The 257,105-nt window shown below is 45.8% G+C and overlaps 2 protein-coding genes across 8 annotated transcripts; both read left to right on the top strand.

Annotated features, from left to right (window-relative positions):
- Window positions 1–23,185: 23,185 nt before the first annotated feature.
- Window positions 23,186–181,154, top strand: LOC132865861 (zinc finger protein 850-like). Of its 6 annotated transcripts, XM_060898352.1 has the most exons (7): window positions 23,187–23,275; window positions 52,793–52,930; window positions 114,631–114,802; window positions 120,243–120,514; window positions 163,076–163,143; window positions 163,310–163,485; window positions 177,329–181,154. In XM_060898352.1, the coding sequence occupies exons 2-7, from the start codon at window positions 52,826–52,828 to the stop codon at window positions 179,335–179,337; spliced, it is 2,802 nt and encodes a 933-aa protein (XP_060754335.1). In that variant the 5' UTR covers window positions 23,187–23,275; window positions 52,793–52,825; the 3' UTR covers window positions 179,338–181,154. The 6 variants fall into 6 exon arrangements, with proteins under 6 accessions (XP_060754336.1, XP_060754335.1, XP_060754337.1 ...); XM_060898353.1 differs by lacking the exon at window positions 52,793–52,930 and having other exon boundaries at window positions 23,186–23,275; XM_060898355.1 differs by lacking the exons at window positions 23,187–23,275; window positions 52,793–52,930; window positions 114,631–114,802; window positions 120,243–120,514 and adding exons at window positions 150,867–150,941; window positions 153,603–153,663.
- On the top strand, window positions 125,124–131,028 carry LOC132865877 (zinc finger BED domain-containing protein 4-like). Of its 2 annotated transcripts, XM_060898391.1 has the most exons (3): window positions 125,124–126,825; window positions 126,968–127,876; window positions 128,243–131,028. In XM_060898391.1, exons 2-3 carry the CDS (start codon window positions 127,836–127,838, stop codon window positions 129,345–129,347), a joined length of 1,146 nt encoding a protein of 381 aa, XP_060754374.1. In that variant the 5' UTR covers window positions 125,124–126,825; window positions 126,968–127,835; the 3' UTR covers window positions 129,348–131,028. The 2 variants fall into 2 exon arrangements, with proteins under 2 accessions (XP_060754374.1, XP_060754373.1); XM_060898390.1 differs by having other exon boundaries at window positions 125,124–127,876.
- Window positions 181,155–257,105: the final 75,951 nt, after the last annotated feature.

The raw sequence follows: 257,105 nt of genomic DNA, 5'->3' as shown, positions 1-257,105 counted from the left end.
AATTAGTGCAACAAAATTTCTCTCAAAATAGCCGCAAATGCATCGCTGGTGTCGCAAAGCTATCATGAACCCTTCTCAAGTCAGTTTCCGTGAGACAGGAAGTGCGAGTTCTTCAGCCAGTATCTCACTGGGCTGCGACAGCCTGCGGCTAGTTGGAGACACAACAATTGCGATAAAATATGTGAATATCAATTCAATGTGATTCCAAGTGAAAATTGTCATTAATTCATATATTTTATCACAATTGTTGTGTCTCCAACTAGTCGCAGGCTGTCGCAGCCCAGTGAGATACTGGCTTAACCCTCACACACTTCTCATCTCATCTCATTATCTCTAGCTGCTTTATCCTGTTCTACAGGGTCGCAGGCAAGCTGGAGCCTATCCCAGCTGCAGGCCCAGCACCAGGAACAGTTTACTAAGGGGGCAATTAGAAATCGCAAGGGGGCAAATATTTTTTCATATAGTGTGTAGTAGTGATGGTGGTCTGACAACGTGTTTCAAACAATTAACTGCGCCAACCACAAAACCACGGCCCCGAAGGTTGCTTTAGTCCGGGAAAATCATGTGGCATATTACCAGGGCAGTTGCGCTTTATCAACACCCATGCCCACCTGTTAACCCTCCCCTCCAATTTTCTCACAGACATGCGTTACAACCGGAAAGATGCCAAACATAAAACAACACACACAAACCTACAGGCAAGTCCTTTACATTTAAAATACATACAAATAGCTCCGCGGCATGAAAACAAAACATCAATGCAAGTCTAAGGTACTTGGCTCGGCGGCCAAAATCATAATTTAAAAAAATCAACAGACCCCGCGGCTGCACCAGTAATAGCCTTCCTGACTCGCACCGAGTCAATGCTAACCACTTAATCTGCGATCCCAGTTTAGGCGTGTAGGGGACAAAACACTCTGAAGTGATGAATTTTCACCCCGCTGCATGGGGAGGTGACGTCAACGACACATATTGGCTATTTGCGCACAAAGCGGACCATATATGAACACATGCACCAACATAAATGGAGATAAACTTAGCCTACAAAGAAAGAAAATGGATTCACAATATTGTGATTGAATTCGTTTAATTCGGTGGGGGAAAGACTACTCCCGTAAACTGACTGCATATTGCAGAGACAGTGCACTTGTAAGTGTGCATGTAAAACCCCCACCCGCATGACCCTTGTCCTTATCACAGGTCTGTGTGTGCGCGGCTGTGTCAGCATTTCACACATACACCCACAATAGCTAGTAGTCCCCAGTAGTTAGGATTGATACATATGTCTAAAACAGGGTTAATATTAAATTCAGGCTTTTTGAAATAATCCTACCTTAATACAGTTGAATTCTATGATTGCAACATAAGAATCATAACAACCAATCAGATTTGTTCTACCGTGCCAGTTTTAGTAGTGATTTATGTGAAATGTATTTTTGTGCAATGCGCAACCACTTAATATTTCGTATTTGATAATGCAAATTATTAATACGTCTATAATACATTATATTTTCATAAGAAAACAATTAAGTGATCTGAGTCTCCGTTGAGGGGGCGGGGCTGTAGCCACGAGGGGGCGACGCCCCCTTTCGCCCCCCCATGGCGCCGGGCCTGCCCAGCTGACTACGGGCGAAAGGCGGGGTACACCCTGGACAAGTCGCCAGGTCATCACAGGGCTGACACATAGACACAGACAACCATTCACACTCACATTCACACCTACGGTCAATTTAGAGTCACCAGTTAACCTAACCTGCATGTCTTTGGACTGTGGGGGAAACCGGAGCACCTGGAGGAAACCCACGCGGACACGGGGAGAACATGCAAACTCCGCACAGAAAGGCCCTCGCCGGCCACGGGGCTCGAACCTGGACCTTCTTGCTGTGAGGCGACAGCGCTAGCCACTACACCACCATGCCGCCCCTCACACACTTCTACTAATAACAATTATAATGTAATTTTAAAAAGTGTAATGTTGCATGCCTGGACCCATTTGGTTGTTCTGAACATGTCCGAATTGGGTTTTTTGTTTGTTTGTTTATTTGTTTCTTTGTTTTCTGCCAGAAGTTAAAATTCTCTGGGGCTGGAATAATAAAGACTCCTCTGAGGCACATAAAGCCAGCATCTATTTGAACTGCTGCTCATACAGCATCACACACCTGCTATCTACCCATTTCTATATGTAGGAACTCCTAGACATTTGGCTAGTGTTACTTGCAGTTGACACCTCTCCCTTCCTGACTTGTGACAACATCAGGATTTGGACTCACAATCTCTAGATGATAGCGTGAATGCTTCTCTGTTGCACCAATGCCCAAGAAGCTCCATCCATCCATCATCTGTTGCTGCTTATCCTGTCCTACAGGGTCGCAGGCAAGCTGGAGCCTATCCCAGCTGACTATAGGCGAGAGGCAGGGTACACCCTGGACAAGTTGCCAGGTCATTGCAGGGCCGACACATAGACACAAACAACCGTTCACACTCACATTTAGAGCCACCAATTAGCCTAACCTGCATGCCTTTGGGGGAAACTGGAGCACCCAGAGGAAACCCATGCAGACACAGGAAGAACATGCAAACTTCACACAGAAAGGCCCCCATCAGCTGCTGGGCTTGAACCCAGGACCTTCTTGCTGTGAGGCAACAGTGCTAACCACTACACCACGAGGCCACCCCCTGCCCAAGAAGCTTTCTGTCAAAATCTTGTTGATGTCTACAAAAAGTGTCCGTCCAAAGGGATATTCAGTGTTGGGCAGTAGTGTCACTACAAGTAGCATCATTAGTAACTTAACTAAATTTCTCAGTAACATCACTATTTACGTTGGTGGCACAGTGGTGTAGTGGTTAGCGCTGTCGCCTCACAGCAAGAAGGTCCGGTTTCGAGCCCCGTGGCCAGCGAGGGCCTTTCTGTGCAGAGTTTGCATGTTCTCCCCGTGTCCGCGTGGGTTTCCTCCGGGTGCTCTGGTTTCCCCCACAGTCCAAAGACATGCAGGTTAGGTTAACTGGTGACTCTAAATTGACCGTAGGTGTGAATGTGAGTGTGAATGGTTGTCTGTGTCTATGTGTCAGCCTTGTGATGACCTGGCGACTTGTCCAGGGTGTACCCCGCCTTTCACCCGTAGTCAGCTAGGATAGGCTCCAGCTTGCCTGTGACCCTGTAGGACAGGATAAAGCGGCTAGAGATAATGAGATCACTATTTACTGAATCAAATAGCTTTTCAGTAGCTTAACTCTTTTATTGATCAAGTAGCATGGCAATGGCCAAACAAGCTACTTTTTTATTGGGTATTTCTGTGATAAACACAGTGGAGCAGCTGCCTGCAGTCTAAAATTATCTAAAATAACAGCAGGAACTTATGTATAACAAATACTTATTTCCCAAACAAGGAAAAGCACAAAGTCTCCTGGATGCAACCCAGATCACATCAATGGCACCAGCTTGACCTCGTCATTACCAGAAGGAAAACCCTCCAAACGGTGCACAGCACACAGAGCTATTACAGCGCTGACTGTGACTCCGATCATTCCCTTGTTATCAGCAAAATGGAGGTACAAGGAAGAAAACTGCTGCACCATGCGAGGCCTAGGAGTCTCCCAAGGATAAACACTGCCCGTACTAAAGACATTTACAGCAAAAACAAATTCCATTCCCTTATCAATGGCCTTAGACTGGCCAGGGATGTTGTGTCAGCAGAAACATGTTGGCAGCACCTCAGCGCTGCTATATAAAAGTCTGCTATTGCCGCATTTGGGAGGAAGGAAAAGAGAAATGTTGAGTGGTACGAAGCCAACCTTATGGTTATGGAGCCAGCAACCTGGGCCAAAAAAGAAGCATTAGTTAAATGGAAGAGGGACCCCACTTTGCAGAACTTACTCTTGCTAAAGAACGCTAAGGCTAGTAGTCAAAAACTAGCAAGGAAATGCGCAAATGACTATTGGCTACAGCTTTGCTCCTTCATAGAACATGCATCCTTGACTGGCAATGTTAGGGCGATGTACGAAGGCATTAAGCAGGCCACTGGTCCGACCATAAAGAAAACAGCCCCCTTAAAAGCAAAAACTGGTGACACCATCACTGACCGACAGGGACAGATGGATCGGTGGGTTGAACATTACTCGGAGCTGTACTCCACAAAGAACACAGTATCCGAGGAGGCCATAAACAGCATTCCATCAATGACAGTCCTCGAAGAACTAGATACAGAGGCTACTATGGCAGAGTTAGAGAAGGCAATTGATGCCCTCTCTAGTGGAAAAGCACCAGGGAACGATGCAATCCCACCAGAGGTAGTTAAGGAAGGAAAACCAGCGCTTCTCCCACACCTTTATGAACTTCTTTGCTTATGCTGGAACTAAGGTGAGGTGCCACAGAGCATGCGGGATGCCAATATTGTGACTTTGTATAAAAACAAAGGGGATAGAACCAATTGCAACAACTATCGTGGGATTTCGCTTCTCAACATAGTTGGGAAGGTCTTCGCTTGTGTGGTTCTTGTCAGACTACAGGTACTAGCCGACCGTGTGTACCCAGAGGCACAGTGTGGGTTCAGAGTGGGGCGCTCCACTATCGACATGGTATTCTCAGTGAGACAGTTACAGGAAAAGTGTCGGGAGCAGCGGAAACCCCTCTACCTTGCTTTTGTCGACCTCACAAAGGCTTTCGATCTCGTAAGCCGTAGCGGACGGTTCAGGCTACTTGAGAAGATAGGTTGCCCACCAAAGCTGCTCAGCATAATCAAGTCCTTCCACAGCAACATGAAAAGCACTGCCAGCTTTGAGGGTAGTACCTCCAAGCCTTTCCCGATTCTCAGTGGAGTTAAACAGGGCTGTGTACTTGCCCCAATGCTGTTAGGGATCTTTTTCTCACTGCTCTTGATGTATGCCTTCCAGTCCTCCAACGATGGGGTCAACATCCACACCCGCCATGATGGCAAACTTTACAACCTGGCCCGCTTACACGCCAAAACAAAGGTAACACGCGTGCTCCTTCGGGAGCTACTATTTGCCGATGACGCAGCCCTTGCGAGTCATACACCTGATGGACTCCAACGCCTGATGGACAGGTTCTCAAATGCCTGTAAAGACTTTGCTTTAACAATCAGCATAAAGAAGACTGAGGTGATGGCCCAAGATACTCCAAGCCCTCTGGTAATATTGATCAATGGCTCTTTGCTTGCTGTGACTGATCGATTCACATACCTGGGATCCACTGTCACAAACAAATTGTCTCAGGATGCTGAAATAAACACAAGAATTGGCAAAGCAGCCTCCATTATGAGCAAACTCAACAAAAGAGTTTGGGGAAACAAAAACCTGACAATAAACAGCAAGCTAAAGGTGTACCAGGCCTGTGTGCTAAGTACTCTCCTCTATGGCAGTGAAACATGGATGACATATGCCAAACAAGAGGCAAAGCTCAGTGCCTTTCACATGTGGTGTCTTTTCAGGATCCTAGGAATTAAATGGAAGGACAAGGTAACAAAAACTGATGTTCTCAAGAGGTCCAGTTCCAGGACCTTATTTGCAACGATCAGTGAACGCCACCTGAGATGGCTTGGACATGTTCGCCGTATGGGGAAAGGACGTATTCTGAAAGATCTCCTATATGGCCAGCTTGAATGCGGTTCACGTCCAACTGGTCGCCCACACCTGAGGTACAGAGATGTGTGCAAGAGAGATCTTAAGTCGGCTAACATCGACGTAAACTCATGGGAGGAAACAGCGATTGACCATTCAGCATGGAGACAAATTGTCAAAGCAGGGGTGAAGGAAGCTGAAGCTACCAGATCCCAACTCGGAGACCAGCGGCGACAGAAGGCACCTTCTGCCAACACCACCACATTCAGTTGTGCAGGATGTGGCAGAGACTACCACTCTAGAATTGGCTTGTTCAGCCACCAAAGAAGATGCCGACCATGACCGAAACCCATCGTCTCTTTAAGACGGACGGAGGCCAATGATTTCAAGCTATGTTAGTTCAGAGTGCCACAGGGTCATTTTCTCCCACACCAATCTGCATATTCCTAAAGGAACATACTGTCTTGTACAGTGCCTTGCAAAAGTATTCATACCCCTTGAACTTTTTCACATTTTTCCACCTTACAACCACGAACTTAAAAGTTTTTTATTGAGATTTTATGTGAGAGACCAACACAGAGTAGCACATAATTGTGAAGTGAAACAAAAATGATAAATGGTCTTCAAAATTTTAAACAAATAAAAATCTGAAAAATGTGGTGTGCGGGCAGCACGGTGGTGTAGTGGTTAGCGCTGTCGCCTCACAGCAAGAAGGTCCTGGGTTCGAGCCCCCTGGCCGGCGAGGGCCTTTCTGTGTGGAGTTTGCATGTTCTCCCCGTGTCCATGTGGGTTTGCTCCGGTTTCCCCCACAGTCCAAAGACATGCAGGTTAGGTTAACTGGTGACTTCAAATTGACCGTAGGTGTGAATGTGAGTGTGAATGGTTGTCTGTGTCTATGTGTCAGCCCTGTGATGACCTGGCGACTTGTCCAGGGTGTACCCTGACTTTCGCCCGTAGTCAGCTGGGATAGGCTCCAGCTTGCCTGCGACCCTGTAGAACAGGATAAAGTGGCTAGAGATAATGAGATGTAAATGTGATGTGCATTAGTATTCAGCCTCCCTGCGTCAATACTTTGTAGAGCCACCTTTTGCTGCAATTACAGCTGCAAGTCTTTTGTGGTATGTCTCTACCAGCTTTGCACATCTAGACACTGAAATTTTTGCCCATTCTTCTTTGCAAAATAGCTCAAGCTCAGCCAGATTGGATGGAGAGCGTCTGTGAACAGCAATTTTCAAGTCTTGCCACAGATGCTCAATGGGATTTAGGTCTGGACTTTGACTGGGCCATTCGAACACATGAATATTCTTGGATCTAAACCATTCCATTGTAGCTCTGGCTGTATGTTTAGGGTCATTGTCTTGCATGAAGGTGAATCTCCTTCCCAATCTCAAGTCTTTTGCAGCCTCCAACAGGTTTTCTTCCAGGATTGTCCTGTATTTAGCTCCATCCATCTTCCCATCAACTCTGACCAGCTTCCCTGTCCCTGCAGAAGAAAAGCAGCCCCATAGCATGATGCTGCCACCACCATATTTCACAGTGGGGACGGTGGGTGCAGGGTGATGAGCAGTGTTAGTTTTCCACCACACACAGCGCTTTGCATTTAGGCCAAAAAGTTCAACTTTGGTCTCATCTGACCAAAGCACCTTCTTCCACATGTTTGCTGTCCCCCCTACATGGCTTCTTATGCCTGTCTTTCAACAATGGCTTTCTTCTTAACAGTCTTCCAAAAAGACCAGATTTGTGGAGTGTATGACTGTAGCAGTTCTGTATGAGAGGGTGGAGCACAGAGGACGGCAGGACAGAGATCAGGTTTGTAATAGGGCTTTATTGCCACACTTTTCAGCGAACAATATCTTAATCAAACAGACACCTGTTAGGACTGGGACTGTTTTGGGCTCTAGAGGCCACTGTTATTTCCTTTTCTGGTCATGTTTGTTTTGGGCCTTGAGAGATCACCACTGTGTTCTGTGTTTTGTTTTTGTCTTATTGCCTGTTTCCTACCCCGCCCTGTCCTTAATTAGTTTGTGTATAAATATCCCTCTGTTTGTTCCCTTGTCACGGAGTCTTTTTCCTATGTTATGCTGTTAGTGCTAGTTCCCTCTGTCCTATGTACCTTGCCTGTGTCTTTGTATTCTTGGTTTTTGCTTCTTTCTTTTGGACTTTGTGGATTTTGTTTTTGACCTTTTTGATCTTCTGAGCGTTTTAATTTTTGCCTTTTTTCTTATTTGGATTTTGGACTTTGTACCTTTTGGATATTTTTATTTTTGGTTTATCTTCTGAGCTTTGGATTATTCTTTTTGTTTTATCCCTTAGATTGTACATAGTGTAAATAAACTGTTTTTGATACCTTTCTACTTCCGCCTCACACCTCTGCACTTGAGTCATTCCCCTGGTGGCCTGTTGGGGGTTTGCTGGATTATCACACCAGCGAACCATGTTCGAATCCCAGCAAAACCCTAACAGAAAGACTCTGTCATGACCGACGCAGCAGAGGCTTCTTCATCTGTTTACCTGGCCAACCTTCAGGGAATGATGGCTGCGTTAACACGCCTCAGATTCAGTGGCAAGGACCCTTTGAGGTCACACGGCGAGTCGGGGATGTCGACTACGAGGTGAGGCGAACCGACAGGGGTGGGGCGCTACAGATTTACCACCACAATCTGCTTAAACTCTGGAATCAGGAGGTCCCCGTGGAGTTGGTGTCGGTGGTTCCGGAGAAGGCGGAGCTGGGGCCGGAGGTTCAAAAAGGGGCATTGGCATCATGTACCTCTCCGGTCCCCTGTGGAGACCACCTCTCCCCGACCCAACTCACGGAAGTCGCCCAGTTGCAGACCGAGTTTTCGGACGTGTTCTCGCCCCTGCCCGGTCGCACCGACCTCATAGAGCACCACATCGAGACGCCCCCAGGGGTGGTAGTGCGTAGCCGCCCTTACAGGCTACCCGAACACAAAAAAAAAGTGGTTCAGGAAGAACTCAAGGCCATGCTCGAAATGGGCATCGTCGAGGAGTCCCACAGTGACTGGAGCAGCCCGGTGGTCTTGGTACCCAAGGCTGACGGGTCAGTCCGGTTCTGTGTGGACTATAGGAAAGTCAACGCGGTGTCTACAGTAAATTCGACGCGTACCCAATGCCTCGTATTAATGAGTTGCTCGATCAACTTGGCCGTCATACCTCTGTGGTGCAGGAAGGCTGGGTTCGCGAGGTGAAGAAGGCAGCATGGCAGGAGGCACTGGAGCAGGAGCGGATGGTGGAGCAGGAGCAGAATCAGGCGGAGGAGACAAGTAACCATATCATCGTCCAATGTTATTTTCATAATTTTGTTTGCAGAGACAGACTTCCTAAGCTGATGACTTAATAGCTTGCCTGCCCTTTCCCCATATTCATAATGCTCACTGCGGGACCGCATGTCCTGCATTTGACTAGTTGACATAATATCATACTCTGTTTGTAACAGGAGCCTCTCCTTGTAAAACTCAGGGGAGGGTGTAGAGGCATGCTGTTGATCAATTTCCTTTATCTTGTCCTGCAATTCTTTCTGGCATGCAGATAATCTCTTATTCTCATGTGCTGTATATGAAATAATTAAACCTCTGATGTACGCTTTCATAGCATACATCTGCTCACTTCTGAGGAATTGTTAGTCTGTAGAAAAAAATCTATTTGATCAGACAGATATCTAACAAAATGATTATTTGAAAGCAATCGTGGGTTTAAGTGCCAGACACGCTGAGGTGACACCTGCCCTGGGAAGCTAAGTATCATATTCACTGAACCATGATCAGAAATAACAACAGCTTCACAGGCCTAGACATTAAGCATTTACCACTGGTGGCCCACTGGGCCAGTGGAATTGAAAAGTTACTGGCCCAAATGGAAAATGTGGTGGCCCGAATGCACGCAGTACCTGAACCACAGCTGCCACAGGCAGCCGCTGCAAGCACCGCAGGTGCTTACACAAAGAGGGGGGTCCGGGGGCCTTCCCCCGGAAAATTTTGATTTTTCAATTTATATTCGTGCATTCTGGTGCATTTTAAGGTGAAATTAATGAAAATAAGATTATTCATATTTTGCTAACATTATTATATCTTTATTGTTTGTTCACATTGATATTTTATTGTTTGCATTTCTTGTTCTATCAATTTCTTAGTTACATTTAAAAATGTCCTTTGTTCTTATCTATTCATTTAACACATGCTGTTGATTACTGTTTTACATTAATTGTTTGTATACAGTAAGTTTTAGAATAAGCTAAGTTTTGCCTCACCATGCAACTAACTTGTTTATAGAATAAGCTTTGCCTGTAACCCACCCTGTGTGATGTAGACATATTTTCCTTTTTTGTCATGGTTTCCACTTTGGCTCATATATTCTCAGCATTGTAGATATTGAATTCTCACCACTGTAGATATTCTTATAGAAATAGAAGTACAATGAACTTTTTAAATACACCTTTATATAATAGCCACAAGACACACACAGGCCAGTCCCAAGTCTGGATGAAAGGTGAGGGTGGCATACTAACCCTTATCATGCTGGATTTAAATGGGCATTTTTATTGTCCATGAAGAAGTTTTATTTCTTAATTAATAAAATATCATGAGAATCATTGACAAACCATACATTTCCTGAAAGGATGGATTTTGGGGAATAATCTAGTAATTAGATTATTAATCTAATTATTAATTATTAATTAATATAATTATTAATTAATTTATTAACAGGTATACTTAGGTGAAGCAAAAAGGGGTGAAATAATGTATTTTTTTTTAATAAGACAAGATATAAACAAATTTTCAGGATATGTCCTTGGGGGAACTAGTAGTACATTTTTGCAAATTCAGCTCATTTGCATAAACCGTTGCCATGGCAACAGCAGATACCCTAGCAACTGGGGGTATACTGGGTTTAGTATGGTTTGGTTGTACCAGAGAGGGTCAGAATAGTTATTTTTGTTGTAATGAACTAATGTAGATCTAGTTTGGCTATTTTGATAGATTTCATCATCTTTGGATATTTGAATAATATAATATATGGGATCAGATCTAATTTACTACATTATTTTATCTGTTCTTCTATTTCAGTCATAGCAACCAACATTTATACTTCATTCTTTAATCACTAAAAGTTGATACACTTGTAGCCATATTTCTTGGCAGTGTATCCTGAAATTTTGATATTAATATACAAAGTATGAACGATTTTACACCATCTGAAGCTAAAACGCGTGTGTTGAAATGCTGTTTTACGATTTGGCGAGTTGTAAACCGAGCGTGATGTCTCACGTTCTGATTGGCTGCCGAGTTCAAAATGAAGCCGTTCGTTAACACCCGATAGTTAATTTATGCACAATCGTATTTAAACTGTTTACCTGGCCTTTGGCCAGGTTAGGGAGCGTGGAGTTTGAACATATTTCTATTTGAATTTCACCATTCTGATGGTCTCCTTGCCGCAACCGTCTTCGTCTACAAGATGCTATTTTCCTGCCAAAATGATGCTTCCAAACAGCGCCGAACATCTCCGAAGATGCACGGAAATGACACACACTCCTGCCATGGAGCAGAGCGGAGCGGACAGACCTTGTATCGAAAAGGTGCATTTTACGAACAATTTCTTCACAATTCTGGGTAAAATATGAGTAATAAAATTTGTTAATTTGTATCGAAAACGTACTGGCCCACCCGGGCCACTGTTTGGCCAAATTTAGTAGCCCGAACTGGCCCAAAAGACATAAAAAACACCACCGGGCCATCGGGCAAGTGCTAATGTCAAGCCCTGCTTCATAACTGATTGATCTAAACAGAGGCAGTAATGAATCATCTATAAGAAAGTTATCTATCCTGGAATATGATTAATGTACAGGAGGAAAAAAGGAAAATGCTTTCGAATGTGGGTTTTGGTGTCTCCATGGGTCAATAACTCCATATGCTTGCATGAAAGAATTTATTGCCTGGGCCACCTTGCTAATAGTTTTGCTGGTGGGATTAGAGCGGTCTAAATTTGGACACAAAACACAATTGAGATCGCCCCCAGTATCAATTTGTGCATGTCTAAAGCTGGAAGGTGTGAAAAAAACTGTTGAAAAAAACCTGCATTATCCCAGTTAGGTGTGTAGACATTAGCTAACACCATTGGTATGCCAAATAACTTCCCTTTAATTATTACAAACCTACCATTTTTATCTGAGATAACTTCACTCTCTGAGAATTGAACTCCAGCATGGATTAAAATGGCAACACCTCGGGATTTGCAATTAAACTTAGAATGGTACATGCATGAAAAACCTTTCTTATGCAGTCTGCCATGATCTTTAAGGTGTAAATGGGTCTCTTGCAAATAAACTATGTCTACAGACATTTTCCTTAAGTGTGCAAATACTTTGCTACATTTAACTGGGTGGTTAAGACCACGAACATTCCAGGTGACCATCCTTGTTCTTGGTTCAGTTATATTAGGACCAACTGATGCCATAAAGTAGGTTTATAAATTCAGTGCATATCATTAACATATCCACAAATGCAAGTCATCTGATATAAGGATCCACTGCAAAAAAATAATAATAATTTCTGGTAAGATGATCAAAGAAACAAAAAAGAACAAAAAGTAATAAAAAAAACCAGTATAGAGAGAAACAGAATGGTTTCTCTGTAAGGGTTGCTCTACATGGGGCTTTAGTCCAAATCACACCAACAAAAAACATGCAAAAAAAGGTAAAAAGCTTACCATGTCTCTCGCTAGAACTCATCTCATCTCCTCTAGTCACTTTATCCTTCTACAGGGTCGCAGGCAAGCTGGAGCCTATCCCAGCTGACTACGGGCGAAAGGTGGGGTACACCCTGGACAAGTCGCCAGGTCATCACAGGGCTGATACATAGACACAGACAACCATTCACACCTACGGTCAATTTAGAGTCACCAGTTAACCTAACCTGCATGTCTTTGGACTGTGGGGGAAACCGGAGCACCCGGAGGAAACCCACGCGGACACGGGGAGAACATGCAAACTCCACACAGAAAGGCCCTCGCCGGCCCCGGGGCTCAAACCCAGGACCTTCTTGCTGTGAGGCGACAGCACTAACCACTACACCACCGTGCCGCCCTCTCGCTAGAACTGACACACTTCAAATAAGAAAGTCCACAATGTCATTTGTCATTTCACACAACTTGTGCTGTTTAGTAACCTCGCAGCGACTCCATTAATAGGCTACCTTGAATCAATAACCTATTGCTATCACAATGACAGGGCTACATTCTCCATTTAGTCTGACATAAGGACACCTAGTCTACTCAGTTGGCTTGTTAATTATTTTCTCAGTAACATAGTCCTTTGCCTTACTTGGGTCTTTGAATTTTTCTACTGTACCATCTGGAAGTGTTCAATTAGTAACTCATGCTGGATATGCCACTCATTGCATTCAAACTGGACCAATGTGCTGCTGGACAATGAGATGGCTGGAGAGCTCAACAAGAACAGAACCAAGTGCTGGGTGGGTGAGAGTATGCAATTAGTCCTCTTCATAGGACAACTATTTCACAATACAGATACGTCTGGGGTATACATCAAGCCACAGAAAGCCTAATCTCTAACTGTTCTAGACCCCCCTGAACCACTGCAGCACATAGTTTCATATCTAGTTCCATGGGCACAAGGAGACACGTGTATGTTCTGATGGCTCAACACCTCTTGGTATGTCTGAATGTAAAGCATATATGCAATACTCCCAGAATGAAACAAGGTGCCGCATCAGTTCTGCTAATTCCAGCATCAGTATAAACAAGGCAAAGCTGAGCATGGTTTCCTATTCACTGATCATGTGGATTTGCGGTTTGCATGTATACTCAATAATTCAAACAGATTGGAACTGGAATAGGTGTTGTTACCTGTCCATGGTGTTCCCTGGCCTAATGATTGCTCAAGATAATCCATTTCAGAAGAAAGCTCACCACATCATGAGATGATCAACACCCACTAGATATAATGGGTATGTCCTCGCTGATCCCTGGACATCACCTGGAGCAAATGTGGGGTGGTCGCTGTTCCTGGGTGGAGGAACAATAGCAGCATTAAACAAGATCAATGGGCTGGCATGGCAGTTGCTAAGGTTCATGAGGTACAGAGTCAGCCCTCGCCCTCATGAATAATGAATTGGATGCCCCCAGGAATGTGGTGATTCAGAACAGACTTGCACTTGATACGTTATTGGCAGAGAAAGGTGGAGTAAACACCTCCTGTTGTTTCTATATACCAGACAACTATCAGAACAGCTCCTCCAATCATTGCTCATATGCAAGAGGCAGTGACGGCCCCAGTGCCCGCCAAAGATTCCTGGTACTCCTGTTTTCTCCAATGGGGTAACGGATGGGAACATTGGTTATTGACCATACTCATGCCGGTAATGTGTGTATTATTCCTGATATGTCTGGTTGTACCATGCATTCTATGATGCTTGAGAGATATGATGATGATGATGATGATGATGATGATGATGATGATGATGATGGTGCATGCTGTCATGGGAAGTTACCAGATGGTGAAGATGGATCTAGAGGACTGGCCTCCAAGGCTGTATGAGTATTATAAACCCCTTTCTCAAATGTGGATGATTATGAACTGGAGATAAATTTTTTGCTATATATAGAACTATAGATTTTTTGCTTATGCTTATTGCTGGCTGAAGAAATATCTTGATAGTTATGTTTGATTTCGATGATGTGAATGTAAATATTTTCCTATCTGTTCATTTTCCATTTGGGTAGAGATGCCTATGTCTCACAAAAACAGCAGTTTGATCATTTCCAGATCCCTTTTAATGAAGTGCCTGTTGAAAACCTGTATAGAAGGGACAGGAAACCGAAAATATGTATTAGGGAAAGTCTTTTGCTTTATGATAGTTATCAAATAATTTATAAAAGGGGGAGAGGAAACTATAATTTTTAGAGAATTTACGACTTCAAGTGATCTTTAGAAAAGTAAGCACTGAGACATTGTGTCATTGTGTCTCATGATGAAGAATGTTGTTTTTGTGTCACACTGTTCTATTTGAGGTTATCAAAAATAATGTGTACAGGTGAAGATGGTAAAGATAGTGAAGTATGTGTTCTTGTCTGTGAAAGGGGAACATCTGATATGTCCATCATGCTAAGCTGTATAAAACAGAGTGTATTAACAGAAGGTGCTTCTTTGGGTGAAATGCTTTGTGATTTTCATTGCATTGAAGCCCTCTTGCAGTAGTATAATAAACTCATATTTCTGTCTTTTTTTCCTAACAGTCTCAGGGTGTTGAATTATTATGCTTTTTCCACTGCAAGGAAAACATTTAAATGTCTTGGAATGGCCTAATCAAAGTTCAGACCTTAATCCAGTTGAGACTCTGTGGCATAACTTGAAGATTGCTGTACACCAATACAACCCATCTAACTAGAAAGAGTTGGAGCAGTTTTACCTTGAGGAATGGGCAAAAATCCCAGTAGCTAGATGTACTAAGTTAGTTGAGACATACCCCAAGAGACTTGCAACTGTAATTGCAGCAAAAGATGGTTCTACAAAGTATTGACCTTTTTTTTTGGGGGGGGGGGGATACCTATGCACACTCCAGATTTCTTTTTTTTATCTTAATTATTATTTGTGTCACAATGAAACAACAATTTGCACTTTTAAAGTGGTAGGGATGTTGTGTAAATCAAATGGTACTAATCCCCCAAAAATCCATTTTAGTTCCATCTTGTAATGTGACAAAACAGGACACACACCAAGGGAGATGAATACTTTTGCAAGACACTGTATGCAGTCTACAGTACATAAATTATCTTTTTTTTAATTTTTATCATGCTTGGGATGTCTGGAAAGGAGGATGCCAGAATTCTTTCCCCTGTCTCCATGTGTTGATTGCCCTGTCATTCATTGTTTTCCAGAATAAATGCTAACAGATCAACTCTTCACTTCCTCTGCATCATCTATTAGCCACACATAGACTTTTAGTTATTATTAGAGTAACTGACTGGTTATAGTCAGTTACACACACTTGCCTCAGTATTTTTTCACTCAGACTTAAGTATTTATTTCCCTATGTAATTTACTTAATTACTTTTGAAATCAACAATGGACACACAACGGAGCTATTTGGCACACTGCCATTAATTCCTTGCAAAATCCTTTGCCCTGTTGCTTTTTTGGTGTGTCTGGCTATGTTTTGGCTGAGATGAAGTCCCAGTCATGTTTCACCACTGGTTAAATGTGATATTGCAACATTTTGAATCATACCAGAGTATGTTGTTTTTCACTTTTAAATGCCCATTATTGAAGTATCTGTTTTTGTTATCCTTTCACCGTCTAAGGAGCATTATTATGATGGTGAGAGTGGCACTGGATATCTGGCCTGAAGGATCAAAACTATTCATAGACTGCATGCTGAACCTGAAAATTATGCTTTTTGTGACCACTGTTTGGCAACTACAACATTTTTTCATAGACTGTATAAAAGTATATTTTGATGATAATGTGAAACTCATCAATTGTGAAATTTGCACATATAATAGAAAAATGGGAAAAAAGTGGATGAATTTTTTTTGTGAGAAATATTGTCCAATCAAAACCCGCATCTTATCACAATTCTCTGCTGCTTTCTACAACCAATCACGTGTCTTCTTCTTTCTGCACCCCTCCCAGCACAGCACAACAATGTCATCTGTGTCATCAGAAACAGATGACTCTGAAGGAATATTTTCTGCATTTTATTACATACACACAATGAATTCACATGGTAAAGTTCTTTCTTTTAGTGAAAAGAGTTTCAAAAAGTTCAAAGAGTGCACTGCATTGTGGAAAGAGTTTGAAGAAAAACCAGAATCTAAGATCACAACACAAGCAGACTTTCTTGATTTTGACAGGAGTGGAGCATGTATAAGATGAGATGCAGAAGCTGGGGAAGGCATTGATTGCAGAAATTTAGCTTTGGCAGAATATGATACAGCTATCTTTGGAGAAGAGTCGGATATTGAAGATGAAATTTAGGTCTTTAAGAATCCACTGATGTTCACAGAAGAGATGTAAACTAAACAGCTTTTAGTATAGCACATTCTAACATGGGTCTTGTTTGAATAACCTCATGTTTTCTCATTTTGTTTTGAAGAAGAGGGCATATTATACCATGACATGAAAAATTATAGATATCATTCAAATTCTAAGTCAATGCAAAATTGACTCCAAGTCAAAACCTCTTTAAAAAAAAGGACATATAATTGAAATGAAAGGTTGGTGTAACTGCAACTGAGACCATTTTTAACAGAACTAATGTGCTGAATTTACTAAAAATATTTTAACTGAATTTAATTCATACTGGATTATCAATTATCAAAATAAATGATACATATGTTTAATTTAACTGTATTTACCTGTAAACATAAACCAATTAAACACTAACATTTGAATTAAACATTTATTCCATCATTATACAAGTAAAACACAAGATATTCAGTCAGTCTGGTTTCCTTTGCAAATGACAATGTCCATGCTATAAAAACATTGAGCCAAAATGAATTCTGCATATTAGTATGCAATCTTTAAAACATTGGTGAAATGCATCAAGAACATTAGCAATAGCAATAAATGCCCGTAAACAGGGGCTGTTTGACATTAAAAATTGTAACCTCAACTTGGATTATATAATATTAAAATTATTAGGTATGTTTAAGTATACAGTATAACAACCAGTTTTATTATTGCCAATGAACATGTCAAAATGTCCATGCTATGAGAGCAACAAGCCTGCATCAAGAACAGTGTTCAACACATTCAATAAAGTTACACAACAAACAATAAGAGTCCAAAAAGTACTTTTGTTATCAATGTAAATCTCAGCTTGCATTAAGACTATACAGGAGCTAAACTTTCAGGCAACCTTGCCAATGAAAAGTTCACACGGTATGAGAGCATCTTGCTGATCAGTAGTTAGGGACTACATAAGCAGGTAATTTTTCAGTCTCTGAACCTTGGTTGAAAGGTTTCCAGAATGCAGCTCCAACATTACTTTTTGGAATATCTCAAAACTATATTTGAAATTCTTGGGGTATCTCAGATCCAAGGCATAGGTTAGTCCCAACCAGTGCTTAATTTGTAAAGTGGGAGGTCCCGGAGCGCAGACAATGAGTGGCTCCGGTGCGAAAAAAAAAGAAGCAGGGGGGGCGCTTCTGGGCATGTATTGTAATAACACTAGTCACACCAAATCCGGACAGAGTACAAATTCCTATGTTTAATGCTGTATTTAGTCAACAAAGCAAGACAATATAATTAAAGCCAGTGAAGGACTGGGATGTACCCGGATAAAATAGGAAACGCAAACATACACCAAGTCCTTGAAAAATAGATATCTCCGCGGCATGAAAACAAACATTCAAAGACTTGCACACTGCAAACATGACTTGGCCACATTAAATTTAACAACGAAAACACCAAGGCTCAGCAAAATATTGATATTAACCAGCACAGCAGAGAATAATAAAGTTCATCTTACTTACACATATCTCAGTTGTTCAAAACAGCCCATACAGCATCCATAGACCCAGTGGCCTCTCTTTCCCTGCATCTCTCTCTACTCCTCTGGTCCCGTGCAGTTCTGTGTCCTTGGATAATCCATGACTTCACATACGGAATGGGATTGAAGCAGGCAGATTTTTTTCTTAAGGCTCTTTGTTGTTTTACAATGTCAGGCGCAGATGATCTAACTGTGCCCGAAACCCATTCTTTGGCAAGCCGCATACCAGCAGTTTTATCCGGACCCAGCGATCCCACTTTTTTGCAAGTAGCACACCCCAGTCCCATTTTGCTTATAGTCAGCCATGGATACATTTTTTGTTTTTCTTTAAACTGTTCTTTGGTCCAGATTTCCCCACTTGCTGCTTCACCGCCATCAGTAACGAGACCTTCCCGCTCCTCATTCCCTCTGACTGGTGCACTAGCAGGTGCACTAGCTTCACTGTCATCCTTAGCTGTCTCACCATGATCTCCCTAATCCTCGACATTCCTGATGACTGAGCTGCTACCTTCTCTATGGCCACCACCGTCCACCGCAAGCTTAGCTCGTTTGGGATCCAGCTGTCCGGATGGTTTGAAAAACATCAGCAAACTTTCTTGCTTTTTTTTGCATTTTCCCCCTGTGCTAGCGAAAAACATAGATGTAGGCTACGCACACTACACAGTTAAATGCCCTCTAGAACAGAAGTGTGCACCCTCCTTTTCCGTAATATACAAACAGATATTTTGTGGATGTCGTTTCATGAGAGAAATCACCAACAAGACAGATATCAAAATCAGACATTAACACTAAATAAACTTGCATTTATTTAATTATTTGTTTTTTTTTAATTTTGTTACATAGTCAAGAGAGGTGGCGGATCACCGGATCCAGTGTAAATAGCTGCCAGAGCCAACGTCCGAGGTTCCGGAGCGCGCTCCGGCTTGCTCCCCCTCAAATTAAGCCCTGGTCCCAACAGATAGCAGCAGGCTCTACTAAGATCCCCAAGACTGCTGAGGACAGTGATACCCTCCGTCACAATCCCTACATCAGTAGGTTCACTGACTGAGCCATCTTGGTTCCGCCACAGGTAAATCTTCATCACCTTGTCTACCACGGCACAGGCGGCATGGTGGTGTAGTGGTTAGCACTGTTGCATCACAGCAAGAAGGTTCTGGGTTCGAGCCCAGTTGCTGGTGGGGGCCTTTCTGTGTGGAGTTTGCATGTTCTCCCTGTGTCTGCGTGGGTTTTCTCTGGGTGCTCTGGTTTCCCCCAAAGACATGCAGTTAGGTTAACATGGGGTGGCCTCGGGCTGAAGTGCCCTTGAGCAAGGTACCTAACCCCTGACTGCTCCCCAGGCACTGTAGTTTGGCTGCCCACTGCTCTGGGTGTGTGTGCATGTGTTCACTGCTTCAGATGGGTTAAATGCAGACAATGAATTTCACTGTGCTTGAAGTGTGCATGTGACAAATAAAGGTTTCTTCTTCTTTGTACATTGTTAGGTGCATCAGCAGCATCCTGGAGACATTGCAAAGATAACTCATTGGCGCTCATTCTCAGCTTGCACATGTGGCACAATAAATCATGTGTATGTAATAATTTCTGGGATGTAAGGTTAAGTTCAAGTAGTTTTTTTATGTTTGCTATGTGTTATATGCATTTATGGGGAGAAAATGTTGGTCGTTAGAATTCAGGGTATAATGTACTCATAACCAGTGTTATTAGACAGTAGCATCTACATAAGCAGTGTATAGTGGATATAAAAAGTGTACACACCCTGTTAAAATGATAGGTTTTTCTGATGTAAAAAAAATGAGACCATGATAAATAATTTCAAAACTTTTCCCACCACCAGATATCCTCAAATGTGCCAAAGGTCCTTTCATCCATGAACTGCATGAGCTTTTCTGTCAGTACTGGTGGGAAGGAGCAGTCCCACAGGATGTGAGATGCCAATATCGTCACCCTTTACAAAAACAAAGGCGTGACTGCAATAACTACTGTGGCATCTCACTGCTCAGCATTGTTGGGAAGCTGTTTGCATGTGTCATCCTAAAGAGACTTCAGGTCGTTGCTGACAGAGTCGACCCAAAGTCCCAGTGTGGCTTTCCTGCTGAGACTGAAGCTTTCGTGCTGAGACTGACATGATCTTTTCTGTCAGGCAACTGCAAGAGAAATGCAGAGAGCAGGGGAAACCATTATACATTGCCTTCATTGGCCTTACCAAGGCATTCGACCTTGTGAGCAGAAGAGGACTCTTTGAAATCCTGAGAAAGATTAGATGTCCTGCAACATTGCTCACCATCATCAAATCATTTCATGATGATATGAAAGGAGCCGTTGTGTATGATGGCTCCATCTCTGAATCCTTCAACATATTCAGTGGAGTGAAGCAGGGATGCGTTCTAGCTCCCATGCTGTTTGGAATCTTCTTTGCAGTCATGCTGTAATACACCTTCAGAACAGTGACAGAAGGGATCTATTTGTGGAGAAGATCAGACAGGAACCTTTTCAGACTGTCTAGACTGAGAGCAAAGACAAAGGTGCAGTAGAAATGCATCAGAGACTTTCTCTTTGCTGATGATGCAGCAGTTGCAACCCACTCACAAGAGAAGCTCCAGTCTGCCATGTCGTCCTATGCTGTTGCCTGCAATGAATTTGGCCTCACCATTAACTTAAAGAAGACTCAAGTGATGGGACAAGGTGTTGATCAGCTTCCCTCCATCACAATTGCTGACCAGGAGCTGGAAACAGTCAATGAGTTTGTTTATCTGGGCTCTTTAATCTCTAACAATCTGTCCTTGGACAGCCAGATCAACAGACGCATTGGCAAGGCTGCACCAACCTTTGCCAGACTGTCCAAGAGAGTCTGGACCAACAACAAGCTCATGGAGCACATCAAGATCCAAGTGTACAGGGCCTGTGTACTGAACATACTGCTCTATGGCAGCAAATCTTGGACCCTGAAACCAAGGCAGGAGCAAAGACTCAATTTGTTCCACATGCACTACCTGAGGCATATCCTGGGAATCACTTGGAGAGACAAGGTCCCCAACAACATAATGCTCCAGAGGGCCAACATCACCTCCATGTTTGCCTTGCTGAAGCAGAGACACATGTGCTGGCTAGGACACATCTCCAGCATGCCAGATGGACGTATCCCTAAGGACCTCCTCTACAGAGAGCTGGCATCTGGTCACAGACCAGTCAGCTGTCCTCAGCTTTGCCACAAGGACACTTGAAAACATGACCTCAAAGCTCTCACCCTTGACATGAATTCCTGGCAGATGCTTGCAGCAGACAGGTGTGCCTGGAAACTGGCAATGACAAAAGGTCTGTCAGTTTTTGAGGAGAGTCTCATGCAGAGAGCTGATGAGAAAAGAGCTGCCCGCAAATCTTGTCCTACAGCTGTCAGTGCTGCTACACAGTTCTGCTGTGCAAAGTGTGGAAGAGACTGTCATTCCCGCACTGGACAACTGAAAGTGTTCCTAGGGCACACTCTCATGGTCATCTGGGATCGACGGCTGCCTACTACTACACTTATGCAACCAGCTTATTCTGTGTTTTTTATTTTTTATGCTTTTCTCAGTAACCGATTTGTTTGTTTTTCAATACAGGTTATACAGGTACAGGTTATAGGTCACATAGGTGAGGTTATAGGTGGGAAACATTTTGAAATTATTTATCATGGTTTCATTTTTTATTACATCAGAAAAACCTATCATTTAATGGGGTTTGTACACTTTTTATATCCACTGTATGAGTTTTATTTATATGTGTACACACACACACACACACACACACGAGGGTAAGTCAAAAAGTTCTAAGACAAATGAAAAAAATCTTTATTTATGAAAATAAAGCTATTTCTCTACATATCCTCCATTTAAGTCTTCTTCTGCAAGCGATGTTTCCATCGGAGAATTCCTTCTTTGTATTCCTTTTTTGAATTCTTTTGAAATTATAGCATCTGTCTTAGAACTTCTTCACTTGCCCTCATATATATAGTATATCAAGTTATATTAATTTTATTTTATGTTTCTTTATAGGGCACTCTTTAATTGGGGCCCAGGTCTGTTGTGTGACCCCCACCATAATTTTGTTTCTTATTTTACTTTTTGAAAGTTTAATAAAACAAAACAAACCATGAAGACCACTGATGCTTTGTTATTGTTCAAAGAAATAGGCCAAGACATTTTTCATAAAAGGAGAGATACAGTGGTACTTGAAAGTTTGTGAACCCTTTAGAATTTTCTCTATTTCTGCATAAATATGACCTAAAACAACATCAGGCTTGTACAGTTATACAGGGGCTAACACCATCTGGGCCTGCTGATTTTCCTGCATGGAGTCTCTTCAGCTGTCTTCTCACTTGCTCCTCACTGACGATTGGTGTGGAGGTGGGGGAGGGATGAAGATGTTTCTGGGGGCGGGGTACTCAGCCAGGGGTCTGTTGAGGAGGTGCGACCGAGATTCTGAAATGGAGATGAGGTTGGGCAAGAAGAGGTGGGGGAGGGGCGAGAATGTGAAGTGTGTGGTTGTAGCCATCCCGCAGAAGAGTGGTGGTGGTGGGTTGGGGTCACGCCATCAAATCTGTTGAAATAAAGATTCAGCTCATTTGCCGTTTCCACATTGCCATCCTCTCCTTCATTGCTGGTTGGCTTGTAACCAGCGATGGTCTTCATTCCACTCCACACCTCTCTACACCGGTGGGTAGACAGTAGATGTGTTATGCTGCATGAGCAGCAGTTCAAATAGTTGCAGTCTGCTGGCTTTATGTGCCTCAGAGGAGTCTTCTTTATTATTCCGCCCATGTTGTGCTATGCATCAGTTCCACTGGTAGCAAACAGCCCCAGAGAATTTTAGCTTCTAGCAGAAAAATAAAACCCAGCACAGACATGTTCAGAACAACCAAATGGGTCCAGGCATGAAATATTACACTTTTTAAAATGACATTATAATTGTTATTTGTAGAAATGTGTGAGGGTTTGGTTGGGAAAGGCGTCCGCCACCCTGAAACTCCAGTCCAGGTGGTGGCGCTAACGCGTCCAGTAGCTGCTTCTCCAACCGACAGAAAACACCGGAGAAGAAAAAGAAAAAAACCCGCTGCTTCCATGAACCGCATCAGCCCCTCGGTTTATAAAAATAAAAGCACGTTATTGTGTCTGGCTCTGAGGATTTAAAACCCTGAGGTAAGTTAAACTGAAGGTGTGTGGTCGAATCCCAAATACATCTCCACTTTACTGTTTTGGTGTGAACTCCGTTCAGTATGAAATAATGCCGTGTGCACTCTCGGTAGTGCACTACTTATCCACTCAGGAGAGAGTTGTAGTTTGGCTAACCTGTTTAGTTGTATGTTTAAAGTATTTAAATAATCTTCACTTAAAGCTATTTCCATCACGTTATTTTTTTTTTCTAAATTGCAACTTCCTCGCCATTCCAACTTTTATTTCTCGGAATTCCAACTTTTATTTCTCAAAATTCCGACTTGATTCCTCACAGGCTTTTTCCCCTCTTTTATTTTATTTTTAATATTTTAAAGCCAATCAGGCAGCCTCACCCCCTCTGCAGTGTATTAAGCAGAAAGCTTTACACATTGAAAATGAAGATGGATGAAATCATAGGGGACTGTTTTAGGCATGGTTTCCCCAACCGAGAAATCTTGTTACTGGAAGAATCGTATGGTGTTGAGCTCTAAGCCTCTGATCCCTGGAGAGAGAGAGAGAGAACTCTGTCTAACGATGAGCTCTGGCAGCAACGAAACTTCTTACTTTAACTCAAGGCTAAAGGCCCAACTCGCAAAGCTCTGTGTTCTGTTTCCGCGCTGGTTTTATTCTTAAAGTTAAAGTGCCCAGGAGTGATTTGTGTCTCCACTGCTCTGATGCTTCTTTCAGGAGGTTGGTCTGCTCGCTGCGATTCTTCATCCGCCATGCTGTCTTCTGTTCACAAAACCAAAAAAAAAAAAAAGTTGCATCTGTAAGAAGTGTAGATTGTTGGCTGAGGGTAATCCTAATCGCGTCATAACTGATCATGATTTAGCTGAGTTCATGTGGAGAGTTTGGCCAACATTATTACCTCTGCCGAGGAGGTTGTGCATTCAGTGCAGTTTATTGTCCAATACATTGACTATTTATTTATAAAATCCTTTTAACAATAGGCATTATCACAAACCAGCTTGACAGAAAAATACAGATTTTAAATATATGACTTAATTAGCACCCTGGTATAACGATGACACTCGCACTTTAAAACAGACCACTCGAAAACTGGAACGTAAATGGTGTCAAGCAAAATTGGTAGCCTTCAAATTAGTGTGGAAGGAGAGCTTCCTGAAGTATAGAAAAGCTCTGAGTGCTGCGAGGTCAACATATCTTCCCTCCCTAGAGGAAGATAACAGAAATAATCCTAGATTCCTGTTTAATACCAGGGTTTCCCATACATAGACCATTGTGTGGCGCAGCGCCACACAATGGATTCCTAGCGCCACACAGTCAGACTCGCGATTTTTGAAAAAAAAATCCGTTGCGTATCGTTCTGTTCATTCATAGCGCAGGGCTTTCCACTAAGGCTCATACTAGCCGGCCATGACAAATAAGTAGCCAGCCGAGGGGGGGAGTAAACACAAAACCAGAGCCGACAATTCCCCTGTGGGAAATGGTGAGAGTGATGCAGCGTGCGCAGGCTGTGAGGCTCTGAGCATGTGTGTGAGAGAGAGAGAGAGCAGCCCCGCCCCTCTCTGCTCCCTGAGTGCAGCCCCGCCCCTCTCTGCTCCCTGAGTGCAGCCCCGCCCCTCTCTGCTCCCTGAGTGCAGCCCCGCCCCTCTCTGCTCCCTGAGTGCAGCCCCGCCCCTCTCTGCTCCCTGAGTGCAGCCCCGCCCCTCTCTGCTCCCTGAGTGCAGCCCCGCCCCTCTCTGCTCCCTGAGTGCAGCTCGTCGCCTTGGTAACGGTGCTCAGGCGCAGGGAAGAGACACAATATGACAAGCAAAGAGCGCTTTTTCTCAGAGTTCCCTCTCCTCGAACAACGGGGATTTACACAGAAACGAAAGGAGCTATTCACAAAATTCTTTCACATTGGGCGCTACAAGACTCTCATGAACACACTGATGCAATTTTTTTGTCTCTAGTGTAAAAAATGTGGACAATAGAGCGAGTTGAAAAAGCGCTGTCAGGTTTATAATGGGAGTCTATGGGGCAGTGCGCCTGTCCTCTCCTTACTTTCAGGCTTCTCATTCAAAAACTGTAAATCCTATCGCTCAGGTAGACACATTGTGTGAATCAGGACAAGTGTGGCTACTACTTTTGAGAAAATTATGTCTGTAGAGTGAAATTTGTGGCTGAAAACACAGTTTAAATGAGAAAGTTTGAGCTACTTTTTCAAGCTGTCTACACTCTAACTTAACGAGCTCCACTGGTGTGTAACGCCATAGACACCCATTATAAAGCCGGAACTTCTCCAGATTTGATCGGGAGGAAACACAAAATAAACTCCTGTGCACGCAGTTCCCAGGGTTAAATGTATTTTCCACAGACCATTTATTTATTCACTTTACTCAAATACAAAGTAAAATGGCAGTAAATCATCTTTCTTTTCTTGGGTATTGCATCATGAGGCGTTCCTGGCTTGTAATTCTCTTATTTTCGGTGCATGACACATTCACGCAGCTGAGCATGCTATGAATTAACAACGACAACGGTCTGCAGTGGGGCTACACAATTAAACACTCAGCGAACATTTCTCCATTTGTGTATGAAAATACACTCCAACGACTCAGTTTGGGTTCATTTACAACCAACGGTGTCTTTTGGTGCCAGCACGTAATTGAACGAGAGAAGGCTGGTTTACTGGAAACAAAATAAGCGTCATCTTTGCTTCTGTTCCCTCCGACACACTACTGCCTCCGCCGAGTGCGCGCGCACACCGCATGTCGGGGCCGCGGATGAGTTACTCTCCCTTGATCAATGACGTCGGCGGGGAATTTGTGGTTATTATCGGTACAAACAGCGCTAATCAGTTTGACATTATTGTCAGTCCGTTAGATAAACATTTAATTTTATTAAAATTAAAAATTAATATTTAGAACCTGTGGGCTACAAAAATAAGTCATTAAAGTGGCCGGCTGGACTTAATTGTGTAGTCAGCTGTTTGGCTGGCAGCCGGTGCTTGTGGAAAGCCCTGTCATAGTGCTCTTTCTTGTTTGCGCGTGCGCGCACACACACACCCATACAGAAAGAGAGAGAGAGACGTGTACACAGGCCTGCCGTTGCGCATATACCCGGACTGCAAGTAGGCCTGTTAGGCTAATTAAAAATAACGCAGCCTTCCCGATTCGCCTTCCGACCCCTTATTTTAAAAGGTAGCCTACGTCGTGCTCGTGATGAGCTTTATCATAGCCTTCTTAGCTTACAGGAAACGGACATCCCTGAGTCAGGCTATAAACCAATTTTGATGCATACAGCAGCAGCTTGACGTGAGGAACCGGCCTTATTGCATTATCCCGTTTATCCCGCTTCAGCATTCATGCAAGTTATTAGTAATGGCTTGACATTCACAATAAATAAGGATTTCCCACTAGCCTAATTTTATTATTTTGTTGTTACATTATACTATTTATTTCATTTTAGTATTGGTTGAGGTAAGTGAGTTCAATATTTAAAATAAAAACCTCCAGCTTGTTTTTTGCAATTTATTCCTTGAATGTCAACTAAAGAATGATTGAAAGATTGCCACCAAAGGCAAAAAACTAAGGTAAAAACTAAACTTTAACTTCAATTTTGGTGAGTAATTTTCATAAATTTAAAAGACAGGTTTTCCACCAACATCAAACCCAGCAAACTAATGGCCTGCCCTGTAATGTAAAGTTGGGTCAAGGAATGAAACCAGGCAGGGTTCTGGTAAAAATTGTTTTAGCTGTCTTTTCTTAAAGAACTTAAAAGAATTTAGATTGAACTGAATAATCTCAAATGCTTCTTGTACCTTTAAAATAGTCCCAGCAGGTGACTCTGAAGAAAAATACTGTGTTTTTGAACACCGCCCGCTGTAAACACTTTGCATACACCCCATTGACCGACTCCACCGACCGCCACGACACCACCGCGCACGATTCCTTCATCGGCACAGTGGAGCACCACAAATTGCTACCTGGTCTGTGGGAAACACTGAATATTCTAGCAAAATTAACCAGGAAAAAGACCACTATAGACGCATGCACACCTGCAGTATGTAGTAGCAACGACTTCATGAATTTTTTCAACGACAAAATTGAAAATATCCGACAAAAAAAATTCTAACTACTAATTTAAGGTCAGGCAATTTAAGTAGCCCTGTAGTTAACAATATAACTATTATATCAGCAATTAGAATGTTTTACTCCCCTTATACAGGGCTCGACATTAACGGTTGTCCGCTTGTCCGGGACAAGTGATCCTTTATGTTGGACAAGTTCATCGTCTCAGTTACTTGTCTGATCGGACAAGTGCCAAAATACTCCGATATTCAGGTTACATATCAAATTTATCAGTTTATTCACACGATTTCCGAAGCATCTCACTCGACATATTGTTTTGATGAATCGCTGGATGTTTCTCTTCGGAAAGAGCGATGTGCGCATGCGCAATATTCCGCTTGCGAAACCGGCCAATACTGCTTCATGTATTTGAGCTGAAACGTAAACGGTCGTTTACCAGACCCTCCAGGATTTCGCGATGTTGCAATTTGCAACTTCAATGCAAATTCAACCAATCCCCGTGAATTCAGGGTGGTTTTGCAATTATATCCAATCACTGCAACTTTCCCGCAAATTTGACCAATCGTTGGCGTCGTCATGAGGTGACGTCGACAAACTACCTTCCGCCTTACTTCCGTGTTTCCTTTCAAGAGAAGCAGCATGTGCAAGTCATTGTTTATATACAGTCCCCTCCAAAAGTATTGGAATGGCAAGGTTAATTCCTTTTTTTTGTACACTGAAGACATTTGGGGTCATTCCATGTCAATTCACACAAATGCCCAAAACCTCCCCAGTGACACCTCTTCAATTTGCCTTATTTTTATTTTCTTAGTGCCTTATGATGTCAAATGAAAGAATCCAAAATTTTAGCTTCCTAGCTCGAACATTTTTTGAGTTATGGCCCTTCAAAGTTTGGGTGCCACGCCCACTTTTGGGGTCCGGGAATTGCACACTTAATTTGCAAGCATTTTTGGAGGCCCATATTTTTTGTTCTAAGGGGGATATAGACCTGTAAATTGCTATATCTATGTATTCTGGCCCTGTCTATCAGATTCTGCACCTAAAAATAGCATAGGTTTACTAACTTTATAGATATTAACCCCTTAAAAGTGGATTTTTTAATGACAATTTTATTTTTACATTTTGGGGGTCCATATCTTGGAAATGTTTTATGTTGATGGCGTTTCAACTGATTTATCATCATATTTGGGAACTCTACTGTGTACTTAGAGAGTTTCAGGGCACTCAGAGCTTTGGTGGGGGTACAGGAGGGCCCCAAATATGGCTTCGAGACAAAATTACCATTTGGTACGTCCTACTTCAGGCCATTAGTTGGCCATGTGGGCACATGATGACTGGAATGAGCCTTTAACCCTATCAACAGACACCTTTTATCAAACTTTTAAGCCAATAAAAACTTTGATTATCCAACTCTTTCCATATAAACTAAGCATTTGTATATGGTACTGTTTTTGCATATTTTCTGAATAATCCTAAGTTCGGAAAATAGGTCAACTATTGTTTTGACTGCCTATTCATGTTTAAGGTAGTAAAAGCACACCCATATAGTGATTTTAATCTATGGGAAGATTATTTATACCCAATACCCCATTAGTTATATTGACAGTTACAAGCGATAAACCCTTTCCCGGCTGTTTCACGATGCCGTTTTTTTTTTTTTACATTTGACACCTTTTCCTGTATCCAACCAAACTCTGACCACTATACACTTAATAGTTAAATGCATCTTTCAAACAGGAAAGGGAAAGATGCAAACAAGGGGATGATCCCAAGAAAAACATCCTAGTTGCTTTACTACATTTGTTCTGATATTCGATCTGGAAGTTAAACCTAGACTCATCAGGTTTTTTTTTTTTTTCAAGAAAAGGGGAAGGGGCCCCTCGCCACTCATGTGGGGAAAATTAGCATATCAATTAGTAAAAAGGGGAAATTATATAAATCTCCTTCTCACCCCCGGCGGGGGGGTAATCCATGCTTGGGTCCTCTACCAGAGGCCTGGGAGTTTGAGGGTTCTGCGCAGTATATTCGATGTTCCTAGGACTGCGCTCTTCTGGACTGAGGCTTCAGATGTTGTTCCTGGGATTTGCTGGAGCCACTCTCCCAGTTTGGGGATTACTGCCCCAAGTGCCCCCACTACCACGGGGACCACGCAACCCTTGACCTTCCACATCCGTTCCACATCCGTTCTCGCTCGTTCCTGGCATATATATAATATATATAATATATAATTTTATTATAATCATTATAAACATGAAGGGGGCATGGGTATTCATGAGGAACTCTATATATTTTTGATACATACCTTTCTTCTATACAATTGTTTTTAAAGTATTGATCATAAAGACATCTAAATGTTAACAGTTTTATGCTATGTGTTCATTACTTACAATTATTGGTTGTTTCAATATCAAAGTCTTGAGCATATGGCTCAAACCCACTGGTATTTTCATGAGTAGTTAACATTAAAAAAAATCAAAGAGATATCTGTAAACAAATGTTTCACTTTTGTAACAATTATTTTGTATACAAAGTAAAATTAATTTGTAACAAACTGTGACATCACACAAAGGCTCCCAAGCTGAGTATTTGCTTGCTTATAAATATCTAAACTGAATTCACAGAGAAAAGAGGATTGTTTCAATAAGGTCATTGTCGGGAGGGGAAGACACCAATATTCGGTGTCAGTTTGTTAACCAAAAAATCCCCTGCTCATGGAAGATGGAACAAAGTACTTGCAAGATTGGTTTGTCACTAAATGATGACTGCCATAAAGTTGTATATTCTAGGCTGGGTGCCATTTCAAGACGTTATATGTCGTGTAAATGCGCCAGAGATTCAAGGTCGTAGTGCTCGGCATTATAAACTTGTTGCGGTTGATGTAGAAAGAATTGAGATGCTTCTTCCAAAGTACATTCATGCTTAACTGTCAGTGTCAGTCAGCAAGCCTGGTTATGGTTTTATATTGAATTGAATCGTTTTGTATTGTGCCTACATGTATTTTACAGCAGTAAATGGCGTCCATGCCTCATTAAAATTGTCTGATCTGATCACATGACTAATTTATTCTTAAGTAAGTGTAGTTTAAGTTACGTGTGTGTGTACAGTGTGCAAAGGGTTAATAAATGTAAACTGTCAGTTTATATATTCAAATATATGTGTTCAGTGATATTATCCTTGTTTTAATCTTACTATTTTATAATTTGAATGTGTTTTAGTACCTTTTGATTTGAATTGGCAGTTAAAACAATAGCTGACCTGGTTAATAACCTGATATGGTTAAAAATCTTGGTGTTTTCATTGACAGCGAGCTAAACTTTGACAGTCACATGAAAGCAATCACTAAATCGTCATTTTATCACCTAAAAACATTTCCAAACTAAGAGGACTTGTGTCAAAAAAATTATCTGGAAAAACTTATACATGCCTTCATCTCTAGTAGGGTTGATTACTGCAATGGCCTTTTCACAGGCCTGCCAAAAAAGACCATCAAACGACTTCAGCTGGTTCAAAATGCAGCGGCGAGGGTTCTCACACGAACAAAAAGAACAGAGCACATTATTCCAATTCTAAGGTCCCTTCACTGGCTTCCAGTAAGCTACAGAATTGACTTTAAAGCATTGCTGCTGGTGTACAAATCTCTAAATGGTACAGGGCCCAATTACCTTTCTGATATGTTGCAGCGGCCTAACCCAATCAGATCTACCAGATCGCAGCAGAAAAATTAACTGGTAAAACCTGTTGTTAAAACAAAGTGTGGTGAAGCAGCTTTTAGCTACTATGCAGTACAGCTATGGAACCAACTCCCAGAGGACATCAAAAATGCTCCTGCTGTTGGCAGCTTCAAATCTAGACTAAAGACCAAGCTGTTCTCAGATGCTTTCTGCTAACTGATAAATATCATCATTTTTACATGTTTTAAACTTTACTTAACTTTTATTCCATTTTATTCTGCTGTTTTTACTGAACTTTCTCTCTTCTTCCCCCTTTATTTTATGTAATTTTATTTTCTATTGTTTACTGTTTTGCTTTTACTTCTGTAAAGCACATTGAACTGCCACTGTGTATGAAATGCGCTATATAAATAAACTTGCCTTGCCTTGACCTACTTTCCGGACTTTTCGGATTTTTCAGAAAATATGCAAAAACAGTACCATATACAAATGCTTAGTTTATATTGAAGGAGTTGGATAATCAAAGTTTTTATTGGCTTAAAAGTTTGATAAAAGGTGTCTGTTGATAGGGTTAAAGGCTCATTCCAGTCATCATGTGCCCACATGGCCAACTAATGGCCTGAAGTAGGACGTATCAAATGGTAATTTTGTCCCGAAGCCATATTTGGGGCCCTCCTGTACCCCCACCAAAGCTCTGAGTGCCTTGAAACTCTCTAAGTACACAGTAGAGTTCCCAAATATGATGATAAATCAGTTTAAACCCTATCAACACAAAAACTTTCCAAGATATGGACTCCTGAAATGTCAAAAAAAATTTGTCATTAAAAAAATCCACTTTTAAGGGGTTAATATCTCTAAAGTTAGTAAACCTGTGCTATTTTTAGATGCAGAATCTGATAGACAGGGCCAGAATACATAGATATAGCAATTTACAGGTCTATATCCCCCTTAGAACAAAATATATGGGCCTCCAAAAATGCTTGCAAATTAAGTGTACAATTCCCGGACCCCAAAAGTGGGCGTGGCACCCAAACTTTGAAGGGCCAAAATTCAAAAAACGTTCGAGCTAGGAAGCTAAAATTTTGGATTCTTTCTTTTGACATCACAAGGCACTAATAAAATAAATATCAGGCTAATTGAAGAGGTGTCACTGGGGAGGGTGTGTGAATTGACATGGAATGACCCTTTGGGTTTCAGATCAAAAGATGAATATGAGACAAAAGTTCAGCATTCCAGCTTTTATTTCATGGTATTTACATCTAGATGTGTTAAACAACTCAGGACAGAGCACCTTTTCTTTGAACCCACCCACTTTTCAAGTGAGCAAAAGTATTGGAACATGTGACTGATGGGTGTTTCTAGTTGCTCAGGTGTTGCCTTTTAGATTGATTGCTGAAACTTTAAATAGTTCTTGTTTTTGGCTTTGGGTTTCACCTGTGAAAACTGTATTTGCTGCTAAGCAAACATGAAGACCAAAGAGCTGTCAATGGGAGAAAAGCAAACCATTTTGAAGCTGAGAGAAGAGGGAAAATCGATCAGAGCTATTGCACAAACATTGGGCATAGCTAGTACAACAATTTGGAATGTACTGAAAAAGAAAGAAACTACTGGTGTACTGAGCAACAAACATCGAACAGGTCGGCCAAGGGTAACAACAGCAGTTGATGACAAACATTGTGAGAGTTGTGAAGAAACACCCAAAGACAGCAGTCAGTGACATCACTGCCAAACTCCACAGGGCAGGGGTGAAGGTATCACAATCCACTGTTCGAAGAAGACTTCGAGAGAAGAAATATAGAGGCCATACCACAAGATGCAAACCACTCATCAGCAAAAAGAATCAGAAGGCTAGATTGGATTTTGCAAAGAAGTAGAGAGATCAGCCACAAAAGTTTTGGGACAAAGTTTTATGGACTGATGAGACCAAGATTAATCTCTACCAAAGTGATGGAAAGGCCAAAGTATGGAGAAAGAAAGGATCTGCTTATGATCCAAAACATACAAGCTCATCTGTGAAGCATGGTGGAGGTGATGTCATGGCTTGGGCTTGCATGGCTGCTTCTGGAACGGGCTCACTAGTCTTTATTGATGATGTAACTCATGATGGTAGCAGCAGAATGAATTCTGAAGTCTACAAAACCATTTTGTCTGGCAATTTACAGAAAAATGCATCCAAACTAATTGGGAGAAGCTTCATCATGCAACAAGACAATGACCCAGAACACACTGCCAACACAACAAAAGACTTCATCAGGGGGAAAAAGTGGAAGGTCTTGGACTGGCCAAGTCAATCACCGGACCTTAACCCAATAGAGCATGCATTTTACCTCCTGAAGAGGAGACTGAAGGGAGAAACCCCCAGAAACAAACAAACAAACAACTGAAAGAGGCTGCAGTAAAGGCCTGGAACAGCATTTCAAATGAAGAATGCAACAGCCTGGTGAAGTCAATGGGTCGCAGGCTCAATGCAGTTATTGCAAGTAAGGCTTATGCCACCAAATATTAAATGTTATTCACTTTAAGTTAATTTAATCATGTCTGTTCCAATACTTTTGCTCACTTGAAAAGTGGGTGGGTTCAAAGAAAAGGTGCTCTGTCCTGAGTTGTTTAACACACCTAGATGTAAATACCATGAAATAAAAGCTGGAATTCTGAACTTTTGTCTCATATTCATCTTTTGATCTGAAACCCAAATGTCTTCAGTGTACAAAAAAAAAAAACCACAAAGGAATTGACCTTGCTGTTCCAATACTTTTGGAGGGGACTGTAGTAGGGCTGTGCGATATGGGGGGAAAAAATGAATATCCCGATACATTTTCTCCGTTTCACGATATACGATATATATCTCGATATATTTAAATCTCCTCTAAAGGACACCATGAAATCTAACTTTTACTCTTGACTGTTTTCACTACAATCCCTGCAGATTAAATAACATTCTTGGTTAACTTTACAGGTGGTTTTCAACAACACGTTTTAAATTTTCATTTTAGTGATTAATCACAATTGAATTGAAATAAGACTATTTTTATTCAACAAAGATGTGGCACAAACTGCAAAAACAATCTTGAAAATTGCAACAAAGGGGCAATACAATACAGAGCTGCCCAGAGCTCAAATCAATAAAGTGCAAGCTCAACACTGAGAAAGACATTTAGCCTAAATAAGAAAAGTGCTCATTCATTGAATTATTTAAAAAAATAGATCTCCAAGCTATTAACCTGACTACTGAGAACCACTGGAACATTCACAATAGAGAGAGAGATTGAGGGAGAGAAGAGAGAGATCTGCAAAACATCATTTTCCTCTTTGCACACTTTTGAACTGAATGTTTTCTGGCTCTGCCTCTCAGATGTGTATAATTCTGGTATTACCTTCTCTGTAAAATGTCTGCGACCAGGCAACTCATGTTTGGGATCGACTGTGTTTAGTAATTTTTGGAAGCCTGGTTTTTCCACTATACTAACTGGGATCATGTCTTCGGCAATGAAGTTAGTGATTGCATCCGTTATAGCTCTCCATCTCTGACTCGTTTTCTCATATGGGGGGGGGGGCTTTGGAGAACGAGGCCGCTATGGTCGTTTGTTTAGCTTGTGGGGTTTTAGCTTGTGGGCAAGTAGTTGGGAGTTTAAGAGACTTCATACGGTACCGGGTGAGTTTCAGGTGATGGAACATATTTGTAGTGCTGCTGCCTTTCGTGATGACAGGTTTTTTTTTTTTTTTGCACACTTTACAAACTGGCATTTGCTGTTCCACGTCCTCCTCACGATATCCAAAAAATGCCAGTTGACTGACCCCTTGCTAGTTCTTTTAGGAAGTAATTTGTCGCTGAAATTGCCAGAGCTTACACGGTAGCTTATGCAACACCAGTGATTGTACGAACTGAGTCAGCGCTGTAAACCGGAACTAGGAAATCTTCCCGCCGGCAGTGTTGCCAGATACTGCTAACATTTTCCAGCTCAAAATATGTTCAAAACCCGCCAAAATGCACTTAAAACCGCCCAATCTGGCAACACAACCGAAACTAGAAAATCTTCCCAGAAGTTCCTTTCAGATGTCGCCCGGGATTAGTTGGTGAGTGCGTGACATTATTGTTTTCTTTACCCTTAGGCAGCCTCTCACGTTACTGCCTGAGGGACAGGGAGAAAACCACCGGAAAAGGTTTTAAACAAACACGAAACAAACGCAAGTCGGAAGATGACCATAAAATACTCGATAGTTACGATATAATAATTTTATGTATCGCACACAGAATTTTCGCGATATATCAAGTATATTCAATATATCGCACAGCCCTAGACTGTAGGCTTAAATTCTGTTACTGAAAGTGTGTTATGTTTACAGTGAAGGACTGAGTGCACTTTATTTTTTTTTACTTAATACAAGAAATTAATGGATGCCAACATTTTTGCCAAAATGGTATTTTTATTTTCCATTGTTTAGGCAGCTTCAGCATCATACTGTGAGGTTCTGTTCAAATTGTTTTTTTTTCTTCTATGAAGCCTGAGCCATTTATTTTATTAGTTTATAATTATTGTTTAATTTAGTCTTCAGGAGAGACTGCCTGCACACAGTACTAGTGTTAATAGTTTTTTTTTCTTACATGAAAGCTGAGGCATTTGTATTATATTTTAAGGTAACTTCATGTTGTGCTGTGAGGTTCTCTGCACTTTAACTTTTGAACCAACAGGTGCATTTGGATAAGTAAAGCCTATTTTTCTGCATTTTTGTAGTCCTGGTAATCTTTTATATTGGTAAAGTTGTTTATAGGACCATTTCTCAGTGTCTGTCTGTTTTTTTTTTATCAATAGTTTTTCAGTAATAACTTAATATTTAACATATCACTCAATTTTAATCACAAAAAGAGAAAATCGCAACAATTTCTTGCAACTTTCACTTCCTCCCGCAATGTAATCGCAACAAAAACCTAAAAACCACCGCAACTTTCATCGCAACCATTAAATACCATACAGGAGCCACAATGAATAATTAGACAACAACAATTAATCAGTGGAGGATATATATTCAAAGTTAATAATTTAAAAATGAAAATGTACTGTATAATTTTAATTTTCTGGTTTTCAATTTCTCATTAATGATTGATGGAGTCCAATTTTTTTCTGCAGTGAATAGATTGTGTAAAAGTAATTCTGGTGAAGTTAGTTTATTACAAATAGTTTTTTTTTTTCTCAAATTTTTTTTCGGACAAGCCAACTTCACATTCGCACAAGTAAATTTCCTTTCAACTTGCCCGACAGGACAATTGGTTTCAAAAGTTAATGTAGAGCCCTGCCTTATACCCCTTTTCCACCAAATCAGTTCCAGGGCTGGTTCGGGGCTGGTGCTGGTTCACAACTCGTTCAACTTGTGAGCCAGCTGAGAACCAGTTTGCTTTTCCATAGCTCGGAGTGCTAAGGGGAGCCACGTCAGTTACTTCGCTGTATACGTCAGTTACGTTGCTGCATTTGCATAAGCCTTGGCACGAATATTGAAGCAACAACAACACGGAGAAGAAGAAGCGGCAACAACAATAATGGATGACTTCGTGTTTGTACAGCTGCTGCTTCTCGTTGCTTAAAAATGGCGACCTTTCGCGGTCTTGCTATTGTTGTTGGTCTTAACAACTCCGCTGACGTAAGCGGTTCTTTCCTCTGGCCCATCAAAGAGTTGGTGCTACCCTGGAACCGATTTTTCTGGCCCCAGAGCCAGTTCTTTGTTAGTGGAAACAGAAAACTTGGTTCCAAACTAAGCACTGGCCCCGAACCAGCCCTGGAACTGCTTTGGTGGAAAAGGGGCATTAGAGAAATTGAACTACTTTCGTTAATCTCCACATCAAAATCCTCAACTTGTATACTAGCTTCCTTACCTGCATGTCTGTTCAAACAGACAATACCTGAAGTCAAGTCAAGTTTATTTGTATAGCGCTTTTAACAATAAACATTGATGCAAAGCAGCTTTACAGAATTTGAACGACTTAAAACACGAGCTAATTTTATCCCTAATCTATCCCTAATCTATTTGGGAGGAGGGGGGAGAGAGAGAGAAAACACAGGTTGTTGGGTATGCCCAATAAATTATGATGATTATTATTATTATTAGTAGTAGTAGTAGGCCTATTATTATTATTATTATTATTATTATTGCTGCTTAGGCCTAAACTATTATTAAACAAGGGAAACTAACAGAAGTGCTTTGACTTTGAGATTATTGCCAAATTACAAATTATATGTAGGCCCAGTAATTTGACTATTATTATTAATAACCTGTTATTACCATTTGCGTAAGAACCATTAAACCAAGAATTTTTTTTTTTTACTTTTGTGTTTTAGATTTTTTTTTTTTAAACTACATCTTTGAACTTGAAGCACTGCCAAACAGTGCCTCAATAACATATACACACTTATAAAAAGGTCTGCCAGAAACATGGGACCTCAAACTGAGAAACCTAAAGACCCACTGTAGCCCTAATACTGACTGATTACACAGTCCCAGTATGAAGAAGGGTGAACTGAACGTAGGCTACGTGCTGACTTTTAACCTCAAATGACAGGCCCAGTCACCCACAGAGATTTGGTAAAAGAAAAGTCAGCATTCTAATGCGAAGGATGTGCCTGCTTTCTCGCCACTAACAGGTCGAAACGAGGAAGACAGAGTGACAAGGCCACTCGGAGCTTGTTTTCTGAGTTGAGCCTGTTTCGGTATTTTGTCTTTGTGGCTGTCAAATGTGAAAATGCGGTCTCGCAGAGGTATGTTGAACGGAAAGGCATCGGTATTTTCACTGCCATCTCACTCAGCTGGGGATATTCATCGCAGCATGACAGCCAGAATTCAAACAAAGTCGACCAAATCTCGACTGCAGACCAGCATCGCACGAAAGCTCCAGAAGTTTATCCCGCACCACAGGTGGCAAAGCTCTTGTTTCTGGGTTGGTGAACGAATCTCTTACCCATTGCTTTTCCGTGAGATGGGATTTTGAGGGGAAGTATGAATCAACATGATGCAGTAAGGTGTTGCGCAATCACTGCCGGCACCTGCCCCAACTCCACATCTTCATCAGCCAGAGACGACAGACAGCCGAATATGTCAAACACACCTCTGTTAACTTAATGGCAAGATTGGACCGTTTATTTGTCAAGAATGCCTCAATCTCATGCCTCAACTCGTACACTCTGTTCACCACTTTACCCCGTGACAGCCAACACACATCCGAGTGCAAGAGCAGATGAACATGATCTGCACCCATCTCATCACACAGAGCTGTAAATAGATGGGAATTTGTCGGATTGGCCTTAATGAAGTTCACTATTTTGACCACTTGATTTAAAACTTCATGAAGCTCTGTGGACAGGCGTTTAGAGGCAAGTACCTCTCGATGAATAACACAGTGCGTTGCCTGCACTGATGGTGAAATGGGTTTTACTCAAGCAACAACTCTGTTGTGCCTGCCGGTTATAGCCGCTGCCCCATCTGTGCAGACACCGACGCAACGCCCCCATATCAACCCATGCCCAGAGATGTACCCATCAAGCATACGGAATATTTCTTCAGTGGTTGTGGTCCCTGGAAGCACCTTACAAAACAAAAAATCCTCATGAAACCGGCCCTCATGAGCATATCTGATGTAGACCAGAAGCATAGACAAGTTCGAGAGATCTGTGGTCTCATCCAATTGAATGGCAAACCAGTCAGATGACTTCGCCCTTTCTAAAATTTGCCTTTCGATGTCTGCCACCATATCGTCAATTTGAGGACAGATTGTGTCATTTGAATAGAGGAATCTCTTTTACTCTGGCTGCAGCAGCCGGACCCAACACCTCACTACAAGCAGTAACAATTCATTTCTCTGTATGTCCTGCACATATGGCATTATTGATGATAAAGTTGACTTGAACTTAACAATCAAAGGCATAATTAGCTTCTCCTCAGTTGTGAAGGGTGCCTGACATTTGGAAATGTGGTGTGAAATCATGTATGATGCCTTTGTTAGCTTATCATTCTCGGTCAAATTACTTTTCAACACTTTAGTTTGGATGGCCAATTCATCACGTTTTCTTCTGAAAAAATCCTCTGATTTATCCTTGAGATGCGAATGTTTAGTTTCCAAATGCTGGTGTAATTTGGATGGCTTCATAGCATCGTTGCTGAGCATGGTTTGGCAGATAACACAGATTGGTTTCGGGGGACAACTATCACTTGAAATAAAGCCGAATTGTATGTATGAAGGGTCATTATTGCGAGTGAATGGGCGATATTTTTTGCCTCTGGCTCATGTTGTGTATCTGCACTGTCAGATGGACGCTTTCCAAAGAGAGTCAAGAGTAGTTTGCTTTGAACATGCCATGATATTGCTCTCATAAAGCGTGTGTGCGCGAATGACTGGACTTTGGGACAGAATGAATGAATAAGTGCAAATGTGCAACCTCGCGTGGGCGGGAACGCTTAACATTCTAGAATGGGGGGGCGGGACTTGCGCTACGTGGCACACGGTGACAAAAGCACTGAGAGCAGAGCCAGCCAATCGCTCTTCTGCATAATCTGATTGACAGTGACCAGTAGTTTGAAATTATAATACTGACTACTAGTGCAGAGGCAGGCTTGCGGACCAACGGTAATCTTCTCACGGACCGGTACCGGTCCACGGCCCATAGATTGAGAAACATCGTAGTAAGTGACCTACTGTTGGCGTCTGATCAGGACTGTGTCTCGCTGCTTGTGTTACTTGACTTTAGTGCAGCATTTGATACCATTGATCATTCCTTTCTTCTGGATAGACTAGCAAATGTTGTGGGAGTTAAGGGACCGGCCCTCTCCTGGCTCAGCTCTTATTTAACTGATCGCTGTCAGTGTGTTGATTGTAAATAGTGATTTTTCTAGACATACTGAGGTGTTTGGTGTTCCACAAGGTGCTGTCTTAAGGCCAATTTATGCTGACAACCCAGTCCTCGCAGATGGCGTCGCAGACAGCATCTGTGTAGCCCCCCCACCTTCGCAGACGAGGGCTCTGATTGGTCCACTCTACATCCGCTGTACACGCACTTCCGCTTCCCTACTTTCCCGGTTTGGTTTGTTTTAACGACCACCGTTTTTAAAAACGCGAGCGAAGATGGAGCAGCACGAGGAGCGGTTGATCGAGGAAGTGAGGAAGTACGTACATCTATACGACTCCAGTTCTAGTCATTATAAGTAACCGGAGGATAAACACTCCACTAACCACACCCACCAACTACTCCTAGCGATTTCACGACTTCGTGCCCCCTTGCGTTGTGGCAGTGAATAACATTGCGCATGCCTTTTACTCCCCACTCAACGATAAATTACAGCTGTCTGCGAAAAGCTATCTGCGAAAGCCTTGTCGCAAGAGCATGCAGAGGCCCTTAGGCCCACTGCTTTTTTCTTTATGCATGTTATTCCTGGGTAATATTATTCGTAACCATGGTATTAGTTTCCACTGTTATGCTGATGACACACAGTTGTATGTTTCTGCAAAACCAGATGAGACACCAGCTTAATAGAATTGAGGAATGTGTAAAGGACATTAGACACTGCATTGTTCTCCATGGGCGCTTTTAAAGTGGCGCACTGCCACGTTATAATTCTGGCCCGCCACCCTTCCTGTGGCCAAAAAAAAAAAAGAGTAACTTATCTAGATCTATCCTTGCGTTACACTACACCGCACAACATTACACTATACTGACACATAGTAACGTTGGAAGCTACAAGCTGCAGCTAGCCAGCAGCTAAATAACTTTGCTGGTGTACACGCAGGTTGTTTGTAGCGTTATCGTCTTTTCTGACCATACACAGTTACAGTAATCATATAACAGTGCACACACACACACTGGTTAAGTTCAGGTCTTTTATTTTATGTATCTGTGATTGTGTAGGCGAAAGCTGCATTTTCCCGCTGCATCACTGTGTTTGTTTACTGCAGGACTTCTGTGTTCCTGGGTCAAAGGACCCGAACTACGGAGGCCGGGGTGGCTTTGTAGTGCCAGTCTCGGGCACGCGTACCAGCTCTTGCATGGATTGTAGTAGTTCCACCCAATTAACATTTAATTATGTGTATTGTAAAAAATGTATGCATTTATTGTAATTGGGTGTTTTGTTTATGAATTATAGAGATTATTGGCTGCACTTAGACCTGAAATTGTTCTGTAAATGTATGGTTTATGCGATGTTGATAATATAAAGTAATTGATATCTTCCAGTGGGTGGGGACAGGCCACTATATCCAGCCCTCTGAAAGGAGGTGGACTAGTTGGGTCATGGCGCTGTCTGTTATGTAGTAGTCCTGTAATGTGCCTGTCATCAGGTGGTGCAAAGATGGTGCAATACAGTATTCTGTTTTGTAGACAAAGGTTTTTTTTTTAATAATTACTTGAACTTTTATTTTATTATAACTTATTTTGTGTTAAATTTCTGCTGCTACTGTGGGAACCCGGACCCAATAAAACATCTTGTATTAAAAGTTCTATCTTTGGCCGTTGTCCATCATTGTCACATTTAAGAACCTATGTGACACAGATATACGAGGGCATTCTACAGTTAAAACGATAGAAATTTTACAGGTGCATCAGTCTCAACTGAAATGTCACTGTAATGAGTCTCACATTGACAAAGATATGTACAGTAAGTGTGTTAATTTTTTGTTAAATGATTTTAATAATGATTTAGCATTTCCTATCCATTTATTGGCCAGTTTCACTGTCAAAAAGCCCAAAGTCCATCAGCTTCAGGGGGGCAAACCCCCGCCTCCACCTTTCATTTTTGAAAAGTGGAGAACCCTGCACTGGACGCTTATTAATTTCCTTCTGCTTAAAGGGGAACTGAAGGCAATTTTTTTTTAATTATCAAAATTCTATTTCTCATTTTATAAAATGTAGGAATGCATTTCTGACAGCTATTTTGTCACTGCTATAGCAAGTTATGAGTGTTTGAAATATGCCATGTAATATTAGTCCATATGTCAAAGCAACGGCTGTAAACGAGATTCACTGAGACCTGTGCGAAACTTTGTGGGATGGAAGTAAAACTTCCAGCGGAAATCAAAGTGACAAACATCTGCCATCAACATCTTGTCAAAAGACGTGCTCCCTCCTTCGAATGCTGACGTAATCAAGCCGGAAGTTTTCCCTGTGTCCGAAATCGCTCCCTACTCACTTTATAGGACACTATGTAGTGGGGACGCCATTTTGTAGTGCTGTCTGAAATCTTAGTGACGATTATGTGGGAAATGTGCTCGGTATAAAATGTATTTATCACAAAAAACATGCATGTATTTATTATTTTGAAAACCCACCAGCCACCTGATCTGGCACGTTTTAATTGTGCGACAGTAATGAGGTAAATACCAGTGCGACGGACTAGTCCTTATCCTGTTGTCTTTCCAACTCTTCGCAGTTGGTTCGAAGTCATATGGAATAATCTCTGTGTCACGTATGCGAGGGAGGCGGATGTATGTGCAGAAGTATACAGTTTAATAAAGTGCAGGAAAAAAAAACAATCCAAAATGACAGGCTAGATCAAAAACGAGAATACAGACAAAAAGGTCGGTTGAGGTGCAAATAGTACATCAAAGGCTAAGCGAGGACAAGAACGAGAAACTGGCACAAGGATCGTGAAACAGGAAATCAAGACAATAGGTAGAAAGGCTTGGTAATGCATATCATAATACTTTGCGATGCAAATGCATCAGTGCAGTCCTTAAATAGGCAAACACACAGTTCCTTAACTGAGCTCAGGTGCACCTTATTCTTGGCGTGCGTGCTGGAGTCCACTCGGTGCGCACAGCCTGAGGCATGCCTTCAGGTGCATGCGTCACAGCGCGCAGGACTGACACTCCATCACTGAAGCTGGCAAATCTCGAAATTAATCTAAATTGGAATATGGCGATCTGGCCACTGTGTAAACAGTTTTCAAAATGGCGGTGCTGACACTTCACGTTTGAAGTCTCGCACAAGTCTCGTGAGGATTGCGCAGATAGCGTAAGTGACGCCTGCCGTGGACCATACAAACTACATTCAACATGGCTAAGGCGGCACGGTGGTGTAGTGGTTAGCACGGTCGCCTCACAGCAAGAAGGTTCCGGGTTCGAACCCAGCGGCTGGCGAGGGCCTTTCTGTGCGGAGTTTGCATGTTCTCCCCGTGTTTGCGTGGGTTCCCTCCAGGTGCTCTGGTTTCCCCCACAGTCCAAAGGCATGCAGTTAGGTTGACGTGCGGCGGCCTTTGGCTGAGGTGCCCTTGAGCGAGGTACCGAATCCCTAACTGCTCCCTGGACGCTCTGGTGTGGCTGCCCACTGCTCTGAGTGTGTGTTCGCTGCTTCAGATGGGTTAAATGCAGAGGATGAATTTCACTGTGCTTGAAGTGTGCATGTGACGAATAAAGGTTTCTTCTTCTAAAAACCAAAAAGGCTGATAAGTGTAATATAATCCGCCAATACCAGTCACGATATAAGGTTAATAAAACCGAAAACGTAATTGAATAACATGTTAATTAAGAAATAAAGCAAGTTTAAAAATGACTTCAGTTCCCCTTTAACTCTGACAAGGTCCTAGTACTTGTACTCGGACCACATGCGGCTAGAATTAGGTTTTCTGATTACACAGTAACTCTGTATTGCCTTTTTGTTTCTTCATGTGCAGCAGTAAAAGACCTTGAGGTGATTATTGACCCCAGTCTTTAATTTGAAATTCATATTGATGATTACCTGAATAGCTTTCTTTCATCTCAGAAATATTGCTAAGATAAGAAATTTTAATGTCACTGCACGATGCAGAAAAACTAGTTCATGCTTTTGTTACCTCCAGGTTGAATTATTGTACTGCCTTACTGTCTGGATGTTCCAATAAGTGCATATAAAACCTCCAGTTAATTCAAAATGCAGCAGCAAGAGTCCCTAGAACTAGAAGATACGACCACATCACCCCTGTCTTATCCACACTGCATTGGCTCCCAATCAAATTTTGTGTTGATTATAAAATGCTACTATTGACCTTTAAAGCACTGAATAGTCTCGCACCACAGTACCTGAGCGAACTTCTGGTCCTTTATGACCCGCCATGCCTACTTGGATCAAAAGGTGCAGACTATCTGCTGGTACCTCATGATAGTGAACTTCACATTTCACACTTGGAAGGCTGTTCCATAACTGTGGGGCTTTGTAAGAAAAGGCTCTGCTACATCAGAGGGCAGCGCTACATCAGGGGGCAGAGCATTTTCTTACAAAGCCCCACAGTTATGGAACAGCCTTCCGAGTAGTGTTCGGGAATCAGACCCAGTCTCAGTGTTTAAGTCTCGGCTGAAAAAATATCTGTTTAGTCAAGCGTTTTGTTAATGGTGTTTGAGGTAAAGGAGTAGATCTGGAGGGTCTGCAGACATGGTGTTTTGGTAAACTGGGATGTTTGGATGCTGTCAGTACCCCACTCACTTGCTCACTTGAGTTTGTTGACGGTGTAGTGGCTGCTGCTTTATGTACCCAGGCACCCTCATGCCTGTGTTACCTTCTGGCTCTCCCCTTTTAGTTATGCTGTCATAGTTAGTTTTGCCAGAGTCCCTGCTTGCACTCAGCGCAAAATGTATACTGTTCCTACTCATCAGGTGACATTGGGCATACCCAACAACCTGTGTTTTCTTTCTCTTTTTCTCCCCCCCACTCTGTCTGTTCTTCTGAGTTACATGTCAATCCTGAGATTGAGATGCTGACCTCTTCTCTTCTGCCTCTTGGACCTACCTGATCCATCCTGATGCCCTATGTCTGGTTGGAGTCTCATCACATCGCTCCTGTAGAGGATGGCTCCATACAGACAGTTGAAAGTCACACTTGGAGGATGTTCTGGACACTTATAGTAATGCTTTTATGGCTGAGGACTACAGTTGACTTGCTAACTTTAGGACTGTAGTTGTCATGAACAGTTTTGCACTCCTATCAATGAAGAGTTTATAACATCAACGAAACAGACTTCATGTTAAAACTGTTATCACGTTGTCTGTTATCACCCAACTGAGGATGGTTTCCCTTTTGAGTCTGGTTCCTCTTGAGGTTTCTTCATGTCATCTGAGGGAGTTTTTCCTTGCCACTGTCGCAACAGGCTTGCTCATTAGGGATAAAATTGGCTCATGTTTAAAGTCATTAAAATTCTGTAAAGCTGCTTTGCAACAATGTCTCTTGTTAAAAGCACTATACAAATAAACTTGACTTAATAAATGTATCCCTAATGAGCTAACCTGGGGTAACGGTGGCAAGGAAAAACTCCGACATGACATGAGGAAGAAACGTCAAAAGGGAACAACTCCTTATTTGGGTGATGACAGATTGCATGATTATAAATAACTCGCTGCTAAAAGTGTGTCCTATATGGTCAAAAAATGCCATTGTATAACCAGGAAATTCATTTGACTTTTAACATGAAGTCTATTTTGTTGACGTTATCAACTGTTCATTGATGGACACTTGAGTGCAAAGCTGTTCATGACAACTACAGTCCTAAAGTGTATGTTTTGACTGTCCATATGGATCCATCCTCCATAGGAGAACAGTGATGAGAACCTCAGCTAGAAGTAGGTCATCAGGATGGCTCAGGGCCTGTACATATGGGGTCATCCTTGCAGATGTGAAGTGATGAGAACTCCAGCCAGAAGCAGGGCATCAGGATGGATCAGGCAGGTCCAAAGAGCAGGAGAGTTCAGCATCACTGGTATCTCAGGAGTGACATGTAACTCGACAGAGAGAGAATGAGAGAGGCAAATTGTTAGGTTTGCCCATTGTCACCTAATGGTTAAAGCATATACGCAGAGCCATGGCCTCATTTTTGTTTATAAATGCCTTGAGACCTCAAGAATGGCACAGGAATAGTTTTAAGCGTTAACAATAAATGTAATATAGTAATTTTTACAATTAAAGTGATTTTATATAGGTAGTGGTCTGAGTGAATGACCTTGACATCTGTAACGTCACAACAGGAAGCAGGGCTCTACATTAACTTTTGAAACCACTTGTCCTGTCGGGCAAGTTGAAAGGAAATGTACTTGTCCGAATGTGAAGTTGACTTGTCTGAAGAAAAAAAAAAACCACAAAAACTATTTGTAATAAACTAATTTCACCAGAATTACTTTAACACGATCTATTCACTGGAGAAAAAAATTGGACTCCATCAATCATTAATTTATTTATGAGAAATTAAAAACCAGAAAATTAAAATTATACAGTATATTTTTAAATTATTAACTTTGTGTATATATATCCTCCACTGATTAATTGTTGTCTAATTATTCATTGTGGCTCCTGTATGGTATTTAATGGTTGCGATGAAAGTTGCGGTGGTTTTTAGGTTTTTCTTGCAATTACATTGCGGGAGGAAGTGAAAGTTGCGAGAAATTGTTGCGATTTTCTCTTTTTGTGATTAAAATTGAGTGATATGTTAAATATTAAGTTATTACTGAAAAACTATTGATAAAAAAAACAAAAACACTGAGAAATGGTCCTATAAACAACTTTACCAATATAAAAGATTACCAGGACTACAAAAATGCAGAAAAATAGGCTTTACTTATCCAAATGCACCTGTTGGTTCAAAAGTTAAAGTGCAGAGAACCTCACAGCACAACATGAAGTTACCTTAAAATATAAATGCCTCAGCTTTCATGTAAGAAAAAAAACTATGAATACTACTACTGTGTGCAGGCAGTCTCTCCTGAAGACTAAATTAAGCAATAATTATAAACTAATAAAATAAATGGCTCAGGCTTCATAGAAGAAAAAAAAACAATTTGAACAGAATCTCACAGTATGATGCTGAAGCTGCCTAAACAATGGAAAATAAAATACCATTTTGGCAAAAATGTTGGCATCCATTAATTTCTTGTATTAAGTAAAAAAAAAAAAATAATGTAAAGTGCGCACAGTCCTTCACTGTAAACATAACACTTTCAGTAACAGAATTTAAGCCTATATAAACACTGACTCGCACATGCTGCTTCTCTTGAACGGAAACACGGAAGTAAGGCGGAAGGTAGTTTGTCGACATCACCTCAAGACGATGCCAACGATTGGTCAAATTTGCGGGAAAGTTGCGGTGATTGGATATAATTGCAACACCGCCCTGAATTCACGGGGATTGGTTAAATTTGCGTTGAAGTTGCAAATCGCGAAATCCTGGAGGGTCTGGTAAATGACCGTTTACTTTTCAGCTCAAATACACGAAGCGGTATTGGTCGGTTTTGCGAGCGGAATATTGCGCATGCGCCCATCGCTCTTTCTGAAGAGAAACATCCGGTGATTCATCAAAACAATATGTCGAGTGAGATGCTTCGGAAATCGTGTGAATAAACTGATAAATTTGATATGTAACCCGAATATCTGCGTATTTTGGCACTTGTCCAATTGGACAAGTAACTGAGACGATGAACTTGTCCGACATCAAGTATCACTTGTCCCAGACAAGCGGACAACCGTTAATGTCGAGCCCTGAGGAAGTCCATCGGTCTCGTCACCATTTCCGCTATACTAAAACACAGAGCTGACTGCAACTCTGATCCTCCATTTTGAGCTAATTTATTGCCATGCCACATAGATATGTTGCTGGCTGGTGCAGCAGTATGACAGAAGCTGGATTTACGTTACATTCATGGCCGAAGAATGTTCAAACTGCAAAGATTTGGAGGCGTTTTGTGAGAAGTTCATGGGCACATTGGGCGCCTACTCAGTGGTCTCTCCTCTGCTCTGCACATTTAAATGAAGACTCGTACGAAACCTCTGATCTGTTGAGGAGTGTTGGCTATAAGCCCGTATTGAAAGAGGGTGCAGTAGGGTTGAACGATCTATCATTTTCGACCGAAAATCGCGATCTCGGACAACACAATTTTGGGATTGTCAAAGCCGCGGTTTTTCTCAGTGCTCCTAAATTGACCCATGTTTTGTTTCGTCAATAATTTCACACATGTATACTCTTCGTGTTGCTCCAGCATGGTGTAAAAACACTCTGTCAGCTACCACTCTGTGTCACAGCCTCTCTGTGTCTCTGTGCTCAGCGCGCGGGTGGGGGGGGCTGCTCGCTCTCTCTCTCACACACACACACACACACACACACACACACACAGGAGGGAGGGGCTGCTCTCTCTCTCTCTCTCTCTCACACACACACACACACACACACACACACACACACACATACAGGAGGGAGGGGCTGCTCTCTCTCTCACACACACACAGGAGGGAGGGGCTGCTCGCTCACACACACACACAGGAGGGAGGGGCTGCTCTCTCTCTCTCTCTCTCTCTCACACACACACACACAGGAGGGAGGGTCTGCTCTCTCTCTCTCTCTCTCTCTCTCTCTCTCTCTCTCTCTCTCTCTCTCTCTCTCACACACACACACACACACACACACACACACACACACACACACACAGGAGGGAGGGGCTGCTCTCTCTCTCTCTCTCTCTCTCTCTCTCTCACACACACACACACACACACACACACACACACACACACACACACACACAGGAGGGAGGGGCTGCTCTCTCTCTCTCTCTCTCTCACACACACACACACACACACACACACACAGGAGGGAGGGGCTGCTCTCTCTCTCTCTCTCTCTCACACACACACACACACACACACACAGGAGGGAGGGGCTGCTCTCTCTCTCTCTCTCTCTCTCTCTCACACACACACACACACACACACACAGGAGGGAGGGGCTGCTCTCTCTCTCTCTCTCTCTCTCTCTCACACACACACACACACACACACACACACACACACACACACAGGAGGGAGGGGCTGCTCACTCTTTCTCTCTCTCTCACACACACACACACACACACACACACAGGAGGGAGGGGCTGCTCACTCTTTCTCACACACACACACACACACACACACAGGAGGGAGGGGCTGCTCGCTCTTTCTCACACACAGGAGGGAGGGGCTGCTCGCTCTTTCTCTCACACACACAGGAGGGAAGGGCTGCTTGCTGTCTCACACACACACAGGAGGGAGGGGCTGCTCGCTCTCTCTCACTCTCTCACACACACACAGGAGGGAGGGGCTGCTCGCTCTCTCATACACACACACAGGAGGGAGGGGTTGCTCGCTCTCTCTCACACAGGAGGGAGGGGTTGCTCGCTCTCTCTCACACAGGAGGGAGGGGTTGCTCGCTCTCTCTCACACAGGAGGGAGGGGCTGCTCGCTCTTTCTCACACACACAGGAGGGAGGGGCTGCTCGCTCTTTCTCTCTCACACACACACAGGAGGGAGGGGCTGCTCGATCTTTCTCACACACACACACACACACAGGAGGGAGGGACTGCTTGCTCTCTCACACACAGGAGGGAGGGGCTGCTTGCTCTCTCACACACAGGAGGGAGGGGCTGCTCGCTCTCTCTCTCTCACTCTCTCTCTCACACACACACACACACACACACACACACACACAGGAGGGAGGGGCTGCTCGCTCTCTCACACACACAGGAGGGAGGGGCTGCTCGCTCTTTCACTCTCTCACACACACACAGGAGGGAGGGGCTGCTCGCTCTTTCACACACACAGGAGGGAGGGGCTGCTCACTCTTTAGGCCCTTTTCCACTACCCTTTTTCAGCTCACTTCAGCCCGACACGGCTCGCGTTTCGACTACCAAAAACCAGCACGACTCAGCTTGCTTCAGCCCTGCTTAGCCCCTAAAACTCGCACCGTTTTGGAGTGGGGCTGAAGCGAGCCAAACCGAGCCGAGTGAGGCTGGGGGCGTGAGCAGACACTCCCCTGTGCACTGATTGGTGAGGAGGAGTGTCCTCACATGCCCACACACGCCCCGCGAGCACGCTGGGATCTGTAAACACTGCAAACCCGGAAGGAGAATAATTACGAATTACGAGAATTTCTGAAGCCTTATGCGCCTCGCCTCATCTATACGCTCTTGCCAGTATCTGTCCGCGTTGTCGGTGACAACAAGCCACAGCACCAAGACCAGCAACACTAACGACTCCATGTCCTCCATGTTTATTGTTTACTATTCGGGTCGTGAGACTACCGCTTAAAAGCTCACTGATGTCACTGTTTGCGCTGCTTAACGACATCACCTGACGTCCACCCACTTTCGCTAACTCCACCCAATGTGTCCACCCACTTCCAGCCAGCACGGTTCAGCGCGGTTGTAGTCGAAATGCAACTCCAACAGCCCCGCTCAGCCCGACTCAGCATGGCACGGCTCAGCCCAACTCAGCCGCGTTTGTAGTGGAAAAGCGGCATTTCTCTCACACACACACACACACACACACACACACACACACACACACACACACACACACACACAGGAGGGAGGGTCTGCTTGCTCTCTCTCTCTCTCACACACACACACACACACACACACACACACACACACACACAGACAGGAGGGAGGGGTTGCTCTCTCTCTCTCACACACACACGCGCGCACACACAGGAGGGAGGGGCTGCTCGCTCTCAGAGACTCAGGCTTGTAGCTTCATGGCAAGTCACACATTCACACAGTACAGCTCAGCTCCTGCAATAGCGACTGCTGCGCGCACTGCATCACTCTCTCAATTTCCCACAGGAGAATTGTCGTCTCTAGTTATAATTTATAATGCTTATGTACATTCTTTTACAAAAGTGCAATATTTTGATGCTGCTGAGCCATTGATCAACCTTTTTTTGTGTCTGATATGTTGTAGATGGGAAAAGTAAAAAGCAAAAGTTTACTTAAGAAAGATGGCTCTCTTTTTATTTTTATTTTTATTTTAAGTTCTTATAACTTGTTCCTCAGGCACTCAATGTTAATAAACAGGCCTACATTTGAAATCTGTTGACCTCAGTTTTCATTCTTGCATTAGCTTTATGGAATTCATTGTATTAATTAATTTGCACTGAAACTTGATTTAAAGAAAAATATCGTGGTTGAAATCAAAATCGCAATATCTGCCAGAAAAATCGCAATTCAATTTTTTCTTAAAATCGTTCAGCCCTACACAGGGGAGTTGTTAGCATCTGTCTCTGAAAGTGTAACATTTCCGTCATTAATTAGGATGACAGCAGCATTCTTTAAAAATAGGTCTTTCTCAGATTCTAAACAAAGCTGGCCGATCAGAAGATACTAAACCCATATCGGATTCTGTGCTGTTGTCAAATATTGAACCATTATCATGTTTTATTTTTTTCGCGGTGCGGTTTCCATCAAATCCTGCGTTCTGATTGGCTGGCGAGCGGGTCCGTATCCTACAGTATGGACCCCAGTTACAGACCCCGGTTATGGACCTCTGGCGACTCGCTCGTTCACAACAACAAACATGGTAGCATTTCATTTTTTTGTCAACATTTTATCTTTTTTTTTAAATAAGATTTATAAGATTATCAAAAGTCTTATAATTTTTTTCCAGCATTTCTCAGGAGAATAGCATTAATTTTACAGCATGGATAGCGATAACGACAGTGTTCACAGCGAAAGCGAGTTTTACTACCCTGAGGTAGAAGAAATAAAAAAACATTTCAGGAGAAAGCTAAAAACCTCTAACTTGCTAACGGCGAGCAAAAACATGGCTGAATCCTGAATGACTCAATTTTGTATAAATAGGGGACTACATAGGTGGCAAAATGTAGTTTTTTTTTTTTTTTTTTTTCCTGCCATGGAAGTGCACTTGTATACTGAGGAGGAGGCCATTCGCATTACAGCCGTGAATGAGGATTCAAAATGGCAGCTCAGCTCGGTTTTCCCTTTCGGGCGCTCTCGTTTTCTGTTAGAATTTGGTAAAGAAAAAAATAAATATATTATTTACCATCTTAAGGTTGGTCCGTATGGTGAAATACCGTGACCTCGGCCTTGAATACTGACCTCGGCCCAGAGGGCCTCGCTCAGTACTTTCAAGACCTCAGTCACAGTATTTCACCATACGGACCTCCCAGCTGGTAAATAACATATATATATATTGTGCGGACGCCTGAGTTTTATCCTCCTAAAACATGCACGATGCCATAAATCCTGTAAAATGGCCAAATAAACATGTCTTGCTTTAACGTACTGTATGTGCAACTGACTAAAGGAAAACATTTTACAGTATTAAAACTGTAAAATGCAACATGGCGCATTTGTGTATTTCTTAAACAGAAGTTTCGTATGCTTACTTGAATTAAAATTTTCATTTTAAGCTTATTTACGAGTATAATTCACATTATCAGTATAATGCCCTGCTACGGTTTACTAAACTGGCATCAGCTTTTTCGCGTGCCGTAATTGGGATTTTCTCTTTCCGATAATCTCCACTCAGTCCTTTGTGCTGATGTATGATTGAAGTCAGCGTTAAAAAGATGGCCACGATCTCTGTATTCTTTAAAGTTGCCGTTTCTTCGGGATTCAGGGTTCCTGTAGGACAGGGACGAGTTGGAACTTTACTCCAGTCACGTGCAGCTTTGGAAAATCTGTAAACCTGGAAAATCGTGAAAGTTTCCTTCATTTCTGCACTCACGCTGGAAGATTTCGGGAATATTCCGCATAATTATATGCATTATGAATTATGTCACTGTACAGTATGCATAACGACAGTTTTAAATGTACATAAGTATATAAATCACACAAAAAATAACTTTTTTTTAATTCACAGGGGATGTTATTCAGTTCATTTTAATAAAATACTACTTTCTTGTTATTAATTGGTTCCTGGGTTTTGTTATGCGTGTAAACCGTCTGGTTGTATAAATAATGACCCCTGATGATAACCCTCGCTGTCATGCGCACTGATTGATTGATTGATTGATTGATTGATTTGTAAATGATCTGTGTGCAGGTGGTGAAGAAAGCGGACATAGTGGATAAGAACATGAGCGATCAGATGCGGGCGGAGAGAGACGCTCTGGCCCCCAGTAAAAACCCCTTCATCAAGCGGCTCTATTACTCCCTGCAGACGGCCACCAAGGTTTATTTGGTACGGAAAAGCACAAGCTGGAGCAAAAGCGACTGACTGTTTAAACGATTCGGGGTTCACATTTCTGTTCTGTCCACCAGGAAGTGTAGAGCGCACTGAGTGACCCTTTAAACTCACTACATCAGGTGTTCACCATCACGCATCACATCACGTTCCAGTGTACAGCGTGGTTAATTACCGTACTTCCTGAAACAACGGGATCTCTTCCCCCATTTTCAGTTTGACGAGGCATGCGTCACATGACCATATACGAACGAATTACAACACCGATTAACCAAATAAGATAAATTTTATCTTTACGACAAGGATATAACTGTCTCATGCTTCCCAAGAATTAGAATTAGAATTCATTCAGCGATATAAGAACGGTCTTGCGCTTCTCAGGGTAGATCTCGAGAAGCCGTGGAAGCGAACAGTTTTTCTTATCTGACTCTCTGCATCTTAGAACCTTTGTAATTGTTAAACAGAGGATTAAAGTTCAACTTTCAAGACGTTTCAAGTGGATTTATTACCAGGCGCATGGACATTGAGAGTGGAAACAGTTACCTTGGGTCAGAGACTTCATCAGTGTAAGCTATAGCACTTTTCTCAAGGTCTCACTAAGAACAAGCCTCTACACCGTGAGTAGAGGGGAAAAAAATGGCGGCGCGTGTTGCTGAACCAACCGAGGACGAATTACAAACCACTTGAAAACAAAACACCAAAAAAAAGTGTAACATAATATAGAATAAAAGTATTTCATGGTCAGAACATATCTTTCGTTATTTTTCAAGATAAAGCATTTTTCGCAAATCGCTCCTGTCATTTCTCCGTTTTGTTTACATTCTAAGCGGAAATGATTTCGTCGGACGTTTTGTATGAAGTTTTTATTTATTGAATTTGCTAAAAAAAAAAACGCTCCGTTTCTCAAAATCCAGTGACTGTGGGTAGAATAAAAGTTATTCCACTCAGTCTGGTCGTACATGGATTATAGCCCACAAACCAGTCAACCGATCACAGCACACGTAGGGTAATAATTAGGGCCCGAGCCCTATGGGCGAAGGCCCTATTGTTCTTGTAAGAGTTCACTATTATTAGGGCCCGAGCCCTATAGGGCGAAGGCCCTATTGTTCTTGTAAGAGTTCACTATTATTATTCTTCTTCTTTATTTTTCTCCGCTGTTGGGCCATTTTCGGGGCGCTTGCCATGGGCGAAAACGCGCGAAATTTGGCGCCACTTCCGAGAATTGCCACCGCTACTCAGAACCAAAAGCCCACACTTGGCTGGGGCTCAGGGCCTCTATAGCGCCCCCTAAGTCGTTGTGATTTTGGCCTCCCGCATTAAGGTGCCTGGTTGCCATATAGTTTGTAGTAGTGGCATGCCATTTGGTATGCCTATGTATCTCACTAAGCCGGACAAAAATGTAATGCCAATGCATTAGCCACGCCCAACAGGAAGTGAGGTAATTTCACTTTTGTCTGAAATGCATGGCCACGAAGACGGCGCAACTCCTCCTAGACCGTTCATAGGAATGTCACCAAAATTGATACACATCATCTACAGACATGGCTGACAAAAGTTACTAAATACGTTTCACGTAGGATAAACCGTTCAGAAGTTATACGTCAATCAATTTTCACTTCAAAATTTTACATGCTAAAAAATTCATAACAAATCTTCTCATTGCTCAACACTGCTCATACTTCACACGCTAATCACTCATTGGGCTTCTGACATGTTACCCAATTTCTGTGATATTTCGCCACTGGGGGCGCTATTTTTGGGCAAAAAATCCAATCTTTCCTCAAATTTGGTCAAACTTCACGGCCACCCTCTTACTACCTCCCATGTCATGTATACCACATTTTGGGAATTTTCGTCCATGGGGGGCGCTGTTTTTGGCCGACGCAGTTTCTCCAAAACGGGTTTTTGGTAAATTATTCCATAATGCTTTTCCTTTACACCACTACCTTGTGATAGTGCGTTGCTGTTGTGGACACTTATTTTTCCATCTCATAATCACTCATGTACAGCATAGCGCCACCTACTGACATGGGAAAAACCAAAAAATTTATTCTTCAAAAATCTATATCTCATCTTCTGTTTACTCAATTGTCATCAAACTTCATACGCAAACTCTTCATAGCTCACCTGACATGTACGCCAAATTTTGTGCACTTTCGCCCCTGGGGGTGCGGGTTATGGCAGAAATGATATTGCAGCTTCTGATTTGTCAAAATTGGCAAGCAAACTCTTTACAAGACCCTTTTTGGGGCGCTTGCCATGGTCGACATCGCACGAAATTTGGCTCCTTTTTCTTAGACTCCCACCGCTACTGAGAACCAGAAGCCCAGATCCAGGCGGGCCTCAGGGCCTCTATAGCGCCCCCTAACTCATTGTGATTTTGGCCTCCCGCATTAAGGTGCCTGGTTGCCATGTAGTTTGTAGTAGTGGCATGCCATTTGGTACGCATATGTATCTCACTAAGCCGGACAAAAATGTAATGCCAATGCATTAGCCACGCCCAACAGGAAGTAAGGTAATTTCACTTTTGTGCGAAATGCATGGCCACGAAAACGGCGCAACTCCTCCTAGACCCTTCATAGGAATGTCAGCAAAATTGATACACATCATCTACAGACATGGCTGACAAAAGTTCCTAAATAAGTTTCACGTAGAATAAACCGTTCAGAAGTTATACGTCAATCAATTTTCAATGCAAAATTTTACATGCTTAAAAATTCATAACATATCTTCAAATTGCTCAAAACTGCTCATACTTCACAAGCAAATCACTCATTGGGCATCTGACATGTTACCCAATTTCTGTGATATTTCGCCACTGGGGGCGCTATTTTTGGGCAAAAAATCCAACCTTTCCTCAAATTTGGTCAAACTTCACGGCCACCCTCTTACTACCTCCCATGTCATGTATACCACATTTTGGGAATTTTCGTCCATGGGGGGCGCTGTTTTTGGCCAACGCAATTGCTCCAAAACAGGTTTTTGGTAAATAATTCCATAATGCTTCTCCTTCACACCACTACCTTGTGATAGTACGTTGCTGTTGTAGACACTTATTTTTCCAACTCATAATCGCTCATGTGCAGCATAGCGCCACCTACTGACATGGGAGAAACCAAAAAATTTATTCTTCAAAAATCAATATCTCATCTTCTATTTTCTCAATCTTGATCAAACTTGATACGCACACTCTTAACAGGTCACGTGACATATCTGCCAAATTTTGTGAACTTTTGCCACTGGGGGCGCTGTTTTCAGGCAACAATTTATATCTCGGCTTCTGATTGGTCAAACTTGATCAAACTTTACAAAACAACTCTTCATAGGTCCCTTGACATGTATACCAAATTTGGTGAACTTTCACCACTGGGGGCGCTCATTGCGCTGTAGCAGTTGCAGGAGAGGTGTTTACAATCATGAGGCACCAGGAGTATGTTGTTTTGGTTGCCTTAAACACACGTCTTGTGGACCACTGGGGGCGCTCATTGCACTGTAGCAGTTGCAGGAGAGGTGTTTACAATCATGAGGCACCAGGAGTATGTTGTTTTGGTTGCCTTAAACACACATGACTTGTGGGGAATGGGTAGGCAGTCGGGAGCAAGTGTTGTAGCATAGCACCACCTACTGACATGGGAGAAACCAAAAAATTTATTCTTCAAAAATCAATATCTCATCTTCTATTTTCTCAATCTTGATCAAACTTGATACGCACACTCTTAACAGGTCACCTGACATATGTGCCAAATTTTGTGAACTTTTGCCACTGGGGGCGCTGTTTTCAGGCAACAATTTATATCTCGGCTTCTGATTGGTCAAACTTGATCAACCTTTACAAAACAACTCTTCATAGGTCCCTTGACATGTATACCAAATTTGGTGAACTTTCACCACTGGGGGCGCTCATTGCGCTGTAGCAGTTGCAGGAGAGGTGTTTACAATCATGAGGCACCAGGAGTATGTTGTTTTGGTTGCCTTTAACACACATCACTTGTGGGGAATGGGTAGGCAGTCGGGAGCAAGTGTTGTAGCATAGCGCCACCTACTGACATGGGAGAAACCAAAAAATTTATTCTTCAAAAATCAATATCTCATCTTCTATTTTCTCAATCTTGATCAAACTTGATACGCACACTCTTTACAGGTCACCTGACATATGTGCCAAATTTTGTGAACTTTTGCCACTGGGGGCGCTGTTTTCAGGCAACAATTTATATCTCGGCTTCTGATTGGTCAAACTTGATCAACCTTTACAAAACAACTCTTCATAGGTCCCTTGACATGTATACCAAATTTGGTGAACTTTCACCACTGGGGGCGCTCATTGCGCTGTAGCAGTTGCAGGAGAGGTGTTTACAATCATGAGGCACCAGGAGTATGTTGTTTTGGTTGCCTTTAACACACATCACTTGTGGGGAATGGGTAGGCAGTCGGGAGCAAGTGTTGTAGCATAGCGCCACCTACTGACATGGGAGAAACCAAAAAATTTATTCTTCAAAAATCAATATCTCATCTTCTATTTTCTCAATCTTGATCAAACTTGATACGCACACTCTTTACAGGTCACCTGACATATGTGCCAAATTTTGTGAACTTTTGCCACTGGGGGCGCTGTTTTCAGGCAACAATTTATATCTCGGCTTCTGATTGGTCAAACTTGATCAAACTTTACGAAACAACTCTTCATAGGTCCCTTGACATGTATACCAAATTTGGTGAACTTTCACCACTGGGGGGCGCTCATTGCGCTGTAGCAGTTGCAGGAGAGGTGTTTACAATCATGAGGCACCAGGAGTATGTTGTTTTGGTTGCCTTAAACACACATGACTTGTGGACCACTGGGGGCGCTCATTGCACTGTAGCAGTTGCAGGAGAGGTGTTTACAATCATGAGGCACCAGGAGTATGTTGTTTTGGTTGCCTTAAACACACATGACTTGTGGGGAATGGGTAGGCAGTCGGGAGCAAGTGTTGTAGCATAGCGCCACCTACTGACATGGGAGAAACCAAAAAATTTATTCTTCAAAAATCAATATCTCATCTTCTATTTTCTCAATCTTGATCAAACTTGATACGCACACTCTTAACAGGTCACCTGACATATGTGCCAAATTTTGTGAACTTTTGCCACTGGGGGCGCTGTTTTCAGGCAACAATTTATATCTCGGCTTCTGATTGGTCAAACTTGATCAAACTTTACAAAACAACTCTTCATAGGTCCCTTGACATGTATACCAAATTTGGTGAACTTTCACCACTGGGGGCGCTCATTGCGCTGTAGCAGTTGCAGGAGAGGTGTTTACAATCATGAGGCACCAGGAGTATGTTGTTTTGGTTGCCTTAAACACACATGACTTGTGGACCACTGGGGGCGCTCATTGCACTGTAGCAGTTGCAGGAGAGGTGTTTACAATCATGAGGCACCAGGAGTATGTTGTTTTGGTTGCCTTAAACACACATGACTTGTGGGGAATGGGTAGGCAGTCGGGAGCAAGTGTTGTAGCGTTACATACAGACTAATAGATGTCTAACAGAAGACAATCCTATGTAGCTATAGCTTGGTGACTGATGAGGTAAATACATTAATTTGGTTGGGAAGCCATGGCATAAAATGTTCTGTCCATGACAACATCTCAGCGCACCGTGTACTCTGTGTCCAATTCTGTGCTTTGTCACCATTGTGGGAGTAATGTCTCTTGCCAAAGAAGCTGTGGAAGGTATGTCGCGGGGACGCATGCCCCTCGCCCCCCTTGGCCGCTGGCGCGAGGGCCCGTCGAGGCCGCTTGCGGCTTTAATTTATAATTTAATATTTTTTTTTCACGCAAATGAACATTTAAATATGATCATATGCGCGTAAAGGGTTATAATTGGTGAATTGGTTCATGATATGCATGGGTTTCCCCAAAGCGTTTTAGCGTGTCGGGCCCGATACACTCAGTCGCTTTAGTTAAAATCCGATACGCTTAGATTTATACCGGTGCGTTAAATTTCCTACCCACAAGTAACTAGATACATCGGAGAGTAAATAACAGATCCATTTACATACTGATTGATATTTGTGTTAAACAAGCGGTCTTTTTTTCCCAATGTCCGTGTTGATTCTGTCAAAGTAATATGTCCGCGTGGTATGATGTAAACAAACTAATCTGTTGGCTACGTCAAGATCACGTGTTCAAACCGTCCAATAAAAAATATTGAAAGAAAACGTCAGACATCCCGGAATTTTCCGATTTGTTATAAGCGATCTCGTTGGCTGTCGATGTCGTCCCTGACCAGACGGCCAAAGCCGACTGACTTTAGTAAGCGCGGAGAAGACTCGCTGGACAATTTTGCCGCTTTTCCACTACCAACGCGGCTGAGTTGGGCTGAGCCGTGCCGTGCTGAGTTGGGCTGAGTGGGGCTGTTGGAGTTGCATTTCGACTACAACCGCGCTGAACCGTGCTGGCTGGAAGTGGGTGGACACATTGGGTGGAGTTAGCGAAAGTGGGTGGACGTCACGTGATGTCGTTAGGCGGCGCAAACAGTGACATCAGTGATCTTTTAAGCGGTAGTCTCACGACCCGAATAGTAAACAATAAACATGGAGGACATGGAGTCGTTAGTGTTGCTGGTCTTGGTGCTGTGGCTTGTTGTCACCGACAACGCCAACGTTTTTTCTCACTGGCAAGAGCGTATAGATGAGGCGAGGTGCATAAGGCTTCAGAAATTCTCGTAATTCGTAATTCTTCTTCTTCCGGATTTACGGTGTTTACAGATCCCAGTGTGCTCGCGGGGCGTGTGTGGGCATGTGAGGACACTCCTCCTCACCAATCAGTGCACAGGGGAGTGTCTCCTCACGCCCCCAGCCCCACTCGACTCGGTTTGGCTCGCTTCAGCCCTACTCCAAAACCGTGCGAGTTTTGGGTGCTGAGCAGGGCTGAAGCGAGCTGAGTCGTGCTGTTCTGAGGTCGTCGAAACGTGAGCCGTGTCGGGCTGAAGTGAGCTGAAGCGAGCTGAAGTGAGCTGAAAAAGGGTAGTGGAAAAGGGCCATTTGATCCACATCAGCCAAGGAGAATTAATCTGCTTTAAAGGAGTAGAAAACTTAATTCATTAGTTTTGGTTTGCAGAAAGATTATGTACTTATAAACACATTCATGAAGAGAATTTAAGTGTCAAATGTAGCATAATTTCAAATAATAACGATAAGCGTATTTGGCAGTGTGATGTCACTGGGATCCATTTAACAAAAGGCGGCTCCGGATAATTCTTTTGTTAAAGGCTCACAGTAGGGCTGAACGATCAATCGTTTTCGACCGAAAATCGCGATCTCAGACAAGACAATTTTGGGATCGTCAAAGCCACGGTTTTTCTCAGTGCTCCTAAACTGACCCATGTTTTGTTTCGTCAATAATTTCTCACATGTATGCTATGCGTATTGCCCCAGCATGGTGTAAAAACACTCTGTGTGGGCTACCACTCTGTGGCACAGCCTCTCTGTGTCTCTGTGCTCAGCGTGCGGGTGGGGGAGGGGCTGCTCTCTCTCTCTCTCACACACACACACACACACACACACACACACACACACACAGGAGGGCGGGGCTGCTCGCTCTCACACACACACACACACACACACACACACACACACAGGAGGGCGGGGATGCTCGCCCTCTCTCACACACACAGGAGGGAGGGTATGCTCGCTCTCTCACGCGCACACACACAGGAGGGAGGGTATGCTCGCTCTCTCACGCGCGCACACACAGGAGGGAGGAGATGCTCGCTCGCACTCACACAGGAGGGAGGGGCTGCTCGCTCTCACACTCGTACAGGAGGGAGGGGCTGCTCGCTCTCACACTCACACAGGAGGGAGGGGCTGCTAGCTCTCACGCTCACACAGGAGAGAGGGGCTGCTCGCTCTCACACTCACACAGGAGGGCGGGTATGCTCGCACTCACACAGGAGGGAGGGTATGCTCGCTCTCACACTCACACAGGAGGGAGGGGCTGCTCGCTCTCTCACACACAGGAGGGAGGGGATGCTCGCTCTCACACAGGAGGGAGGGGATGCTCGCTCTCTCACACACTCACAGGAGGGAGGGGATGCTCGCTCTCGCACACTCACACAGGAGGGCGGGGCTGCTCACTCTCACACACGAGGGAGGGGCTGCTAGCTGTCTCACACTCACACAGGAGGGAGGGGCTGCTCGCTGTCTCACACTCACACAGGAGGGAGGGTATGCTCGCTCTCACACACAGGAGGGAGGGGATGCTCGCTCTCACACAGGAGGGAGGGGATGCTTGCTCTCTCACACACACACACACACACACACACACACACACACAGGAGGGAGGGGATGCTCGCTCTCACACACTCACACAGGAGGGAGGGGATGCTCGCTCTCTCTCTCACACACACAGGAGGGAGGGGATGCTCGCTCTCTCTCTCACACACACAGGAGGGAGGGGATGCTCGCTCTCTCTCTCACACACACACAGGAGGGAGGGGATGCTCGCTCTCACACACTCATTCAGGAGGGAGGGGATGCTCGCTCTCTCACACACACAGGAGGGATGGGCTACTTGCTGTCACACACACACACACACACACACAGGAGGGAGGGGCTGCTCGCTCTCTCTCTCTCTCTCACACACACACACACACACACACACACTCACAGGAGGGAGGGGCTGCTCGCTCTCTCACACACACAGGAGGGAGGGGATGCTTGCTCTCTCTCACACACACACAGGAGGGAGGGGATGCTCGCTCTCACACACTCATTCAGGAGGGAGGGGATGCTTGCTCTCTCACACAGGAGGGAGGGGCTGCTCGCTCTCTCACACACACAGGAGGGATGGGCTACTTGCTGTCACACACACACACACACTCACAGGAGGGAGGGGCTGCTCGCTCTCTCTCTCACACAGGAGGGAGGGGATGCTTGCTCTCACACTCACACAGGAGGGAGGGGATGCTTGCTCTCACACACACACAGGAGGGAGGGGATGCTCGCTCTCACACACACAGGAGGGAGGGGATGCTCGCTCTCACACATTCACACAGGAGGGAGGGGATGCTCGCTCTCACACACAGGAGGGATGGGCTACTTGCTGTCTCACACACACACACAGGAGGGAGGGGCTGCTCTCTCTCTCTCTCTCTCTCACACACACACACACACACACACAGGAGGGAGGGGCTGCTCGCTCTCTCTCACACACAGGAGGGAGGGGATGCTTGCTCTCTCACACACACAGGAGGGAGGGGCTGCTCGCTCTCTCTCTCACACAGGAGGGAGGGGCTACTTGCTGTCTCACACACACACACACACACACACAGGAGGGAGAGGATGCTCGCTCTCACACACAAAGGAGGGAGGGGATGCTCGCTCTCACACACTCACACAGGAGGGAGGGGATGCTTGCTCTCTCACACACACAGGAGGGAGGGGCTGCTCGCTCTCTCTCTCACACAGGAGGGAGGGGCTACTTGCTGTCTCACACACACACACACACACACACACACACAGGAGGGAGAGGATGCTCGCTCTCACACACAAAGGAGGGAGGGGATGCTCGCTCTCACACACAAAGGAGGGAGGGGATGCTCGCTCTCACACACTCACACAGGAGGGAGGGGATGCTCGCTCTCACACACTCACACAGGAGGGAGGGGATGCTCGCTCTCACACACACACAGGAGGGAGGGGATGCTCGCTCTCACACACACACACACAGGAGGGAGGGGATGCTCGCTCTCACACACACACACAGGAGGGAGGGGATGCTCGCTCTCACACTCGCACAGGAGGGAGGGGATGCTCGCTCTCACACTCGCACAGGAGGGAGGGGATGCTCGCTCTCACACTCGCACAGGAGGGAGGGGATGCTCGCTCTCACACTCGCACAGGAGGGAGGGGATGCTCGCTCTCACACACACACACAGGAGGGAGGGGATGCTCGCTCTCACACTCGCACAGGAGGGAGGGGATGCTCGCTCTCACACACACGCACAGGAGGGCGGGGATGCTCGCTCTCACACACACACACAGGAGGGAGGGGATGCTCGCTCTCACACACACAGGAGGGAGGGGATGCTCGCTCTCACACACACAGGAGGGAGGGGATGCTCGCTCTCACACACACACAGGAGGGAGGGGATGCTCGCTCTCACACACACACACAGGAGGGAGGGGATGCTCGCTCTCACACACTCGCACAGGAGGGCGGGGCTGCTCGCTCTCACACACACACACACAGGAGGGAGGGGATGCTCGCTCTCACACACTCGCACAGGAGGGCGGGGCTGCTCGCTCTCACAGACACACACAGGAGGGAGGGGATGCTCGCTCTCTCTCACACACACACACACAGGAGGGAGGGGATGCTCGCTCTCTCACACACACACAAGTGGGAGGGGATGCTCGCTCTCTCACACACACACAGGAGGGAGGGGATGCTCGCTCTCTCTCACACACACACACACAGGAGGGAGGGGATGCTCGCTCTCTCACACACACACAGGAGGGAGGGGATGCTCGCTCTCTCACACACACAGGAGGGAGGGGATGCTCGCTCTCTCACACACACACAGGAGGGAGGGGATGCTCGCTCTCTCACACACACACAGGAGGGAGGGGATGCTCGCTCTCTCACACACACACAGGAGGGAGGGGATGCTCGCTCTCTCACACACACACAGGAGGGAGGGGATGCTCGCTCTCTCACACACACACAGGAGGGAGGGGATGCTCGCTCTCTCACACACACACAGGAGGGAGGGGATGCTCGCTCTCTCACACACACACAGGAGGGAGGGGATGCTCGCTCTCTCACACACACACAGGAGGGAGGGGATGCTCGCTCTCTCACACACACACAGGAGGGAGGGGATGCTCGCTCTCTCACACACACACAGGAGGGAGGGGATGCTCGCTCTCTCACACACACACAGGAGGGAGGGGATGCTCGCTCTCTCACACACACACAGGAGGGAGGGGATGCTCGCTCTCTCACACGTACACACAGGAGGGAGGGGATGCTCGCTCTCTCACACGTACACACAGGAGGGAGGGGATGCTCGCTCTCTCACGCACACACAGGAGGGAGGGGATGCTCGCTCTCTCACGCACACACAGGAGGGAGGGGATGCTCGCTCTCTCACACACACACACACACAGGAGGGAGGGGCTGCTCGCTCACACACACAGGAGGGAGGGGATGCTCGCTCTCACACACACACACACAGGAGGGAGGGGATGCTCGCTCTCTCACACACACACAGGAGGGAGGGGCTGCTCGCTCTCTCTCACACACAGGAGGGAGGGGATGCTCGCTCTCTCTCACACACACAGGAGGGAGGGGATGCTCGCTCTCACACACACACACACAGGAGGGAGGGGATGCTCGCTCTCTCACACACACACAGGAGGGAGGGGATGCTCGCTCTCTCACACACACACAGGAGGGAGGGGATGCTCGCTCTCTCACACACACACAGGAGGGAGGGGATGCTCGCTCTCTCACACACACACAGGAGGGAGGGGATGCTCGCTCTCTCACGCACACACAGGAGGGAGGGGATGCTCGCTCTCTCACGCACACACAGGAGGGAGGGGATGCTCGCTCTCTCACGCACACACAGGAGGGAGGGGATGCTCGCTCTCTCACGCACACACAGGAGGGAGGGGATGCTCGCTCTCTCACACGCACACACAGGAGGGAGGGGATGCTCGCTCTCTCACGCACACACAGGAGGGAGGGGATGCTCGCTCTCTCACACACACACACACACAGGAGGGAGGGGCTGCTCGCTCACACACACAGGAGGGAGGGGATGCTCGCTCTCACACACACACACACAGGAGGGAGGGGATGCTCGCTCTCTCACACACACACAGGAGGGAGGGGCTGCTCGCTCTCTCTCACACACAGGAGGGAGGGGATGCTCGCTCTCTCTCACACACACAGGAGGGAGGGGATGCTCGCTCTCACACACACACACACAGGAGGGAGGGGATGCTCGCTCTCTCACACACACACAGGAGGGAGGGGATGCTCGCTCTCTCACACACACACAGGAGGGAGGGGATGCTCGCTCTCTCACACACACACAGGAGGGAGGGGATGCTCGCTCTCTCACACACACACAGGAGGGAGGGGATGCTCGCTCTCTCACACACACACAGGAGGGAGGGGATGCTCGCTCTCTCACACACACACAGGAGGGAGGGGATGCTCGCTCTCTCACGCACACACAGGAGGGAGGGGATGCTCGCTCTCTCACGCACACACAGGAGGGAGGGGATGCTCGCTCTCTCACACGCACACACAGGAGGGAGGGGATGCTCGCTCTCTCACACGCACACACAGGAGGGAGGGGATGCTCGCTCTCTCACGCACACACAGGAGGGAGGGGATGCTCGCTCTCTCACACACACACAGGAGGGAGGGGATGCTCGCTCTCTCACACACACACAGGAGGGAGGGGATGCTCGCTCTCTCACACACACACAGGAGGGAGGGGATGCTCGCTCTCTCACACACACACACAGGAGGGAGGGGATGCTCGCTCTCTCACACACACACACAGGAGGGAGGGGATGCTCGCTCTCTCACACACACACAGGAGGGAGGGGATGCTCGCTCTCTCACACACACACAGGAGGGAGGGGATGCTCGCTCTCTCACACACACACAGGAGGGAGGGGATGCTCGCTCTCTCACACACACACAGGAGGGAGGGGATGCTCGCTCTCTCACACACACACAGGAGGGAGGGGATGCTCGCTCTCTCACACACACACAGGAGGGAGGGGATGCTCGCTCTCTCACACACACACAGGAGGGAGGGGATGCTCGCTCTCTCACACACACACAGGAGGGAGGGGATGCTCGCTCTCTCACGCACACACAGGAGGGAGGGGATGCTCGCTCTCTCACACACACACACACACAGGAGGGAGGGGCTGCTCGCTCACACACACAGGAGGGAGGGGATGCTCGCTCTCACACACACACACACAGGAGGGAGGGGATGCTCGCTCTCTCACACACACACAGGAGGGAGGGGCTGCTCGCTCTCTCTCACACACAGGAGGGAGGGGATGCTCGCTCTCTCTCACACACACAGGAGGGAGGGGATGCTCGCTCTCACACACACACACACAGGAGGGAGGGGATGCTCGCTCTCTCACACACACACAGGAGGGAGGGGATGCTCGCTCTCTCACACACACACAGGAGGGAGGGGATGCTCGCTCTCTCACACACACACAGGAGGGAGGGGATGCTCGCTCTCTCACACACACACAGGAGGGAGGGGATGCTCGCTCTCTCACACACACACAGGAGGGAGGGGATGCTCGCTCTCTCACGCACACACAGGAGGGAGGGGATGCTCGCTCTCTCACGCACACACAGGAGGGAGGGGATGCTCGCTCTCTCACGCACACACAGGAGGGAGGGGATGCTCGCTCTCTCACGCACACACAGGAGGGAGGGGATGCTCGCTCTCTCACGCACACACAGGAGGGAGGGGATGCTCGCTCTCTCACGCACACACAGGAGGGAGGGGATGCTCGCTCTCTCACGCACACACAGGAGGGAGGGGATGCTCGCTCTCTCACACGCACACACAGGAGGGAGGGGATGCTCGCTCTCTCACGCACACACAGGAGGGAGGGGATGCTCGCTCTCTCACACACACACACAGGAGGGAGGGGATGCTCGCTCTCTCACACACACACAGGAGGGAGGGGATGCTCGCTCTCTCACACACACACACAGGAGGGAGGGGATGCTCGCTCTCTCACACACACACAGGAGGGAGGGGATGCTCGCTCTCTCACACACACACAGGAGGGAGGGGATGCTCGCTCTCTCACACACACACAGGAGGGAGGGGATGCTCGCTCTCTCACACACACACAGGAGGGAGGGGATGCTCGCTCTCTCACACACACACAGGAGGGAGGGGATGCTCGCTCTCTCACACACACACAGGAGGGAGGGGATGCTCGCTCTCTCACACACACACAGGAGGGAGGGGATGCTCGCTCTCTCACACACACACAGGAGGGAGGGGATGCTCGCTCTCTCACACGTACACACAGGAGGGAGGGGATGCTCGCTCTCTCACACGTACACACAGGAGGGAGGGGATGCTCGCTCTCTCACACGTACACACAGGAGGGAGGGGATGCTCGCTCTCTCACGCACACACAGGAGGGAGGGGATGCTCGCTCTCTCACGCACACACAGGAGGGAGGGGATGCTCGCTCTCTCACACACACACACACACAGGAGGGAGGGGCTGCTCGCTCACACACACAGGAGGGAGGGGATGCTCGCTCACACACACAGGAGGGAGGGGATGCTCGCTCTCTCACACGTACACACAGGAGGGAGGGGATGCTCGCTCTCTCACACGTACACACAGGAGGGAGGGGATGCTCGCTCTCTCACACGTACACACAGGAGGGAGGGGATGCTCGCTCTCTCACGCACACACAGGAGGGAGGGGATGCTCGCTCTCTCACGCACACACAGGAGGGAGGGGATGCTCGCTCTCTCACACGCACACACAGGAGGGAGGGGATGCTCGCTCTCTCACGCACACACAGGAGGGAGGGGATGCTCGCTCTCTCACACACACACACAGGAGGGAGGGGATGCTCGCTCTCTCACACACACACAGGAGGGAGGGGATGCTCGCTCTCTCACACACACACACAGGAGGGAGGGGATGCTCGCTCTCTCACACACACACAGGAGGGAGGGGATGCTCGCTCTCTCACACACACACAGGAGGGAGGGGATGCTCGCTCTCTCACACACACACAGGAGGGAGGGGATGCTCGCTCTCTCACACACACACAGGAGGGAGGGGATGCTCGCTCTCTCACACACACACAGGAGGGAGGGGATGCTCGCTCTCTCACACACACACAGGAGGGAGGGGATGCTCGCTCTCTCACACACACACAGGAGGGAGGGGATGCTCGCTCTCTCACACACACACAGGAGGGAGGGGATGCTCGCTCTCTCACACGTACACACAGGAGGGAGGGGATGCTCGCTCTCTCACACGTACACACAGGAGGGAGGGGATGCTCGCTCTCTCACACGTACACACAGGAGGGAGGGGATGCTCGCTCTCTCACGCACACACAGGAGGGAGGGGATGCTCGCTCTCTCACGCACACACAGGAGGGAGGGGATGCTCGCTCTCTCACACACACACACACACAGGAGGGAGGGGCTGCTCGCTCACACACACAGGAGGGAGGGGATGCTCGCTCTCTCACACACACACAGGAGGGAGGGGATGCTTGCTCTCTCACACACACAGGAGGGAGGGGATGCTTGCTGTCTCACACACACACACACACACAGGAGGGAGGGGCTGCTCGCTCTCTCTCACACACACACACAGGAGGGAGGGGCTGCTCGCTCTCTCACACACACAGGAGGGAGGGGCTACTTGCTGTCTCACACACACACACAGGAGGGAGGGGCTGCTCGTTCTCTCTCACACACAGGAGTGAGGGGATGCTTGCTCTCTCACACACACAGGAGGGAGGGGATGCTTGCTCTCTCACACACACAGGAGGGAGGGGCTACTTGCTGTCACACACACACACACACACAGGAGGGAGGGGCTGCTCGCTCTCTCTCACACACACACACAGGAGGGAGGGGCTGCTCGCTCTCTCACACACACAGGAGGGAGGGGCTACTTGCTGTCTCACACACACACACAGGAGGGAGGGGCTGCTCGTTCTCTCTCACACACAGGAGGGAGGGGATGCTTGCTCTCTCACACACACAGGAGGGAGGGGATGCTTGCTCTCTCACACACACAGGAGGGAGGGGCTACTTGCTGTCTCACACACACACACACACACAGGAGGGAGGGGCTGCTCGCTCTCTCTCACACACACACACAGGAGGGAGGGGCTGCTAGCTCTCTCACACACACAGGAGGGAGGGGCTACTTGCTGTCTCACACACACACACAGGAGGGAGGGGCTGCTCGTTCTCTCTCACACACAGGAGTGAGGGGATGCTTGCTCTCTCACACACACAGGAGGGAGGGGATGCTTGCTCTCTCACACACACAGGAGGGAGGGGCTACTTGCTGTCACACACACACACACACACAGGAGGGAGGGGCTGCTCGCTCTCTCTCACACACACACACAGGAGGGAGGGGCTGCTCGCTCTCTCACACACACAGGAGGGAGGGGCTACTTGCTGTCTCACACACACACACACACACAGGAGGGAGGGGCTGCTCGCTCTCTCTCACACACACACACAGGAGGGAGGGGCTGCTCTCTCTCTCTCTCTCACACACACACACACACACACACACACACACACACACACTCACAGGAGGGAGGGGCTGCTCGCTCTCTCACACACACAGGAGGGATGGGCTACTTGCTGTCTCACACACACACACACACACACAGGAGGGAGGGGCTGCTCGCTCTCTCTCACACACACACAGGAGGGAGGGGCTGCTCGCTCTCTCACACACACAGGAGGGATGGGCTACTTGCTGTCTCACACACACACACACACAGGAGGGAGGGGCTGCTCGCTCTCTCTCTCTCTCTCTCTCTCTCACACACACACACACACACACACAGGAGGGAGGGGCTGCTCGCTCTCTCTCACACACAGGAGGGAGGGGATGCTTGCTCTCACACACACACAGGAGGGAGGGGATGCTTGCTCTCTCACACACACAGGAGGGAGTGGATGCTCGCTCTCACACACACACAGGAAGGCGGTGATGCTCGCTCTCACACACTCACACAGGAGGGAGAGGATGCTCGCTCTCACACACAAAGGAGGGAGGGGATGCTCGCTCTCACACACTCACACAGGAGGGAGGGGATGCTCGCTCTCACACACTCACACAGGAGGGAGGGGATGCTCGCTCTCACACTCACACAGGAGGGAGGGGATGCTCGCTCTCACACTCACACAGGAGGGAGGGGATGCTCGCTCTCACACTCACACAGGAGGGAGGGGATGCTCGCTCTCACACACACACACAGGAGGGAGGGGATGCTCGCTCTCACACTCGCACAGGAGGGAGGGGATGCTCGCTCTCACACACACACACACAGGAGGGAGGGGATGCTCGCTCTCACACTCGCACAGGAGGGCGGGGCTGCTCGCTCTCACACACACACACAGGAGGGAGGGGATGCTCGCTCTCACACACACAGGAGGGAGGGGATGCTCGCTCTCTCACACACACACAGGAGGGAAGGGATGCTCGCTCTCACACACACACACAGGAGGGAGGGGATGCTCGCTCTCACACTCACACAGGAGGGAGGGGATGCTCGCTCTCACACTCACACAGGAGGGAGGGGATGCTCGCTCTCACACTCACACAGGAGGGAGGGGATGCTCGCTCTCACACACACACAGGAGGGAGGGGATGCTCGCTCTCACACACTCGCACAGGAGGGCGGGGATGCTCGCTCTCACACACTCGCACAGGAGGGCGGGGCTGCTCGCTCTCACACACACACACAGGAGGGAGGGGATGCTCGCTCTCACACACTCGCACAGGAGGGCGGGGCTGCTCGCTCTCACAGACACACACAGGAGGGAGGGGATGCTCGCTCTCTGACACACACACAAGAGGGAGGGGATGCTCGCTCTCTCACACACACACAGGAGGGAGGGGATGCTCGCTCTCTCTCACACACACACACAGGAGGGAGGGGATGCTCGCTCTCTCTCACACACACACACAGGAGGGAGGGGATGCTCGCTCTCTCTCACACACACACACAGGAGGGAGGGGATGCTCGCTCTCTCACACACACACACAGGAGGGAGGGGATGCTCGCTCTCTCACACACACACAGGAGGGAGGGGATGCTCGCTCTCTCACACACACACACAGGAGGGAGGGGATGCTCGCTCTCTCACACACACACAGGAGGGAGGGGATGCTCGCTCTCTCACACACACACAGGAGGGAGGGGCTGCTCGCTCTCTCACACACACACACAGGAGGGAGGGGATGCTCGCTCTCTCACACACACACAGGAGGGAGGGGATGCTCGCTCTCTCACACACACACAGGAGGGAGGGGATGCTCGCTCTCTCACACACACACAGGAGGGAGGGGATGCTCGCTCTCTCACACACACACAGGAGGGAGGGGATGCTCGCTCTCTCACACACACACAGGAGGGAGGGGATGCTCGCTCTCTCACACACACACAGGAGGGAGGGGATGCTCGCTCTCTCACACACACACAGGAGGGAGGGGATGCTCGCTCTCTCACACACACAGGAGGGAGGGGATGCTCGCTCTCTCACACACACACAGGAGGGAGGGGATGCTCGCTCTCTCACACACACAGGAGGGAGGGGATGCTCGCTCTCTCACACACACAGGAGGGAGGGGATGCTCGCTCTCTCACACACACAGGAGGGAGGGGATGCTCGCTCTCTCACACACACACACAGGAGGGAGGGGATGCTCGCTCTCTCACACGCACACACAGGAGGGAGGGGATGCTCGCTCTCTCACACGCACACACAGGAGGGAGGGGATGCTCGCTCTCTCACACGCACACACAGGAGGGAGGGGATGCTCGCTCTCTCACACGCACACACAGGAGGGAGGGGATGCTCGCTCTCTCACACGCACAGGAGGGAGGGGATGCTCGCTCTGTCACACACACACACAGGAGGGAGGGGATGCTCGCTCTCTCACACACACACACAGGAGGGAGGGGATGCTCGCTCTCTCACACACACACACACACAGGAGGGTGGGGATGCTCGCTCTCTCACACACACACACACACAGGAGGGAGGGAGGGGATGCTCGCTCTCACACACACACACACAGGAGGGAGGGGATGCTCGCTCTCTCTCACACACACACACACACACACACACAGGAGGGAGGGGATGCTCGCTCTCTCACACACACACACACACACACACACAGGAGGGAGGGGATGCTCGCTCTCACACACACACACAGGAGGGAGGGGATGCTCGCTCTCACACAGGAGGGAGGGGATGCTCGCTCTCTCACACACACACAGGAGGGAGGGGATGCTCGCTCTCACACAGGAGGGAGGGGATGCTCGCTCTCACACACAGGAGGGAGGGGATGCTCGCTCTCACACACTCGCACTGGAGGGCGGGGCTGCTCTCTCTCAGACACACACACAGGAGGGAGGGGATGCTTGCTCTCTCTCACACACACACACACACACACACAGGAGGGAGGGGATGCTCGCTCTCACACACACACAGGAGGAAGGGGATGCTCGCTCTCATACACTCACAGGAGGGAGGGGCTGCTCGCTCTCTCACAAACACAGGAGGGAGGGGCTACTTGCTGTCTCACACACACACACACACACACACAGGAGGGAGGGGCTGCTCGCTCTCTCTCTCTCTCACACATACACACACACACACACACTCACAGCAGGGAGGGGCTGCTCGCTCTCTCTCACACACAGGAGGGAGGGGATGCTTGCTCTCACACACACACAGGAGGGAGGGGATGCTTGCTCTCTCACACACACAGGAGGGAGGGGATGCTCGCTCTCACACACACACAGGAGGGAGGGGATGCTCGCTCTCACACAGGAGGGAGGGGATGCTCGCTCTCACACAGGAGGGAGGGGATGCTCGCTCTCACACAGGAGGGAGGGGATGCTCGCTCTCACAGGAGGGAGGGGATGCTCGCTCTCACACAGGAGGGAGGGGATGCTCGCTCTCACACAGGAGGGAGGGGATGCTCGCTCTCACACAGGAGGGAGGGGATGCTCGCTCTCACACAGGAGGGAGGGGATGCTCGCTCTCACACAGGAGGGAGGGGATGCTCGCTCTCACACAGGAGGGAGGGGATGCTCGCTCTCACACAGGAGGGAGGGGATGCTCGCTCTCTCACACAGGAGGGAGGGGATGCTCGCTCTCTCACACACACAGGAGGGAGGGGATGCTCGCTCTCACACACACACACACAGGAGGGAGGGGATGCTCGCTCTCTCACACACACACACAGGAGGGAGGGGATGCTCGCTCTCACACAGGAGGGAGGGGATGCTCGCTCTCACACACAGGAGGGAGGGGATGCTCGCTCTCACACACTCGCACTGGAGGGCGGGGCTGCTCTCTCTCAGACACACACACAGGAGGGAGGGGATGCTTGCTCTCTCTCTCACACACACACACACACACACACACACACAGGAGGGAGGGGATGCTCGCTCTCACACACACACAGGAGGAAGGGGATGCTCGCTCTCATACACTCACAGGAGGGAGGGGCTGCTCGCTCTCTCACAAACACAGGAGGGAGGGGCTACTTGCTGTCTCACACACACACACACACACACACAGGAGGGAGGGGCTGCTCGCTCTCTCTCTCTCTCTCTCTCACACATACACACACACACACACTCACAGCAGGGAGGGGCTGCTCGCTCTCTCTCACACACAGGAGGGAGGGGATGCTTGCTCTCACACACACACAGGAGGGAGGGGATGCTTGCTCTCTCACACACACAGGAGGGAGGGGATGCTCGCTCTCACACACACACAGGAGGGAGGGGATGCTCGCTCTCACACAGGAGGGAGGGGATGCTCGCTCTCACACAGGAGGGAGGGGATGCTCGCTCTCACACAGGAGGGAGGGGATGCTCGCTCTCACACAGGAGGGAGGGGATGCTCGCTCTCACACAGGAGGGAGGGGATGCTCGCTCTCACACAGGAGGGAGGGGATGCTCGCTCTCACACAGGAGGGAGGGGATGCTCGCTCTCACACAGGAGGGAGGGGATGCTCGCTCTCACACAGGAGGGAGGGGATGCTCGCTCTCACACAGGAGGGAGGGGATGCTCGCTCTCACACAGGAGGGAGGGGATGCTCGCTCTCTCACACACACACAGGAGGGAGGGGATGCTCGCTCTCTCACACACACACAGGAGGGAGGGGATGCTCGCTCTCTCACACACACAGGAGGGAGGGGATGCTCGCTCTCACACACACACACACAGGAGGGAGGGGATGCTCGCTCTCTCACACACACACACAGGAGGGAGGGGATGCTCGCTCTCTCACACACACACAGGAGGGAGGGGATGCTCGCTCTCTCACACACACACAGGAGGGAGGGGATGCTCGCTCTCTCACACACACACAGGAGGGAGGGGATGCTCGCTCTCTCACACACACACAGGAGGGAGGGGATGCTCGCTCTCTCACACTCACACAGGAGGGAGGGGATGCTCGCTCTCTCACACTCACACAGGAGGGAGGGGATGCTCGCTCTCACACACTCACACAGGAGGGAGGGGATGCTCGCTCTCACACACTCACACAGGAGGGAGGGGATGCTCGCTCTCACACACTCACACAGGAGGGAGGGGATGCTCGCTCTCACACACTCACACAGGAGGGAGGGGATGCTCGCTCTCACGCACACACACACAGGAGGGAGGGGATGCTCGCTCTCACGCACACACACACAGGAGGGAGGGGATGCTCGCTCTCACACACACACACACAGGAGGGAGGGGATGCTCGCTCTCACACACACACACACACAGGAGGGAGGGGATGCTCGCTCTCACACACACACACACAGGAGGGAGGGGATGCTCGCTCTGACACACACACACACAGGAGGGAGGGGATGCTCGCTCTCACACACACACACAGGAGGGAGGGGATGCTCGCTCTCACACACACACACACAGGAGGGAGGGGATGCTCGCTCTCACACACACACACAGGAGGGAGGGGATGCTCGCTCTCACACACACACACAGGAGGGAGGGGATGCTCGCTCTCACACACACACACAGGAGGGAGGGGATGCTCGCGCTCTCTCACACACACACAGGAGGGAGGGGATGCTCGCTCTCACACACTCACACAGGAGGGAGGGGATGCTCGCTCTCTCACACACACACACAGGAGGGAGGGGATGCTCGCTCTCTCACACACACACACACACACAGGAGGGAGGGGATGCTCGCTCTCTCACACACACACAGGAGGGAGGGGATGCTCGTTCTCTCTCACACACACAGGAGGGAGGGGATGCTCGCTCTCTCTCACACACACACACACACAGGAGGGAGGGGATGCTCGCTCTCTCTCACACACACACACACAGGAGGGAGGGGATGTTCGCTCTCTCACACACACACACACACACACACACAGGAGGGAGGGGATGCTCGCTCTCTCTCTCACACACACACACACACACAGGAGGGAGGGGATGCTCGCTCTCTCTCACACACACACACAGGAGGGAGGGGATGCTCGCTCTCTCTCTCACACGCGCACGCACACACACAGGAGGGAGGGGATGCTCTCTCTCTCTCTCACACGCGCACGCGCACACACAGGAGGGAGGGGATGCTCGCTCTCACACACTCACACAGGAGGGAGGGGATGCTCGCTCTCACACACACACACACAGGAGGGAGGGGATGCTCGCTCTCTCACACACACACACAGGAGGGAGGGGGTGCTCGCTCTCTCTCTCACACACACACACACACACACAGGAGGGAGGGGATGCTCGCTCTCTCTCACACACACACACAGGAGGGAGGGGATGCTCGCTCTCTCTCTCACACGCGCACGCACACACACAGGAGGGAGGGGATGCTCGCTCTCTCTCTCACACGCGCACGCGCACACACAGGAGGGAGGGGATGCTCGCTCTCACACACACACACAGGAGGGAGGGGATGCTCGCTCTCTCACACACACACACAGGAGGGAGGGGATGCTCGCTCTCTCACACACACACACAGGAGGGAGGGGATGCTCGCTCTCACACACTCACACAGGAGGGAGGGGATGCTCGCTCTCACACACTCGCACAGGAGGGAGGGGATGCTCGCTCTCACACACTCGCACAGGAGGGAGGGGATGCTCGCTCTCTCACACACACACAGGAGGGAGGGGATGCTCGCTCTCTCACACACACACAGGAGGGAGGGGATGCTCGCTCTCACACACACACACAGGAGGGAGGGGATGCTCGCTCTCTCACACACACACAGGAGGGAGGGGATGCTCGCTCTCTCACACACACACAGGAGGGAGGGGATGCTCGCTCTCTCACACACTCACAGGAGGGAGGGGATGCTCGCTCTCTCACACACACACACACAGGAGGGAGGGGATGCTCGCTCTCTCACACACACACACACACACACAGGAGGGAGGGGATGCTCGCTCTCTCTCACACACACACACACACAGGAGGGAGGGGATGCTCGCTTTCTCACACACACACACACACAGGAGGGAGGGGATGCTCGCTCTCTCTCTCACACGCGCACGCACACACACAGGAGGGAGGGGATGCTCGCTCTCTCTCTCACACGCGCACGCGCACACACAGGAGGGAGGGGATGCTCGCTCTCACACACACACACAGGAGGGAGGGGATGCTCGCTCTCTCACACACACACACAGGAGGGAGGGGATGCTCGCTCTCACACACTCACACAGGAGGGAGGGGATGCTCGCTCTCACACACTCACACAGGAGGGAGGGGATGCTCGCTCTCACACACTCGCACAGGAGGGAGGGGATGCTCGCTCTCACACACTCGCACAGGAGGGAGGGGATGCTCGCTGTCTCACACACACACAGGAGGGAGGGGATGCTCGCTCTCACACACACACACAGGAGGGAGGGGATGCTCGCTCTCTCACACACACACAGGAGGGAGGGGATGCTCGCTCTCTCACACACACACAGGAGGGAGGGGATGCTCGCTCTCTCACACACTCACAGGAGGGAGGGGATGCTCGCTCTCTCACACACACACACACAGGAGGGAGGGGATGCTCGCTCTCTCACACACACGCACACACACACAGGAGGGAGGGGATGCTCGCTCTCTCACACACACACACACACAGGAGGGAGGGGATGCTCGCTTTCTCACACACACACACACACAGGAGGGAGGGGATGCTCGCTCTCTCTCACACACACACACACAGGAGGGAGGGGATGCTCGCTCTCTCTCTCACACGCGCACGCACACACACAGGAGGGAGGGGATGCTCGCTCTCTCTCACACGCGCACGCGCACACACAGGAGGGAGGGGATGCTCGCTCTCTCACACACTCACACAGGAGGGAGGGGATGCTCGCTCTCACACACTCACACAGGAGGGAGGGGATGCTCGCTCTCACACACACACACACACAGGAGGGAGGGGATGCTCGCTCTCTCACACACACACACAGGAGGGAAGGGATGCTCGCTCTCTCACACACACACACAGGAGGGAGGGTATGCTCGCTCTCTCTCACACACACAGGAGGGAGGGGATGCTCGCTCTCTCTCACACACACACACAGGAGGGAGGGGATGCTCGCTCTCTCTCTCACACGCGCACGCACACACACAGGAGGGAGGGGATGCTCGCACTCTCTCTCACACGCGCACGCGCACACACAGGAGGGAGGGGATGCTCGCTCTCACACACACACACAGGAGGGAGGGGATGCTCGCTCTCTCACACACACACACAGGAGGGAGGGGATGCTCGCTCTCTCACACACACACACAGGAGGGAGGGGATGCTCGCTCTCACACACTGACACAGGAGGGAGGGGATGCTCGCTCTCACACACTCGCACAGGAGGGAGGGGATGCTCGCTCTCACACACTCGCACAGGAGGGAGGGGATGCTCGCTCTCACACACTCGCACAGGAGGGAGGGGATGCTCGCTCTCACACACACACACACAGGAGGGAGGGGATGTTCGCTCTCTCACACACAGGAGGGAGGGGATGCTCGCTCTCTCTCACACACACACACACAGGAGGGAGGGGATGCTCGCTCTCTCACACGCGCACACACACACACAGGAGGGAGGGGATGCTCGCTCTCTCTCTCGCATGCGCACGCGCACACACAGGAGGGAGGGGATGCTCGCTCTCACACACACACACAGGAGGGAGGGGATGCTCGCTCTCTCACACACACAGGAGGGAGGGGATGCTCGCTCTCACACACTCACACAGGAGGGAGGGGATGCTCGCTCTCACACACTCGCACAGGAGGGAGGGGATGCTCGCTCTCTCACACACACACAGGAGGGAGGGGATGCTCGCTCTCACACTCACACAGAAGGGAGGGGATGCTCGCTCTCACACACTCGCACAGGAGGGAGGGGATGCTCGCTCTCACACACTCGCACAGGAGGGAGGGGATGCTCGCTCTCACACACTCGCACAGGAGGGAGGGGATGCTCGCTCTCACACACTCGCACAGGAGGGAGGGGATGCTCGCTCTCACACACTCGCACAGGAGGGAGGGGATGCTCGCTCTCACACACTCGCACAGGAGGGAGGGGATGCTCGCTCTCACACACTCGCACAGGAGGGCGGGGATGCTCGCTCTCAGACACACACAGGAGGGAGGGGATGCTTGCTCTCTCTCACACACACACACACACACTCACAGGAGGGAGGGGCTGCTCTCCCTCTCTCTCACACACACACAGGAGGGATGGGCTGCTCGCTCTCTCACACACACAGGAGGGATGGGCTACTTGCTGTCTCTCACACACACACACACACACACACACACAGGAGGGAGGGGCTGCTCGCTCTCTCACACAGGAGGGATGGGCTACTTGCTGTCTCACACACACACACACAGGAGGGAGGGGCTGCTCGCTCTCTCTCTCTCTCTCTCTCTCACACACACACACACACTCACAGGAGGGAGGAGCTACTTGCTGTCTCACAGACACACACACACACACACACAGAGGAGGGAGGGGCTGCTCGCTCTCTCTCTCACACACACACACACACACACAGGAGGGAGGGGCTGCTCGCTCTCTCACACAGTAGGGATGGGCTACTTGCTGTCTCACACACACACTCACACAGGAGGGAGGGGATGCTCGCTCTCACATACACACACAGGAGGGATTGGATGCTCGCTCTCACACACACACAGGAGGGAGGGGATGCTCGCTCTCACACACACACACAGGAGGGAGGGGATGCTCGCTCTCTCACACACACACAGGAGGGAGGGGATGCTCGCTCTCACACACACACACAGGAGGGAGGGGATGCTCGCTCTCACACACACACACACAGGAGGGAGGGGATGCTCGCTCTCACACACACACACAGGAGGGAGGGGATGCTCGCTCTCACACACACACACACAGGAGGGAGGGGATGCTCGCTCTGTCACACACACAGGAGGGAGGGGATGCTCGCTCTCTCACACACACAGGAGGGAGGGGATGCTCGCTCTCTCACACACACAGGAGGGAGGGGATGCTCGCTCTCTCACACACACAGGAGGGAGGGGATGCTCGCTCTCTCACACACACAGGAGGGAGGGGATGCTCGCTCTCTCACACACAGGAGGGAGGGGATGCTCTCTCTCTCTCTCTCTCACACACACACACAGGAGGGAGGGGATGCTCGCTCTCTCACACACACACACAGGAGGGAGGGGATGCTCGCTCTCTCACACACACACACACAGGAGGGAGGGGATGCTCGCTCTCTCACACACACACACACAGGAATGCTCGCTCTCTCACACACACACACACAGGAGGGAGGGGATGCTCGCTCTCTCACACACACACACAGGAGGGAAGGAGGGGATGCTCGCTCTCTCACACACACACACAGGAGGGAGGGAGGGGATGCTCGCTCTCTCACACACACACACAGGAGGGAGGGGATGCTCGCTCTCACACACTCACACAGGAGGGAGAGGATGCTCGCTCTCACACACTCACACAGGAGGGAGGGGATGCTCGCTGTCACACACTCACACAGGAGGGAGGGGATGCTCGCTCTCACACACACAGGAGGGAGGGGATGCTCGCTCTCTCTCACACACACACACACACACACACACAGGAGGGAGGGGATGCTCGCTCTCACACACACACAGGAGGGAGGGGATGCTCGCTCTCATACACACAGGAGGGAGGGGATGCTCGCTCTCACACACACACACACAGGAGGGAGGGGCTGCTCGCTCTCTCTCTCACACACACACACACACACACACATATATATATATACACACACACTCACAGGAGGGAGGGGCTGCTCGCTCTCTCACACACACAGGAGGGAGGGGCTACTTGCTGTCTCACACACACACACACAGGAGGGAGGGGCTGCTCGCTCTCTCTCACACACAGGAGGGAGGGGATGCTTGCTCTCACACACACACAGGAGGGAGGGGATGCTTGCTCTCTCACACACACAGGAGGGAGGGGATGCTCGCTCTCACACACACACAGGAGGGAGGGGATGCTCGCTCTCACACAGGAGGGAGGGGATGCTCGCTCTCACACAGGAGGGAGGGGATGCTCGCACTCACACAGGAGGGAGAGGATGCTCGCTCTCACACACACAGGAGGGAGGGGATGCTTGCTCTCACACACTCACACAGGAGGGAGGGGATGCTCGCTCTCACACACTCACACAGGAGGGAGGGGATGCTCGGTCTCACACACTCACACAGGAGGGAAGGGATGCTCGCTCTCACACACACACACACAGGAGGGAGGGGATGCTCTCGCTCTCACACACACACACAGGAGGGAGGGGATGCTCTCGCTCTCACACACACAGGAGGGAGGGGATGCTCGCTCTCACACACACAGGAGGGAGGGGATGCTCGCTCTCTCACACACAGGAGGGAGGGGATGCTCGCTCTCTCACACACAGGAGGGAGGGGATGCTCGCTCTCTCACACACAGGAGGGAGGGGATGCTCGCTCTCTCACACACAGGAGGGAGGGGATGCTCGCTCTCTCACACACAGGAGGGAGGGGATGCTCGCTCTCTCACACACACACACAGGAGGGAGGGGATGCTCGCTCTCTCACACACACACACACACACACACACACACAGGAGGGAGGGGATGCTCGCTCTCTCTCACGCGCACACACAGGAGGGAGGGGATGCTCGCTCTCTCACACACACACACAGGAGGGAGGGGATGCTCGCTCTCAGTCACACAGGAGGGAGGGGATGCTCGCTCTCACACAGTCACACAGGAGGGAGGGGATGCTCGCTCTCTCTCACACACACACACAGGAGGGAGGGGATGCTCGCTCTCTCTCACACACACACACAGGAGGGAGGGGATGCTCGCTCTCTCACACACACACACAGGAGGGAGCGGATGCTCGCTCTCTCACACACACACACAGGAGGGAGGGGATGCTCGCTCTCTCACACTCACACAGGAGGGAGAGGATGCTCGCTCTCTCACACACAGGAGGGAGGGGATGCTCGCACTCGCACAGGAGGGCGGGGCTGCTCGCTCTCAGACACACACACAGGAGGGAGGGGATGCTCGCTCTCTCACACACACACACACACAGGAGGGAGGGGATTCTCGCTCACACACACACAGGAGGGAGGGGATGCTCGCTCTCACACACACACAGGAGGGAGGGGATGCTCGCTCTCACACACACACACAGGAGGGAGGGGCTGCTCGCTCTCTCTCTCACACACACATACACACACACACACATATATATACACACACACTCACAGGAGGGAGGGGCTGCTCGCTCTCACACACAGGAGGGAGGGGCTACTTGCTGTCTCTCACACACACACACACAGGAGGGAGGGGCTGCTCGCTCTCTCTCTCTCTCTTTCTCTCTCTCTCTCTCTCACACATACACACACACACACACTCACAGCAGGGAGGGGCTGCTCGCTCTCTCTCACACACAGGAGGGAGGGGATGCTTGCTCTCACACACACACAGGAGGGAGGGGATGCTTGCTCTCTCACACACACAGGAGGGAGGGGATGCTCGCTCTCGCTCTCACACAGGAGGGAGGGGATGCTCGCTCTCGCTCTCACACAGGAGGGAGGGGATGCTCGCACTCACACAGGAGGGAGAGGATGCTCGTTCTCACACACACAGGAGGGAGGGGATGCTTGCTCTCACACACTCACACAGGAGGGAGGGGATGCTCGCTCTCACACACTCACACAGGAGGGAGGGGATGCTCGCTCTCACACACACACACAGGAGGGAGGGGATGCTCGCTCTCACACACTCACACAGGAGGGAGGGGATGCTCGCTCTCACACACACACACACACACACAGGAGGGAGGGGATGCTCGCTCTCTCACACACACACAGGAGGGAGGGGATGCTCGCTCTCTCACACACACACACACAGGAGGGAGGGGATGCTCGCTCTCTCTCACACACACACACAGGAGGGAGGGGATGCTCGCTCTCTCTCACACACACACACAGGAGGGAGGGGATGCTCGCTCTCTCTCACACACACACACAGGAGGGAGGGGATGCTCGCTCTCTCACACACACACACAGGAGGGAGGGGATGCTCGCTCTCTCACACACAGGAGGGAGGGGATGCTCGCTCTCTCACACACAGGAGGGAGGGGATGCTCGCTCTCTCACACACAGGAGGGAGGGGATGCTCGCTCTCACACACACAGGAGGGAGGGGATGCTCGCTCTCACACACACAGGAGGGAGGGGATGCTCGCTCTCACACACACACAGGAGGGAGGGGATGCTCGCTCTCTCTCACACACAGGAGGGAGGGGATGCTCGCTCTCTCTCACGCGCACACACAGGAGGGAGGGGATGCTCGCTCTCTCACACACACACAGGAGGGAGGGGATGCTCGCTCTCACACACACACAGGAGGGAGGGGATGCTCGCTCTCACACACACACACAGGAGGGAGGGGATGCTCGCTCTCACACACTCACACAGGAGGGAGGGGATGCTCGCTCTCACACACTCGCACAGGAGGGAGGGGATGCTCGCTCTCACACACTCGCACAGGAGGGAGGGGATGCTCGCTCTCAGACACACACAGGAGGGAGGGGATGCTTGCTCTCTCACACACACACACACACACAGGAGAGAGGGGATGCTCGCTCTCTCTCTTTCTCACTCTCTCTCACACACACGCACACACACACACACACACACACAGGAGGGAGGGGATGCTCGCTCTCTCACACACACACAGGAGGGAGGGGATGCTCGCTCTCTCACACACACAGGAGGGAGGGGATGCTCGCTCTCTCACACACAGGAGGGAGGGGATGCTCGCTCTCTCACACACAGGAGGGAGGGGATGCTTGCTCTCTCTCACACAGGAGGGAGGGGATGCTCTGTCACACACACACAGGAGGGAGGGGATGCTCGCTCTCTCACACACAGGAAGGAGGGGATGCTTGCTCTCACTCACACAGGAGGGAGGGGATGCTCGCTCTCTCACACACAAAGGAGGGAGGGGATGCTCGCTCTCACTCACACAGGAGGGAGGGGATGCTCGCTCTCACTCACACAGGAGGGAGGGGATGTTCGTTCTCACACACACAGGAGGGAGGGGATGCTCGCTCACACACAGGAGGGAGGGGATGCTCGCTCTCACACACACAGGAGGGAGGGGATGCTAGCTCTCACACACAAAGGAGGGAGGGGATGCTCGCTCTCACTCACACAGGAGGGAGGGGATGCTCGCTCTCACACACACAGGAGGGAGGGGATGCTCGCTCTCACACACACACAGGAGGGAGGGGATGCTCGCTCTCACACACACACAGGAGGGAGGGGATGCTCGCTCTCACCCACACACAGGAGGGAGGGGATGCTCGCTCTCACACACACACAGGAGGGAGGGGATGCTCGCTCTCACACACACACAGGAGGGAGGGGATGCTCGCTCTCACACACACACAGGAGGGAGGGGATGCTCGCTCTCACACACACACAGGAGGGAGGGGATGCTCGCTCTCACACACACACAGGAGGGAGGGGATGCTCGCTCTCACACACACACACAGGAGGGAGGGGATGCTCGCTCTCACACACACACAGGAGGGAGGGGATGCTCGCTCTCACACACACACAGGAGGGAGGGGATGCTCGCTCTCACACACACACAGGAGGGAGGGGATGCTCGCTCTCACACACACACAGGAGGGAGGGGATGCTCGCTCTCACACACACACAGGAGGGAGGGGATGCTCGCTCTCACACACACACAGGAGGGAGGGGATGCTCGCTCTCACACACACACAGGAGGGAGGGGATGCTCGCTCTCACACACACACAGGAGGGAGGGGATGCTCGCTCTCACACACACACACAGGAGGGAGGGGATGCTGGCTCTCACACACACACAGGAGGGAGGGGATGCTCGCTCTCACACACACACAGGAGGGAGGGGATGCTCGCTCTCACACACACACAGGAGGGAGGGGATGCTCGCTCTCACACACAGGAGGGAGGGGATGCTCGCTCTCACACACAGGAGGGAGGGGATGCTCGCTCTCACACACAGGAGGGAGGGGATGCTCGCTCTCACACACAGGAGGGAGGGGATGCTCGCTCTCACACACAGGAGGGAGGGGATGCTCGCTCTCACACACACAGGATGGAGGGCTGCTCGCTCTCTCACTCACACACACACAGGAGGGAGGGGCTGTTAGCTCTCACACTCGTGCGCGCGCACACAGGAGGGAAGGGCTGCTCGCTCACACACAGGAGGGCGGGGCTGCTCGCTCTCACACTCTCACACACACAGGAGGGAGGGGCTGCTCGCTCTCACACAGGAGGGAGGGGATGCTCGCTCTCAGGAGGGAGGGGATGCTCGCTCTCACACCCACAGGAGGGAGGGGATGCTCGCTCTCACACACACGAGGGAGGGGATGCTCGCTCTCACACACACAGGAGGGAGGGGATGCTCGCTCTCACACACACAGGAGGGAGGGGCTGCTCGCTCTCACACAGGAGGAAGGGGGTGCTTGCTCTCACTCACACAGGAGGGAGGGGATGCTCTCTCTTCCACACACAGGAGGGAGGGGATGCTCGCATTCACACACACACAGGATGGAGGAGATTCTCGCTCTCACACACACACAGGAGGGAGGGGATGCTCGCTCTCACACACACAGGAGGGAGGGGATGCTCGCTCTCACACACACAGGAGGGAGGGGATGCTCGCTCTCACACACACAGGAGGGAGGGGATGCTCGCTCTCACACACACAGGAGGGAGGGGATGCTCGCTCTCACACACACAGGAGGGAGGGGATGCTCGCTCTCACACACACAGGAGGGAGGGGATGCTCGCTCTCACACAGGAGGGAGGGGATGCTCGCTCTCACTCACACAGGAGGGAGGGGATGCTCGCTCTTCCACACACAGGAGGGAGGGGATGCTCGCATTCACACACACACAGGAGGGAGGAGATGCTTGCTCTCACACACACACAGGAGGGAGGAGATGCTCGCTCTCACACACACACAGGATGGAGGAGATGCTCGCTCTCACACACACAGGAGGGAGGGGATGCTCGCTCTCTCACACACACAGGAGGGAGGGGATGCTCGCTCTCACACACACAGGAGGGAGGGGATGCTCGCTCTCACACACACAGGAGGGAGGGGATGCTCGCTCTCACACACACAGGAGGGAGGAGATGCTCGCTCTCACACACACAGGAGGGAGGGGATGCTCGCTCTCACACACAGAGGAGGGAGGGGATGCTCGCTCTCACACACACAGGAGGGAGGGGATGCTCGCTCTCACCCACACAGGAGGGAGGGGATGCTCGCTCTCTCACACACAGGAGGGAGGGGATGCTCGCTCTCTCACACACAGGAGGGAGGGGATGCTCGCTCTCTCACACACAGGAGGGAGGGGATGCTCGCTCTCTCACACACAGGAGGGAGGGGATGCTCGCTCTCTCACACACACAGGAGGGAGGGGATGCTCGCTCTCACACACACACAGGAGGGAGGGGATGCTCGCTCTCACACACACACAGGAGGGAGGGGATGCTCGCTCTCACACACGCACACAGGAGGGAGGGGATGCTCGCTCTCACACACGCACACAGGAGGGAGGGGATGCTCGCTCTCACACACGCACACAGGAGGGAGGGGATGCTCGCTCTCACACACGCACACAGGAAGGAGGGGATGCTCGCTCTCTCACACACAGGAGGGAGGGGATGCTCGCTCTCTCACACACACAGGAGGGAGGGGATGCTCGCTCTCACACACACACAGGAGGGAGGGGATGCTCGCTCTCACACACACACAGGAAGGAGGGGATGCTCGCTCTCACACACACACAGGAGGGAGGGGATGCTCGCTCTCACACACGCACACAGGAGGGAGGGGATGCTCGCTCTCACACACGCACACAGGAGGGAGGGGATGCTCGCTCTCACACACACAGGAGGGAGGGCATGCTCGCTTTCACACACGCACACAGGAGGGAGGGGATGCTCGCTCTCACACACACAGGAGGGAGGGCATGCTCGCTTTCACACACACACAGGAGGGAGGAGATGCTCGCTCTCACACACACAGGAGGGAGGAGATGCTCGCTCTCACACACACACAGGAGGGAGGGGATGCTCGCTCTCACACACACAGAGGAGGGAGGGGATGCTCGCTCTCACACACACACAGGAGGGAGGGGATGCTCGCTCTCACACACACACACAGGAGGGAGGGGATGCTCGCTCTCACACACACACAGGAGAGAGGGGATGCTCGCTCTCACACACACACAGGAGGGAGGGGATGCTGGTTCTCACACACACAGGAGGGAGGGGATGCTGGCTCTCACACACACACAGGAGGGAGGGGATGCTGGCTCTCACACACACACAGGAGGGAGGGGATGCTCGCTCTCACACACACACAGGAGGGAGGGGATGCTGGCTCTCACACACACAGGAGGGAGGGGATGCTCGCTCTCACACGCACACAGGAGGGAGGGGATGCTCGCTCTCACACACGCACACAGGAGGGAGGGGATGCTCGCTCTCACACACACAGGAGGGAGGGCATGCTCGCTTTCACACACACACAGGAGGGAGGAGATGCTCGCTCTCACACACACAGGAGGGAGGAGATGCTCGCTCTCACACACACACAGGAGGGAGGGGATGCTCGCTCTCACACACACACACAGGAGGGAGGGGATGCTCGCTCTCACACACACACAGGAGAGAGGGGATGCTCGCTCTCACACACACACAGGAGGGAGGGGATGCTGGTTCTCACACACACAGGAGGGAGGGGATGCTGGCTCTCACACACACACAGGAGGGAGGGGATGCTCGCTCTCACACACACACAGGAGGGAGGGGATGCTGGCTCTCACACACACACAGGAGGGAGGGGATGCTGGCTCTCACACACACAGGAGGGAGGGGATGCTGGCTCTCACACACACACAGGAGGGAGGAGATGCTCGCTCTCACACACACAGGAGGGAGGGGATGCTCGCTCTCTCACACACACAGGAGGGAGGGGATGCTCGCTCTCACACACACAGGAGGGAGGGGATGCTCGCTCTCACACACACAGGAGGGAGGAGATGCTCGCTCTCACACACACAGGAGGGAGGGGATGCTCGCTCTCACCCACACAGGAGGGAGGGGATGCTCGCTCTCACACACACAGGAGGGAGGGGATGCTCGCTCTCACCCACACAGGAGGGAGGGGATGCTCGCTCTCTCACACACAGGAGGGAGGGGATGCTCGCTCTCTCACACACAGGAGGGAGGGGATGCTCGCTCTCTCACACACAGGAGGGAGGGGATGCTCGCTCTCTCACACACACAGGAGGGAGGGGATGCTCGCTCTCACACACACACAGGAGGGAGGGGATGCTCGCTCTCACACACACACAGGAAGGAGGGGATGCTCGCTCTCACACACACACAGGAGGGAGGGGATGCTCGCTCTCACACACGCACACAGGAGGGAGGGGATGCTCGCTCTCACACACGCACACAGGAGGGAGGGGATGCTCGCTCTCACACACGCACACAGGAGGGAGGGGATGCTCGCTCTCTCACACACAGGAGGGAGGGGATGCTCGCTCTCTCACACACACAGGAGGGAGGGGATGCTCGCTCTCTCACACACACAGGAGGGAGGGGATGCTCGCTCTCACACACACACAGGAAGGAGGGGATGCTCGCTCTCATACACACACAGGAGGGAGGGGATGCTCGCTCTCACACACGCACACAGGAGGGAGGGGATGCTCGCTCTCACACACGCACACAGGAGGGAGGGCATGCTCGCTCTCACACGCACACAGGAGGGAGGGGATGCTCGCTCTCACACACGCACACAGGAGGGAGGGGATGCTCGCTCTCACACACACAGGAGGGAGGGCATGCTCGCTTTCACACACACACAGGAGGGAGGAGATGCTCGCTCTCACACACAGGAGGGAGGAGATGCTCGCTCTCACACACACACAGGAGGGAGGGGATGCTCGCTCTCACACACACAGAGGAGGGAGGGGATGCTCGCTCTCACACACACACAGGAGGGAGGGGATGCTCGCTCTCACACACACACACACAGGAGGGAGGGGATGCTCGCTCTCACACACACACAGGAGGGATGGGATGCTCGCTCTCACACACACACAGGAGGGAGGGGATGCTGGCTCTCACACACACAGGAGGGAGGGGATGCTGGCTCTCACACACACACAGGAGGGAGGGGATGCTGGCTCTCACACACACAGGAGGAAGGGGATGCTCGCTCTCACACACACACAGGAGGGAGGGGATGCTCGCTCTCACACACACACAGGAGGGAGGGGATGCTCGCTCTCACACACACACACAGGAGGGAGGGGATGCTCGCTCTGACACACACACACAGGAGGGAGGGGATGCTCGCTCTCACACACACACACAGGAGGGAGGGGATGCTCGCTCTCACACACACACACAGGAGGGAGGGGATGCTCGCTCTCACACACACACAGGAGGGAGGGGATGCTCGCTCTCACACACACAGGAGGGAGGGGATGCTCGCTCTCATACACACAGGAGGGAGGAGATGCTCGCTCTCACACACACAGGAGGGAGGGGATGCTCGCTCTCACACACACAGGAGGGAGGGGATGCTCGCTCTCACACACACAGGAGGGAGGGGATGCTCGCTCTCACACACACAGGAGGGAGGGGATGCTCGCTCTCACACACACAGGAGGGAGGGGATGCTCGCTCTCTCACACACAGGAGGGAGGGGATGCTCGCTCTCTCACACACAGGAGGGAGGGGATGCTCGCTCTCTCACACACAGGAGGGAGGGGATGCTCGCTCTCTCACACACACAGGAGGGAGGGGATGCTCGCTCTCACACACACACAGGAGGGAGGGGATGCTCGCTCTCACACACACACAGGAAGGAGGGGATGCTCGCTCTCACACGCACACAGGAGGGAGGGGATGCTCGCTCTCACACGCACACAGGAGGGAGGGGATGCTCGCTCTCACACACGCACACAGGAGGGAGGGGATGCTCGCTCTCACAAACGCACACAGGAGGGAGGGGATGCTCGCTCTCACACACGCACACAGGAGGGAGGGGATGCTCGCTCTCTCACACACAGGAGGGAGGGGATGCTCGCTCTCTCACACACACAGGAGGGAGGGGATGCTCGCTCTCTCACACACACAGGAGGGAGGGGATGCTCGCTCTCACACACACACAGGAAGGAGGGGATGCTCGCTCTCACACACACACAGGAGGGAGGGGATGCTCGCTCTCACACACGCACACAGGAGGGAGGGGATGCTCGCTCTCACACACGCACACAGGAGGGAGGGCATGCTCGCTCTCACACGCACACAGGAGGGAGGGGATGCTCGCTCTCACACACGCACACAGGAGGGAGGGGATGCTCGCTCTCACACACACAGGAGGGAGGGCATGCTCGCTTTCACACACAGGAGGGAGGAGATGCTCGCTCTCACACACACAGGAGGGAGGAGATGCTCGCTCTCACACACACACAGGAGGGAGGGGATGCTCGCTCTCACACACACACAGGAGGGAGGGGATGCTCGCTCTCACACACACACAGGAGGGAGGGGATGCTCGCTCTCACACACACACAGGAGGGAGGGGATGCTCGCTCTCACACACACACACAGGAGGGAGGGGATGCTCGCTCTCTCACACACACAGGAGGGAGGGGATGCTCGCTCTCACACACACACAGGAGGGAGGGGATGCTCGCTCTCACACACACACAGGAAGGAGGGGATGCTCGCTCTCACACGCACACAGGAGGGAGGGGATGCTCGCTCTCACACGCACACAGGAGGGAGGGGATGCTCGCTCTCACACACGCACACAGGAGGGAGGGGATGCTCGCTCTCACACACGCACACAGGAGGGAGGGGATGCTCGCTCTCACACACGCACACAGGAGGGAGGGGATGCTCGCTCTCACACACGCACACAGGAGGGAGGGGATGCTCGCTCTCTCACACACACAGGAGGGAGGGGATGCTCGCTCTCTCACACACACAGGAGGGAGGGGATGCTCGCTCTCACACACACACAGGAAGGAGGGGATGCTCGCTCTCACACACACACAGGAGGGAGGGGATGCTCGCTCTCACACACGCACACAGGAGGGAGGGGATGCTCGCTCTCACACACGCACACAGGAGGGAGGGCATGCTCGCTCTCACACGCACACAGGAGGGAGGGGATGCTCGCTCTCACACACGCACACAGGAGGGAGGGGATGCTCGCTCTCACACACACAGGAGGGAGGGCATGCTCGCTTTCACACACACACAGGAGGGAGGAGATGCTCGCTCTCACACACACAGGAGGGAGGAGATGCTCGCTCTCACACACACACAGGAGGGAGGGGATGCTCGCTCTCACACACACACAGGAGGGAGGGGATGCTCGCTCTCACACACACAGAGGAGGGAGGGGATGCTCGCTCTCACACACACACAGGAGGGAGGGGATGCTCGCTCTCACACACAGACACAGGAGGGAGGGGATGCTCGCTCTCACACACACACAGGAGGGAGGGGATGCTCGCTCTCACACACACACACAGGAGGGAGGGGATGCTGGCTCTCACACACACAGGAGGGAGGGGATGCTGGCTCTCACACACACACAGGAGGGAGGGGATGCTGGCTCTCACACACACAGGAGGAAGGGGATGCTCGCTCTCACACACACACAGGAGGGAGGGGATGCTCGCTCTCACACACACACAGGAGGGAGGGGATGCTCGCTCTCACACACACACAGGAGGGAGGGGATGCTCGCTCTGACACACACACACAGGAGGGAGGGGATGCTCGCTCTCACACACACACACAGGAGGGAGGGGATGCTCGCTCTCACACACACACACAGGAGGGAGGGGATGCTCGCTCTCACACACACAGGAGGGAGGGGATGCTCGCTCTCACACACACACAGGAGGGAGGGGATGCTCGCTCTCACACACACACAGGAGGGAGGGGATGCTCGCTCTCACACACACACAGGAGGGAGGGGATGCTCGCTCTCACGCACACACGGGGGAGGGGATGCTTGCTCTCTCATACACACAGGAGGGATGGGATGCTCGCGCTCTCACACAGGAGGGATGGGATGGGATGCTCGCGCTCTCACACACAGGAGGGAGGGTATGCTCGCGCTCTCACACACAGGAGGGAGGGTATGCTCGCTCTCTCACACACAGGAGGGAGGGGATGCTCGCTCTCTCACACACAGGAAGGAGGGGATGCTGTCTCACACACACACACAGGAGGGAGGTGATGCTCGCTCTCACACACTCACACAGGAGGGAGGAGCTGCTCGCTCTCTTTCAGTCATACAGGAGGGAGGGGCTGCTTGCTATCTCTGTCTCTCTCTCTCTCTCTCACATACATATACATACACACACACACACACACACACACAGGAGGGAGGGACTGCTTGCTCTCACACACACACGCGTGCACACACAGGAGGGAGGGGCTGCTCGCTCTCTCACACACACAGGAGGGAGGGGCTGCTCGCTCTCTCACACACACAGGAGGGAGGGGCCGCTCACTCTCTCACGCACAAAGGAGGGAGGGGTTGCTTACTCTCTCACAAACACAGGAGGGAGGGGCTGCTCGCTCTCTCACTCACACAGGAGGGAGGAGCTGCTCGCTCTCTCTCTCGCACAGGAGGGAGGGGCTGCTCGCTCTCTCTCTCACACAGGAGGGAAGGGCTGCTCGTTCTCACACACAGGAAGGAGGGGCTGCTCAATCTCTCACTTACACACACAGGAGGGAAGGAAGGGCTGCTTGCTGTCACACTCACAGACACAGGATTGAGGGGCTGCTCGCTCTCACATTCGCGCGTGCGCACATGAGGGAGGGGTTGTTTGCTCTCACATTCTCACACACACACAGGAGTGAGGGACTGCTCGCTCTTATGTGCACACACAGGAGGGAGGGGCTGCTCGCTCTTATGCACGCGCGCACACAGCAGGGAGGGGCTGCACGCTCTCTTGCACACAGACACACAGGAGCGAGGGGCTGCTCGCTCTCTTGCACACAGACTCACAGGAGAGAGGGGCTGCTCGCTCTCACGCGCACACAGGAGGGAGGGGCTGCTCGCTCTCTCACACACACACATGAGGGATGGGCTGCTCGCTCTCTCACATGCGCGCGCACAGGAGCGAGGGGCTGCTCACTCTGTCACACAAAGACACACACAGGAGGGAGGGGCTGCCTGCTCTCTCGCACACAGACACACAGGACGGAGGGGCTGCTCGCTCTCTCGCACGCAGACTCACAGGAGGGAGGGGCTGCTCGCTCTCATGCAAACACACACAGGAGTGAGGGGCTGCTCGCTCTGTCACACAAAGAGACACACACACAGTAGGGAGGGGCTGCCTGCTCTCTCGCACACAGCCACACAGGAGGGAGGGGCTGCTCGCTCTCACGCAGACACACAGGAGGGAGGGGCTGCTCGCTCTCACGCAGACACACAGGAGGGCGTGGCTGCTCGCTCTCATGCAAACACACATAGGAGTGAGGGGCTGCTCGCGCACACACAGGAGGAAGGGGCTGCTCGCTCTCTCGCACACAGACACACACACACAGGAGGGAGGACCTGCTTTCTCTCTCGCGCACGCACATACAGGTGGGAGGGGCTGCTCGCGCTCTCGCACACAGACACACAGGAGGGATGGGCTGCTCGCGCTCTCGCGCACAGACACACAGGAGGGAGGGGCTGCTCACTCTCACGCACACACACACAGGATGGAGGTTCTGCTCACTCTCACGTGCACACACAGGAGGGAGGGGCTGCTTGCTCTCATGTACACACACACAGGAGGGAGGGGCTGCTCGCTCTCACGCGCGCACACACACAGGAGGGAAGGGCTGCTCGCTCTCTCGCACACAGACACACAGGACAGGGGGCTGCTCGCTCTAAAGCGCACACACACACACACAGGATGGAGGGGCTGCTCGCTCTCACGTGCACACGCATTGGGTGGGAGGGGCTGCTCACTCTCACGTGCACACACATACACAGGAAGGAGGGGCTGCTCGCTCTCACGTGCACACACATACAGAAGAGGGTGGGGCTGCTCGCGCACACAGACACACAGGAGGGAGGGGCTGCTCACTCTCTCTCTCACACACACACACACACACACACACACACACACACAGGAGGGAGGGGCTGACATATAGGGAATCATGTTGCAACTGGATCACATACCCGTTATCAAGGTCAAATATTCCACATCACCTACCGCTTTTTTTCTTTACGTGCCAAAGCCTCGGATGAGTATCTAATACTTTTAATAATAATAATAGTAATATATTTAATAACGTGGTATTAAAATCCCCCCCGTGCCCACGATATGATCGTCCATCACGATGTTTGCACTGTAAACATCGTCAATGCCAATTAAAGGGACATCGCACAGCCCTACTACTAGTAGCTACGCCGGATCCAGCAGTCGCCTGGGACAAGGCAACTCCTCCAAAGACAGTCTAACTGTCAGAGCATGTGTTGAGAAATGACATAAGATAAAGGTACGTAGAGCTATAGAGTGCTCCGACATAATGCTAAAAATAGTAACCATGCGGTCTGCACGGCCATCTTGGAAGTGACTCGCTCCAGAGTGCTCATAGAGTACACATCATAGAGTACACATCATAGAGTACACATTCATGATAATCATAAATGTAATCATAAAGTCGGCGTGATATCAGTCATGTATTTGCTTGTGAAAGCTTGTTTCTCGAAGCAAACACTGAGGGAACGCTAACTTAGCCAGACAAGTAGGCTACAGTTGTCATTTGCTTAGGCTGATGTAGGTTATCAAATATTTTGCTTCATTCAAGGATAAAACTAAGAAGCCATAAACTAGAAGACGTGCCTGCCAATATTATCCTAAATATATCACAGATCAGGCATAGTCGTAAGCTTATGTTAGCCGTTTGCATGCTCCATTAGGAGCTATGTATTCAGTGTAGCATACGGCTTACATGATATAAGCAGTGTTTACACATGCAAGACAGCAATACACAATATTAAAATATTGATTCCGTAACATTTTGAACAAATACGGGTTGACCTACCAATCCTTGTTATCCAACCTTGTGGTGTTCAATGCTGGGCTGTCCGCTGTCCATCTCGGGGTCGGAGTCGCTCTCAGGTTGCACAGTAACAGGTTCAAACCTGTACGGTTGGATGCACCCGTGTTTGTCATCACTGGATTCTTCCGATCTATCCCACTCACAACACAATTCTAGACTCCCAGAAGAGGAAGAGCTAGAGAGTTCACCGGCGTTTTCATGTGCCATTTCCATTGAGTAGACAGCTAGTGAACCGCAGCATGTTCTTCCGCTGACGTCACAACATGGCCGCGAGCCACGGACCCAGTTTTCTTGCGCTGTGCAATTAAAAGTTGGATATTCGCGTAACAACAACTTCTTTTCACGTAATTATAACAGAAATCTAACATGTTTGCCGTGTTGTATAGTTTAAGAAATTGCATAGAGTCATGTTTGTGTCATCAGCCCTTTAAATACATCACATGACAATGTCAAATAAGATATTTACAAGACTAGACAAAAGTCAGTAGTGGTAACAACATGAATGCATCATGAAGTCTCCCTTGCTTTGGTCCAGATTTTAGAACAGTACAGATGCCACATTACGGTGCAGGGGTGGCCAAAAGAAATGCAGAATGTCGCCATGCACAGACTACATCAGGTATTTTCATGTTTTTTGCTAAGAACACAAACATTTCAACATTCTCACTTGAGAGACAAGCTCTCTGTGCAGTTACAATGTCCCCAGCTGTAGAGAACACTCTTTCACTGGCAACACTGGTTGCTGGTACACCTAAGGTTTTCTTTGCAAATTGCGAGAGGATTGGGTATTTCCCCTGCACAGACATAGCTCTCCACCAAGCAAGGGGGTCTGAATCTAATTTAAGAAGCTCGTCTCCTTTGTAATTCTGAATTTCAGATTCAACTTGGTCAAACAGGCTCTTAGCAGGTTCCACTTTTGTCACAAAAACATCACCAAATAAATCAAGAAGAGCACTGTTACTGTCTGTTTCTTTTTTAATCTTTGCAAGTGGTTCATCACTTTTCTCTTCAAGGGCTGGGGTAGCAGGTAGTGCAGCATGGTTGCTCTCCTCAGTAGAAGTTCCTGGTTCTTTCTTTACAGTTGCATTCTGAAATGTTCAGAAAATCCTTGGAAATTTTTTTTCAATGCTTCGGGACAGCACAGACTGAGGATAGTCAGTAAAATGATTTTAGTGGTAAATAATGCACATACCTTTTAGTTACATGGTCCACTGCTTCCATTGCAAGAGCATGGAAGCATCATGTCCGGCAGCATCATCCAGGTAGGGAAGGCTTTTAAAGTGAGGGTCAAGAACAGATACCTGAAGAAGGAACTTCAATACAGAGGTCCTGTGTACTTATCATAAAAACAGGACATTAATTAAACAGATTTCCCAGTCATAAAGATCACAAATGGAATTCTTTGTAATTTTTACAGTCTTACCATTATCATGTGACATTATTTGCTAATTAAAGACCAAGACTTCCCTTGGTCTTAGATCTGAACTTACAGTGGTGCTTGAAAGTTTGTGAACCCTTTAGAATTTTTTCTATTTCTGCATAAATATGACCTAAAACATCAGATTTTCACACAAGTCCTAAAAGTAGATAAAGAGAACCCAGTTAAACAAATGAGACAAAAATATTATACTTGGTCATTTATTTATTGAGGAAAATGATCCAATATTACATATCGGTGAGTGGCAAAAGTATGTGAATCTCTAGGATTAGCAGTTAATTTGAAGGTGAAATTAAAGTCAGGTGTTTTCAATCAATGGGATGACAATCAGGTGTGAGTGGGCACCCTGTTTTATTTAAAGAACAGGGATCTATCAAAGTCTGATCTTCACAACATGTTTGTGGAAGTGTATCATGACACGAACAAAGGAGATTTCTGAGGACCTCAGGAAAAGCGTTGTTTATCCTCATCAGGCTGGAAAAGGTTACAAAACCATCTCTAAAGAGTTTGGACTTTTCCAATCCACAGACAGATTGTGTACAAATTGAGGAAATTCAAGACCACTGTTACCCTCCCCAAGAGTGGTTGACCAACAAAGATTGCTCCAAGAGCAAGGCGTGTAATAGTCAGTGAGGTCACAAAGGACCCCAGGGTAACTTCTAAGCAACTGAAGGCCTCTCTCACATTGGCAAATGTTAATGTTCATTAATCCACCATCAGGAGAACATTGAACAACAATGGTATGCATGGCAGGGTTGCAAGGAGAAAGCCACTGCTCTCCAAAAAGAACATTTGCTGCTCATCTGCAGTTTGCTAAAGATCATGTGGACAAGCCAGAAGGCTATTGGAAAAAATGTTTTGTGGACAGATGAGACCAAAATAGAACTTTTTGGTTTAAATGAAAAGCATTATGTTTGGAGGAAAACACTGCATTCCAGCATAAGAACCTTATCCCATCTGTGAAACATGGTGGTGGTGGTGGTAGTAGTATCATGGTTTGGGCCTGTTTTGCCACATCTGGGCCAAGATGGCTTGCCATCATTGATGGAACAATGAATTCTGAATTATACCAGCGAATTCTAAAGGAAAATGTCAGGACATCTGTCCATGAACTGAATCTCAAGACGGTGGGTCATGCAGCAAGACAATGACCCTAAGCACACAAGTCGTTCTACCAAAGAATGGTTAAAGAAGATCAAAGTTCATGTTTTGGAATGGCCAAGTCAAAGTCCTGACCTCAACTCAACTTTATTGTCCCCAAGGGGGCGATTGAGTGTGCAGCAAGACAACATAAACACACATAGACAGCACATAACACAGGACAGACCATAAAGTGCAATTTGATTGATTGATTGATTGATTACTTTATTCTGAACAATAAAGAAGAAAGATATAAAAATAAAAATTTTAAATTAAAAAAAAAATACAATAATCAAAACATCATCATAAACAAACAGAATAGCGTAGCCACAAGGCAATAACATAATGTTCAGAAAGGATTAGGAAGAAGCAATAACTTATCCAATCCCAACCCTCTATACCACCGCTAATCAAATGTCACTTTCCACCATAATAAACTATATATACAAAAGAAAACAAAAGCAATAAACAAAAAAGAAAACATACCAACATATCAAAACATACCGACATGGTATAATATCGACCAAATCAAATCATATATACAGATACTTATGTTATGCATATAGACACACATACAATACATATATACAGTACATACATATACACAAACCTATAACTATACACTAAATACAAGAAGACCAGTCACAGACTTACTCTCAATTTCATCATCACCTATATAGTCTGCCTGTCCTCATTCTCATATATTTTTATTAACATGTTTTTATATAATTTTTTAAACAGTTTTATGTTGGTGCTATTTTTGAGTTCATTATCCAGACCATTCCACAATTTCACCCCACAGACTGTTATGCACATACTTTTCATAGTTGTTCTAACATTTACTCTCTTAAAATTCATTTCCCCTCTCAGGTTATACCCACCCTGCCTTTCCATAAACGTATTTTGTACCTCACCCGGAAGAAGGTTATGTCTTGCTTTATACATAATTTGTGCAGTCTTGTGTTTAACCAGATCAGTGAATTTCAGAGTGTGTGCTTTTACGAATAATGCGTTTGTATGCTCCAGATATCCCGTATTATTGACAATTCTTATTGCTCTTTTTTGTAATGTGCATAACGGCTGCAGGTTAGATTTGTAGGTATTACCCCATATCTCCACACAGTAGCTCAAATATGGAAGTATGAGTGCATTATACAGAGTATGTAGTGATTTATAGTCCAGAATGTGTCTTGATTTCCCCAAAATTGCAGTAATCTTTGCTATTTTTGCTTTAACATGATTAATATGCGGTTTCCAGCAGACTTTATGATCAACAATCACACCCAGAAATTTTATTTCATACACTCTTTCTATGGTTATGTTGTCAATTTTCAATTCAACTTGAGGGTTTGACCTATATTTTCCAAATAACATAATCTTTGTTTTACTCAAATTCAATGACAATTTGTTTACGTTAAACCACCTTTTTAATTTATTCATTTCGGTTGTGATTGTTTCCATAAGCTGCTGTGCATTGTCCCCGGCGCAAAAGATGTTTGTATCATCAGCAAATAATATGCATTTCATTATACTTGATACATTACATAAATCATTAATGTACAATATAAACAGTTTAGGACCTAAGACAGACCCTTGCGGTACTCCACATGTTATGGGCAAATACTCAGATGTGTGATCTCCAATTTTTACAAATTGTTGCCTGTTACTTAAGTAGCTCCTCACCCAGTCCAAACCCACCCCTCTGATACCATACCTCTCTAATTTTTTGAATAGAATGTCATGATTTATTGTATCAAATGCTTTCTTTAGATCTATGAAAATTCCCATAACATGTTTTTTATTGTCTATACCATTTGTGATTTTCTCGATAAGTTCCATTAATGCCAGGGTTGTTGATCTGTCTTTCCGGAATCCGTATTGACTGTCAGCTAAAAGTTTATATTTTTCAATGAAATTGTCTAGTTTTGCTGTGAACAGTTTTTCGAGGATCTTGGAGAACTGAGAGAGTAAAGAAACTGGCCTGTAATTTGTGTAATGGTGTCTATCTCCACATTTATATAAAGGTATAACTTTAGCTATTTTCATGTTGTTTGGAAATTTACCAGATTGAAAAGACATATTACATATGTGAGTAAATGGTTCTGCAATTTCTTCAATAACTTTTTTTATTAAACTCATATCAATATCATTCCAGTCAGTGGAGGTTTTACTTTCACTTCTCCTTACAATGTCTATGACCTCTTTTATGCCAACTGCACCAAGGAATATAGATTTAGGATTTCTCTCCCATCGAGCAGCCTCCGCCCCTCCAGGTGTGTCTGTATCTTGAATCTTTTCTGCCAAATCTGATCCCACATTTACAAAGAATCTATTAAAACCATTTACCACTTCCTCCATATTATTTATTGATCTGTCATTCTCAATATAATGATCAGGGTAGCTTGTGTTTTTGTTTTTAGCTCTATTCCTAATAATACTATTCAGTACATTCCATAGCCCCTTCATATTATTTTTATTACTATCTAATAATTTATTATAATATTCCTTCTTACATGTCCTCATAATGCTGGTTAATTTATTCTTGTATTTTTTATATTTAATTTCTGCCTCCAAAGTTCTTTTTTTTATGAATTGTCTATACAGCGTGTTCTTTTTTTTACAGGCATTTTTTAATCCTTTGGTGATCCATGGACCATTTGCTTGTTTTTGTCCATCATTGTATTTCCTTACAGGACAGGTTTTATCATATAGTGTTTTAAAGATATTTAGGAATCCACTGTATGCTTTGTCAATATCTTCTTCCTCATATACTACTCTCCAGTTCTGTTTAAGTAATTCACTCTTAAGTATCCTTATGTTTTCTTCGGTTCTTATCCGTTTGTATTTCAGCTGATTCATATACTTAGGTTTCCAGTAATTACAGTGATAGACAATAAATACAGGCAAATGGTCACTGATGTCGTTATATAAAAGCCCACTTTCTGTATTATTTTCCATACTGTTTGTAAATATATTATCTATTAATGTGACACAATGAGAAGTAATTCTACTAGGTTTGGTGATTTTGGGGTATAAACCCATACTGTACATTGTATTTATGAAATCTTCTGTCATTTTATGCTTTTTTGGATTTAACAGATCAATATTATAATCCCCACAGATAAACACAGTCTTCTGCACTGAGTTAGAAAACACGTTTTCCATCCAGTTTTCAAATATCTCGATACTTGATGCTGGAGTTCTGTACAAACAGCTCACAATTATATTTTTTACTTTTTCCATACAAATTTCCACTGTGATACATTCCACCAGATTATCAACAGCTGCTGTCATACTCTCCACCACCTTATACTTCAGTCCTTTGTCCACATATATTGCCACACCTCCTCCTCTCTTTTTCACTCTGCTTATATGATTTAGATCATAACCCTCCATCTCAAAGTCCACATCTCTGTCAGTGCTGATCCATGTCTCTGAAATTGCTATGATGTTGAATGGGTTCTTAAACTGTTTCAAATATTCTTTAATACTGTGGAAGTTGGCATATAGGCTTCTGCTATTGAAGTGGATGATTGATATGTTATGCTTTGATTGGAAAGTTGTGTTGTAGTGCTCATCTGTGTAATAACTGCAGCTGTTTTCTATATCATTGAGTAAATTGTTATCCGGATCAATATCATGTTCTATGTCCTGTATTTTATGTTCTGTATATACAAAGTTTTCTAGTCCTAATGTGTGTTTATTATCAGGAGTTGTCATGGCTGTAGTTTAAGGATACCTTGTTGTACGTTTCGTTAATATTTACTCAGCTCCTCCAGCTCCCTGATGACTAGTACTTTGGCTTGTTCTGGTGTTCCATTTAACTTGATGTATATTTTGCAGTTTGAAGTCCATGTTGATTGTATTTTCTTCTGTTTTCTGAGTAAACGGGCCATTCTGGCAATGTCCGCATTTTTCTTTGTCAGGTGCTCATTGATGTAAACGTCTGATCCCTTCAGCCGTCTTCCCTGTTTCAGCAGTTCGTTTTTGTGTTTTCTGTTTGCAAACCGAACTATTATTGCCGGTTTTGTCTTCTCGTTTCTCCTTGGGAGCGGGTGACAGGCCTCGATGTTCTCCCTGTCTAACTCAACTCCCTTTGAGCGGAGAAACGCCGCCACCTGTTGCTCCACCGATGCCGCGTCCTCCTCGCTCGGCTCCTCTCCGTTCCGCATCGCCACTGCCCGTGCATATGAACGAGGTTTCACTTCCAAGCCGGTGATTATGATGTCGTTCATTCTGGTATATTGCTCCAGATCGGCCACCCGGTTCTCCAGCAAGTTAATCCGCTGGTCCTTCTCGGTGATTTTTAGCCTCAAGGCTTTAACTTCCTCCACCAGAGTCATGATGGTTTTCTGCTGTTGTCTAACAGCACAAACCTCCTCCGTCAACATGTCGAGCGATCTTTTAATATCGTCGACCTCCTCAACCTGTGCTGTATTCTTTTTTGGTGGCATGTCGCGAAGCGCAGGAAGAACAAGCGGGGCGGCAGCAGCGCGACAGGAAAATCTGAGACTTCAGCCGCGGCCTGGGCCCGCTCTCAGCGTGTTCAATTGGTCATTAAAAAGTTAAAAGGTTAAAAAAAACATCATAAATAAAATCATCACACCATAAAATGCCATAAACAACACCAGAGATCAAGTCAAGTGATCAGTGAGGATCTGAGTTTAACAGGGAAATGGCACTGGGGACAAATGAAAATCTAAATCTGTTGGTTTTGACAGAGGGGAACCTAAAGCGTGAACCAGATGGAAGTAGCTGGAATTCAGAGTGGAGAGGGTGGGCAGTGACAGATAAAATAGACTCAGCCTTCCTCAAGGTGGCTTTCTTGTACAGGTCAGTGAGGCTGCTTTGCTGGGCACCTATGATTTTGCCACTGACCTTCACAATTTTGGCGAGGGAGTTTTTGGCTTTCACACTGAGGTTATTAAACCAACAAGATATAGAAAATGATAAAACTGATTCAATGTAGGATCTATAAAAAAAAAGTCATCATGGTTTTGTCAACATTGAATTTAGCTAGCTTACATAGACAAAAGAGACGTTGTTGGCTTTTTTACATATGTGTTCTATGTTAATATTAAAATTTAACTTATTGTCAATCCAACTACCCAAGTACTTATAAGAGTCTACTACGCCCACAGCCTGCCCCTTGATGATAGTGGTCAGAGCAGGGAGGGGGTTGCGCCTGAAGTCAATGACCATGTCCTTTGTTTTTGTGACATTCAGGTGAAGGTGAGAACTGTTGCACCAGGCAATAAAATCATCTAAAATGACACCATGATCTGTTTCATTTCCATGGAGAAGGCTAAGAATAATTGAATCATCTGCAAATTTCAGTATGTGTCGGTTTGCATACTGGTTACGGCAGTCATCAGTATACAGGATGTAGAGCAGAGGAGACAAAACGCATCCTTGAGGTGATCCTGTAGAGGATGTCATTTTTTCAGAAAGTACCCCATTTACCCTCACCTGCTGGGTTCTGTTAATTAAAAAGTCCAGAATCCATCCCACTAAGCCATGGTCCAACTTAAAATTGCTAATCAACCTATCAACTAAAATGTGTGGTAAAATAGTATTAAAAGCAGATGAAAAATCCACAAATAAAATCTTTGCATATGTGTTGCTGCCCTCAAGATGTTTAAATAACATGTGTAGTAGAGTGGCAGTGGCATCCTCTACCCCTCGTTTGGACCTGTAAGCAAACTGTAAAGGGTCCAGGAACCTCTCTGTGCCAAGTAAAATAAGCCTTTTCATAAGTCTTTCAAAACACTTCATAACCAAGGAGGTCAGGGCGACTGGCTTAAAATCATTCAGGACCCTGGGGTGGTTATGTTTAGCCACTGGGACAATGGTGGAGTGTTTCCAGATTTTGGGGACTCTCTGTTGACTGAGAGAGAGATTAAAAATATAATAAAATATTGGAGCAAGCTGCTCAGCACATGACATGAGTAATCTGCCCCCTATATTGTCTGACCCAAGACTCTTCTTAGGGTTAGTGTGTCTAGAAGCATTGGTCACAGCATGTACACTGAAAAGTGGGGGGACACTATCAGTAAGGTGATGTTTCAACTCCAAGATGGTGTTGTTAAATGTTGGTGAGTCAAACCTCAGGTAAAATGAATTCAGCTCCTGTGCAAGCTGTTTGTCACAATAAAAACCATCCAACACAATTTTAGAATCCCTTGTTTCTTTAGTTCCCGTTATAGTCTTCATACTATCCCATGCAGACCCTAAATTACTTTTCTCCAACTCCCCTTCAAGCTTATCTGTATAGTCACATTTTGCCCTCCATATTTTGGATTTCACCTCTTTATTCAGTCTTTTAAGTTCAACAATGTTTCCTTCTCTAAATGCACACCTTTTCCTATAAAGCAAAGTCTTCAGTGATGTTACCCAAGGTTTACTATTAGGGTACATCTTAATAGTCTTTTCCAGGATTACATTGTCCACACAGAAGGAAACATAGCAGCTGACAACATCTGTCAGGTTGTCTAGGTCAGAGCAGGTATCCTTAAACACCTGCCAATCCGTGCAGTCATAGCATCCTTGTAGGCTGAGTATAGAATCTTCAGTCCAGACTTTAACTTGTTTAATGAGGGATTTCTCCCTCTGCAAGGCAGTGCGATACTTCGGTATTCAATGAATACAGTTATGATCAGCCCCTCCTAATGGGGGAAGGGGGAGCGCTTTGTAAGCGCCTTTAATCGACCCATAACACAAGTCCAGTGTTTTGTTGAATCTAGTCGGGCATGTAACGTATTGGCCAAAGTTTCTTAAGTTAGTCTTAAGAGAGCAGTGATTAAAATCCCCAAGGATTAAAACAGGCGCTTCCGGAGATATGGCCTGCAGTCCTTGGAGTGTGTGTGTTATGGTGTCTGATGCGTTATCCGCGTTTGCGCTTGGATGAATGTAGACCACCATAACGAATATTTGAGGGAATTCGCGGGGCAAATAAGGGGGGTGCAGCGACACGGACAACAGTTCCACATCTTTTGTGCACAGTTTCTCCCTTACAAGAACATTTTTACAGGATCTTTGGTTCACATATAAGCAAACCTCACCCCCGCGTGACATGCCTGTCACCGCGGCATTCCGATCCAGCCGCACAGGTATGCCAAATCCATCTATGGCTAATTCAGTGTCCAAGTTTCTATCTTGCAACCCAAGTCCTGACCTTAATCCAATTGAATTGTTATGGAAGGATCTGAAGCGAGCAGTTCATGTGAGGAAACCCACCAGCATCCCAGAGTTGAAGCTGTTCTATATATGGAGGAATGGGCTAAAATTTCTCCAACCCGGTGTGCAGGACTGATCAACAGTTACTGGAAATGTTTAGTTGCAGTTATTGCTGCACAAGGGGGTCACACCAGATACTGAAAGCAAAGGTTCACATACTTTTGGCACTCACAGATATGTAATATTGGATCATTTTCCTCAATAAGTAAATGACCAAGTATAATTTTGTCTCATTTGTTTACCTGGGTTCTGTTTATCTACTTTTAGAACTTGTGTGAAAATCTGATGATGTTTTAGGTCATATTTATGCAGAAAATATAGAACATTCTAAAGGGTTTACAAACTTTCAATCACCACTGTATGGCTGTTTTGACTTCGTGACAGTAGTATGTTGTTAGTTGGTACAGTTTCAAGTTGCCTCAGGAGCATTTCCTTAAGGGGATGCATCTGACTACACATCATGTTGATGACTGTCTTGAGAGGTTTGAGAATTTTCAGAAGTTCTTCAATGTTTTGGAAATGCTCATCAAAGTTACCAAGTTTTTTACATTATTCTTAACCTCAATTAGGGCAGCAAACACAGCAGCCTGCTGTTCCAAATATCTCTCAAAAGTAGAGCTCCATCTAGTAGAGACATCAATAAGTAACTTGTGCTGAGGGAGGTCAAGCTTCTTTTGCATCAGTAAAAGACTGCTGGTAGCAGATGTACTCTTAAGAAAAAAAAATTAATCACGCATCAGACCCTGCCCAAAAGTCTGTCCACTTGTGGCACTTTTAATTCAGTTTTTTTTTTCAATTCAATGCCTTTGTCATTATACGTCAAGTACAACGAAATTATGCTGGTACTCAATACCATCAATAAATAGTAAAATAATAAAATAAATAAAACAATGAAAAACAACAACATCTATACAAAATGCAATCAAGAATAAAAAGTACAACGTGATGAGCCCATAAGTGAGAGGGTGGCTTAGGCAGTTGTCATTTCTGTTTGTTTAGGTATTTTATGGCATATGGGAAGAAACTGTTTATGAATCTAGTGGTTTCATCTGTCCAAAGAATGTTCTTCCAGAACTGTGCTGGCTTGTTTAGATGTTTTTTAGCAAAGTCCAATCTAGCCTTTTTATTCTTGAGGCTTATGAGTGGCTTGCACCGTACAGTGAACCCTCTGTATTTACTTTCATGCAGTCTTCTCTTTATGGTAGATTTGGATATTGATAGGCCTACCTTCTGGCGAGTGTTGTTCACTTGGTTGGCTGTTGTGAAGGGGTTTCTCTTCACCATGGAAATTATTCTGCGATCATCCACCACTGTTGACTTCTGTTGGTGTCCAGGTCTTTTTGCATTGATGAGTTCATCAGTGCTTTCTTTCTTTCTTTCTCAGGTTGTACCAAACTGTAAATTTTGCCACTCCTAATATTGTAGCAATTTCTCAGATGGGTTTTTTCTGTTTTCGCAGCTTAAGGATGGCTTGTTTGACCTGCATGGAGAGCTCTTTTGACCGCATATTTTCTTCACAGCAAACTCTTCCAAATGCAAGCACCACACCTCAAATCAACTCCAGGCCTTTTATCTGCTTAATTGAGAATGACGTAATGAAGGAATTGCCCACACCTGCCTATGAAATAGCCTTTGAGTCAATTGTCCGATTACTTTTGGTCCCTTTAAAAACAGGGTGGCACATGTTGAGGAGCTGAAACTCCTAAACCCTTCATCCAATTTTAATGTGGATACCCTCAAATGAAAGCTGAAAGTCAACTTGAATATATTTCAGTAAACAGGTAAAAAAAAAAAAATTTGTGTCCATGTCCAAATATATATGGACCTAACTGTATATTTATCTATGGGATAATTCACTGCAGAGGGTGTGGTTTACTAGTTGAGACACAAAAGCATGTCTTTCCATTCATTGAATGGACTTACCACTACCTTTTATTATTACAAGAATGATTATAGTTAGGGCGGCACAGTGGTGTAGTGGTTAGTGCTGTCGCCTCACAGCAAGAAGGTCCGGGTTCGAGCCCCGGGGCTGGCGAGGGCCTTTCTGTGTGGAGTTTGCATGTTCTCCCCGTGTCCGCGTGGGTTTCCTCCGGGTGCTCCGGTTTCCCCCACAGTCCAAAGACATGCAGGTTAGGTTAACTGGTGACTCTAAATTGACCGTAGGTGTGAATGTGAGTGTGAATGGTTGTCTGTGTCTATGTGTCAGCCCTGTGATGACCTGGCGACTTGCCCAGGGTGTACCCCACCTTTCGCCCGTAGTCAGCTGGGATAGGCTCCAGCTTGCCTGCGACCCTGTAGAAGGATAAAGCGGCTAGAGATAATGAGATGAGATGATTATAGTTACTATATGACTATAGCTACAGTGGTGCTTGAAAGTTTGTGAACCCTTTAGAATTTTCTATATTTCTGCATAAATATGACCTAAAACATCAGATTTTCACACAAGTCCTAAAAGTAGATAAAGAGAACCCAGTTAAACAAATGAGACAAAAATATTATATTTGGTCATTTATTTATTGAGGAAAATGATCCAATATTCAGGGCTCGAAATTCATATTTTTTTTTTCACCAGCCAGCCGGACTAGTTACCTTCCAAAATTTGTTCATGTATGAATTTTACTTCTGTCAAAAATAACACAAAAGAGAGTAGTTACCATTGTTCATGACTAATGTGCATTTATTTCAAGACCCGAGTATTTTGATACTGTTTGTTTTTGCACACTATAAAAACTGGCATTTGCTGTTCCACATCCTCTTACTAGTTCTTTTAGGGACCAATTCGTCCGCTTCCATTTTTAATTTGTTGCTGAAATTGACAGAGCTTACATGGTAGCCTATGCAACATTAGCGATTGCATGAACTGAGTCAGCGCTGTAAACCGAAACTAGAAAATCTTCCCACGAGTTCCTTTCAGCACCTAGATGTCGCCCGGGATTGGTTGGCGAGTGCGTGACGTTTTTTTTTTTTACCCTTAGGCAGCCTCTCACGTTACTGCCTGAGGGACAGGGAGAAAACCACTGGAAAAGGTTTTAAACAAACGCAACAAACACAAAACAAACGCAAGTCGGCAGATGACCATAAAATACTCGATAGTTACGATATAATAATTATATGCATCTAACACAGAATTTTCAGATATATATCACACAGCCCTAGTCTGAATCTTCGCTTCATATATATTTTTTGTTTTCAACTAGCCAGCCGGGCTGGCTAGTGACAGGAATTACCCACCAAATGACAAATTAAGTCGCCGAGGGTGACCGGACCACTGCAAATTTCCAGCCCTGAATATTACGCATCTGTGGGTGGCAAAAGTATGTGAACCTCTAGGATTAGCAGTTAATTTGAAGGTGAAACTAAAGTCAGGTGTTTTCAATCAGTGGGATGACAATCAGGTGTGAGTGGGCACCCTGTTTTATTTAAAGAACAGGGATCTATCAAAGTCTGATCTTCACAACACATGGTTGTGGAAGTGTATCATGGCACGAACAAAGGAGATTTCTGAGGACCTCAGAAAAAGCGTTGTTGATCCTCATCAGGCTGGAAAAGGTTACAAAACCATCTCTAAAGAGTTTGGACTCCACCAATCCACAGTCAGACAGATTGTGTACAAATGGAGGAAATTCAAGACCATTGTTACCCTCCTCAGGAGTGGTCGACCAACAAAGATCACTCCAAGAGCAAGGCATGTAATAGTCGATGAGGTCACAAAGGACTTCAGGGTCTAAGCAACTGAAGGCCTCTCTCACATTGGCTAATGTTCATGAGTCCACCATCAGGAGAACACTGAACAACAATGGTGTACATGGCAGGGTTGCAAGGAGAAAGCCAGTGCTCTCCAAAAAGAACATTGCTGCTCATCTGCAGTTTGCTAAAGATCACGTGGACAAGCCAGAAGGCTATTGGAAAACTGTTTTGTGGATGGATGAGACCAAAATATAACTAAAGGAAAATGTTAGGACATCTGTCCATGAACTGAATCTCAAGAGACGGTGGGTCATGCAGCAAGATGATTATCCTAAGCACACAAGTCGTTCTACCAAAGAATGGTTAAAGAAGAACAAAGTTCATGTTTTGGAATGGCCAAGTCAAAGTCCTGACCTTAATCCAATGGAAATGTTGTGGAAGGACCTGAAGCAAGCAGTTCATGTGAGGAAACCCACCAACATCCCAGAGTTGAAGCTGTTCTGTATGGAGGAATGGGCTAAAATTCCTCTAAGCCAGTGTGCAGGACTGATCAACAGTTACCGCAAACGTTTAGTTGCAGTTATTGCTGCACAAGGGGGTCACACCAGATACTGAAAGCAAAGGTTCACTTTTTTTTTTTTACCACTTAGATATGTAATATTGAATCATCTTCCTCAATAAATAAATGACGAAGTATTATTTTGTCTCATTTGTTTAACTGAGTTCTTTTTATCTATTTTTAGGACTTGTGTGAAAATCTGATGATGTTTTCGTTCATATTTATGCAGAAATAATTCTAAAGGGTTCACAAACTTTCAAGCACCACTGTACAACCTGAATGTGCTGATTCTGTAAGCGTTTGTAATTATTCTTCTATCCACTATTAGATAAAATTAAAATAAAATCTTACAATATTGTTGGAAGTCTAGAGCAAGATATTGTTATTTTACAAATAATACTTCAGACATTTTTCAACAATAACAAGCATCAGGGGCGTAGCTAGGGGCTCCTGGGGTGCCCGTGACACCCCCCCCCAAATATGTCGGACTGCACGTTTTTTTCAATAGCCACATAAGAATATTAGAAAAGTGCCCACTGTAATTTTCTAACTTTTTTTGACTAGATTGTCACCTCAGCCTCATCAGGGTTTCTATAACCTTGTATGGACTTCCTGTGGTTTGGGCGCGAAAACCCAGTTTGTCAGTGTGTGTGTGGAAGAGGCGGCTAGAAGTGCAGATATGTTAAATAATACACAGTGCGATATGAGTATAAAGTGCGTGAAATGCACGCAACAGGCAAACAGTCCGAAACAGCAGGCAAAGTCGTAATCGAAGAAACAGGCAGGAATGCGGACAAAATATCCGAGGCAAAACTACAAGATCAAGGGACAAGAAGCAGGAGTCGAAAAACCAGGAGGTCAACAAGGACAGGGACAGGAAATAAGGCTCTGTAAGGCACACTAGACGCGGCGTAATACTTCGCATCATCCTTGCATGGGTGCAGTCCTTAAATAGCCCAAACATAGTTCACTGATTTGATTAAAGACAGGTGTTCTTTAACGGCGCGCGTGCTGGACCTCGTTAGGTGCACCTTCAGGTGCACGAGCCAAGACGCGCAGGACTGACACCGTTCTGCGCAAGCGCAACACGATCACACTAGAAAGCATGGTCAAGCTGCCAGTGTAGCTGCAGTCTTTTTAGTTGCAAATTATGAGTATTTCTTCTTGTGTTAATAATTCGCCATGTCAAAACAAGCAAAACTTTCCTCCTTCTTTCGATGTGAAAAGAGGTAAGCAATTTATTATATTTTTTTTCCATCAAAGTTGCATTTTGTGGCTTCAAAGCTAAGTTTTAATGTGCCGTTTCTAGAACACATCAAGAAAACTTGGAAGAAACAGCAATAATGGAAGAGCTGGTTTCTGAGCTACCTAAAGCTAGTAATGTTAATTATTTTTTGTTACATGGGTCATTCCATGCTAAATCAACAAATATCTGACAAATTTATGCTCGACCATCTCAGATTTCAATGAAATTTGGAGGGCTCAGAGATACTATTAAAAGAAGTTAATCCCCAAAATTTGAGCTTCCTATCTCCAATGGTTTCAGAGCTACAGGCATTTGAATTTTTCGATTTTTTTGCATTTTGCTCAAAACATACATATTTCAAAGTGTAATATAATCTTTATTATGCAAGATAGAAACCTAAAATTTAGCACAGAGAGACTCAATGTCTTGTACGACAAGCTTCAACTTAGAATTTCAATGGTCATTGTATATTAGATGGTGATTTTAACAAGGAAATTAAAAAGACAAATTTGCATTTTTTGCATTTTTAATTCATTCTGGAAGCTTGCCTGTGGCAGTAATGCTTAAACTAAGAATGTTATTCAAATCTACACAGAAATATCTACCAATTTCAGTTTTACCAAGTCTCCACTATTCCTAGTTTGTCTGTAATAGGGTTTTGAAATTCGCCGATTTCTAAAACATGCCATTTTCAGTAGCAAGAAATCCAATGTGGAATAGCAGTTAGGAACTTGTAAATTTTTTCAGTAATCCCCAAGACCCATATTTTATATTTCCAAATTTTTGTTCTGTGTCTCTCAAGTATTTTTAAACTACAGGGGTTTAAAAAGTCAATTTTCACCAAATTCAAATTTTTGATATATTTTCATATAACTGATATTTGAGGGTTAATAAATGCTTCAATAAGGCTCAAGTAGGTTAGGAGACATGTTTCTTCCTCAATTTTAAATAAAATTTCAATTAATGCTCAGTATTAATTATTTGTAAATTGATTTTAATCTAAGACTGTGTAACATTAGCAATCAATGACCAGCTATTGTGTACCAGTCAACAGCCAGCCTTATCAATATCAACACAGCACAATAGGTGACCTTTGATACCAGAACAGGTGGCTCATATCTTATAGTTTTAAAGTCTGTAAACTGCATACTTGTTCAGATAACATTATATTGCTTGGATTATATTAAATACATTGTAATACAGAGCACTGAGAAAATTTACCAATGTTATTAACTGAATGTGTTTCTTTGCAAGGATTGGATATTTTGAATAGTTGACTAGGGAATTTAATTGTAGTTGCTTTCAATTTGAGATCAGTATAAATGAGTTTCTTCTTAGACATCTAGAAATGGCTGAACTTCCTCCCTGTTCTATAGGAATTGGACTAAAGAAAGATTCTGACTGCCATAAACTACAAAACCACTCTGCAGCCGATATGTACAATACAGAAAAGAGCAATAAGGACAATAAACAAAACAGGATACAGAGATCACACAAACTCACTATTCATAAAATCACACGTTGAAATTTATGGATCTGGTCAAATTCAGAACAGCACAAATAATGTACAAAGGGAGAAATAATATATTGCCAAAATATATACAAGGAATGTTTAGTGAGAGAGAGGGGGGATATAATCTAAGGGGAGACCTAAATTTTAAAAAACCAAAGGTTCGAGCAAATATGAAAAGCATGTGCGTATCGAGCTGTGGAGTGACTTTATGGAACAGACTAGAGACAGAAATAAAACAAAGTGCAAATATAAATCTGTTTAAAAAAAAAAGGTACAAAAATTTTTTTAAACAAGTATATGGAAGAGTATATGTTAACGGAGGATGATGAGGGATAAATCTATAAATAGAATAGGGTTGATTGTTATATTAGAACTAACTTAGTATATGGTATATATTTATTTATGGGGATAGTTTATATATTTATATTTACAGGGATAGGTATGTAGTATATATTTTTGTAATTATATATTTATATAGATGTTTATGTAGTGTATATATGGTATATACAACCCCGATTCCAAAAAAGTTGGGACAAAGTACAAATTGTAAATAAAAATGGAATGCAATGATGTGGAAGTTTCAAAATTCCATATTTTATTCAGAATAGAACATAGATGACATATCAAATGTTTAAACTGAGAAAATGTATCATTTAAAGAGAAAAATTAGGTGATTTTAAATTTCATGACAACACCACATCTCAAAAAAGTTGGGACAAGGCCATGTTTACCACTGTGAGACATCCCCTTTTCTCTTTACAACAGTCTGTAAACGTCTGGGGACTGAGGAGACAAGTTGCTCAAGTTTAGGGATAGGAATGTTAACCCATTCTTGTCTAATGTAGGATTCTAGCTGCTCAACTGTCTTAAGGTCTCTTTTGTCATATCTTCCGTTTTATGATGCGCCAGATGTTTTCTATGGGTGAAAGATCTGGACTGCAGGCTGGCCAGTTCAGTACCCGGACCCTTCTTCTACGCAGCCATGATGCTGTAATAGATGCAGTATGTGGTTTGGCATTGTCATGTTGGAAAATGCAAGGTCTTCCCTGAAAGAGACGTCGTCTAGATGGGAGCATATGTTGCTCTAGAACCTGGATATACCTTTCAGCATTGATGGTGTCTTTCCAGATGTGTAAGCTGCCCATGCCACATGCACTAATGCAAACCCATACCATCAGAGATGCAGGCTTCTGAACTGAGCGCTGATAACAACTTGGGTCGTCCTTCTCCTCTTTAGTCCGAATGACACGGCGTCCCTGATTTCCATAAAGAACTTCAAATTTTGATTCGTCTGACCACAGAACAGTTTTCCACTTTGCCACAGTCCATTTTAAATGAGCCTTGGCCCAGAGAAGACGTCTGCGCTTCTGGATCATGTTTAAGATACGGCTTCTTCTTTGAACTATAGAGTTTTAGCTGGCAACGGCGGATGGCACGGTGAATTGTGTTCACAGATAATGTTCTCTGAAAATATTCCTGAGCCCATTTTGTGATTTCCAATACAGAAGCATGCCTGTATGTGATGCAGTGCCGTCTAAGGGCCCGAAGATCACGGACACCCAGTATGGTTTTCCGGCCTTGACCCTTACGCACAGAGATTCTTCCAGATTCTCTGAATCTTTTGATGATATTATGCACTGTAGATGATGATATGTTCAAACTCTGCAATGTTACACTGTCGAACTCCTTTCTGATATTGCTCCACTATTTGTCGGCGCAGAATTAGGGGGATTGGTGATCCTCTTCCCATCTTTACTTCTGAGAGCCGCTGCCACTCCAAGATGCTCTTTTTATACCCAGTCATGTTAATGATCTATTGCCAATTGACCTAATGAGTTGCAATTTGGTCCTCCAGCTGTTCCTTTTTTGTACCTTTAACTTTTCCAGCCTCTTATTGCCCCTGTCCCAACTTTTCTGAGATATGTTGCTGTCATGAAATTTCAGATGAGCCAATATTTGGCATGAAATTTCAAAATGTCTCACTTTCGACATTTGATATGTTGTCTATGTTCTACTGTGAATACAATATCAGTTTTTGAGATTTGTAAATTATTGCATTCCGTTTTTATTTACAATTTGTTCTTTGTCCCAACTTTTTTGGAATCGGGGTTGTAATAACCTGCATGTCTTTGGACTGTGGGGGAAACCGGAGCACCCGGAGGAAACCCACGCGGACAACATGCAAACTCCGCACAGAAAGGCCGTCGCCGGCCACGGGGCTCGAACCCGGACCTTCTTGCTGTGAGGCAACAGCGCTAACCACACCACCACCGTGCCGCCCTATATTTAATATGACAACTTTAAATCATGCAGTCTCTCGGAGTTGGTGCAATTGTGGGTCTGAAATGTTACTGAATAAGTAAATGTCTGTCCACACTGTGAGCAGTGAATCGGCTTCTCTCCTGTGAGAATGTGCTGGTGTTTTTGGAGATTACTGTGAGAGGAACTCTGTCCACACTGTGGGTAGTGATGCGTGTTGGAGCCAGTATTAACCGTTTGTGTGTATGTGCACCCTCTACAGGCCTGGAGGGTATTGTGTTCAGGGGGATGATAAATACCTGGCCAGGAAAGGACCAGGTGTGGCTGATTGGAGGCAACAGTTCCTTATGTCTGTCTCCTGCTGTTTACCCTCTTGTAGGGGTGTAATGATGCATGTATTCGTACCGGCCTGTTTCGGTTCAGGACTTTCAGGATGGTGCAGATGTGTACCAAATGCAATCTTTAATGTAATTTAACTGTAATGCATAACATGAATTCAATAAGTTTGAAGTTCTTCATATTAATTGTCCAGGTTTTTGTGTTATGCCTAGATAATCATTATAAATAACGCTGCCGCCTCCTCTGCCAGTTAGGTGAGGCTGGTGTATATAACTGTTTCCAGGAGGACTAGTTTCCTTTAATGCTACAGACTCATTTGGTTTAATCCATGTTTCTGTTAAACACAGTACATTAAACTTCTGATCTGTAATAAGTTCATTAACAGTTAGTGCTTCAGACATGAGAGCTAATATTTAATAATTCTAATAGTTCTTTAGATCAAAGGTGCTGGCAGCGGCTGTACAGTCAGTATGATTTAATTTTATATTGATTAGATTACTAGAACAAACTCTGAGTATTTAAACTTTTTTGTATAGCTTGGGGAACAGATACAATCTTGAATGTAGTGGACCCTGAGTGACGACTCTGTGCAGGTAGCAGACAGTCGGTTTAGCCTGTTCGTCTGCTCCCTGGCCTTGGCTCTGGATTGTCACAGATTAACTAGGCCTTTCCTATGAGCGATGCTGCGAGAAATGAGAGCAGCACCTTCCCGAGTGGGATGGATACCGTCCCGCCCTAACAGATTTGTTGTTTGATCTTTAGCTGTGTGAGGACATGAAAACCAAGACATCCACGGCTGGAGGGACGTCAGAGGTCCGTGTGAAGAAAGAGGAGACACTGGAGCTGAAAATCTACAACCATAGAGATGACCTCGACAACCCACCTGAAGGTCTCTCTGTTAAAGTGGACGATCCTGACAGTAAAGACTACCTCTGTAAGACATCAGGCCACTCTGGTGCTCAGTAACACTCACTGTTTGTTTATTCTTTACCCTACATGCTATCTGGTGCACTAAAAGTGCAATACAGTACATTTGGGATGTAGCCTCAATTTCGGATTATTTAATCAACACATTGTGACAAATTGATATTTTTATTGATACACTATAAACAATTCACATTTTAATATGGTAGCAAGGATTTTATTTATTTACTTATTTAAAATACATTAGTCATTTACAAATTGATGTTAACTTGAATAAAAAAGTGTGGAGTAACACATGATGGGTCATGCTGTTAGATAAAAATCTATGCCAGGGGATATAGAAATGGGTTCCCTCCATCCAGTCACATTTTCGTTTCCAGGCTATATCTTTTAAAACTACTGAAAATCTTCATCAAACTTTGTATACATATCAAGCCACATGTGAGGTGGTCCCTTTTGCTATTTTGGATTTTTGAAAAAAAGTATTTTTCAGATTTTTACATAAAAAAAAATAGATTTTGACTTAGTTTCGAAGAGCAATGTTTGTTTCTGGAGCATGTATCCAAAACTATTCATGATTCAGATTTGAAACTTGGTATACATGTTAACAAAATGATGTAGATGTGCCTTTTCAGCTTAAGAAATTAATTTTTCATGTTACCATGGAAGAAATTTTTAGACTTAGTCTCTCAAGTTAGTCTTAGGGGTAGGTTTTGTTTCCGGAGCAGAACTTGAAAACTATGAGTGGTATGATCTTAAAAGTTGGTATATGTGTTGATTTAAGTAATGTTTTATTAAGTATTAGGTAGTGCCTTTTGATACGAAGAAAATGTGAGAAATTTTAATTTTTAGCTCACCTGGATCAAAGGTCCAGTAGGCTTATGCCATGGGCTGCTGAGGTCAGTGTAAAGAGGCAGGGTTTGTTTCCTGCAGCAGAACTTGAAAAATGTGATGCATAATATCTTGAAACTTGGTATGTAGTTGAATGTAGTGGACCCTGAGTGACGACTCTGTGCAGGTAGCAGACAGTCGGTTTAGCCTGAATACAGTGGTGCTTGAAAGTTTGTGAACCCTTTAGAATTTTCTATATTTCTGCATAAATATGACCTAAAACAACATCAGATTTTCACACAAGTCCAAAAAATAGATAAAGAGAACTCAGTTAAACAAATGAGACAAAAATATTATACTTGGCCATTTATTTATTGAGGAAAATGATCCAATATTACATATCTGTGAGTGGCAAAAGTATGTGAACGTCTAGGATTAGCAGTTAATTTGAAGGTGAAATTAGGCCCTGTCCACACGGCAACGGATTCAGGTGAATCTGATAAAATTATCGTTTCGGCCTGGTGTCCACACGGCACCGGCGTTTTGGGTGCCCCAAAACGAAATCTTTTGAGAACGGGTTCCAGAGTGGAAAGATCTGGCAACAGCGCCGTTGCGAAGTCGTCTGGATGAGTAGAACAGATTTGTTTACGATGACGTCACAACCACATGTGTTTCACGCCGGGTAGAAGTGTAACGAACTCGATGCGAGTTGTCAACAAATCCTATAACTTGGTTCATGAAACGCGCTTACAAAATATTTTCACTGTGAATATTTATTGTGTAATGGTGCAAAGTGAGAGAGAGAGAGAGAGAGAGAGAATAACCCTTTGGGCAAAGTCAATCCCGCCAGCAAAAATAGGGAAAAAAAGGAGCGATCTCACCTCTTCAGATGTTGGTTGAAGTCCTACAATACATTCCTCAAAAAGGACGTAGAAGAACAAATTAATCCATCAACGTGTAGCATTCAATTTATTCCGGACCATTAAAGATGCCGCCTTCCGCATAGAATCATACGTCATCCTCCCCGCCATATTGGATGGGGCAAAGCGGAGAATAAAGATGCCTCATTCATGTGCTGCGTTTAACTGTACCAACAGGTTTGCCGTCCAAACGAGATCACATGGGATTACCTTTCACAGGTGAGACTGGAAAAATACTTTTCATTGTATTTGGTCATTATAACATAATTTTACGAACAGACTTTGTGGCTAATATGAAGTCTCGCGCATAATAGTTTAAGCGCATGCGTCCTTACTATTTCTATTGTCCTGGTGTCTCCGATGGGACCGTCTTACAGCGCACCTAGAGGTGTGGCATGTGTATTGCATCGTTTTCAGCAAGCATTGCATTGCCATATGAACCTGATATTTTACTGATCCGTTGCCCATGTGGACGCAATATTTAAAAAAAAAAATCTCGTTGCCGTTGTCGTGTGGATGTAGCCTTAGTCAGGTGTTTTCAATCAATTGGATGACAATCAGGTGCGATTGGGCACCCTGTTTTATTTAAAGAACAGGGATCTATCAAAGTCTGATCTTCACAACACATGGAAGTGTATCATGGCACGAACAAAGGAGATTTCTGAGGTCCTCAGAAAAAGCGTTGTTGATGCTCATCAGGCTGGAAAAAGTGACAAAACCATCTCGAAAGAGTTTGGACTCCTCCGATCCACAGTCATACAGATTATGTACAAATGGAGGGTATTCAAGACCATTGTTACCCTCCCCAGGAGTGGTCGACCAACAAAGATCACTCCAAGAGCAAGGCATGTAATAGTTGGCGAGGTCACAAAGGACCCCAGGGTAACTTCTAAGCAACTGAAGGCCATTGGCTAATGTTAATGTTCATGAATCCACCATCAGGAGAACACTGAACAACAATGGTGTGCATGGCAGGGTTGCAAGGAGAAAGCCACTGCTCTTCAAAAAGAACATTGCTGCTTGTCTGCAGTTTGCTAAAGATCACGTGGACAAGCCAGAAGGCTATTGGAAAAATGTTTTGTGGACGGATGAGACTAAAATAGAACTTTTTGTTTTAAATGAGAAGCGTTATGTTTGGAGAAAGGAAAACACTGCATTCCAGCATAAGAACCTTATCTCATCTGTGAAACATGGTGGTGGTAGTATCATGGTTTGGGCCTGTTTTGCTGCATCTGGGCCAGAATGGCTTGCCATCATTTGATGGAACAATGAATTCTGAATTATACCAGTGAATTCTAAAGGAAAATGTCAGGACATCTGTCCATGAATTGAATCTCAAGAGAAGGTGGGTCATGCAGCAAGACAACGACCCTAAGCACACAAGTCGTTTTACCAAAGAATGGTTAAAGAAGAATAAAGTTAATGTTTTGGAATGGCCAAGTCAACGTCCTGACCTTAATCCAACCAAAATGTTGTGGAAGGACCTGAAGCGAGCAGTTTGTGAGGAAACCCACCAACATCCCAGAGTTGAAGCTGTTCTGTATGGAGGAATGGGCTAAAATTCTTCCAAGCCGGTGTGCAGGACTGATCAACAGTAACCAGAAACATTTAGTTGCATTTATTGCTGCACAAGGGGGTCACACCAGATACTGAAAGCAAAGGTTCACATACTTTTGCCACTCACAGATATGTAATATTGGATCTTTTTCCTCAATAAATAAATGACCAAGTATAATATTTTTGTCTCATTTGTTTAACTGGGTTCTCTTTATCCACTTTTAGGACTTGTGTGAAAATCTGACGATGTTTTAGGTCATATTTATGCAGAAATAGAGAAAATTCTAAAGGGTTCACAAACTTTCAATCACCACTGTAGGGTGGGGGATATAGATGACTCTCGTCTTGTTTATTTTCATATGACAGCAAGGCCCAAAGTGTATTATTCCCCTCATACCACAGTGATTTGCTTACAGTTACAATTTTTAATTTATGAATGAATGATACATTGCATGTTTTATTTGTTTCTTTTTACATAGAATGTCATTCTCTCCAGCTGAGAATATTCTGAGACAAAAAAATGTGGGATGTTGTGTGACTGAGAAACCAGAAAGCACAAACTCCTCTGTCCTGAAGACGCCTCCATCTTGGGAAACTTACTGACTGATACCTGGGTCCCCTTCCATAAATGCTAAATAAACGTGTCTTAACGTCTTCACCGCATTAGAAGACTATAGTTTTTTTTTTTTTTTCCCACCCATTTTCTCCCCATTGTGGTCACCTGCTAGTATCCATCCACCAGCCAGGTCTCTCTAACCATGTGAGCAAAGGCTAACACATGCTTCCTCCAAGACATGTAAAGCCATCAACCTCCTCTTTTCCAAATGTAGCTCATGCTGCGTCACAGGATAGCAAAACACACCCGGAGGATAGTGCCATGTGCTCTCTTTCCCACATGCATGAGCTCACAGAAGACCCCAGTCGGCTGTGATTAATAGGGGACAGAGAGTATGCCCCTGGAATGGGATGCTCAATCAGCACAGATGGGTGTGATGGACAGGAGTCCAAATATCTGTATACAGGTTTAGGGGCATCACAGTGGCGCACCTCCAGGGTCCTGGATTCGATTCTCAACTTGGGTTGCTGTCTGTATGAAGTTTTGCAAGTTTTCCCCTGTCAGTGTAGAAACCCTACACTTCCTTCCTCTGGGTCCACTGGTTTCTCATCTCATTATCTCTAGCCGCTTTATCCTGTTCTACAGGGTCGCAAGCAAGCTGGAGCCTATCCCAGCGGACTACGGGTGAAAGGCGGGGTACACCCTGGACAAGTCGCCAGGTCATCACAGGGCTGACACATAGACACAGACAACCATTCACACTCACATTCACACCTACGGTCAATTTAGAGTCACCAGTTAACCTGACCTGCATGTCTTTGGACTGTGGGGGAAACCCACGCGGACACGGGGAGAACATGCAAACTCCGCACAGAAAGGCCCTCGCCGGCCATGGGGCTTGAACCCGGACCTTTTTGCTGTGAGGCGACAGCGCTAACCACTACACCACCGTGCCGCCCCCACTGGTTTCTCCTTCAGCAAATTGGTTATGCTTAAATTGCCACTAGGTGTGATTTTTTTCATTATTTTTTTTAAAATTAAATATGAATTCTAGATGTATGGCATTGGAAAAATGCCTAGGCCTAGAAATACCAGAATTGTCATCAAGCTCAGAGATGTGCGTTGGACTATTTTATTTATTTACTTACTTTACTGTGTGGACAGTTATTTTTGTTTGTACCTGCATGTGATTTTCATAGCAAATTTGGGATATTCTGTTTCCCAAAAGATAAGCAAGTTCTTTGAAAACAACCATGACCCTGACCAGGCAGGTCGTAAGAATGCTGTAAATACATCACATAGTGCCACAGTCATGCTAATGAACATTGTTTTATTTTGCCCTGCAAGCTTCTGACCACTTGTTTATGCCCACAAGGAAGTAAAAACAATTCGTACTTGTGTACCTTGTGTGTACTCCTGTGAGATCTCAGTCCTGACGGACATCTCTAGTCTCAACCTCAGTGAACCTTACTGGCAAGCTTTCTTAGGATAATATTTATACAGGACTAATGTACTGTGTGTGTGGTCTTAGATACATACACACATTTGGGCCTCATTTCTTCCTGTTGTGTTTTCTCTACTCCCAGACTGCGAATTTTGCAAATCCTTCTTCCTCAACAAATGTGAGGTTCATGGACCACCCCTCTTCATCCCCGATACTCCTGTTCCCATGGGAGTCCCTGACCGAGCCAGACAAACACTTCCTCCTGGACTAGAAATCCAGAAGTCCAGTATTCCTGATGCAGGCCTGGGAGTGTTTAATAAGGGGGAGACTATTCCAGTAGGTGCACACTTTGGACCCTGCCAGGTAGAGCTGGTGAACCGAGAGGAAGCCAGGAACAGTGGAGACTCCTCGGTTGTGAGTTTGTCATAAATTTATTATGAAGATTGTATATTTTTAAGAAACAAAATATGATGACTAGATGAAAGTAGCTCCAATTAATATCAATTTCTTCTTGTCACTGATATGTGGAGTGGTGGTGTAAATCACAAGTTTGATCACAATGTGATCCTACATCGATTCTTTTAGCCAGTGTGGTGGAAATTCACCTGTTAATAATAGAAATACGAGTAACACCTGAATAATGCTCAAGCAAATGTATTTATTTATTGTATAATTTAATGAAAGTCCCATAAAATCACAAGCCCAGGTAGTCACTAACATAGGTCCTCCCATATCTACTTCTAGGCATGTTCAGCTTCCTGTCTTACACAAGATATTAGTCATAATCATAGCTTCCATCAACATTTTGTAATAGTCTGTTTTCCCAACTGCAGCTGAGAAAAACTGTCCCAAGTTTTCCCTGACTCTGCCACATCCACGACAACCCGGTAGCAGCTTCTCACACGCGCGCAAAAACAAAGAACTTATTTATTCACACTTGCAGCTTGTTTCTTTTCTAAATATCAAAGCTAAACAGAGAAGCATGACACTACAGGATTTGAACATATATTGTTAGCTATAATTAATGCTAAAGTTAATATAAAACTTCTTACCACACCAATGATCTGATGATTTTTGATGCCACACAATTTGCCACTATGAGAGTTGGTTTGATGCTGGGGTATGCAATTGGTATGACTTTTTACGCAATCGGTTTCATTTCCATGAATTCACAAGTGCAAACAAAAGTCAAAAAGTTCTAAGACAGATGTTATAATTTCAAAAGGAATTCAAAGGAATTCTCCGATGAAAACATCGCTTGCAGAAGTGTTTAGACTTAAATGGAGGATATGTAGAGAAATAGCTTTGTTATTTTCATAAATGAGTGATTCCACGCTTATGGGTACTGAAATGGGGACATGAACTTATTCACCTAAAACCATTTCTTTTTTTACCATCAGGTCACAAAACATGTAATCTTTAATGAATGATATGTTAAAAGATAACTTTAATTTTCTGAGATGTAATAAAAACATTTATATGCCAAAGTCAAGCCTATGAGTTCCAAAATGATGTCTGTTACATTACTTCTGTTACGATTGTCCATCTCGCGTCTGTTATAAATTAATTACAATCTAGCTATATACCATGTTAATCTTATTGAAAGAATGTGTATGTTTATTCTACTACACATGTTTATTAATTATATTTGCTAAAACATCACCTTCCTATGTTTCAAAAAGTAATTCTACATTGTTAAAATTGAGAATATATATGTCCACAACACTTCTGTTACGGTCTGACTTTGGCATATGTTTTTATTACATCTCAGAAAATTAAAGTTATCTTTTAACATATCATTCATTAAAGATTACATGTTTTGTGACCTGATGGTAAAAAAAAAATGGCTTTAGGTGAATTTTTAAAAATAAGTTCATGTCCCCATTTCAGTACCCATAAGCGTGGAATCACTCAAATAAAGATATTTTTTTCATTTGTCTTAGAATTTTTTACTTGCCCTCGTATAATTTCAACATTGGTTTGGTGAGGGTTGATTTGGATATGTACAGTGGTACTTGAAAGTTTGTGAACCCTTTAGAATTTTCTATATTTCTGCATAATTATGACCTAAAACATCAGATTTTCACACAAGTCCTAAAAGTAGATAAAGAGAACCCAGTTCAACAAATGAGACAAAAATATTATACTTGGTCATTTATTTATTGAGGAAAAATGATCCAATATTACATATCTGTGAGTGTGGGTTTCCTCCGGGTGCTCCGGTTTCCCCCACAGTCCAAAGACATGCAGGTTAGGTTAACCGATGACTCTAAATTGACCGTAGGTGTGAATGTGCGTGTGAATGGTTCTCTGTCTGTGTCAGCCCTGTGATGATCTGGTGACTTGTCCAGGGTGTACCCCGCTTTTCGCCCATAGTCAGCTGGGATAGGCTCCAGCTTGACTGTGACCCTGTAGAACAGGATAAAGCAGCTAGAGATAATGAGATGAGACATATCTGTGAGTAGGAAAAGTGTGTGAACCTCTAGGATTAGCAGTCCATTTGAAGGTGAAATTGGAGTCAGGTGTTTACAATCAATGGGATGACAATCAGGTGTGAGTGGGCACCCTGTTTTATTTAAAGAACAGGGATCTATCAAAGTCTGATCTTCACAACACATGTTTGTGGAAGTGTATCATGGCACGAACAAAGGAGATTTCTGAGGACCTCAGAAAAAGCACTGTTGATGCTCATCAGGCTGAAAAAGTTTACAAAACCATCTCCTAAAGAGTTTGGACTCCAGCAATCCACAGTCAGACAGATTATGTACAAATTGAGGAAATTCAAGACCATTGTTACCCTCCCCAGGAGTGGTCGGCCAACAAAGATCACTTCAAGAGCAAGGCATGTAATAGTCGGCAAGGTCACAAAGGACCCCAGGGTAACTTCTAAGCAATCGAAGGCCTCTCTCACATTAGCCAATGTTCATGAATCTACCATCAGGAGAACACTTGAACAACAATGGTGTGCATGGCAGGGTTGCAAGGAGAAAGCCACTGCTGTCCAAAAAGAACATTGCTGCTCGTCTGCAGCTTGCTAAAGATCACGTGGACAAGCCAGAAGGCTATTAGCAAAATGTTTTGTGGATGGATGAGACCAAAATAGAACTTTTTGATTTAAATAAGAAGTGTTATGTTTGGAGAAAGGAAAACACTGCATAAGAACCTTATCCCATCTGTGAAACATGGTGGTGGTAGTATCATGGTTTGGGCCTGTTTTGCTGCATCTGGGCCAGGACGGCTTGCCATCATTGATGGAACAATGAATTCTGAATTATACATGTGAATTCTAAAGGAAAATGTCAGGACATCTGTCCATGAACTGAGGTGGTGTTTACATTAGACCGTATCAGCGGATCATCAGATTAACGTTTTTAAAACGATTCGCGTGCACACAGCAACGCCAATACACGGATACGCTAATCACATGACTAATTAGACGGCACGTCACATGATCCCAGTGCATATCGGGCATACGCAAGTCACTCACCACTTGCAAGTGGAAGGATGGCAAGCAAACACCTTCTCCAGCAGATAAACACACCTGGCTGTGATGTTCATGTTCTCACTGAGTTTAAGCACCTGAAGGAAGTAAATAAGTTGAAATGTGTAAATAAACCTCAGTGCGGCTCAGCGCTTCCTCCTGCGCTCCAAATTACTCCGCCCTGAACAGCAAGTGCCCTCTGGAGGGTGCGCACTCCAGCCCTGTGCAGCTCACAGACCGCGTGAGTGAAGCGCACGAGCAGTGATTCGGGACTGAGCCGTTGTGTGTCGTTTCCTGTAGTCCGCGCCGTTTTTCAGCAGTCGCGTCACATGACCAACGTCAGCGAATCAGGAAGGTGGATGTCACAGTGACGTTGTCCAATGACGACGTCAGCTAGAGCTCAGCACTGCGTTTCCTTGTTCCTCAATGTTTACACAGCACCGGATCAGATACGAACTGGGTTGAATACGTGGATTCTGGTGGATTCAAGTTGTTCCGCCTGTGGAGTCATTTCCCGGCGTTTTAATGTGCATGGACAGTGCATCCGCGACGAAAACGAGACGGATACGGTCTCATGTAAACACCACCTGAATCTCAAGAGAAGGTGGGTCATGCAGCAAGACAACGACCCTAAGCACACAAGTCGTTCTACCAAAGAATGGTTAAAGAAGAATAAAGTTCATGTTTTGGAATGGCTAAGTCAATGTCCTGACTTTAATCCAGTCGAAATATTGTGGGAAGAACCTGAAGTGAGCAGTTCATGTGGGGAAACCTACCAACATCCCAGAATTGAAGCTGTTCTGTATGGAGGAATGGGCTAAAATTCCTCCAAGCCAGTGTGCAGGACTGATCAGCAGTTACCGGAAACATTTAGTTGCAGTTATTGCTGCACAAGGGGGTCACACCAGATACTGAAAGCAAAGGGTCACATACTTTTGCCACTCACAGATTTGTAATATTGGATCATTTTCCTCAATAAATAAATGACCAAGTATAATATTTTTGTCTCATTTGTTTACCTGGGTTCTCTTTATCTACTTTTAGGACTTGTGTGAAAATCTGATGATGTTTTAGGTCATATTTATGCAGAAATATAGAAAATTCTAAAGGGTTCACAAACATTCAAGCACCACTGTATGGTATATACCTGGTGTGCTATGAGACAAAGTGTGCTGTGGAATTTTGAGCAACCCCATGCGTTTTTAGACAGGCTCATGAAATAATATATATTTTTAAATACAACAATTAAAAAGGGTTGTAATCACTTCATCTCATCTCATTATCTCTAGCCGCTTTATCCTGGTCTACAGGGTCGCAGGCAAGCTGAAGCCTATCCCAGCTGACTACGGGCGAAAGGCGGGGTACACCCTGGACAAGTCGCCAGGTCATCACAGGGCTGACACACAGACAACCATTCACACTCACACTTACACCTACGGTCAATTTAGAGTCACCAGTTAACCTAACCTGCATGTCTTTGGACTGTGGGGGAAACCGGAGCACCCGGAGGAAACCCACACGGACACGTGGAGAACATGCAAACTCCACACAGAAAGGCCCTTGCTGGCCACGGGGCTCGAACCTGGACCTTCTTGCTGTGAGGCACAGCGCTAACCACTACACCACCTGTTATAATCACTTATTTAGAAATTTTACATTTTTAAAAACTAAATGGCCTTTAATCCCATTCTCAGTTTGATTTTGAAAATAATTTTAGGTCCAGGGAGGAGGATTATTGTTGTCGTGACCAGAAAAGGCAGTCACCCTAGATGTTGCCAGTTCCACTGAGCCTTGCCAGAGTGCAAAGGCTCATGGGACTGTTAATATTTAAGCTTAGAGAGTATTAGGGGCTAAATAGCAATGGGCCACCTTGACCAAGACTCCTGCAGTAATTGATCACCTCTGGCCAGTATTTCTGACGGACATGCATCTTGGAGACATGCATCTCCTTGAACCATGTTATGTACAGACCACAGGATATCACGAGAAGTCAACCAGTCCCTATCCCAGTCCACCGTCCCTCCCTGCCTGAAGTCCTCTCGATAGTTCCACTGCCAAAAACAGACCATCAGCAGCAGCCTGAATGACCACTGTCCAGTGGCACTTACTGCTGTCATCATGAAGTGCTTTGAGAAACTGGTCCGGACTCATCATTGCAAGCTTCCCACCCATGTTAGACAGACACCAGCATGTTTGCAAAGCTAACAGGTCCAGAGGATGCCATAACCACAACTTTCCACACTGCCCTTACTCACCTTGAGCAACAGGAGAGCTATGTTGGGCTGCTCTTTGTGAACTTTACCTCAGCATTCAACACCATTCTCCCTCACAGACTTGTGTCCAAGCTGACAGACCTGGGACTGTCTCAATCCATCTGCCTTTGGATAAAGGACTTCCTGTCTGATTGCTCCCAAAGGGTGAGAGTAGACCCCCCCCACATCTCAGCCTTAGCACTGGCTTCCCACAGGGCTGTGTGCTGAGCCTCCTACTCTTCACCCTCTTCACTTACGACTGCATCCCGCTCACTCCAGTAATGACATTTGTCAAATTTGCAGATGATACTACCATAGTGGGGCTCATCTCTGGGGGGGGAAGGAGTCTGCTTATCAGGATGAGGTGGACCAGCTGTCTGGGTGGTGCAGAGACAACAACCTGGTCCTCAACACTACCAAAGCCAAGGAGCTGCTCATAGATTTCAGGAAAAAGAAAACGGACATTCAGCCTATTCTCATCAGTGGGGAATGTGTAGAGAGGATCTTGGACTTCCGGTTCCTGGGGGTGCACATGGAGGAGGACCTGACCTGGAGCACCAACACCACACAAGTGATAAATAAGGCACAGCAAAGACTTCCTGAGGACCCTCAGGAAGAACCACCTCACTCAAAAACTGCTTGTGTCCTTCTACCATTGCTCCACAGAGAGCATACTTACATACTGCATCAGTGTGTGGTTTGCTAGCTGCATAGCAGCAGAGAGGAAAGTGCTCCAGAAGGTCATCACCACCGCCCAGATAATCATCGGATGCCCTGTCCCCTGCCTGGAAGAGCTTTACAGTTCCTGCTGCCTCAAAAGAACCCAGGGTATATTAAAAGATCTGTCCCACCCCAGATATTCTCTCTTTGAACTGATGCCCTTGGGCAGACAGTTCAGGTCAATTAAGAGATGGACAAATAGACCTCTTGCACATGACGTCACACATCCCATGATAATTTCACCTGGGGGTCAGCCAGGCACCATCTTTTGTGTAAGTAAGGCTTAACCTGTCTTCAAAATGGTTAATTTTTGTGCTGTTTTTAGGGCCTGAGCACTGAGGTGCACTGTAGGTGCAAAGCCCTATTGTTTTCGGCATGTTGTTTTTTTTCTTCTAATTATTTTTTTCTCTGCAGGAAAACTTGTTTTTGAGGCACTTGCGATGCTTAAACTCATGAATTTTGGCACACTGATCAAATGTGCATAAGATCACAAAGTTACACTGAGCAAGGGACTGGGTGTGGTCTCAAAGCTCTGTAGTGCCCCCAAGAACAAGCTATGGTTGAGATGAAGTTGCTCAGATCGGCAGGAGATTTGGTGTGATCGATACTCTTGTGGTAAAGGACAAATTTCACTTGGTTGTATATGACTCTGCCCAACAGGAAGTCAGCCATGCTGGATGGAATGAGGGATTTTGAAATGTTCCGGCACTGTTCTGAGGGGCTTACAATGGCCAAAAACTCATGGAATTTTGCACGTTTGTCCTGTGATACAATTTGAGGTGATATTGAAAATTCGTGTAGGTGGGTTTCATTAACTCCATAGTGCCACCTAGTTAAAAAAGATAGAATTGACACTAGGGCTGAAACGATTATTCAAGTAACTCAAATAATTCGATTACAAAAAATGTTCGAGGCAAATTCTTTGCCTCGAGGCTTCGTTTAATTCATGTCACCAAAGTCCGTCTATTTTAAATGTCTCTGCTATCGTATTACTCCTGCTTTGTAGACGACTGTGCAGCTCCGGTATCATTGTTTCACACAGACTGTAATAATTGACGCGCATTTCAAAGATTTAAGGCGGCACGATTTAATTTGCTCTCTGGCAGTGGCGGAAAACGAAGATACCGGTGTGCGTAAAAGGCAGAAAATTTCTAAAGTGTGGGACCATTTTACGCTTCGTAAGGCGTACAACGTAGTGCAGTGTATACACTGTAAAACGGACCTGGCCTACCATAATAGTACTTCGTCACTGCTGCAGCACCTGAACCGAAAGCATCCTCATATGAACTGCACTTCTCCAAGCGGACTGGGAGCCTCTACAAGGTAACGTATTTTTACGATTGCTAACTGATATGAACACTCACTTGTTAGAACATTAGTACAGTATTTGTAATTATTTGTAGCCTGTGTTATGAATCGATAGTGATGAGGCATGATAAGTAACAAGAGAGCGAATGCCCCCAAATCTCACTCGTAATTCATCCCTCTTCATCTCTCCCTCCCGCGCGTGTACACACGCACACACGCACAGAGGTTGCATCTCAAAACACGCCTTCCCCATACATAAAGTAGTAATAATAAATGCTACAGATGGACAAATCTACATTCATTAGCATATAGATTTACTTTTGGGCGAGTTTATAGCATTTGTTGTACAAATCAATGTTTTGTTTTGTTTTTTCCCCACAGTACATCACAACAGCGCATGGACAGCTTCGTTCATTCAGGCCCCTCATGCACTGTGGAAGAAGCTGCAGTTTTTACCAACAGCATTTTAAATATGCTCATCACAGACATGCGCCCACTGTCCATGGTGGAGGACACAGGATTTAAGAATATGATCAAAGCTTTCAATCCCAAATACACCTCAAGAACATATTTCACAAATATGATGGAGCAAAAGTACTCAGAAATAACATACATTAAAGAGTGTTCTTCAGGAGACAGACTGTGTTGCACTGACAACAGACGTTTGGACGAGTGTGGCCACAGAGGCTTATCTGGGGGTCACATGTCATTTTTGGGAGATGATTGGGAAATGAAGTCCCTCTCCCTTACTACAATGCCTCTAGAGGAGAGGCATACAGCCACAAACATTGCAGATTGGCTGGAGGAGGCTGCTACCAAATTTCACATTCCTTTTGAAAAGGTGAAGGCAGTTGTCCATGACAATGGGGCCAATGTAGTTGCAGCTGCTAGAATTCTGAAAGAGAGACATGGATGGGCCTCTGTTAGATGTGCAGGGCACACACTGAATTTGGTTGTGCAGAATACACTGAAAAATAACAAAACCATCTCAAGTTGTGTGGCCTCTGCAAGATGCCTGGTGGAGCACTTTAAAAAGAGTGAACTGGCCTGCACAAAACTTAAAGAAAAGCAGCAGCAAATGGGAGTGCAACAGCACATGTTGGTACAGGATGTCAGTACTCGGTGGAACAGTACACTTCATATGCTATCCAGGCTCCATGAACAGAGATGGCCAGTGGCTGCAGCTCTTTCCGATCCTGCGGTCAACCCACGGGGAAAGCATCACTATTTGGATCTGAAGCCGGAGCAGGGGATCTTGACTGAAGAACTGACTCAGATTCTTGAACCTTTTGAGGGGACTACAGTGTTCCTGAGTGGGGAACAGTATGTGACCCTGTCTGCGCTTCCTCAGCTGGTACAGACCCTCAAGAAATCCACCCTGAGTTCAGCTTTTGAAACTGCACCAGTGAGGGCATTTCAAGTCAAGTTTATTTGTATAGTGCTTTTAACAATAAGCATTGTCGCAAAGCAGCTTTACAGAATTTGAACGACTTAAAACATGAGCTAATTTTGTCCCTAATCTATCCCCAATGAGCAAGCCTGTGGCGACGGTGGCAAGGAAAACTCCCTCAAACGACATGAGGAAGAAACCTCAAGAGGAACCAGACTCAAAAAGGAACCCATCCTTATTTGGGCAACAACAGACAGCATGACTATAACATTAACAGTTTTAACATGAAGACAGTTTTGTTGATGATGTAACTCTTCATTGATGGAAATTTGAGTGCAAAACTGTTCATGACGACTGCAGTCCTAAAGTTAGCAAGTCAACTGCAGTCCTCAGCCATAAAAGCATGACTGTAAGAGTCCAGAGCGTCCTCCAGGTGTGACTTTCAACTGTCCTCATGGGGCCGTCCTCCACAGGAGCGATGCGATAAAACTCCAACCAGACACAGGGCACCAGGATGGATCAAGCAGGTCTGGGGGCAGAAGAGGTCAGCATCTCAATCTCAGGACCAACATGTAACTCAGAGGGACAGATGGGGGGGAGAGAAAACACAGGTTGTTAGGTATGCCCTAAAAATGACACAAGTATTAAGTCTGTGTGGTAGGCTCGCAGAGACGAGAGTCTTGACATCAGGCATAATACTGGCATGTTAATATGGTTAAAAAATATCATGACCTGCTCTGGCTGGATGCTTGATTGGGTGATGGGAGCACACTCCTCAGCAGTGATGGGATGCAGATGGGACCCTTAGCAGTCTTTCCGCTATGTACAATTGGCTGCGGCGGGCCGCCGCACCTTGATTTTTGCCGCTGCACCTTCAGGCATTGAATGCGCATTTCGACCACACAAGGCGGTAGTGCCGTAAGTGGCAGCGCTGCTAACAGTAGAAGAAGTGAACACACACATGGACGAAGACGGTGAAGAGGAAATATTTTCGCCCCCAGCCAAATTCAAGGCACGGATTTGGGAGCATTTTGGATTTACAAAACAACAGGTAAAGGCGGACCTGGACATGACACACGCAGTATGCAAACACTGCCGAATGAAAGTTAAGTACTGTGGCAATACTACAAATCTGCACCTCCACATGACCCGACATCACGCTAGCATTTCGCAAGTAAAGAATGCTAGTGGTAGCACAACAACACAAGCAAATCTGACGGCGGGGTTTCAGACAAAATTTCCCCCAACATCACCAAAGGCTCAAAAAATCACTGCAGCACTATTATCCTACATATGCAAAGACTTGCGTCCGTACAGCTCAGTTGAAAACGAAGGCTTCCGAGAACTAATTGAGGAATGTGAACCACGCTACACTACAGCCTTGTTAAGGCCATGTTTTAAGTTTACTTTTATCAAAGCCATCTTTTTTTGCACTACAGCCTTGTTAAGGCCATGTTGTAAGTTTACTTTTTATAAAGGCAGCTTTATTTCTGCACTACAGCCTTGTTAAGGTCATGTTTTACATGCACTACAGTGTAACTGTTGCTCTACAGCAAAATAAAAAATAACATTTGGGTATACATATGTCTGTTTTCTTAAAAATGTATGTTCAGTAATGTGAAATATCGGGATACGTATCGCCTTGAAGACCATGTATTGGGATGCACATGTATCGCAATACGTATCGTGACCCCTGTATCGTGATGTGTATCATATCGCGAGGTTGTTGGCAATACCCACCCCTAGTTTCCTCCGGATGCTCCGGTTTCCCCCATAATCGTGTTGTGAGATTTATGTTCAGGGGGTGGGGGTAAGAGGTCGCTCTGGGGTTAGGTGTGGGGGGAATTTAGTCTCCCTGACTGTTTTCTAAACTGCCTTGCTCTGCAGGTTATGCTTGTTCTTTCAAGATTAGGTTTATTCATTTATTCCCTTACAAAGGGTCACCATGTTAGAGTGTGTTTTGTCAAAAAATTTCTCAGAATGCTCCCGTATCCTCGTACTGGGGTGGGACGTCTGAGCGCAGGTCTTGCAACCGCACCTTCAAACATTTTCTAGGGGAAACACTGCTTAGGGCTGGCCAAGACAATTCAGTTACATTTCACCGGGTCTGGGACATGTGACAGAATGTCTGACGGCCGATTCCCTGCAGGCTACGATAGCCAGTTGAGGTCTCCACCAAAAGATTTCCTGTTGACTCCATGTAACTCAGAGGGACAGATTTTGGGGGGGAGAAAACACGGGTTGTTAGGTATGCCCAACGTCACCTGAATAAGTAGGAACAGTATACATATTGCACTGAGTACAAGCAGGGACTCCGGCAACTAACTATGACAGCATAACTAAAAGGGGAGAGCCAGAAGGTAACACAGGCATGAGGGAGCCCCGGGACATAAAACAGCCAGCCACTACACCGTCAACAAACTCGAGTGAGCAAGCGAGTGGGGACTGACAGCATCCACACATCCCAGTTTATTTATATAGCACATTATATAGCACATGATCTAGAAAAAGTTATTCATGCTTTCATCTCCAGTAGGGTTGATTACTGCAATAGCCTTTTCACAGGTCTTCCAAAAAAAGACCATCAAAGAGCTTCAACTAATCCAAAATGCAGCAGCAAGGGTTCTTACAAGAACAAAAAGGGTAGTTCATATCACTCCAATCCTAAGGTCTCTGCACTGTCTCCCAGTGAGCTATAGAATTGACTTTAAAGCACTACTTCTTCTATTTAAAACATTAAATGGGATGGGACCCAGCTACCTACTGGATATGTTTCAATTATATGCACCAACTAGGTCTCTAAGATCACAAGAGAAAAACTTGCTAGTAATACCAGCTGTCAAAACGAAGTGTGGTGAAGCAGCCTTTAGTTGCTATGCTGCTAAGCTTTGGAACCAACTTCCAGATGATATCAAAAATGCTCCTACTGTTGTTAGTTTTAAATCCAGGCTCAAGACAAAGCTGTTTTCAGATGCTTTCACTTGATTAATTTTTACCTAAGTAATTAATTTCCTTTAACATAATTTCTTTTAATTTTGATTTTAATGATTTTACTTTCTTTATTTTAATTTCTTTTTAATCTTGGATTTTAATGATTTTACTTTTACTTTAATTCTTTGTTACTGTGATCCTCGTAGATTTTGTCTGCAGGATGATTTTTGGTGATCCTCATAGATTTTGTCTGCGGGACGATTTTATTTGGTGATCCTCGTAGATTGTGTCTGTGGGACGATTTTTGGTGATCCTCGTGGAAGAGCCATGGGAAGAGCGCGCTTTGTGATATTTGTGATCCTCGTAGATTTTGTCTGCGGGACGATTCTTGGTGATCCTCGTGGAAGAGCCACGGGAAGAGCGCGCATTATGAGTTAAACCCATAATAATAATTAATCTCGAGGCTGATTAACTTTATTTAATTTTATTAATTTAATTTCTACTATTGTTTAATTCTTCTTATTTTTCTTCCCCAATTATTTTATGTAATTTTATTTTCTATTGTTTACTGTTCTGCTTTTACTTCTGTAAAGCACATTGAACTGCCACTGTGTATGAAATGTGCTATATAAATAAACTTGCCTTGCCTTGCCAGTTTACCAAAACACTGTCTGAGGACCCTCCAGATCTACACCTTTACCTCATAAACACCATTAACACAAGGCTTGACTAAACAGATAGATACGTTTTCAGCCGAGACTTAAACACTGAGACTGTGTCTGATTCCCGAACATTACTTGGAAGGCTGTTCCATAACTGTGGGGCTTTGTAAGAAAAGGCTCTGCCCCCTGATGTAGCCTTCACTATACGAGGTACCAGCAGATAGCCTGCACCTTTTGATCTAAGTAGGCGTGGCGGGTCATAGAGGAGCAGAAGTTCACTCAAGTACTGTGGTGCGAGACCATTTAGTGCTTTAAAGGTCAATAGTAGTATTTTATAATCAATACGAAATTTGATTGGGAGCCAATGCAGTGTGGATAAGACAGGGGTGATGGGGTCATATTTTCTAGTTCTAGTAAGGACTCTTGCTGCTGCATTTTGAAGTAACTGGAGCTTGTTTATGCACTTATTGGAACATCCAGACAGTAAGTCATTACAATAATCCAACCTGGAGGGAACGAAAGCATGGACTAGTTTTTCCGCGTCATGTAGTGACATGAAATTTCTTATCTTACAGTGGTGCTTGAAAGTTTGTGAACCCTTTAGAATTTTCTATATTTCGGCATAAATATGACCTAAAACATCATCAGATTTTCACACAAGTCCTAAAAGTCGATAAAGAGAACCCGGTTAAACAAATGAGACAAAAATATTATACTTGGTCATTTATTTATTAAGGAAAATGATCCAATATTACATATCTGTGAGTGGCAAAAGTATGTGAACCTTTGCTTTCAGTATCTGGTGTGACTCCCTTGTGCAGCAATAACTGCAACTAAACGTTTCCGGTAACTGTTGATCAGTCCTGCACACCGGCTTGGAGGAATTTTAGCCCATTCCTCTGTACAGAACAGCTTCAACTCTGGGATGTTGGTGGGTTTCCTCACATGAACTGCTCGCTTCAGGTCCTTCCACAACATTTCAATTGGGTTAAGGTCAGGACTTCGACTTGGCCATTCCAAAACATTAACTTTATTATTCTTTAACCATTCTTTGGTAGAACAACTTGTGTGCTTAGGGTCGTTGTCTTGCTGCATGACCCACCTTCTCTTGAGATTCAGTTCATGGACAGATGTTGTGACATTTTCCTTTAGAATTCGCAGGTATAATTCAGAATTCATTGTTCCATCAATGATGGCAAGCCATCCTGGCCCAGATGCAGCAAAACAGGCCCAAACCATGATACTACCACCACCATGTTTCACAGATGGGATAGGGTTCTTATGCTGGAATGCAGTGTCTTCCTTTCTCCAAACATAACACTTCTCATTTAAACCAAAAAGTTCTATTTTGGTCTCATCCGTCCACAAAACATTTTTCCAATAGCCTTCTGGCTTGTCCACGTGATCTTTAGCAAACTGCAGATGAGCAGCAATGTTCTTTTGAGGAGCAGTGGCTTTCTCCTTGCAACCCTGCCATGCAAACCATTGTTGTTCAGTGTTCTCCTGATGGTGGACTCATGAACATTAACATTAGCCAATGTGAGAGAGGCCTTCAGTTGCTTAGAAGTTACCCTGGGGTCCTTTGTGACCTTGCCGACTATTACATGCCTTGCTCTTGGAGTGATCTTTGTTGGTCGACCACTCCTGGGGAGGATAACAATGGTCTTGAATTTCCTCCATTTGTACACAATCTGCCTGACTGTGGATTGGTGGAGTCCAAACTCTTTAGAGATGGTTTTGTAACCTTTTCCAGCCTGATGAGCATCAACAACGCTTTTTCTGAGGTCCTCAGAAATCTCCTTTGTTCGTGCCATGATATACTTCCACAAACATGTGTTGTGAAGATCAGACTTTGATAGATCCCTGTTCTTTAAATAAAACAGGGTGCCCACTCACACCTGATTGTCATCCCATTGATTGAAAACACCTGACTCGAATTTCACCTTCAAATGAACTGCTAATCCTAGAGGTTCACATACTTTTGCCGCTCACAGATATGTAATATTGGATCATTTTCCTCAATAAATAAATGACCAAGTATAATATTTTTGTCTCATTTGTTTAACTGGGTTCTCTTTATCTACTTTTAGGACTTGTGTGAAAATGTGATGATGTTTTAGGTCATATTTATGCAGAAATATAGAAAATTCTAAAGGGTTCACAAACTTTCAAGCACCACTGTAGCAATATTTCTGAGCTGAAAGAAAGCTATCCGGGTAATGTTATCAATGTGAATATTGAATGAAAGACTGGGGTCAATAATCACTCTGAGGTCTTTTACTGCTGCACGTGAAGAAACAGAAAGGCCATCCAGAGTTACTGCGGAATCAGAAAACTTACTTCTAGCTGCATGTGGTCCGAGTACAAGTGCTTCAGTCTTGTCAGAGTTAAGCAGAAGGAAGTTAATAAGCATCCAGTGTCTAATGTCCTTAACACATTCCTCAATTCTATTAAGCTGGTATCTCTCATCAGGTTTTGCAGAAACATATAATTGTGTGTCATCAGCATAACAGTGGAAACTAATACAATGTTTACGAATAATATCACCCAGAGGTAACATATATAGAGAAAAAAGCAGTGGACCCAAGACAGAATCTTGTGGAACACCAAACTTTACCTCAGTACGTCTAGAAATATCACCATTTATATCAACATACTGATAACGATCAGTTAAATAAGAGCTGAGCCAGGAGAGGGCCATTCCCTTAACTCCCACATTTCCTTGTCTATCCAGAAGAATGGAATGATCAGTCAGACCCTCCAGGATGTTGCGATTTGCAACTTCAACGCAAATTCAACCAATCCCTGCGAATTCAGGGCGGTGTTGCAATTATATCCAATCACCACAACTTTCCCGCAAATTTGACCAGTCGTTGGCGTCATCTTGAGGTGACGTCGACAAACTACCTTCCGCCTTACTTCCAGTGTTGCCAGATTGGGCGGTTTCCCATCCAGTTGGGCGGTTTCAAGTGCATTTTGGTGGATTTTGAACATATTTTGGGCTGGAAAACGTCAGCAGTATCTGGCAACACTGCTTACTTCCGTGTTTCCATTCAAGAAAAGCAGCATGTGCGAGTCAGTGTTTATGTAGGCTTAAATTCTGTTACTGAAAGTGTGTTATGTTTACAGTGAAGGACTGTGTGCACTTTACATTATTTTTTTACTTAATACAAGAAATTAATGGATGCCAACATTTTTGCCAACATGGTATTTTATTTTCCATTGTTTAGGTAGCTTCAGCATCATATTGTGAGATTCTGTTCAAATTGTTTTTTTTCTTCTATGAAGCCTGAGCCATTTATTTTATTAGTTTATAATTATTGTTTAATTTAGTCTTCAGGAGAGACTGCCTGCACACAGTACTGGTATTTAGTTTTTTTTCTTACATGAAAGCTGAGGCATTTATATTATATTTTAAGGTAACTTCATGTTGTGCTGTGAGGTTCTATGCACTTTAACTTTTGAACCAACAGGTGCATTTGGATAAGTAAAGCCTATTTTTCTGCATTTTTGTAGTCCTGGTAATCTTTTATATTGGTAAAGTTGTTTATAGGACCATTTCTCAGTGTTTTTTTTAATCAATAGTTTTTCAGTAATAACTTAATATTTAACATATCACTCAATTTTAATCACAAAAAGAGAAAATCGCAACAATTTCTCGCAACTTTCACTTCCTCCCGCAATGTAATCGCAACAAAAACCTAAAAAACACCAACTTTCATCGCAATTTTTTGGAAAACCCCCCGCAACATCAGACATTTTAGCCCGCAACAATCACAAAAAAGGACCGCGAAATCCTGGGGGGACTGATCAATGGTATCAAATGCTGCACTAAGGTCAAGCAACACAAGTAGCGAGACACAGCCCTGATCAGACGCCAACAGTCGGTCGTTTACTACTTTAACCAAAGCTATTTCTGTGCTGTGATTAGGTCTAAATCCTGACTGATAAATTTCATGGATGTTATTCCTATGTAAATATGAGCATAACTGCTGTGCCACAGCTTTTTCAAGGATCTTGGAGTTATCTCCAACCTTTATAGGAGAGGTTTGATATTTGCCTATAATTGGACAGCTGACAGGGATCAAGGTCAGGTTTTTTAAAGCCTAGGTCACAACCGGATGTACAATTTTTTGGCCGTGCGATTTTTGGAGTTTCCCAAATTGCTGCTTTTTTTTTTTTTTTTTTGTTCATGGAGAAAGACGCACGTTGGCTGTAAGTTTGTCTTGCAACCTAAAAAAAATCGTAAGCGCCCGTAGGGTTTGTTTGACATGACAAAGAACCTCTGCGGCCGGTCTGTGGCCAGTCTACAGCTCGAAAATCAGCACGTCACACGCGCGCCCTCCATGCGTTTCTTGTGTTTTTTGCACGTAGACCGGCCGTAGGAGCACGTATGGCCGGTTGTGACCTAGGTTTAATCAGGGGTTTGATAACTGCTAGTTTAAAGGATTTGGGTACATCGCCAATCATAAGAGAAGAATTTATTATTTTTAGAAGTGGTTCAATTACTTTAGGTATTATCTGTTTGAATAGACGTGTAGGTAAGGGATCTAGTACGCAAGTTGAGACTTTTAATGCCGAGATTAATGAAAGTAATTCAGTTTCTTTAAGGGGAGTAAAACATTCTAACTGACGATCTGATAGAGTTATATAGTTAACTACAAGGTCACTTTCATTGTCTGACCTTAAATTAGTAGTTTGAATTTTTTGTTGGATATTCTCAATTTTGTCATAAAAAAAGTTCATGAAATCGTTACTATTATTTACTGCAGGTGTGCATGTGTCTATAGTGGACTTATTCCTGGTTAATTTTGCTACAGTATTAAATAGGAATCTTGGATTATTTTTATCATCTTCTATTAGGGAGGAGAGATATGTTGATCTCGCAGCACTAAGAGCGTTTCTATACTTCAGGAAGCTCTCCTTCCACGCTAATTTGAACACTAGCAATTTTGTTTGACGCCATTTACGTTCCAATTTTCGAGTGGTCCGTTTTAAAGTGCGAGTGTCTTCATTATACCAGGGTGGTAATTTTTTTGTCTCTGACCATTTTCCTTTTTAGAGGAGCTACATTATCTAAGGTATGGCAGAATGTTGACTCTAAGCATTCAGTTGCCTGATCAAGTTCTGCAGGGGCTGACAGTGACCCAATCAAAGTTGATAACTCTGGGAGATCATTTATAAAGCTCTGTGCAGTAGTTGACATGAATATACATTTAATACAGTAGCGTGGTGAGATGCATATATTATTACTCAGACATAATTTGAATGAGATGAGATAACGATCTGAGATAACTTCAGACTGTGGAAGTGTGACTATATTTTCTACGTTTAACCTGAATGTTTGTATTAGATCAAGGGTGTGACCACCATTATGGGTCGGTCCTATGACATTCTGATTAATCCCTGCTGAATCTAAAATGGACACAAATGCTGTTTACAGAGGTCTTCTGGGTTATCGAAGTGAATATTAAAATCTCCGACAGCTAAAGCTTTGTCTAAGGAAATAACCAGATCTGAGATAAAATCTGCAAATTCAGAAAGAAACTCAGAATATGGCCCCGGGGGCCTGTAAATAATAAGCAATGGAATTAACTGGATAGACTTATTTTTCAAGGCTACATACATTTATACAAGTATGAAGAACTTCAAATGTATTCAATTTATAACCAGGTTTTTGTGTTACACCTAGATAATCATTATAAATAACCACAACGCCTCCTCCTTTGCCAGTTAGATGAGGCTGGTGTATATAACTGTATCCAGGAGGACTCACTTCATTTAATGCTATATATTCATTTGGCTTGATCCATATTTCAGTTAAACAAAGTACATTAAACTCCTGATCAGTAATGAGTTCATTAACCATTAGCGCTTTAGATGTAAGAGATCTAATATTTAATAGCCCCGCCTTTAGATCAAAGGTGCTAGCAGCAGCTGTACAGTCAGTATGATCTAATTTTATATTGATTAGGTTACTGGAGCAAACTCTCTGAAAATTTCTACCTTTTTGTTGAGCTCGGGGAACAGACACAGTCTTGATGTAGTGGACCCTGAGTGATGACTCTGTGCAGCTAGCAGACAGTCGGTTTAGCCTGTTCGTCTGCTCCCTGGCCTTGGCTCTGGATTGTCAGAAATTAACTAGGCCTGTTCTGATACGATGACCTATGCTGCAGGAAATGAGAGCAGCACCTTCCTGAGTGGGATGGATACCATCCCGCCCTAACAGGCCAGCAGTGCCATCAAAATTAGCCCAATTATCTATTAAAGCCCACACTGTTTTCAGAGCACCACCTGGACAGCCAGCAGTTCAGCAACCATGACCTGCTGTAAGCTACATCGCCACGCCGCATTGGGATGGGACCAGAGCATACTACAGCATCGGACATCGCCTTCGCTAATTTAAACACCTCTACAAAGTTACTCTTAGTAACCTCAGACTGACAAAGGCGTATATCATTAGCTCCTGCATGGATAACTATCTTTGAGAACCTGTGCTTGCCTAGGACCCTAAGATTACCTGCTGTGTCTGGCACCCTGGCTCCCGGTATACACCTGACTAAAGCTGCTGGTGCCCCTAAAGGCTGAGCTAATTTCACATGCCGTATGATAGAGTCCCCTCTAACCAGAGCTCTTTCAGGTTTCTCAGTGGGTGCATCACTAAGGAGAGCAAACCTGTTCGACACGTGACGCGGAGGAGTGGTGCTCCCGTGGGCGAGCCTCAGCGGTAGCTTTGGCTCTACGCTTATGCCACCGAGTCGTCACCCATTCGCCCCACTGTAAGGGCTCTAATGCCGGAGTTGGGGGATTACTAACTCCACCTAGGGCATCCAGACTTTCCCCTACAGAAACTACACTGTTCTCACATGCACTAACCTTCTCTAAAGCCTGGACACGTGCTTCTAGCACTGGAATCTTCTCCATCAGAGAGCTAACTAATAATTTCAGGGTCTTGCAGCTGAACAGATCATTGACAGGTGGGAAGACCTGTTTGTATTTAAACCTGAGGACCCTAACACTGCCCTCCTTGTTGCTGCCTTGGACCCCCGGTTCAGAAAACGTAAGTTTTTGCCTTCTGAAGAATCATTTAAGGTCCAAAGCACAATTCAAACAATGGCACTAACTGTCAAAGGCAAGAAAGACAGTCTAATGAGTGGGGAAATGAATCCACCACCAACATAGAAGACGACCACCCAGCTACTCAAGCCCAGGGATCATCTCTCAATGTTCTCGGATCATCATCAGACTCCAATAGCAGTGATGAAGAGGATGATGAGAAGCAAAATCAAGAGGTGCAGAGGGAGGTCTTACAATATTTTGGTGAACATCCTCTCTCCAAAAAAGAGGATCCACTGCCATGGTGGAGAGCAAATGCAGCAAGATATCCAACCCTGGCTAAACTTGCAAAGTCTTTTCTGAGTATTCCAGCCATCTCAACACCCTCAGAGCGTTTGTTCTCTGCTGCTGGGAACATTGCCTCAGAGCGTAGGGCAAGCCTTACTTCTGGCCATGTCAATATACTGACATTTTTGCATTGTAACCACCATTTGCTCTTTTAAAGGCTTGCACATGCATTGCACACACATGCACTAAGACAAATTTCTCTCTCTCTCTCTCTCTCTCTCTCTCTCTCTCTCTCTCTCTCATATATGCATTGCTCTAAGACAAGCACTCACTGTCTTGCACAAAGACAAACATTCTACTCTACCTACCTACCTCATCTGGATACAATTGGAAAATGAACTGTACTGTTTAAGTTGGATAATTAGTAAAACTTGAATTATTATTTTTTTTGCTATTTTGTACCTTTTATACTTTTTATTTATTCTTTATTCTCAGATGGGCTATTGCAGGGGGTACACCCCTTTTTCCATTTTTATTAAGATACAACCTATTTGTCCTTAGTTTTATTTCATAGGTTTTTTTCCATGTACATCATAAATGTTTCACAGAAAGGTTGATTAAATGGGCTTAGTTCTAGAGCCAATAAGCCAAAGGTTTTAAGCTTTGATCTAATAAAAGTGTTGAGTTTGAATAAAAACTTTTTTTGGGGAGGAATAACAGCCAATTGCTTGCTCATTTTAAGAGGCCTTTCATGTTGCATAACACACTATTGATATAGTTGTTTAAAAACACAAAAGTGTAATTTATCCGATTACTCGATTAATCGATGAAAAAATTGACAGAATACTCGATTCCAAAAATATTCGATAGCTGCAGCCCTAATTGACACCTTGTACATATTCAAAAACTCATGAAATCTGGGACACACATCTGTCATGGGCACCCCTACTCCACCGTAGGGGCTTGACCCCAGGTGTGTCTGGGCGACTCCATAGCGCCCACATATGTCATTGAGACTCCTGCCTGGTATACAGTTTCACCTATCCATGTCAAATTTGGTAGATAGATGAAATAAATAGATGAACAAAATTGCCTATACATTGCATCAGCCATATTCAACAGTAAGGGAGATTTTTGGTTTTGTGCGTTTTGACACGTGATACGCTTTAACAAGCTCCTCCTGGTTTGGTGGATCCATGCCATATTTGGCATACGTCATTTCAAGATGTTGATGTTAAATTCTGAAGGGATTTGTGATATGTCGCAAAATGTTGAAATGGCGAACCAATAAATGTATACGTTACGCCATGCAAGCAGGAAGTGAGTCATAAATTCACCATTCATTACCTGATGCAGCTCAAACTTCAGAGGTTATAGGCTATCATTGTTCTGGAGATATCCACATGCCCAAAGACATCCTCTGGTATTGCGCCACCATTTGGACATGGACAACAATGACTCCATTGCCAAAACACCTGTTACATTTTGATGTACTCTTCCTAGGCAGTTTGTTGGATTCATGCCATGTTTTTGGTATACGTCATGTCAAGATGTTGCTGATTAAGTTGCGAAGGGATTTGCAATACCTGGCAAGATGTTGAAATGGCGAGCCAATAAATTTGTTATGCCACACAAACAGGAAGCATGTCAAATAATCACCATGCATTGCCTGATATAGCTAAAGCCTCAAAGGTTATAAGACATTAGGGTTCTGACAATATCCCCATGCCCAAAGTGAGCCTCTTGTGTAGCACCACCATTTGGACTTGGACAGTAATGATTCCATTGCTGAAAAACTCTGACTCCTGAAACTTGGTACACACATCAGTGCTGGCAACTGTTACTCAGGGATAGAGGCTTGGCCCCAGGTGCAATGCCGTATTATTTTTGGCATGTTCTCGTGTGCGAGGGCCTTTTATCGCTGTTAGTGGCTATATTTGTTATTATTATTTTTCTTCAAAACTTTGCCATTTTGGAGGTGATTTCCATGGGTGAAAACTCATGAAATTTGGTTCACACATCAGTCATGCACACCGCTACTCGGCAATAGGGGCTTGACCCCCAGGTATCTCCGGCGGACTCCATAGTGCCCCCATATGTCATTGAGACACCTCCCTGGTATATAGTTCCACCTATCTATGTTAAATTTGGTAGGTGTGTGGACTTCCCCTAGACCAGGGGTCAGCAACCCTAGGCACGCATGCCACAACTGGCACGCCGAGGAATTTCCAGTGGCACACTGACGATGATACACAAACCTAATTATTCAACACATTAAAAACGTTCAAACGTCATCTTGAACTGTCATTGGCTGTTGCATGGCGAGCCTGCTCTTTTAGCATGACTACACAACAATATAGCGCCCCCCTCCCAGTGTTGCCAGATACTGCTGACGTTTTCCAGCCCAAAATATGTTCAAAACCCGTGAAAATGCACTTAAAACCACCCAATCTGGCAACACTGACCCCTCCCCATATTTCTCACAAGATGGGCCCACTTGATGCAGCAGTTGCGCTAAGGTGGCAAAGAAGCCGACAGTTTGGGCTTTCCTCGTGGACCAAAGAATATGGGTTCGTTTCTCAGAGGGACCGTGCTGTGTGCACGTTGTGTTTTGAAAGTGTTGTGTGTCGAACATCCAGTGTTAAACGTCATTTCGAGGCAAAGCACGAAAAGAATTTCAAAGATCAGGCAGATAGGGACGAATCAATCTCACGCGCAGTGTGCGGATATGGGAAGCAAGCCCACAGTTTAACAGTCTTTACATCAGCTAAAAACAATGCCACTGAAGCTAGCTATATAATTTCTCACTGCATAGCTAAACATGGAAAGCCATTCACAGACAGTGAATACATTAAGGAGGCCTTTCTTTTCGGCTCGGATAGTCTTTTTGAGGGGCTGCCAAATAAAGAGACAATAAAATCAAGAATAAAAGACATGCCCATATCAGCCAGAACTGTTGAGCGACGAATTGGTGAAATGGCAGAAAATGTAAGGGTGCAGCAAACAACTGGCATAAAAGATGCAGCAGTATTTAGCATTGCGCTTTACGAAAGCGTAGATGTGAATGATGTGGCACGTTTGGCAGTGATGGCAAGATATTGTGATGTGACTGTGAGAGAGGAGCTCTGCTGTTTAAAGTCAATGAATCCTGCTGGGCATCTTTACCCGAAAAGTTCAGCTGTCTTCGCAATATCGCACTGGCTTTATTGTCAGTGTTCGGATCAACATATCTGTGTGAACAGATATTTTCGCACATGAAGAATGTACTTTGTCCCTCCCGAGGCGGAGCAACAGGGACAGGAGGTATGTGAACTACTATTCAATCTCTCGGATGTGAACTTTGACCAGGACGAGATAAGTCTTCTCAATAAAGGACTTTCCTTTGTTCCAACCCCTGTGGCCAACCCTTTTCAAATGAAAGTTGAACTTTTCAAATTCTACCATGCCATCAAACTCAAATATTTTTTTCATAAGGACAGAATTGTTTCCCCACCGCCTACTGTCACCACAGAGACGACATCTGTCACTGCATTCAGATCAAAGAGCACATTCACAGCACCAGTGAACAATGCAGCCACTGACACCTTCTGTAAGTTGGTAGATAGGGATATCAAGTCCATGTATTTGCCTGCATCTGTTACATTGAAGAGGCGTAATTGCACCAAAGAACAATTAAGCTCGTTGTCATCCCTGTCTAAGAACAATAATGTCATATTCAAGAGTGCTGATAAAGGAGGGGGTCTAGTCAGCATGAATCGTTCTGATTATGAACAAGAAGTACTTAGACAACTGTCGGATGCTGACTCTTACAAAAAGTTACATAATAACCCCACAGCATCTTATAAGAGGGAAATTGATATTTTCCTTAATGATGCATTGGAGAAGGGTTATCTTAGTACACGAGAGGAAATTTCTTTCCTCAGATAACCCAATCATCCCTGTCATTTATATATTACCTAAAGTACATAAACCCTTTAATACATTTCCCACAGGTCGCCCAATTGTGTCGAGCATAGGCTCATTAACTGAACCCCTCTCGAAGTTCGTTGATGCGTACTTAAGACCCCTTGTGGAAGCTTTACCCTCCTATCTCAGAGACACTGGGGATTTCATTGAAACACTGACACAAGTTGATTTAGGGGAAAGTGAAACATTTTTAATCACCATGGATGTTACTAGCCTTTATACCAATATCCCTCATGATATTGGTCTTGCGGCGCTGCAGTTTTTTTTAAACACTCACCCTCAATGTTCCCTGCCAACTGATTTTCTAACTGAAATGGTGAAATTGGATTTAACCAAGAATTATTTCTTGTTCAATAATGACTTTTTTCTTCAGGTGAGGGGGACAGCGATGGGTGCAACATTTGCCCCTGATTACGCTAATTTGTTTATGGGTTTCTTGGAATACAAACATGTACATACAAACAACCCATTTATTGACAATATATTGATGTTTAAACGCTATATTGATGATCTTTTTGTCATCTGGAAAGGCATAGAAGAACAATTAAAAGAATTCCACCGTTACATGAACAGCTTAGTGGACACCATTACATTCAGCCTGGAATATGATAAAAGTCAGATACATTTCCTTGATACTTGGGTTAAACATAAAGATGGGAAACTTTTTACGACACTGTATAAAAAACCCACGGATAAAAACAGCTGTTTGCATGCCTCTAGTTTTCACCCTGAGCCCACTAAACGTGGGCTCCCCTATAGTCAATTTTTACGTGTAAGGCGGATTTGTCAGAGGGATGAGGATTTCCTGATAGAGGCAGACAAAATGTATGAACAGTTTATCCAATGTGGTTATGCCACTGATGTCCTTGATTCTGCCCTGGGCCGGGTGAAATCTGAGGGCAATTCAGGTCGCACTTGTCCAGGTGCAAAACCACCGCGCAAGGATCCTCCTCTCATCTGCTGCACCACGTACACACCCTTCAGTTATCAGATAAAAAATATTGTTAAACAACACTGGCATGTCCTTCAAACTGATGTTGTATGTTCTGAACTTTTTCCCCAGCCGTCTCTTTTTACATACTCTAGGTCTTCGAACCTTAAAGACAGGCTGGTACATTCAGATACCATTGATCACTCCAAACGCCCGTGCGCACGACTGGATGACATTACTGTTTTTTTCCCCTGCTGTAATTGTGTGTCTTGCAGTAATATTCATAAAATGGGCTATTTTATTAGTTTCACAACAGGAAGACGCTATAACATCAGAAAATTTATAACATGTAATTCTATCAATGTGATCTACCTCCTAAGCTGTCCCTGTGGTCTACAATATGTGGGGTGCACCTGCAGACAGTTGAGAATCCGTCTCAATGAGCATTGGAGCGCAATATATAGGGGGGACTCCAAATCGCCAGTTGCAAGACACTTCAATGAAGTTAAACATTTGGCTAATGATCTTAAGTTTGTTGGCATTGACAGAGTTCTCCCCAATCGTCGTAGTAGCTGTACTAGCCAGTTTTTACTGAGATGTGAGGCCAGATGGATTTTTTATTTAAAAACATTGCAACCGAATGGATTGAATGATGATTTTGACTTGACTTGTTTTCTATGAATAGTTTGTATACTTAGTCTTGCACTTATTGTCTGATGATTTTCATATATTTTTTTTGTTTTTATTTTTATTATCATCATTATTTTCTTTCCTTAAGACATGTATCATGACCTATAAATTATGTCATTAGTTAAATCATAACAGGAACGGTACTGATGATAGGATGTCTTTATCCATGCACCCTAACCTGTATTCAAGTTTGGTTGTAGGCCTACTACCTGTCTTCCGTGTACGTGGCCTTGTCTATATATGGGCGTGTCTTTATTTTTAATGTTTGCACTGAGGATGGTCTGATTGTGACTGAAACTTTTGCACTTTTCACTTGGGTAGCATTTTTTTGGTTGTTTTAATATGTAATAAAAGTACATTATTACATCGGCATATAGGTGTGCGAGTTCCTTTTGTTTGTCTGTGTCTGTGTCAGCCCTGTGATGACCTGGCGACTTGTCCAGGGTGTACCCCGCCTTTCGCCCGTATTCAGCTGGGATAGGCTCCAGCTTGCCTGTGACCCTGTAGAAGGATAAAGCGGCTAGAGATAATGAGATGAAATTTATTGATTTTATTTATTTATTTATTTATTTATTTATTTTTAATAAGCAGATGTTGCACTGGTAGGATGGCATCCAATTTCAGTGTACAATGTGCAATGACAGATATATTCAAATGAGATTTCTGTCTCATGATTCCTCCTTCCACACACACTTGCCACATTAGTTCACTCCCCATCAACATGCTCCGAGGATATGTCGCACAATCACGGTCATCTTCTTTTACATTTTGAGTTGAGAGGGATTTCTTTTACAGATACCCTAACTTGCAAGAGAACAGATAGGTGTTCCACTGACAGTATTTATTAAAAAAAAGACAGATAGAATAACTACAGTGGTGCTTGAAAGTTTGTGAACCCTTTAGAATTTTCTATATTTCTGCATAAATATGCCCTAAAACATCATCAGATTTTCACACAAGTCCTAAAAGTAGATAAAGAGAACCCAGTTAAACAAATGAGAGACAAATATTATACTTGGTCATTTATTTATTGAGGAAAATGATCCAATATTACATATCTGTGAATGGCAAAAGTATATGAACCTTTGCTTTCAGTATCTGGTGTGACCCCCTTTTGCAGCAATAACTACAACTAAACATTTCAGGTAACTGTTGATTGGTCTTGCACACTGGCTTGGAGGAATTTTAGCCCGTTCCTCCGTACAGAACAGCTTCAACTCTGGGATGTTGGTGGGTTTCCTTACATGAACTGCTCACTTCAGGTTCTTCCACAACATTTCAGTTGGATAAAGGTCAGGACATTGACCTGGCCATTCCAAAACATTGACTTTATTCTCTTTTCTTTGGTAGAACGACTTGTGTGCTTAAGATCGTTGTGTTGCTGCATGACCCACCTTCTCTTGAGATTCAGTTCATGGACAGATTTCCTGACATTTTCCTTTAGAATTTGCTGGTATAATTCAGAATTCATTGTTCCATCAATGATGGCAAGCTGTCCTGGCCCAGATGCAGCAAAACAGGCCCAAACCACCATGTTTCACAGATGGGATAAGGTTCTTATGCTGGAATGCAGTGTTTTCCTTTCTCCAAACATAACGCTTCTCATTTAAACCAAAAAATTCTATTTTGTTCTCATCCAACCACAAAACATTATCCAATCGCCTTCTGGCTTGTCCACGTGATCTTTAGCAAACTGCAAATGAGCAGCAGTGTTCTTTTTGACGAGCAGTGGCTTTCTCCTTGCAACCCTGCCATGCACACCATTGTTGTTCAAGTGTTCTCCTGATGGTGGACTCATGAACTTTAACATTAGCCAATGTGAGAGAGGCCTTCAGTTGCTTAGAAGTTACCCGGGGTCCTTTGTGACCTCGCCGACTATTACATGCCTTGCTCTTGGAGTGATCTTTGTTGGTTGACCACTGCTGCAGGGGCTTCAAAGTTTGGGAGAATAGCAGGGTACAAATAATTTACAGCAGGGTGCAAAATGGTAAAATGTCTGCCAGCGGCAGACATAATGCACGCAAAGCGTGCAGGGATAGATAGATAGATAGATAGATAGATAGATAGATAGATAGATATGCAAGTACAAATTTTTCATGGGGCGGGATGGTTTGGAACAGGCCATCTAAAATTGGGATAACATTTATAAACTAATAAAATAAATGGCTCAGGCTTCATAGAAGAAAAAAACAATTTGAACAGAATCTCACAGTATGATGCTGAAGCTGCCTAAACAATGGAAAATAAAATACCATTTTGGCAAAAACGTTGGCATCCATTAATTTCTTGTATTAAGTAAAAAAATATGTTGCCAGATACTGCTGACGTTTTACAGCTAAAATATTTTCAAAACCCGCCAAAATGCACTTAAAACCGCCCAAATTGGGCGGGAAAACGCGCAATCTGGCAACACAGGTGGCAGTAATGGCTGCACTCATGTCGAGGATGTAAACACAATCTGGCAACACAGGTGGCAGTAATGGCTGCACTCGTGTCGAGGATGTAAACACAGTTGACGTGGCAACGGACATACATGACATAGTGGATTTAATTTACGTTCACAACTTTTTTTGCTGTCAGAAATATTTAATATTAAATTTTGTGACTCGACTGACAATAGCCGGCGGCATAGCAAGCCATAGCCGGCGATTTGCCTCCGGTGACCGGCTACTTTTGAGACCGCTGCTCCTGGGGTGGGTAACAATGGTCTTGAATTTCCTCAATTTGTACATAATCTGTCTGACTGTGGATTGGTGGAGTCCAGACTCTTTAGAAATGGTTTTGTAACCTTTTCCAGCCTGATGAGCATCAACAACGCTTTTTCTGAGGTCCTCAGAAATCTCCTTTGTTCGTGCCATGATGCACTTCCACAAACATGTGTTGTGAAGATCAGACTTTGATAGATCCCTGTTCTTTAAAGGCGTCGTGCGGTAATTTCAGCAATCAGGCTATATCATGTGTCAAAATGTCGGGTTTGGTGGGTTATTCAAGCCCCTCGGTTTCCCGCGATCTCAGTGTCACGATGCGCCCACTACAAGCATTTAAAGTTGACGCGCACAGCCAAATTTAGGCAGCCAGCCGTTAACTAGGTCAACTTATGTGTGACGTCATACCAGTAACCTCCCTTGGGTGATGCTGGCCTATCCCCATGTTTTCTCTATAGCGTGCGTTTACCAGAGTTGTTTACATTGTGGATTTATTCAGTTTGTGGATAGTTTTGAACACTCAAAACACTATGAAATGATGTATTAATATTCTGTGATACAAAATGCCTAATCGGTGTATTGTGTTTGGCTGTAACAACGAACACTGAACACTATTTGTGACTGTTGTTATCAATGGATCTGATTTCAAGGTCATGGCTAAGTATTGATAGAAAAAAAAAATTTTTAAACACATTGTGGCAGCGGGGGCGTGGTCAAGCGCCGGTCTGTGACAGGAGGGCGGAGCCAGGGAAGGTGAGTGGCAGAATCACTACACCTGACGGTAATTAACCTGTGTTTTGTGTGTTTTCCCACTAACCGCGCCCTATTTAAGGAGGCAGAGGAGAGCTCATCCCGGGACAAGAACACAGTGTGTGTATGTGTTTCGCTAACAGATTAAAACTGGCTGTTATACTGAAAAGTCTGGCAATAAAAAGCCTATTTCAGGGGTGATAGCGTTCCGGCGCCGCGCCGGATTTCCGGCGTACCGTGGCTGGGGAAAAAAAAAAAATCTAGTTCGCCCATTGTCCTGTGTCATTCTGAGATGCGCTGATAGACAGTAAAGGGAATTCGCATGATATGGAACTAGTGGGAAAAAAGTGCCGTCACGGCACGAATTAGACCTAATTTGTGCCGTGACGGCACTTTTTTCCCACTAGTTCCATATCATGCGAATTCCCTTTACTGTCTATCTGCGCATCTCAGAATGACACAGGACAATGGGCGAACTAGATTTTTTTTTTTCCCCAGCCACGGTACGCCGGAAATCTGGCGCGGCGCCGGAACGCTATCACCCCTGCTATTTGCATCTGAAGCGTTGTCCTACCGTCCTCTGTGCTCCACCCACACTTCAAAGAGCTCTACAGTGGTGCTGAAACCCAGGACAAGGTGGAGCACCAACCTCGCAGTCCCATGGAATCCTCCCCGTTCGCGGACCTGGTCCATGCCCTCGCCACGGCTCAGCAAAGCCAGCACCAGGCGCTCGTCATGCTCCGAAAGGAGCAAGAGCGGCGCTTCGAAGCCCTGGTGCTGGCCCAGCAGGAAGACCGCGAGGCGTTCCGGCATCTCCTTGCGTCGGCGGGTCCACCAGCGCCCCGGCCGCGGGCCCGTCTCCCCTCACCGTGACCAAGATGGGCCCGCAGGACGATCCCGAGGCGTTTCTCACATTGTTCAAGCAGGTCGCCGAAGTCTCGGGGTGGCCGATGGAGCAGCGCGCGGCGCGCCTCCTCCCCCTCCTGACGGGAGAGGCGCAGCTGGCCGCGCTACAGCTCCCCACCGACCGCCGGCTGGCCTACGCGGACCTTCGCCGGGCCGTCCTCCAGCGCGTGGGGCGCACGCCAGAACAACATCGCCAGTGCTTCCGCGCGCTGCGGCTGGAGGAAGTCGGCCGGCCGTTCGCGTTCGGCCAGCAGCTCCGGGACGCCTGCTGGTGGTGGCTGAGGGCCGACGATCGTGACGCCGAAGGAATCATCGATCAGGTGGTGCTGGAGCAGTTCATCACCCGCTTACCAGCCGGAACCGCGGAGTGGGTCCAGTGCCACCGCCCGGCGTCGCTGGATCAGGCAGTAGGACTGGCGGAGGATCATTTGGCGGCTGTTCCGGCGGCAGGACAACCGATGACGTCTTCTCTTCTCTCCTCTTCTCTCTCTCTTTCTCCTCTCCCTTCTGTGTCCTGTCCTCGCCCCATTCCCCCACCACGGAGGCGGGGGCCGGCTCCACCCCAACCGGCCCGCCGCACCCGTGGTGCCCTCCCGTTTCTCCCTTTTGTGTCTGTCTCTCCCCCCCTCAGGTGAGTGAGCCCCAGAGCACAGGTGCAGAGGGAAAGCCCGGGCCGGTTTGCTGGCGCTGCGGGGAGCTGGGCCACCTGCAACAACAGTGCGCAGCAATGGAGGTGGGCGCGGTGGTACGGATCCCCGACACGCCAGAAGCTGCCCTCGATCGAGCCGGAGCGTATCGCAGACTGGTGAGTATACAAGGGGCTACATATCAGGCGTTGGTGGATTCTGGTTGCAATCAGACCTCGATCCGCCAAAGCCTGGTGCAAGACGAGGCATTGGGGGGAGCACAGGGGGTGAAGGTGTTGTGTGTGCACGGGGATGTTCACAGCTACCCTTTGGTGTCGGTCCACATATTTTTCAGAGGGGAAAAATCTAGAGTGAAGGCGGCGGTTAATCCTCGCCTTACCCACTCTTTAATTTTGGGGACTGATTGGCCGGGATTTCGAGGTTTAATGACGCGCCTAGTAAAGAGTGGGTCCTGCCATTTGACAGGGGGAGGTCCCGGTGTCGCTTTGGCTGGAGCTGCTGTCGCAGAGCCGTCTACGTCATCTCCGTGACAGAGTGAGGAGCCGCCGGCTCCTCCTCTTTCTGTTGGGGAATCCCTCGTGCATTTCCCATTAGAACAATCGCGAGATGAGACTCTGCGACATGCGTTTGACCAAGTGAGAGTAATCGATGGTCAAACGCTCCAGCCGAACGCCACCCCGTCCTTCCCCTATTTTTCTGTTATGAAGGATAGATTATACCGAGTGACGCAGGACACTCAGACGAAAGAGCGAGTCACACAGCTGTTAATTCCAAAGAGCCGCCGGGAATTGGTATTTCAGGCGGCTCACTTTAATCCCATGGCTGGACACCTAGGGCAGGATAAGACACTAGCCCGGATAATGGCCCGATTCTATTGGCCAGGGATTCGCGGCGACGTCCGTAAGTGGTGTACGGCGTACCGCGAATGCCAGTTAGTAAATCCAGCAGCCATTCCAAAAGTGCCTTTGCGCCCCCTACCATTAATCGAGACCCCGTTCAAAAGAATTGGGATGGATCTCGTCGGGCCATTAGATCGGTCAACACGAGGGTACCGCTTTATATTGGTTCTGGTGGACTATGCAACGCGATACCCGGAAGCGGTGCCTCTTCGCAATATCTCAGCACGCAGTATTGCGGAGGCCCTCTTCCACGTCATCTCCCGGGTTGGAATCCCAAAAGAGATTCTGACTGACCAAGGCACCTCGTTTATGTCACGAACACTGAGCGAACTGTATGGGCTATTGGGTATTAAGCCGATCCGCACCAGCGTTTATCACCCACAAACGGACGGTTTAGTTGAACGGTTCAATCACACCCTCAAGAATATAATTAAAAAATTCGTGAGGACACACGTAACTGGGATAAATGGCTCGAACCCTTGTTATTTGCAGTGCGAGAGGTCCCCCAAGCCTCCACGGGGTTCTCCCCGTTTGAATTGTTATACGGGTGTAAGCCACGCGTCATCTTAGATGTGCTGCGGGAAAATTGGGAGGAGGGACCTTCACAGAGTAAAAACGAAATTCAGTACGTTATGGACCTGCGCGCAAAACTCCACACACTCACCCACCTAACTCAGGAGAATTTGCGGCAGGCCCAGGAACGGCAAGCCCGCCTGTACAACAAGGGCACGCGCCTTAGAGAGTTCACTCGACACTGGATTTGACGAAGGGATATTGGCAGATCCCCTTGACTCCATTATCCCGGGAGAAAACGGCCTTTTCCACACCGTTCGGCTTACACCAGTTCGTCACACTTCCGTTTGGGCTGTTTGGGGCGCCCGCTACGTTTCAGCGGCTGATGGACAGGGTCCTCCGGCCCCACGCCACCTATGCGGCCGCATATCTGGACGACATTATCATTTATAGTAACGACTGGCAGCGGCACCTGCAACACCTGAGGGCCGTCCTTAGGTCGCTGAGGCGGGCGGGTCTCACTGCCAACCCGAAGAAGTGTGCGATTGGGCGGGTAGAAGTACGGTATCTGGGCTTCCACTTGGGCAACGGCCAGGTGCATCCCCAAATTAATAAGACAGCAGTGATTGCGGCCTGCCCAAGGCCCAAGACCAAAAAGTGGGTGAGACAGTCCCTGGGGCTGGCTGGCTACTATCGTAGGTTTATACCTAATTATTCGGACGTCACCAGCCCGCTGACTGACCTCACTAAAAAGGGGGCACCAGATCCGGTCCAGTGGACAGAGCAGTGCCAGCGGGCTTTCTCTGAGGTAAAGGCTGCACTGTGTGGGGGGCCACTTTTACACTCCCCTGACTTCTCTCTCCCTTTTGTGTTGCAGACCGACGCGTCGGACAGAGGGCTGGGGGCGGTGTTGTCCCAGGAGGTGGAGGGGGAGGACCGCCCCATCCTGTACATTAGTGGGAAGCTGTCGGTGCGTGAGGGGCGCTACAGCACTATTGAGAAGGAATGCCTGGCAATCAAGTGGGCGGTCCTCGCCCTCCGTTACTACCTGCTGGGGCGCCCTTTCACCCTCTGTTCGGACCATGCACCCCTCCAGTGGCTCCACCGCATGAAAGATGCCAATGCGCGGATCACCCGTTGGTATCTGGCACTCCAACCCTTCAATTTCAAGGTGGTCCACAGGCCGGGGGCGCAGATGGTCGTGGCGGACTTCCTCTCCCGTCAAGGGGGGGGGGGGAGTTGGCTGCGGGCCGGACGGGCGCCCGGCCTGAGTCAGGCGGTGGGGGTATGTGGCAGCGGGGGCGTGGTCAAGCGCCGGTCTGTGATAGGAGGGCAGAGCCAGGGAAGGTGAGTGGCAGAATCACTACACCTGACGGTAATTAACCTGTGTTTTGTGTGTTTTCCCAGTAACCGCGCCCTATTTAAGGAGGCAGAGGAGAGCTCATCCCGGGACAAGAACACAGTGTGTGTATGTGTTTTGCTAACAGATTAAAACTGGCTGTTATACTGAAAAGTCTGGCAATAAAAAGCCTATTTGCATCTGAAGCGTCCTGCCATCCTCTGTGCTCCACCCACACTTCAAAGAGCTCTACAGATGTTTTAGGTCATATTTATGTAGAAATATAGAAAATTCTAAAGGGTTTACCACTGTATGCAGTGTTTCCCACAGACCAGGTAGCAATTTGTGGTGCTCCACTGTGCCGATGAGGGAATCGTGCGCGGTGGTGTCGTGGCGGTCGGTGGAGTCGGTCATTGGGGTGTATGCAAAGTGTTTACAGCGGGCAGTGTTCAGACACACAGTATTTTTTTTTCAGAGTCACCTGCTGGGACTATTTTAAAGCTACAAGAAGCATTTGAGATTATTCAGTTCAATCTAAATTCTTTTAAGTTCTTTAAGAAAAGACAGCTAAAACAGTTTTTACCAGAACCCTGCCTAGTTTCATTCCTCGACCCAACTTTACATTACAGGGCAGGCCATTAGTTTGCTGGGTTTGATGTTGGTGGAAAACCTGTCTTTTAAATTTATGAAAATTACTCACCAAAATTGAAGTAAAAGTTTAGTTTTTACCTTAGTTTTTTGCCTTTGGTGGCAATCTTTCAATCATTCTTTAGTTGACATTCAAGGAATAAATTGCAAAAAACAAGCTGGAGGTTTTTATTTTAAATATTGAACTCACTTACCTCAACCAATACTAAAATGAAATAAATAGTATAATGTAACAACAAAATAATAATAAAATTAGGCTAGTGGAAAATCCTTATTTATTGTGAATGTCAAGCCATTATTAATAACTTGCATGAATGCTGAAGCGGGATAAACGGGATAATGCAATAAGGCCGGTTCCTCACGTCAAGCTACTGCTGTATGCATCAAAATTGGTTTATAGCCTGACTCAGGGATGTCCGTTTCCTGTAAGCCAAGAAGGCTATGTTAAAGCTCATCACAAGCACGATGTAGGCTACCTTTTAAAATAAGGGGTCGGAAGGCGAATCGGGAAGGCTGCGTTATTTTTAATTAGCCTAACAGGCCTACTTGCAGTCCGGGTATATGCGCAACGGCAGGCCTGTGTACACGTCTCTCTCTCTCTTTCTGTGTGGGTGTATGTGCGCGCGCGTGAACAAGAAGAAAGAACACTATGACAGGGCTTTCCACAAGCACCGGCTGCCAGCCAAACAGCTGACTACACAATTAAGTCCAGCCGGCCACTTTAATGACTATTATTTTTGTAGCCCACAGGCTCTAAATATTAATTTTCGATTTTAATAAAATTAAATGTTTATCTAACGGACTGACAATAATGTCAAACTGATTCGTGCCGTTTGTACCGATGATAACCACAAATTCCCCGCTGACTTCATTGATCAAGGGAGAGTAACTCATCTGCGGCCCCGACATGCGGTGTGTGCGCGTGCACTCGGCGGAGGCAGTAGTGTGTCGGAGGGAACAGAAGCAGAGATGACGCTTATTTTGTCTCCGGTAAACCAACCTTCTCTCGTTCAATTACGTGCTGGCATCAAAAGACACCGTTGGTTGTAAATGAACCCAAACTGAGTCGTTGGAGTGTATTTTCATACAAAAATGGAGAAATGTTCGCTGAGTGTTTAATTGTGTAGCCCCACCGCAGACCGTTGTCGTTGTTAATTCATAGCATGCTCAGCTGCGTGAATGTACGGAAGCATATTAGGGCCACTTGGAGAAATTTTTTTTTTCTAAATTCCGAGATTAAAAGTCGGAAATTTCAAGAAAAAACTCGAAATTCCGAGATTAAAAGTTGAAATTTTCGAAATTAAAAGTCAAAATCTTCGAGAAAAAAAGTCGAAATTTTCAAGATTAAAAGTCGAAATCTTCGAGAAAAAAAGTCGAAATTTTCGAGATTAAAAGTCGAAATTTTCGAGAAAAAAAGTCGAAATTATGACATACAAAGAACGCATGCTCTAACTGCTGCCATGGCAACGAATGGCCACCGGAAAGGGAAGTCGTGGAAAGTGGCTGCCAACCGGCCTGGCCCTGAACATGTGAACTTTGCGACGTTGACTCTGAATGCAAGACACAAAGGATGCAGTTGAAAGGTAAGATTATCATTCTGTTCTGTTTGATGTTACATTGCATTGCGGATATGGTTAAGGGTACGTAATATCAATTAGGATCAGAAGTGACACTTACTACCATGCAGGCTGCATGCTACAACCACAAGGCGTACTGTCTCTGCTAGTTTAGAAACATGGACATGACACTACCCTTAGTAGCCTCTCATGTCCGAGTGCTAAACGTTTGTGCGTACAGTGAAACGACACAATTGGTGTCCGTATAATGACTGCAGAAACCCATTTCATCTAGCTAGTATTGCTAATATTATGCTAACGCCACTACAGTAGGCCTAAGCCTCGTCTGTAGAGCAGAAGGGTTTCCAAGTCACCTCTAATATTTCAATCTAGAGACATCAAACATATAATTTGCCTCGGCAGGCTAGATGAATAATTCCACTTGTACCTACCTGAAGTGTCATGAGTCCAGGAGTTAAATTCCTATTAAACGTTTTCTGGTGAGATTAGCCCACTGAATTGTTTTCGTTTTGGATTAATTGGCTATGAAAGTAGTTTAATCAAGGAAGATAACGTTAGCCTAAATTTGGGCTCAGCATGGGATGACTTTTGATGTTATCAGGGAAACCTGTGGGGATAAGATGGAACAGGCATATCTGTCCATACAATGTGATAGTAAAATATTGTGATTTCTACAGAAAGTATCATATGTGAACGTTCTGTTATGACTTTTCTCAGTTTAACGCACTGATTTTCATATTTTCCTGTATGAAGTAGTGTTATCACACATGAAAATTAAATACATGATGTCAGAAGCACTTTGCAAATATTATCTGGTGCTACTCAAATTCTTCAGTGTTATAATTTAATGCACTTGATCTGAGAATTTGTTACACATGGCATTACACAATTTAGGCCTCGGCCTAAAAAACCGTCCCATCCCTAGCCCAGGGCCCCTACTACTGGGTCCTGGATAATGAATCCCACTTTGCCTCCCACTTCAACACCCCTGCTCCTGGTTTGTTTGTATTGTGCCCACCCCCTCTTCCACCCAAATGAAACAATTTCAACCACTCCATCTTAAATAATCAGGATACTGTTACTGAAACTGTAATACAGAATTTATATACTGAATATTATGTCTGATCTCTAGGAAGAAGTTGATGGGGTTGTATCGACTTGGAATGACCACAGAGTCCATCAAGTCCACAACTCTCGTTCACCTCATGGACGTCCCTCCGTATTACATGCAGTCCCTCAGCTGTACAGAGGCAGAGACTATTTGCAGAATGTGGACCTAGAGAAAGTTGAAGTCTGCCTTGAAGAGTGTATGTTCAAAAACTTTCCATGTGATGAGGATGTGTTTCACATTTGTGTGGACCTAATGTCAGAGCATAATCTGTCATTAACAAATGTGTTTGAAACAGTTAACCTGTATCTCACATTCAGACAGCTGATAAACAATAATCTTGGTGTAAATCATTAATTTTATTGGACGCGGTCTTGTCACCTGTTGTAAGATGAGATAGTACTGTATTCAAGCATCCCGTAACATCCACAACAAGATACACATGATGTCAAGGTTGCCATGGTCGTGGACACCTCAACAGGCACAGGCCATTTCAGAGATGTCTTTTTGTTTTTTCCTTTGCCCATTTTATTCACGATTTGAAGTATTGCAGTTTAACTGATTGCCAATTAAAATGTTTTTTTTTTACTTGTAATACCTGCTTTAAAAGATGTAGCTTCTTATTTTCACATCAAATGTATTAGCAGTCAAGTTATTTTGTTCTACCATTCAACATTTGCAAATATGAATAAAAATGCAAAATCGTAACAAGTTAACTGAATTATTTATTCAGATATTTAAAAGATCACAATACAAAGAATGCAAAACTATATAATTTCATTGGAACTGTAATGCCACCTTAAAATCTTTACAGAAGGAAGCCTTCAAAAGTAAGATGTTTTTTTTTGTAAACAGCAACTGTATGGAGTAAAACAGTGGTTGCCATGAGAAATGTAAACAAGTAGTCATACGTTGGTAATTCCGACTAAAATCCATGACATCTCATCTGAAATTATTTATAAAGATAACTGGAATTTTCTGCTGATAATAACTCTTCCCAGGCAGACAAAACAACAACAGTACAACAGTAGGGCTAATCCATTATTAGAAGGCATTTTGTTGTCCTTAAAGCACACAACAGGTATTCACAATTCTCTGCAGCATACCACTTAAAGTTCATGCCACTTAAAGTGCGTAAAGTAAACTCAAAAACAAAATACAAAAAAAAAAAAAGTGGTCAACAAGGTGGTGACACTAACATCTAGTGAATGCTGCTGAAAGTCAGTTAACTCACAGTCAAAATCATCAAGCTTCCCGTCTGCATTTCTTCCACCTGGAAAAAACAACTGCACAGCTTTATCAATCAAGTCTGATTTTTTACTTTCCTTCTGAACACTCGTTTTTCTGGTTCCACCTCCTTTTTTGGTTCATACCTGCACAAATTCCCCTTTCCTAAAATGCAACCATCCCAATTTAATTTTTCTCTCATTCTTCTGAGCATTTCTTGCTGTGGTTTGACACTCACTCTCAGACACACGATCAGCTTTTTTTCCCTGCAATCTTTGCTTTAAGCCGCTCAAAGACCTTTGACTTGTGACTTCTGGGTTCTTTTTCCTTCCCTCTGCAGTATCCAAAACCAGCCAGTCGGTCACCATAGGAAGGCAGATATTCCCTTAGCTGGTCATCTGTCATTAGGTTTATGATGCTGGAATCAATCTACAGTAAATATATACATTATGAATTCTCAGATCAAGTGCATTAAATTATAACACTGAAGAATTTGAGTAGCACCAGATAATATTTGCAAAGTGCTTCTGACATCAAGTATTTAATTTTCATGTGTGATAACACTACTTCATACAGGAAAATATGAAAATCAGTGTGTTAAACTGAGAAAAGTCATAACAGAACGTTCACATATGATACTTTATGTAGAAATCACAATATTTTACTATCACATTGTATGGACAGATATGCCTGTTCCATCTTATCCCCACAGGTTTCCCTGATAACATCAAAAGTCATCCCATGCTGAGCCCAAATTTAGGCTAACATTATCTTCCTTGATTAAACTACTTTCATAGCCAATTGATCCAAAACGAAAACAATTCAGTGGGCTAATCTCACCAGAAAACGTTTAATAGGAATTTAACTCCTGGACTCATGACACTTCAGGTAGGTACAAGTGGAATTATTCATCTAGCCTGCCGAGGCAAATTATATGTCTGATGTCTCTAGATTGAAATATTAGAGGTGACTTGGAAACCCTTCTGCTCTACAGACGAGGCTTAGGCCTACTGTAGTGGCGTTAGCATAATATTAGCAATACTAGCTAGATGAAATGGGTTTCTGCAGTCATTATATGTACACCAATTGTGTCGTTTCACTGTACGCACAAACGTTTAGCACTCGGACATGAGAGGCTACTAAGGGTAGTGTCATGTCCAGGTTTCTAAACTAGCAGAGACAGTACACCTTGTGGTTGTAGCATGCAGCCTGCATGGTAGTGTCACTTCTGATCCTAATTGATATTACGTACCCTTAACCATATCCGCAATGCAATGTAACATCAAACAGAACAGAATGATAATCTTACCTTTCAACTGCATCCCTTGTGTCTTGCATTCAGAGTCAACGTCGCAAAGTTCACATGTTCAGGGCCAGGCCGGTTGGCAGCCACTTTCCACGACTTCCCTTTCTGGTGGCCATTCGTTGCCATGGCAGCAGTTAGAGCATGCGTTCTTTGTATGTCATAATTTCGACTTTTTTTCTCGAAAATTTCGACTTTTAATCTCGAAAATTTCGACTTTTTTTCTCGAAGATTTCGACTTTTAATCTCGAAAATTTCGACTTTTTTTCTCGAAAATTTCGACTTTCAATCTCGGAATTTCGAGTTTTTTCTTGAAATTTCCGACTTTTAATCTCGGAATTTAGAAAAAAATATTTTCTCCAAGTGGCCCTAATACGCTTCCGTATGAATGTGTCATGCACCGAAAATAAGAGATTTACAAGCCAGGAACGCCTCATGATGCAATATGCAAGAAAAGAAAGAAGATTTACTGCCATTTTACTTTGTATTTGAGTAAAGTGAATAAATAAATGGTCTGTGGAAAATACATTTAACCCTGGGAACTGCGTGCACAGGAGTTTATTTTGTGTTTCCTCCCGATCAAATCTGGAGAAGTTCCGGCTTTATAATGGGTGTCTATGGCGTTACACACCAGTGGAGCTCATTAAGTTAGAGTGTAGACAGCTTGAAAAAGTAGCTCAAACTTTCTCATTTAAACTGTGTTTTCAGCCACAAATTTCACTCTACAGACATAATTTTCTCAAAAGTAGTAGCCACACTTGTCCTGATTCACACAATGTGTCTACCTGAGCGATAGGATTTACAGTTTTTGAATGAGAAGCCTGAAAGTAAGGAGAGGACAGGCGCACTGCCCCATAGACTCCCATTATAAACCTGACGGCGCTATTTCAACTCGCTCTATTGTCCACATTTTTTACACTAGAGACAAAAAAATTACATCAGTGTGTTCATGAGAGTCTTGTAGCGCTCAATGTGAAAGAATTTTGTGAATAGCTCCTTTCGTTTCTGTGTAAATCCCCGTTGTTCGAGGAGAGGGAACTCTGAGAAAAAGCGCTCTTTGCTTGTCATATTGTGTCTCTTCCCTGCGCCTGAGCACTGTTACCAAGGCGACGAGCTGCACTCAGGGAGCAGAGAGGGGAGGAGCTGCACTCAGGGAGCAGAGAGGGGAGGGGCTGCACTCAGGGAGCAGAGAGGGGAGGGGCTGCACTCAGGGAGCAGAGGGGGAGGGACTGCACTCAGGGAGCAGAGAGGGGAGGGGCTGCACTCAGGGAGCAGAGAGGGGCGGGGCTGCTCTCTCTCTCACACACACACAGGCTCAGAGCCTCACAGCCTGCGCGCGCTGCATCACTCTCACCATTTCCCACAGGGGAATTGTCGGCTCTAGTTTTGTGTTTACTCCCCCCCCCGGCTGGCTACTTATTTGTCATGGTGGCCAGCTAGTATGAGCCTTAGTGGAAAGCCCTGCACTATGAATGAACAGAACGATACGCAACGGATTTTTATTTTTATTTTTCAAATATCGTGAGTCTGATTGTGTGGCGCTAGGAATCCATTGTGTGGCGCTGCGCCACACAATGGTCTATATATGGGAAACCCTGGTATGTTTCCCTCAGGATTTTGTGAAACTATGGTCAGTGGACCTCACTTGGGGGCATGCTCCCTTGTAAGATAATTTTGTTTATTTTAAAGTTAAATGTATCAAACTGGTGCACTTTGAGAACAAAATTAAGAGTTTAGCTCGATGAAGAACTTGCTCAAAACAATTTTGTGCTTTAGTAATTTAAGCATAAACACACTGGTTGTAATGCCACAGCAAAAAGGTCACACCCGCAAACCATGGTTAAGGAGTTTAACAGTTCATAAATGGTTAAAAAATGACTAGAGCATACACTTCAGCCCTCAAAGGAAGGAAGCAGAAGTGGTTACCTGTGTTTAATTGGTTTATTTTTTTATTATTATTATTTTTTTTAGAAAATATTGAATAGAGAACATGCAGACTAATTTCAATTTAGCCAAAAATAAACCTATTTTGAACTTTGGTTAGAGCATGTGCTTGTATTTTGAATGACGAATACATGCTACCAGTTGTGTTAGCAGCTTTTCTTACTCAAATAAGCTAAATCTCTACAAATTCAACAGCTCATTGTTTTAAAGCAAGGAGATGAGAGTCTGACACTCTGCTGTTAATGTTCCCTAACTAAGCTAAAGTTTGAATACTAATCATCAATGCAAACTTCTGCATTGATGTTATCTGTTTGCTGTCTTAAATTGATAACCATGGTATTGTGTTTGGACTTGTGGATGACTGTAGTAGATACTGTAAAGTTAATGTTATCAGTCTCAAATCAAATGGTGGTGTGTTCTGAAAATGCTTCCGCCACCATGGTCTAGGCAACTCATGGAAAACACTGTAATGAGCGTTGCCTCACGTTTTTAATACATTATAAAATTACCTGTCTGATTTACCCATCTGTTTAATAATTGACAGTCTGCTGTCATGCAATCTGGGTCAAACCTTGCGAATGACCTTCTAGCCCATCATAATATGTGTAACATTCTTCATAATCGATAACCGACTTTAATTTGGTGTGCCTTGATGTTCTGGTTTGACCTTGCTTCAGCCCCAGCAAGCTTGAAAACCTCTGGTACCTGTACATATGACAGTCAGTTATGGTTGGGCAAGTTCCAGCAGTTTTAAATGAAGATGCAGCCTAGCCTATAGCTATGTTTTAATGTCCATCTTAAGCTTTTCATTCTGCTCCAATTCAGGATGCTGATGGCCAACAGTATGTTGATTTTTTTTTTTTTTTAATTTACATTTATAAGCCTATGTCTCTAATGTCTGCTTTTTTTTTCCTCAAATTTTTGGCCCCTCCTTTAATTTTTGACCTTTTTTTTGTTCATGGATTTTGTTTCATTGCTATGCACTGTTTTTGCATTAGAGTAGAATGTTAATGCACATTAACTAACATGGTTGTGATTTGACCAGTGAGAACACACGCATGCTGCCACATGATCCTGAAATGACAGGCCCACAGAGAGGGCTGGTAAAAAGACAGTAAAACAAAATCTCTGTTCCTTATGCCCTGACCAATAAAGTGTTCCAAGGTTGTCAAGATTCTAAGTCTAAAATGTAACTACAATTTTCAGGACATGACTAAGACTAAAAGTAAATTTTAAAATTCTTTAAATTAAAAATGAACACTACTACACTGAACTAAAACAACATTAGCTCCCAAACACTTATGGTAAATAAATATTACTTGTACAAATCCAAAATATTTTGTATAAAACCCATTTAGTGACAGAACTGACTTTAAAGTTGTGCATTTTTGTAGCTTTCTGTTTAGAGACCAAAACACAAGGGACAGATGTGTATCAGAGAGGTCTGCTTCACAGCACAGCTTTGCCATGTCAGACTTAAAGCCTTTTATGAGAAACCTTTCCTTTGCCTAAATTCTGATAAAGCCTTGCCTGCATTTTCCTATAGTTACTAAATTCATCTCAGAGCTTGTTGGCTGTTTTGTGAATCTTAAGATACAGTCAAGAACCTTTTAATTCAGCCTTCATGAGGCTTAATAATATTGGCATGAGCCATCTTTCTTGTTTCTGTATACCTCATTTAAAGGCATAGATTGATTTTAGTAAAGAAAATGTAAATGTGGTATTTTTCTCCAGGTATACAGGAGCATGCAGTGTGAAGAATACATCAATGCCAAAAGAGAGATGCATGTGAATTGGATGAGGTGAGAAATACACCAGCTCTTGGGCCATTTTAGTGATTTTGATTTTACAGTTCCTCATTTGTTGGAAGAACTTTATCTTCTTGCTGTCACTGATATCTCTGCTATGCTTTCCCCAAGTCTCTGATCTGATTTTTACCTTTTCTGGAATGTTGCCTCACTCTTTTAGGTATGTGAATTGTGCCCGTAATGAAGAACAGAATCTTGTGGCATTTCGGTATCGAGGGGGAATTCTGTATCGTTGCTGTCGACCCATTAACCCAGGACAGGAGCTCTTGGTGTGGTATGAAGAGGGGCACACCAAAAAACTCAGTCCTGCACCTACAGGAACAACCAGACAGCAAGGTGTTACTTTTGTCTAAGAGGTTATAGAGGTTATTTTCTGCATTATCTTGTGACATTTCTGAGCCTAACAGTGTTTCTGGAATGAAAGCTGTTGTACAATGCAATCTGCAGTAACCAGAGCACTCCCCCAGAGGACTCATTTTGGCATGTTCCACCAACCAGGTAGGTTCTATTTCGTTTCTCCTGACCGCCAGAGGCGGTGCTTTCAGCACATGGATATCCATCACACGAACGTGCAGGTCGAGTAATAGTAACAACAAAGTCACGTGTGACCTGGGTGATGTCACCCTGTGACCCCGGCATAAAAGACCGGTAAACCCAGGAAGTGACCTCTTGCATCTTCTCGCGTTTGCAGGTTGCGAGTTGGAAATTGGACAAAACGCGTGTTAATTTCGTTACCCGTAGGGTTGGGGCTGTGCTTACGCACCCTCCAAGAAACTGCGTTAAGTCCACCAATTCTTTTCTCTTGTCGCTATATTCGTTGATTTGTTACTCCGTTAAGCTGAGCGCTCTCGCTCGGTGGAGTTAGCTGATTAGCTCTCCGAGGCGGTGTTCTCGCCGCTGGAGGCCGGCCTGTTTTCGTTCAGGTAAGCGGTTTTCATTCATTTAAATTAAAGCGGTGTTTCTCGCCGCTGTTATCAGTTCTGTGGCGCACGGCGCCTATCCTTGTTAATATTATCAACCGCTTGTTTTGTGTAGCCTTGCCTCCGGCCTGCTCACGGGCCGGCTGTCTTGTGTGTTGTATTCGTATTACTCCGTTAAGCTGAGTGCTCTCGCTCGGTGGAGTTAGCTGACTAGCCCTCCGAGGCGTGTCCTCACCGCTGGAGGCCGGCTTGCTTTCGTTCAGGTAAGTGGTTTTCATTCATTCATTTAAATTAAAGCGGTGTTTCTCGCCGCTGTTTATCAGTTCTGTGGCGCACGGCGCCTATCCTTGTTAATATTATCGACCGCCTTATTTTGTGTAGCCTTGTCTCCGGCCTGCTCACGGGCCAGCTGTCTTGTGTGTTGTATTCGTATTGTTTGTTACTCCGTTAAGCTGAGTGCTCTCGCTCGGTGGAGTTAGCTGATTAGCCCTCCGAGGCGTGTCCTCTCCGCTGGAGGCCGGCTTGTTGTCGCTCAGGTAAGCGGTTTTCATTCATTTAAATTAAAGCGGTGTTTCTCGCCGCTGTTTATCAGTTCTGTGGCGCACGGCGCCTATCCTTGTTAATATTCCCGACCACGGGTGTGTTCGCCCGGTCGTTTTTCATTGCCGCCTGATTGTTTATTTTGGGATACTTACTTGGGGTGTTCTCGCCCTATTTTTTAAGTTCCCTTCTGCCAGCCAGGTATCATGGACCTATTCTCTCGCTGCGCCAACTGCCGGGCCCCCCTCGAGCCGGAGGACGGCCACCACGAGTGCCCCTCGTGCCTGGGTATTGATCACCTGCGGCAGGGGCTGACGGACATGGCCTGCGCAGACTGCATGTGCCTGAGTGTGGCTGCGCGGACCGCAAGGCTGGCTCGGTTGGATCCTCCGTCTGACATCCCCCGGGCCTCGGGGGGACAGGACATGGTGCCGGCTGCAGCAGCGGGGCCCAGCAAGCGCCGCGGGGCTCCCCCACGCGTCTCTGCTTCTAAGGCGAAAAAGAAGCGCTCGGGCGATTTGGCTCGGAAGGTGGAGGTGATGTCCACCAAGCTGGAGGAGATGAAGGCCCTGCTGGCGAATCTCCAGCCTCCGCCACAGGGCAGCAGTGTTCCCGCAGCCACCCCTTCTGCCTGGCAGCCCGACCGTTCACCATCACCACCGCTTCTGTCACCGGCCGTTGATGCACGCGGCCTGGATGAACTGTCGATCCGGGCGTCGGAGAGCTTTGACTGCGGTGGGTCTGACGGTCACGACTCCACCTCTCCGGCCGGTTCCCAGGCCACCAGCCATGGCACCGTGGCAGCGTCGGAAGGCGGACGCTCATCCATCCAGCCAACGCTGAGGGCTGCATTGGCCCGTCTGGGGTTGGACACGCCCCGGTGGCCCAGCATCAGAGCGCTTTCTTCAGAGGTTCCACACAGCCTTCCTCGTTGTCTGTTCCGCCCTCGGCCCCATACATCGAGGAGTTACAGAGGTGTTGGGCGGACCCTAGACGCCTTTCCCACCTCCCTAGTGACTGCAGGGCCCTGGCAGCAATGCAGGATGCCCCTACCTACGGCCTCCAGCAGATGCCCAATATTGAGCCCTCCGTGGCTGCCCTCGTCCTTTCGCCCAACGAGGCTCTGCGGCCTGACGCCCGATGCCCCCACACCCAATGCCGTGCGACCGACGACCTCATCATGCGGGGATACGACACGGCGGCACGAATGGGTCGTATTGACAATTCCATGTCCCATCTGCTGCTGGCCCTCGCCCAGACGCTGGAGGGGACGAGCGCGGCATCACGGGAGCTGTGCGACGCGGCTCTCCAGGCCTTTGCCTACTCGTCGCGGGAACTGGGCCGGCTGATGTTGTATCTCACCCTCGCCCGCCGGCAGATATGGCTGGCACAGTCCCCTCTGGCCAAGCCCGACCGGCGTGTGCTGCGCTCTCTCCCTGTTGTCCCCGGGGAGCTGTTTGGCGAGGCCGCTCAGCAAGCCCTGGACCGGAGTGCCCAGGTCGTCCAGGCGCGACAGCAGTTCGCTGGCCTCCGCCAGGTCCACCGCCATGGCAATACTGCCCAGTCCTCCAGGGGGCCCACACCGACTCTGTCTCGGCCACGCACCCGCCAGGAGACCAGACGGGTTGATGACTTTTGTCGCCCCACCACCACCCGGACCCGCGGTGCTGCCCCCTACACCCAGTCCGCTCCTCGTCGCCCCCATGGTGACCGACGGGGGCGCTCTGGACGGCGCTGACATCAGCGCGCCAGCGGTCGGCCGCTTTTCCAGCGAACAGCTCCAAAGCTGGAAAGCGTTGACCCCAGACCCCTGGGTGCTGGTGACCCTCACCGAGGGTTACCGCATCCAGTTCTGCCGCCGACCGCCGCGTTTTCATGGGGTCAAACACACCACCGTGAGCCATCCGGGGAAGTCCCTCGTCCTCTGGCAGGAAATCTCCACTCTCCTGGAGAAAGGAGCAATCTCTCCCGTCGACAGGCAGAGACAGCAAGGTGGGTTCTACTCCAGGTATTTTCTGGTTCCGAAGAAGGACGGCGGTATCCGCCCGATCCTCGACCTGAGGTCCCTCAACTCCCACTTGAAGACCATGAGATTCCGCATGCTGCATACAGTGGATGTCTTACACCACATCCAGGCAGGCGACTGGTTTGCCACCATCGACCTGAAAGACGCCTACTTCCATGTTCCCATTGCGCCACACCACAGGCAGTTCCTGCGGTTTGCCTTCGAGGGCCAGGCTTTCGAGTTCAATGTTCTGCCCTTTGGGATATCGCTGGCACCCCGTGTGTTCACCAGGTGTGTGGCAGTGGCATTGGCACCACTTCAGGCAAGGGGTTTGCGTGTCCTGCCTTACCTGGACGACTGGCTCGTCTGTTCACGGTCAGCAGCTCAGGCCCGCACCGACATCGCGACTGTGCTCTCACATGTCGCAGAGCTGGGGCTCAGGGTGAATTACAAGAAGAGCTCGCCTGCCCAGCCAGGAGACGACTTTCTTGGGCATGCACCTGGATTCGAGGTCGTTGATGGCAACCCCCTCCCGGACCAGGATCCACAACATCCGCCTGCTGCTTGGCCGCTTCGGACGGGGCAGGTCACTCGCCCTGAAGACCTTTCAGCGCCTGCTGGGCATGCTTACAGCAGCCTCCTCTCTGGTCCCTCTGGGACTCCTGGACTTACGCCCGCTTCAGAGGTGGCTCAATGGTCTCCACCCGGTGCTGCACGGGCACAGGCTCGTGAAGGCGACGGATACTTTTTTCAGGCTCCTCCGTCCATGGAGGAGGAGGGCTTACCTTCTGCGGGGTGTTCCGCTGGCGGCTATCCCCTCCCGGAGGGAGGTCATCACCACGGATGCTTCCCTGGGAGGCTGGGGTGCAGTCTGGCAATGCCGGACCGTCAGAGGCTACTGGAGTCCAGGGCAGCGACAGCAGCACATCAACGTGCTGGAGCTACGGGCTGTGTTCCTCGGCCTACAGCACTTCCTCCCAGGCCTGGCCGGCAGACACGTTCTGGTGCGGACGGACAACGCTACGGTAGTGTACTACATCAACCACCAGGGAGGCACCAAGTCCCTCCAGTGCTTGGAAGTGGCCGGCCAACTTCTGCGGTGGGCCCATCGACATCTCTTGAGCCTGCGTGCCATGTACTTGCCAGGCACTGCCAACAGGGCAGCGGATCTGCTGTCCCGCCAGGACCCCGATCCCGGGGAATGGAGACTCAACCCAGCAGTGGTTCTCGCCATCTGGGAATGTTTTGGCAGGGCAGAGGTGGACCTCTTTGCCTGCCGGGAGTCGACACACTGCCCTCTGTGGTTCAGCCTCCACGGCCCCAGCTCTCTGGGCCAGGATGCGCTGGCGCATGCTTGGCCGAGGCAACTGCTGTATGCCTTCCCCCCTCTGCCGCTGATTGTGCCAACCCTACACAGGGTTGCGATGGACCACCACGGGCTGCTGCTTGTCGCCCCTCGGTGGCCGGGCCGAGTGTGGTTTCCCAAGTTGCTGCAACTTCTGAACGGCGACCCCTGGTGCCTGCCAGTGAGGACGGACCTGCTATCACAGCTGGGAGGGCAGATCTGGCACCCGGATCCAGCCCGTCTGCAGCTCTGGGTGTGGCCGCTGAAGGGCCGGACCCCCTGCTAGGTCTTTGTGAGCCGGCAGTGGTCAACACCATTGCAAGCTCTCGGGCACCCTCCACCAATGCCCTCTACACCAACAGATGGAGGCTTTTCTCCAACTGGTGCTTAACTCGGGGGGAGGAGCCTACATGCTGCCCCCTGCCGACCATTCTACTGTTCCTCCAGTCTCTGTTTGATAAGGGTCTTACTCCTGCCACCATCAAGGTCTATGCAGCTGCCATCTCTGCTCAGCATGCCAGAGTTGGGGGAAGGACCATGGGGTCCCACCCCTTGGTGGCACGTTTCTTGAAGGGTGCTCTCCGGTTGAGACCCCCCCGACGGAGCCGGGTACCCACATGGGATCTTCACTTGGTGCTGAAGGCTCTCTGCGACGCACCGTTTGAGCCCCTGCTCACGGCAGACATTTCATGGCTCTCCCTGAAGACTGCTTTTCTTCTGGCCATTACATCGACGAGGTGCGTCGGGGAATTACACGTGCTGTCAGTCAGTGGGGAGTGCCTGCAGTGGCACTCCGGCGACAGTGGGGTCACTCTGTGGCCTAACCCCTCTTTCCTCCCGAAGACCCTCTCTGCTACCTTCGTCAACCAGCCCCTTAGCCTTGCGGCGTTCGAGGCGGGCCATGGTGAGAGGTCGGAACTTTTGTGCCCAGTTCGCGCCCTCAGGGTGTACGTGTCCCGTACGGAGGGCTTCCGTAGGAGTGACGCCCTGTTTCTGTGCCACACAGGGCCGAGGAGGGGTCTGGCGCTCTCTAAGCAGAGGCTATCCAAGTGGATAGTCGAGGCCATATTACATGCCTACAGGCACAGTGGCTCCCCGATTCCTCCGGCTGTCAGGGCGCACTCTGCACGGGGCGTGGTGGCCTCATGGGCATCACTGAAGGGTGTGCCCCTTTCAGACATATGCAGCGCAGCCTCCTGGGCTTCCAGCTGCACCTTCACCAGGTTTTACCGTCTTAATGTCGTCCCACATAATCCTGTGGCGACGGCTGTCATTCCAGGCCCGTCGCAGCAGCACTGAGTACGGGTAGGCACTCCTCATGACCTGGTTGGTATTAGTCATCCATGTGCTGAAAGCACCGCCTCTGGCGGTCAGGAGAAATGAAATAGAACGAGGGTTATGTATATAACCGCGGTTCTATGAGTTTCGGATGACCGCCAGAGCTTGGCAGTCACTCGGAGTGTACACGAGAAGATTTGCCAAGAGGTCACTTCCTGGGTTTACCGGTCTTTTATGCCGGGGTCACGGGGTGACATCACCCAGGTCACACGTGACTTTGTTGTTACTATTACTCGACCTGCACGTTCGTGTGATGGATATCCATGTGCTGAAAGCACCGCCTCTGGCGGTCATCCGAAACTCATAGAACCGCGGTTATATACATAACCCTTGTTTTCTCTATCATATGACAGTAACCAACCAGAGAGGGTAAAGTCACCCCACTGCAATATCCTGCTATTGCGAAACTGACTATATAGTAAATCACAAAATACTGTTGCAGTTTTATTCATCAGGCACAATTTAACCAGAAGTAGCATAAAATGCGTGGCCTGTGGATCCCAAGTGGTACAGCAGAAAACTGTTGCCCCCACCATCCTCCCCATAATCCAGATATTGCCACTTTCGAATCCTGATGATGCCACAGTCATCTGTGGTTGGGAGCTCAAGAGAGCAAAATTGTCTGGGCTCTCAGGGAGGGAGAGATGGTATGTTGTCTCTTCCCTGCCCTGTCAGTTATACTAGCCAGTCATGGGTGTGTGTGTGAGCGCACATATTAATAGAAATTGAGTGGATTGGGTTTTCCTCCGATTGTGCTTTCTCCCCCCTGACATTGTATGAGTAAAATATGCGGTCAGCTGGTCAACTGGTATTACTTATCTCAGAGGAAGCACGTGATGGCCCTCCCTGGTTGGTAGCTGTTATGTGATACTGGAGAGCAGTCTGATGGGTGGGAATTGACCATGGCTAAATTAGGGAGAAGACTGGGGAGAAATCAAGGGGGGAAAAAAAGGCCCTGTCACAGGAAACACACAGTATCGGATATGTTGTCAGACCTCCCCATATTACAGAAATGGGGGGGATGGGACACATTATAATACTGTAATATGTCCCTGATGTGGGTGGAGTACAGAAGCATGGCAGGGAGGAGCTGATGTTCTCACGCACTTTATTTTTACTATTTTCGTTGCTTTTCAGCTTCATTCACTCACTCGCTGCTCACACACAGACACACACGTGTTCTGGTTGGGAAAGCACCCTTCTCTTCGCTCTCCCTCCTTTTCTAACCTCCACTGTCACTGCAACAAACACACAACATTAATTGACAACAGGTGCATTGACTTTGCCACTCACCTTCCCTGGCCCCACCCTCCATTCACAAACTGACGCTAGGCCACGCCCCCACTGCCACATAACCCCCGACAAGATAGGAATTCCGCCACCACCATCTGCGCCTGTGGACTACCTCGAATTTAAAAGGCTAGAGGGCGAGATACCAACAGGTGATCCGCGCATTGGCGTGGTTCATGATGTACAGCACAGGATGTTCCTCGCCCTCCACCTCCTGGGACAAAACAGCCCTCTGTCCAATGCGTCCATCTGCAAAATAAAAGGGAGAGAGAAGTCAAGGGAGTGTAAAAGTGGCCCCCCACACAGTGCAGGTTTTACCTTGGTTGAAAGCCTGTTGGCACTGTTCTGTCCACTGGACCAGATCTGGTGCTCCCTTTTTAGTGAGATCAGTCAGCAGGCTGGTGATGTCTGAATAATTAGGTATGAACCTATGATAGTAGCCAGCCAGCCCCAGAAACGGCCTCACTCCCTTTTCAGTCTTGGGCAGGCCGCAATCACTGCAGTTTTGTCAATTTGGGGATGCACCTGCCCATGACCTCAAGTGGAAACCCAGATACCATACTTCCACTCACCCAGTTGCACATGTTTTCAGGTTAGCTCTGAGCCCCGCACGTCTCAGCAAGTCTAGGACGGCCCTAAAGTGTTCAAGGTGCCGCTGCCAATCATTGCTGTATACGTATCATAATGTCATCAAGGTACATTGCTGCATACACAGCATGGGGATGGAGGATCTTGTCCATGAGCCACTGGAACGTAGCAGGAGCCCCAAATAACCCAAAAGAAAGCATGACAAACTGGTGTAATCCAAATGGTGTGGAAAAGGCCGTTTTCTCTCTGTATAGAAGAGTCAAGGGGATCTGCCAATATCCCTTTGTTAAATCCAGTGTCGAATAAAAGCGAGCAGCACCTAACCAATTGAGCAACTTATCAATGCATCGAATTTAGACACTGTGTTGACTTTTCTGTAGTCTACACAGAACCGGACCGACCTATCAGTCTTGGGTACCAGGTCCACCGGGCTGCTCCAGTCATTGTGTGACTCCTTGATTATGCCTATGTTGAGCATGGCCTTGAGTTCATCCCAAACCACCTTTTTCTGTGTTCGGGTAAGGGTGGCTACGCACCACCACCCCTGGGGACATCTCAATGTGGTGTTCTATGAGGTGGGTGCGCCCGGGAAGGGGCAAGAACACGTCGGATAACTCTTTGCAACTTGGCAACCTCTGTGAGTTGGGCCGGTGAGAGGTGGTCTCACAAGGGACCGGAGTGGTTTGGGTTGTTGGTTTGGTTGTTTTTACCTCCGATCCCAGCTTCTCTGGAAGTACCAATGCCAACGCCACAGGGACCCCCTCGTTCCAATGTTTTAAGTGGTTGAAGTGGTATATTTGCAGAGCCCTGCCCCGATCCATTCGCTTCACCTCATAGTCAACGTCCCTGATTTGCCGTGTGATCTCGAAGGGCCCTTGCCATTTGGCAACTAATTTGGAGCTTGAAGTGGGCAATAACACGAGTACTTTGTTTCCCGGTGTGAACTCCCTAAGGTTCCTGGGTTAAATATGTGAGGGTGTGGAGCTTTGCGTCCAGGTCGAGAACGTACTGAATTTTGTTCTTGCTGGTTGAAGGTCCCTCCTCCCAATTTTCCTGCAGCACGTCCAAAATGCTGCATGGCTTTCGCCCGTATAATAATTCAAATGGTGAAAACCCCATGGAGGCTTGTGAGACTTCTCGTACTGCAAATAACAGGGGCTGGAGCCATTTATCCCAATTACATGCATCTTCGCTTACAAACTTCCAAACCCTACTAAATCATCTGTTTGTGGGTGATGGATGCTGATGTGGATAGATTTAATTCCCTACAGCTCACGAAGTGTGTGTGACATAAACATAGTGCCTTGGTCTGTCAGGATTTCTTTAGGAATCCTGACCCGGGAGAGAACACGGAAGAGTGCGTCCGCAACACTGCATGCCTCTGCACACAGTGCGGAGCATGGCCTGCTTCTGGATATCATGTTGCATAGTCCACCAGAACTAAAATAAAGCAATATACTTGTACTGACTGATCTAATGGCCTGACGAGATCCATACCAATTCTCTTGAATGGGGTCTTGATTAGAGGGAGCAGGCGCAAAGGCACTTTTGGAGTGGCCGTGAGATTTACTAATTGGCATTCGTGGCATGCCGCACACCACCAACGAATGTCCCCGCAAACCTCTGGCCAATAGAACGCACCATTATTCGGTAGGGTGCATCAGTTGCCCTCACTTTCATAAAATCTGATGCATTTTTGTTTGGGTGTTGCTTTTCACCAATAAAGACATCCTGTAAAATTTTTTGACCATATTCAAAAGTCTAATGGTGGCACCATGAGGTTCATTTTTTGCCAAAAAATGCTTATTTTATGTTTTCGCGTAAGGTTTGAATCACAATGTTGGACTCCATTTATTGATTTCTTGTGACCCAGAGATCATGTTAAGAACCTTTGCAAGGGATTGAGAAGCATTAATGTGATTCATAATACATTTGTATTGTTTAAAAGTAGTTGAACAATGATTCAGTGAACAGCTAAAAGTCAAACTGTGCTTGATAATATATTTAGAATATGTACTAAAAATGTGTATCTAAGATATTTGGTATACTCTATAAGGTGCCATGATGTTCCATGAAAAGTGATCGAAATTTTGTCATAAAAGTCATAAAATAGCAGCTTTTTCATAACTTTGAGCTCCTGGTGCCACCATTAAACTTTTGAATTTTGTCAAAATATTTCACCCAGTGTGTTTTCTTACCAAAAGGAACATAAAAACAAAAATGCATCATGATCGGAGAAACTTTTCATTTTTAGGGGGCAACTGATGCACCCTATTATTCGGGGTAGTTTTATGTCCTGTCCTAGGTGTCCAGCCATGGGATTAAAGTGAGCCACAGGGAACACAAGTTCCCTATGGCTCTTAGGGATTAACAACTGGTGTTATCTGTTCACCAGTTTGAGTGTCCTGCGTCACTTGATACAGCCTGTCCTTAATAGTGAAATACAGGAAGGAGGGTGTCATATTTGGCTAGAGAGTTTGACCATCCATTACTTTCAGTTGGTCAAACACATGACGCAAATTCTTGTCTCGCGACTGCTCTAATAGGAAATCCTCAAGGGAATCCCTGAGAGAGGGAGGAGGGGCTAGCTGCTCCTTACTCTTTGCATCGCACTGATGTAGACAGCTCTGTGACAGCTTCCCCAGTCAATGCCACACTGGGATCCCCCCATGACGTAGGACGCAGGACCTACCCCTTATTGTGTGTTCTATTAAATTTCTGAATCCCGGCCAATCAGTCCCCAAAATCAGAGGGTGGGTGAGACGAGGATTAACTGCCATCTTTATGCTTTTGTCCCTGAAATAGAATATGGATTGGCACTAGAGGATAATTATGAACATCCCCATGCATGCACACAACCTTCACTGCTTGTGCTGTCCCCAATGCCTCACCTTGCACCAGGCTTTGGTGGATTGAGGTCTGATGTATCCCCTTGGACACTTCCCAGTATACGATATGCTCCGGCCCGATAGGGGGCGGTCTCTGGCGTGTAGGGGATCCAGATCACAACTCCCACCTCCATTGTGGAGCACTGACTCTGGAGATGTCCCAGCTCCCTGCAGCACCAGCATACCAGCCCAGACTTTCCCTCTGCACCGGTGTTATGGGCATCACTTACCTGGGATGGAGAAGAGACAGACTTGGAAGAAGAACACGGGAGACACCATGGGTGCGGTGGGCCGGCTGGAGGGGAGCCGCCCCCCATCTCCGCAGTGGGGGAATGGGGTGGGGATGGGAAGAGGAGGGGGGGGAAGGAGAGAGAAAAAGAGAAAAGGCCTGCTGCTGGAACCGCTGCCAGATGGTCCTCTGCCAACTCGATGGCTTGACCCAGTAACACTGGGCGATGACACTGGACCCACTCTATCGTTCCTTCCAGAAGACCCGCAGTGAAGTGCTCCAGTGTCACCAGGTCGATGATCCCCTCAGCGTCACAGTTGTTTGCCCTCTGCCACTGCCAGCAGGCGTCCTGGAGCTGTTGGCCAAATGCAAACGGCTGGCCGACCTTCCCCAATGTCAGCGTCCAGAAGCACTGACAATTTTCCGGGGCGTGGCTGACACACTGCAGGATGGCTCACTTCAGGTCTACGTATATGAGCCAACTGTTGGTGGGGAGCTGCTGCACAGTGAGCTGCACCTTGCCGGTCAGTAGTGGAAGTAGGCATGCCGCTTGATTGGCCACCCCCATGTTTCGGCAGCTTGCTCGAAGAGAGCGATGAAGGCCTGTGGATCATCGTGAGCCCATCTTCGTGAGGGTGAGGTGGGGGCAATCCAGGCCCCCACCAAGACGAGCAGAACGCCTGGCGATCTTCCTGCTGGGCCAGCATCAAGGATTCAAAGCATTGCTCTTGTTCCTTCTGGAAGGCGGTCAGCACTTGATGCTGGTTCTGCTGGGTGGTAACAAGGGCATGGATGAGATCCTTAAATGGGGAGGACTGCATGTGGTGATTCCCTTCCATACTCCTGGCTTTTGGCACCACTATAGTATGTCCCTGATGTGGGTGGAGTACAGAAGCATGGCAGGCGGGAGCTGATGTTCACACGCACTTCTTTATTTTTACTATTTACCTTGCTTTTCAGCTTCATTCGCTCACTTGCTCGTTGCTCATACACAAACACACACTTGTTCTGGTCGGGAGAGCTCCCTTCTCTTCGCGCTCTTCCATCATGCTGATGTTAGAAAAGAAGGGATCCTTTTCTAACCTCCACCGTCACTGCAACAAATGCACACACAACATTTAATTGACAACAGGTGCATTGACTTTGCCACTCACCTTCCCTGGCCATGCCCCTGCTGCCACAAATACATTCAGTGCAATCCAACCAGCTGGCTGAAGAGAAGTTAGTTGAACACACATGCAGCATGCCAGAACCAAGCGAAGTTGTTAACTGGCTAATGCACATGTCAGTCAAACCCATCAACCATTATACAAATCAATTGGAACACATTTGCTTTATTTCAGGAGTATATGTGATGATGCTTATATTATCAAGCAGTTTAACAAGCAATAATATTTTTAGTATTTTTATGGAATTCAGTGATTCCACAAGAGTCATGCCATGGAGAAATAATGTTTTAATTATGTTTATTTTTAGCTCCTCAAACTCTTGTAGCTGAAGAACTTCAACATGTTAAGGGACAAATAGCATCAGATGAATGAATAATTAAACAGGTGGAAGTTTGGTTGCTTTATTACTACAAACCATTCCGTGGCATTCTTCAAATATTGCAGTAAGGAAATTCCTATACTACTGCAGAACTACTTGAATGCCATCTGAATCGTTGCAGTCTGTCCCTTTTTTATATGCCTACATTTTTATTTAATTAAATGACTGTCTTATGCCGCTTTTCCACTACCAACGCGGCTGAGTTGGGCTGAGCCGTGCCGTGCTGAGTTGGGCTGAGTTGAGCTGAGTGGGGCTGTTGGAGTTGCATTTCGACTACAACCGCGCTGAACCGTGCTGGCTGGAAGTGGGTGGACACATTGGGTGGAGTTAGCGAAAGTGGGTGGACGTCACGTGATGTCGTTAGGCGGCGCAAACAGTGACATCAGTGATCTTTTAAGCGGTAGTCTCATGACCCGGATAGTAAACAATAAACATGGAGGACATGGAGTCGTTAGTGTTGCTGGATTTTGGTGCTGTGGCTTGTTGTCACCGACAACGCCAACAGATACTGGCAAGAGCGTATAGATGAGGCGAGGCGCATAAGGCTTCATAAATTCTCGTAATTCGTAATTATTCTTCTTCCGGGTTTACGGTGTTTACAGATCCCAGCGTGCTCGCGGGGCGTGTGTGGGCGTGTGAGGACACTCCTCCTCACCAATCAGTGCACAGGGGAGTGTGTCCTCATGCCCCTAGCCCCACTCGGCTCGGTTTGGCTCGCTTCAGCCCTGCTCCAAAACCGTGCAAGTTTTGGGTGCTAAGCAGGGCTGAAGCGAGCTGAGTCGTGCTGCGCTGAGGTAGTCGAAACGCGAGCCGTGTCGGGCTGAAGCGAGCTGAAGTGAGCTGAAAAAGGGTAGTGGAAAAGGGCCATTAATTTCTGGATGTTGGCTTTCTTTGTTTCATCAGTTACATTAATATGAATCAACTGGGTTTCACAAAATCCCACAATTTTTAATTTCATTAAATTTGTGTGTTATTGAAATTAATGTGTTTTAAACTTGACAACCTAATCCATATGAAAAATACAGACTTTCTTGTGTAAATGCTACTAGAAACCATTTGCAAATAAATCTATTCATATCCAGCATGATAAATAAGGCCCATTTTTGGATCTTTGAATGCAAGGGCTGAGTTTCCTTCACAATCCTGGACGAGCTGTAAATAAGGCAAGGCTTGCCATTAACTAGACTTGACATTAGATCAAACAGAAACCAACAACTCCCCCTTGGTCGCTCAGACCCACGGGGCTATGGCCAATGCTGTGCATAGCTGCTGTTCTAGTACCTTTATTGAATCTACAGTACCAGTACTCCTAGTTAGAGACTGCTGTATGTTAGTCCTCAAACTTTTTTGTCTCAGTCTTGATTCATGTAGAATCTTGAATGTTTGAGGTTCAGTAAAAATGCTCCCTTACATTGGGTTATTGTTATATTTTATAATCTTGTTGCATTTCATGTTCAATTTCTGATTTTTGTCCTTTCACTTCTCCAGAAGTAAAGAAGACTTTGCTGCAGGTCTTTTCCTGCTCCACATGTCCTCGTTCCTATGCATCTCAAATTTACCTCGACAAACACATCCAGAGGTGTCACTATGAAGAGTATGTGAGACTGCAGGAATCAGGAGAGATTAAATATGAGCTTCAGATCCCCTCCAAATGCTCCAGTCAGCCAACATCATCTGATGCTCTCAGTTTTGACACTTCTCATAATGATATACAGAAGGAAATTCACCACTGCTCAGACTGTGGAAAGAGTTTTGGTCATCAGAATGCGCTCAAGACACACCAGCGCAATCACACAGGAGAGAAGCCGTTTCACTGCTCACAGTGTGGGAAGAGTTTTACTTATCAGAGTGCTCTCCAAAAACACCAGCATGTTCACACAGGTGTGAAGCCGTATCACTGCTCACAGTGTGGAAAGAGTTTTACTCAGCAGAGTAATCTCCAAACACACCAGTGCATTCACACAGAAGAGAAGCCGTATCACTGCTCACAGTGTGGGAAGAGTTTTACTCAGCAGAGTGCTCTCCAAACACACCAGCGCATTCACACAGGAGAGAAGCCGTATCACTGCTCGCAGTGTGAGAAGAGTTTTACTCATCAGAGTCATCTCCAAACACACCAGTGCATTCACACAGGAGAGAAGCCGTATCACTGCTCACAGTGTGGGAAGAGTTTTACTCATCAGAGTCATCTCCAACAACACCAGCGCATTCACACAGGAGAGAAGCCGCATCACTGCTCACAGTGTGGGAAGAGTTTTATTCGTCAGAGTGATTTCCAACGACACCAGCGCATTCACACAGGAGAGAAGCCGCATCACTGCTCACAGTGTGGGAAGAGTTTTATTCGTCAGAGTCATCTTCAGCAACACCAGCGCATTCACACAGGAGAGAAGCCGCATCACTGCTCACAGTGTGGGAAGAGTTTTACTCATCAGTGGACTCTCCTACAACACCAGCGCATTCACACAGGAGAGAAGCCGTATCACTGCTCACAGTGTGGGAAGAGTTTTTCTCAGCAGAGTCATTTCCGAATACACCAGCGCATTCACACAGGAGAGAAGCCGCATCACTGCTCACAGTGTGGGAGGAGTTTTATTCGTCAGAGTCATCTTCAGCAACACCAGCGCATTCACACAGGAGAGAAGCCGTATCACTGCTCACAGTGTGGGAAGAGTTTTACTCATCAGTGGACTCTCCTACAACACCAGCGCATTCACACAGGAGAGAAGCCGTATCACTGCTCACAGTGTGGGAAGAGTTTTATTCAGCAGAGAGATCTCCAACAACACCAGCACATTCACACAGGAGAGAAGCCGTATCACTGCTCACAGTGTGGGAAGAGTTTTACTCATCAGAGTGCTCTCCGACTACACCAGCGCATTCACACAGGAGAGAAGCCGTATCACTGCTCACAGTGTGGGAAGAGTTTTACTCATCAGTGGACTCTCCTACAACACCAGCGCATTCACTCAGGAGAGAAGCCGTATCACTGCTCACAGTGTGGGAAGAGTTTTACTAGTCAGAGTGCTCTCCTACAACACCAGCGCATTCACACAGGAGAGAAGCCGTATCACTGCTCACAGTGTGGGAAGAGTTTTACTCAGCAGAGAGATCTCCAACAACACCAGCGCATTCACACAGGAGATAAGCCGTATCACTGCTCACAGTGTGGGAAGAGTTTTACTCAGCGGAGTACTCTCCAACGACACCAGCGAATTCACACAGGAGAGAAGCCGTATCACTGCTCACAGTGTGGAAAGAGTTTTACTCTTCGGTGGACTCTCCAACAACACCAGCGCCTTCACACAGGAGATAAGCCGTATCACTGCTCACAGTGTGGGAAGAGTTTTACTCAGCAGAGTGCTCTCCGAACACACCAGCGCATTCACACAGGAGAGAAGCCGTATCACTGCTCACAGTGTGGAAAGAGTTTTACTCAGCAGAGTGCTCTCCAACAACACCAGCGCCTTCACTCCGGAGAGAAGCTGCATCACTGATCAGTCTGGAAAGATGTTTACTTATTCAGTTACATTTAAAACCTACAAGTGCACCAACTTGTAGACATTGCATGATTTTAAATTTGTCAAATTAAATATGGTTATTATTACAGTTTTGGCTGAAAATGACCTGTACTTGGAACTTTATTGTTCATGTTATATGACTGTTTTAAAATACGTAACCTTATAGTGATGTTTAAAACAAGACTATTCTTGTTTTCTTTTGATCTTAAGTAGTCATTAATTACCACCATACAAGTGACAATTAAACTGCACCACTATTATCAATGTAATACTGCAGCATGAGACTAATTGTTAATGGAATTTGTACTGATCAGGAGTTTAATGTACTATAACAGAACTGTGGATCAAACCAAATGAGTATGGACCATTTGAAATTAAGCTCTTCCAGCTATATGCATCCACCTTGTCTCACTGGTAGAGGAGAAGCCATCAGTTATTTATAATGATAATCTAGGAATCGTACAAAACCTGAACAAAAATTCAGTATGCTTGAAGTTCTTTATCCTAATATATGTAGCCAAAAAAATAATTCTACCTGGTCAATTCAGCTAATTATTATTTCCTGACCCGTGGTCTATATTCTGAAGTTCTTTCTGAATTTGCGAATTTCATCTCAAACCTGGTTGTTTATTGAGACAACAGATTGTTAGAGACGTTATTTGTTTTGATCACCTGGAAGAGACTGAGAACAGCATTCCTGTCCATTCTAGATTCAGTAGGGGTTAATGAGAGTGTCACAGGCTCTAACCCTATTTTTTGAGGTTTTTGTATGATTCCTAATTGTCACATTCTTGATCTAATACTTGCATTTGTATTAAATATACTCATCTTCCATGAAGCCATAAGTAACTGAGCAACACTTCCGTCTTCCTCTTTGGTGCTGTGACTCTCGCCGCGGACCGGCGCGTTCTACAGACATAAAGACGCTCACCAGAACATCTAGAACCAAGACGTCTGCTTTGCAAGTAAGAATTCAGCGCGCTTTCGTTTACCACTGGCCACGGTAAACTTCCAAAATCGCGCGATCTAACTCAGATTGAGTTACAACCGGTTTCCTTTCATTTGTTCATTATAAGTAACGTTACGACTGCAGCCCAAAGCAGTTAAGTAAAAGTTAGAAGTTTTTGGATTCCTTCTGACTAAAGCGCTGTGCACATTGTTTGATCAGAGACTTTTCCTCACGAATGCTGAAGTTTGGACCAAGAATCCTCTGCTTTCCACGGAAACGACCCACGTGCTCCGGTGGACTCAGAAGTTTTGGAACATCTCCATAATCTTGCAAGATACTGGAAGCAAGACTGGCATTTTTGGGCAAAAAGACTAGTCTTAGGAATTAGCTTTATGAAGTAGTGTGAATTTAAACTCGGGAACGGTTTAATTGTGTACACTGTAGACACTCAGGGTGTTGAATTAATTATTGTTCTATTTTGTTCTCTCAGTTTTAATAGATAGGCCGTGCATGCTTTTGCTATCCTTTCTAACACTTTTAATTTCATCATTACACATATTTTGACCTCATCAAGATTTCAGTAAATTTAGTAATGTTATAAGCTAGTGGGTTAGCTATCACGGCTAATCCCATTGTCTCAGAACACAAGGTAAATCCTAACCTCCCCCACATCTCAGATAACATTCCAAGTCTGAGTTAGCACACACACACACACCCTTTCTCTCCCACACACACTCGCGCACACACACGCTCATCAAGTGTATGACCATACCATATTTGAATGTATTTAAACTACTATTACCCATTTTTATCATTGTTATAATAAATTCAATTAATTGTTAAACTGTGTCTGTTTTGCTTCTATATATTCTTTGAAGTCATCCAATCTCAAAGAATTCCAAGGTGTATATGAGTTATGTAATACGGTAAGTGATCCATTATTGCTGCATTGGTAGTGATCATAATAATTTGGAATATACCATAATTTAGCTGTTTGATAATTTATTATTAAGCACCAAAATTGAAGGTATTATTCAATGAGACTGATTTAATTTAATGAGACTGATCACTTAAGGCGGGCGGCACGGTGGTGTAGTGGTTAGCGCTGTCGCCTCACAGCAAGAAGGTCCTGGGTTCGAGCCCCGGGGCCGGCGAGGGCCTTTCTGTGTGGAGTTTGCATGTTCTCCCCGTGTCCGCGTGGGTTTCCTCCGGGTGCTCCGGTTTCCCCCACAGTCCAAAGACATGCAGGTTAGGTTAACTGGTGACTCTAAATTGACCGTAGGTGTGAATGTGAGTGTGAATGGTTGTCTGTGTCTATGTGTCAGCCCTGTGATGACCTGGCGACTTGTCCAGGGTGTACCCCGCCTTTCGCCCGTAGTCAGCTGGGATAGGCTCCAGCTTGCCTGCGACCCTGTAGAAGGATAAAGCGGCTAGAGATAATGAGATGAGATGATCACTTAAGACCAATTGCACCTACACTTATACAGTCTGAAGCTCCCTCAGACCATTACCTCATCTCTTTTGAAATGTCTTAATATATGCACCATGCATGCCATCGCATCAAAAGTACATTCACATGAACTACTGCATAAAGTTTTCTCAGTAGTCTCCCAGAGTTATCAATTTGATTGGATCCCCGTTAGACCCCACAGAACTTGATCAGCCAACTGAATGCTTACAGTCAACGTTCTGCTTTACTTTAGATAATGTAGCTCCACTTAAAAGAAAATAATTCAGGAGAAAATAAAACCTAGCACCCTGGTATAACAATCACACATGCACCTTAAAATACAAAATTGATAGTATTCCATTTAGCATGGAAGGAGAGCCTCTGGAACTACAAAGACAAGCTTTTAATGCTGCTAGATCAACAACTCTCTCCACCCTAATTGAAGATAACAAAAATAATCTTAAATTGTTATGTAATACTAAAGTATTGCATAAAAATTTAAGATTTTGCTAAAGCAAAATGAACTAGAAATAAGACCACCACAGAAATTGATTTTATATGCACATATGTAATCACGACCATACACACACCTTAAGTAATCACAAATGTACTCTGATTCATATAACCACACGTACAGATTCTTTTTATGCTGATTAAATACTAATTCAAAGCTGAGTGTGTTAATTTTCAGTAAAGAATAAATGAAGTTCATTCTCTTAAAAGTAATAATAAATTGGTTTATGAATTATCATAATTACAGTAATATATAGATTTAGGCACTGCCTAAAAGCGGAGCTCCCATCTGTTTCTGGGTTGTAGAATTTTCTTATATCATAGCCAGTCTCTTTTGTTTTATTTCTTTACTGGCTAGCACTGGCCACTGGGGGGTGTATGACTGGGAATTACAACCCCGATTCCAAAAAAGTTGGGACAAAGTACAAATTGTAAATAAAAATGGAATGCAATGATGTGGAAGTTTCAAAATTCCATATTTTATTCAGAATAGAACAAAGATGACGTATCAAATGTTTAAACTGAGAAAATGTATCATTTAAAGAGGAAAAATTAGGTGATTTTTAAATTTCATGACAACACATCTCAAAAAAGTTGGGACAAGGCCATGTTTACCACTGTGAGACATCCCCTTTTCTCTTTACAACAGTCTGTAAACATCTGGGGACTGAGGAGACAAGTTGCTCAAGTTTAGGGATAGGAATGTTAACCCATTCTTGTCTAATGTAGGATTCTATACTAAGTAACTTTAAAAACGCACAATGGAATTCAACACGATATCACTTTAGATCCATGCATATATTTGAAATTTATGATATTGTATGTAATGCACACACATCTTGAACCATCGATAAAGGACATTTATTGTCAAACTCAAGAATTAATTCACAATAAAAAAATTCAAAGTGACAGTTGGTCCATATTCGGACCGTCATGCTGGAGATTCTGGGTCTGTGTCGTCCAGGGGTCTCAGCAGCAGTGACTGAGGGTGTCAGGAATCTGTCACGGAGGTGAGCTAGCCTGATGTGCTGATCCTGAACTGGCGTCGTGACTCGAGGCTGACCAGGGCATGGACGATCCCTGGTGCTCCCTGTCTGTCTGTAATGCTGACTCAAATGGGAAATGGTCGAATGATGAACACCGAAGTGCCGGGCGACCTCTGTCTGTGTACTTCCGGCACGCAACATCCCGATGGCCTGTTCACGTTGATTTTGGCTTAGGCGTGGCATCTTCAATAATGACAATTTTCCCATCATTTCCCCCGGGTATTTATAGGCAAGATTGTGTGTGTACAGTGTATGCAAAATTTGTTTGAAAATTAAAGCCTGTCCATGTCATTGACTACCCGAGTCATATTGTACGTTATTGAGTACAACTCCCTTAAATTCTGATTTGAGCAAAGATTTGGAACTTATTCGGGCGGAATGAAGTTATTTTTCCATTGTGATATATTTCTTTTCTTCTTGAGATAAACTCAGCACGAATTCAGCAAGTTTTATCAATGTGCGTTTTTAAAGTTACTTAGTGTAGTTGCTGAACTGTCTTAGGCCTTTTTTGTCATATCTTCCATTTTATGATGTGCCAAATGTTTTCTATGGGTGAAAGATCTGGACTGCAGGCTGGCCAGTTCAGTACCCGGACCCTTCTTCTACGCAGCCATGATGCTGTAATTGATGCAGTATGTGGTTTGGCATTGTCATGTTGGAAAATGCAAGGTCTTCCCTGAAAGAGACGTTGTCTGAATGGGAGCATATGTTGCTCTAGAACCTGGATATACTTTTCAGCATTGATGGTGTCTTTCCAGATGTGTAAGCTGCCCATGACACATGCACTAATGCAACCCCATACCATCAGAGATGCAGGCTTCTGAACTGAGCGTTGATAACAACTTAGGTCATCCTTCTCCTCTTTAGTCCGAATGACATGGCATCCCTGATTTCGATAAAGAACTTCAAATTTTGATTCATCTGACCGCAGAACAGTTTTCCACTTTGCCACAGTCCATTTTAAATGAGCCTTGGCCCAGAGAAGACGTCTGCGCTTTTGGATCATGTTTAGATACGGCTTCTTCTTTGAACTATAGAGTTTTAGCCGGCAACGGCGGATGGCATGGTGAATTGTGTTCACAGATGATATTCTCTGGAAATATTCCTGAGTCCATTTTGTGATTTTTCAATACAGAAGCATACCTGTATGTGATGCAGTGCCATCTAAGGGCCCGAAGATCATGGGCACCCAGTATGGTTTTCCGGCCTTGACCCTTACGCACAGAGATTCTTCCAGATTCTCTGAATCTTTTGATGATATTATGCACTGTAGATGATGATATGTTCAAACTCTTTGCAATTTTACACTGTTGAACTCCTTTCTGATATTGCTCCACTATTTGTCGGTGCAGAATTAGGGGGATTGGTGATCCTCTTCCCATCTTTACTTCTGAGAGCCGCTGCCACTCCAAGATGCCCTTTTTATACCCAGTCATGTTAATGACCTATTGCCAATTGACCTAATAAGTTGCAATTTGGTCCTCCAGCTGTTCCTTTTTTTACCTTTAACTTTTCCAGCCTCTTATTGCCCCTGTCCCAACTTTTTTGAGATGTGCTGCTGTCATGAAATTTCATATGAGCCAATATTCGGCATGAAATTTCAAAATGTCTCACTTCCGACATTTGATATGTTGTCTATGTTCTATTGTGAATACAATATCAGTTTTTGAGATTTGTAAATTATTGCATTCCGTTTTTATTTACAATTTGTACTTTGTCCCAACTTTTTTGGAATCGGGGTTGTACTAACACTGACCACTAAGCGGTGTGCATGACTTGTAATTACTAACACTGGCCACTAGGTGGTGTGTATGAGTGGTGGTACACGTACATGGACAAACCACAAAAAATCGACTCTATGGGTTTACCATTAAGGCCCGCGCGGGAGCTCCGCTAAAATACAGCAAAGACATTGAGAGAGTTTATACTGAAGGTTGTTTTCTGTTAAATCACAGGCCTATTCAAAAAGTGTAATCTTATAGTGTGGGAGACTGGCTAAGGACACGAGTGTTGCGCTAGTTTCCACCTGCGGCCTGTATTAGTCTTTAACTTGATTTGACCCCAGCCATTTTGAATCATGTATTGTACACGCTGAATGCTGTATACCACCTCTTATCATCTCATCTCATCTCATTATCTCTAGCCGCTTTATCCTGTTCTACAGGGTCGCAGGCAAGCTGGAGCCTATCCCAGCTGACTACGGGCGAAAGGCGGGGTACACCCTGGACAAGTCGCCAGGTCATCACAGGGCTGACACATAGACACAGACAACCATTCACACTCACACCTACGGTCAATTTAGAGCCACCAGTTAACCTAACCTGCATGTCTTTGGACTGTGGGGGAAACCGGAGCACCCGGAGGAAACCCACGCGGACACGGGGAGAACATGCAAACTCCACACAGAAAGGCCCTCGCCGGCCCCGGGGCTCGAACCCAGGACCTTCTTGCTGTGAGGCGACAGCGCTAACCACTACACCACCGTGCCGCCCCACCTCTTATCATGTGGTTTGATTCTTTCTGAATGGACCATTTATACTGGAAAATTTGGCTCAGTTGATGCAAAATATGAGAGGTGTGAGGTGTATTGCCCAATAGAAAATGTTGAAGCGGTATAACGGGACATGTTAACCAATGAAATTATTTGTATACACCTGTGTTTTTTCTTTGAGACAGTATAAAATGAGAGCTTTGTAATTTTGACTCTGTTCACTCTGCAGACCAAAGACAGCTTTTATTATTTGATATAATAAAAGTCTAAACCTTTTTGCAACCTCTTGGACTTTTAATTATTTTTTGCTTGGAGAGTTAGAAAGTTGCCACAACAAAACATGCATGCCTTCAATATGTACGTAATAGCAATGACTTAAGTTTTTTCAGTGGAAAAATTGAAAATATCAGGCAAAAATATCAAACTATTAATTTGAAACTAGGCAATTTGATAAGTATCCCTGTAGAGAACAATAGAACTACATCAGAGCAATGATTTTTGTTTTACACCCTTTAGAGAGACCGAACTAATTTCACTTATTTCCTCATCAAAATCTTCAACTTGTATACTTGTCTGTATGATTCTTCAATCAGATAACTGTAACAGAAACTTCTAATCAACACTTCAGAATGCTTAGTAGGGTGCATCAGTTGCCCTCACTTTCATAAAATCTGATGCATTTTTGTTTGGGTGTTCCTTTTCACCAATAAAGACATCATGTAAAATTTTTTGACCATATTCAAAAGTCTAATGGTGGCACCATGAGGTTCATTTTTTGCCAAAAAACGCTTATTTTATGTTTTTGCGTAAGGTTTAAATCACAATGTTGGACTCCATTTATTGATTTCTTGTGACCCAGAGATCATGTTAAGAACCTTTGCAAGGGATTGAGAAGCATTAATGTGATTCATAATACATTTGTATTGTTTAAAAGTAGTTGAACAATGATTCAATGAACAGCTAAAACTCAAACTGTGTTTGATAATATATTTAGAATATGTACTAAAAATGTGTATCTAAGATATTTGGTATACTCTATAAGGTGCCATAATGTTTCATGAAAAGTGATTGAAATTTTGTCATAAAATAGCAGCTTTTTCCATAACTTTGAGCTCCTGGTGCCACCATTAAACTTTTGAATTTTGTCAAAATATTTCACCCAGTGTGTTTTCTTACCAAAAGGAACATAAAAACAAAAATGCATCATAATCGGAGGAACTTTTCATTTTTAGGGGGCAACTGATGCACCCTAATGCTTAGCAGTCGTCTTTTCAGTTATTTATTATAGTAGATCTTATAAAACAGGAAAAGGAAAGAAGACGACGACACCACCTCAGGTGATGCCGAGAGTGCACACTTGTCTTAGTGGTTGTTATCTATTATACTCTAAAGGCATTTGCTCACTGCTCGCGTCTGCACGTGATTGGCTCGAGGCTTGCTAATGAAGCTAAACATTGGTTCTTTGTTAGGGCATGCACCTGGTGTGCTCTGAGATGCGCAGCGGATGCGTGGTTAGGCATAATGTAACATGAAACATAAGCACGGCAGCCTGCTTATCACCAGCCAAGGACACAGAAAGGCGATTACAGCTTGTGGGAAAACAACTTTTCTCAGTACACTATGCCACTTGAGCTCAACACACAGAAACACAGAGAATAGGAATGTTCATTCACTAAATTTCCTTCACATTTCCCCCTTTTCATCCTACAGGATAATAATTGCGAAAGGAAAGAAATGTACACAATATCAGTGGTAAGAGCTCCTGGAGAGATTCGACTTAACACGTCATTGAGTGTACAGGGATAATGCTAAGGCTGTTTTGTAAGACATAGACATCTCAAGTTAATGCTAGCAAGCTATATACATAGATCAGGAAACAATAGAACAGAAAACAACCACAAATAAGAGTGTTTTAAGCTAGGGCTAATTTCATATCAGCTGTGCTGACGTCGTCAAACAGTGGGTTATAGTCTTCGTGTGGGTTTGGAGGCCAGTCAGGCAAGTCGTTTGGGTCTATTTTCACCATCTGGTAACCAATATTTGTCAGCTGCCTCTGAAACAGACATACAACATGGACAAAAATCAGGGAGCAAACATAGCATCACAATCACTAAGCCCAGGACCGGTATGGTGGATGGAATCAGAGTCTTCCATCCACTGAACCAATGCCACCAACTGTCTTTGACTCTGTGTCAGCCTGGGTTCCCTGTATCGACCACCACATGAATCCTCCCGTGAGCCCCAGCAGGATCAGAATGCTCAGGCCCGCGACTGGGACCTAGCTTATAATGATTTACCCCCTTCATCTTATGTTAACTACTGTATGTCTCCGAGTTAACCCTCGCCCTTCTTGACGTGTATTGGTGCTCAGAGGGTGGGCACGCCCCATCAGCCCTTGTCCCACCTCACCGGGACTTGGAGGAAACTCGAAACCCTAAGACTTATCTATCGGCTAGACACTGAAATACTCTTCCCTATTGAGGGTGCGTGCGTGATTGATGTGATACTCGCGCTGTTCCATGCAGTGATGCCTTTCTTCCTCGTGCGCTTTAGTCAGCGCCCGGATCCTTCAGGCCTTCCTCTTCCTCCTGCTCAGTCAGTTCAGGAACCCTCCTGCAGTGGCTAGGCGTGGATCCACGTCACTCTGCCTGTGACCTTCACTGCCGTTGGGGTCGTGAGCAGGACCTGGAATGGGCCATTCCACCGTGGCTTGTTCCACTTGGTTCATCGGAATTCCTTCACCACTATCCAATTCCCTGGTTGTAGATCATGCAGAGGTCCCTCATCAGGCTTGGGAAGTGCTCCTTTCACCTGTTTGTGGATAGATTTCAAAGCAGAGGACAGTGTTGCACAGTAATTCAACATTGCATCATCACACAGTGTGGTGTCCAGCAGTGTTCCTTGGGCTGGCCCTATCTCTGTGTTGGGTACTCGTCCAAACAGAATTTCAAATAGGCTTAACCCATGTTTAGGCCTAGTTTGCATCCTCATTTGTGTGAGTACTACAGGGAGGACCTTTGTCTATTCTAGCCCTGTTTCTGCACAAGCTTTGCTTAGTTTATTTTTAAGGGACCCATTTTCTCTATCCACTGCTCCTGCACTGGCAGGATGGTAGGCACAATGTTGGTTCAGGTCTATCCCTAGGAATGCTCCTATTTTCTTTAGGGCTGCATTAACAAAGGGCGTTCCATTGTCCATTGAGATTTTGCTAGGTATACCCCACCTAGAAATTATGTCTCTCAGGAGTGCTTTGACTACTGCCTCTGAGTCTTGTTTAGCTGTGGGGAATACTTCAACCCATTTTGAAAACATGTCAACTATTACCAGGCAGTACCTTTTTCCCTCACTCGGTGTCAGTTCAATGAAGTCCATTTGGAGATGATCAAACAGTTTGTCTTGTATTGGGTGTGCTGCTTGAGTTAGTTTGATATCTTGACCTGCATTATGTTGTGCACATATCAAGCATTGCTTGCAAAATTTCACAGCATAATTTGAAAACCCCTTTGTGAACCATCTCTTTGTTACTTCTGCTACCATCCCCCCTTTTGACACATGGGTGATGTGCCAATTTTGCATAGAAAGGGAACATGTGTTTTGGTAGACAGGGACGGCCTGAGGGACAAACCCAGACCGAGTTTGCAAAGATACAGCTGGCCAGTTTCCAGACTCATCTCTCGTCCTGGGTGGCAGTGCTCTGAAGGTCTGCTCGCTGTAAACAGGGGGTGGAAACCTGAGGAAATACAAGGTTAGAGGGTGAACTGGAAGCTGAGGCTGCACACTTAGCTGCTGCGTCTGCCCTGGCATCTCCTTGAGACACAAGATCAGTATTATTAGTACGGGCAGCACACTTACACACAGCAATGGCTCAAGGGAGTAGAATAGCATGCAACAACTCAGAGACCAGTTTATGATGTGCAATGGGAGATCCTGTGCTAGCGAGAAAATTTCTGTTTCCAAACAGTGCCAAAATCATGCACAACACCATATGTGTACCTGCTGTCCATAAAAATATTGACAGATTGCCCTGCAGCCAATTTGCATGCCTCGATAAGGGCACAGAGCTCTGCGGCCTGCGCCGACAGGTTTGAGGGCAGACACGATGCCTTGAGGACCTCGTGATCTGAGACTATGGCAAAACCTTCTTTGTTCTTTACTGTCTCTGGAGGCTGAACCATCCACATAGAGGACCATGTCTGGATTTAATAAAAAGGGTCGCTCTTTAAGCCTGCCCTGGGTGAACAAAAATCATTAGTGAGAGCGACACAGTCATGTGGTTCTCCATCGTCCTCTGTAGGGAGAAGAGAGGCAGGATTCAGAACAGTACAACATTGCACAATGATGTTAGGCATATCAAGTATGACAGTGTTATACTTTGACGATCTCTGTGTTGACACATGTGACGTCTTTTCTCCAACAGAAGCAGGGAGACAGCATGTGGGACCAAAAGGGTGAGGTTAGAATACCCCACAATATGGTGTGAGGGACAAAGGAGTTTTTGAACAGACTCAAAAACTCCTTTGCCCCTCACACCATCAGACTGTACAACTCCTCTCCGGGGGGAGGAGGGGTAACAGGAGGACAGAGGATGGGAAGGAGGAGTAGCCTAGCCTAACAATAAGCAATACCGGACAATGTGCAATATAAAGTGCAATATCTCTCCTACCGCCGCCCCCCCCCTTCTCCCCACATTTTTTTTTCTTCTCCCTCCTTCCCCCTCCCCCTCCTCTCTTCCCCATATCTTATTCTTTTTATATATTTGTATATGTAAAGACTTAATTTATTGTAATTTATCTAGAAGTTTTCTCTATTTCTTTTCTCTGTTTATCTGTAATGATGCTGCTGGAATCTTAATTTCCCTGAGGGAACCCACCCAAAGGGATCAATAAAGTTTTATCTAATCTATCTAATCTAATCTAATCAATATTTCTGGAAGCAGTTACCGCCTTTTCAGCTGCAGCAACTGCACGCAGGCAAACAGGAAGTCCAGCGGCCACTGGGTCCAATTTGCTGGAGAAATAGGCTACAGGTCTTAATCTATCCCCGTGTTTCTGCAAAAAACAGAGGTCATGAAACCCTTCTTTTCATCTACAGTTTGAACAAATGGTTTATTGGGGTCAGGCAATTCCAGAGTGGGTGTGGTCTGCAGAGCGCTCTTTAGGGACGTCAGGTGCATGCGGAACAACCGCAGCATTGACTACTTGCAGATCTTCGATAAACCTCCACTCATCAGGCTGGGACGGTTTTCTTGCCTTCTTAACTGGGAAAATAGGAGTGCACACTGGAGAGTCCTGGCAAGGGACAATTACACCTGCCTTCAGCAACGAATCAAAGACCGGTCTTATACCTGCAACTGCTTCTGGTTTGAGTGGGTACTGGGTCTGTCTAGGCCTGAAATCTGATTTGGGGGTGATCACCACTGGTTCAGCATGATGGCCTACATCATGTTTACCCTTCGCCCAGACAGAATTTGGAACTCCCGCCAATTTGGGGTGCACCTCTGCTGGAGTTATGGCTGTGGAAATGGAGACAAACAGGCCACTATGGCCGGGGTCCCTAGGACCCTGCTCATCAGTGGCTAATATCATGCTGCGCCCAACATACACACACATAGCATGACTTTGTTTGTAGACCCCAAGCTTTTGGCAAAACAACACACTAGGGTCCTCTGTTTGGGACCATTCATTGCCATTAGCTGTGCACTTCTTGACCCATTTCCCCACATCTTTCCAATGGGTGGCTCGTGGCTTTGCTAATGAGACATGGAGTATGGAATTAGCAATGTCAAAGAAATCATGCTGGTAGCAGCCGACCTCAGAGTCTTCTGACGCGAGGCCACGCATAACATGTTTGAGAACACTGCAATGAACACTGATGCAGCTGTTCAGACAACGAGTAAGATGAACCTGCATAGCGCAATAATGTTTAGACCAATATGTAATTTTGAGGGTCAATCTTTCACGTGCGTTCGGGTCTGCAAACCAAGTCTTTTCAAACTCTACATCTTGCCCTTGGTAAACATGTGCTGTGCAATGCAAATCTTCCTCTTTCATATAATAGTAATAATAATAATAATAATAATAATACATCTGTTTTGTATAGCGCTTTTCATGGTACTCAAAGACGCTTTACAGAAGTTTCAAACATACACACATATATATACACACACAAACACACACAGACAACAGAAATAATAGACAAAGAAAAAAAAAAAAAAATATATATATATATATATATATATATATATATATATATATATATATATATATATATATATATAAAATAAAAAATAAATAAATAAAAAATAAAAAGTCCACCAAGTAGGGGTCAGGATGTAATTCCCGTGGTGTAGCAGCCACAGTCCCACCAAAAGGCACACAAAAACAGGTCCCACATCTCCAGCACCGCCGCCAGCAACATCGCTCGAACACCACGCCATGAATCCACAAAGCGAGCAGAGAAGCACCACCACACAGAGCGCTGGTGTGTCCCAAACCGCCTGCACAGCCACCGCGACACCACCAAGCAACATCGCTCGGAACATCACGCCAAGCATTAAAGCGCAGAGCACTGGACAACCACGATGTTAAATGAGTAGCGAGCTCACTGCAGTCCATAGCTGGTAGCGCAGGCATCACCCACAGCGAACCAAGGCCTGGAGGGAACCGACGCCCAAAACTGGGTCCGGAGCTACACCACAACTGGCGGACAAAACACTCAAACAAACATCAAACAACACAAACACAGAAAAAAAAACTTTAATCTTTGTCAACTGATGAGGTGTTCAAGTGTGCGAGTTGTACAAGGTGTTTGGGAGTTTGTGTGAGTTGATCTGAGCAGAGCTGCCAGACATACACATACAGGGGGCTTCTAAGACCATACTGCACACTGCACATTTCACTTATAGTTAGTCCATCTGGAGTGGACGTGAAATTTACTCCTAATTTGCACATGAAATCGCATGCTAACAAATTTACTGGACATTTATGTGTAGGTTGAATTGGGATTAATTAAATTATAAATTATGTGATAATTGATAATTAAATTAATCAATTTATAAATAAAGATCAGTCTCATAAAATCTTAAATTATTAATCTTAATACTCACCGTGAATGGTTACACTCAAGATTAATGGTAGCTCTGTATTAGATGGGAAACCCAGTTGTATACAAAAGCTAAATTCTGAAGGAAAAAGGAGTTCTAAATAGTTGACCTTGTGAATAAACAACAGGAACAAGTAAAATGCAATTCAATTTTATTAGCTTTTATTTGTCTACTACTCACTAATAATAATAAACTCAAAATACATTCAATGTCAGCAAAGGTAATAACAAGACAAAACAATGGAACAATTACACCTGGACTATAAATTTGAGGGAAAGAGAGAGAGAAAGAGATAGAAGGAAAAAAAAAAAAAGAAAAGAATCCCTTGTGTGTGCGTGTGTGTGAGGCTAGGGCAAGCCGATGCGTGTGTGTGTGACCTAGCTTGTCGTTAGCTAAAACAAAGGAATGTTAGCTAAAACAAAGGAATGTTAGCTAAATAGAACAAAGGATTAGCTCTGTGGCTAATGTGTGCTTTGTGTAGGTATCTGTGGGCAGATGCTAATGCTAGCCACTCTGGCAATGCTTAAACAAAATGGCGGTCAGTGCCTAGGTGTCGTATCACAGGTAACTCAATGAGGAAGGTATCAAAATGGCGTCGGAAAAATGGCGCCTGCAGGCCTAGTCGAGAACACAAGCCTACCAGCTAGCAATAAGTTGCTAAGGAGAATCTGACCACGCTACAGCTGGATCCAAACACTGCACTTAACAACAATTTCCAACAGACTATCTAGGCAAAGAACTCAACGCGAGAGAGAGAGAGAGAGAGAAAGAGTGTGAGAGAGTGTGTATATGTGTTGGATGGAGAGAACTAGGCCTTGTAGCGGTCTAGCCTCGGAACTTAAAATAACAAACTTGTCGCTGCGCTGCTAATCAGATAGGGAAGCTAGCAATGGAGTTAAGGAAAGATATCATGCAAGATACCCTGTCTAACAAATTCAAAGAAAAAAAAAAAAACAGAACCAAAACAAACAATAAAAACAAACAAACAAACAATAAAAACAAACAAACACCTTCCGTGTCTGAGCGGGTATGCTAAATAGCTCAAAGCTTAAACATGACCCTAACAACCATCTGAATAAGCTACAAATTAAAAATTTGCCCAAGTGCCTACTCAATGCGATGGAAGTTCTTTCTCCGATGTCCGCGCTGAGGGTCGCAGTCCGAGGAGAGGAGGTTAGCGGCGCGTTGCGTCCAACCGCGGCTAACGAAGCAGGGAGATGAAGGCCTAGCTGGCCCACGGTGCTTCAGGAGAAACCTCCGGTGATGCGTCGACGAGGAAAAGAACTGAGAGGAGCGAAGCTGTCCGCAAATGCCTCTTAGCGTGTGAAAACTACTTAACTGTAGTTAAACTTTGCAAAGGTTTAGAATCGAAACCACTATATCGCTGAAACTTAGCGGGTCGTTCAAAAGTTCGGCCGAAACTAATTTGAACAGGCTGTTCTCAGACAATAGCGGTTAGTCTCAACACTGTAGGCGAGCGTGCCTACAGTCCGTCCGACCACTCCAGTAGTCAGAACATGAGAGAGCGAATCGAGGCGCTCTCGATACAGTTAAAGCAGTTCCACTTCACGTCACATCCGGGTGGAGCGCGCAAGGAAATTGTGGGATCGTTATAGGGGGCGCTGGCGAGTTACCAACATTCCCCCCTTGGCCATAGGCGCTGAAAGGAGTGATACCCTATGGGCACATGGTGTTTAGTCTGCGACCCACGGTCCCTGGTAGTTCCACAATGAGGTAGTTCCACAATGAGGTAGTTCCAAGGGTCCTTTCTGTGAAAAGTCTTTCAGACACAGTTCAACAGTTCAATTCATTTCATACAGTCCATAAGATGCATAGGCACTTGGGCATGAAAGCATAGGCACTTGGACATGAAAACAATTACACTATGGCTACTTAACTACCTTCTACATACAATATTTCACACAGCAAACAAAAATAATCAAAACTCCATAAAGGAAAATGGAAAAGAGGGGTTAGTTAGCGTGTTAGCAAGCCTACTCTTCAAGAAAGTTAGTGGAGGCCTTAGGCCTGATGGAGAATCGGACAATGCCACGATCTAATTTCTCAGGTGCGTAGATCATTTTGTCCAGTTTGCGGTGTAGTGTCAGTATGTACCTGTGTAGAGTGATGGCTATGAAGACTGTGATAACCCAACCGCTAGCTAGAAATCCCAGCGCAATTCGGCTTATTAAAGATCCTTGATCGGACGAAGGGTTTGCGCGGTTATTCAAGAAAGTGGTAGCGATGCCAGTGGGCTTAAGATTGAATTGCACGGTTTTGGTCCCTTCCAGCAGTAGTTGTGCTTGGAGGGTGGAGTTTATCTCAAGTTCGTGACCTGGGAAGGCATCGGGCATTTCTATCTCGGTCTCATACTGGTCAGCGCTAAGGTGATGGAGGGTGATGTCACCCACGTGAACAGTGGCTCCTAGTGGGACACTTAGGAGAGAGGTTTCGTTAGGGATCTTCATTCTAGTGGCAGTGTTATGTTGATCATATGATACCAGAATCTCAGTTTGGGGAGTGTTGATTAGCCACCGATTACCAGCTCTTTCTACTCTAGTTCCTATTCCTTCATCTTTAATAGACAATTTGCCTGCACACTTCTGCTCGGGGACTTTTGTCAATCCACAGAGACGGTCTGTGGTGTCTCGGATAAAGGGATTGCTGGGGCAGACCCAGTGGATATCTTTGGTAGAGGTGCACATGTCTAAATTAGGGACGAGGTAGATAGAGGGGTTGTCATCGTGATAGGCTATGGTGGAAGGTGTCTGCAAACGTACGTGTACGTCGTTGTTCCAGAAACCTACATTAAGGACAGATTTGATTCTGTATATGTTTTGCCGTTCAATAACGGGGAGATTGAGGATGAAGCCTATTTCTAGGTTTTGAGGGTTCACAAAAATGGGGATAGCACTGCCAAGACTATAAGCCAGATGAATCTGTGATGAGTAAACGTTAGTCGTGGTAGTAGATCGGAGTATGCTGTCAACCATGCTGAGGGGTATCAAATATGGTGGGATTTTACGTCCACTCAGGGTGCTGAGAGAGCTACTTACTTCTCTCATCAGGTCCTGCATTAGGTCTCGGATTACTCGGACGTACTTGACTTCGCTTCTCATGATTGCTGCTAGCCTGTCTACGGCATGTACTGTGTTCTTGATTAATGTAGAATGCATGCTAACGGTTAGTATGGTTCCCTGCAGGGTTTTGCCTAGGCCCTGCAGCTCCTCCTGTTGAGTTAGTAGTCTACCCTGGATTTCTGCAACATACAGGAGTTTGTTATTCCGATTTGAGTGGTAACAAGGGTGGTTACTTATAGATGCACGCTTATGGATTGAGAGGCATGCAACTAAGTTGGGCAGGCTATAACTTACTGTTTGTCCACCCCCCTATGGAGTGTGGACTGCTCAAAAAGCTTTATTTGGTTGCTATGGACCCATCTATACGAAGGCGCCTGGCTGGGCTTCGAAGTTTTGATGCGGTAGGCGACGGGGGACAGTTTACCGACGATTTCGAAAGGGCCGGACCAACGGGGTAAGAATTTCCTGGCTACTCCTACCGGTTTGGTGAAATTGAAGTATAGGACTCTGTCGCCTACTTCGTACTCACGGTGTGTCGCCTTTCTGTCGTAGTAAGCTTTCTGTCCTTTTGCACTCTTTTCGAGGTGTTCCTGGGCCCACGCAAATGTGGCCTGCAAGTGGCGTTGCAAGTCGGTGACGTACTGGTGTGCAGTGTACGCGGTGGCAACGCTTAGGTCCTCTGGTCGGTAGAGGAGGTGTAAGGGAAGAACCATTTCACGGCCAGTCATCATTTCGAACGGGGTGACTCCGGTGGTGCGGTGAGGAGTGGACCGAATGGCCATCAGCACCAGAGGGAGTTTGATGTCCCAATCTTTGCCATGGTGACTCACATACTTGCGAAGCATGCTCACGATGGTTTGGTTGGCGCGTTCGACCTGACCGGAAGACTGAGGATGATACGCGATGTGGAATTTTGCCTCGACTCCGAGCATCTCCCACAACACTCTCATGACCTCTGCGGTGAAATGAGTACCTCGGTCGGAATCAATGGATAGGGGCAAGCCCCAACGGCTGAACACATGGTTCATAAGAAGGAGAGCGGTAGTCTCTGCGGTTTCGTTTGGGGCGGGCAAGCATTCCACCCACTTCGTGAACGCGCAAGTGACGGTCAGGAGATACTTATTACCTCGAGCTGATTTCGGCACCGGTCCGACCCAGTCTATCTGGAGATTAGACCAGGGGAATGAGATGCCTTTGCTTTGCAGTGGGGCGCGGTTCAACGGTTGGGCTGGTCGGAATTGGCAGCAAATCAAGCACCCTTTAACATACTCGGTAACGTCCTGAATCATGAAGGGCCAATAGACAATCTGTTGGAGTGTCTGGTAGGTCGCCTGAGCGTTCCTATGGCCCCCGCACGGGCTGTCATGAGCGTACTGCAACATGACCCCCCTATGATCTGTGGGCACGACCCACCGGGGAGGTCCCTGGTTGCGTGGTGTGTACACCAGGAGTCCTTTCTCGAGTTTTAAGCCGTTTTTGAGATTGTGAAGGTGATTTAAGTCTCGGGACTGTTGCAACTCTTGTGGGGAAATTGGGGACGCCACGGGGTCCGCAAGGAACTTACGGATTTGGTGGATCACGGGATCCCTTTCCTGCATAGACACCAGGTCGGCATCCTGGGGCAGTCGGCCGAGTTGCACTGTTCCTGCTTGGGGTACTGCGTCAGTTTGACCTGCTCTAGCCTGTCGGCGAGTAATCGCGGTTACGTCATGGCGTGGCGTCTCGGGAAGCCATGGCGGCTGGAATTCCCAAAGGGGGCCGTCTACGGCTCCCGCTTTGGCGAGGCCATCTGCCTCATCGTTACCGACTTTGTCAGGTCCTGGGACTTGAGAATGTCCCTTCACCTTCTTCCAATAGACGCACATTCCCTGTTCGGTTACGAGTCGATCGCATGCTAGGAAGAGTTCGGAGTGTTTCACTTCCTTGCCCCTTGCATTTTTCATGTCCTGCACCTTCCACGAGGGAAAGTGTGAGACGAAGCTATGCCTGGCATAATTTGAATCAGAGCAGAGGACTAACCGCTTGATGTTCTCACGGGCAGCTTGTTGCAGGACGATGAGCACGGCTGCTACCTCCGCATATTGGCTAGTCTTAGCCCCGAGTCGATGTTGGTATTTCCCTTGTATAGGGCCGTTCGCCCATACGATACCGACACCGGCTTGGACTTTGCGTTCATGATGGAATGAGCATCCATCTATGTAAGCGGTGGGGAGGTCTTTGCAGACGTTCTCGTCATAGTAGTGGTGGTCGGAGGGGAGAGCAGGTACGGTTGTTAGTTCGGTTTGATCCGGACTATTCTCGCAGTCGCAATGCTGGCATTCCGCCAGGCCTCGGCCAAGCGCCATCTTGTGGTTCTGGGCGTACTTCACCTCGACGTCGTAGCCCTGTAATGCCATCATCCAAGCTGCGATGCGACTGTTCGAAACTCTTCCCTCTCTCAGCCTCTGGCTGTTCAAGAATGAGACCGGTTGATGATTGGTCTCTATCACCACCTTCTGGCCACCAATGTAACTGCGAAAGTGTTCAACGGCCCAGACCGTGGCCAGCAGGGCTTTTTCGCAGTCTGAAAATTTAAACTCCACAGCACTGAGGGGCCGACTGGCGTATGCTACGACACGGCGATCTTTGTCATGCTGCTGTGACAGTGCAGCGCTCAGGCAGTGGGTGGAGAAACTAGCCTCCAAGAAGAACGGTTTGTCTTTGTCGGGATACGCGAGGCAGGGAGCGGAGCAGAGCTTCTGCTTCATGCTCTTGAACGCGAGTTCTTGAGGGTCACTCCACTGGAAGGGTTTATCCTTCCGGAGGAGCTCGGTGAGCGGTCGTGCTATGTCCGCGTAGTCCTCAATGAACTGTCGGGAGTAGTTGCAGACCCCTAAGAAGCTCCTGAGTTCGGGTACGTTGGATGGGGCTTTGATGTCTTGGATAGCCCGCACCCTCCCCGACTGGGGTTCAATGCCATCTGGCCCAACGCACAGTCCAACGTATTCAACTTTGGTGCGACACCACTGCCCTTTGGTGACCGAGAGCTTCGCTCCTGCTCTGGACAGCTGAGACAGAACATGGCGTATCTCTTCGAGGTGTGCATCAAAAGTCTGTGACCTAATGAGGATGTCATCGACATAGATCAAGTTGCCACGAGCTGCGGCATCGCTCATTGCCTTATGCAAGAAGATGCTGAATTCAGCGGGGGAGTTCGCGTAGCCGAACGGACATCGGTTGAAAGTTAGCTGGCGGTTCCCAAAGGAAAAGGCCAGCTTGTGCTGGTCAGCTGGATCCACGCGCATGGTCCAGAATCCACTCGCCACGTCGGCGGTGGAGAAGAACTTTGCACCCTTCACCTTGGCAAGTTCTTGATCCAGATGGATCATGGGCCATCTTGACAAGGGCACTTGCTTGTTCAGCTGCCTATAGTCAATGGTGAGACGCCACTTGCCGTTCGGTTTCAGCACTGGCCATAAGGGGGAGTTGTAAGTCGAGTTACACTCACGAATGATCTGCTTTTCCAGCAGAGTGTCCAGTGTTTCTTGTATTGAGTCGTATGCGGCTAACGGGATTTTGTATTGCCGCACGAACGTCGGTGGAGCGTTCGGATCTGTTGGGATTCGGACGGTGTGGATGTCCGTGACTCCGCAGTCATTGGAATCTCGCGCCCAGATCGCCTTGAAGTCGTAGAACAGTTCACGGAGCTGTCGTCTCTGGGTGTCCGTGGTCAGGCTGTCAGCTTTCACCAGCTGTTGTTGAACTTCTCGTTCGAAGCCTGGGTACGGTTCACCTAGAGCTGAATCGACGACCTCAGTTGCAGGGGTGTCGTTGCTCGATTGCGTGGCAAGAGCGTACACCAGCATGTGTTTCGGGGTGTCAGTTCTGGTCATGACTATGCGCTCGTCGCGAAGCATGTCGTGAGGTTCGACGTGGATCATGTGGAAAGGAAGAGTGATCCAGGGAGGTTCCACTGGATCGGAATGAGTGTCCGGCGTTGGCAGCTCACCGATGACTGGAATGGTGAGTTCAAAGTCATGGAATGCCTGGTCTATCAGAAGGCCTAAAGGCCGACGGGCGGGGATCGTGATGGCGTCCCGCGTGGAGTTTTGAACCAGGAGGTAAGCGGAACGATGACTCACTTCAAGCAGCGGAGTCCCACACACGGCTAAATCGAGCTCCATGAAGAATCTGAGAGGCTGGAAGAACGCCTGGGAGCTACGAAACTGTTGGTCTTTCATGATGACCAGCTTAAGAGGGGAACCAGCAGTCCTAGCGGGAATGACAATGTCAAATTCGCTAGCGACATGGCAGGCTTGGGGAATCGTTTGTCCTGACCGCATTTGTTCCGGGTCAGCTTGGAACGGGTGCTTAGCAGCGTCGGCTTGGGTCCAGATGACCCGGTTGACTAGGTCCAGTTGGGCTCCCAGTCTGACCAAGATGTCTGCCCCAATGACCAGTGGGTCAGGAAGTCCGGGGACGACACTCAAGAAATGAAGGAATTCTCTCTGACCGATGGCGAGCGACACGGCGCAGACGCCTGTGGCTTTGATGGGGCTCTGGGGTTGTTCGGCTGACAGTAGCCGGTGGCTCTTCTGCACAAAGACAGCGGAAGGAGTGCTCTGACGCACTATGTCGAACCACGTTTGGCTGATGGCTGACTTCTCTGACCAAAGCGCTAACCTGACGCCAGGTGCCGTGACGCCGTTGACAGCAATGTTGCCAGATATCCAGGGGTAGTACCTGGTTGGGGCAGATTCGCCAAGAAAGCAAAGGAAAGACGGGTGGCCATCAAGCGCGTTGCGGTTGAGAGGAGTGTCGGTTGAGTTTGGTGCGTCTTGACTCGGCTCAGGGTGGAGCGGAGTGGTCTCGAGGTTCTCGGGGACCTGCCCTGACTCAGCTATCGGTGGAGTAGCCTCCACCCTAACTTCATCGCAACAGGCTCGATCGTGACGACGAGGATCTGGGGTCTGTGGGGACGCGACCTGGGCCCACAGTTGCCCACGACGACAGTCAATGAGGGACGCTAGCCTATCTAGTAGGTCTTGGCCAATGAGGAACGGTTCTACACCAACAGAGCAGATGTAAGTGGGGTGAGTGATGGACATGCCCTGGAAGGTGAGTTCTAACCATGCAATGGTTGTTACTGGGGCTTGATTCTGGGTGAAGCTAACCAAGTTGACGTCACAACGTTCGGTTCTGATGGGTCTACCTTGCGCGCGCCGCGCATCAGAAACCTCTGCGAAGACTTTGGAACACATCAGGGTGATTTCTGACCCGGTATCCAAGAGAGCTTGGAGGGAAACGTTGCCTTCTACCACCACTGGGGTATAGATACGCTTGGCGTTGCCTTTCCTAACCAAATCTCCAAGAAACTGCGTCAGGGGTGCATCTTGCGGGTCAGGCTTCACTAACGGAGGGGGTGGTTTCAACTCATCGCTGCCTATTGGGCAGGGGTCCTTTCCCCACCCCACGAGGTAGACACGCGGTGGTGGTGGGGATGGGTCCCGGCCTAGTCATGCTGACGGTTCGTCCCTGTCCTTGCTCGGCTTACCCTTCCTGTTCTTATTGCTCAGCAGTTGTTTAACCCGTGCTAATTCGGTCCTCAATTCTGCCATCCCAAGCGGCTCTTGGTTGGCTTGTTTAATCCGTGCTAATTCAGCCCTCAGTTCTGCCATCCCAAGTGGCTCTTGGTTGGCTTGTTTAGCGGTAGCTAGCTTAGGGCTCCGCTCCCTTCGAGAGGAGTTGCGATGGGGCCTTGACTGTCCGCTATTCTGAGATTTAGGGCCGTGACTGCCAGGTTTGCGGTTACCTTGCCCTTTGGCGTTGGGGCCCTGTTCCCCCTTGGCTCCAGCTTGTCGAACTTTCCAGTTACCTTTGGGTTGACTCGACGTCTGGTGGCCGGGGTTTGGGTTCGCCCAAGGGGGCCCGCGGTTTGGGGCTTCACCCCCTTCTAGGCCTAAGGACTGATCTTCCTGCTCATATAGGCTGAGGACTCTGGGATCGTCCTCGTGGCGGTCTGTGGGTCGGACGAACGTCTCCCACGTTAGTTGTGCGGTGCGACGCATTTCTCTCATAGTATGGGGGCGCTGGCGACACGCGAGTGTTACTTGGTTACGGATGCACGGGTGAAGGTTATGGAGGAAGAGGGACTTGAAGTTGCGATCTTCCTCTAGCCCGGGCTCGCTTCTGCCCTGAAAGTACGCTGCACGGAGCCGACGGTAGTACTCGCGAGGGTGTTCGCTTCGTTTCTGTCTGATCAGAATGGCACCCATCGTCGCAGCAGTCTCGTCCTCGTACAACGAGTATTCCTCTTTCAAGTACTTGCGTATCTTCTTGTAGTTGTCGAGGACTGACTGCGGTAAGGTCTCAACGAATGCTCGTACGCCACTACCTAAAGTTTTCCAGACTAGTCTGGCCTTTTCATGCGATGTAGCCTCTGGCAGGTCCAGGAGGCTACGCTCGATTTCCCGGAAATAATCATTAACGCTTCGGTGTCTATGATTTTCCGGCTCAAAACGCTCTATGTCTTTCGCAAGGACGTCGATTTGGCGGATCCTAGTTTTGCGTTCTGCGACGAGGCGTTTTGATTTTGACCCGTAGGGGTCCTCGCTGTCTTCGCTATTTGAGCTGCTCTCATATCGCCTATGTCTGCGTTTCGGCTTGTAGGCGGCCTCTCCGTCAGAGGAGTCTGAGGGTACGTAGCGCGGCGTTTTCTGCGGGCTAGAGGCTGCAGCGATATTGAAGCGCGAGGGGGTGTAGTGGGGAGTAAAGTAAAAACTCCCAGCGCCACGAGGTGGCGATCGCGCGACTTTCACGCGAGTTGAGCTTGAGTGCGGTGTCTGATCTACCGTTCTAAGCTCAGGTTCTTCCTCCTCCAGAGCGGAACTCTGTTCTTGGGAGGGTTTGGCCGATCCCTCAGCTGAGCGACGTGCTTGCGTCACTTCTTCTCTGAGGTATTCTATTTCGCGCTTTAGTTCATCTTGTGTGGCTCTCAGGCCCACGAGGCTACTCTCCGCGCTTTCTGCTCTCCTTTGAGCTTCGGCCAGTTGTCGTTTTAGTGTTCTTTTCTCTTGTTCGAGGGTCATACACACATGTTCCATTTCCTTATAGTAGATCATGAACAATTTGGGTAGCCCTTCTGGGAGAGTCATAGTACGCTCCTTAAGTTCCCTAACGGCTATGTGTATTTCATCAAAGCGAGCCTTTTGGTCCAGATCACAGAAGTAATTTCTCCTATCCTCCAGGACTTGGCCTAAATCGCCTACAACGTCGAAGAGAGAGAGGAGGGGCCCTTCTGACTCCCTTGATGGGGAACGCGACATTTTGTTCGAAATGTATTAATTAACTTAAAGGAAATTAATACTAGGTGTTGATTAGGTTAGAATTTAATTTAATCCAAGTTGCTAAATAATTGATGTGGTTTCTTAGCTACTTTGTTTTCACTAATGTTTCACTTGTATTAATTAGCTTAATTAATAATTAGTTAATAATAATGATTATTAATAATATTACTTAAGTACTTGGATTAGATATTACTCTAAGGTACTAATCAATTAAACCAGTTTATCAGCTAACTGTGGTTGGCAGCTGAATTTCAGTTCTGTGATTAACACACTGTTAATGATTCACCATTAAAGTCATCTGTGTTATACCTTGGCAGTTGATTTTGGGTATACAGCAGTTTACAAGTTATTGTTGAGAAATTCACAAGGTCATTAAACTATTCCTCACACGGGGCACCACTTTAATGTAGGTTGAATTGGGATTAATTAAATTATAAATTATGTGATAATTGATAATTAAATTAATCAATTTATAAATAAAGATCAGTCTCATAAAATCTTAAATTATTAATCTTAATACTCACCGTGAATGGTTACACTCAAGATTAATGGTAGCTCTGTATTAGATGGGAAACCCAGTTGTATACAAAAGCTAAATTCTGAAGGAAAAAGGAGTTCTAAATAGTTGACCTTGTGAATAAACAACAGGAACAAGTAAAATGCAATTCAATTTTATTAGCTTTTATTTGTCTACTACTCACTAATAATAATAAACTCAAAATACATTCAATGTCAGCAAAGGTAATAACAAGACAAAACAATGGAACAATTACACCTGGACTATAAATTTGAGGGAAAGAGAGAGAGAAAGAGATAGAAGGAAAAAAAAAAAAAGAAAAGAATCCCTTGTGTGTGCGTGTGTGTGAGGCTAGGGCAAGCCGATGCGTGTGTGTGTGACCTAGCTTGTCGTTAGCTAAAACAAAGGAATGTTAGCTAAAACAAAGGAATGTTAGCTAAATAGAACAAAGGATTAGCTCTGTGGCTAATGTGTGCTTTGTGTAGGTATCTGTGGGCAGATGCTAATGCTAGCCACTCTGGCAATGCTTAAACAAAATGGCGGTCAGTGCCTAGGTGTCGTATCACAGGTAACTCAATGAGGAAGGTATCAAAATGGCGTCGGAAAAATGGCGCCTGCAGGCCTAGTCGAGAACACAAGCCTACCAGCTAGCAATAAGTTGCTAAGGAGAATCTGACCACGCTACAGCTGGATCCAAACACTGCACTTAACAACAATTTCCAACAGACTATCTAGGCAAAGAACTCAACGCGAGAGAGAGAGAGAGAGAGAAAGAGTGTGAGAGAGTGTGTATATGTGTTGGATGGAGAGAACTAGGCCTTGTAGCGGTCTAGCCTCGGAACTTAAAATAACAAACTTGTCGCTGCGCTGCTAATCAGATAGGGAAGCTAGCAATGGAGTTAAGGAAAGATATCATGCAAGATACCCTGTCTAACAAATTCAAAGAAAAAAAAAAAAACAGAACCAAAACAAACAATAAAAACAAACAAACAAACAATAAAAACAAACAAACACCTTCCGTGTCTGAGCGGGTATGCTAAATAGCTCAAAGCTTAAACATGACCCTAACAACCATCTGAATAAGCTACAAATTAAAAATTTGCCCAAGTGCCTACTCAATGCGATGGAAGTTCTTTCTCCGATGTCCGCGCTGAGGGTCGCAGTCCGAGGAGAGGAGGTTAGCGGCGCGTTGCGTCCAACCGCGGCTAACGAAGCAGGGAGATGAAGGCCTAGCTGGCCCACGGTGCTTCAGGAGAAACCTCCGGTGATGCGTCGACGAGGAAAAGAACTGAGAGGAGCGAAGCTGTCCGCAAATGCCTCTTAGCGTGTGAAAACTACTTAACTGTAGTTAAACTTTGCAAAGGTTTAGAATCGAAACCACTATATCGCTGAAACTTAGCGGGTCGTTCAAAAGTTCGGCCGAAACTAATTTGAACAGGCTGTTCTCAGACAATAGCGGTTAGTCTCAACACTGTAGGCGAGCGTGCCTACAGTCCGTCCGACCACTCCAGTAGTCAGAACATGAGAGAGCGAATCGAGGCGCTCTCGATACAGTTAAAGCAGTTCCACTTCACGTCACATCCGGGTGGAGCGCGCAAGGAAATTGTGGGATCGTTATAGGGGGCGCTGGCGAGTTACCAACATATGTGAGATGAGGAATGAGTGGGACATAACTATTCCTCCCTCACTTTTACACGGGAGGTTGACTGAGAAAGTTTCGATTACAGGTCATCCTGAGATGCCCATCGTCTGAATAGAATTTGAGCTGAGCAGTGGGTCTACTGGAAGTACCCCATGTTGTATGACTGAGTGTTCTGCTCCAGAATCTACTAAAAAAGTCAACACATGCCCACATACAGTGAGGGGCATACAAGGGGGTTTAGAGAAGGGAGTAGTTGTGTATTTTAACAAACTTAATGTAACTTCAGGTGTATCTATCTGGACTGGTGTATCGGGCGTTTCTGTGTAGTCTTGCTGTTGCATGTGCTGCAACTAATGTGTTTAACATTATGTGAATGCTCCTGTCTATGTGTGTGTGTCTCATCAGGTGTGTGTGTGTGTTACCTCCCCTGTTCTCTGTGCAGGGCCCATTCCCAGAGTCCACCTGTCAGTCTGCTTTGCTGCACTCCTCATGGGGTCTCTGGCTGCTGCTGTGGAGACAATCTCGAGCAATGTGTCCCTTCTGATTGCAGTGGTAGCAGGTTACGCCTTTTATCCACGACGGGTCACCCCGGGTCATCCTGCCTCGGCCCCTACCTTGACCTCTTCCTCTAGGTCCAGGCTGAGCAGTTTGGAGAAGAGTGAGAGTGGTGGCGTGTAGGTCTTGGTCTCTTTTTGTTGATTTTGTCTTCTCCTTTTCTTTCAGCAGCCTTTCTGCGTGCACAGCATACTGCTCGATCTTGGTGAGGCTCAGGAGTGCCCTCCACTGCAGCCAGGGTCACAGGCCTGGTCAGGCCCCTGTGTTTCTTGTGCGTGGCAGTGAGATGAGCAAGAAGCACTGACACCACTTTACCATCTTCTTGCTTACACATACTGATCTAAGTCATGTCTATGTTCAAGGGAAAAGCTTCGACCAGATGAGCACAGAGAGCACTGAGGGTATTTCTATACTCACTATGGCCATTCGCTGGTCGGCTTCTGGCCACTCTCTGGAAACCTTGCTCCAATCTATACCCATCTTGGTCATGAGTAGGCGGCAGAGTTCATGGGTGGTTGGCCAGAATTCTCTGCAAAATATCAACAGCTCATTACCAAACCTCTTCCCTCCTATCTCTCTCACATTGGGAAGAGAAGCCATGACAGGTCCAGGAGGGTGTCTTTTCTGTCACCATATGCAAGACCGGATCTCATGTGTAACGGAGCAGTGAGGGGAGGCGCCAATGCTGGAGGCAGCTGGTAGGCTGGGAGAGATTCCAGAGGCTCAGTTTTTTGCTTTGTCTCAACTTCTCCCCCTTTCTGTGGGTGAGGCGCTTGTGGGAGTGATGCTCCACCTTGCTGAGGAGGCAGTGTGTGTCAGGCTGGTGGGGCAGACTCCAGGTCAGGGTCCATCTGAAATTTCAAACACTGAGAAGAGGGTGAGAGCCCTTCCTGTCGTCCAGGGTCTGTGGACTAGAAGCATGCTGTCAGGCCCAGCCACTTCCACCAATGGAAGATGAAGGACTTCAGACTTTAGGTTATGGCCTTGTGGACCCACTGGGGTGAGCATGTGGTCAGGTCCAGGAGGGTGTCTTTTCTGTCACCATATGCAAGACCGGATCTCATGTGTAACGGAGCAGTGAGGGGAGGCGCCAATGCTGGAGGCAGCTGGTAGGCTGGGAGAGATTCCAGAGGCTCAGTTTTTTGCTTTGTCTCAACTTCTCCCCCTTTCTGTGGGTGAGGCGCTTGTGGGAGTGATGCTCCGCCTTGCTGAGGAGGTTGTGTGTGTCAGGCTGGTGGGGCAGACTCCAGGTCAGGGTCCATCTGAAATTTCAAACACTGAGAAGAGGGTGAGAGCCCTGCCTGTCATTTCTCTCTTTTGTACTCTCTCTTAAGTGTTTCTTCTTTCCATGCAGAAAGCACCCTCCAATCCCCTAAGAACTTAACATTGTCTGCAGACTCTTCTTTTCCCTTCTGTTTCAACTTTTCTTCTAACTGTTCTATCTGCCTGGGACTAAAATTGCCCTCCTCAGGGAATCCTAAGTCCTTTACCCATATGTCAAACTGTGCCAAACAATCCTCGCCATACGAGGTTTTCATAAACTGGATGTTTGGGCTGTCATAGGAACAACCAATTCTTATTATAGCACATGTAGCCTCAGGCTTACTTGCTTTTTCTTTTCTTTCCCTAACTTGCCTTTTTTGTTCCCCATTGTACCCTGTTATAGGTTATGACAACAATGGCTGAGTTTTATACTAGGGTCACAAGAAGAATAGGTTGAACTATATCCAAAAATGTGACACAATAATCCTTTAGGTATGGTCTTATTCGTAAACAATTTATCTGACATTTACCTTAAGCAAAAAGTAGGTATCATTTAGCACAACAACCTCAAAGACAACTCACACATGTGTACAAGATCTATTTCTCTGTTTCAGAATTTGGAGGAGGACAGTACTCTGTTAATTCATCAATATTTTGTGTGCACACTGGTGTGTCTTGGCAACTTCGTGATCGAACCTCTCTGTCCCGTTCCTATGATGGGCCAGTTGTTCACACAGAACCAAGGGAGCAAGATTCAATTCTTTCCCAGTTACGAATCACTGAGCGTGAATCCGTCAAAACATGCCCCCTTACTTCACACTCTCAAGTAGGTGAGCCGTTACTCAGTCATCACTTAGGCGGATAATTCTCTTACACAACCTAATAAACTTCTTGCAGTTTATTGTCTCAAAATTGTGTTTTATCTGTTTCTGCAAACATATTGATGGTACCACAGCTTAGCAGTCCTCCAAATTCCTGTCCGTCTCTTATATCAGGATTAAATACTGTTTCCACTAATTTCTTTACACAAGAATGCAAAGTTATCACTTACTGGTTCGGTGAGCCCTGACGGTCTGGTCTCTCGTCCAAGTTCTCAGCTCCACACCATGGCCTTGTGAGTGTCCCATCATCCGAGGATCAGACACGTAAGGCCCACTCAGGGATGCCAAATTGTAATAGAAACTTCTAATAAACACTTCAGAACGCTTAGCAGTTGTCTTTTCAGTTATTTATTATAGTAGAGCTTATAAAACGGAGATATAAAACAGGAAAAGGAAAGAAGACGACGATGACACCACCTCAGGTGATGCCGAGAGTGCTCACTCTGAGTTGTGTCTAGTTGGCTGTTATCTATTATACTCTAAAGGCATTCGCTTACTGCTCGCATCTGCATGTGATTGGCTCGAGGCTTGCTAATGAGGCTAAACATTGGTTCTTTGTTAGGGCATGCACCTGGTGTGCTCTGAAATGCGCAGCAGATGCGTGGTTAGGCATAACATAACATGAAACATAAGCACGGCAGCCTGCTTATCACCAGCCAAGGACCCAGAAAGGCGATTACAGCTTGTGGGAAAACAACTTTTCTCAGTACACTATGCCACTTGAGCTCAACACACAGACACACAGAGAATAGGAATGTTCATTCACTAAATTTCCTTCACAATAACACCAGAAGCAATCAAACCCCTCTTAAAAACAATTATTCTTTTAGCAGTGACTATGTACCTAAATCCTTTAACCTAGCAGTTGTCAGAGCCTTGATTAAAGAACCTAACCTCAACCCTTGTCAGCTGTCTCATTACAGGCCAACATCAAACCTTTCTTTTACCTCCAAGATCCTAGAAAAATACTGTGGCATAACAGATATGCTCATTTCGACATGGGAGTAACATCCATAAAATGTATCAATCAGGAATTAGACCTCATCATAGCACAGCGACAGCACTGGTTAAAATAATAAATGACCAAATACTAGCTCCTGATCAGGGTTGTGTCTCCTTGCTCATGCTGCTTGACCTTAGTGCAGCTTTTGACACCACTGATCATACTATTCTCCTTAATGGACTAGAAAATGTCATTTGAGTTAAAGGAATAGTCCTCTGCTGTCTCAGGTCTTATTTAACTGACCATTAACAGTTTGTATGTGTAAATGGTGACTTCTGTATGCATGCTAAAGTAAAGTTTGGTGTTCCACAAGGTGCTGTCTTTGGCCCACTCCTTTTTTTCTTAAAATATGCTACCTCTGGTTAATATTATTTGTAAGCATTGTATTACTTTCCACTGTTATGCTGGGGACACAGTTGTATGTTTCAGCAAAGCCAGATGAAAGACACCAACTTAATAAAATTGAAGAATGTGTAAAGGACATTAGACACTAGATGCTTATTAACTTCCTCCTACTTAATTCTGATAAGACATTACTAGGACCACATGCAGCTAGAAGTAAGTCTTCTGATTTACAACCCCGATTCCAAAAAAGTTGGGACAAAGTATAAACTGTAAATAAAAACGGAATGCAATAACTTACAAATCTCAAAAACTGATATTGTATTCACAATAGAACATAGACAACATATCAAATGTCGAAAGTGAGACATTTTGAAATTTCATGCCAAATATTGGCTCATCTGAAATTTCATGACAGCAACACATCTCAAAAAAGTTGGGACAGGGGCAATAAGAGGCTGGAAAATTTAAAGGTACAAAAAAGGAACAACTGGAGGACCAAATTGCAACTCATTAGGTCAATTGGCAATAGGTCATTAACATGACTGGGTATAAAAAGAGCATCTTGGAGTGGCAGCGGCTCTCAGAAGTAAAGATGGGAAGAGGATCACCAATCCCCCTAATTCTGTGCTGACAAATAGTGGAGCAATATCAGAAAGGAGTTCGACAGTGTAAAATTGCAAAGAGTTTGAACATATCATCATCTACAGTGCATAATATCATCAAAAGATTCAGAGAATCTGGAAGAATCTCTGTGCGTAAGGGTCAAGGCCGGAAAACCATACTGGGTGTCCGTGATCATTGGGCCCTTAGACAGCACTGCATCACATACAGGCATGCTTCTGTATTGGAAATCACAAAATGGACTCAGGAATATTTCCAGACAACATTATCTGTGAACACAATTCACCGTGCCATCCGCCGTTGCCAGCTAAAACTCTATAGTTCAAAGAAGAAGCCATATCTAAACATGATCCAGAAGTGCAGACATTTTCTCTGGGCCAAGGCTCATTTAAAATGGACTGTGGCAAAGTGGAAAACTGTTCTGCGGTCAGATGAATCAAAATTTGAAGTTCTTTATGGAAATCAGGGACGCCGTGTCATTCGGACTAAAGAGAAGAAGGACGACCCAAGTTGTTATCAGCACTCAGTTCAGAAGCCTGCATCTCTGATGGTATGGGGTTGCATTAGTGCGTGTGTCATGGGCAGCTTACACATCTGGAAAGACACCATCAGTGCTGAAAGGTATATCCAGGTTCTAGAGCAACATACTGTATGCTCCCATCCACAAGACGTCTCTTTCAGGGAAGACCTTGAATTTTCCAACATGACAATGCCAAACCACATACTGCATCAATTACAGCATCATGGCTGCGTAGAAGAAGGATCCAGGTACTGAACTGGCCAGCCTGCAGTCCAGATCTTTCACCCATAGAAAACATTTGGCACATCATAAAATGGAGGATACGACAAAAAAGACCTAAGACAGTTGAGCAGCTAGAATCCTACATTAGACAAGAATGGGTTAACATTCCTATCCCTAAACTTGAGCAACTTGTCTCCTCAGTCCCCAGACGTTTACAGACTGTTGTAAAGAGAAAAGGGGATGTCTCACAGTGGTAAACATGGCCTTGTCCCAACTTTTTTGAGATGTGGTGTTGTCATGAAATTTAAAATCACCTAATTTTTTGCTTTAAATAATACATTTTCTCAGTTTAAACATTTGATATGTCATCTATGTTCTATTCTGAATAAAATATGGAATTTTGAAACTTCCACATCATTGCATTCCGTTTTTATTTACAATTTGTACTTTGGCCCAACTTTTTGGAATCGGGGTTGTAAATAATAACTCTAGGTAGCTTTTCTGTTTCTTCATGGGCAGCAGTAAAAGACTTTGATATGATTATTGGCTCAAGTCTTTCATTTGTAGATATTACTTGGATAGCTTTCAGCTCAGAAATATTGCAAACATAAGAAATACTGTACCTACATGATGCAGAAAAATTAGTTCATACTTTTGTTACCTCTAGGTTGGATTATTGTAAAGTAAAGTTTGGTGTTCCACAAGGTGCTGTCTTTGGCCCACTGTTTTTTTCTCTTCTCTTCCCCCCCACCACAAAAAGAAATGCTACCTCTGGGTAATATTATTTGTAAGCATTGTATTACTTTCCACTGTTACGCTGGGGGACACAGTTGTATGTTTCAGCAAAGCCAGATGAAAGACACCAGCTTAATAAAATTGAGCAATGTGTAAAGGACATTAAACACTGGATGCTTATTCAAATTCAAAACACTTTATTTGTCCCCTAGGGGCAATTTAAACTAATTGTTTAATTAGTTAATTGTTACCTAATTAACTAATAATTTAAAAGTAAAAATGTATTAACTTCCTTCTACTTAATTCTGACAAGACATTGCTCGTATTAGTACTTGTACTATGCAGCTAGAAGAAAGTCTTCTGATTAAATAGTAATGGAGAGATGGCCTTTCTGTTTCTTCATGGGTAGCAGTAAAAGACTTTGGTGTGATTATTGGCTCCAGTCTTTCATTTGAAGCTCATGTGGATATTACTTGGATAGCCTTCTTTCAGCTCAGAAATATTGCAAACATATGAGATACTGTAACTACATGATGCAGAAAAACTAATCCATGCTTTTATTACCTCTAGGTTGGATTATTGTACTACCTTACTGTCTGGATGTTCCAGTAGGTGCATAAACATGCTCCAGTTAGTTCAAAATGTAGCAGCAAGAGTCCTTACAAGAACTAGAAGATATGACCACATCACTCCTGACTTATCCACACTGCACTGACTCCCAATCAAATTTTGTATTGATTTATAAAATACTACTACTTATCTTTAAAGCACTGAATGGTCTCGAGCCACAGTACCTGAGTGAATATCTGCCATGCCTATTAAAATCAATAGACATAGGCTATTTTTGGCACCTCAAATAGTAAAGGCTACATCAGGGGCAGAGCTTTCACTTACAAAACCCCACATTTATGAATCAGCCTTCCAAGTAGTGTCCATGACTCCAACATAGTCTCAGTGTCTTTGTTTAGGGTTAAGGGCTTAAGGTAAGGTTTCATGGAGGTTGTGTTGTGCACTGTCCTTCCTAGGACCTCTCCTTGACATTCCACCAATGCCAGGCAGTTATCCCCATGTTGCATTTGGGTTTTTCTTGGGGTTTAAAATTAGGGGTAAGGGTAAGGCTTGTTTTAAGATTGTGGGTAGGGAAGGGGGAAATGATGAAGGTTGGGTGCTGAGGTGATGGGTTAAGGTTTTATGGATTAGGGTTGGGTTTTAGGGTTCGGGGTGAGGATTAATTTTGGGGTTAGGTATAGAGTTAATATAGGGTAGGGATAGTGGAACTACTCTCCTATACACAGGCCTATTGGAGTTTGGGGGTGGAAAGAGAGGTCCTGGTGAGGTGAAGGCCTGGCATCAAACCCACAACCTTCTAGTGGATGGGCTACCTTTTAACCTGTTAAGCTAAAGATTCTCTCATGAGATACATGCTTACTAAGTGATAAAAGAGAGGGGATTGGGTTAGGGTTATGGGTGGGGGGTAATGCAAGCCCTGGTTTGGGTTGGGGATGGGTTAAGTGGTAGAGGGTATGTGGGATTGGGAGTGGGAGATGGTAGGATTAGGGGTTTGGAAAGGTTAGGGTAAGGGATTGGGAGGGTGGGGATGGTGGATGGTTGGGGTTAGGGACTGGGAGTAGGAGAAATTAGGGATTGGAAGTGGGAGAAGGTAGGGTTAGGCATAAACCATTTGGAAAGGTTAGGGTAAGGGATTGGGAAGGTTGTGGAGGGTTAGGGATTGGGAATGGGAGAGGTTAGGATTATGGATTAGAAGTGGAAGAGGTTTGGGTTTAAGATTAGGTGATTGGAATGGTTACGATAAGGAATTAGGGAAGGAGGAGTCAGGTTGTGGAGCAGTCAGGGATAGGGTTGGAAGTTGGGTGTGTAGATTAGGTTGAGGGATTGGATGAGTTAGGGAGGGGAGGGTAATTATCCATCCATCTATCTTCTGCCGCTTATCTGGGTCTGGGTCATGGGGGTAGCAGCCTAAGCAGAGCTGCCCAGACTTCCCTCTCCCCAGTCACCTCCACCAGCTCTTCCAGGGGAATACTAAGGCATTCCCAGGCCAGCCAAGAGATGTAATCTCTCCAGCATGTCATGGGTCTGCCCTGGGGTCTCCTGCTGGTAGGGCATGCCCAGAGAGCCTCCCATGGGAGGTGTCCAGGGGGCATCCTAACAAGGTGCCAGAACCACCTCAACTGACTCCTTTCAATGTGGAGGAGCAGTGGTTCTACTTTGAGTCTCTCTTGAATGACTGAGCTTCTCACCCTATCTCTAAGGGAGAGCCCAGACACCCTGCAGAGAAAACTCATTTCGACCACTTGTTTCTGCAATCTCATTCTTTCAGTCACTACCCATAGCTCATGACCATAGGTGAGGGTGGGAATATAGATGGACCAGTAAATTGAGAGCTTTGCCTTTTGGCTCAGCTCTCTCTTTACCACAACAGACCAGTTTAGTGTCCGCATCACTGCTGATGCTGCCCCGATCTATCTGTCCAACTCCCGCTCCCCCCCACCCTCACTCATGAACAAGACCCCAAGATACTTAGTGGTGCTTGAAAGTTTGTGAACCCTTTAGAATTTTCTATATTTCTGCATAAATATGACCTAAAACAACATCAGATTCTCACACAAGTCCTAAAAGTAGATAAAGAGAACCCAGTTAAAGAAATGAGACAAAAATATTATACTTGGTCATTTATTTATTGAGGAAAATGATCCAATATTACATATCTGTGAGTGGCAAAAGTATGTGAACCTTTGCTTTCAGTATCTGGTGTGATCCCCCTTGCGCAGCAATAACTGCAACTAAACACTTCCGGTAACTGCTGATCCATCCTGCACACTGGCTTAGAGGAATTTTAGCCCATTCCTCTGTACAGAACAGCTTCAACTCTGGGATGTTGGTAGGTTTCCCCACATGAACTGCTCACTTCAGGTTCTTCCCACAATATTTCGATTGAATTAAAGTCAGGACATTGACTTGGCCATTCCAAAACATGAACTTTATTCTTCTTTAACCATTCTTTGGTAGAACGACTTGTGTGTTTAGGGTCGTTGTCTTGCTGCATGACCCACCTTCTCTTGAGATTCAGTTCATGGACAGATGTCCTGACATTTTCCTTTAGAATTCGCAGGTATAATTCAGAATTCATTGTTCCATCAATGATGGCAAGCAGTCCTGGCCCAGATGCAGCAAAACAGGCCCAAACCATGATACTACCACCACCATGTTTCACAGATGGGATAAGGTTCTTATGCTGGAATGCAGTGTTTTCCTTTCTCCAAACAAAACACTTCTAATTTAAACCAAAAAGTTCTATTTTAGTCTCATCTGTCCACAAAACATTTTTCTAATAGCCTTCTGGCTTGTCCACATGATCTTTAGCAAACTGCAGATGAGCAGGAATGTTCTTTTTGGAGAGCAATGGCTTTCTCCTTGCAAACCTGCCATGCACACCATTGTTGTTCAGTGTTCTCCTGATGGTGGACTCATGAACATTGGCTAATGTGAGAGAGGTCTTCAGTTGCTTAGAAGTTACCCTGGGGTAACTTCAGGGTAAATTCAATGAGTATATACAATATATTTTAGTATACACACAGTAAATTCCCCAGTGTAAAATATGCAGTGTCAAAGTCCATAGACTCTGAGAATTATTGCAACAGCTTGAGTAAAATGCCCCCTTGTTGAAAATACTCAGTCAAAAGATGTTGTCATTCAGTCACGTGACTTTTGCTTTGCTTACTTATGGTGAATGAAGTGATGGTCTGGCAAACCAATTTGGCTGCCTTTATGTAAAGAGCTAGTGAAATCATCTCAGACTATTTTCACAGTTTAGAGGCCAATGCACAGTCAATATACTGAAGAAAGTTGCTCTTTGCAATGGGATAGATCCTTTCACATTAGTAAAGAAGGATTTTTTCCTATGAGTTGGAAAATTATCCATCCATTGAATTCCCCGACATCTCAACTACCTGGTGCTGCAGACATCATTCTACATGGACAAACAGATGAAAACCTGGAAGAGCATGGAGGTGTACAACTCTTTATATGTGGCTGAGTTAAAGATCTGGAGATCAAGACACTACAAGATAAATTCTGGATCATTTATGTCCAGGAAAGTAGGAATTTTGGGGCTTTTTGTAGGCATCTTTGTGATGATTGCTAGATGACTACAAGTTTTAGTATCGGGTGTAAACAAACCGCAGCCACTCGATTCTCAATCCTCCCTACTCTCCCCTTCCAGGTAAGTCAAAGATCTACAGAAACACTACAGAGATCCACAGAAACACTTTTAAAGATCTGGGTATTGATGAAACAGGATGGAGAAGTTATCACGGCTCGTTGTAACTGCATTGCCGGGTCAGCAGTTTTGTGCTGTTAACTTGTGAGCTCTGCTTTTGTGTATATGTGGACTGTTTTGATTATCTTATCTATCTAGTTCAGTGAAGGAGCCCAATCTACATCATCGTCCTTGTAAAGATTGCTGGAACTTCCTGATAAATAAAGCAAAAGCATATGCATTAGTTTCCAATATGACCACAATTAAATAGCAAACAAAAACACATCTAAAGTCAAGTTTATTTTTATAGCACTTTTAACAATAGACATTGTCACAAAGCAGCTTTACAGAAATTTAATGACTTTAAACATGAGCTAATTTTATCCCTACTCTATCCCCAATGAGCAAGCCTGTGGCAATTGTGGGAAGGAAAAATTCCCCTCAGGCGACATGAGGAAGAAACCTCGAGAGGAACCAGACTCAAAAGCAAACCCATCCTCATTTGGGTGATAACAGATAGTATGATTATAAATAATTTGCTTCTATAACAGTGCCCTATATAGTCACAAAGTGTAACTGTGAAACCAGGAAAATCATTATAGTTTTAATATGAAGTCTGTTTTGTTGAAATTATAAACTGTTCATTGATAGAAACTTGAGTGCAAAACAGGTTGTTAGGTATGCCCAATGTCACCTGATGTGTAAGAACAGTATATATTTTGTGCTGAATGCAAGCAGGGACTCTGGCAAAACTATGACAGCATAACTAAAAGGGGAGAGCCAGAAGGTAACACAGATATGAGGGCACCCCAGGACATAAAGCAGCAGCCATTACACCATCAACAAACTTTGAGTGAGCGAGTGAGTGGGGGACTGACAGCATCCATACATCCCAGTTTACCAAAACACACTATGTCTGAGGACCCTCCAGATTTACTCCTTTACCTAATAAAATTATTTAGATAGACTGATGATGAACATACAGTTGTGCTCATAAGTTTACATACCCTGGCAGAATCTATGATTCTTTGACCATTTTTCAGAGAATTAGAATGATAACACAAAAACATCTTTTCCACTCATGCTTAGTGGTTGGGTGAAACCATTTATTGTCAAATGACTGTGTTTTCTCTTTTTAAATCATAATGGCAACAGAAACTACCCAAATGACCCTGATCAAAAGTTCACATACCCTAGTGATTTTGGCCTGATAACATGCACAGAAGTTGACACAAATGGGTTTGAATGGCTACTAAAGGTAACATCCTCACCTGTGATCTGTTTGCTTGTAATCAGTGTGTGTGCATAAAAGCTGAGTGAGTTTCTGGGATCCAGACAGACTCTTGCATCTTTCATCCAGCCACTGACGTTTCTGGATTCTGAGTCATGGGGAAAGCAAAAGAATTGTCAACGGATCTACAGGAAAAGGTAGTTGAACTGTAAAAAACAGGAAAGGGGTACAAAAAGATATCCACGGAATTGATAATGCCAGTCAGCAGTGTTCAAACTGTGATTAACAAATGGAAAATCAGGGGCTCTGTTAAAACCAAACCACGGTCAGGTAGACCAACAAAAATTTATGCCAAACAGCATAGAGACAAGCCTCAAAACTTCTGGAACAAGGTAATTTGGAGTGATGAGACCAAAATTGAACTTTTTGGCCACAACCATAAACGTTACATTTGGAGAGGTGTCAACAAGGCCTATGATGAAAGGAGCACCATTCCTACTGTAAAGCACGGAGGTGGATCACTGATGTTTTGGGGATGTGTGAGCTACAAAAGCACAGGAAACTTGGTCAAAGTTGAAGGAAAGATGAATGCAGCATGTTATCAGCAAATACTGGAGGCAAATTTGCACTCATCAGCCCGGAAGCTGCGCATGGGACGTACTTAGACGTTCCAACATGAGAATGATCCAAAACACAAGGCCAAGTTGACCTGTCATTGGCAGAACAAAGTGAAGGTTCTGGAATGGCCATCTCAGTCTCCTGACCTCAGTATCATTGAGCCACTCTGGGGAGATCTCAAGCGCGCAGTTCATGCAAGACAGCCCAGGAATTTACAGGAACTGGAGGCTTTTTGCCAAGAAGAATGGGTAGCTTTACCATCTGAGAAAATAAAGAGCCTCATCCACAACTACCACAAAAGACTTCAGGCTGTCATTGATGTTAGAGGGGGCAATACATGGTATTAAGAACTGGGGTATGTAAACTTTTGATCAGGGTCATTTGGATGTTTTTTGTTGTCATTATGATTTAAAAATAGAAAACACACCCAAAAACACAACTAAACAGGAAATGGAAGCCATCAGAACACTCACAAAGAACAAGAAAATAACAATACTACCGGCTGATAAAGGGAGGACCACGGTTATCATGGACACTAATCAATATGAAAAACAAATGAATGAAATGCTCACGGACCCAAACACATATGAAATACTCAAAAAAGACCCGACAGAGGAAAAGAAAAAAGACTAAAACTATTACTCAAACCGTTAATAGACAACAACAAAATTGATAAACAAACATACAACCACCTCATCCCCACAGCAGACATCACTCCCCGGATATACGGCACACCGAAAATTCATAAACCCAGAGCACCACTAAGACCCATAGTAGACAGTATAGGATCAGTTACTTACAACCTTTCCAAGACACTGGCAGACATAATTAAACCACTCCTCGGACTCACGGAATACCACTGCAAAAACTCAAAACAACTGGTGAAAGAACTAAAGGAAATCAAGATAAAAAAGGATGAAATCTTTGTATCACATGACGTCATATCCCTCTTTACAAAAACACCGGTCACAAACACTCTCAACATAGTAGAAAACCGGTTAAAAGCAGACAGAACCCTGAAAAAACGTACAAAACTTACAGCACAGGACATAACAAAACTATTACATTTCATTTCCACGTCCACATATTTCCAATTCAGAGGTACAATCTACAGACAAAAAGAGGGATTTGCAATGGGGGACCCGCTATCTGCCACTCTATGCAACTTTTTTATGGAGGATCTGGAAACCCGAGCCATAGAAACAGCACCGGATGACTGCAAACCTATCTTCTGGAAAAGATACGTTGATGACATTCTTGAAATAACCAAAACAGGCCACACACAACAACTCACGGATCATTTAAACTCCATAGACAAGACAGGCAACATCAAATTCACACACGAAGAGGAAACGGACAAGACAATAGCATTTCTGGACCTAAAAATACACCACACAGAAGAAGGTAATATCAGAATTACAACATACAGAAAACCTACACATACCGACCAATATCTTCTCTGGACATCTGAACATCCCATAGCACATAAAATGTCAGTAATCAGAACACTATACGACCGAACACAGAACATCACGGAGGAGAAAGACAGACAGGAGGAGGAACAACACATCCAACAGGCATTAAAAAACTGCCAATATCCACCGTGGGCAATACGAAAAGGAAAATTACAGACACAAAAAAAGGAAAAAAACAAACAAACAAACAAGAAAAAACACAGAAAAAACAAACCGGGGCTTTGTCACATTACCATACATAAAAGGAGTTACAGAACGCATCCAACGATCCATGAGGAAATACCACATCAACACCCCAGTCAAACCATACAAGAACCTCCGACAGCTGCTAGTTCACCCCAAAGACAAAATACAACTGGACAATAAATGCAATGTCATATATGAAATCCCTTGCCGGTCATGCAATAAAGTCTATATTGGTGAAACGGGTAGATGCTTCCACACTCGCAGGAAAGAACACCAATTAGAATGTGAAAAAGAAACAACAAAAAGACTCACAAGATCCGAAAAAGAAAAAGCAAACCAAGAAAACTTAAAATCAGCCATTTCAGACCACTGCAAATGACAAAATCATATTATGAATTGGAAAGAGGCCAGAGTCATTCGCGCTGAAGAGAATAGATACCAGCGTTGGATTTTGGAGGCAGTGGAGATACGAAAGCGGGCGCAGAGGACAATGAACCAGGATGAGGGAGCGTACGCGCTGTCACACACCTGGAGCGCCATCCTGGGGCAGCGACCTGACAGCAGGAGGCGTGGACTACCTATCAAATTGGGCGGGATGTTCACGCCTCCATAGAGTAACATCAGCTGATAAGGCACATCACCACTCGACATCTGGTGACTGTTTTGAAGAAGGCGGAAGTGTTCGCCGAAACTGTCAATAAACGAGGTAACATACTAAAAAATAAGTGTCTTAAGAAACGAACTTAAAGAATAGTTATAATAATCAGACATAATGAATTTTCACTACATAGAAAACACAGTTGTTTATCAATAAATGGCTTCACCCAACCACTAACCATGAGTGGGAAAAAAGTTTTTGTGTTATCATTCATATTCTCTGAAAAAAGGCCAAGAAAGCAAAAATTCTGCCAGGGTATGTAAACTTATGAGCACAACTGTATCTCTCCTCCCTAATAGAAGATAACAAAAATAATCCTAGATTCCTATTTAATACTGTAGCAAAATTAACCAGGAATTAGTCCACTATAGACACATGCACACCTGCAGTATGTAGTAGCAACGACTTCATGAATTTTTTTAATGACAAAATTGAGAATATCCGACAAAAAATTCAAACTGCTAATTTAAGGTCAGACAATGAAAGTGACCTTGTAGTTAACTATATAACTTATCAGATCATCAGTTAGATTGTTTTACTCCCCTTAAGGAAACTGAATTACTTTCATTAATCTCTGCATCAAAAGCCTCAACTTGCATACTTGATCCCTTACCTACATGTCTATTCAAACAGATAATACCTGAAGTAATTGAACCACTTCTAAAAATAATAAATTCTTCTCTTACAATTGGCTATGTACCCAAATCCTTTAAACTAGCAGTTATCAAACCCCTGATTAAAAAACCTGACCTTAATCCCTGTCAGCTGTCCAATTATCGGCCAATATCAAACCTCCCCTTTATCTCCAAGATCCTTGAAAAAGCTGTGGCACAACAGTTATGCTCATATTTACATAGGAATAACATCCATGAAATGTATCAGTCAGGATTTAGACCTCATCATAGCACAGAGACAGCACTGGTTAAAGTAGTAAATGACCACACATGACAAAATACTCCGGACATCCACTAATGCACATACCATTTTTACACACTGGTGCAATTACCTAAATTTAACCTAGTTCCCACCATACCCCTGGATCTCCCAAGCTACTTCCCATCTGCACCCACCCTCCTCCCACAAGACCCTGACACAACAAGACAGCTTAATCATGAACCTTTCCACCTCCTTCCACCTCACCCTTTCCAAAACATCCCTCATGGAGAGGGGGTTGAAATTCATTCCACACACTTCACACCTCCACCGGGTGGAGCTGCAAAGGGACATCCACGATTACTATTGCAGACTTAAATTAATCAATTACTTCTCATCAGATAACACCCATACCCTCACCCCATTCATTTTCCCCTCTATCTGGGAACCAACGCAGTCCCAGATAGATGGGAAACTCTGTCGCCTTATCCAACAGGACACAAACACACTTTTCCATTTCCTCAGGAACCCTCCCCCCTTCCCACACACACACACACGATTCACCATAACCTTTCAATTTCTGAACAACAGGCCATCAAACAACTTCAACACAACAAAAATATAGTCACAAAACCATAAATATAAATAAAGATAAAGGTTCAAAAATCATAATTATGGACATCCACCACTATCTACAAGAAGCTAACAGACAGCTATCCAATCAGAAATATTATCAATCCATCTCTCATTCCACACAACTCATAGCACAATATCAAATCAGTCTAATTAATCACCTCCCTTCACCAGCAACACTATCAATTCACAGGATTCTAACTAGACCAAAATATCTACATAGTGGCACCAGTCATAATCAGACAGCTATCAGACATAATCAGACAGTCATAATCAGTCATAATCAGACAGCAATCCAATCAGAAATATTATCAATCCATCTCTCATTCCACGCAACTCGTAGCACAATATCAAATCCGTCAATTAATCACCTCCCTTCTTCAGCAACATGATCAATTCACAGGGTTTTAACTAGACCAAAATACCCACATAGTGGCACCAGTTATAACGGCCAGGGGTTTGGGGGCCACCTTAGGCCCCTGAAAGCTTGCTCGCTTGCTCACTCGAGTTTGTTGACTGTGCAGTGGCTGGCTGCTTTATATCCTGGGGCTCCCTCATGCCTGTGTTACCTTCTGGCTCTCCTCTTTTAGTTATGCTCTTATAGTTAGTTGCCGGAGTCCCTGCTTGTACTCAGTGCAATATGTATACTGTTCCTACTTATTCAGGTGACATTGGGCATACCTAACAACCTGTGTTTTCTCTCTCTTCTCCCCCCCCAAATCTGTCCCTCGGAGTTACATGTTGGTCCTGGGATTGAGAGTCTGACCTCTTCTGCTCCTCGAACCTGCCTGATCCATCCTGGTGCCCTGTGTCTGGCTGGAGTCTCATTGCATCGCTCCTGTGGAGGGCGGCCCCATGTGGACAGTTGGGGGTCGTGCCTGGAGGATGATCTGGACTCTTGCAGTGGTGCTTTTGTGGCTGGGGACTGCAGTTGACTTGCTGACTTTGGGACTGAAGTTGTTGTGGGCAGTTTTGTACTCAGGTTTCTGTCGGTGGGGGGTTTATAGCATCAACAAAGCTGACTTTATGTTAGGACTGTTAATGTTATAGTTATATTGTCTGTTGTTGCCCAAATGAGGATGGGTTTCCTTTTGAATCTGGTTCTTCTCGAAGTTTCTTCCTCATGTCATCTGAGGGAGTTTTTCCTTGCCACTGTCGACACAGGTGTGCTCATTGGGGATAGATTAGGGATAAAATTAGCTCATATTTTAAGTTGTTCAAATTCTGTAAAGCTGCTTTGCGACAATGTTTATTGTTAAAAGTGCTATACAAATAAATTTGACTTGACACCTCCACCAGGGGGAGCTGCAAAGGGACATCCACAATCGCAGACTTAAATTAATCGATCACTTCATCAGATAACACCCACACCTCCACCCCATTCACTTTCCCCTCTACCTGGGAACCAACCCAGTCCCAGATAGATGGGAAACTCCGTTGCCTTATCCAACAGGACACACACATACTTTTCCATTTCCTCAGGACCCCCACCCTCCTCACCATAACCTTTTCAATTTCTGAACAACAGACCATCACACAACTTCAACAAAACAAATATATAGTCATAAAACCAGCAGATAAAGGTTCAAAAATCATAATTATGGACATCCACCACTATCTACAAGAAGCTAACAGACAGCTATCCAATCAGAAATATTATCAACCCATCTCTCATTCCACACAACTCGTAGCACAATATCAAATCAGTCAATTAATCACCTCCCTTCACCAACAACACTATCAATTCACAGGATTCTAACTAGACCAAAATATCTACATAGTAGCACCAGTCATAATGGCCAGGGATTCGGGGGCTGCCTTAGGCCCCGAAAGCTCATGTGTTCTACATGCTCGGAAATGCATCCTAGTGTATTTCCTGGGACTTGCAGGCCTCCTTGAAAGTCACTCTTCTTTTGGTAATATTATTTTTTTTGCCAAAATTTGCTGTGATCGTTTTTGATTGAAGATTTATTATAATTAATATTCAACTATACTGGTGACATTTATGAAATAAAAATAAAACAACCAGTTTATGTTCACCAAGTGTCAGCTGTATTTTCAGCTTCAGCCATTCAATTACAATACCATGTAAAAAAAAAAATAGCCGGGGGCCAACATGTATTACATGCATGGAGTGCAAGCGTTTCTTAACACGGATGGCACTTTACAGCAAACACAGCATAAGGAAGGAGGTAAATCGGACTAGCATGATCAGTAACAATCTCCACACAGAACTACTCAGGCAGCTATGCACTGTGACATTTTCGAGTCCATCAAGGAGAATAGTATGATCAATGGTATCAAAAGCTGCACTAAGGTCAAGCAGCACATCCCTGATCAGGAGCCGGTAGTCAGTCATTTACTACTTTAACCAGTGCTGTAGCTGTGCTATGATGAGGTCTAAATTCTGATTGATGACTTTTATGTATGTTACTCCCATGTAGATATAAGTGTTATGCCACAGATTTTTCTCGGAGCTTGGAGATAAAAGGGAGGTTTGATATTGGCCTATAATGGAACAGCTGACAAGGGTTGAGGTTAGGTTTTTTAATTAAGGATCTGACAACTGCTATGTTAAAGGATTTACAGTGCTGCTTGAAAGTTTGTGAACCCTTTAGAATTTTCTATATTTCTGCATAAATATGACCTAAAACATGATCAGATTTTCACACAAGTCCTAAAAGTAGATAAAGAGAACCCAGTTAAACAAATGAGACAAAAATATTATACTTGGTCATTTATTTATTGAGGAAAATGATCCAATATTACATATCTGTGAGTGGCAAAAGTATGTGAACCTTTGCTTTCAGTATCTGGTGTGACCCCCTTGTGCAGCAATAACTGCAACTAAATGTTTCCGGTAACTGTTGATCAGTCCTGCACACCGTCTTGGAGGAATTTTAGCCCATTCCTCCGTACAGAACAGCTTCAACTCTGGGATGTTGGTGGGCTTCCTCACATGAACTGCTCGCTTCAGGTCCTTCCACAACATTTCGATTGGATTAAGGTCAGGACTTTGACTTGGCCATTCCAAAACATTAACTTTATTCTTCTTTAACCATTCTTTGGTAGAACGACTTGTGTGCTTAGGGTCGTTGTGTTGCTGCATGACCCACCTTCTCTTGAGATTCAGTTCATGGACAGATGTCCTGACATTTTCCTTTAGAATTCACAGGTATAATTCAGAATTCATTGTTCCATCAATGATGGCAAGCCGTCCTGGCCCAGATGCAGCAAAACAGGCGCAAACCATGATACTACCACCACCATGTTTCACAGATGGGATAAGGTTCTTATGTTGGAATGCAGTGTTTTCCTTTCTCCATACATAACACTTCCATTCAAGTCAAAAAGTTTTATTTTGATCTCATCCGTCCAAAAAACATTTTACCAATTGCCTTCTGGCTTGTCCACATGATCTTTAGCAAACTGCAGACAAGCAGCAATGTTCTTTTTGGAGAGCGGTGGCTTTCTCCTTGTAACTCTGCCATGCACACCATTGTTGTTCAGTGTTCTCCTGATGGTGGACTCATGATCAATTAACCAATGTAACCTCCTTTGTGGGCGGCATGGTGGTGTAGTGGTTAGCGCTGTCGCCTCACAGCAAGAAGGTCCTGGGTTCGAGCCCCAGGGCCTGCGAGGGCCTTTCTGTGTGGAGTTTGCATGTTCTCCCCGTGTCAGCGTGGTTTTCCTCCGGGTGCTCCGGTTTCCCCCAAAGACATGCAGGTTAGGTTAACTGGTGACTCTAAATTGACTGTAGGTGTGAATGGTTGTCTGTGTCTATGTGTCAGCACTGTGATGACCTGGCAACTTGTCCAGGGTGTACCCCGCCTTTTGCCCGTAGTCAGCTGGGATAGGCTCCAGCTTGCCTGTGACCCTGTAGAAGGATAAAGTGGCTAGAGATAATGAGATGAGATGAACCTCCTTTGTTTGTGCCATGATACACTTCCACAAACATGTGCTGTGAAGAGCACTGATAGATCCCTGTTCTTTAAATAAAAAAGGGTGCCCACTCACACCCGATTGTCATCCCATTGACTGAAAACACCTGACTGTAAGTTCACCTTTAAATTAACTGCTAATTCTAGAGGTTCACATACTTTTGCCACTCACAGATATTGGATCATTTTCCTCAATAAATACAACCCTGATTCCAAAAAAGTTGGGACAAAGTACAAATTGTAAATAAAAATGGAATGCAATGATATGGAATTTTCAAAATTCCATATTTTATTCAGAATAGAACATAGATGACATATCAAATGTTTAAGCTGAGAAAATGTATCATTTAAAGAGAAAAATTAGGTGATTTTAAATTTCATGACAACACCACATCTCAAAAAAGTTGGGACAAGGCCATGTTTACCACTGTGAGACATCCCCTTTTCTCTTTACAACAGTCTGTAAACGTCTGGGGACCGAGGAGACAAGTTGCTCAAGTTTAGGGATAGGAATGTTAACCCATTCTTGTCTAATGTAGGATTCTAGCTGCTCAACTGTCTTAAGGTCTTTTTTGTCATATCTTCCGTTTTATGATGCGCCAGATGTTTTCTATGGGTGAAAGATCTGGACTGCAGGCTGGCCAGTTCAGTACCCAGACCCTTCTTCTACGCAGCCATGATGCTGTAATTGATGCAGTATGTGGTTTGGCATTGTCATGTTGGAAAATGCAAGGTCTTCCCTGAAAGAGACGTCATCTGGATGGGAGCATATGTTGCTCTAGAACCTGGATATACCTTTCAGCATTGATGGTGTCTTTCCAGATGTGTAAGCTGCCCATGCCACACGCACTAATGCAACCCCATACCATCAGAGATGCACGCTTCTGAACTGAGTGCTGTAACAACTTGGGTCATCCTTCTCCTCTTTATTCCGAATGACAACAGCATCCCTGATTTCCATAAAGAACTTCAAATTTTGATTCGTCTGACCACAGAACAGTTTTCCACTTTGCCACAGTCCATTTTAAATGAGCCTTGGCCCAGAGAAGACGTCTGCGCTTTTGGATCATGTTTAGATACGGCTTCTTCTTTGAACTATAGAGTTTTAGCTGGCAACAGCGGATGGCACGGTGAATTGTGTTCACAGATAATATTCTCTGGAAATATTCCTGAGCCCATTTTGTGATTTCCAGTACAGAAGCATGCCTGTATGTGATGCAGTGCTGTCTAAGGGCCCGAAGATCACGGGCACCCAGTATGGTTTTTCGGCCTTGACCCTTACGCACAGAGATTCTTCCAGATTCTCTGAATCTTTTGATGATGATATGCACTGTAGGTGATGATATGTTCAAACTCTTTGCAATTTTACACTGTCAAACTCCTTTCTGATATTGCTCCACTATTTGTCGGCACAGAATTAGGGGGATTGGTGATCCTCTTCCCATCTTTACTTCTGAGAGCCGCTGCCACTCCAAGATGCTCTTTTTATACCCAGCCATGTTAATGACCTATTGCCAATTGACCTAATGAGTTGCAATTTGGTCCTCCAGTTGTTCCTTTTTTGTACCTTTAACTTTTCCAGCCTCTTATTGCCCCTGTCCCAACTTTTTTGAGATGTGTTGCTGTCATGAAATTTCAAATGAGGCAATATTTGGCACGAAATTTCAAAATCTCTCACTTTCGACATTTGATATGTTGTCTATGTTCTATTGTGAATACAATATCAGTTTTTGAGATTTGTAAATTATTGCATTCTGTTTTTATTTACAATTTGTACTTTGTCCCAATTTTTTTGGAATCGGGGTTGTAAATGACCAAGTATAGTATTTTTCTCTCGTTTGTTTAACTGGGTTCTCTTTGTCTACTTTTAAGACTTGTGTGAAACTCTGATGATGTTTGTCATATTTATCCAGAAATATAGAAAATTCTAAAGGGTTCACATACTTTCAAGCACCACTGTAGGTGCATAGCCACTGCTAAAAGAATAACTGATTGCTTTTCAAAGAAATGTGATTGCTTCTGGTGTTCTGTTTGAAGAATCATATAGGTAATGGGTGAAAAAAAATTGTATTGGTAAGTACACAAGTTGAAGATTTTGATAAGGAAATAAATTAAATTAGTTCAGTCTCTCTCAGGGCCGTAAAACACAAATCATTGCTCTGGTGTAGTTCTATTGTTCTCTACAGGGATACTTACAAATTGTCTAGTTTCCAATTAATAGTTTGATATTTTTGTCTGATATTTTGAATTTTGCCATTGAAAAAACTACATAGTAATCGCTACTACATATTGAAGGTTTGCATGTTACTTTGGTGGTCTTATTCCTAGTTCATTTTGCTAAAGTATTACATAAAAATTTAAGATTATTTTTGTTACCTTCTATTAGGGTGGAGAAAATTGGTGATCTCGCAGCATTAAAAGCTTGTCTATGGAGTTCCAGAGGCCCTCCTTCCATGCTAATTGGAATACTATCAATTTTGTTTGACGCCATTTTCTAATTTTATTTTTTGAGGTGCAGGTGTGATTGTTATACCAGGGTGCTGTATTTTTTTCCTCCTGAATTATTTTCTTTTAAGTGGAGCTACATTATCTAAAGTAAAGCAGAATATTGATTCTAAGGATTCAGTTGTCTGATCAAGTTCTGTGGGGTCTGATGGCGATCCAATCAAAGTTGATAACTTTGGGAGACTACTGATAAAACTTTATGCAGTAGTTGATGTGAATGTATTTTTGATGCATTGGCTTGTTAGGAGGTTTCAAAAGAAATGAGGTAATGGTCTGAGGGAGCTTCAAACTCTGGAAGTGAGACTATATTTAATACAAAGTATTAGATCAAGAGTATGACCACTAGGAATCAGACAAAAACCTGAACAAAAACAGAGTTAGGTCCTATGACATTCTGATTAAGACCTACTGAATCTAGAATGGACATGAATGCTGTTCTCAGAGCCTTCCAGGTGAACAAAACAAATAATGATGTCTCTAACAATTAATCTGTTATCTAAAGAAACAACCAGGTTTGAGATGAAATTCACAAATTCAGAAAGAACTTCAGAATATAGACCATGGGTCTGTAAACAATAATTAGTTGAATCAACTGGGTAGACTTTTTTTTTTGGCTACATATGTTGGGATAAAGAACTTCAAACTTATTGGATTTTTGTTCAGTTTTTTGTGTAATTCCTTGATTATCATTATAAATAACTTTGTCTTCTCCCTCTCTCAGATGAGGCGGTTGCATTTAGCTGGAGGAGCTTCATTTAAATGCTTCATACTCATTTAGTTTGACCGACATTTCTAATAAACATAGTGCATGAAACTCCTGATCAGTAATAATTCCATGAACAGTTAGTTACAGTTACATCATTACTTGTATGGTGGTAATTAATGACTAAAGATCAAAAGAAAACATTAATAGTCTTGTTTGAAACATCACTATAATGTTACATATTTTAAAACAGTCACATAACATGAACAATAAAGTTCAAAGTACAGGTCATTTTCAGCCAAAACTGTAATAACCATATTTAATTTAACAATTTTAAATCATGCAATGTCTCCAAGTTAGTGCACTTGTAGGTCTTAAATGTAACTGAAAAAGTAAACATCTTCCCACACTGTGAGCAGTGATACAGCTTCTCTCCTGTGTGGATGCACTGGTGTCGTTGAAGATCACTCTGTTTAGTGAAACTATTTCCACATTGTGAACAGTAATACGGCTTCTCTCCTGTGTAAATGTGCTGGTGTTTTTGGAGAGCACGCCGATGAATAAAACTCTTCCCACACTGTGAGCAGTGATACAGCTTCTCTCCTGTATGAATGCGCTGGTGTTGTTAGAGATGACTCTGCTGAGTAAAACACTTTCCACACTGTGAGCAGTGATACGGCTTCTCTCCTGTATGAATGCGCTGGTGTTGTTGGAGATGACTCTGCTGAGTAAAACACTTTTCCACACTGTGAGCAGTGATACGGCTTCTCTCCTGTGTGAATGCGTTGGTGTCGTTGGAGAGTACCCTGTTCAGTAAAACTCTTCCCACACTGTAAGCAGTGATACGGCTTCTCTCCCGTGTGAATGCGGTGGTGTTGTTGGAGATGACTCCAATGAGTAAAACTCTTCCCACACTGTGAGCAGTGATACGGCTTTTCTCCTGTGTGAATGTGTTGGTGTTGTTGGAGATCACTCTGCTGAGTAAAACACTTCCCACACTGTGAGCAGTGATACGGCTTCTCTCCTGTGTGAATGCGCTGGTGTCGTTGTAGATTACTCCGATGAGTAAAACTCTTTCCACACTGTGAGCAGTGATACGGCTTCTCTCCTGTGTGAATGCGTTGGTGTTGTTGGAGATCACTCTGCTGAGTAAAACATTTTCCACACTGTGAGCAGTGATACAGCTTCTCTCCTGTGTGAATGCGTTGGTGTTGTTGGAGATCACTCTGCTGAGTAAAACATTTTCCACACTGTGAGCAGTGATACGGCTTCTCTCCTGTGTGAATGCGCTGGTGTCGTTGGAGATGACTCTGATAAGTAAAACACTTCCCACACTGTGAGCAGTGATGCGGCTTCTCTCCTGTGTGAATGCTCTGGTGTCGTTGGAGATGACTCTGATAAGTAAAACACTTCCCACACTGTGAGCAGTGATACGGCTTCTCTCCCGTGTGAATGCGGTGTTGTTGTTGGAGATGACTCCAATGAGTAAAACTCTTCCCACACTGTGAGCAGTGATACGGCTTCTCTCCTGTATGAATGCGTTGGTGTTGTTGGAGATGACTCTGCTGAGTAAAACACTTTCCACACTGTGAGCAGTGATACGGCTTCTCTTCTGTATGAATGCGCTGGTGTTGTTGGAGATGACTCTGCTGAGTAAAACACTTTTCCACACTGTGAGCAGTGATACGGCTTCTCTCCTGTGTGAATGCGCTGGTGTCGTTGGAGAGCACTCTGCTGAGTAAAACTCTTCCCACACTGTGAGCAGTGATACGGCTTCTCACCTGTGTGAATGGGCTGGTGTAGTCGGAGATCACTCTGCTGAGTAAAACATTTTCCACACTGTGAGCAGTGGTACGGCTTCTCTCCTGTGTGAATGCGCTCGTATCGTTGGAGATGACTCTGATGAGTAAAACTCTTTCCACACTGTGAGCAGTGATACGGCTTCTCACCTGTGTGAACATGCTGGTGTTTTTGGAGAGCACTCTGTTCAGTAAAACTCTTTCCGCACTGTGAGCAGTGATACAGCTTCTCTCCTGTGTGACTGCACTGGTGTGTCTTGAGTACATTCTGATAACCAAAAGTATTTCCACAGTCTGAGCAGTGGTGAATTTCATTCTGTACATCATTAGAAGTGTCAGAACTGAGAGTATCATTTGATGTTGGCTGACTACTGGAGCATTTGGAGGGGATCTGAAGCTCATATTTAATCTTTCCAGATTCCCAAATTCTCACATAATCTTCATAGTGGCATCTCTGGATGTGTTTGTCGAGGTAAATTTGAGATGCACAGGAACGGGGACATGTGGAGCAGGAAAAGACTTGCAGCAGAACATTCTTCATTTCTGGAGAAGTGAAAGGACAAGAATACCAGAAATTGAACATGAACTGCAACAAGAGTATAAAATCTAACACTAACCCAATGTAAGGGAGCATTTTTACTGAACCTCAAACATTCAAGATTCTACATGAATGAAGACTGGGACAAAAAAAAGTTTAAGAACTAAGATATAGCAGCCTCTAACTACAGTGATGCTTGAAAGTTTGTGAACCCTTTAGAATTTTCTATATTTCTGCATAAATATGGCCTAAAACATCATCAGATTTTCACACAAGTCCTAAAAGTAGATAAAGAGAACCCAGTTAAACAAATGAGACAAAAATGTTATACTTTGTCATTTATTTATTGAGGAAAATGATCCGATATTACATATTTGTGAGTGGCACAAGTATGTGATTAGCAAGGATTAGCAGTTAATTTGAAGGTGAAATTAGAGTCAGGTGTTTTCAGTCAATGGGATGACAATCAGGTGTGAGTGGGCACCCTGTTTTATTTAAAGCATATACACAGCGCCATGGTCTCACTTTCGTTTATAAACACCTTGAGACCTCAAGAATGGCACAGGAATAGTTTTAAGCATCAACAATAAATCTAATATAGTAATTTTTATGATTAAAGTGATTTCTATAGGTAGCGGTTTGAGTGAATGACCTTCACGTCTGTAATGTGAAGTCTATCGGTCTCATGGCCATTTCCGCTATAGAGTGCTCCGAGATGATGCTAAAAATAGTAACACTGCGGTCTGCGTGGCCATCTTGGAAGTCACTCGCTCCAGAGCGCTCATAGAGTACACATCATAGAGTACACATTCACCGATTCGTTTCCGCGTCAGAGGGCTTAGAAGCTTGGATTTTTTAAGACTTTAGACATCTGAAGTGATGGAGCACTACTGTGAAAGTTTGGATAAGCAGGCACGGGAGCGTTATGCTGAGAAGGTACGTTTCATTGGGAATGTAGATCCATACACTGTTAGTGAGAAGGAATGGAAAGCTGACCCCAGCTTGTTGCTGCATGTGACATACATCGATCTTGTGAACTATCTAGTGTTTCACCCAAGTCCATTTTGTGAACTAAAGCATGTGTACATAAACATTACTAGGCCTAGATCATAAATGCTATTTGATGCAACAATGCACTGCAGTAGACATAAGCTACCTAATGTGACAAATATATCCATTAATCATTGCTGAAAGTACATAGAAAAGATAATAGTTTGTATCACATTTATTTTAGTAACTATGAAATTCAAGACAATTTAACCTACTTGTCACAAAGTGATCAGAACAAATCCGGATACAGTCAAGTTGTCCTAAATTTGATCGGTTAATGGCAGCCAGCCACTGTCGTCTCCTCCGCTCGCTTTTCTCCTGTGCTGCAATTCCCTGGTTAGTCACGACTTTAGGGAGTCTGTGGAAGCTTTTGCCACCCTTTTCCCCCCGGCTACTACAGCCAACAATGACACACGTATTCAGCATTGTCACCCCTTTTTGCTTCACTGAACAACAACAATACACTGACACAGCGACCTTTGACTTCCAATATGGCCGCCGCTGGGTTCGCGCTGACCTCGAAGCACTCTATACTAAAACACAGAGCTGACTGCAACTCCAATCCTCCATTTTGAGCCAATTTATCACCCTGCCATGTAGATGTGTTTCTGGCTGGGGCAGCAACACGACAGAAGCTGGATGGTCAAGAATGTTCCAACTGCAGAGATTTGGACGCGTTTTGTGAGAAGTTCACGCGCACATTGGGCGCCTGTGAAATGGCCTCTCCTCTGCTCTGCGCAGGACTCGCACGAGACCGCTGCTCTGTTGAGGAGCACTGGCTATAAGCCCGGATTGAAAGAGGGTGCAGTACCAACAATTAAAGGAAAAGAAAACTACAAGAAAAGGAAAAGTATTTATTTTATTTATTTATTTTAAAAGGAAAGTGAGTTCAGATGCACCAGTCCTCCCGGAGTGAGCCAAGGGTCATTGCTAAAACCCGGGATGGAACAGGACGGGACATATCGCTCGGGCAGTGACCTCCCTGCAGTTGTGGCTAAAACTGGCGACATCCCGTTCCATCCCGGGTTTTAGTAATTGCCTGAGCCCAGCAGTAATGGCAGAATACACAGTATGAAGGAAAGTGAATGAGTGGAGCAGCCGTCTGATTTCTAAACTGGATATTGTTGCCATCTCTCCCTTACATGGAAGAAGTGAATGAACAGAGAACTGAACTGAGAACTGAAAGTCAGATTGTTTCAAAAACAATCAGCCTTCAAGAAGCGAGAATACAGACGGGTAAGATCTGACACTCATTTGGATTAAAAAACACACCAAAAAAAAAGTTGTTTACCTGCATTTAGATTAATACATGTAACTAAACAAAATCCTGTTTGGGAACCACAGGATTTCATCTCTGCTTTTTGCGGATGATGTTGTCCTGTTGGCTTCTTCAAACCAGGACCTTCAGCATGCACTGGGGCGGTTTGCAGTCAAGTGTGAAGCGGCTGGGATGAGAATCAGCACCTCCAAGTCCGAGGCCATGGTTCTCGACCGGAAAAGGGTGGCTTGCCCTCTCCAGGTTGGTGGAGAAGTCCTGCCTCAAGTGGAGGAGTTTAAGTATCTCGGGATCTTGTTCACGAGTGAGGGAAGGATGGAGCGTGAGATCGACAGGCGGATCGGTGCAGCCTCCGCAGTGATGCGGTCGCTTTACCGGTCCGTCGTGGTGAAGAAGGAGCTGAGCCAAAAGGCGAAGCTCTCAATTTACCGGTCGATCTACGTTCCGACTCTCACCTATGGTCATGAGCTTTGGGTAATGACAGAAAGAACAAGATCGCGGATACAAGCGGCTGAAATGAGTTTCCTTCGCAGGGTGGCTGGGCGCTCCCTTAGAGATAGGGTGAGAAGCACAGTCACTCGGGAGGAGCTCGGAGTAGAGCCGCTGCTCCTCCACATCGAGAGGAACCAGCTGAGGTGGCTCGGGCATCTTTTTCGGATGCCTCCTGGACGCCTCCCTGGGGAGGTGTTCCAGGCATGTCCCCCCGGGAGGAGGCCCCGGGGAAGACCCAGGACACGCTGGAGGGACTATGTCTCTCGGCTGGCCTGGGAACGCCTCGGTGTTCTTCCCGAGGAGCTGGCCGAGGTGTCTGGGGAAAGGGAAGTTTGGGCTTCCATGCTTAGACTGCTGCCTCCGCGACCCGGTCCTGGATAAGCGGAAGAAGACGAGACGAGACATGTAACTTGTATTGTGTGTTTAAGTTGCCGGTATAATATTATTTAATTTGCTTCAGAACGTGATTGTCTCAGTTCATCTGATTTATTTAATGAGCCTTTTACGTTTTATCAGTGAAAATGCATGCATGTACATGTATGTTGCATAAGTTATAACACCCATCCTGTTTTAATGAAAGTCAACCCTCAATCAATGAAGTCAAATCAGCCTTAGTTGAGGAAGTTGGAAACGGTATTTCTTACTTTCACCATAAATTTGTATTTATGACTTTGGTCTATAGCTGTAAAAGGCCTCAGCCTTAAAACCAGTTCCTGCTGTGACGTCACATGCTCAGGGCTGGCTGGCTCAGTGGGGCAGCTCCAATGCCAACTTTGCAGTCGATTTTAACTCTCAAATATATTTTTTAAACTCCCATTGATGCAGCATACAAGAGTCAAGGACGGAGATACTATCCACTCAAATTTATTTAAAAATAAAGGCTCTGAAGAACAGGGATCTATCAAAATCTGATCTTCACAACACATGTTTGTGGAAGTGTATCATGGCATGAACAAAGGAGATTCCTGAGGACCTCAGAAAAAGCATTGTTGATGCTCATCAGGCTGGAAAAAGTTACGAAACCACCTCTAAAGAGTTTGGACTCCTCCAATCCACAGTCACAGACTGTACAAATGGAGGAAATTCAAGACCATTATTACCCTCCCCAGGAGTGGTCGACCAACAAAGATCACTCCAAGAGCAAGCAAGGTGTGTAATAGTTGGTGAGGTCACAAAGGACCCCAGGGTAACTTCTTAGCAACTGAAGGCCTCACTCACTTTGGCTAAATGTTAATGTTCATGAGTCCACCATCAGGAGAACACTGAACAACAATGGTGTGCATGGCAGGGTTGCAAGGAGAAAGCCACTGCTCTCCAAAAAGAACATTGCTGCTTATTGTCTGCAGTTTGCTAAAGATCATGTGAACAAGCCAGAAGGTTACTGGAACTATGTTTTGTGAACAGATGAGACCAAAATAGAACTTTTTGGCTGAAATGGAAGTGTTGTGTTTAGAGAAAGGAAAACACTGCATTCCACCATAAGAACCTTATCCCATCTGTGAAGCATGGTAGTGGTAGTAGTATCATGGTTTGGGCTTGTTTTGCTGCATCTTGGCTAGGACGGCTTGCCATCATTGATGGAACAATGAATTCTGAATTATACAAAGGAATTCTAAAGGAAAATGTCAGGACATCTGTCCATGAACTGAATCTCACAAGAAGGTGGGTCATTCAGCAAGATAATGGCCCTAAGCACACAAGTCGTTCTACCAAAGAATGGTTAAAGAAGAATAAAGTCAATCAGTGCATTTACATGCACATAGAGAAAATCGAATTTCTGCCGTTGCTCAACTGAAATCGAAGTTCTAAATGGCATGGAAACACCTTAGCTAGGCTGAAATTGAACTGAACTTGATTTCTCGTAATCGAGCTACACGACCTAGATTATGCAATTTTTGCCGAGCTACTTAGTGCATGTACACCCTATCGAGCTACGTAGTCCAGCTACTTACTTCAGCACTGCCCCTTCCAGAAGTGACTAGTGACGAGACCATAAGCGGGAAACACAACAGCCTCGGTCGGAATGACACTTCACCTTAGCCGCCCACTTTATTAGGAACACTTCTGTTCGTACATACAAACTACAAACACGGAATATGGCAGAATGTTGCTCATAATATATCTCAGTTGCAAATAACTGAAAAACTGCAATCACCAGTGACACAGACAGACAATTTCAACACAATGTCAGAATTTTGTTTGACTGATTATGAGACTCTTGAAAAAACTGTACAAAATCTCAGTTCCTCAACATCTGAATTGGACATTCTGCTCACCAACTTTTTTAAGTCTGTTTGTCACCTTATAATTACAGATGTGCTTCAGATCATAAATACATCCCTAGAGACTGGCATTTTTCCTGCGTCCCTGAAAAAAGCCGTTGTAAAGCCCCTATTTAAAAAGAATAATCTAGATGCTTCAGTATTGAACAACTACAGGCCAATATCAAATCTACCATTCATCGGGAAAATCCTTGAAAAAATTATCTTCAATCAATTAACTGCCTTCTTGATATCAAACAGCTGTTTTGATAACTTTCAGTCAGGATTTCATGCCAATAATAGCACTGAAACAGCGCTGATTAAAGTTATAAATGTCATACGTCTTAATACTGATGCAGGCAAAACATTGGTCCTGGTGTTACTGGACCTCAGTGCAGCTTTTGATACTGTTGATCACAACATACTGCTATATCGACTTGAACACTGGGTTGGGTTGACTGGTAAAGTTATCATTTGGTTAAAATCATACTTAAAAGATAGAAGCTTCTTTGTTACCATGGGAAATTGTACCTCAACATCAATGTCCTTGACCTGTGGTGTCCCCCGGGGGTCGATCCTTGGACCATTACTATTCAACCTTTATATGCTCCCACTTGGATAATTTATCAAGAACAACTCAATTTTGTATCACTGCTATGCAGATGACACCCAAATTTATTTTGCTCTATCACCTAATGATTATGCCCCCCTTGAATGTCTCTACCAGTGTATCGACCAAATCAACAACTGGATGTCACAAAATTTTCTCCAGCTGAACACAGATAAAACAGAAATAATTCTATTTGGGAAAAAAGATGAAAGACTCAGGATTACCACTATTTTTGACACAAAGGGGATTAAAATAAAAGATATGGTTAAAAATCTTGGTGTTTTCATTGACAGAGAGCTAAACTTTGACAGTCACATGAAAGTAATCACTAAATTGTCATTTTATCACCTAAAAAACATTTCCAAGCTAAGAGGACTTATGTCAAAAAATGATCTGGAAAAACCATGCCTTCATCTCTAGTAGGGTTGATTACTGCAATGGCCTTTTCACAGGCCTGCCAAAAAAGACCATCAAACGACTTCAGCGGGTTCAAAATGCAGTGGCTAGGGTTCTTACATGAACAAAAAGAACAGAGCACATTACTCCAATTCGAAGGTCCCTTCACTGGCTTCCAGTAAGCTACAGAATTGACTTTAAAGCATTGCTGCTGGTGTACAAATCTCTAAATGGTACAGGGCCCAATTAGCTCTCTGATATGTTGCAGCGGCCTAACCCAATCAGATCTACCAGATCGCAGCAGCAAAAATTACTGGTAAAACCTGTTGTTAAAACAAAGTGTGGTGAAGCAGCTTTTAGCTACTATGCAGTACAGCTATGGAACCAACTCCCAGGGGACATTAAAAATGCTCCTGCTGTTGGCAGCTTCAAATCTAGATTAAAGACCAAGCTGTTTTCAGATGCTTTCTGCTAATTGATAAATATCATCATCTTTACATGTTTTAAACTTTACTTAACTTTCACAGTCTTTGCATGTCTTAAACTTTACTTAACTTTTATTCCATTTTATTCTGCTGTTTTTACTGAACTTTCTCTCTTCTTCCCCCTTTATTTTATGTAATTTTATTTTCTATTGTTTACTGTTTTGCTTTTACCTCTGTAAAGCACATTGAACTGCCACTGTGTATGAAATGCGCTATAAACGGTAAATAAACTTGCCTTGCCTTGCCTAAATCCTTTCAAGATCTTGCAACCTGACTTGATTTTGGTTGCTGGTCACAGCCCATGGTCAGACTGTGAGCAGAAGCTTTTTTTGAAGAAGCTCATTTGGGTGATAACAGATAGTGTGATTATAAAATTTTTAACATCGAGTCTGTTTTGTTGAAGTTATAAACTGTTCATTGATGGAAACTTGAGTGCAAAACTGTTCATGACAACTGCAGTCCGAAAATTAGCCAGTCAACTGTAGTCCTCAGCCATAAAGCATCCCTGTACTGGCCATTTCCATCCTTTATTGGATGTGTTGTTTTCAGGACAGGAAGAAGCCTTTCCCTCGGTGATCTTCAAGGCTCCAGTCTTTTAAAACTACCTAATTTCCTGACATGGGATCCTTGGCCTGCTTCTCCTTCTTTTGACGCATGTTTCAGGAAGAAGATGTTGCTTTATTGTTCAGTGTGAGCAATTGGGTCGAGGTTGGCGAGAAGTGGTTCTTCAGAGCACATGGTGGCTTCTGGACCACCATGTTGAAGAAGGGAAGTAGGTGTGCATCCTTCTTTCACATTGTTAAAGCTATCCATGCTGACTTTGCTCAGTAGATAGAATATGTTTTTCAGACTGGATGTTGGGATTTTCATCCCCCTGTGTAAATATGTGAGTGGGTCACAAAACAAATAATCAAGAACAAAAAAACAATAATCAAGAGAAAAGACATCTGTTCAAGGGAAAGTAACCTCCTCATCACTATTTAGTGAAGCACCTCAGCAGCCATGACATTTTTTTCCCTTGGCTCAGTTGGTTAGAGTGTGGTGCTAATAACACCAAGGTCACAGGTTCAATCCCTGTACTGGCCAGTTCCCTCCTTTACAGGTCCTGTTGTTTTCAGGATAGGGGAAGCCTTTTTCTGTTGAGGGAAATGTCCTCCAAAACAAGAGATTCTCTGGTTGTTTCGCAAAATGTCAATTGATTCCTTGTATCTGAATGTGCCATTGAAATACAGTAACTCAACTGATTGCAGGATGCAGGAAATTCAAATACACGCATGAGATTGCCTCAAAGAGAAGCACTAATGAATCTCTTAAAAATCAGTGCTCCTTTTTCAATTCATCTAATTGTGCTTCATTTTGAAAGTAACTTTAATTTCATAAACTCTAAAAGGTATCTTTAGTTGCTTGAATCACTCAAAACCACTCCAAAACATAGCAATTACCAAAGGATCCAGGAAGGTAGTAGCCATTGTTAGGGTATGATAGACAGATAGATGGTCTTTTTCTTTGTATTTTCTCTTCTATTATTCACCACTAAATAATACAGTCATTAGCTGACTGCTTTTCCAGAAAGTCCATAGTGAGAATTCACCAGTTGACCACTATTTCATTCTGAGGGGACTGACTCAGGTGTTTTTCATTTAAAGTGCACAGGATCTGATCAGAACTTGATCTTGTTCGCAGCCCAGCCCACACAATCCAATGTGGCAACAGAGGGTACAATGGATGGTCCATCACGCCATGTGAGCAGACCAAGTGAGTTAAACATTGATGGGCAGTTATCACTCTGAATTGGTTCTAGGGGCACAGCCAATTGCGCTTTCCATCCATCCATCCATCCATCCATCCATCCATCCATTATCTGTAACCACTTATCTTGTACAGGGTTGCAAGCAAGGTGGGGCCTATCCCAGCTGACTATGGGCAAGAGGCAGGGCACACCCTGGACAAGTCACCAGATCATCACAGGGCTAACACATAAAGACAAACAACCATTCACACCTACAGTCAATTTAGACCCACCAATTAACCTAACCTGCATGTCTTCAGGGGAAAACAGAGCACTCAGAGGAAACCCACACAGGCACAGGGAGAACATGCATACTCCACACAGAAAGGCCCCCATCAGCCACTGGGCTCAAACCCAGAATGTGCTGGCTGTGAGGCGACAGCGTTAACCACTACACGACTGTGCCACCGCCAACTGTTCTAATGCTCCCCGAGCCACCATGTTGCACCCAAATCCAGACCTATAGTGCCCAATATCATTGAAGCTGTGATGGTACTGGAATAAACCTCAGATCCAAAATTGCAGAAGTGGACCATACCTATCTTGAAGAGAACTTGTTCCATGTTGATGGAAACAAAGGGTTTTGGATATCCAAGCTTGCTCAAAAGCAGCCTTCAGGTGAAATATATTATTTAAAGAGGTGCAAACAACAGCTTCAGAGGTTCCACTGAGAGTTGAACTCAGACCACTGGATTCAGAGTGCTAACCATTACACCATGGAACCAAGACACAGCTGCAAGATTGTTTTTATGATCAAATTACTGCCATATAACTGACCTCGCTATGGCAAAAAATTTAGCACCCACTTGGTCAAAGGCATACACAAACCACCAATCTCGAATCAGGGACCTTCAGTCTAATGCTCTCCCTACTGAGCTATTTCAGCATGCCCTACAGGGTTTAACTCATGGCTTCTTCCATGCAGTCAGATACAGCCTTTGGCCCTTGTGAAATGTATGCAGCAAGCAGAAATTTGTTTCTGAGATCACATTCCATTATATTACATTATAGGCATTAAGCAGATGCACAATACCAACTCATCAGACTTGGAGGTAGACTGCCGGATTCAAGCTGCAAGAAAGCCTTCGGTACTTTACAAAAGCAACTATGGTCTCGCCATGACATCAAGAGAACCAGCAAGTTGAAAGTATACAACGCCGCAGTCTTATCACCTCTGCTTTACGCCAACGAATGTATGACGCTCTACGGTAAACACTTCAAGTATCTGACCAGGCTACAACTGCGACACCTGCATCAAATCCTCAAAATAAGATGGCAGGACAAGGTCCCTGATGTAGATGTCCTCAGGCGAGCCAAAACAGTAAGCGTGGAAACCCTTATCACAGCCTCCCAACTTCATTGGGCTGGATACATCTGGCGCACGCTTGACATGCGACTACCCGAAGCCGTTTTCTACAGAGAACTGAGCCTAGGAAAGAGGCTGATGGAAACAAGGAGGACAGAAACTGAGGTACAAAGACGTTTGGAAGAGGAACATGAAGAATGCCGTCATTATCAATCAGACGTGAGAAAGGGATGCCTCGGTTAGAGCAACATAGCGAAGAAAAGTTAAAAGCTCAGTGTTTGAAATTGAAGACAAGCATCAAAGGGAGTATAGGAGAGCTCACAAAACTAGACATTCCATAGCACCTCAACCGGGCCATTCATGCCACCGCTGCGGACGACTTTGTCGATCTGGTGCGGGCCTCGCGGCCCATCTGCGTTTCTGTGCATCCTAATGAAGCAGGCATCATTGCTAGCAATGGACAGCCAACAAAGGGTTGCAGACAACTGGCACCATTGGTGGGGCCCCTTTGGCTATTCTGTCATAAGAGCAGGGCTGCCTGAGATTGATGACCCAGGACTAAGCGTGCAATGGTTGACAGAAATGATTTCAAGTAATCCTGACAAGTCCATCGTGCACTTGTGCAATGAGCAAAGACTGTTGCATGATGCAAACACCGGTGAGGCATTCCCAATCCCAGTTGTACAGGTGAATGTTTTCAAACGGGACATGGATCGTCGCCAATGAGGCATTCGTGAAACTTATGTTGAAAAGTCCAACATGAGAAGACTGATGGCAAACAACAGGGGGGGATGAAGTGCTAGGAACCTGTCTCTATCACTGTAACGGTCCCTATACGTGGCGCAAATTGACATGGGACAGAAGAAGAAAAGAAACTGGAAACACCTGGATTTGTCTGGACTGAAATGGGCTGACACATTTTTACTACTGATTTGCTTCCTCTTGTTTAGCAAGCCAGCCATGCTTCTGCTGCATCCTTGTGTGTACTCTCAATTAATGGGATCTTGGAAATTTTGGTGTTTGAAGAAATCTGCTTGCCCCTCATGGCTAAACACATGCAATCGCGAATTTCAAAAGGCTCTGGACAAAGCCTTTCTCTCATCAAATTTGACACACAAACACTGGCTTAAGAGTCCAGTGCCTCATCGATGAGGCCACTGCGACATTGGCCTTGACCTCAAATGACCAGCATCAATAGCACTAACACTCATGTGAAGGGGAAACAAAAGCCATCTTGGCCATCTTTCTATTCAGGGCATGAAACCGCTATTAACCCCCTTTCTATTAGATATCTGTGTGAACACAGGTTCATGTCACCTTTGCATTCTTCACAAAATCTGTATGGCGTTACTGATTTTACTGCTTTCAACAAGGGCTGTAACTTCATTGTCTTGGTATGTGATTCAAGTTAGGGAGTAGGACCTGTGATTCCCAGGAGAGACGCTACACTGTGTCCACTATCATAACTAACAAGAAAATCTTGTGTTTATTTCTCCATGATTTATGACTATTACAATGATTCCATTCACTATAATCTACTGGAAAGAAGGCATCCAAAAAAAAAAACCCCAAAAACAGGTTCATGGTGACTTATTGTTTACAGGCCCCCGGGGCCATATTCTGAGTTTCTTTCTGAATTTGCAGATTTTATCTCAGATCTGGTTATTTACTTAGACAAAACTTTAGTTGTCGGAGATTTTAATATTCACTTCGATAACCCAGAAGACCCTTTGAAAACAGCGTTTGTGTCCATTTTAGATTCAGTAGGGATTAATCAGAATGTCATAGGACTGACCCATAATGGTCACCACACCCTCGATCTAATACTAACATTCGGGTTAAATGTAGAAAATATAGTCATACTTCCACAGTCTGAAGTTATCTCAGATCATTATCTCATCTCATTCAAAATATGTCTAAGTAATAATAATGCACATCACCACGCTACTGTATTAAATGTACATTCACGTCAACTACTGCACAGAGCTTTATAAATGATCTCCCAGAGTTATCAACTTTGATTGGGTCACTGTCGGCCCCTGCAGAACTTGATCAGGGAACTGAATGCTTAGAGTCAACGTTCCGCCATACTTGACCTCATTATCCACCATAAGCTAATGTAGCTCCTCTTATAAGGAAAATGTTCAGAGTCAAAAAATTAGCACCCTGGTGTAATGAAGACACTCACACTTTAAAACAGACCACTTGAAAATTGGAACATAAATGGTGTCAAACAAAATTGGTAGCATTCAAATTAGCATGGAAGGAGAGCTTCCTGGAGTATAGAAAAGCTCTTAGTGCTGCTAGATCAACTTATCTCCCCTCCCTAATAGAAGATAACAAAAATAATCCTAGATTCCTGTTTAATACTGTAGCAAAATTAACCAGGAATAAGTCCACTATAGACATGTGCATACCTGTAGCATGTAGTAGCAATGACTTCATGAATTTCTTTAATGACAAAATTGAGAATACCCAACAAAAGACTCAAACTACTAATTTAAGGCCAGACAATGTAAGTGACCCTGTAGTTAACTGATAGAAGTGTATCAGATCAGCAATTAGAATGTTTTACTCCCCTTAGAGAAATTGAATTACTTTCATTAATCTCCGCATCAAAAGCCTCAACTTGTGTACCAGATCCCTTGCCTACATGTCTATTCAAAAAGATAATACCCGAAGTAATTGAACCACTTCTAAAAATAATAAATTCTTCTCTTAGGATTGGCTATGTACCCAAATCCTTTAAACTAGAAGTTATTGATTAAAAAACCTGACCTTGATCCCTGTCAGCTGTCCATTATCACACCTCCCCTTTATCTCCAAGATCCTTGAAAAAGCTGTGGCACAGCAGTTATGCTCATATTTACATAGGAATAACATCCATGAAATGTATCAGTTAGGATTTAGACCTCATCATAGCACAGAGACAGCACTGGTTAAAGTAGTAAATGACCTAGTGTCTGATCAGGGCTGTGTCTCGCTGCTTGTGTTGCTTGACCTTTGTGCAGCATTTGATACCGCTGATCATTCCATTCTTCTGGATAGACTAGAAAATGTTGTGGGAGTTAAGGGAACAGCCCTCTCCTGGCTCAGCTCTAATTTAACTGATCTCTATCAGTATGTTGATGTAAACTGTAAATAAACAGGCTTCAACTTGCACTGAAAAGAACCCCAGTGCATTTCAGGTCCAATGCATTAATCCCTGAGCGGTTGCCAAAATGGAGCAAAGTCAAGGCTGAAAGTGTCATTCCTTGTCTTGGGGCTTTTTTATTACTATTATTTTTATTCGTGGTGAATACGAGAAGAGAAGATACAAAGAAGACCATCTGTCTGTGATTTTGTCACAAATTATACCCTAAAAATGTCTACGACTAGATGGGCTAGTGTGTCCTCCCTTGCTGTCTCCTGTAGTCCACTATTATCTCCTTAGTTTTACTGACGTTGAGAGAGAGGTTGTTGTCCTGGCACCAGCTGGCTAACGCCTTCACTTCCTCTCTGCATGCTGTCTCATCGTTGTCCGTAAGGAGGCCTGTGGCAGCGGCGGCGTGGTCAAGCACCGGTCTGTGACAGGAGGGCGGAGTCAGGGAAGGTAAGTGGCAGAATCACTTCACCTGAGAGCAATTAACCTGTTTGTGTGTCTTCCCAGTGACTGCGCCCTATATGAGGAGGGAGAGCGAGAGCAGAGAGAGAGCTCTCCCTGGAACCAGACACGGAGTGTGTGTGTGTCTGTCTGCTAAAGTAACTCGTAGTGGTTAAGACTGAAAAGTTGGCAATAAAGCCGAGTTACAACCCTGATCTCTGTCCTGCCGTCCTCTGTGCTCCACCCACACCTAGGGAAAGCTACAGTGGTGCCGAAACCCGGGATATGGAGCACCAACCCAGCAGCCCCATGGAATCCTCCCCGTTCACCGACCTGGTCCACGCCCTCGCCACGGCTCAGCAAAGCCAGCACCAGGCACTCGTCACACTCCGAAAGGAACAAGAGCGGCGCTTCGATGCCCTGGTGCTGGCCCAGCAAGAAGATCGCAAGGCGTTCTGGCGTCTCCTCGCGTCGGCGGGGCCCACCAGCGCTCCAGCCGCGGGCCCGTCTCCCCTCACCTTAACTAAGATGGGCCCGCAGGATGACCCCGAGGCTTTCTTCACGTTGTTCGAGCAGGTCGCCGAAGCCTCGGGGTGGCCGATGGAGCAGCGCGCGGCGCGCCTCCTCCCCCTCCTGACGGGAGAGGCGCAGCTGGCTGCACTACAGCTCCCCGCCGATTGCCGGCTGGCCTACGCCGACCTTCGCCGGGCTGTCCTTCAGCGCATGGGGCGCACGCCGGAGCAGCAGTGCCAGCGCTTCCGCGCGCTGCGGATGGAGGAAGTCGGCAGCCCGTTCGCGTTCAGCCAGCAGCTCCGGGACGCCTGCTGGCAGTGGCTGAGGGCCGAAGATCGCGACGCCGAGGGAATCGTCGATCAGGTGGTACTGGAACAGTTCATCGCCCGCTTACCAGCAGGAGCCGTGGAGTGGGTCCAGTGCCACCGCCCGGCGTCGCTGGATCAGGCAGTCGAGCTGGCGGAGGATCATCTGGCGGCTGTCTCGGCGGCAGGACAGCAGATGTCGACATCTCTTCTCTCCTCTTCTCTCTCTCTCTCTCTCTCTCTCCCCTCCTCCTGTGTCCCGTCCTCGCCCCATTCCCCCACCGCGGAGGCGGGGGCCGGCGCCACCCTTGCCAGCCCGCCGCACCCGCGGTGCCCTCCCGTTTCTCCCTTCTGTGTCTGTCTCTCCCCCACCTCAGGTGAGTGAGCCCCAGATCACCGGTGCAGAGGGGAAGCCCGGGCCGGTTTGCTGGTGCTGCGGGGAACCGGACCACCTTCAACAGCAGTGCACAGCAATGGAAGTGGGTGCGGTGGTTCGGATCCCCAACGCGCCAGAGGCCGCCCTCGATCGGGCCGGAGCGTATCGCATACCGGTGAGTATCCAAGGGGCTACATATCAGGCGTTGGTGGATTCTGGTTGTAATCAGACCTCAATTCGCCAAAGCCTGGTTCAAAACGAGGCATTGGGGGGAGCACAGGGGGTGAAGGTGTTGTGTGTGCACGGGGATGTTCACCGCTACCCTTTGGTGTCGGTTCACATTATTTTCAGAGGGGAAAAATTTATAGTGAAGGCGGCGGTTAATCCTCGCCTTACCCACTCGTTAATTTTGGGGACTGATTGGCCGGGATTTCGGGGTTTAATGATGCGCCTAGTAGAGAGTGGGTCCTGCCAGTTGACAGGGGGAGGTCCCGGTGTCGTTTTGGCGGGAGCAGCTGTCGCAGAGCCGTCTACGTCATCTCCGCGTCAGGGTGAGGAGCCACCGGCTCCTCCTCTCTCTATTGGGGAATCCCTCGCGGATTTCCCACTAGAGCAGTCGCGAGACGAGACTCTGCGGCATGCGTTTGACCAAGTGAGAGTAATCGATGGTCAAACGCTCCCGCCGAACGCCACCCTGTCCTTCCCCTACTTCGCGATTATGAAGGATAGGTTATACCGAGTGACGCAGGACACTCAAACTAAAGAGCGAGTCACGCAGCTTTTGATTCCAAAGAGCCGCCGGGAATTGGTATTCCAGGCGGCTCACTTTAATCCCATGGCTGGACACTTAGGGCAGGATAAAACACTAGCCCGAATAATGGCCCGATTCTATTGGCCGGGGATTCGCGGCGATGTCCGTAGGTGGTGTACGGCATGCCGCGAATGCCAGTTAGTAAACCCAGCGGCCATTCCAAAAGTGCCATTGCGCCCTCTACCGTTAATCGAGACCCCGTTTGAAAGAATTGGGATGGATCTCGTCGGGCCATTAGATCGGTCAGCACGAGGGTACCGCTTTATATTAGTTCTGGTGGACTATGCAACGCGATACCCGGAAGCAGTGCCTCTGCGCAATATCTCAGCACGCAGTATTGCAGAGGCACTCTTCCGCGTCATCTCCCGAGTTGGAATCCCGAAAGAGATTCTGACTGATCAAGGCACTACGTTTATGTCACGAACACTACGCGAACTGTATGGGTTATTGGGGATTAAGCCGATCCGCATCAGTGTATATCACCCACAAACGGACGGTTTAGTAGAACGGTTCAACCGCACCCTCAAAAATATAATTAAGAAATTCGTAAGTGAGGACGCACGTAATTGGGATAAGTGGCTCGAACCCTTGCTGTTCTCAGTGCGAGAGGTCCCTCAAGCCTCCACGGGGTTCTCCCCGTTCGAATTATTATATGGGCGTAAGCCGCGCGGCATCCTGGACGTGCTGCGGGAAAATTGGGAGGAGGGACCTTCACAAAGTAAGAATGAAATTCAGTACGTTATGGACCTGCGCGCAAAACTCCACACGCTCACCCACCTAACTCAGGAGAATTTGCGGCAGGCCCAGGAACGGCAAGCCCGCCTGTACAACAAGGGTACGTGCCTTAGAGAGTTCACACCGGGAGATAAAGTACTCGTACTCTTGCCCACGTCGAGCTCCAAATTAATCGCCAAGTGGCAAGGACCCTTTGAGGTCACACGGCGAGTTGGGGACGTCGACTATGAGGTGAGGCGAACAGACAGGGGTGGGGCGCTACAGATTTACCACCTCAATCTGCTCAAACTCTGGAACGAGGAGGTCCCCGTGGCGTTGGTGTCGGTAGTTCCGGAGAAGGCGGAGCTGGGGCCGGAGGTTCAAAAAGGGAATTTGGCATCACGTACCTCTCCGGTCCCCTGTGGAGACCACCTCTCCCCGACCCAACTCATGGAGGTCGCCCAGTTGCAGGCCGAGTTTTCGGATGTGTTCTCGCCCCTGCCCGGACGCACTAACCTCATAGAACACCACATAGAGACACCCCCGGGGGTGGTAGTGCGTAGCCGCACTTATAGACTACCCGAACACAAAAAAAAGGTGGTTCGGGAAGAACTTCAGGCCATGCTCGAAATGGGCATCGTTGAGGAGTCCCACAGCGACTGGAGCAGCCCGGTGGTCTTGGTTCCCAAGGCCGACGGCTCGGTCCGGTTCTGTGTGGACTATAGAAAAGTCAACGCGGTGTCTAAATTCGACGCGTACCCAATGCCTCGTATTGATGAGCTGCTCGATCGACTAGGCACGGCTCGCTTCTACTCGACACTGGATTTAACGAAGGGATATTGGCAGATCCCCTTGACTCCATTATCCCGGGAGAAAACGGCCTTTTCCACACCGTTCGGCTTACACCAGTTCATCACACTTCCGTTTGGGCTGTTTGGGGCGCCCGCTACGTTTCAGCGGCTGATGGACCGGGTCCTCCGGCCCCACGCCACCTATGCGGCCGCCTACCTGGACGACATTATCGTTTATAGTAACGACTGGCAGCAGCACCTGCAACACCTGAGGGCTGTCCTTAGGTCGCTGAGACGGGCGGGACTCACTGCCAACCCAAAGAAGTGTGCGATTGGGCGGGTGGAAGTACGGTATCTGGGCTTCCACTTGGGCAACGGGCAGGTGCGTCCCCAAATTAATGAGACAGCAGCGATTGCGGCCTGCCCGAGGCCCAAGACCAAAAAGGGGGTGAGACAGTTCCTGGGGCTGGCTTGCTACTATCGTAGGTTTATACCTAATTATTCGGACGTCACCAGCCCGCTGACTGACCTCACTAAAAAGGGGGCGCCAGATCCGGTCCAGTGGACGGAGCAGTGCCAGCGGGCTTTCTCGGAGGTAAAGGCTGCACTGTGTGGGGGGCCACTTTTACACTCCCCTGACTTCTCTCTCCCTTTTATGTTACAGACGGATGCGTCGGACAGAGGGCTGGGGGCTGTTTTGTCCCAGCAGGTGGAGGGGGAGGATCGCCCGGTCCTATACATCAGCCGGAAGCTGTCAGTGCGTGAGGGGCGCTACAGCACAATTGAAAAGGAGTGCCTGGCGATCAAATGGGCGGTCCTCGCCCTCTGGTACTACCTGCTGGGGCGCTCTTTCACCCTCTGTTCGGACCACGCGCCCCTCCAGTGGCTCCACCGCATGAAAGATGCCAACGCGCGGATCACCCGTTGGTATCTGGCGCTCCAACCCTTTAATTTCAAGGTGGTCCACAGGCCGGGGGCGCAGATGGTCGTGGCGGACTTCCTCTCCCGTCAAGGGGGGGGGGGAGTCGGCTGCGGGCCGGACGGCTGCCTGGCCTGAGTCGGGCGGTGGGGGTATGTGGCAGAGGGGGCGTGGTCAAGCACCGGTCTGTGACAGGAGGGCGGAGTCAGGGAAGGTAAGTGGCAGAATCACTTCACCTGAGAGCAATTAACCTGTTTGTGTGTCTTCCCAGTGACTGCGCCCTATATGAGGAGGGAGAGCGAGAGCAGAGAGAGAGCTCTCCCTGGAACCAGACACGGAGTGTGTGTGTGTCTGTCTGCTAAAGTAACTCGTAGTGGTTAAGACTGAAAAGTTGGCAATAAAGCCGAGTTACAACCCTGATCTCTGTCCTGCCGTCCTCTGTGCTCCACCCACACCTAGGGAAAGCTACAAGGCCCAAGATGGTTGTGCCATCAGCAAACTTGTTGATGATGTTGGTGCTGTATTTAGCAGTACAGTTGTGGGCGAACAAGGAGTACATGAGGGGACTGAGCACACAGCCCAGTGGTGCACCTGTGTTCAGGATCAGTGAGGAGGAAGTGTGGCTACCGAATATCACCACCTGTCCGATTATCTGCCTGTCAGAAAGTCAAAGATCCGTCTGCAAATGGTCATCTGCTGATGAAATCATGAAATATTTCATCATGATTGCATTTTCTCTGCTCATACCAAGGCAGTTTGTACTTATTAAGTGCAACTTTGCACCCGTTTGCATGCTTCTTCAAAGGTAAAATTGATAAAATATGGCAGAATATTGCTCATAATATATCTCAGTTGCAAATAACTGAAAAACTGCAATCACCAGTGACACAGACAGACAATTTCAACACAATGTCAGAATTTTGTTTGATTGATTATGAGACTCTTGAAAAACCTGTACAAAATCTCAGTTCCTCAACATCTGAATTGGACATTCTGCCCACCAACTTTTTTAAGTCTGTTCTTCACCTTATAATTACAGATGTGCTTCAGATCATAAATACATCCCTAGAGACTGGCATTTTTCCTGCGTCCCTGAAAAAAGCCATTGTAAAGCCCCTATTTAAAAAGAATAATCTAGATGCTTCAGTATTGAACATCTACAGGCCAATATCAAATCTACCATTCATCGGGAAAATACTTGAAAAAATTATCTTCAATCAATTAACTGCCTTCTTGATATCAAACAGCTGTTTTGATAACTTTCAGTCAGGATTTCATGCCAATCATAGCACTGAAACAGCGCTGATTAAAGTTATAAATGTCATACGTCTTAATACTGATGCAGGCAAAACACCAACCATTCTCTCTCTCTCTCTCTCTCTCTCTCTCTCTCTATATATATATATATATATATATATATATATATATATATATATATATATATAGAGAGAGAGAGAGAGAGAGAGAGAGAGAGAGTTTATTCCAAAAGATACCATTTATTGAAATTGCTGACATGAATTAGCGAACTAATACTGATCAGATATAGCAACGATAGCAGCCAAGGAATAGTTCAATATAACTGGTGATACAATATGTGCAAATAAGAATCAGTAGTGTATATGATGATAACTAAGGCATTAATGGTGATCAGAAGTAATAAGCTATATCCAAGTTTGCAGTGTAGGGGTGAGTGGATGTTAAAAATGTGATAGGGAAACCATGTGTTTGTGGGTGGGTGTGGGTGTGTGTCTGTGTGTGTGTGGAATGCGAATGGAATGCAGCCATGCCCAAAAGGTGGATGGTCAGCACAGAAAGGGTGTGTGAAATTCAACAAAGGAATCTGAAGTTCAAACTAGTCTTTGCTCAGCCTTAATCCCAAATTCTACTCAAATTCCAATGTTGAGGAGTGAAGTATGATGGAAGGAGTTAAAAAGAGAGAGAGAGAGAACAAATGCACAAAATAGCTAAATACAGAGAGTCTTGTGATATAAACAGTCTTGTGATATGTCGATTGTGGACCTGTAGTAGTTTGAAATGATGTTTGCCTTCATGCCAAACTTCTTCAGCCTCCTCAGGAAGCACAGCTGCTGGCGAGCTTTCCTGACCACAGTGTGGAACTTGAAGCTGCTGACCCTTTCGACCTCATCCTCGTTGAGGTAGATGGCCTAGTGTGTCCTCCCTTGCTGTCTCCTGTAGTCCACTATCATTTCCTTAGTTTTCCTGATGTTGAGAGAGAGGTTGTTGTTCTAGCACCAGCTGGCTAACGCCTTCACTTCCTCTCTGCATGTCGTCTCATCGTTGTCTGTAAGGAGGCCCCAGATGGTTGTGTCATCAGCAATCTTGATGACAATGTTGGCGCTGTATTTAGCAGTGCAGTCGTGGGTGAACAAGGAGTACATGAGGGGACTGAGCACACAGCCCAGTGGCGCACCTGTGTTCAGGATAAGTGAGGAGGAAGTGTGGCTACCGAATATCACCACCTGGTGTCTGCCTGTCAGAAAGTCAAAGATCCATCTGCAAATGGTCATCTGCTCATGAAATCATTAAATATTTTGTCATGATTGCATTTTCTCTGCTCATCCCAAGGCAGTTTTACTTATTAAGTGCAAATCTGCAGCTAAATGCTTTCAAGATCTTGCAACCTGATTTGATTTTGGTTGCTGGTCACAGCCCATGGTCAGACTGTGAGCTGAGCTTTGTCAGAGATAGCTTTCAGAAAACAGGTTTCGGTGGCCTTTTTGAAGGACGCTTTAGCTTCAGAAAATGCTAAATGTAACTCAAAGAATGTTGAACCTTGGTCCTATCTACTGAGCTGTGCAGGCTCGAAGATGAGCTAGATTGAACCATATGATGTGTATTTTCTTTTAGAACGTGAAGAATTTTGTGCATCAGCTCACTTTGAAAATGTTACCAGAATTTTGTCCATCAGGTCACTTAGAAAATGTTACCATTGGAAACAGTTGGTGCATTATGAAATGCAAAATACAATAAAGGAGACTCCAAATGCTTGAGCAACTGAAATCCTATAATCAGGCAAGAATGGGACTACATTTCTCTTTCAAAACTACAGCACTTGGTTTCCTCAGTTCCCAAACATTTACAGAGTTTTGTTAAAACAAGAGGTGATGCAGCACAGTGGTAAACATGCCCCTGTTCCAACTTTTTGAAATGTGTTCCCGGCATCAAATTCAAAATTAGCATATCTTTTTCAAACAATAAAATTTCTCAGTTTCAACATTTGATATGTTTTCTCCACATTTCACCTCCACACCACTCTGAAAGCTGCTCAGAATGTAGTGATTCATTTTTTGATAGCAACAGCTCAGTTGCTATCAGTTTGAACCCATTGGCCGAGGGGGGCCTTTCAGTGTGGAGTTTGCATGTTCTCCCTGTGCCTGTGTGGGTTTCCTCTGGGTGCTCTGGTTTCCCCCACAGTTTAATGACATGCGGTTAGGTTATTATGGGGTAGCCATGGCCTGAGGTTAGGCTGAAGTGTCCTTGAGCAAGGGTAACTAACCCACAACTGCTCCCTGGGTGCTGTAGCATAGCTGCCCACTGCTCTGGTTATGTGTGTGTGCTCATTGCTCACTCGTGGGTGTGTGTTCACTGCTCCAGATGCATTAAATGCAGAGTTTAAATTCCACTGTGTGCTTAAGAATTACATGTGACAAATAAAGGCTTCTTGGCTTGACTTCTATATGTGATAGGTCAGAATTTCAGCTTTTATTTCTTGATACTTGCACCTATATATGTTAACAGAATGGTGTTGGGAGTTTTGCACAGTCAAATGCAGGGACTTTCAAGTCAAGTCAAGTTTATTTGTATAGCACTTTTAACAATAAACATTGTCACAAAGCAGCTTCATAGAATTTAATGACTTAAAACATGAGCTAATTTTATCCCTAATCTATCCCAAATGAGCAAGCCTGTGGCGACAGTGGCAAGGAAAAACTCCCTCAGATGACATGAGGAAGAAACCTCGAGAGGAACCAGACTCAAAAGGGAACCCATCCTTATTTGGGCAACAACAGACAACATGACTATAACATTAACAGTTTTAACATGAAGTCAGTTTCATTGATGTTATAAACTCTTCATTGATGGAAACTTGAGTGAAAAACTGTTCATGGCAACTGTAGTCCTAAAGTTAGCAAGTCAACTGTAGTCCTCAGCCATAAAAGCATTACTGTAAGTGTCCAGAGCATCCTCCAAGTGTGACTTTCAACTGTCCACATGGGGCCGTCCTCCACAGGAACGATGCGATGAGACTCCAACCAGACACAGGGCACCAGGATGGATCAGGCAGGTCCAACGAGCAGAATAGTTCGGCATCTTGATCCCAGGACGAACATGTAACTCAGACGGAAAGATCGGGGGGGGGGGGGGGGGGAAGCGAGAGAAAATGCAGGTTGTTCAAAAATGAAAAAAGTATGGCACAACTGCAAACCTACCAAGACATGGCCGTCCACCTAAACTGACAGAGCGAGCAAGGGTCAGAGAAGCAGCTAAGAGGCCCATGATCACTCTGGAGGAGCTGCAGAAATCCACAGCTCAGGTGGGAGAATCTGTGCACCAGACAACTATAAGTCATACACTCCACAAATCTGGCATTTTTGGAAGAGTGGCAAGAAGAAAGCCATTGTTGAAAGACAGGCATAAGAAGCCACGTAGAGGACACAGCAAACATGTGGAAGAAGGTGCTTTGGTCAGATGAGACCAAAGTTGAACTTTATGGCCTAAATGCAAAGCGCTGGGTGTGTGGTGGAAAACTAACACTGCTCATCACCCTGCACCCACCGTCCCCACTGTGAAACATGGTGGTGGCAGCATCATGCTATGGGGCTGCTTTTCTTCAGCAGGGACAGGGAAGCTGGTCAGAGTTGATGGGAAGATGGATGGAGCTAAATACAGGGCAATCCTGGAAGAAAACCTGTTGGAGGCTGCAAAAGACTTGAGATTGGGAAGGAGAGTCACCTTCCTGCAAGACAATGACCCTAAACATACAGCCAGAGCTACAATGGAATGGTTTAGATCAAAGAATATTCATGTGTTAGAATGGCCCAGTCAAAGTCCAGACCTAAATCCCATTGAGCATCTGTGGCAAGACTTGAAAATTGCTGTGCACAGACACTCTCCATCCAATCTGGCTGAGGTTGAGCTATTTTGCAAAGAAGAATGGGCAAAAATTTCAGTGTCTAGATGTGCATAGCTGGTAGAGACATACCACAAAAGACATGCAGCTGTAATTGCAGCAAAAGGTGGCTCTACAAAATATTGACGCAGGGGGGCTGAATACTAATGCACATCACATTTTTCAGATTTTTATTTGTTTAAAATTTTGAAGACCATTTATCATTTTCATTTCACTTCACAATTATTTGCTACTCTGTGTTGGTCTCTCACATAAAATCTCAATAAAAAACTTTTAAGTTTATGGTTGTAAGGTGGAAAAATGTGAAAAAGTTCAAGGGGTATGAATACTTTTGCAAGGCACTGTACAAGACAGTATGTTCCTTTAGGAATATGCAGATTGGTGTGTGAGAAAATGACCCTGTGGCACTCTGAACTAACATAGCTTTATGTATATACCTGTATATCATTGGCCTCCGTCCGTCTTAAAGAGATGATGGGTTTCGGTCATGGTCGGCATCTTCTTTGGTGGCTGAACAAGCCAATTCTAGAGTGGCAGTCTCTGCCACATCCTGCACAACTGAATGTGGTGGTGTTGGCAGAAGGTGCCTTCTGTCGCCGCTGGTCTCTGAGTTTGGATCTGGTAGCTTCAGCTTCCTTCTCCCCTGCTTTGACAATTTGTCTCCATGCTGACCGGTCAATCGCTGTTTCATCCCATGAGTTTACATCGATGTTAGCTGATTTAAGATCTCTCTTGCACACATCTCTGTACCTCAGGTTCGGGCGACCAGTTGGACGTGAACCACATTCAAGCTGGCCATATAGGAGATCTTTCGGAACATGTCCTTTCCCCATACGGCAAACATGTCCAAGCCATCTCAGGCAGCATTCACTGATCGTTGCAAATAAGTTCCTGGAACTGGACCTCTCGAGAACATTAGTTTTTGTTACCTTGTCCTGCCATTTAATTCCTAGGATCCTGCAAAGACACCGCATGTGAAAGGCATTGAGCTTTGCCTCTTGTTTGGCATATGTCGTCCATGTTTCACTGACATAGAGGAGAGTACTTCGCACACAGGCCTGGTACACCTTTAGCTTGGTATTTATTGTCAGGTTTTTGTTTCCCCAAACTCTTTTGTTGAGTTTGCTCATAACGGAGGCTGCTTTGCCAATTCTTGTGTTAATTTCAGCATCCAGAGACAAGTTGTTTGAGACAGTGGATCCCAGGTATATGAATCGATCAGTCACAGCAAGCAAAGAGCCGTTGATCGATATTACCGGAGGGCTTGGAGTATCTTGGGCCATCACCTCAGTCTTCTTTATGCTGATTGTTAAGGCAAACTCTTTACAGGCATTTGAGAACCTGTCCATCAGGCATTGGAGTCCATCAGGTGTATGACTCGCAAGGGCTGCATCATCGGCAAATAGTAGCTCCCTAAGGAGCATGCATGTTACCTTTGTTTTGGCGCGTAAGCGGGCCAGGTTGTAAAGTTTGCCATCATGGCGGGTGTGGATGTAGACCCCATCGTCAGAGGACTGGAAGGCATACATCAAGAGCAGTGAGAAAAAGATCCTGAACAGCGTTGGGGCAAGTACACAGCCCTGTTTAACTCCACTGAGAATCGGGAAAGGCTTGGAGGTACTACCCTCAAAGCTGGCAGTGCTTTTCATGTTGCTGTGGAAGGACTTGATTATGCTGAGCAGCTTTGGTGGGCAACCTATCTTCTCAAGTAGCCTGAACAGTCCGCTATGGCTTACGAGATCGAAAGCCTTTGTGAGGTCGACAAAAGCAAGGTAGAGGGGTTTCCGCTGCTCCCAACACTTTTCCTGTAACTGTCTCACTGAGAATACCATGTCGATAGTGGAGCGCCCCAATCTGAACCCACACTGTGCCTCAAGGTACACACGGTCGGCTAGTACCTGTAGTCTGACAAGAACCACATGAGCAAAGACCTTCCCAACTATGTTGAGAAGTGAAATCCCATGATAGTTGTTGCAATAGGTTCTATCCCCTTTGTTTTTATACAAAGTCACAATATTGGCATCCTGCATGCTCTGTGGCACCTAACCTTCATTCCAGCATAAGCAAAGAAGTTCATAAAGGTGTGGGAGAAGCGCTGGTTTTCCTTCCTTAACTACCTCTGGTGGGATTGCATTGTTCCCTGGTGCTTTTCCACTAGAGAGGGCATCAATTGCCTTCTCTAACTCTGCCATAGTAGGCTGTGTATCTAATTCTTTGAGGACTGTCATTGATGGAATGCTGTTTATGGCCTCCTCGGATACTGTGTTCTCCGTGTAGTACAGCTCCGAGTAATGTTCAACCCACTGATCCATCTGTCCCTGTCGGTCAGTGATGGTGTTGCCAGTTTTTGCTTTTAAGGTGGCTGTTTTCATTATGGTCGGACCAGTGGCCTGCTTAATGCCGTCATACATGGCCCTAACATTGCCAGTCAAGGATGCATGTTCTATGGAGGAGCAAAGCTGTAGCCAATAGTCATTTGCACATTTCCTTGCTAGTTTTTGACTACTAACCTTAGCGTTCTTTAGCAAGAGTAAGTTCTGCAAAGTGGGGTCCCTCTTCCATTTAACTAATGCTTCTTTTTTGGCCCAGGTTGCTGGCTCCATAACCATAAGGTTGGCTTTGTACCAGTCAACATTTCTCTTTTCCTTCCTCCCAAAGGTGGCAATAGCAGACTTGTATATAGCAGCGCTGAGGTGCTGCCATTGTGTTTCTGCTGACACAACATTCCTTGCCAGTCTCAGGCCGTTGATAAGGGAATGGAATTTGTTTTTGCTGTCAATATCTTTATTACAGGCAGTGTTTATCCTTGGGAGACTCCTACGCCTCACATGGTGCAGCAGTTTTCTTCCTTGTAGTGCTATTTTGCTGATAACAAGGGAATGATCGGAGTCACAGTCAGCACTGCGATAGCTCTGTGTGCTGTGCACCATTTGGAGGGTTTTCTTTCTGGTAATGATGATGTCAAGTTGGTGCCATCGATGTGATCTGGGTTGCATCCAGGAGACTTTGTGCTTTTCCTTGTTTGGGAAATAAGTATTTGTTATACATAAGTTCCTGGCGCAACATAGTTCCAAAAGTCTCTGTCCATTTTCATTTATTGTGCCCACTCCAAAGTGGCTGATGCATGCCGGCCAGACATTGTGCTCAGCGCGAACTCTGGCACTGAAATCACCAAGCAGGTAGATGTCCTCTGTTGGAGACATTTGACTAATAAGCTCA

The sequence above is a fragment of the Neoarius graeffei genome, chromosome 18 (assembly GCF_027579695.1).
Source record: "Neoarius graeffei isolate fNeoGra1 chromosome 18, fNeoGra1.pri, whole genome shotgun sequence".
Lineage (NCBI taxonomy): Eukaryota > Metazoa > Chordata > Actinopteri > Siluriformes > Ariidae > Neoarius > Neoarius graeffei.
Note: the sequence above shows the minus strand (reverse complement) of the source record. Positions and strands in the feature narration are given on the sequence as shown.

What these genes read in the sequence shown, in the direction of transcription:
- LOC132865877 (XM_060898391.1), top strand. Translation starts at nt 127,836, where the DNA reads ATGAACTGCACTTCTCCAAGCGGACTGGGAGCCTCTACAAG. An exon ending in GGACTGGGAGCCTCTACAAG is followed by an intron (nt 127,877 to 128,242) that starts GTAACGTATTTT and finishes TTTTCCCCACAG; the next exon opens with TACATCACAACAGCGCATGG.
- LOC132865861 (XM_060898352.1), top strand. Translation starts at nt 52,826, where the DNA reads ATGAGCGATCAGATGCGGGCGGAGAGAGACGCTCTGGCCCCCAGTAAA. An exon ending in TGACAGTAAAGACTACCTCT is followed by an intron (nt 114,803 to 120,242) that starts GTAAGACATCAG and finishes CTCTACTCCCAG; the next exon opens with ACTGCGAATTTTGCAAATCC. An exon ending in AGGAACAACCAGACAGCAAG is followed by an intron (nt 163,486 to 177,328) that starts GTGTTACTTTTG and finishes TCACTTCTCCAG; the next exon opens with AAGTAAAGAAGACTTTGCTG.